General features: G+C 44.7%; 1 protein-coding gene across 3 annotated transcripts; it reads right to left on the bottom strand.

The window, feature by feature from the left end:
• Positions 1-78,481: 78,481 nt before the first annotated feature.
• Positions 78,482-206,281, bottom strand: TRIM8 (tripartite motif containing 8). Of its 3 annotated transcripts, none has more exons than XM_029610272.1 (7): positions 205,920-206,281; positions 203,925-205,307; positions 141,752-141,847; positions 114,471-114,704; positions 105,816-105,847; positions 98,946-99,061; positions 78,482-82,532 (listed from the first exon to the last, which is right to left on the bottom strand). In XM_029610272.1, the coding sequence occupies exons 2-7, from the start codon at positions 204,492-204,494 to the stop codon at positions 81,925-81,927; spliced, it is 1,656 nt and encodes a 551-aa protein (XP_029466132.1). In that variant the 5' UTR covers positions 204,495-205,307; positions 205,920-206,281; the 3' UTR covers positions 78,482-81,924. The 3 variants fall into 3 exon arrangements, with proteins under 3 accessions (XP_029466132.1, XP_029466131.1, XP_029466133.1); XM_029610271.1 differs by having other exon boundaries at positions 205,933-206,281; XM_029610273.1 differs by having other exon boundaries at positions 206,132-206,265.
• Between the last annotated feature and the right edge of the window lie 82,077 nt (positions 206,282-288,358).

Genomic DNA, 288,358 nt, shown 5'->3' with positions numbered 1-288,358 from the left:
AACGAAAAAGCTGTATAATGAAGGAATTAGCTATTCCCCTGCGATACTGTAACGGGCGCTGATACTATCTCCTCCGTAACCCGCTGTTCTGCCGCGGCCTTAACCTGCTAGTTTACCGCCTCCCCCTAGTAGGAGTTAGTGTAGTGCAGTGTAGTGTAAAAACATTGCTTACCCGCCCTGGTCCCGTCCGGTCCCCTCCTCCCGAAGCAAAAAAAAAACAAACGAAAAAGTAGCAAGGCTCGGGCCTGCTACGGTAAGTGTAAAAAGTGTAAAAAACAAAAAACCTGGGTGCGCTGGTACCTGTCATTTCAAATGACATTTGAAATGACAGGCACCAGGAAGTGTAAAAAAGTGTAAAAAACAAAAAACCTGTGTGTTATATAAAAAAATAAAAAAATGTTAAATACCTGTCGGAGGGCCTTGGGTCCAGGCGGCCGGTGGGCGGCGGGCAGCCATCAGCGGCATCCGGTAGTCCCTTCTCCAGATTTCGCACGGGCGGGTCGGCAGCGGGGGGGGGGGGGGGGGCAGCCATCAGCGGCATCCGGTAGTCCCTTCTCCCGATTTCGGACGGGCGGGTCGGCAGCGGGGGGGGGGGGGCGGGCAGCTATCAGCGGCATCCGGTAGTCCCTTCTCCCGATTTCGCACGGGCGGGTCGGCAGCGGGGGGGGGGGGGCGGCAGCAGGATCCGGGAGCGGCGAGTAGGCAGCAGCGGGGTCCGGGGGGCAGCGGCAGCAGGATCCAGCGTGTTTGATCGGGCAGGCAGGTAGGTGGCAAAATAAAGATGGCCGCCTGCACGGGAAAAGCGTGCAATTGGCCGCTGAAGACGTGACGTCACGACGTTTGGCGTCACGGGGTGTGACGTCACACCCCGTGACGTGTTGTGAGGATTGTCGCCACGCTGCAGTTAAACTAAATTCCGCTTCCCTTCCGCTTCCAATACCAGAGCCGCCATTCCTGCCCATGCAGGCATAACCTGAAATAACGTTTCCTTGAGCGCACGTTGCCAGTGAGTGACACAGATTAGGAAGGATTCTGTCTAAGGCTGGCCTCGCTGTGGATCCTGCAAACAGCCTCCTGCGTGTAGTGGCGGAAGTGGGTCAGTCCGAGATGCGACCAAATTAGTCATCGTACGGCCGATCCGGTGGCTCAGCGTGGAGAGGCCTAAGTTTGAACCCCAGGCAACAGTGGCACTCACTGCCTGGATTTAGGGGGGGCCATGATTGCAGGGTTCTAGAACTTGCTCTGCTGCTCCCGGACAAGGACCATTGCTGCGCCGACCGGATTAAAACATAAGAAACATGCGAAGTTGCCATACTGGGTCAGACCGAGGGTCCAGCAAGCCCAGCATCCTGTTTCCAGCGGTGGACAATCCAGGTCACAAGTTCCTGGCAGGATCCCAACCAGTAATATAGATCCCATGTTGCTATCACGCAGCGATAAGTGGTGGCTATTCCCTAAGAGGATAACTTTTAAACAGCCGCGCGGGCGCACATGTACATGCGTATGCCAGCTTGTGCCAAAGGAGTAGCCATTTTATAACATTTGCTCATATACGCGCGCAGGGTTTAAAATAGGCTGTATGCACGTACATGTGCGTACAATTATATATGGGCACGCACAAATGCCGCTTCTATCATGTAAGGATTTTAAGAGACATGCGCAGCGAAGCAATTTCCAGTTTCCCCAGTTTGTTCCCAGTTTGCCCAGGTAAAGGATAGAACTTTCTAATGCCCCTAGTTAAATAGTCTCCCTTTTACCCTGTTAGCCCTAACTCTTGAAACCCCGCTATCTAGCCTAGTTTTTTTTGTTTTATGACTTATATGCCATCCATAGCAGAAGTAAAGTTATATGGTAGGGGACCCAAGTGCACTGGTTTCATTCATAAATCCAGGAATTTCCATGCCCCGCCCAGATCATGCCATGCCCTGCCACTTTTTCATCAAAAACGTTTAGTGCGCATACAGGGATATGCGCGTATACGAGCGCTTTTTAAAATCCACACAGCGAGCACAGGCCCAACCTCTGTGCATATCTTCTGGCTTTGGCTCGCCTAGGGCTTTTAAAATTCACCTGTAAGTCTACTTGGTTAATAACAGTTTATGGACTTCTCCAGGATCTTGTCCAAACATTTTTTAAACCCAGCTATGCTAACTGCCTTAACCACATCCTCCAGCAATGAATTTTGAAGCTTAATTGTGTGTTAAGTAAAAAATAATTGTATCTGATTTGTTTTGAATGTGCTACTTACTAACTCCACTGGAACTCTCTACCATCAGATCTCAGGCTTGAACAATGCCCCCTTACTTTTAAAAAAAGACTTAAAACTTGGCTTTTCTCTCAAGCCTACGACTGAGTACTATTCACAAAGCCCCCCTCCAGGTCTATGCAATATAATACCTCTTAGCTCAACAACTAAAGAATTAATTTTCCAATCCCTCTTGTCTATTTTGCAGATACCTAATTCATAATTGACTCATTTTAATTCGCCTGTATATAACTTTTCTATTACTACTGTTGTTGTTTTAATGTTATTTGTTATTAGTATTTATTCAATTTTCTCCAAGTTCATTTTCCTGTTCCATGTAAGACACACTTGTTAAGTCACTCCAATGTTATATGTAAACCGAAGTGATTAGCAACATTGTTGCTAGAACTTCGGTATATAAAAAATGTTAAATAAATAAATAAATAAATAACTCCATGGAGTGTCCTCTTTTTGAAAGAGTAAGTAACCGATTTATATTTACCATCATCCTCATCATCATACTCATTCTATTCCACTCATGAATTTATAGACTTCTATTATATCTCCTCTCAACTGTCTCTTCTTCAAGCTGAACAGCTCTAACCTCTTCAGCCTTTCCTCATAGGAATGCCGTTCTATCCCCTTTTATCATTTTGGTCACCCTTCTCTGTACCTTTTACAATGAAACTATATCCTTTTTGAGATGTGGTCACCAAAAATGGACACAATACTCCAGGTGCGGCCTCACCATGGAGCAATACAAAGGCATGATGACGTTTTTTATTTTATTCTCCATTCCCTTCCTAATAATTCCTAACATTCTGTTTGCTTTTTTGACTGCTGCGGCACACTGAACCGATGATTTTAAAGTATTATCCACTATGACACCCAGATGCTTTTCCTGGGTAGTGTAACCCCAGGGTTAAAAATTAAAGAAGGGGAGATAAGTTTTTTTTAAATAATAAGACTGACCTGGGCTCTCATGAGCTGCTGGATTCTAGAGGGCTGCAGTGCCCTGGGAGCCTTTCACAGCCTTGGGGAAATTCAAGAAATAAAAAGCAACTAGTCTACTGCTGTAAAAGCAAGAAGGAAAAAGAGAGAGGCTGAAAACATATTTATCTGGCTAGAGTGAGAGTTATTATAGCCCTCATATGGGCCGATACAGTAAAGTGCGCTCCGGTGGAGTGCACTGTTAGTCCATGTTTGGCCACGTGTTTTCGACGTGCTATTTTTACCCCTTATACAGTAAGGGGTAATAGCGTGTCGAAAACGCGCGCCAACCCCCTCGAAACTAATAGCACCCGCAACATGCAAATGCATGTTGATGGGCCTATTAGTCATTCCCGCACGATACAGAAAGCAAAATGTGCAGCGAAGCCGCACATTTTACTTTCAGAAATTAACGCCTGCCTTTGGCAGGCGTTAATTTCGACCAGCACCAGGAAAGCGTACAGAAAAGCAGAAAAAACTGCTTTTCTGTACACCCTCCGACTGAATATCATAGCGATATTAAGTCGGAGGCCCCAAAATTTAAAAACAATAAAAATTTTAAAATAATTTTAAAATTAAAAATCTGCCCACGGCCCGCGGGTTGGAAGACGGACACTCAATTTTGCCGGCGTCCATTTTCCGAACCTCTGGCTGTCAGCGGGTTCGGGAACCGACGCCGGTAAAATTGAGCATCTGCTGTCAAACCCGCTGACAGACGCAGCTTCTGTCAAAAAGGAGGTGCTAGGGACGCGCTAGTGTCCCTAGAGCCTCCTTTTACCATGGGGCCCTCATTTGCATGTGGGCCGATACTGAATCGCGCGCCCAGGACACTGGCCTGTGCGTGCGTCGGGAGAGCGAGCGCTCGCCGGCTCTCCCGCGCTTCTTTCCCTATTGGCCCGTTAGCGAAGGGAGGTTCTGCTGAGCCATCCCAAGCTCATGAAAAAGAGCAGGAAGAAGAAAAAGACTGGGAAAGCAAGGAACCTCTGAGCTGAAAGGTACATAAACCTTAACAGGAGTATTATGGGGACCCTCGAAATATTTCATTTTTAAGAAAATTTGGGAGAAAAGGAATTGAAGTTTATTGAATGGGCATATTAATTATTGTACTTTATAATGAGAATGTATGGAAAAAAAATATAAACCATTTCAAAATCCTTTCCAAACTATTTGGAAGAGAAAAAAATTTGGATTCCCAAGCTAATTTTCTCAGAAAAAAAAATCAGACTCCATTTTGTGACTGGACTTCTGAGGAAAGTGTGTCTGTGTTTATGTACATGAGTTAGTAACACCATTTTGTGAGCTAATGCTGGAAGGAAATGTTGCGAATAGGCTGGCAGACTTATACATACACGTTTTTCACTTATAAAAGAATTTAGATTCCAGCTCAGCCTCAAACTATTTCCTAAAAAATTCCCAAATTTTCTTTTCTACAATTTCATACAAAAATGGGGGGGGGTGTCCATAGGTTAAAAGTATATTAAAACTGGTCCTAAAATGCCTCTAAGAACTATTTTTTTTGCTGAGGACAGTACAGGAGCACTGATCTTCCTGGGTGTGGCAGTTGAGTCTGGGTTTAACTAAGTGACAGGCCGATACAGTACAGTGCGCTCTGACGGAGCTCCGATGGAGCGCACTGTTAGCCGGCATTTGGATGCGCGTTTTGGACGTGCTAGCTTTACCCCTTATTCAGTAAGGGGTAATAGCGCGTCCCAAACACACGTCCAATCCCCCCGAACCTAATAGCGCCCGCAACATGAAAATGCATGTTGATGGCCCTATTAGGTATTCTCGCGCGATTCAGAAAGCAAAATGTGCAGCCAAACCGCACATTTGGCTTTCAGAAATTAGCGCCTACACAAAAGTAGGCGCTAATTTCTCTGGGCACCGGGAAACTGCTTTTCTGTGCCCCCTCCGACTTAATATCATGGCGATATTAAGTCGGAGGTCCCGAAAGTTTAAAAAAGTAAAAAATTAAAAAAAAAATTTTTCAATGGGCCCGCGGCTGGCGGGTCGAAAACCGGACGCTCAATTTTGCCGGCGTCCAGTTTCGGAACCCGTGGCTGTCAGCGGGCTCGAGAACTGATGCGGCAAAATTGAGTGTTGGCTGTCAAACCCGCTGACAGCCGCCGCTTCCATCAAAAAAGAGGCGCTAGGGACGCAGTAGCGTCCCTAGCGCCTCTTTTTACCGCCGGGCCTAATTTTAATAAATTAAAATACTGAATCACGCGCAGAGGAGATTGGCCTATGCGCGCGCCAGGAGAGCAGGCGCTCGCCCGCTCTCCCGCGTTTTTACTGTATCGGCCCGTGAGAGAGCAGAAGGCACCTGGCCAGTTCTCTTCAGAGACTGCTCTGAAATCCCAGAAATACACAGAAGTGGAGCACAGAGAGGAAGGCATACATCTCCAGTTTGGTTGTTTGAAGTATGCGTGACTGTGGTTAGTCTGATATTTGCTTTAAAAACAAGGTAAATTACAGGTAAGGTTCAGGGTAGGCAGTTTAACCAGTAATATTGAATTAACTTGGCTTATCGCGGTGAATTTTCATCAGCCATTTATAGCATTATTAGAGTTGACTGGAAATTTGGCAAAGGCAATGGGGATGGAGTGAGTGATTTCCGAATCACTATACATATGAATCCATATGACTGTATATGCCACTGTTATGGCTTGCTTTTAGGAAATCTATAATAATAAGTGATCTTGGCTTTTCCTAATACGAAGAGGGCTCTGTTGCGATTCCGGGCCGCCCCCGGAATCGTCACTCACCGGCTCGCGGGCTGGCACGGGCTCCGCGCTCCCCAGGGCTCCGGGGACACCAGAGACTGCAGGCCCGGCGTTTCTCCAGCTCGCCCGGGCCTGCAACTGCTTCTACTGCCGCTTCCCTGCCTCGTCGGTGCAGCCGGCGCCTCGCGGCGCTAAGCCCCGCCCCCTAGACGCGCGCGCGCGTCTTTCTCTGTTTTTTAAAGGGGCCAGCGCGGGAAAACCTTGGGGACGCCCCTGGATGACGTCAGACGCCCCCAGGGTATTTAGCCTTGCAGCCAGATCCCAAACGTCGCCTTGCAACGAGGTTCCCAGGGTTGTTCCTGTCTTCAGTTGCTGCGTTCTGCTTGGTGTTCTTCCTTGGCTCCTGACTCGGATCGGCTGACGTCTCTCCTTGGTTTCGGACCCCGGACTGGCATTGGTATCTTCTGGCTTCTGACCTCGGACCGGCTTACGTTGACCCTCTGGCTTCTGACCTTGGACCGGCTTACGTTGACCTTCTGGCTTCTGACCTCGGACCGGCTTACGTTGACCTTCTGGCTTCTGACCTCGGACCGGCTTACGTTGACCCTCTGGCTTCTGACCTCGGACTGGCTGACGGCGATCCATTGGTTCCTGACTCTGGTTCGGCGAGCAACGACCCTTCGGCTCTCGACCTTGGATTACAGCTGACCAGGCCCCTGCGGGCCCTCCTAAGTCCCCAGCGGCCGGGTTCCTACGGGCTCCTCCTGGGGGGACTCCGGCTTCCAGGGTGAATCTCCTAAGTCCCAGCGGCTGAACTCCTACGAGCTCCTCTCGGGGGAGGATCGGCTTCCAGGGCGAAGGTTTCCTCCTCACCGAGCCAGTGCCACCATCACCTCCATCCTCGCCGGAGCCCTTGGTCGCATAGGGCCTCCAGAGTCCCGTCTACGACCGGCCATCAGTCTGTCCCTGCCGCCTCCCGGTCTGGGTCGCTGCTTCTACCACCTACAGCAGCTCTTCCTAAGGCTCCGATCGGCCCAAGGGTCCACGAATCCAACAGATTGCAAGGCCATGGACCCGGCGGATCTTGCCGGTCTAAAGGCCATTCCCGGCATTGCCCAGAAGCTGCAGCAACAGCAGTCCTGCCTGGATACGCTGATGTCGGCCGTCCAACGCCTGGCGGATCGCGTAGATGGGGCCTCCGCAGCCCACTCCGCAGCATCCACATCTATGGTCAACCCGACTTCTTCTGTCCCGGTGCAGATGCCAGCGCCCCCGAGGTACTCGGGGAATCCGAAGACATGTCGAGGGTTCCTCAACCATTGTTACATCCGGTTCGACCTCCTGCCTGCGCAATTCACCTCAGACCGGGCAAAGACGACTTACATTATTTCGCTTCTGGACGGGAAACCGTTGACTTGGGCTTCCTCCCTGTGGGAGCGCCAAGATTCCCGCTTAAATAACTTAGTTCAATTTGTCCAAGCATTCCGGAGGATCTTTGACGAACCGTCCCGGGCCTCCACAGCTGCCTCAGAGCTCCTCCAGCTGAAGCAGGGTAACCGTCCCCTTGAGGAATTTGCGATGGAATTCCAGACCCTGGCTACAGAGCTGGCCTGGGGCGAGGACAGCTTGCATGGGATCTTTCTGGAGGGTTTGTCCTCTCGGCTCCAGGATGAGCTTGCGGCACGAGATCTCCCAGACGACTTGCAGGAACTCATCGAACTCGCTGGACGTGTGGACCGGCGTATCCAGCGCCGCTTCCGAGAGCGAAGGCCCACTCAGGGATCCTCCGTCCGGCGATCCACTCCGCCGCAAGCCCGGTCCTCTCCTCCTGCAGCCACAGCTCCAGCTACAGACGAACCCATGCAGTTGGGCCGTGGTCCCCTTTCCTCCGAGGAACGTCAACGCCGACATGCCCAGGGACTGTGTCTATACTGTGGGGGTCAGGGGCACTTTTTGGCCCGCTGTACCGAGCGTCCGGGAAACGCCCGAACCTAGAGCTCAGCGGGGAGCTGACTCTAGGCAACATTTCACCTAGCTCCCCATGTACCGTTCCGGTACGACTCTGCCTTCCGGAGGGAGGCTTTGATACCCTTGCCTTAATCGACTCTGGGTCCGGGGGGAACTTCGTCCTCTGGGAGCTAGTTGAACAGCTACAGCTCGAGGTCTGCTCGCAAGACCCGCCTGTGCGGGTTTCCTCCATTCAAGGGAGCCCACTTCCTGGTTTAATATCCACTCGCACCAGTTCTCTGAAGCTCCAGGTTGGAGCCCTCCACCAGGAGGAAATCTCATTTCTTATTTTAGAAAAATCCATCCACCCGGTCATCTTGGGTCTACCCTGGCTTCGGCAACACTCTCCGGTAATTGATTGGGGTACCCTCCAGATTACCTCCTGGAGTCCTGCGTGCCGTCGGCAGTGCCTTCCTGCACGTCCACTGCGACCTATCGCACTCTGCACAGCTCCGTTAATGGTACCTCCACAATACCATGCCTTTCAGGATGTCTTCTCGAAAGAAAAAGCAGAGCTTCTCCCGGAGCACCGACCCTTTGATTGCGCAATCAACTTGCTACCAGGAACCACTCCGCCCCGTGGGAGAGTCTACCCTCTGTCTCTGCCTGAGACCCAAGCTATGTCAGCCTATATTAAGGAAAACCTGGACCGGGGTTTCATCAGACCGTCCAAATCCCCGGCCGGGGCCGGGTTCTTCTTTGTAGGAAAGAAAGACGGGTCTCTCCGCCCCTGTATTGATTATCGGGGCTTGAATCAAATTACTCGCCGAGACCGTTACCCGTTGCCTCTGATTCCAGAGCTCCTGGATCGCCTCCAAGGGGCCCGTGTCTTCACCAAATTGGACCTCCGAGGTGCTTACAATCTCGTTCGTATACGCCCTGGGGATGAGTGGAAGACCGCTTTTAACACCAGAGACGGCCATTACGAGTACCTTGTTATGCCATTTGGGCTTTGTAACGCCCCAGCGGTGTTCCAAAACCTTATGAACGAGGTCCTCCGTGACTTCTTATACACTTCAGTGATCGTATATCTGGACGACGTATTAATATATTCCCAGGATCTCGAGACACATCAACAACACGTGCGGCAAGTCCTGCTGAAGCTAAGGGAGAACCACTTGTACGCTAAACTGGAGAAATGCCAGTTCGAACAGGAGTCCTTACCCTTCCTGGGATATATTGTCTCCTCGACGGGCTTCCGAATGGATCCGGACAAGGTGAGCGCCATCAAGGGGTGGCCACAACCATCAGGAATAAAAGCGCTTCAGCGGTTCTTAGGATTCGCCAATTTTTACCGCCACTTCATCCCGCATTACTCCAGCCTGGTAGCTCCCCTGACGGCCCTCACGCGGAAGGGTGCGGATGCACGAAACTGGTCCCCTGCTGCGACGCAGGCTTTCCAGGATCTCAAGGAGGCGTTTCTTCAAGACACTTGTCTTCGGCACCCTAACCCTCAACGCCAGTTTATAGTAGAGGTAGATGCTTCTGCTATCGCGGTAGGGGCAGTGCTACTCCAAACCTCTCCCACTGGCAAAACCTGGCCGTGCTCATACTTCTCCCGCAAGTTTTCACCGGCCGAAAGGAATTACGGGATTGGCGACAAGGAGCTGTTGGCCATAAAATTGGCGTTCGAGGAGTGGCGTCAGTGGTTGGAGGGAGCCCAACATCCGATCATAGTATATACCGACCACAAGAACCTGCAGTACTTGTCTCATGCTCAGAGGCTCAATCCCAGACAGGCCCGCTGGTCCCTCTTTTTAGTCGGTTCAACTTCTCGCTTCGCTACCGACCCGCAGCCAAGAATGTACGGGCAGATGCTCTATCCCGCACCACCGAGGTTGATGATACCACGGAGACCCCTCAGTATATTTTGGACCCAGCCAAAGTCCTACTGGCAGCCACAACTTTAGGGTCCGAAGGTAGGACGGTGGTCCCAGTCCGTTCGCGGAGGAAGGTTCTGGCATGGGCCCACGACTCCCTGACGGCAGGCCATCCTGGGATTTCTCGAACCCTTGAATTGCTCACTGAGTTTTACTGGTGGCCACGTGTGAGGGAGGATGTCCGGCACTATGTTAACTCCTGTCCCACATGCGCTCAGCAAAAACCCCCACCGGGACGTCCGTGGGGCCTACTCCACCCGCTCCCTATTCCCGCAGAACCATGGTCCCACCTCTCCACAGACTTTGTGGTGGACTTGCCTCGCTCTGAGGGGAAAACCGTAATTTGGGTCACTGTCGACCGCTTTTCTAAGATGGCACATTTCATCCCGCTGCCCAAGCTGCCCACGGCTCCTGAGCTGGCTGACCTATTCGTCCAGCATATTTTCCGGTTACATGGACTGCCCTCGCATATCGCGTCGGATCGCGGTCCTCAGTTTACGGCCAAGTACTGGCGGGCATTATGCAAGAAGTTTGGCATACAGTTGGATCTTACCACGGCTTTTCATCCCCAGGGCAACGGCCAAGTGGAGCGGACCAACCGGACACTGAAAACCTTCCTCCGAGCTTTTGTAGATGAGCTCCAAGACAACTGGGTCTCTCTCCTTCCCTGGGCGGAGTTTTCATACAACCGCCACAAGCACTCCGCTACAAGCCAGTCTCCCTTCCGGCTAGTTTATGGGAGGATCCCCAGACCTCCACTGCCGTTACCGGTACAGGTCTCTTCCCCCGCAGCACAACTAACAGCTAACCAGCTCCATCACCTTTGGATTGCCACGCAGGAGAAGCTTCGCAAAACAGCAGCCCGCTTCAAGGCGTATGCGGACCGGTCTCGGCGACCCGCCCCAGTATTCTTACCCGGGACGAGGGTATGGCTAAGCACGAAGCACATTCGATTGCGGACTCCCTCCATGAGGTTAGCACCCCGTTACATTGGACCTTTCCCGGTGGCAGAACGCGTAGGGGCGGTTTCTTACAGATTGCGGCTGCCCTCCTCGCTCAAAATCCATGATGTCTTCCACGTGTCCCTCCTCAAGCCGCTGGTGCTCTCTCATTTTCGGGCAGCTCCGCCTGTGCCCTCCAATGTTTCCTCGGATCCGGACGTCACCTACACGGTAAGGGAGGTCTTGGATGTCCGGTGCCGTCGCCACCGTTGGGAGTACCTACTGTCTTGGGAGGGTTATGGTCCTGAAGAGAACTCGTGGGAGCCCTCCGCCCACATACTCGACAAAGACCTCCTTCATCAGTTTCATTTGGCCCATCCGGATAAACCACGGCCCCCCGGGAGGGGGCGTAGGAGGGGGGGTACTGTTGCGATTCCGGGCCGCCCCCGGAATCGTCACTCACCGGCTCGCGGGCTGGCACGGGCTCCGCGCTCCCCAGGGCTCCGGGGACACCAGAGACTGCAGGCCCGGCGTTTCTCCAGCTCGCCCGGGCCTGCAACTGCTTCTACTGCCGCTTCCCTGCCTCGTCGGTGCAGCCGGCGCCTCGCGGCGCTAAGCCCCGCCCCCTAGACGCGCGCGCGCGTCTTTCTCTGTTTTTTAAAGGGGCCAGCGCGGGAAAACCTTGGGGACGCCCCTGGATGACGTCAGACGCCCCCAGGGTATTTAGCCTTGCAGCCAGATCCCAAACGTCGCCTTGCAACGAGGTTCCCAGGGTTGTTCCTGTCTTCAGTTGCTGCGTTCTGCTTGGTGTTCTTCCTTGGCTCCTGACTCGGATCGGCTGACGTCTCTCCTTGGTTTCGGACCCCGGACTGGCATTGGTATCTTCTGGCTTCTGACCTCGGACCGGCTTACGTTGACCCTCTGGCTTCTGACCTTGGACCGGCTTACGTTGACCTTCTGGCTTCTGACCTCGGACCGGCTTACGTTGACCTTCTGGCTTCTGACCTCGGACCGGCTTACGTTGACCCTCTGGCTTCTGACCTCGGACTGGCTGACGGTGATCCATTGGTTCCTGACTCTGGTTCGGCGAGCAACGACCCTTCGGCTCTCGACCTTGGATTACAGCTGACCAGGCCCCTGCGGGCCCTCCTAAGTCCCAGCGGCCGGGTTCCTACGGGCTCCTCCTGGGGGGACTCCGGCTTCCAGGGTGAATCTCCTAAGTCCCAGCGGCTGAACTCCTACGAGCTCCTCTCGGGGGAGGATCGGCTTCCAGGGCGAAGGTTTCCTCCTCACCGAGCCAGTGCCACCATCACCTCCATCCTCGCTGGAGCCCTTGGTCGCATAGGGCCTCCAGAGTCCCGTCTACGACCGGCCATCAGTCTGTCCCTGCCGCCTCCCGGTCGGGGTCGCTGCTTCTACCACCTACAGCAGCTCTTCCTAAGGCTCCGATCGGCCCAAGGGTCCACGAATCCAACAGGCTCTGTGGAATACAATGCCTCTTGAAATAAGATTACAGAGAAATTTCAAACTATTCAAAGTAAGTTTGAAGACCTGGCTTTTTAAACAGGCTTTTTATAAACAGAAAGAAGAAAGGAAGGAAGGAAAAGCTGGCATCAGCAAATTTGCACCCGGCACTTAGTTTCTATGTGCTTGACTCCTTTTCAATCTCTCTGATAACCTTAGTTAAAATGTAAAATTACAGGTGAGATTTACATGTAACTCAACCATGAAACATGTACCAGAAGGAAAAATATACGTAATTCATCAATCAATAATTATATTATAATTCTTTGTAACCGGATCATTTTTGGCACTTTTATAACTTTAACTATTTACCATTGTGATGGTAAATAACTTAACGACGGTATAGAAAAGATATAAATAAATAAGTAAATAAATAATATAGGAGAATACACATATCTTCTGAAGAGGTATGTTCTATCCAATTGAACTGATTTACGAGATCAGGAGAAGGTCTGGTTTACTGTAGCAGTGTGCTGTGCTGAGAGGCAAACTGGATATATGAAACTGTAAGCTTGCTTATAGCAAAGCTGATGATGGAACCCACTGAGAAAAGTGAAAGAGAAGAAAGGGGTTTCCAACAGCAGAGCTGCTACTAAAGTGACAGGAACCATTTTGTTATTTATCTAGGGTGGAAATAGTCTGACACCATGAGTCATCACTCTGCTCCGGGCTGAGAATTACAGGCAGAGAACACAGAAGTACACAGAACTGCTTTAGTACTTGTAACATCCTCAGTTAGAAAATACTTGGCGGCACCTTCTCAGATTACGTATGTAAATAAACAGCCACTGGCCTGGACTGCATATTTGATGAGCACCTTAACCTGTACACAGTCCACGTTAGTAATAGTGTGAGAGGAGAGTGAAAGAAAGCGTGAAAATAGTCCTCATCGTGCATGAGCGAGCATCTGAATTTAACTCCTCTGTGCCACCTAGAATAAGGATATTTCATTATCTGTTGTTTTTCACAATCAACTAGCTCGGTTCCTGTTAGTTTCCATGAATAAACACTGAGGGAGCACTCCTAGTACACTCCGGAAGATAAACGCGGTTGGTGTCTTGGAGGAACACGCTATTTTGTTATTTAAAGAGTATACATAGGTTTCTGACTGCTCCAGAGACTACCTACCCAATACAGCATGAGGATCACCGTTGGGGAAACGACATCCAGGTCCCTCTGGCACTCAAGCCACGCCCACGAGCAGCGTTGCAGCAAGCCACGCCCCCCTATCTGCGGCAGAGGGTACAAAGATTCAATCTAAAGAAAGTCAACTAAGTGTATACTTGCCACAAAGTCTAGCTAGACTGAAACCTATTTTTTTCACGCCACAAAGACAGAGAGTACAGCATCACTGCAGCAGCTGTCATAAGTAATTGTGCCAGAGACATAAGTGAAGAACACGCAGTGCAAAAGCCTCAAAATTCACAGCCACTGGAGAGTTCACTGGAAAGAGACGGAGAAAGAAAAAAAGGGTTAAATAGACTTACAGAGTCAAACAACATAGAAAAGAAACGACACAAAACACTTGTTAACTACTTACCTGCAATTAGAGTCTTGATTTTGTCCTGCTGCACCTGCAAGACAGAATTGGGACACAAAGGTTCACTTTCTTCATAGCAGCATTAATTACTAAATCTTTGATATAAAAAGTAGAGCAGTTAATACTCAGACCATACTTATCTGATTGTTTTATGGTAAAGTTAGGAGAATCAGTTCTCTTCTAAAGTAATTGTTAGCTGTAACAAAAGAAAAACAAATTGTGTTGTGAAAACTTCACAGTGCATTTATAAAGTTTTCCTTGCTTGCTTTTCACCAGTTAAACTTGTTCTAATAATTCTTGAGTCACAGCTCAGAATTTGTAAGAATTTCGTCTGCTTGCTTTTGAAGTTTTGTGTTTTTATTTGGGGTCTTGCCTTCCCTGGGAGACTTGCTGGGTGGGTTCTGGAACCTTATTCCTAATATTGGGAGACCCAGCAGGAAGGAGAATTCCTTTTTGATCCTTCCCCCTTTGGGTATTTACAACTTGTGACTCCTCTGATACCACCTGAAACCCCTTAGCCATTCAAAACTACCTCAACTACTGCAGCAGGGGGTCACTATGATTACACCCCAAAGGGACAGGGGCTTAGAAGCTGAAAGCCTTAACCTTTTTAGCCTTTCCTCATAGGAAAGCAGTTCTGTCCCCTTTATCATTTTGGTCGCCCTTCTCTGTACCTTTTACGGTGAAACTATATCTTTTTTTAGATTGGGTGAGCAGAAATGCACACAATACTCCAAGTGCGGCCTCACCAAGGAGCGATACAGAGGCATAATGACATTTGCCATTTTATTCTCCGTTCCTTTCCTAATAATTCCTAACATTCTGTTTGCTCTCCCGCGGACTTTACTGTATCGGCCTGTAACTAAGTTGAACTCATTCTAGACCAGCGCTTCTCAACCAGTGTGTCGCGTCTCCCGGTGTCCCGTTGCCCCGTTGTACTTTCCATCTCCCTTTTTCCAGGCCCCACGGGCCAATTGGAAGCCTCCTTTCTTCCTACCCTCACTGCCCAGTGGGAAGCCTCCTTCATTCTGCCTGTCCCCGCACAGGCCAATTGGAAGCCTCCTCCCTTCTACCTGCCAGTAGGAGTAGGAAGAAGTGAGGAAGCCTTTGATTGGCCAGTCAGGCAAGCATCGCATAGCCCAGGGGTGGGGTGGGAGGAATGGCAGTGTCGAAACCCGACGAAGCAAGGATGCCACGAGAGCCCATCCCCATGGCGGCGAAGAGGAAACCCGACCCTGACCAAGCAAGGCCCTACGGGAGCCCATCCCCGTGGCGGCAAAAAAAGAATGCCCGCCGGAGTAAAGCCGCGGCGGAACTGGAACCCATCCCTGCAGTGAAGGAAGAAGAAGTTTTTGGTGAAAGCTTGTGTGTCTGTGTGTGAATGGGTGCCTGGGTGGGAGCTTGTGTTTGTGGGTGTGAATGGATGCATGTGTGAGAGCTTGTGTCTGTGGGTGTGAATGGGTGCCAGGGTGAGAGCTGGTGTGAATGGATGCTTGGCTGAGAGCTTGTTTGTGTGGGTGTGAATGGAAGCCTGGGTGAGAGCTTGTGGGTGTGAATCGGTGCCTGGGTGAGAGCTGGTATGAATGGGTGTGAGAGCATTTGTGTGTGATTGAAAGCTTATATATAAGAGACCATGAGTGTGACTGAGAGAGAGACTGGTCAGGGAGGTGACGTGTTTCTGTGTGAGAGAGAAAGACTGGTCAGGAAGATGACTAGTGGGCATATGTGAGAGAGAGAGACTGGTCAGGAAGATGACTGGTATGAGAGAGACTGAGACTGGTCGTGGGGTCTAATTGGGGCTGTGTGTGTTGTGAGTGACTGGTTGTGGGTGCTAAGGAAGAGGACTGTGAGGACAGAACTTCAGCAGCCCTTGCTGCTTCTGGTGAGTGCTATTGGCCTGGAAGGGAAAGGAGTAGGAGAGTTGCTGGAGGGGGTAAGTAAAGGTGGCTTTTTAAATTTATTTTTCTTGATTGACTGCCATTTTAATTATTGGGTATTGTTCCATGTCTGCTGTTTTGAAATATGTTATTGATATTTGGACACGTTTTAATAATTTTTATGAGTTTTCAATTGTTGGATATTACTCTGTTCAGCAGCTGTTTTGTAACATTTGTAGTATAGCTTTACAAATATTTCTGTGTGGGATTCTATAGCAGCTTGGCTTATTCTGTTTTCCCAATAGGAAATGTCTTAGTGTTTAGGGCCTGGTTTAATAGTTGTATTTCTTAGATAGGGTTGTTACTGTTTGAGTGTGTCCCATAATACAGGTGTAACTTTGTGCAGGTTAGTTTGTGTGCATTATTGCAAATCCTGAGAGTCTGTTAGGTGCTATATTTCTCTTTCCATTTCTCCAGGTTTGCACTGCATGACGAGTGGCTTTTTTTGTTTTCCATTCCAGTTTCTGTCTCCATATTTATAATTTGTGGTCTTTCTGGTGAAAGTCGGCTTTGTGTGCGACCAAGGTGAGGTATTTTACTAGCATGTAGGCATTTGTATCAATCTTTTTTGTTGTGTTTTCTCAATAGGACATACATTAGTGGTAAATTACTGTCTTTTCATAAGGAAGGCTTTTGTGCCTGGTAGTAAGAGGAATTTGTTTTGCTTTTACTGAGATGTCATCAGAACCAGAATATCTTTTTTGTATGGCGAGTTGTACAGGGTAATGCCCTAGATCTGCTCTGTACTCATTGCTGGGGATTGAGGGGATTCCTGTGGATGCAGAGTGCATGTTTACATTTAGCCCTGTGATGGTCACATGTTCAATGTGTCATGCATGTGAGAATCATCTGTCAGGTGTGTCCCGGATAAAAAAAAGGTTGAGAACCACTGTTCTAGACCATGGGTGAGCAGAGTTGCAGCTCCTGTTCCATCCATGCAAATTGGTTGGGCCCCCTACATACCTGCTTATATCTCTTATAGAGATATATTCTGGAACCTGGTCTGGCTCTTGAACCAGTTTCAAGTAATGACATTGCCAGCTAGTGTCAGACACACAAGCTCAGTCTCAGACAGATATTTTTAGATTGCAGAAACGTTATTGGCATAGACACACTAATACCCACAAAGACACATACTCTTTCTCAGACAAAAAGACACCCCACACACTGAGAGTATGTGTGTGTGTGTGTGTGTGTGTGTCAGAGACAGACACCTACACCCATACTCTCTCACATACAAACGGGCCGATACAGTAAAGTGCGCTCCGGTGGAGCGCACTGTTAGCCCGCGTTTGGCCGTGTGTTTTCAACGCGCTATTTTTACCCCTTATACAGTAAGGGGTAATAGCGTGGCAAAAATGCACGGCCAACCCCTGCCCAAAACTAATAGCACCCACATCATGCAAATGCATGTTGATGGCCTATTAGTCATTCCCGCGCGATACAGAAAGCAAAATGTGCAGCGAAGCCCTCATTTGCATGCGGGCCGATACTGAATCGCGCGCCCAGGACACTGGCCTGTGTGTGCGTCGGGAGAGCGGGTGCTCGCCGGCTCTCCCGCGTTTCTTTCTGTAGCGGCCCCGAAGTGTGTATGGGTGTGTGCCTCTCTCTCTCTCTCTCTGACACAGACACACCATCACTCTCTCTGACTCTCTGACATGCTACTGTTGTGCTGCTGCTTATGTGCTCACCCAGTGAGCGCCCCCAGTCCAGCACTGCTGCATCATAGCGTAGAGTTCTTGCTTGCTGCCAGCCCTTCCCCATTCTGCAGCAGCTCCTCCCTTTCCCAATCTCATTCTCTAAGACAGCGATTCTCAACCAGTTTGTTGCAACACATCAGTGTGTTGCCAAGCACCGGCAGGTGTGTCACAGCTTCCTGGTGTCTCGCCACCCCAGTTGCACACGAGTCGCACAAATTCTCCCACTAACACCGCTGCCGTTCTGTCCAGGCAAGGACGGCAGCAGTGTTTAAAAAAAAAAAAAAAATAAAACCCCAAAACCTGCTCCATCTCTTCCTATTTCATTAAATATAAAGCCGCCCCCCCCAACCCCCCTCAAGACTCTCCCAAGGTCCCTGGTGGTCCAGCCGGAGGCCTGGGAGCGATCTCCCGCTCCCAGGCCGTCGGCTGCCAGTAATCAAAATGGCGCTGGCAGCACTTTGCCCTTACCATGTGACGGAGGGGGGTCCTCCGGTGTTAGAACCTTATACAACAATGTTGCGCTTATTTCATACCCTTAGATTTATCAAAAAGTGTTAAAAATGCATACGTTAAGAAAAAGGGGTGTGTTTATGGAAATTTTACAATTACTCCTTCACATTCGGGCCGATACAGTACAGTGCGCTCCGACGGAGTGCACTGTTAACCTGCCATTGGACGCGCATTTTCCCCTACCCCTTATTCAGTAAGGGGCGGAAAACGCGCGTCCAACCCACCGAACCTAATAGCGCCCTCAACATGCACATGCATGCAATGCATGCAAATGCATGTTAATGGCCCTATTAGGTATTCGCGCGCGATTCAGTTAGTAAAATGTGCAGCCAAGCCGCACATTTTACTTTCAGAAATTAGCGCCTACCCAAAGGTAGGCGCTAATTTCTTCGGTGCACAGAAAAGCAGTTTTTACTGGTTTTCTGTGCACCCTCCGAGTTAATATCATTGTGATATTAAGTCGGGCCGATACATTGCGATATTAAGTCGGGCCGATACAGTACAGTGCGCTCTGACGGAGTGCACTGTTAACCTGCCATTGGAAGCGCATTTTCCCCTTCCCCTTATTCAGTAAGGGGCGGAAAACGCGCGTCCAACCCACCGAACCTAATAGCGCCTTCAACATGCAAATGCATGCAATGCATGCAAATGCATGTTGATGGCCCTATTAGGTATTCGCGCGCGATTCAGTAAGTAAAATGTGCAGCCAAGCCGCACATTTTACTTTCAGAAATTAGCACCTACCCAAAGGTAGGCGCTAATTTCTTCGGTGCACAGAAAAGCAGTTTTTACTGGTTTTCTGTGCACCCTCCAAGTTAATATCATTGCGATATTAAGTCGGAGGTCCTGAAGGGTAAAAAAAGTAAAAAAAAAAAAATTTTGAAGTCGGCCGGTGGCTGTCGGGTCGAAAACCGGACGTTCAGTTTTGCTGGCGTCCGGTTTACAAGCCCGTGGCTGTCAGCGGGCTCGAGAACCGACGCCGGCAAAATTGAGCATCAGCTGTCAAACCTGCTGGCCGCTGCTCCTGGCCAAAAGGAGGCGCTAGGGACGTGCTAGTGTCCCTAGCGCCTCCTTTTGCCCGTTTCTACCGCTGGACCTAATTTAAATACTGAATCGCATGCACAGGCGAGTGGCCTGTGCACACGCCGGGAGAGCAGGCATTCGCCTGCTCTCCCGCGGACTTTACTGAATCGGCCTGATTGGTAGTAACACATGGTGCAGGAGAGAGTGAGCGAGAGAGAGAATTAACCTGCAAAAGAGAAAAAATAGTTTAAATCATCTTCCAATGTCTCATATCTATCCAGTGAGCAGCCTTCTACAAAAGAGTGGGAGAAAATTATTTTTCACTCAGCACATAGTTAAGCTCTGGGATTCATTGCCACAGGATGTGGTTAGAGAAGTTAGTGTAGCTGGGTTTAAAAAAGGTTTTGATAAGTTCCTAGAGGAAAAAAATCCATAAACTGCTATTAATTAATAAGCAGTAGTAGCTTGAGATGTATTTAATGTTTGGGTACTTGCCAGGTACTTGTGATTTGGATTGGCCACAGTTGGAAACAGGATACTGGGTTTGATGGACCCTTGGACGGAACCAGTATGGCAAATCTTATGTTCTTATGATCCTTTAATCCCAAACTGCCTCCAACATTCTTCCCCCACTCTGGTATATAACTGATCAGCTGAACCAGGGTAAGGTACCAGCGAAATAGTACTTTACAACTATTTTCAACAATAGAAGCAGAAATGGAACTTTTGTTGTTTGCTGAAAGCACATATCCCATACCTTCGCTCCTAAGGTGCCACCCAGATCTTGTTCCCATGCCTCTACATATGCTTGCCATTCAACAAACTATATATCTTAGAGACCCCCGCATGTTCAGCTGGCATGTTCACAATAGCCTTCAAACAGAGATTTCTCTTTTTCAGCGTTTCTAGCCTACCCCCTTTTCTCAAATAATGACAAACTTGAGCATAATAGAAGTAATCACCATTCAGGAGATCAAACGCCTGCTGCAATTCTACAAACTCATACAGCTGCTTTCATTCCAGCAGTTGCTCCAATCTGGAACAGCCCCTGGCCCTTCATCTTTTAGAGGAAGGATTAACAATCCCTGGTTGGAACTCCTTATTAAAGTGAAAGGATGTCCTAAAATAATAATCTCAACCCCCCCCCCCCTCCGTTATCTTATCTTCCCATTTGTCCCATATTGCTTACGTCAAATGTATAACAGGAGACGTAACAGAAGGCAAAATTCTCGCTTCCTTAGGTAACCATACCATAACTTCTGGCGGTATATTATTCAACATAAATCTCTCCATATGAACCCACCTTTTATTCCCGTCTCCCTTGTGCCAATCTAATAACACTGTTAATTGGGATGCTACATAGTACCACTGCAGGCATGGAACTCCCAATCCCCTCCTGTCCTTAGTCAAGTATAAAACTTGTTTTGCCATCCTTGGTGGTCTTCGATTCCATATAAATCTCATTGGTTTTCATTGCCATCCCTCCAAATACTTTTCTGGAATGGTTACAGGCAAGATCTGAAAGAAGTAGCACAGACGGGGTAAGATGGTGATTCTACCCAACCATGTAAGATCCCCCCCCACTCCAACTCTGCAAATCTGAATCTATTTTCCTCCATAATTCCTCAAAATTCATCCTAAACAGGAGAATTCTCACTCCCAAATATTTAACCCCTCTCTTAGTGATCTTAAAAGGAAAACGTATCTTTTACCCGCGTCATCTGAGCTTCTGATAATAAAACATTCATAAGCTCAGACTTTTCCACGTTCATGTTGTATCTCAAAATCTTTCCAAAGATCCCCAGTTCACCCAGCAAGGAAGGTAGAGACTGCTCCAGATACATGACAGTGAAAAGGACATCACCCGCAAACAGGGATAACTTATACTCTTGATTTCCCAACTGGATTCCCCTAACTGCTGACAGCTGCCTAATTCGCTCAGCCATGGGCTCTAAATATAAAGCAAATAGGAGGGGCCATGAAGGACATCCTTGTTTCTATCGGGAAGGATGATGTGTAGCCCCCATTAATTTTCAAACACACACTAGGTAAAGTATATCATTTCCTAATCCATGTAAGAAAATTGCCTCCCAACCCAACCTTATTGAAAACCGCAAAAAGGTATTCCCAATGCACCATATCAAATGCCTTTTCCGCATCAACAGTTAATAACACCAAAGGTATTTGATTGCAGTGCACCCACCAAACCGGATTAACTACCCTTCTCACGTTATCCGCAGATAGCCTCCTAGGAATAAATGCAGTCTGATCACGGTGAACTAACTTAAGTGCAATCTGACCCAGTCTAGCCGCTAAAATGTTTGCCAATATTTTTAAATCCATGTTGATGAGTGATATTTGAGACCCTGAAAGCAATCCCTTCCCCATATCACATCTCTCCCCAGAACGTACAAACAGAGGCTTCCTTGGGCCTGCACAGCTTCTTTCTCACAAACACATGCGCTCTTCATGCTATTTGCTCACATGCACGCCCCAGCTCCTACACATGTTCATCCACATGCTCTCTTGCATGCTATTTGCTCACACATATGCTCTCTCACACATACATACATGCTCTTTCTCACATATATGTGCTCTCACACGCACACTCAAACACTTGCTCTCTCTCTCTCTCTCTCCACAGAACATACCAATAACAGAAGCCTGCTCCTTGGGCCTGTGCAATGTCTCTCACACACACGTACATATGCTGTCTTACATTCTGTTTACTCAGACACATACTCACTCTTTCTCTCTCCAAGGAAAGTACAGGGTTCAGGTAGCATCAGCCTTCTTTCTTCAGCCGTGTAGCTCCATTGACACAACAGCCTCCTTGCCCCACATCTTGCAAGCACAAAAGCATCTTTCGGCCATGCAGCCCTATAGGTGCAAGAGTTTCTTAAGTGGCGCAGCTCCCAGCAACAGCCTCTTTTCCATGACATGGGCCAGCTGACAGGGCTTCTTCTCTTCAGCTATGCAGCCCTGCAGACACCAGCCTTCTATTTTCCGCCTCGTGGTCCAGCTGACAGGAGCCTCTTCGCTTCAGCCACACAGCCTGGCTGACAGCAGCCTCTTCTTTTCAGCCATGTGGCCCTGCTGATAGTGGCCTACTCTCTTCTGCTGCATGGCCTGGCTGACAGACGTTTTCTCTTTTTGGCCCTGGGATCAGGCAGACAGCAGCCTTCTCTTTTTGGCCGCACCGACCCAGACAATTCAGCTGCTACACGGGCCCAGCAGATGTAGCAGTCTTCTCTTCGATCCACAGGGAGGAGGGACCCAGTGGAGCAAAAGATTCCTTCAACACTTATGCGTTTTCCTATTTTCTCCAGATGGATCCTTTTTCCAATTTTTGAAAGAAGTTCTTTTGACTAAAATAGTCTCTGCTACCTCATCTCTTAACCAAGTCATAGTTGTGTGGCCTTCCTTCCACTTTTTTAAATATATGGAATACATCTGGTCTGGGCTTCCAAGATGGTATATTTAAACAATGATCACACCTAACACACCTAACGTAAACTCTTAACCTTTGTAGTTGCACCTTTCAGTTTTTTTCTTACTATTTTCCTCATTTTATCAAAGTCTCCCTTTTGAAAGTTTAATGTTAAGTAAGATAGGAGGGGAATATGAAATAGGGGTAAAATATCCTAGGGCAGTTGTGAATGAAGGCTCATGGCACCAGATCCCGGTCCCTGTTCTGCTTGAGCTGGAGACCCAAAGGAACAAGAGGAAATTGCCGGGTACAAAAAAAAAGGTTATAGTTATCAGATTACATAAAACAGAATTACTGGTCAGAAGAGACCAATGCAGGCCAATTCCTTGAAAGCATCAATTGAAAATCAGAAGGAAAGCCACCAGAGATGGAGGTACTCAGAAGGAAACTGCCCCACTCTACATTACATCTAAAAAGGGGGCAGCCTATAACTCAGGAAAAAGATAGGGAGATTGGGGGAGCATCTCTTCCTGGTATAATAGGAATGCAATAAATTTATTCTATTAATATGTGATGGGGTTTTCAAATCCTGACCTGGAGGGCCACAAATAGGTCTATATCAAATGTGTCATTTTTAAGGGAGGCAGAACAGTTCTGAGCAACGCAGTGCATCCTGGATGCAATTTCCCTCTCTTGTACTGGAAAATGACTTGCCTGGGTACTTGGATGGATATTCCTCAGAAGATTGAAATAAAAATACCATTTCCAGCGAGATTTGAGTCCTTTCCCCTGTCTCTGCTCCCCCAAACATGGCATCGCAGAAAGAAACTTTGCGGTCTAAATCTTGAAATCCAGCACCGAGTATCTGCAATATCAAAGCCGGCTGACACTGAAGTGTTTTTGATGTAAAAAAAAAAGACAGCATATCATATAGCCCATAAGACAAAGAGGGTCTATTCACACGCAAAATATCTCTAATTCTTAAGGTCCTATTCAGCAAAGATTTTTGCCCTAGGGGGAAGAGGAGGGAAAACTCTCACTGGACAGGGCCTTTAGTAATCACAATAATGAGAATGAGAACACAGAAAAAAAAGTAATGACAGTTAAATTTCCCTTAGGAATCATGTTCTAGAGGAAGGGAATGGGGCCAGGCAACGCTAAATCACAGAACACAGCAAGTGACAGCTGAAATCATTTCCCTCCTTTGCAGGTTTGGCAGTACACACACCTCTCAACGTGCCAACCCACTAATGAGTGAGATTTCTGTGACATGCAGTGGTTTTAATAATACTTTTGTAACCCCCCCTCTCTGGTGGAGGGTCCCTGATGCAGGAACTACAGCAGAGTCCCAGGGCTGTCTTTACTCGTCCAGACCACTGTCACTCTCAAATACCAAACTTCAGCCCTGGAGGCTGGGGATCTCCAGCGGGGAAGAGGCCTGAGCTTCCGGGGCCCTTAGGTGCTGTGGTGGGGTAACCAGGCTGCACAGTCACGCTCACTCTTTGCTCAATATTCACAGTGAAGTGGGGGGGGGGGGGGGTGTCTTCTGATCCAAAAGCTCGGAGTGCAAGGGTGGTGTTCAAATAATAAAAAGATTTACTGAAGTTTGAAAAATGATATCCAGGCAATCCGATTCCAAAAAATCAGAAACAAGATAAGAAAAGTTACAAATCAAAAAGAAGTATGTTTCTCTCTCCACGGTGCCTCTTTTGATAACCCTCGTTCTCTCAGCTGTGTCCTGCTCCAAACTGCCTTCCCCAATAAGGGCAGGTACATTCTCCTCCAAATACAACATATACCAGGGATGATGGAAACATTTTTCCCAGCTTCAAAAATAGATATAGTGTCCAAAGCACGTCTCAAAACTCCCAAAAACTCCAGTCTGTCTTCCATCTTGCTGATAACAAGGCACAAGAAGCAAAAACAGGGATTCAGCCCTTTATTCCAGGGAGTCCTCCCTCTGTCAGAAGCTGAACCAAAATGGCAAAAAAATCACTTCTCCAAAATCCTCAAAATTCTTCATCTCAAAAACTCCTCAAATTGACTAGGCCTGGAGGAACTACTCAAAAAATCTCCTCTTAAAATCCTCTGCCACCAATCCTTTAGGCTTAGTGGACCTCACCTTTCTTCTCAATGTCTCTTATCACTTCTCAATATCTCCTTTCCTCTGATTACTGCAAGTGCACAGTGGCAATTTATACCTTTGGGGCCAATGCAATACAGTGCGCTCAGCCGAGCCCACTGTATAACCCGCAGTCGGACACGGGTTAAATAGGTGCTAATCCACCTCCTAATGCAATAGGGGAATTAGCGTCCGACACGGAGTGAATGAGATAGCGCTCATCACATGCAAATGCATGTGAATGAGGCTATTACTCATTCACGCCGCATGAAATAAAATAAATGTGCAACTCAGATGCACATTTATCGTTCAGCTATTAACGCCTGCCTGGAGCATGTACTTCTTCAGTAAAAAAAACCTCGGCAGACCGCCGAGTTATGAAGACCGACACCAGTAAACTCGGCATCAGTTTTCATAACCGGCCATCTGCCAGGAATGAAAACGGATGCCTTTAGGTTATCAGAGAATAGAACCTGCACAAATATTTTTCCCAGTGGTCATCTTGGGATTTTGTAGATAGACTTTTGCATATCCTGTACTTCCCAAGCTTTAGGGCCAACCTCTTTTTGGGATGGCTCTTAAAGGGGCAGATGCAATAATTTTCACGGAAAGCGGGCACTGACTTTTCAGCGCCCGCTTTCTTAACGCACGCATGGTGCCCGCAAGGGGGCCGCCATGCAATATCCAAATTAGGGGGTCGTGCTAGGAAGAAGGCGCTAGGGTCACTTGTGCAACTTTAGCGCCTCCTTGCTAACATGAACACACGGCGGCTGCCGGTTATGAAGACCAAAGCCGGTAAACTTGGCATCGGTTTTCATAACTGGCCATCTGCCAGGAATGAAAACGGATGCCTTTAGGTTATCAGTGTCCATTTTCATTACTGGCATACAGCCGGTTATGAAAACCGATGCCAAGTTTACCGGCTTTGGTCTTCATAACCGGCAAAAACAGTTCGTTTTTTCAGCCGTCGCCGAGAACAGGGCTCGGTGGGCATAAATGCTCTCGTGTGTCCTTGGCCCACGGGGATTCTGTGGTATGCCTTCCTGCCCTGGCCCCTCATAGGTCGGCTTCTCCCTCACATAGAGTGTCACCCGGGAAGGGTGATTCTGGTGGCGCCGGAGTGGCCACGTTGTCCATGGTTCACGGATCAGTTATGCTTGGCTCTACAGGGTCCACTTCAGCTGGCTCATCTAACGCATCTGCTCCGTCAGGGGCCCATATTTTCAGATCGTGAGGATTGCTTCTCTCTCGCGGCTTGGTTTTTGAGAGGCGACATTTACGCTTAAGGGATTATTCAGAACAAGTCATTTCCACCCTCCTACAGGCGAGATGTCCAGCCACCTCTATGGCCTATGTGAGAGTTTGGAAGCTTTTTGAGACATGGTGTCCTCAGCGTCAAGCGGTGCATGTTCCTCGGGTGCTTGACTTTCTGCAACAGGGCCTCGCTAAGGGCTTGGCGTTCAATTCCCTTCGTTTACAAGTTGCAGGTCTAGGTGCCTTGCGGGGAAACTTTGATGGCTGTTCGCTGGCAGCGCATCCGGATATTGCTCGGTTTCTTAAGGGGGTCAAACATTTGCGCCCTCCCATCCGTTTGGTGTGTCCGGATTGGAGTTTGAATTTAGTCCTGCGAGTTCTATGTGGCGCTCCTTTCGAGCCTCTTTGTGGAGTTTCCCTGAAAGATCTGACTTTGAAAATGGTGTTTTTGGTGGCCATTTGCTCGGCCCGTCAGATCTCAGAGTTGCAGGCGCTGTCTTGTCGGGATCCTTTTCTTCGGATTTACGACGATCGGGTATCGTTACCTATGGTTCCATCCTTTGTCCCTAAGGTGGTTTCAGCCTTTCACGTTAATCAAACTGTGGAGCTTCTGAGGTTCCCTAACTGGTCCCGGGAGTCATCTCAGAACAGAGACCTTCATCTTTTGGATGTGCGGCGCACCTTATTGCGTTATCTGGAGGTTACCAGTGACTTCAGATGTTCTGATCATTTGTTTGTTCTCTTTGGTGGCCCAAAGAAGGGGGACAAAGCGTCAAAGGCGACTATATCTCAGTGGATTAAGGAAGCCATTTGCGTGGCATACATAGCCCGAGGGCATCAGGTGCCTTTGGGTCTCAGAGCTCATTCCACTAGGGCTCAGGCTACCTCCTGGGCAGCACTGCATACAGAGTCTGGTTTGTGGTTGCCAGTTCAGTTTTTGTCTGCACATTTATGCTTTTTATCATGTTCTCTTTATTCTGTATTTTGTGGGGGTTCTATCTGTGTTCTGCATATATAACCAAGGTGAGGTATTCTGCTAGTGTATAGTTTGAGTACTTCTGTTTTTCTAAGAGGAGATTTATTGGTATTTTAGGGCCTGGTATAATATTTGCAGCATTGCCTTTTCATAGATAGGATTATTACTGTTTGAGTTCTGGCAGATAGTACTGTTTTAATATGGGAGTTTATTATATTAGAACTGTAATTCAGTTTACTCATGGCTTAGTGCACACCCAACATGCATTACAAATAGACCTAATACCATATGAGTTCCACGTGATGTTTTTGCAGGGTTTTCTGGTTGATATCAAGCAGTGCATGTAAATATAATATACATGTTATTGTTAGTGATATTTCTATTTCAGAAGCCCATATTTGGAATGACCTTTTTCATGTTAAATCTCTCTTTCTGGATCAGGGAAGTGGGTAATAAATTTAAAAATAAATGCATACTTTTTAACTGTGTGTGGGGAGGGCTGAGGGCAGGGGAAAGTTGGCTCAAGACTGTAAGGTTCATTTAGGGCACCTTGCTATGGTCTGAAAGAATGCCCCATACACAGACCCCCCACCATTTACCCATCTCCCACATCCCCAGGGGGCAGATGCTGGGGAAGGGTAAGAGGCAGGTAGTAGGGTTCCTAGGAGTGTGACAGGATTACCAGCTTCCTAGGAATATTATCACTGGCACTCTATTTGCCAATTATCTGGGAATCTTGACCTCTACATTCCCCCAGACTCCAAGTGGGAACCCTCCATTTTGGCCTTCTCAGTGATTTGACCGGTGCCATGCCTCAGGAGAGGAAGAGTGGGCAGACACCCTCTCATCCCTTGCCTCAGACAGCAGATTGCTTTGAGCCGCCCCTGAAGAAGAATATGAAGCAGGGTAGGGATTTGCAATTTCTCATGAAAGACCTTCAATTATTTGACATTTTTATTTATTTTATTTATTTATTTAGAGTTTTTATATACCGGCAATCATGAAAACATATCTTGCTGGTTTACATCGAACAGGAGTGCAATTATATACAAAAAACTAGAACTGTGGTGACCGAAGGTACAGTTACATTTAACAAGGGTATTGTTTGAAGGGTATTGCACCCCGATAAATTAAATGTTTGCTTTCTATTCGAGCCCCCACTACGCTGATTCTCGCATTGACTATATCTTTGTATCTGCTTCCTTTTTTTCCAAGGATAAAGGCTGCTGAAATTGAGTCATGCCTATTTCTGATCATGTGTTACCAAATGGTGTTTAGATGTGAATCTCTTTGCAAGGAACAACATGAGCGTGAGTCCGTCTTGCCGTGGCGCAGTCTTGTGGGTAGGGGCCAGAGGCCCATGCCAATGGCGAGTGAGCGAGTCTTGGCACGGGCCAGACTGTGACTAAGTCCTAAAGTCTATACAAAGACAAGGCTGCAGCTGAAGTCCAGGCAAAGACAAGACTGATGGCTTGAGACAAGACTGATGGCTGAAGCGAAGCTGAAGATGGAGGCAAGCCAAAGACAGGAACCGGACTAATGCTGAAGATGGGAAACAGACTGAAGCTGAAGATAGGAACCGGACTAATGCTGAAGACGGGAACCAGACTGAAGCTGAAGATAGGAACCGGACTAATGCTGAAGACGGGAACCAGACTGAAGCTGAAGATAGGAACCGGACTAATGCTGAAGATGGGAACCGGACTGATGCTGAAGATAGGAACCGGACTGATGCTGAAGATAGGAACGGGACTAATGCTGAAGACGGGAACCAGACTGAAGCTGAAGATAGGAACCGGACTAATGCTGAAGACGGGAACCAGACTGAAGCTGAAGATAGGAACCGGACTAATGCTGAAGACGGGACCCAGACTGAAGCTGAAGATAGGAACCGGACTGATGCTGAAGATAGGAACCGGACTGATGCTGAAGACCAGAGCCAGGGAGAAGCTGAAGACGGGAGCAGATGAAGACAGGAACAAGCTGGAGACTGAAGACTTGAAACAAGGAGCAGAGCTGAAGACTGGAAAAGAGGAGCAAGGCTGAAAATCAAAGCAGGCTGAAGACAAGGATCCAGGCAAGATGAGGAACCAGGTAACTTTGCTGAGGCAAGACTAGAGAGTCTGAAGTGCCCTTTTATAGGGCAGCTAGCAAAGACATCATCTGAGGGTGCCATGGGCTTTTCCTGGCTCTTGGCCCTTTAAAGGCGGCAGTGACACTAGCTCACCTGCCTAGAGCAGAGGAGTGGCAGCAGCCATGGAGAAGCAGTGTTTTTCTGCCACGGTTTGTGATTCTGGGTAAATTTTGGCACCACTTTTGCAGATACGCCACCTGAAGAAGGTACCTTGTTGTTGAGTCCTCTACATTAAGAAATGTGTTTGTTTTTACAATGATTTGGACTAGCAAATACATGTTTTAATAATTACAATTTCTTGTAGATATTTAAGAATCTTAAGGCATTCAGCAATGAACTGGTGAGACCATGGATTATCAATAAGCAATGAAGATCAGAGAGTACACCCCCGATGCAGAATCTCAATTCGAAACATGGAACATGTTGGGGTTTCTGTTTATCATACCACTATTGCTACCTAACAGCTTCTTGAGATGACTCGACGAGCTGAGTACATTGTTTTATTTGCACAAAACAATATCCAAAAAAAAATTAGAATTAAGACTGTATAATTTCATGGTATGAACTAGACCTAAGATTAATGAAAAGGCAATGAAGGCTCTTGTCCTATAAGCCAGAAGTGCCTATTATTAAGGTCTTCCATGGGGCTCTTCTTCCTGCCTGCAAGAGATGGGAACCCTACAGGCATGTCATCTTCAGACGCCATCACTGTGCTGCGTTTCTTTTCATTTTACCTGCAGGGTGTGTTTTGAGGGCACATCGCCTTCAGGTACCGCTGCTGCACAGTGTTATGACCGCCAGTCGTGGCAAACCGCAACTGGGGCCGACCACTCACCAACGTGGCCCGCCCGGCAAATGCTGATTACTGTCATCAGCAATCCTTCCCCCGGATGCCCTTGCTGCCGTTGAACATGGCCGTGGTGTCATCTGGCTTCCTTCTTCGTGGCTGACTCCGCCCCCGCCGAGTCTTCCTAGAGCCGCGCGCGCGGCAGAAGCTATTCTCTTAAAGGGGCCACGACAGGATATTGGATGACACCATCCTGTGGGCTCCACCTTCTGTTTGACTATTTAAGGCAAGGTCTGACTCTCAGACCTTGCCTAGGCTTCTTGGCTCTTGTACGGTGTTCTGTTCCTGTGTTCCGTTCCTGCTCCGCTGTTTGGATTCCTGTACTTGACTCCTGGACTGGCTGCTGATTACCCTCTGGTTTTCATCCCTGGACTGGCTGCAGAGTATCCTTTGGTTTTGATCCCTGGACTGGCTGCAGAGTATCCTTTGGTTTTGACCTCTGGACTGGCTGCGGAGTATCCTTTAGTTTGATCCCTGGACTGGCTGCGGAGTATCCTTTGGTTTTGACCTCTGGACTGGCTACAGAGTATCCTTTGGGTTGGATCTGTGGACCGGCGATTGGCCCCGCTTTGGCTTTGACCCTTGGACTGGCTTCGACTACTCTCGAGTGTAACTTGGAGCTGCACACAACCTGCTGGAGGCGCCAGCCATCTGGATTACATGACCTGCAGGAGGTGCCTGCATCCAGATTCCCCTCTTTAACTTCAAGATCTTCTGAGTTCAGCCTTGCCTTCCGATGGTAGGAACTTGGGAGGGTTTTTACTCTCTTAAGTAGTGCCAACACTACCTCGGACCAAGGGTCTACCTTCCAGATCATAACAGTAAGCCAAGGCAAGGACCCGGCAGAGGCTTCCGCCCTGTGAGCCATTCCCGGCTTGGCCCAGAAGATAATGGAACAACAGAGTATGTTGGAATCCATGGCAGCTTCCATGGAGAGACTCAACGCCCAGCTGGACACAGTAGTAGCTACGCATACCAATCCTCCATCCGCAACTCCCCCACCCACACCAGTTCCGTCAGCAATACAGGGCTATCCTCGCCCAGTTATTCCATTGCCAGCTCCACCACGATATGCCGGGGACCCTCGTTTATGCTTGGGGTTCCTTGACCAGTGCAGCATGCATTTCCGTCTGCAAGCGCCTCTCTTTCCGGATGATATAACCAAGACTACCTACATCTTATCCTTATTGGAGGGCAAAGCCCTGACTTGGGCTTCTCCACTGTGGCAGCGTTTGGACCCGGTATTACAGGACTTTCCACGATTTCTAGAATTGTTTCGGACAGTTTTTGAGGAACCCGGGAAACAAGCAGCCACTAGCTCCAACCTCCTTCACTTCTGTCAAGGAGGACGTTCCCTCACGGATTACACTATTGAGTTCCGAACTTTAGCAAATGAGCTTCATTGGGAGGAACGTGTTCTTCAAACTATATACCTGGAAGGACTATCAGCCAGGATCAAAGTTGAACTGGCAGCTCGGGAACTTCCATCCTCCTTAAATTCCCTCATTGAACTAGCAACCAGAATTGATCGCCAGCCACAAGAAAGGACTCGTGAAGGCCTAGGATCAAGAAGACGCCCGGCCATCTCCTATTCTCCACATCCAACCTCCACGACCCCTCAAGAATCCTCCACCACCGAAGGGATTGCAGAAGAACCCATGCAGCTAGGCAGAGGTCCCCTATTGCCTGAAGAACGTCAAAGACGCCGTAAGGCAGGCCTTTGCCTATATTGTGGAGGGTCCGGTCATCGCATAGCAGTCTGTCCTATACGTCCGGGAAACTACAAAGCCTAGGATCCATGGGGGGAGTAACCCTAGGCCTCATATCACAGCTCCCCCACTCACGTTGCCGGTTACATTTACCATTGGAGGACATGAATTCACAACTCTGGCTTTGGTGGACTCCAGTGCCGGTGGAGACTTTATCCTACAAGAAGTAGTGGACCAACTTCATATTCCAACACGTCTCTGTCCAAAGCCATTGATCATTTCCTCTATCCACGGCGAACCTTTACCAGGAAGAATAACACACCACACGGAACCTCTGGACTGCCACATTGCACCCGACCACACGGAAGAAATCACCTTTTATGTTCTCCAGAACCACCCAGTGGTTCTCGGCATCCCCTGGTTGCAACGCCACTATCCACAATTTGATTGGACTTCTTTAAAACTTACTCACTGAGGGTCAGAGTGTCATGAAAGGTGTTTAAAAGGAACGACTCCCTCTCATAGTTTCATCGGTACCTCAGTCCTGGGGAATTTACCCTTTCAGTACAGACAATTTGCGGATGTATTCTCCAAAGAGGCCGTGGATACTTTGCCTCCGCTTCGAGATTTTGACTGTGTCATTAAGATAATTCTGGGATCCACGCCACCTCGGGGAAGAGTCTACCCCTTATCCGCCTCAGAGACTCGAGCGATGTCCCAACACATCCAGGACAATCTACAGAAGGGGTTTATCCAAAGATCCACCTCTCCCGCTGGGGCTGGATTTTTTTTTGTTGGGAAAAAAGATGGGACATTACGCCCTTGTATCGATTTTCAGGGACTCAATGCTATTACCATCAAGGACCGATACCCATTACCTCTTATTGTGGAATTATTTGATCATCTACAAGGAGCTCGAGTATTCTCCAAACTAGACTTGCGAGGAGCTTATAACCTAGTCAGGATTTGTGAGGGTGATGAGTGGAAGACGGCTTTTAACACCAGAGACGGCCATTATGAATACCTTGTTATGCCATTCAGTTTAACCAACGCTCCTGCCGTCTTCCAGCACTTTATTAATGAAATCTGTAGAGACCTGCTCTATATCTGTGTGGTGGTCTATCTAGACGATATTTTGATTTTCTCCAGGGATTTACAGACGCTTCGTCAACACATTACACAAGTATTGCAATGTTTGAGAGAACACCAATTATATGTCAAGCTAGAGAAATGCGTTTTTGAAACAGAATCATCACTTTTTTTAGGGTATATTATCTCTAAGCAAGGTTTCCAAATGGATCCTACCAAATTGAAATGCATACAAGAATGGCCCCAGCCCAATGGCCTACGTGCACTCCAATGATTTCTCGGATTCGCAAACTACTTTCTAGTTTTATCAAGAATTTCTCCAAGCTGGCTGCACCACTTACTGCACTTACACAAAAAGGAGCAAACATCAAGACCTGGTCATTAGAGGCTGAAGAAGCATTCTGAACTCTCAAAGATTCCTTTTTACAACAATCTTGCCTCCGCCATCCCGATCCTAGACGTCCATTTACAGTAGAGGTTGATGCTTCCACTGAAGGAGTTGGAGCGGTTCTGAGCCAAAATGATGTAGCAGAAACGTCTCATCCATGCTCCTATTTTTCTAGGAAATTCTCCCCTGCAGAACGCAATTATTCCATTGGTGACAAAGAACTGTTAGCCATTAAACTAGCATTCGAGGAATGGCGACAGTGGTGGGAGGGGGCCCAACACCATATCACCGTTTTCACAGACCATAAAAACCTGGTATACCTACAGCAAGCTCAACGCCTAAACCCATGTCAGGCCTTCTGGGCACTGTTCTTTACACGCTTCGATTTCAAACTAAGATATCGACCAGCAATCAAGAATATCAAGGCTGATGCATTGTCTCAATCTTTTGTCAGTGAAGACATTGAGGAGCCTATGCAGAACATTATCGATCCAGCCCACATCATCCTCTCGGCAACTTTCATGGTCCCATCCAGTAAGACGGTGGTTCCCGGGAGGCTTCGTAATAAGGTGTTGAAATGGGGACACGATTCCCAGTTGGCTGGATATCCGGGACGAAGACGGACACAAGCTCTTCTTCAACAACATTATTGGTGGCCTGGGATGCGCAAGGACATCTGCGCTTATGTAGACTCCTGTCCCGTTTGTGCTCAGCATAATAGTCCTATGGGAAAAACTTGGGGGCAATTACAACCACTTCCAGCGCCTACTAGACCATGGACTCACATCTCTACCGATTTCATTGTCGATCTTCCATCTTCGGAAGAACATACTGTAATATGGGTAGTAGTGGATTGATTTTCTAAGATGGCCCACTTTACACCACTACCCTCCCTCCCATCTGCTCCCCGTCTGGCTCAACTATTCATGTTACATGTTTTTCGTCTTCATGGGATACCCCAACACATCACCTTTGACCAAGGGTCGCAATTCACAGCCCAATACTGGTGGAACCTCTGCACCAAGTTTCACATTACGCTGGACTTTACCACCGCATTTCATCCTCAAGCCAACAGGCAGGCAGAACGGACTAACCGTGCCTTAAAGCAATTTTTACGTTCCTATGTTTTGCTCGACAGGATGATTGGGCGGCACTGCTGCCCAGGGCAGAGTTTTCCCATAATTTTCATGCATATACTTCGACCGGGGCTTCACCATTCCAAATTGTTTTCAGGCAACAACCTGCCCCACCGGTGCCACTACCTCTGCCTGTTTCCTCCCCGGCGGCCCAGCTTACAGTGATACAACTAAAATAACTTTGGAAGCATACCCAGCAGATGCTACAGAAAGCAGCAAGTACTGCAAAGAAATTTGCAGATAGGCACCGATGACCCGCACCACGATTTCGTCCAGGAGAAAAGGTGTGACTCAGCACTAGACATATCCGTTTAAGAGTTCCCTCGATGAGATTGGCACCTAGCTACATTGACACCTTTCCAGTGACAAGACAATTAGGTCCCGTGACCTATCAACTATGCCTGCCCGCCACACTACGAATCCACAATTCATTTCATGTGTCTCTATTGAAGCCCTTGCTCCTCACTTGGCCCTCTCGGAAGGTTCCTGTAACTCCACAACTGAGGGCTGAGGAAGACACTACTTATCAAGTTTGGGAGGTTCTCGATGTTTGGAGATGAGGTCGTAAATGGGAATACCTCCTCGCTTGGGAAGGATTTGGGCCAGAAGAGAATTCTTGGGAACCTGCTACAAATATCCTAGATAAAGATCTTCTCAAGAACTTCCACATCAGTCACCCAGGAAAACCCAAGCCTTCTAGGGGGAGGCCTAAGGGAGGGGGTACTGTTATGACCGCCGGTCGCAGCAAACCACGACCGGGACCGACCACTCACCAACGCGGCCCGCCCGGCAAACGCTGATTACCGTCATCAGCAATCCTTCCCACGGATGCCCTTGCTGCCGTCGAACATGGCCGCGGCGTCAGCTGGCTTCCTTCTTCGTGGCTGACTCCGCCCCCCGCCGAGCCTTCCTAGAGCCGCGCATGCGGCAGAAGCTATTCTTTTAAAGGGGCCACGACAGGATATTGGATGACACCTTCCTGTGGGCTCCACCTTCTGTTTGACTATTTAAGGCAAGGTCTGACTCTCAGACCTTGCCTTGGCTTCTTGGCTCTTGTACGGTGTTCTGTTCCTGTGTTCCGTTCCTGCTCCGCTGTTTGGATTCCTGTACTTGACTCCTGGACTGGCTGCTGATTACCCTCTGGTTTTCATCCCTGGACTGGCTGCGGAGTATCCTTTGGTTTTGACCTCTGGACTGGCTACGGAGTATCCTTTGGGTTGGATCCGTGGACCGGTGATTGGCCCCGCTTTGGCTTTGACCCTTGGACTGGCTTCGACTACTCTCGAGCGTAACTTGGAGCTGCACACGACCTGCTGGAAGCGCCAGCCATCTGGATTACACGACCTGCTGGAGGCGCCAGCCATCTGGATTACACGACCTGCAGGAGGCGCCTGCATCCAGATTCCCCTCTTTAACTTCAAGATCTTTTGAGTTCAGCCTTGCCTTCCAACGGTAGGGAGGGTTTTTACTCTCTTAAGTAGTGCCAACACTACCTCGGACCAAGGCTCCACCTTCCGGATCATAACACGCAGTTCTTTTCATCCTACCCACATATTGTGGAAACGCTGCGGCCATGTCATCTTTGGGTGTCACTGTAGCCATGGTTCTTTTCATCCTGTACACAGAGTGTGGAAACCCCACAGGCATGCCATCTTCTGGCACCATGGTTCTTTTCTTCTTACCGATATGGTGGGGGAACCCTGAGAGCATGTCATTAAACCTGAGTCACTAGCATCTTGGATGTGGATGCAAGGTAAGGTGGGCCCCCTGCAGGAGTGTTTTGAGGAGCACTTGTTGCCGCCCCTAATGATAGAACCACCCCTGCTGGTCCCATTTAGCCGTGTGCACAGTGCCAGACCTAACAAGCTCCCTCTTGCCCAGACTGATCTCCTGTGTGCAACACAGCAGAGAAAGTAATCGCTTATTGCTAATTCAAAAAAATGTGCCACATCTGCCCTTTGTCTATTGTTTGTAGCTCATATTCATATCTGTGCAGCACTTCAGACAAAATCCACTATATAAAACTACGTGGCAGATTATGTGCATTACTCCAGTCTGGGGGAGACGATAGTAATTCACGATTGCCTGGTTGTAGTGGGTGTGCATGGCGCCAGTCACACTGAAAAGGCACGTGTGCTGATGCCTTTAGGCCTGGGGAGAGCTGGTCATGCCTATTCAGCCAGAAACTACCAGATTTCCATTCTCTCCCTCCCCACGGCTCATCTTCTTCAAAGCATTTCAATGAGAACGGAGGGGGCTAAGGAGCATCCCCCGCCTTCTCTCACACAATCGCCCCCCTCAATACAGCTTCAGAGGTTGAATGGACTGTATATATCGGCGAGAATGGAGTCAGAGGAGTTCTTTATCCTATATATTAACTGTAATAAAAAAAAAAGCCAGGCTTACTGGAAAATGGTGAGGAGCAGCGCTGAAGATATAACCGAGATCCATATCTCAAGCAGCAGAGAGTAATGATGCTGCGGGGGCCAGTGCCCCATGACATGAATAAGGGGCGGGGAAGCAAACTTTAATACAAAGCCTACTTTTGTCAAGCAGAAAGACTCAGACACATGGAACGTCAAAGACTTCAAAAGAGGAATCGCATCTTGCTTATGTAGGAAGACAAGGAAATGCGAATCCTTGCCTAAGCCTAGAGGCATCGCGGAAGATGAGAAATCTGGCATACAGTGTGGGCAGGAGGATGAGATCATTAGGCCGATATCCGTGCTGTGATAAGAATGTACTAGGATTCTGAATTTTGTAACCCATTGTTGTTTGAAAGATAAAAATGCCTAATATAAAAAAAAAACAGACCCTTGAGCAAAGTGTTTTGGTTGCCATGCAAGCCCATTTGAATATGTAGAAATACAAGTCAACAAACGAGTTGTAGAGGAGACCGTTTTATTGTACCGGCTTAATCCATCAGTGACAAGTTTTCAAGAGCTAAGCTCGTTTCATTCAGGTCAGTGAGACACTGGGTTTAAATAGAGCAAAGCCATCTACACATGAGGCTGCCTGCATATGCCCGGAGGTTGCAGTTAGCAATACAATTACAGGTGAGTAAAGGGATAGGGTGCAGGGTGCAGCTTAGCAGAGCTGACAAAGGAATCCATTTACTAAGCTACAGTATTTTCATCTTCGTCTTGTGAATCTCACAATATTTTCCCTTGCAGTGACCAAGCAGCACTGTGCGATGGCGGCCTCACATCCCGGGCCACCTCACGTCCCGGGCCACCTCACGTCCCGGGCCACCTCACATCCCGGGCCACCTCACGTCCCGGGCCACCTCACATCCCGGGCCACCTCACGTCCCGGGCCACCATCTTTTAAGGGGGCCAAATGCACCCACGTCCTGCCTCCAGGTCCAAGTGTTAAAATCCGTGGGGGCAGGGTCTAATGAAACCCCCCCCCCCCCCGCCGCCACCCCCTGAAGCACAAAATATTCCAAATTTTTAAAAAAATGACGTCTTTTAGCCCTGCCACCGGAACCCTCAATCCCCTCTCTTGTTACTAAAATTAAAAAGAAAATTATGCCCCGGGGCCGGTGCCAGGTATCTTGATGCCCTGTGCGAACAATTACTGTGCTGCCAGCCCTCCACCCCCTATCCTGTTCATTCATTCGTTGTCCTGGGTCGACCCAAAAAAAAAGCCCAACTCCCTGCAGTAATACAAACATAAAAAATGGCACCTCCCCGACCCCCTGGGTCTTCACTCCCCACCCCCCCACCCCCAGAATCCGTGGCCAGTGCAAAGTGCCCTGGGCAAATCTTATTATAGCCTTGCACACCCTTCCTCTCCTGGCCCCCTCCACACACACACACACACACACACACACTTAAGAGTTATATATTTATAATAGATTTTACATGAAAAATATCAACATATAGTATTCTGAGGTAAAAATATTATTTATATTGTATTACAGTTACAAGCACTGCTGTGATGCCAACCAGAAATCCCTGCAAAAAGACGCTTGGAACCCATAAAGTATTAGGCCTATTGTAACATGTGGGCTTAATCCTCTGAAAGCCTAATACACTTCCTAATAGAAGAATGCCTCACCTCAGTCACACTTGCAGAACATAAACAAACCCTCACCAAATACAGAATAGAGCAATCATAAAGTAGAAATACAAAGGCGCAGACAAAAACTGGAAACCGCAAGAAGCCAGACTCTCTATGCTGTGCAACAATGAAAAAACAGAACCATCACCATTCATCAAACAATAAAATAAAGACATTTAATAAATGTATGATCATAACAGTAAAACATACTAATAATAATATTTCAAAAACAGCTGTTGAAATAGGCTCCCCTGCCTCCGGGAGGCAGGGGAGCCGATGTCCGTCTTCGGAGGAGGGCTGCAAAAAAGTAAGCCGTTGCTTTACACTGCCAGTCCTGTCTCCCCTCCTCCCGAAGCAAGGCTGCTTTTCGCGCCTTGCTCCGGGAGGAGGGGAGAGAGGACTGGCAATCTCAAGCGGCTGCGAAAAAAAAAAGTTAGTCGTTGCTTTACACATGGGACTGTGAGGAGGAAGGAGGCCTTAGCTGCTGGGGGGAGCAGGGAATTGAAGTGGTGAAAACGAGAGTCCCCCAAAAGAAAACAGGCAAAGTGCTGGAAGAAAGTGGAGGGAGGGGAAGAAAAAATACAGGAAAGCTTCAAAGCGTGTCAGGTCAATCCAGTAAAGTAAAGTAAAGCAGCCTTGCTTCGGGAGGAGAGGGGACTGGCAATCCCAACCGTCCACTTCGTTGCTACTTTTTTTTTTTTTTCGCTTTTCGCTTTTTAGATTTTTTTCCGCTTTCGTTGCTTCGGGAGGAGGGGGGAGAGGACTGGGGCTGCCCCGGAGACCAGCATCCATTGACGCGGCCAGGGCAGGTGAGCGGGGGCTGGGGGAAAGTTTGCCGTCTACCCTTACCCCTGCCTCCAACGCAGGGGTAAGGATAGGCGGTAAGTTAGCAGGTTAAACGCGCAGCAAAACGGCAGGGTAAAAAAGCGATAGTCGGGGCGTGCGTTACTGGATGGTAGGGAATAGCTAATTCGCTTGTTTACATGCAATATACATGCCGCGTGCGGAAGGGGTTGCCCGGGGATTTTAGGACGCGGTAAGGGTAGGTTAAAGGGGGTTGTGGATCGCAGGAAGGGCTAACGCGGCCGGAAAGTGAATAGAAAGCGGGTTAGGAGCGGGGTAAACGCGGCCGCACTTTACTGGATTGACCTGTAAGTAATATAAGTGAATTAAGTGATATAAGTGGTATAGCAAAGAACTAAGACACACTAAACAGACTCTGAGAAAATCCGAAAAGCAACAGAGGAAACACCAATCTATGGAATCCCTAGAAGAATACAAATCCCTATTAACAAAATACCATGAACAAATCAACAAAGCAAAAAAAAATAATACGCAAAACAGATTCATGGTGTAATATTTAATTCAAATAACTACGACTTTACAAAGAACTCATGCAATGAATATGCTAATTCATTGTTAAACAAAATCAATACACTTAAATCACAATTCTCCTACTGCTTACCAACAAAATAGCCTGAAGAAAAATTTGGTCAAGTAAAATGGAACTCATTCAACCCAGTATCTAAACTTGAAGTAAACCAAATCATCACTAAAATGAAGCCCACTACCCACCCACTAGACCCTATCCCTGCAAGTGCATTGAAAACTGTAAACAGCGTAATAACCCCGATTTTCACAACCATAATTAACCACTCACTAGCAGAAGGATTGGTCCCCAATAGAGCAAAACAACCTGTAATTAAATCAATCCTAAAAAATAAAACTGGCAGAATCAATGATTGGGACAATTATCAACCAATATTCAACCTGCCTTTCATTGCAAAAGTCCTAGAAAAATCAGTTCTATCACAATTAGAAAACCACCTAGAAGACAACAATATACTATATCCAAACCAATTCATATTCAGCAAAAATCGCTCAACAGAAACCCTACTCATTTCCTTAGCTGACCCTGTACTACAGGGCTTTGACAAGAATGAATCTTATATCCTGGTACTAATAGATTTAACAGCTGCATTCGACACATTTGACCATACCCTGATATGCCAACAGCTAAGAGAAATTGGAATAGATGGAAATGTTCTCCTCCTTCCTAAAAGATAGCACATTCCAAGTCAAACTGGGTAATCAAATCTCAGACACCTTCCCAATTGATACAGGCATCTTCCAAGTTTCAGCACTCTTAGGCCACTAAACATCTATCTGCTGCCTATTTGCACATTACTAGCAAATCTAGGAATCAACATCTTCCTATCAGGCCGATACAGTACAGTGCGCTGTATCAGTGGAGCGCACTGTTAGCCCAGGTTTGGACGTGTGTTTTCGACGTGCTAGCTTTACCCCATATACATTTGCATGTTGCGGGCGCTATTAATTTCGGGGGGGTTGGACGTGCGTTTTCGACACGCTAGCTTTACCCCTTATACAGTAAGGGGTAATAGCGTTTTTGATGCGATAGCTTTACCCCTTATACATTAAGGGGTAATAGCGCGTCAAAAACGCGCATCCAACCCCCCGAAACTAATAGCGCCCGCAACATGCAAATGCATGTTGATGGCCCTATTAATTATTCCTGTGCGATACAGAAAGTAAAATGTGCAGCCAAGCCACACATTTTACTTTCAGAAATTAACACCTGCCCAAAGGCTGGCGTTAATTTCTGCCAGCGCCGGAGAAGTGTACAGAAAAGCAGAAAAAACTGCTTTTCTGTACACCCTCCAACTTAATATCATAGCGATATTAAGCCGGAGGCCCCAAAAGTAAAAAAAAAGTAAAAATTTTTTTAAAAAATTTAAAATCGGCCAGCGGCCCGCAGGTCAGAAGACGGACGCTCAATCATGCCGACATCCATTTTCCGAACCTGTGGCTGTCAGTGGGTTTGAGAACCAACGCCGGCAAAATTGAGCGTCAGCTGTCAAACCCGCTGACAGCCGCCGCTCCTGTCAAAAAGGAGACGCTAGGGACGCGCTGGTGTCATTAGCGCCTCCTTTTACTGCGGGCTCTAATTTGCATAGGCCACCCTCCTGAATCGCGTGCCAGGAGAGTGGCCTGTGCGTGCACCGGGAGAGCAGGTGCTCGCCAGATCTCCCGCGCGTTTTTCTGTATCGGCCCGTATATGCAGACGACATACAATTCTATATCCCATTTGACAAAACATTTGAAAAAACTGCACCATCTCTGTGAACATACATGAACGCCAGACAACAAAAACTTTCTCAATTGAAATTAACTCTAAACCTCAAAAAACAGAAATTGTGTGGTTAAGGAGAGATAACTCAATAATCAAACTGCCAAACCTAGACTAATACTACTCCCTCAGATCAAGTACGAGACCTTGGAATTCAGATCAACAAGAACTTCACTATGAAAATGCATATAATCAAATTAATCAAAACAGGGTACTCCAAGGGTACTCCAAGAATATTACATTGACTGAAACCTTTGTTAACAATACAGGAATTCCATACTGTCTTACAAACACTTACATTTTCAAACTTAAGACTACTGCAATTCCTTTTTACTAGGACTACCCTCAAGTCTACTAAAACCACTACAGTTACTTCAAAATACCTCTGCAAGTCTCTTACTAGGGACAAGGAAATTTGAAACCCCCTTGCTGATTGCTCTATACTGGCTTCCTGTGTAATCCAGAATTCATTATAAAGTATTATCTCTAATTTTCAGTATCATCAACAATATTAACCCATGTTTATTAGGAGTGACAAGTCAACACTACACACCTCAGAAAGACCTATGATCACAAAACAAAGGACTTCTAATGGTACCTTCCCATCGGAACATACATCTAACGCAAATAAGAGACCGAATGTTTTCCATAGCAGGCCCAAAGTTGTGGAACTCACTTCCAGAGTCAATACATCAGATAGACAACAGAAAGAAAGAGTTTCAAGCGAGAACTGAAAACATGGCTCTTTAGAAATGCATGTGATTTATCGTAAAATACCAGTTTGCTGATAATTGCTATATCAGTACCAGAGATAATGTTAGTGGAGCGAGCAATAAGTAATGAATAAGGGATAGATTTTCAGACCGCGCGAATAGGCGTACTTTTGCTGGCGCATCAGGCGCAAGCAAAAGTACGCAGGATTTTAGTAGATACACGCGGAGCCGCGCATATCCGCTAAAATCCGGGATCGGCGCGCGCAAGGCTATGGATTCTGTATAGCCGGCGCGTGCTGAGCCGCGCAGCCTACCTCCGTTCCCTCCGAGGCCGCTCCGAAATCGGAGCGGCCTCGGAGGGAACTTTCTTTTGCCCTCCCCTCACCTTCCCCTCCCTTCCCTTACCTAACCCACCTGCCCGGCCCTGTCTAAACCCCATCCTTACCTTTGTCGGGGGATTTACGCCTCCCAGAGGGAGGCGTAAATCCCCGCACGCCAGCGGGCCGCTAGCACGCCGGGACACGACCTGGGGGCGGGTCCGGAGGGCGTGGCCACACCCCCAGACCGCCCCGGGCCGTAACCACGCCCCCGGACCCGCCCCCGAAACGTTCCCGACACGCCCCCAAAATGGTGCTGCGCTCGGTCCCGCCCCCGACACGCCCCCTCCGAAAACCCCGGGACTTACGCGAGTCCCGGGGCTCTGCGCGCGCCGGTAGGCCTATGTAAAATAGGCTCACCGGTGCGCAGAGCCCTGCTCGCCTAAATCCGCCCGGATTTGGGCGGATTTAGGCGAGCAGGGCTCTTAAAATCTGCCCCTAAGTGTATTGTTAGTAGAATTGGAACTTGTATTTACTATTAGGTTGACCAAGAAAATGTATGAATCTGAACTAGATTATATAGTAGCTAGTGTGATATCCTAGAATATTTATGATTATGAACTAGAATATGTATACACTATGGTGATGAACTAGAAGGTGAATGTTGACACACAGTATATGATCATTGACTATGAATATGAATGCGGATATTGTAAACCGTTGTGATCTTCTTTTGGAACGACAGTATATAAAACGCCTAAATAAATAAATAAAAGTGATGATAGTCCATCTTACATTACCTCCATGCTTAAAATACATCGACCATCTAGAGAGTTGTGTTTCTTCAGCCATGTTTATGAATACTTCCTATGTAATCCATCATTCTCTGCTGATTTATACCTATGAATGTCATTATTGTAAACCGTTGTGATCTTTACATGGTACGAAGGTATATAAAATGTCTAAATAAATAAATAAATAAATAAAATAGATAAATTGCTGGATGTCCTGTCTGTTAGAACGGTTAGGTTGATGGACAATTGGGAGAGAATTTTTTATGTCGCTGGTCCTACTTTATGGAACTTACTACCAGAATGGTTGAGAAAAAGAAGTAAATTTTAAATAATTCAAGAAAAGCCTAGAAACACATCTGTTCAGTGAGGCTTTTTTTTTTTTTCAAAATACTTTTTATTGCAAAAGAGGCATACAACATTCATAAATATCATATATAATACTGCAAAAAAGAGCCACTACAATTTTCATATTGTTAAACAAATACTGCAAATCCCTTACAACAAACCACCCACCTTGTAGACCACATTCATACCATACACTTCTACTACATTGCTCACAACCACTCACACACTTACACATTCTGTTCAATATCCCACTTCATTCCTTGTGGTGTAGGATCGACCAGAAGCCAGCAGGTATAAGGTTAAGCATACAAAATAATTGCACATTTATCATCCATCAACATTCAGGAAGTAGGCTTCGCTTTGTTTTTCAGAACTTGATTATCAGTCCAATTGGATTAGCCCAGAGTCAGAAGGTGGTTTTGCATCTCTGATTTCAGTTAATCATAGATGGGTTTCCAGATTTCCATGTAACAGGTAGTCACAGAGCACTTAGCAAACCTGATGTCCATCCACTCCACTTGCATAGCCAAAATCATTTTTTCCTGTCATTGTTTCCTGCCATTGTTCGTCACCCAGTATATCAGAATGCATTTACATGCTAGGGTCAATGCTAGGTATATGAATGTAGCAACATCTGTCTGGTATTTGAAAGATTGAGGCAATTTCCCAAGCAGAATCATTTTACCACTTCGAGGCAGTTTCTATCCAGTGCACATCTGAACCGCTTGCGATGTCTTATCCCAGAAGACATTCAACTTGGAGCAGCACACAAAACAATGTAGTAACGTGCCTGGTTCTCTTGCACATTTAGCACATAAAGGAGATGAGGTGAGCTTCATCTTAAATCGTTTTACTTAATCAGTGTATGCGTGGTGGATTAGTTTAAATTTCATTTCCTTTAAATTCGAGTCCTTACAGTATTGGTAGGTTTCTTTAAAACACAACTGAATGTCATCCTAGGAAATTGTTTTGCCTAGTAAAGAAAACCAACATGTACCAAGGGAATCCAATTGTTGTGCCTGAAAGCAGCATTTGCATAATTTATGCCAACCTGAAATCAAACTTCCCTTTGCCAGCGTGATCTGGACTTCCACCAGAAAAGACGATTTGTTCACGAGAAAACCTTCAGGCCAGTTCAACAAAGACACATAGTGCCTGACTTGCAGGAACGCAAAGAATTGGGAAGGAGGAATCCAATAAACTCTTTGCAAAGTTTCAAAAGTTACACATGCAGAACTGTTCTTCATATATGTCAGAAATCCATGAGATACCCTGCTCTTTCCATAGACGAAAAATAGGTCCATATTCTGCACCAGGTGTGAAATCTTTATTACCAAGAAGGACATATAGAAAGACAGGTGCACCGTTCATCCCTACACCTAGCTCAGGCATTTCCATGCAAGCGCAATAGGCTTCAGGAGGATGTTTACATTCAGTACATTTAATAATGGTTGTCCATAGTATGAAATAAATAGATAAGGCTCCAGGGACATAACATGCTATCGATTAACCCTCTCTCACAGTACACATATTTGCCTGAAATCCACTCGCCTAGAAAACTCAACTGATGTGTTACATTGTGGTATCATAGGTCTGGGAAATCAATTCCTCCAAGTTCATTTCCACCCATTAATTTGGAACAGCTAATGTGAGCACCCATCCCATGCCAAATAAATGAAAGAAATGATTACCTCAATCTTTTCAGATCTCGCACCAAGAACCAACAAGGAAGCATCTGCATTTTGTACAGAATTTTAGGGAGAATTACCATTTTCACCCAAAAAAAAGATAAAAGCAATGATCTCCAGGTTTGAAGCTATTTGTGAACATTTGAAAAACCCTCTGCAAAATTAGCTTCATAAAAGGAGGCTAGATTTCTTGGGACGCACACTCCTAGATATTTAATTTTTTGGTTAGCTCATGTGAAGGGAAAAGTGGAGGGATCTTCCCATAAGTTCTTAACATTAGAATTTAATGCAAGCGCCTCTGACTTACTAAAGTTTATTTTTAAACCTGCAATCTTTTGAAATTGAGAAAATATATCCACTATCACCGGTATACTAACCCTTGGCTGACTGACTAACAATAAAATGTCATCAGAAAATATAGCCAATTTCAGGTGATGTCCTCCCACTGACATCCCATGAAATCAAATCTCCCTCCTTAATCGTATAGCTAAAGGCTCAACCGCCAAAATGAATAACAGCGGGGAGAGAGGACATCCTTATCTGACCCTGTATTGTAACGAAAAAGAGGGGGACAATTCAAGAGAATCTGGGCACTAGCATTACTATACATTACCCCCAAAACCATATTGTGTCAATGTCCAGAACATAAACTTCCATGTGAGTGAATCAAATGCCTTTTCTGCGTTCAGATTCAGGACAAGGACCTCCATAGTTAGCAACCACAATGAGGTGATGCAGATTCTTAACACTATGGGAAAGCACCATACTGATTCTTCCAGCCAAGACAGCAGCGAAGAACTTCATATCTATGTTTATGAGGGATATGGGTCTGTAAGATCCAACTTCCAGAGGATCTTTTCCCTTCTTTAGCAACACAACTATTACCGATTGGTTCATGTCAGGAGGAAGAGACCTGAGAGCTAGGAGCAGCAAGGAGAAGGCAGTATAGGATAGCACAAGATTTTTTTTTAAAAACTCTGTTCCTAGCCCATCTATCCCTGCTTCTTTACTTAACTTTAGGCTTGGAATCACCCAGAAGATTTCCCCATCACTCACTGGTCTATTCAACTTTTCCACCTGTTCTGGCGATAATTGGTGCCATTTAAAATTTCTGAAGTTTTCATCTCTAGTATCCATGGCCATAGTTTTGTAGCCAGATAGTTCTTGATAGTACTCTAGAAATTTCTTAGTAGTATCTTCTAGAGCCTTCATGTATTGCCCCGTTTTGTCTTTTATACCTATAATATACGATTTGAGGCCTTTAATAGTATTAAATTGGCCAAAGGTTTGCTAGGCTTATTACCATATCGATATAGCTGGTACTGGAAAAAATGGAGCGATTTTGATGCTCTCTGAAACAAGTGGGCAAGTGCCTTACAAGCAATATCCACCACTTTCTTATTTTGTTCCGTGGTATTGGCAATATGCCTAGCTTGTGCCTCTTTCAATGCTTTTGTCATTTGCAGAATAGCAGCATTTTTCTATTTTATTACTTCTCGCAACATAGTGATGTGGCTGCATGTCACCGCCTTCCCAGCTTCCTAAAGAGTTAGCTCTGAAACCTCTGGACCTGAACTGGTAAACACATATTCACCCCATTTTTCTTTTAAACAGGACCGAACACTATCGTCACAATGTAAACCTGGGTTCATCCGCCAAGAAAATTCCAAATGCTTGCAGTCTCCCAGATCTAATCCCGGAGAAACTGGTGCGTGATCTGAAACAGAAATTGTGCCCATATTGGAGCCACTAACCCGGGGGAACAAATCCTCTGAGATCAAGAAATAATCCAGTCGCGAGAACATGTTGTGAGGGTTTGAAAAAAAAAAAAAAGTAAAATCAAGTTCCCTGGGATGGAGGACTCTCCAGATATTCTTTGCTTACCAAATTAATCCCTTGATCCTCAAACCCTAACTTGGGAGTCTTAGCAGGTGTACAGTCCCTCTTTACCATTTGCTGCTACATTAAAGTCTCCTCCCTCAATCAACCAACTAGGGGAGCCAGCAGATTTGCCCCAATAGCTTTGAAGGACGATTGAGGTGTTGTATTTGGGGGAGGCAAATAAATTACAAAGAGCCACTTTTTGATGATGCAATGTGCCAAGTATGATAATATAGCGTCTCTCACTCAGCATCTTGTATCTGGCACTCCACGTGGAACAGCAAGTATGGCCACTCCTCTCTGCCTACGAGAAAATGAGGAATACCAACACCACCCCACCCAATCTCTTTTTCAGCTTAGCGCGGTCACTGTCATTTAGGTGTGTCTCTTGGAGAAAGACAATCTGTGATTTCAAATGCTTAAAGACGCCCAAAAGCTTACTGCGCTTCACTGGTGAGTGAATTCCATCCACATTAAGAGTTAGAAAATTAACCTTCACCAGGTTTCCAACTTGATGACTTTTATTGATCGTTCATCACACATAACTTCTAGTCCAAGACACCTCCCAGCTGAGTCCCCCAGATATTCACCCCTTTTTTTTTTTTGCCTATCCCCCACAGTCCCATGGGGCAGCTTTACCGGGTTAATAATTGTTGTGCTTTATTGTCAAACTTTGATGCTGGTTGGATTGGTTTGGATGAGAAGGCTGCTCAGAGGTTAGAATATCTGATTTTATTATGCATGTTTTATTATCCAAAGCCGCTAAGGACTTTGCATTGGCAGCATAGAAATGTTTTTAAAATAAATAAAGTGGGTAAAGGGAGGGATTTGTGGGAGCATAGCATGGTTAATTCCAAGTCCAGCAGAACGCCAAGGCTTTTACCTTTGCTTTTAGCGGGAGATCATAGGACCTGAAAGGGATTTCAGATCAGGGACTTTCTTTACGGAGAGGGTGGTGGAGCCAAAAACAGCATCTGAATTCAAGAAAGCATGGGATAAATACAGGGGATCTCTAAGGGAATGATGGGACTTGTAAAGCTAAATTAATTGGGTGGATGAGCAAACTAGATGGACCCTACGGTCTTTTCCTGCCTTCATGATTCTTTGTTTCTATGCTTGCATCCAGAAAATCTCTGTTTTATTTCGATTTAGATGGTTTGTTGCTTTTAGTCCATTCTTAGATGGCTGTGAGACACATACTTTGATTTCTTTTTTTGTGGGTCTGGGTCCATTGGCAGCACAGTCTGTACATCATCTGCATAGATCTGTGCTTTTACATCAGCTGTGCTAATGGTTTTAGGTACATGTTGAAAAGGATTGGGGATAGTAAAAAGTCCTGGGGGATCTGTTGCAACTGTCCCTTTCCGACGGCTTCACTCCACCTACCTCTCTTTCGGGCTGATACAGTAAAGTCCGCGGGAGAGCGGGCGAACACCCGCTCTCCCGGCGCATGCACAGGCCACTCTCCTGTGCGCGCGATTCTCTATTCAAATGAGGCCCGGCGGTAAAAACAGGCAAAAGGAGGCGCTTTGGACCGGAGCGGCGGCTGTCAGCGGGTTTGACAGCCGACGCTCAATTTTGCTGGCGTCGGTTCTCAAACCCGCTGACAGCCACGGGTTCGGAAAACGGACGCCGGCAAAATTGAGCATCCAGTTTTCGACCTGACAGCCGCAGGCTGACTTCAAATTTTTTTTTTTTAACTTTTCGAAACTTTCGGGACCTCCGACTTGATATCGCCATGATATTAAGTCAGAGGGTGCACAGAAAAGCAGTTTTTACTGCTTTTCTGTGCACTTTCCCGGTGCCCGGAGAAATTAGCGCCTACATTTGGGTAGGCGCTAATTTCTAAAAGCAAAATGTGCGGCTTGGTGGCACATTTTGTTTTCTGAATCGTGCGGGAATACCTAATAGGGCCATCAACATGCATTTGCATGTTGCGGGCGCTATTACGTTCGGCGGGTTGGATGCGCATTTTCGGCCCCTTACTGAATAAGGGGTTATGCTAGCACGTCGAAAATGTACTGTGGACAAGCTGGTCACGACGTCCCAACATGCCCTATTCGTCCGGAAAATGGACGGGCCTAAGTCCTGCAGGAGGATTGTTCTTAGGCCTTACTACACCTTCTCCTCCACTCTCTCTACCAGTCTCCTTGACTTGCGGACCATCTACAATTCAAACTCTTGCCCTTGTGGATTCGGGGGCAAGAGGCAACTTTATACTTCGACGCTTAGTGGAACATTTGAGGATTCCCCTCGTTACTTTAGAAGCTCCACTTCTCTTGTCTTCCATCCATGGAGAACCTTTGCCCGGTGATGTGACTTGTCGTACTGAACCAGTGACTCTTTGCACCGGAGCCCTCCATACGGAGACAATCCCCTTCTTTGTGTTAGAGAAGGCCATGCACCCTATCGTTCTGGGGTTACCCTGGTTGCAGATGCATCAGCCTCAATTCGACTGGTCCTCCTTGGAACTCTCCCGCTGGGGCCCAGGTTGTCATGGCAGATGCCTCAAGGAAGTCTCTCCTGTTCCCTGCTTGCCTAAAATTCCAGTGATGGCAGGACTGCTGCCTCAGTACGCATCATTCAGTGATGTGTTTTCCAAAGAAGCTGCTGACATCCTCCCTCCACACAGATCTTATGACTGTGCCATTCGGCTGAAACCAAATACGGAACCTCCTAAAGGACCTGTCTATCCTCTCTCTGCAATAGAGAACAAGGCTATGTCTGAGTACATTGAGGAGAATTTACAGAAAGGTTTCATTAGACCTTCAAAGTCGCCAGCCGGCGCAGGATTCTTCTTTGTGGGAAAGAAGGACGGAACTTTACGCCCTTGTATCGATTATCGAGGTCTGAACGAGATTACGATTAAAGATCGATATCCCCTGCCACTAATCTCAGAGCTGTTTGACCGGCTTCAAGGGGCCAAGATATTTTCGAAATTTGACCTGAAGGGGGCCTACAGCTTAGTCCGGATTCGCAGTGGCGACGAGTGGAAAATGGCTTTCAACACTCGAGACGGTCATTTTGAGTACTTAGTAATGCCCTTCGACCTGTGCAATGCACCCGCTATGTTGATATTCTGCAGGATTTATTATACAAGAGTGTCATGGTGTACCCAGATGATATCCTGATATTTTCTCAGAATTTGTCTATGCATCTAGAAGACATCAAGCAAGTTCTACTAAGACTCCGAGAACACCGACTCTACACCAAACTATCCAAGTGCGAATTCCATAAAGACGCTGTGCTTTTTCTTGGCTACATTGTGTTTAAAGATGGCTTCCAGATGGATCACCAAAAATTAGAAAGTATCAAGAATTGGTCCCAACCTACCAGCCTGAAGGCCCTGAGACAATTTCTGGGGTTCACCAACTATTATAGAAGCTTCATAAAGAACTACTCTTCTTTAACCGTGCCCTTGACTGCCATGACCCGGAAAGGGGCCAGTGCTTCTAAATGGTCTGCGGAGGCCATTTCTGCGTTCGAAGATTTAAAAACTGCCTTTTCCACGGAACCATGCCTACATCATCTGGACCCCAACAAGCCATTCATCGTGGAGGTCGACACCTCTGATGTCGGTGTGGGGACTGTTCTAAGCCAGACTGGAGATTCCAAGTCCTTACGTCCCTGCTCTTTCTTCTCACGACGTTTCTCTCCGGCAGAGAAGAATTATGGGATCGGCGACAAAAAGCTCCTGGCTATTAAGTTGGCATTCGAGGAATGGCGGCCTTGGCTCAAAGGCGCTCAACATCAAATTACCGTGTTTATGGACCATAAGAATCTAGAGTATCTCCGCCATGCGCAACTTCTTAATCACAGACAAGCTAGATGGTCCTTATTTTTCAACCGCTTTGACTTCGTGCTCAAATATTGCCCCGGAGACAAGAACACCAGAGCTGATGCCCTTTCACACTCCTTTCTCTTGGAGGATATTCCAGAGGAGCCGCAGCACATAATCGACCCGAAGAAAGTCATCTTAGCGGCTACTCATTCTGTGCCCACTGGCAAAACTATCGTGCCAAAGCATCTCAGAAAGAAAGTGCTCCATTGGGCGCATGATTCCAAGCTGGCTGGCCATACTGGTCAACGCCGTACCCTGCTAAAGCTTCAGAAGTATTATTGGTGGCCAACTATCAAGGAAGACACTCTCTCCTATGGGGCATCATGTACCAACTGTGCCAAGCACAAACCTACTTCTGGCCAACCGTGGGGATTGCTGCAACCACTTCCAGCTCCAGAACAGCCCTGGACACATATCGCTACTGATTTTGTAGTTGATCTTCCCCTTTCTGGAGGTATGAATACCATCTGGGTCACAGTCAACCACTTCAGCAAGATGGCCCACTTCGTGGCACTACCTGGCTTGCCCTCAGCCTCAGAACTTGCGAAGCTCCTCATAATTCATATCTTTCGACTCCATGGCCTGCCGAAGCACATAGTCTCGGATCGAGGATCACAGTTCACGGCAAGATTCTGGAAGGCCCTGTGCAAACTCTTCGATATCTCTCTAGATTATACATCTGCCTATCATCCTCAATCTAATAACAGAATGGATGAATAGAACAGCCAAACAGAATGGATGAATAGGACCCTGAAACAGTTCATTCAGGCCTATGTGAGTTGTCATCAAAATAATTGGGCCGAACTGTTACCATGGGCTGAATTCGCCATTAACTCTCATCCAGCAACATCAACTGGATCAACACTATTTGAAATGGTATATGGACATTCTCCATCTCCGCCACTTCCTCTGAAGCTCTCAGTGATGTCCCCAGCAGCTCAATCCACTGCTGAAGAAATCCATCAATTATGGACTCAGACGAAAGCAATGCTACTTAAAGCGAGTGATTGAGCCAAAAGGTTTTATGACACTCATCATTCCAAAGGACCTGTCTTTCAACCTGGTGACAAAGTCTGGCTATCCACTAAGCACCTTGGACTGAAGTTACCCTTCTCTCGATTTGCTCCTCGCTATGTTGGACCATTCCCTATCCTCCGACATCTTGACAATGTTACCTACAGTCTGAAGTTACCACCTGGATTGAACATCCATAACGCTTTTCATGTTTCACTTCTGAAACCACTCATCATCAGTGAATTCTCTTCCAAAACTCAGGAACCATCTCCTATTAATGCAGAAGGTGACCTAGAATACAAGGTCGAAGCCAATCTTGATGTCCGCAAACGAGGCAAAACCTGGGAATACCTTCTCTCATGGGAAGGTTTCAGCCCCGAAGATAATTCTTGGGAGCCACTGGCTAATATTCTTGACAAAGAGATGCTCCATCAGTTTCATCTCTCGCATCCTTGGAAACCAAAACCTGGTACCCTCAGAGGAGACCACCCTTTGAAGGGGGGTACTGTTGCAACCGTCCCTTTCCGACGGCTTCACTCCGCCTACCTCTCTTTGTTTGCTCCTCCTCATGCTGCGGATGGATGCCTGGCTACCGTGGCGTCTGCCTGCGATCCTCTCCAGCGTCCCCGGACCGGCTTGGGCGCTGCCTCCCGCCATGCTCCATTTGTACCATAGGGCGCCCACGCCGCGCAGCCCTTCTTCTTATTTCCTACTTGGCGCGAACCTCCGGGGCGTCCCTCCGGGATGCCCGGATATTTAAAGCCTACAATGTTTGCTAGCCTTTGAGTTAGCAAGGGGGGTAATCCTAAGGGAATCCTACGGATGGGATTTGCTCTCCGTACCCAGCTACTCTGCCTCTCCAATCTCTATTGGACTCTCTAACGCTAACAGGGTACCCGCTCCTCGGGGGCCTCACTTGCTTTCCAGGTCGCTATCAGGAAACCGGTACTCGCTCCTTGAGGGCCCATGTTCCCTGACTCGCTGCCTACCTTCTCTTCTGCCTGGAAGGATTCACTAATCTTCAACATCAGTGAGTACTACCATCTTCACCTCAGAGCTGTTCCCTGGAACCAGGCACTCGCTCCTCGACGGCCTGCCTCCGTTCCAGCCCCAGTGCCATCTCCGTGGAACCGCTGCGTGAGTACATCATCTGCAAGCCTCCCAGCTCCCAGTGTTCAGATACTCGCTCCTCGAGGGTCTGCTCTCCCTACCCTGGGGATCTCCATACTGGGGTCTTGTATATTCTCCACTATACTCATTCTCTCAGTTGTTTCCACTACAGCACTGCTACCGGAGGAGTCGCTGTTCCAGTCCCTGAGGGATACCAGCCCTGCCAGGCTATTCCAGCTGCTCACTACTGCCACCTCTGGTGGCTTCCTTACACATTCTAATAAAAGATCAAACTCTGTGTTTGTGTGTCCTGAGCTAAGCCTGTCCTGTGGCCCCTCACAGGACTTCCCCCGTGGGCATGGTCAGCTGCCACAGTGTCCAAGGGTCCACCCAAACTTCACAGTTTACAACAGGATCTGCATTCCAGTGTCCAAGGTACTGATAGCTTGTTAGTGAAATGACTTTGCTAAGACCTTGCCACTTGTTCTGGTCTCAGCTAATCTTGATAGCATAATGTTATGATCCTCAATATCAAATGCTGCTGAGAAACATAACAGCACTAGAACTGCTGCTTGGCTTCTATTGTGGTGTCTGTCGAGATCATCTAACAAGGTGATGAGGATTATCTCTGTCTCCTTTCCTTTCCTGAAACCAGATTGGTAAGGGTCCAGCTAGTTTCTCTCTGTCAGCCAGTCATTTAGTTGAGTTTGTACTGTTTGCTGTACTACTTTTCCTAGAAATGGAATGTTAGATACAGGATGGTAGTTTTCTGGTTTGTCTGGATTCAGGCTGGCTTTTCTTTTTTTAGCAAGGGTCAAACCACTGCTCTTTTTAGATCTGTGAGAAGCAATCTCTCAAACAGTAAGTTTAAAATGTTTCATTCCCAGGTTTAGAGGCCCTCACTTTCTAACTTCACTAACTTGGATAGGCAGGTTGTTAGGCACAGAGAGGTTAGAGTTTTTTCAAGAAAATCTTTATTGATTGGGGTGAATGAGTCCCAGATGTCTAGTGCAGCGATTCTCAACAGAGTGTCACGACACTCCAGGGCCCATGTCACCAAGCACAGGCAGGTGTGTCACGGCTCCCGGTGTCCCACTGCCCCGCTTGTGCTTCCCTTCTCCCCAGGGGTGGGGCCAAAGAGCGGAGAAACCCTGTGCACCGCCAGAAGCCAGGCCGGTGGCGGCTGAAAAGACGTTGCGCACCGCTGGAGGTCAGGCCAGCGGCGGCTGATAAGCAGAGGCCAAGGCTTATTGGGCCAAACAATGAGAAGAGGCTCCATGTGAGCTTGTGTCTGTATGAGTGGCAGCTTTGTGTGTGTGTGTGGTAGAATGGATGCCTGGGTGCGTGAATGGCAACTTTGTGTGTGTGTGTGTATGTGTGTATGGTAGAATGGGTGCATGAGTGGCAGCTTTGTGTGTGTGTGTGGTAGAATGGATGCCTGGATGCATGAGTGGCAGCTTTGTGTGTGTGTGGTAGAATGGGTGCATGGGTGCGTGAGTGGCAGCTTTGTGTGTGTGTGTGTGGTAGAATGTGTGCCTGGGTGCATGAGTGGCAGCTTTGTGGGTTATGGTAGAATGGGAGCAAGAGCATTTGTGTGTGTTTGAGAGCTTGTACGTAAGTAACAGAGCTTATGTGTGATTGAAAGAGAGACTGGTCAGAGGTGATGTGTTTCTGTGAGAGTGAGACAGACTGTGTGTGTGTGTGTGTGTGTGTGTGAGAGAGAGAGAGAGAGAGACGGAGAGTGGTCAGGGAGGTGACTGGTGTGTGGGAGAGACAGAGACTAGTCAGTGAGGTGACTGGTGTGTGTGTGGGAGAGACAGACTGGTCAGGGAGGTGACTGGTGTATGTGTGAGGAAGAGATACTAGTTAGGGAGGTTACTGGTCTGTGTGAGTCAGAGACTGTGTGTGAGTGACTGGTTGTGGGCCCTAAGGAAGAGAACTGTGAGGACAGAGCTTCAGCAGCCCTTGCTGCTTCTGGTGAGTGCTATTGGCCTGCAAGGGATAGGAGTAGGAGAATTACTGGAAAGGGTAAATAAAGGTGGCTTTTTAAGTTTATTTTGCTTGATTGTAAATATACATTCTGCATCCTCAGGAACCCCCTCGACCCTCAACAATGAGTGCAGGGCAGAAGTAGGGCATTACCCATACATACATAAATGATGGGTAATGCCATCATTAAAATGGGTATTTTGTGATGTGTCTGCTGTTTTGAAATATTTTATTGATATTTGGACAATTTTTAATAATTTTTATGAGCTTTTAATTACTGGATGTTATTCTGTTGATCAGCTGTTTTGTAACATTTATTAGTATAGTTTTACAATTATTTCTGAGTGGGTATCTATCTATAGCAGCTTGGCTTGCTCTATTTTCCTAATAGGAGGTGTATTAGTGTTTAGGGCCTGGTTAAATATTTGTAGTGGTAAATTACTGTCTTTTCATAAGGAGGGGTATTGTGCCTGCCAGTAAAGAGAGTCTGTTTTGCTTTTACTGAGATGTCATCAGATCCAGAATATCTTTTTTTTGTATGGTGAGTTGTATGGGTAATGCCCTACTTCTGCCCTGCACCCATTGTTGAGGGTCGAGGGGGTTCCTGAGGATGCAGAATGTATATTTACATTTTGCCCCATGACGGTCACATGCTCATTGTGTCACGCATGTGAGAACCATCTGTCAGGTGTGTCCCGGCTGAGAAAAGGTTGAGAACCACTGGTCTAGTGTACTTGAGAGTTGGACAAACTCATCTTTCTCTCTGTGTGGAGGATGTCCTGGTAGTGTTGATGAAGTTCCTTGATTTTCTTTTCAAAGAACAATGCATAGTCATCTGCTATTTAAATCAGATTGCCAGGTATGAATGTGCTGAGGTTAGGGTTGTAGCAGGCCATTTGCTATTTCAAATAGTTTTTATGATTGTAACATTTACGTCCAGGAGATTCAGTTTCAACGCCCTGCCCTGCAGGGCCAGCGTGACACAGATATGTCACAGAGAAGAGGGGGTGGATATTTATTGTGGTGACCCCTGCTGATGGAAAGAGAACACTGAGGAGTTTATCTACCCAGAGTTCTTTCCCCTACAACCATCAGCCAATAAGGGAACCAGCAGTTGTGTGGGGATAGTGGTATAAACATGGGAGAAAAATGGGGAACCAAAAGAAAAAAAAAAGAAAGAAATTCAACTCCAGTTATAATCAAGGTAGGACACAGGAAGACATTCACAGTAATAAAATAAATCATCAAAGGTAACACTCAAATGAGATCATTATAGGCAAGCTGAAAAAAATGAGTCTTAAATGCCTTCTTAAACACTTTTGACTCCTTTATGGATTGTAGCTCAGCTGGCAAAAACGTTCCAAATGCTAGGACCAGCAGTTGAAGAAGTGCGTTCACGTGTCTCATCCAGATGGGCATATTTATGGGATGGGATGTCAAGGGGACCCTGGCTTTAGGTTCAAAGAGTCCATGCAGGTGTGCAAAAAAACTAGAGTGGCAGCGATCCAGGGAGAAGAACTATCGCTGAGTAGATTGTGTATAATGATTGCAAGCTTATATTGTATTCGGTGTGAAATAGGAAGCCAATGCAGGGAAAACAATACAGGGGTGATATGTTCATGAATCGGAGTATTAGTAAGAAGGCGAGCTGCGGAGTTTGAGGCATCCGTAATGGACGTGTGATGTAAGCAGGAAGTCCAATATAGAGAGAATTACAATAGTCCATAACTGAGAAAAGGAGTGATTGGAGAACTGTTCTGAGTGAACAGAACCCGAAGGAGAACAAGAATCTTTTCCATAGTAGCTCCATTATTATGGAATAGCCTTCCTGTGGATATCAGGTTGGAACAGAATTCTTTCTCCTGTAGGAGAAACAGCAGGTACTACTCTTAACAGAAGGCTTGGAGGTAACCTGCACAGAGCAGCAATTACTACCCTAAAATAAACTTGCTGGGCACACTAGATGGACCATTTTGGTCTTTATCTGCCATCATTTATGTATGTTTTAAATTGTAAACCACCCAGATCTATCATTAAGTGGATAGGCAGCATACCAAAAACTTTTAAATAAATAAATAAATGTTACTATGGGGGTCATTCATCAAATCACATTAGGGTGTTATTGCGGGCCCTAATGCCCGCGACAATGCCATAACGCATGCAATAAATAACGCATCGTGAGGAGTTTGGGCGGAGTTTATGAAAATGAGGGGGGCTTAATATTGTGTGCAATAGCGTAACGCATGCTATTTTGAGATTTAATGCTGGAAGTAACTACACCTTTTTTCCTGTCATTATGCTGGGTGTTATGCTTGAAAGGGGATTTGCGATAAATATTGCAAATTCTGTTTTGGGCAGAGAAAGGGGAGAGGGAGGTGGGGGGGGGGGGGGGAGAGAGAGAGAGAGAGCGCCTCTAAGGAGGCGTACATATTAGTCAACTTTTTATTCCACTGTAAGAGGGGCCATTCTGAATTCAGGGTGAGATTTTGGTGGTGGCCAAGGTTTTGGGGCAGTTTTACATGCACAGTCAGAGATATGAACTGTACAGTAGACATCGGTGAAGATTTTATGTGATTGGGAGTGAGGAAAGGTACAAAAAGATGAGATTTGTACAATGTACTCTCAACCTAGCTTGATGCACTCGCTACCTAGCTGCCTCATTCCATCCATCTTGCCTTTCTTTGCCTCATCAGTCCTCTTGCCTTTCTCCTGCCTTCTCCTCAGACTGATTTCTGGATTGACCCTTGCCTGGACTTTGACTACTCTTGCTTGCTGCCTGCCTCGACCCAGCCTTGGCCCCCAGACCTTCAGAGTCTCCTTAGCCTGTGGGACTATTGCCTAAGTCCTGCCATCCCCTGGAACCCAGGGGCTCAACCTGCAGGGAAAGAGGTTGATAAAGGTGAAGCTTCAGACCCAGTCTCATCCCGGGGTACGCTCACCAGCAGTCAGTGTGGGCCAAAGGGGGGGGGGGGGGTTCTCCCTCTAGGCGGCACCAACCACACCACCACTAAGGTTCCACCTCGCTTACATTTGGAGATATCCAACCCGCAACAAAAATAAAAAGATATTTTGAGGTCCATATTCAGCCACTGGCCAGCTAGCAATGTTTGCCAGATAAATTAATCTGGCTAGCTTTGCAGAGATATTCAGTGACATGGACACACTGCCAAATATACCTGGCTATCTTAAAGTTATCCAGATACGTTGATCCGGCTAACTTTAGGACAGCATTTTGTCTGTCCTAGTTATCTGACTATCGGGCCGATAGAGTACAATGCGCTCCAATGGAGCGCACTGTTAACCCGCCATTGGACGCGCGTTTTCCCTTACCCCTTTATTCAGTAAGGGGCGGAAAACGCGCGTCCAACCCGCTGAACCTAATAGCGCCCTCAACATGCAAATGCATGTTGATGGCCCTATTAGGTATTCCTGCGCGATTCAGTAAGTCAAATGTGCAGCCAAGCCGCACATTTTACTTTAAGAAATTAGCGCCTTCCCAAAGGTAGGCGCTAATTTCTGCCGGCACCGGGAAAGTGCACAGAAAAGCAGTAAAAACTGCTTTTCTGTGCACCCTCCGACTTAATATCATGGCGATATTAAGTCGGAGGTCCCAAAGGGTAAAAAAATTTTAAAAAGGGAAAAAAATTTTTTTAATGGGCTAGCGGCTGGCGGGTCAAAAACCGGACGCCGGCAAAATTGAGCGTCCGGTTTTCGAGCCCGTGGCTGTCAGCGGGCTCGAGAACCGACGCCAGCAAAATTGAGCGTCGGCTGTCAAACCCGCTAACAGCCGCCACTGCAGGCCAAAAGGAGGCGCTAGGGACGCGCTAGTGTTTATCTGGCTAACTTAGCTGGATAGCCGACTCTGCCTCGGAGCACTCCTGCTCCACCCCCAAGTTAACCAGATAACTTTTTAGTTAGATAAAAAGTTATCCGGCCAACTCAGAGCTGGTCAGCACAGCGGGATTTTCAAATCCTGCCATTTGTCCTGCTAATTCCAAACTTAGCTAGACAAATGGAAGTGAATTTTGGCTTCTTTGTATTTTGGCCAGCATGGGGGATATTCGGTGCTGTCCCTTGGAGATTTATTCCTGTACATAATTGTTTTGTACACCTCTGATTTTGGATAGTTAAAGGCTTGGAAATTTGGGTGGAAATAAAAGGTGATATTTGTGCTTCCCAACAGATTACACTAAATTAAATAAACTGTGAAGGGAGGGCTAAAACATTTATAAATGAAATAAGTAGGAGTACCCCATTTTAAGAAGAGCTGGAAGTTACTGCTTTGAAACCTAGTCACTTTTTCCACTCACTTCCTCATTAAAACCTGCAAAAAAGCAAGCTTTGTAAATGTGTTTTTAAGATTCCTTTCTCCTTCATGGTTGAAGCAGAATCAGACAGGGAAGTACTTTAAAAGATTGCAGTTAAATATATACAGAGCCAGCTGTGTGCCATGTGCTGGACATCAGCATTCTGCATATGCTAGATGTGCTCCTTGCTCCTAAATATTTGATATCACATTTAGTGCAGAACCGCCCTCAAAGGTCATTAGGTTCAGCTGACCAGCTTTTTCTAGAGGTTCCAGCCAGGATTAGGCTAATTAGCATGAGTCCACAAGCTGTCTCCTGCTGTGGACCCCTGCTTTTCTCTGGAGCTTAGGGCCATGGAAAATGGAGCACAGTTCAGGAAACTTTGCAAGGCCTGGCTGTTTAGCTTATCTCTTATTTAAGAAACTGGTGAAGTTATACCATTATGACATTATATACTAGGAATTTACAGAGTCAATATATATACAGCTTTGTGGTTGGAAGGGCAGAGAGCTGAGGGGGGGGGGGGGGGGGTTTATGTGTAAGCTTGAAATGCCATAATGACGTGGCATGGCAGCTTGTTTTCATGCCACACCTGTTAAGGAGGAGCCACCAAAGACAGGGGACTTATAGTCAGGTCCCTACATGGGAGTGAAATGTTTAAAAAGCATGTTTCCACGTCAGCTGAAAGCCATCATCATCATCCCCAGCCTGAACTGCTGCTTTCAATCACTTGGAAATGCTCCACTGCCAACCAACTGCAGCTTATTCTGCCATGCATAACAGAGGGAGAGGGACTGGGGTGTCCTGATGTAAAACCATGCACTGCTGGGCCAAGAAGAACTGTTTTTTTTTCTGTGCTTGGCTCATTCCCATCTGAAATTTCAGAAGCTACTTGTTTTCGATCAGGATCGAAATTCAAGTTGTAGCTGGATGATTCACCTAATTATTGGTTCCAGAATTCATATTCATTTTAGTTTGTTGGAAAGGCACAGAGATAGAATAGTGTTGCTTAATGCAAAATAGAGAGATTGAGTACTGGGATACTTTTTTAAGTATTAAAAGAAAGTAAAAATTATTTTTTTTTAAATAAGTAGAAAATCTATGTACTGTATTGTGCCTGCATTTGTCGTATCGTATGTAGACATTAATAATTGCTAATCTGATTCTTCCATTGTGGTTGTGGCAGTAGAACTGCTTATTCACGCACACCGTATAATTTTGTAGGCTAAAGGACTCCAGCCTCGTTTATTGATGTCCATATTTACTGTGCCAGCATAAAGAAGCAGCTGCCCCTTGATGCAGGCTCTGGCTGGGCTTGAAACAAGGTTCCTGTCAGGTGTTCCTTTTGTCTAGAAGATATGATTCACCAGTTTCATCTGTAAGATGGTTTGGTCTGCTGGAAGAATATATTTCCTTTTGTTGCTGGAAGCAGAGACTATGTTCTGTGATTGAGGCTTGCTCTTCATTTGAGGACAAGACAGATGCAAATCTCCAGGGAGTAAGTGGATTATTTTCCTGTTTTCACTTATTCTTTATTCTTCTTGCCTATGGTTGATGTAGCAGCAGAGCAGTGACTATAATTTTACACTGAGACGGTAAAGCCAGATGATTGCCCCAGGGACAGCTGAATGTATCTCTTTAATATCTTCTTCGTACTTATGAATCCAGCATTGGGTTATTAAATGTTTCATGGTTTGCCCTTAGTGGCTGCAGTCACACTCTGGTGAATGCTTTATTGAGCTGGTTGAATGGAGGTGATTTTTCCCCCAATGAGGTTATTCTCCCCACCTGAATACATATTTGTCTTGAGGGGTCTATGATTACTTTTTCATTGTTATATTGACATCTCATCAGTTGTAACAAACAAAAAAAAATGACCCTTTCTTTAACAAAAAGTCTCTAATAATATCTCACAAGGTGGATGCACGTCAACATTTTCAGACAAGTGTTCATTGGTGAATCTTTGTAAGTGCTATGTGCAAGAATTGAAAAGGAAAGTTAGCCTTTCTGTGGACAAAACTATGATCTGCAACAGAGTGGACACCACTGAAGGAGTAGACAGGATGAGAAGTGATCGAAGAAAGCTCGAGAAGTGGTCCGGTGCTGGGCAGTTAATGATTTAATGCAAAAAAAAAAAAAAATGGTTTCGTCATGATTTAGGATGCCGAAATTTAAGGGAGAAGTACACAATGGGGGGGGGGGGGGGGGCGTGAAAAGCTAAGATGCACTGACTAGGAGAGAGACCTTGGAGGGATAGTGTCTGATGATCTCAAAGTAGCAAAACAGTGTGATGAGGTGGTGGCCAGAGTCAGAAGGAAACTGTGGTGCCTAGGGAGAAGCAGAGTCAGCAGAAAAAAGGAGGTGATAATGCCTTCATATAGGTCATTGATGAAACCTCAACTAGAATATTGTCCCCAACTCTGGAGACCATTTCTCTGAAAGGCAGTGGCAAAGCCAGAACTGATTTTTTTGGGTGGGCACAAGGTTAACATAGGTGGGCTGTAGGCATGCAAGTCTGAGACCTTCTAGTTGTACTCTTATTGATAAATAATGCCATATAGCGCACCCTACAATGGCTTTCTAAGTACTTTGCAACAGTCATTATACATCATTCATGAAACTTTAAAATATTTTACCTCAATTATTTCAAGCACTTACCAGCATTAAAAAATCCTTATTAATCTGTATTCATTTATTTTATATTTATTGCAGTTTATAAATGCACAAGTATATAATATAAATAGCAAAATAAAAGCAAACAAACAGATCCAATCAATCATGTAATAAAACAAAAATCTATGTATTCTTTCATGAATCCTCTTTGCAGAAAGCCAGAAATCATCATAACCTCAATAAAAATGCATTAATCATCAGAACCGGTGCAGAACAGAGCTAGGACAATTCACATTACAATGAACATGAAAAAAAAATATATTCAAATTCTGGTGTCACCTCAGCAAAAAATATCCATTCACTGATAAACATTTTCTTTTTTTTGTAATGTAAAGTTTTTATTCAACAGTAAATTTTCAAAGGGCCAGGCGCATAAAAAAACAGGGTTACGCGCATGGCCGAGCCTCGCACACTCCTCGAGCATTTTAGAACAGGCCCGGCCATGCGCGTAACTCCCGTTATGTGAAGTGCCAGGCCCTGAAAAAGGGGTGGGCCATTAGCCGCTGTCTCAGGGAAGCACGTGCCGGGAGCCGGCCAGCACGTGGAAAATACTTCTGCTCCGGAGGAGCAGTAAGTAGTAAAATAAAAAAAATATGAGGCAGGGGTTAGAGGTCAGGGTGGAGAGGAGAAAGGGAAGGAAGGTTAGGCAGGGGGGTAGGGAACTGGAAAAAAGGCCGATTGCGTTGCTGCGCGTAATTTTAACATCTGCGCATGCATGTGCGCACAGACATCAGATTTTAAAACATGCGCACACATGTTATAAAATCGGCGTGTCTGTGTGCATGCACCGGGAACGAAGCGCGCATGGCCGCGCGCACGGGGTTTTGAAAATCGGCCCCTTTGTGAAGTAACACAAACTCCTGCAAAAAGAGAGACATCTAGAACCTTGCCATACCATAGTCACAGCACTGACTCTCAGGACTCAAATAATAGTAACCTTATGAAAAAGCAGAAATGGAAATAATACACCAGGCCCTAGAAAACATTAATACATCACCTACTAGAGTAACAGAACAAGCTGGACTATTACAGGGAAACTACACGCTAGCAGAAATACTGCACTTCAATCACACACAAGCAAAACAGAGTCTGACCCTTATCTAATATAGAAATAAGAGACTACAAATTAGAAACAAACATGCAAACAAGACCAAAATAGAAAGTCTGAGAAACTAGACTCTGAACAGTGGCATACTGAAGAAAGAGCAAAATACAAAAATATAAGAAATGCACTTTCCCAAAGATGGCATATTCCAATTGCTAAAGTCTCAAAATAATCTAGGGGAGGGGGGGGGGGTGTTCCTTTGTTATCTGTTTTTTGTATTTTTCTAATCAGTTGGTCCCAGTCTCTTTTTCTCACTTTTCCCTTGTTGGTCATTTCCTAATTCTTTTTTGCAGACGACACAAAATTATGCAAAGTCGTTAAATCTCAAGTGGATTGTAATGAATTCCAGGAGGACCTTGTGAGACTGGAAGATTGGGCTTCCAAATAGCAGATTAAGTTTAATGTGGACAAGTGCAAAGTGATGCATATAGAGAAAAATAACCCACTCTGTAGTTACACAATGTTAGGTTCTGTCTTAGGAGTTACCACCCAGGAAAGAGATCTAGGCATCATAGTGGATAATACATTGAAATTGTCAGCCCAGTGTGCTGTGGTGATCAAAAACCAAACAGAATGTTAGGAATTATTAGGAAGGGATTGGAAAATAAAACAGAGGATGTCATAATGCCTCTGTATCTCTCCATGGTGAAACCGCACCTTGAATACTGTGTGCAATTCTGGCCACCGAATCTCAAAAAGGATAGAGCTGTACTGGAGAAAGTGCAGAGAAGGGCGACCAAAATAAAGGGCATGGAACGGCTGCCCTATGAGGAAAGGCTAAGGAAGTTAAGGCTGTTCAGTTTGGAGAAGAGACGACTGAGGGGGGATATGATAGAAGTCTACAAAATCATGAAAGGACTTGAACAAGTTACTGTAAATTGGTTATTTTACTCTCTCGGAAAATAGAAGGACCAGGGGCACTCCATGAAGTTAGCAAGTAGCTCATTTAAAACAAATTGAAGAATATTATTTTTCACGCAGTGTATAGTTAAACTCTGAAATTCATTGCCAGGGGATATGGTTTCAGCAGTTAGTGATAGTGGATTTAAAAAAGATTTGGATATTTTCCTAGAGGTTGAATCCATAAACTGCTATGACGATAATTAATAAGCAATAGTAGCTTGTGATCTATCTAATGTTTGGGTACTTGCCAGTTACTTGTGACTTGGATTGGCCACTGTTGGAAATAGGATACTGGGCTTGATGGACCCTTGGTCTGACCCAGTATGGCATGTTCTTATACTCTTATGTTTAGAGTCTCATTTCTCATTCTGTTTCTTCTCCTACTGTCTTCTTTCCTTCCACCCCCCCCCCCCCCAAACAGGCTCATGCTTTCTCTCACAGACTCCCTCACACACACAACCTCTCACTTTCATATGCTCTCCCCCCCACGCAAGCTCTCACTCTCACATTCTCTACACACACACTCACAAGCTGTCACTCTAACATGCTCTACCATACACACACTCACAAGCCCTCATTCTAATATACTCCCCACACACACAAGCTCTCATTCTCACATGCACTACCATACACATACACACAAACTTTCACTCTCTCAAACCCCCCCCACCCCCCCGTTCCATTCTCGCACACAGAGATGTACACCCAGGTTCCCATTCTTATATATACACTGACACACACCCAGGCTCCCATTCTCACCCACAGACAGATGCGCACTCAGGCTCCCATTCTCACCCCTCCACACACACACCCCCAGGCTCCCATTCTAATCCACACACACATTCAAGCTCCCATTGTCACCGACACACACACGGAGCTTTTTCATTAGGCACAGTCAAACTGCTACTTATACTGCTGCGGGGATGAGATCCCTCAATGGCCTTCCTGCTCCGGCCCTCCTCTTTGCCATCATGGGGATGGTATCCCATGATGACACTGCAGCTCCGATCCTCCTCTTCATTGTTGCGGGGACGGGATCCCGTAATGGCATTGCAGCTCCAATCCTCTTCTTTGCTGTTGTGGGGATGGGATCCCGCAATGCCATTGCTGCTCTGGTCCTCTTCTGGGTCAAGCAACTCTGGTTGGGTGGGGCTGAGCCCAAAGTAGGTGGTCCATGGCCCACACAGGCCCACCTGTGGCTACGCCATTGCTGAAAGAATATATTAGGCAGGAGGTGCTTTAGAGAGAGGCTACCAAAATTTTGTAGGGTCTGCACATAAACCATACAAAACGGGAGTTAAGAACGTAAATGTGTATGCTCTATTGTTTATTTATTTATTTAAAAACTTTTCTATACCGTCGCTAAGTTATATACCATCTCAACGGTTTACAAGTAGGCACATAGACTAAGGTATGTAATGTAGGTCATCGTACATTCTAACAGGTGCCAATAAAGTTCGGTTACAGTTTCATCAATAAAATCAATATTTGAGCAAGGTTGGTCTAGTCCAGGTGTATTATTGAGTTACTATCTCTTTGAGATATTACTTCTTATATGTAGGATTGAATAAAATCATTCTCATCTGCGTTTCCGTGTACTTTCATTCTCTACCTTCCTGACTCTTTAGTGAAGGCTTTTTTTAAAGAGCCATGTTTTTAGAGAAAAGGAGACATGGGGCGGGGGGAGGCAGGATATGATGGAGATATTTAATGTCTCAAAAGAAAGAAAAGATCTAGAACCAGAAGTCACAGTCTGAGACTGCAGGGAGTGAGACTCAGTATCAACATTAAAAAATATTTCTTCATGGAAAGGGTTGTAGATGCATGAAAGGTATTTATTTAAAAGATTTTTATACTGTCAGTCATAGTTTCTTAGCAGTTCAATGGACTCCCAAAGAAGATGGTGGAGACAAAACCGGTAATGGAATTTTAAAAACACGTGGAATAAGCACAGAGAATCCTTTGTAGCCAAAGAGAATAGTAAAGATGCACTGGGGTAACCTGCAGAGAGTGCCGGTTAAAACCGAAAGCAGTAGTCTGCAGTGGGCTTCAAGCAGACATTGGGTTATACCATACAGAGCAGCAGTTACAACCCTAAACGGCAATGTTATGATTATATCGGGCTTCCAAGAAGGAATTAGGGGAACCTGCATGGAGGGGCAGTTACAACCCCTAAACAACAGTGGTATGAATGCATCTGATGTCTAAGAAGGCTGGAGTAACCTGCATAGAAGGACCAGGGTGAAAGCCCAAACTTCAATGAGAATGAGGAGGCTGGATTTTTTAATTTTTTTGCACAACAACCTCACTAATTTTGGAATAAGACCCAGAAGGGGGCTTGGGTGGTAGCTTACGTATTGGTCATATAAGATTCGAAAATTGATGATGACAAGGCCTGAAGCGGCCTACCAGTGGATGTGGTGGAGGCCGGCCCTTTTAACGTATGTTAACATCATTTCCTATTTTGATAACAAAACAAAATGAAAAATTAAATTAAATTTTGTTTGTTTCTCTTTTTATTTCATTTTGAAGCTGCTGCCGCTGCCATCAGGCCCGGCGCCACCAAGTGTGCAAACTGTGCAATTGGACATGGCGGCGCACCCAGTGGGGTGGCATCGGGAGCAGGGAGAGGCCCATGTTGCTGCCGGTGGACCCGATCCCACCGGTGGTAGAAGAAGTGGAGGCCAGTGGTGCCCCTAGTGGTATCGGGTCCAGCAGCAGCAGCAGAAAATGTAGGAGGCAGTTTCGTACTGAGGGGGGGGGGGGGGGGGGGCGGGTGCTGATGGCTGACAGGGAGGCCCATGCGGCCGCCTGTGGATCTCATCCCACCGGCAGCTGAACAGGGAAGCATGTAACTTTTATGCTGTGTGCCAGCCGCACACAGCAGGAGGATCGGTAGAGCTGTGGTGGAGCTCATCCCACCATTGCCCAGCAAAAAAGTCTCATCCAGGTTCTCCTCCTCCTTTCTGCTTGGTGGTCCCGGAAGAAAAATGTTTCTGGAGCCGCACAGGCAGGAAGGAGGAGGAGTATCGGCCCTGTGCAGAACAGGAGCAGTGTTTGTGGCAGGGCCGCCGCAGATCCCACCTCATGGCGGCCCAAGAAGAGAAGGCCCAGTAGCAGGGCTGCCGCGGATCCCACCTTGCAGCGGCCCGAGAAGAGGAGGTGAGAGAGAGGCTGAGGTCCTGTAGATTGTGTGTGTGAATGAGAGTGAGTTGAGAGATTGTGTGTGAGAGAGAGTGAGTTGAGAGACTGTGTGTGGGAGTGAGAGCCTGTATGATTGGAGCGACAACATGTGAGAGCGTGTTTGTGTGTGTGTGTGTTTGTGTGTGTGTGAGAAGAGAGCATGTGAGAACGAGAGCCTGTGTGTTTGTGTGAAACAGCATGTGACAGTGAGAGAGCCTGTGTGTGAGAGTGAGACAGCATGAAAGACACAGTGTGTATTTATGTATGAGCGAGAGCATTTGAGAGTGAGAGCTATATGTGTGAGACAGCATGTGAGTGTGAGAGTCTGTGCCTGTGTGTGTGTATATGAGAGAGAGAGAGCATGCGAGAATGAGAACCTGAGTGTTAGAGGGAAGAAAAGAAGAAGACAGGTGGATAGAGAAGAAACAAAAAAAAAGAGACCCCTGTAAAAGGAATTGGCAAAAGACCAAGAAAGGGAGGGGTGGTAAAAAAAAGGCCTGTGACCAACTGATTAGAAAACTAAGATCAGACAGCAAAGGTAAAAAAAAAAATCATTTTTGAATTTTTAGTGATTGGAAATGTGCAAGAGTAGCACTTTATGCCGATCTCGCAATGTACAAGATCAGCATGGAGGAACTGGAAGCCCCCACAAATTTTTAATACCATGGGGCCTGCACAGAGGAGGCAGCAGAATGGACTTCAGAGCCAATAGCAGCAATCAGCACCTCCCCAATAGCCATGCAGCAGCAGTGACAGCAGCAGCAGAGGAACGAGAGAGGCTCCGAGGTTGCTGGCAAAAGAAAGAGAGGGGGTCTGCTTTTAGTGTGTGCATATGTATGAATGGGAGTCTGCCTTGGGGGGGGGGGGAGTGTGAATGAATGGGTGCCTGCCTGGAGGTCTCTCTGGGTACGAGAATGAATAGGTGCCTTACTGGGGTATGTCTGAGAATAGGTGCCTACCTGAGCATGTGTGTGTGTGAGAGAGAGAAAATGAATTGGTGCCTGTCTGGAGGTCTGTGTATGTGTGAAAATTAATGGGTGGATGGGGGGGGTGGTATGAGAATGAATGGGTGCCTGCCTGAGGGGGTGTCTGTGTATGAGAATGAATGGGTGACTTCCTTGGGTATGTCTGTATGAGAATGGGTGCCTGCATGTGTGTGTGTGTGTGAATGAATGCCTTCCTGGGAGTCTCTGTGTGTGTGAAAATGAATGGGAGCCTGCCTGAGAGTCTGTGTTTATGTGTGTGAATGACTGGGAGTTTGTCTCTCCGTGTGTGTATGTGAGAGAGCCAGTGAGAATGAGAGCCTGAGTATGTGTGTGTATGAGAGAATCTGGGGGAGTAAGAGCTTGGGGGGGGGGGGAGAAAGAGGGTCTAAGAGCCTGAGAGTGTGTCAGTGTCTATGAGAGAGAGAGGTTGTGAGTGTGTATAAGAGCATGTATGTATATATGTGTATGTGACAGTGTATGTGTGAGAGAGAATGGACATGCAAATATGTGTGAGAGAGGATAAAGTTTGTGCACCCCCCTAACCTCCTAATCCTCAACAATTTCAGGGTGACTGGAAATAAAGAGTTCCCAGGTATGGACAGCATGGGCTTCTTTTGTTTTATTCTTATTAGTTTTAATTATTAGTTATTTGATATATGTGCTGTTTTGAAATATTTTATAGGTGCTTGGGAAATGTTTTAAAAATGTATATGATTTTAATTAATAGAAGTTATTCTATTTATCAGTAGTTTTAAAATATTCTTTTATTAGTATGGTTTTACCATTATATTTGATGCTTTGTGTTTCTTGATTTTTCTGTGTTTTATGAGGAATGATGGTTCTGTTTTTCCATTGTTAATACACAGAGTCTGGCTTCTTGGGGTTTCCATTTCAGTTTTTCTCTAATTTGTGATCCTTTATTCTGTATTTGGTGAGAGTCTGCCTCTGCTCTGTGCGTGTGACCCAAGGTGAGAGATTCTGCTAGCGTGTAGTGTCTGTGTAGGGATCTATAACAATCGTGCTTGTTTTGTTTCCCCAGTAGGTGGTGTATTGGTATTCTAGGACCCAGTGTAATATTTATAGTGCTGCTTTTTCACAGGTAGGGTTCTTGTTGTTTGAGTCCTAGGTGTAACTACTGTTACATTATGATAGGTTTGCAGTACAGATTTTGAGTGTCTTTTTTGCGAGGTTTTATTTTAGTTCACAATGTGTCTGGCAGTGGTAGGTGTTTGTGCTGCTGTTACTGTGAGGTGACACCAGAATTTGAAAATATCTTTTAGTATGATGAGTTGTAGGGGAATCGTTCAAGCTCTGTTGGGGGAATGTCTGTGGATGCACAGAGTTACAGAACTGGAGGTGCAGGATTTGTTTTGATACTTTCCCTTCCAGTATACATGCCAGCTTTCACTCTCACAGCCATATAGGATTAGTTGAATGAGGCTATCAAATAATTTTGTTAGTTTTACTAGAAGTGTGAAACTGGCCAGCTTTTTTAAAATTACGCTGGAGAGGCACACAAATGCATTGGTCCCTGGGCGCCAGAGACCCTGGGTACACCACTGGCAGGAGGCATGCGACGTACTTGGTGGATCCGATGCCACGGGTGGGAGATGCAGGAGGCCCGTGGGGCCACCGAAGGACCCGATCCCATCAGCAGCGGAAGAGGTGGAGGAAAGTGGTGCCGCCACTGGTGGGATCGGTTCCACCAGCGGCAGAAGAAGCAGGAGGCAACAGCAGAAGAGGAAGTCCATCCGGCAACTCCTCCTTATGGGCTGACCCCATGGTGTTCAACACTCGAGGGGCTAGCACTTCCTGTATTTTCATCTTGCAATGAAGGAAGTGCTAGAACCCTCAGTGTTGAATTATCTCTGGGCCAGCACTTGAAGAAGAGTTGCAGAACGGCCGCTCTGAACAAAGAAGGAAGAGGCTGGCAGCCTCGTGTAACTACAGCAAGAGTTATTTTTCCCTATATGCATCACTTTGTACTTGTCCACATTAAATTTCATCTACCATCTGAAGCCCAATCTTTTAGTCTCACAAGGTCCTCCTGCAATTCATCACAATCTGCTTGAGATTTAACTACTCTGCATAATTTTGTATCATCTGCAAATTTGATCACCTCACTTGTTGTACCCCTTTCTAGATCATTTATAAATATATTAAAAAGCACCGGTTCAAGTACAGATCCATGAGATCCCACTGATTACCTTTATCCACTGTGAAAACTGACCATTTAACCCTACTCTCTGTTTCCTTTTACCCAACTTGCAGTCCACAAAAGGACATCTCCTCCTATCCCATGACTTCTTAGAAGCTTCTCTTGCGGGACTTTGTCGAATGCCTTCTGGAAATCCAAATACACCACATCTACTAGTTCACCTTTGTTCACATGTTTATTCACCCCTTCAAAAAAATGTAGATTTAAGGGGCAGAACTTTCCTTGGGTAAATCCATGTTGTCTATCTAAATGTTTTGCGATTTTATTCTTTTTAACAATTTCCACGATTTTTCCCAGCACTGAAGTCAGGCTCACCAGTCTATAGTTTCCCGGATCACCCCTGGATCCCTCTTTAAATATAGAGGTTACATTGGCCATCTTCCAATCTTCAGGTACATCGGATAATTTTAATGATAGGTTACAAATTTTTACTAATAGTTCTGAAATTTCATTTTTAGTTCTTTCAGAACTCTGGGGTGTATACCATCCAGTCCAGGTGATTTGCTACTCTTAAGTTTATCAATCAGACCTACCATATCTTCCAGGTTCATTGTGATTTGGTTCAATTGATCAGAATCATCACCCATGAAAACCTTCTCTGGAACGGGTCTCTCTCCAACATCCTCTTCAGTAAACACTGAAGCAAAGAAATCGTTTAATCTTTCCATGTTGGCATTATCTTCTCTAAGTGCCCCTTTAACCCCTTGATCATCCAATGGTCCAACCGACTCCCTTGCAGGCTTTCTGCTTTGGATATATTTTTAAAAGTTTTTATTGTGAATTTTTGCCTCTATGGCCAAATTCTTTTCAAATTTTCTCTTAACCTATCTTATCATTGTCTTACATTTAACTGAAGTTGCCAATGCTTATACTTTATCCTATTTTCTTCTGAATGATCCTTCTTCCAATTTTTGAATGAAGATCTTTTGGCAAAAATAGCCTCTTTCACCTCCCCTTTTAACCATGCCGGTAATCGTTTTGCCTTCCTTCCGCCTTTCTTAATGCATGGAATACATCTGGTCTGTGCTTCTAGGATGGTATTTTTTAACAATGTCCATGCCTGTGGCACACTTTTTACCTTTGTAGCTGTACCTTTCTTTTTTTTTTCTATTTTTCTCATTTTATCAAAGTTTCCCTTTTGAAAATGTAACGCTAGAGCTGTGGGTTTACATATTGTCCCCCTTCCAGTCATTAATTCAAATTTGATCATATTATGATCACTATTGCCAAGCAGCTTCCACCACCGTTACCTCTCTCACCAAATCCTGTGCTCCACTTAGAATTAGATCTAAAATTGCTCGCTCGCTCTCTCTCTCGCAGGTTCCTGAACCAATTGCTCCATAAAACGGTCTTTTATTCCATCCAGGAGCTTTATCTTTCTAGCTTGCCCTGATGTTTCACTTACCCAGTCAATACTGGGGAAATTGACTGGGTGATATTTATATGCACTATTGTGGTGTCAACCAGAAACCCCTTCTAAAAAGCAAGACACTTGGAATCCACATGGGATTAGACTTACTGTAAAGTGTGTTAGGTGTGAGCTTAGCCCTCTGAAAGCCACGAGTAAACTGAATTACAAATTACAATATAGTAAACCTCTCATACCAAAATAGCACTAATTGCAAGCACTCAAACAGTAATAACCCTATCCATGGAAAGCAACATTGCAAATATTACCCCAGGCCCTGTAACACCAATATAGCTCCTATTAGGAAAACAGAACAAGCTAGGCTGCTATAGATCCCTGAAACTACACGGTAGCAAAATACCTTACCTCAGTTACACAAGCAGAACCAACTACAAAATTTAAAGACCATAAATTGCAAATAGAAATGTACAGTCAAAAAGTGAACTGGAAACTGCAACAAACCAAACTCTATATGTAGGACAAGAATGGAAAAACTGAAACATCCCAATTCCTCATAAATAAACAATACAATCAAGAAATAGAAAACATCAAGCATAATAAGACTAAGAAAATTAATATTTCAAAATAGCTGACAATTAGAGCATTCAATAATTAAACTTATATAAAATGTTTTAATAAGTTCCCAAAAATCAATAAAATATTTAAAAAGAGCAGTCAAATACACAATAATTAAAACTAATAACGATAAGAGAACTTCCCCACTCCCCATACCTGGGAACCTGATGTGGAAGAGAGCTGCACACAAACTTTGTCCTCTCTTTCATTAACACACGCGCTGGCTCGCTCTCTCACATGCAGATTCTTCTCCCCTTCTGGAATGCACGAGCTGCAGCAGCCTCCACCGTCAGCCCAGGCTGCCCATGGAATTACTCCTCTTTCCTCTTCAGACATGAGCAGACGCTGTTGCTGCTCCTTTTCTTCAGCCACATGGGCCAATGGTGCTCCTGCGCCTTCTGGCTGCAGTGATTGTGCCTCCTTATTCCCACCCATGCAGGCCCACTCGACACAACTTCCTATGCTGAACGCACATGGATGGGAAGAATATAGAGCCACAATTATTTTGCCCCAGCTGTGCTGCCTGCAAAACTGTGGGGCTCTAGGCAACTACCTATTTCTTCCACTGACCCTGCTCTCTCTTCCATTTAAACCCCTCCCAATACATTCTTGCTCCTTATCATGCTTCTTCCACCTCACTCATACTCCTTCCATTCCCCTTTCCCTCTCTCACTCATTCCTCCCTCTTCTTACCTCTTTCCCTCCCTCAACCCCTTCCCTCTTACTCAACCCTTGTTACTCTCTTCCCTCTCTCACTCCTTCCCTTCTCCTTCTCACACTTCATTCCCTTTTCCTAACACTCCCCGCACTCTCTCCTTCCTCCCCTTCCTTCTTCTCACCCCCTTCCCCTTACCCCATTGCTCTCACTCACCTCCTTCCTCCCCTTACCCCTTCTCTCTCCTCAGTCACTCCTCTTCCTTCCCTCACCCCTTCGTGCAATCTCTTTTCCCCTCATTCACACTTTGCCTCATTCGCAACTCTCTTCCTTCCCTCACTCACCCTCCATTCTATTACCGTCTTGCTCTTCCCCTTTCCCTCCCTTTTCACTAAGAAGGAAAGGGAGGTAAGGGAATGGAAAGGGAATAGGGAACTGAGCTGAATGAGAGGAAGGGGAAAAGGGAGAAGTTCTCTCTCCCCTTCACTTCATTGCCTCACCTCACCTCAGCTCTCAACTCCTCACCAACTTGGGAACTCCAAAAGCAGTCATCGTTAACATTGCTGTTCGTGCCTTCTGCCCGCGGGGGGTGGGAACCCCAAGGGCACGTAATCAAAATCATTCTGCCTCAGTTCCTTTCCTGCCCGTGAGGGGTGGGGACTCACAGGCGCATCATGAGATGTCCCCCTAATGGGCCTGAAGGTGGGGGTGAAGCACCATGGCAGAATTTTGAGGGGCACTTTCACCCTACCTCATGATACAACCACCCCTGCCACACCAGCACAGAGTAACCTGGAAATCAGTTAAGGGCTGACTTGAGCCTGTCCACATTTCCCCACAGTTGTATCAGAAAATTTTAAACCATTAAATAACTACATGATTAGGTTGTACTTAGAATAATATTTTACTTCCCTACTGTATCTACCAGATTGGCCTGTTAGCTTACACTCATATCATGCAGTTGGGAAATATGCATAAAATGGGTTAAATGACCATCAGTAAGTTTGAACTATTCAATGCATTCTGCAAAACCCCCAACTCAAAGGGGTATAAAGACAGAAATTGTATGACATTGGGGAAGCTTTAGGCTGTTGCATGTGAACTGGTCAACTGGAACACCTAAGCTTTCCTGAAGTTTGATAAATGTTTCTGTGATATATATAGGATACAAGCCATGGGGTTTCAGGCAGACCAAGATAAGATGGATGCATGCATTTTGTATCTGAAAGAGACAATTCCATAATTCCTGCATTTCTCCAAAACTCAGTTTAATCGATCGCTTTTCAGGTTTTCCAAAAAACCTCATAAAATGTACCACTTCACGGACGGTATCCGCACTATTAGAATGTTTTATTCTTATGAACAGTAAGGTTGTTTTAAAGAGCCTGACTTTTAGAAGTTTATTTGGATAAGACAACAGTAATGTAACTACATAGAAATAATTTTTATATCAGTAAGCCCAACTAACATGATTAATTTAACTGCTTGTCTCCTCACCTATCAGACCCACAATTGTTACATCTTCTGCTCATTTGTCCCCATGCTATTGTAAACTGTGATGCAAGTATAATGTAAATTCATTATTAAAATCTGACCATTATCCACCTTGAGACTAGCTTGTAAATGGATATCAAATAAATATAAGATTGCAGGAAGTGACATCACCACTCACATGGAAGCTGGAAAACGTGAATACTGAAAACAATACCAGTTAGGAATGTTGAGTGATTACTGTGTGCAGGGTCTTAGATCTTGGACTCCTGCACCCTTTTCTGAGGCCTTTATATTCTACTCACCTGTCTTTCGAAATTTAAAGTGAAACTTTTGCTATGCAACAATGATAAAAGTCGCTCTTTTGCATAGACTGAAATGTACTGGCACTGGGTTACAGGCCTTCATTATTCCCTGCAAATGACTTGAATTCCTGGGAGCAATATTGGTGACAAAGTACACAAGACTATGTTGGCATGTGACCTCTAACTGAATGCAGGTATATTTGAGATGCCAAGAACAATGACATCAGATGAGGAACGCTGTTTAATTTCACAGTAATAAAGATCCACCCAAAAATCTAATTAGTATTCAATTTTCCTGATCGTTGGAATGCAATCACAAAAAACCATGTCTGAATTCTAGGTTACCAGAGGCATATTACTCTGTCTATTATTGCTGACAGGCTTTTGTATCGTAACTTTATTACTGGAAAGGGCCTTTCTGGAACATTGGCCTTCCCCTCATGCTTGGATCCTAGGTTAATATCTGAATGATATTAACTGGTAACAGCAAACAAGACAATGAAGGCATAGATATTTGCAAGAAAACTTGTGGCAAAATTGTAATATTCGTTAACACAAATGTATCTTTTTAAATCACTCCATAAATTACATTGACAAAAAATGCCTCATTTAGTCAACCTACAACTGTATTTTGCTACAGTGTAACCCTAGTATTGACCCTATGAAAATTTCAGTGTAGTTTCTTCAAATCTGAGAAATGACTTAGCCATAGTTTAAGGTCCCTGTCTATCTCATGCACATTCATTGTGAATATCCTGAAACTCTGGCTTGTTTGTGGCTCTTTTTTCAGAATGTGGTCGACCTGTAGAGCAGAAGGCAACTCTGGACTTGTTACAGTCCAGGACTGGAGTTGCCTTCCCCAGATCTAGAGTTTAGGGATCACATTTTGACTAAGTAACTGCAAGGATTTGCTAATGTGGTTCTAAAATCCTCTCTCTCAAAGCAAACCCTAGCTAGGTATTTTTGGCTTGAATATATCAATAAATTAACCATTGACAAGAACACTATATAGGTTAACAAATAATTTTAGCGTTCATCAATAAGCTTATGTTTTAATTCCACCATGAAACTTTCATTGGGACACCAAGTAAAACAATTTCATTAAGCTACCTGGTGTGCCCGACAATGGTTACTTTATTTACTAGGAAAATTGGGACGAATGACGGCATTTTTGCTTTGCTCCAAATGAATCAAACAAAAAATGGCCTCTCACAAAAATACCCCCAAATTTTCAGGTATTTTCATTTTCATGAGGAGGGAAAAAGGCCTTCCAGAAGCCCTCAGATCCCCCTCCCACTCCAACAAAAACCTCAGGGTTGGTGCCCAGGCAGAGCCTCCCTGTGCCCCTCCAAAACTCCTCCCATTAGCCTAAATTCACACAGGACTCCCTTCCCACCCCCTTAAAAAATCAACAGGAATGGGGACCTTCCCGGCTCCCACTTACCCCTTCTGTGGAGGTCCAGCAATATTACAAAGGGCAGTTGACACCCACTCGCCCCTACCCTGTCTTCAGTATTTAGAAAGGGCTGTACAGCTAGGTTTGTTTGGCCGCACCTGAGACAGGCAGCAAAGTGACATCACTTTGGCACTGTCTTAGAATGGCTGGAGCCATTTTTAAATACCAGAGCGAGCAAGGGCAAGTGGCCAGTACTTCTGCCTTTTACAATGCTACTAAACCCCCCCACAAAAGAACTAAGTGGGAGCTGGGATGCCCCAGACCTGTTGATTGTGTAGGGGGTGGAAGGGGTTTTGAGGGGCTTGGGAAGGCTCAGCTAAGCCAAGATGGGTAGGCCTAGGCCCCAAGTATATTTAGGCTGATCTGAAGTCAAAGGTTCTGGCAAGGCCCTGGCTTGGCCCCAAGGCTCATGTTTTGTTTTGGTTTTTTTTCTGGGGGTTGGGGTTAGAGGGTTTCTGGGAGGCCCATTTTGATTTTTTTGTTTTGGGGTTTTTGGTTTTTTTTTGTTCAGCAAAGAAACTGAACCGAAAAAAAAAGTTTAAACAAACCAAACAAAAACCAAACCTCCCTGAAAGAAAAACCTGAAAAAAAAATATCTTGAGCCTGCACATCTGTTATTTTCCTCAGCCCTTTTTAGGTAGACAGAGCACCAGATAAAATGTTTTATGTTTGTATAGTTACCTAGCTTATTGTGAAATACGGCAGTAACCGCATCTTAAAGATCATGAGTGCATCCAAACAGACCACCTGAAAGAAAATCCTACAGAAATAGATCAAAAGTACCACAAATACCATTTGCACTAGAGAATTCAGAACAAAGCCTCCCTAGAACCAGACATCACCGAACAGAAGCCCTCAGAGACATAGGCAGGCAGCTCTGGGTCACAGACAGAAGTTTACTTTAATTCTAGGTTGATCGTGTATCTTATGCAAGCCAAAGCGATTTACAATAAAAGAATGAAACCAGGAGTTTTTCATCCCATTGCACTGTCTCCCCATTGCATTGTCCCATTGTCCCATTGCATGTCTCCCCATTGCATTGTCCCCCCAAGAAAAACCTCTGTGGTTTTTCTTGGGGGGACAGCAGGACTTGAGAATAAAAAGAAAACTACATAATGCAGTGGGGCAAGCCTTAAACTGGCCCTGCAAACCATGTGCTATTTGGGGATCTTAGTAGTAGTGTTTATGGGATTCCTGGTAATAGTCACTGCATTTCCATTTCACAGCGAACAGTGTCAGGCATTATATACTGTGATTCTGATTACAAGGTGCCTTGAACTGTGTGATGCCTCAAGATTCTACCATGACACCTGACCAGGGAGGCTGAGCAATGCAGAAAGGGTTAATCAACTGTGAAACATTACACATTTTTGTAGATTTGGTACAAAGTAACTTTGGCGAAACTACAATGCATCTCCCCCATAAAAAGAAACCTATGTCCATGTTGCAGCCTCTAGAATATACATGTTTTAAGAAGTAAGCCTGGTGGCTTAGGTTCTGCTGCAGCACAACCTTTGCAAAATGGATCAGCTCACCATGGCCAAACAGTATAGACACATTTGCTCAATTTTCCAAGTGCTGGAAAAAGTAGGTAGCAGTACACACCTCTCTCCCAAGAGCAAGAAACATCCCAGTAAACCTAAAGCGGTTATTTCTCTTTAAAAAGAAAGCTAAGTCTACTGCTCAATCATTTAGAAAATGGATCATCTTCCTGCGTAACAAAGCTCGGAAGATGTAAACCTTTTAATATGTTACTCATAAAAGCACGTGGTATTAGATTTCTACTGGTGAAAACAAAGGTCAGATCATCCCCCACCCAAAGGCTTGGGCTTGCTCTGTGAATGAATGGAAATACGAACCAGTGTCAATTTTTCTGGATTTACGTCATGGCGGAAAGGCAAGTGAAAAAGAAAAGATTCTTTCTATTTAAGATGGTTGCAGTGCAGAGGTCAAGTAGCTGGATTGGTCCTGCGGAAAACTGGAATTGCTCTCGCTTGTGAGGACACCTTTTATTGCACCAACAGTAAAGATGGGGGTAGTGCAGCGCTCTCAAGACCACAGCACTTCCTTCTAGTCTCAACAGCTTCCTTATGAGTCCAAGTGCCAGGAACAAAGCTTAAAAATGAACGAGATGCATACAGGCAGAGAAATACTATCAAGAACCTTTTCTTTTATGTAAAGAAGCAAAACCAGAAAATGCCATTGTTGTGTATACATGTTTATTTAAAGAATATTGATAAAGTGACATGAAATCCAGATTACGAAGATAAGTCCTGCATAACCTGCTAGTTTTAAATGTAAAGAAAGGAGAAGAAAAACTTAAACAAAACAAAAAAATCTGTCAGAGTTATTTAAACCTTTTTTCAATTTACAATTTAATTCCCTCAACATCTTCCCCTCCCTGCCCTCCCCCAGGTTTTCTTTTTGTACAAAAGTTTAGAAGACTTGAGGCTTGTGGGTACACATGACCCTTTGACAAAGTTTCACAATGAAGGGATGAGATTCTCCCCCATCCCCCTGCCCACACATTACACAGAGCTCCCTTCTCCACCCTGCCCAGGGCGGAGAGAGAGCAGCACAACTGTAGTAGACCCAACAAGTGGTGGCCATGGCAGCCTAGAATAGTTCAAATTGGATTAGCACTCATGCCGTGCCCAGGCTGGTGACGCTGGTTTTTTTATACCACAGAGACACGTAGAGGGAAGACTGCTCAGATACAGCCAGCTCCTCGCCCACCTGCAATAATCGACACTTTTCCTTCTTTATTAGGGATAAGTTGAGGAGGATTCTGCGGCCCACAGCTGCTCTGCTAGGTCAGATCCCACAGCTACCAGATGGCCTTCCATCCCCTGAACACTGTGTGGCTGGCCAATGTGTGAGGGCACCGATGGATACAGTGCACCATGAGCACCCCTGCACTAAACTCTCAATGATCCCATTTAAGCAGTCTTTGAGGTGTGGCCGCTGTCATCGCAGAAACATGAGAGAATACACACTAAAATTAATAGGCTTCTCACACAGGACTTATTATAAAGCTTGTGACCAAATTCTACTTTGGAAGGTACTTCCTGTCTACAACTGAAACAGTCTTTCCGCTGCATTGAGACATAATTTATTAAACATGAGCCATGTTGAAATTTTCCGCCAGTCAAGGCTTCTCTGACTGTGAGGGTATACCAAAGCACTTTGTAGATTCACTTGCAAACCTTCCGCCACCCCTCCTTTTCAATCTAAAGCTCAGGTCTTATTAACGTAAGCAATTTGATCCAGGTACACCCAAGTCTGGCAGCCTGAAGAATATGCTTGTAAAAAAACCCCCAATGTTTCATTAAAAAAAAACAAACCCAAAACAACCTACATCTGAAATCAAAGTTCCTGCCAAGTTGCCCATAGCAACACCACCATAAGGAGAAACTCTCCCAACAGATCACTCTTTCTAAACGAGTGGCTCAACTTTAAAACCGCTCCTCACTACATGAGCAATTAGAGATTTTGGTTTCTAGAGGGAAATGTAGGACAAATAATAATATCTTCCTTCAACGCCTTAAGCTCTCCTTCCCTCCCCAGTCTAGCACTCTATGCATAGTTTGCCAATTTGAAGTCAGAATGCGTTTCAGGAATTTATTTGAAGAAAGCCCACTTTGGGCAGGAAACAACTTGAGAAGGACCACATGTACCGGGCTGAGTCTGTCATATATCTACCTCTAGATATTGGGGTGCGTGGGGGGGAGAGAGAGACCCTTGTTGCTAAATCCAAGCTCTGACTCCCTAATCTATGAATAAAGAAGTGAACAATGTTGGGGGGGAGGGAGCCAACCAGGCAATTCTTTTCCCCTATGAGATACAAACAGCTGAGCAATTAGGAAAAAGCTACAGCTTCTCCTTTTCCTAAGACCAGTGTTGATCATTTTGTCATTTGGGGGAAGGTCAGCAACTCATCTTTACCCAATAAGAGTATGCAAGGAGGTGGGGGGAGGAAGATTTAAGCAAGTCATCCCTTCAGAGTCAACATAATTCTGAAGTATATTTCTCATAGGTGGGAGGGACATCTCCCACCGACTCTGCCTTTCCAAGCTCGGACCAAAGAACTATGGATCCCTTTCCCTTACCCCACTATAAAGCCCATCGCACTGCTACCCAGGCTTAGTCCATACAGCCTGGCGCATGCTGCTCTCTGTGTGACAGTTGTCCATGAAACACACACTTCCACGTCTTATTGCTGTCGTGTTACAATATGGCATTACAAGATTTATTAATTAATGCTTCGTCAGAAAAAGAAAAAAAAAAGTGCTTGGACTTTAGTTACACCATATATATATGTACATATACATACAGTTTTGTTTCTTTACCGCTATGGTTGTGGCACGCCAGATTAAAAATAAAAATCCAATAAAAAAAAAGGAGAAGAATAATTATAAGGTCAATCTGCAAATAAAAACACTAGTAGCAAAGGAAATTTTGAATTGCACTTTTTCTTACATGTATCAGATTTGGAATGTTCTAAAATATTTTAAAATTAAGTTTAAGAAATTACTCTAATTTTAAGCTAAAAGACCATTTACCATTGAAGAGGTTTTGTGTGTGTATAATATATTATACATACACACATGAATCATCTTACCATTTCTACACTTGGTCCATACATTATTTTAAAGGTGAAGAACTCATGTTTACCTCTTACGGATTTTAAAATGTTAACGATACAGAATTACAGTTATAAAACAAATACCCTGTATTTCTTCTTTATTTATTTACAAAGAGCACGTGTTTCTTTCAAACACTTCTTTTCCTGATCCCTGCATGTCAAGTCAGATAACTTCCAACACCTGAAAAATATAGAATAGTCTCTTTCTCCTATTCAAGTACATGGCTCCCCTCCCCCCAGCCTCCCCTCCCCCCCCACACAAGGACGGACGAGGAGGAGGAGAAGTCTTTGCCATTAAGTTACCACATTTATTTGAACACTTGTGTGTTCTAAAATTGCTTTCAGAATAAATACCTCCACACCTTCAAACAGGAAATCACATTTTCTACAAAGTGCCTGTTACCGGAAGTTGCATTATCAAAACCCAGGAAGGAACAAGCATGGCAGCACCCCTGCTAATAAATCTGCTGAAGTGTCTTTTCCCCTTCTTTTTTTTTTTTGGTGCATTGTTTCCTGCCATTATGTATTTACAGACTTCTAATAGCAAATAAAACATGATTTCAGTCTGAATGATAAGTGGCCTTTTAACTCAAAAACCCCGTTTCAAAAATAACGTATGGGATTTGCTTCTTACAAAATCAGAGATTGAAGAAAGGTGGCGGTGGGAACAAAAAGGAGTTGGCGAGGAGAGACCCACGTTAAAAAGGAGTAAGAATATGTTGTCCTTTTCCAAATGAACATAGTGGTTGCATGTAAATAAAAACTACATACAGTAGCTAGGGAGTAAAATATGCATTGGTTTTTCTCTGTTCCTGGAAGAGAGGCAAAGAAAAAAATAATCTAAACACAGAAGATACTCATTTTGACATCAAAAACCATAAATGAACTGAATTTCATTTTGTTCTGATTTGAGAAGTAAAAAAAGCCCAGAGGAGAGGAGGGAGAGTAGTTGGGTTGGTCTCTGAATGCATAATTAACGAGACTGCATTTTGTTTCACGGTTAACTGGTGACATAGTGTTTTGTGGAAGGCTGACCATAGACCCTATAAAAATCCTGGCGCCCATGCTGCTGGGAAGCGTCAATCCAATCTCTGACTGCGAGTCCTGGAAGTGACTGAGGTACGGAGGGAGCGGGAGGGAGTGGGTGCGAGTACTCTTGTGAGGACACTGTCCACGGAAAGTGGCTGGACCTGGGGTAGGGTTGGTGCCCACTGTGATTGGACACAGAGGAACAATAACAGTTGTCCACCGAGCAGACAAGAATTTTGCGCCCGCCATACTGGGAGAGCACAGACTGCTGAGATGATGTGGTATTAGGGTAGTGAGATGGGTTGAAGACAGAACTGGAGTGGACTGGTTGTGGGCCGCTGGGTAGTCCTACTACATGCTGTGTGGAGCTACAAGGCACCATGGGTTGTGCAGACTGACCCTCGCCAGCGGAAGCCCCCTGGCTTATGTACTGGCTACTGACAGTTCCAGGTGCTGGCTCCAGGAAGCTGCCTTCTGGGAAGGCAGTGGAGTGTTTGCGTTTCTCGGCTCCAGAATTGCTCACGCTGCAGGGGTACATGGGGATGCTCTGGAGGAATGGCACTGGAGTGCTGAACGGACCTGGAAAGGAAAAAAAGCATCAATATATGCATTAAAAAAAAAAATTGCCACCTTAACATTGAAGTCTGTTAGTAATTCTGTCCCACAAAGCTTATCTTCCCAAACTCTGACAATGTCATTCATGGCTAGCACCAGAATTTGGTAGATTTTTTTTTTTTTTTTGGACTGGCAGTTTTCTCCAACTTCTCTGGAGTTCTGGCTCAGTCAGAAATGGCCATCTCCATGAGTCTTCGCTTGCAACTATCTGGCATTATTCTCCATTTTCTATACTCCTTTCCCCTCACAAATCCAGTCAGCCCAGTCAATCCAGCAATGATCCTTGGTTGGGAGCCATAGGCTAGGGCTCTCTCCTGAATATTGTAATTATGCACCCTGGGTCTGGCCACTGGGTGTCACTGTTCCCCAAGCACTGAGACTGCCCCTGCCACCCCGCATGGCTGTGAACACTACCTTCACAGCATCCCCAGCCTTGGCTGCAAGGCCACCCTCGAAGGAGAGGAGTAGGGGTATGAACCAGAGCGATTACATTGGGCCCTGCGCATTCGAGGGCCCCACACAGTCATCCAGAAAGCCAGCAGAACAGAGCCAATGTGGCACAAGCTGTCTACAATACTTCTGGGTTCACTAGCTGCCTAATGCTGCTACCTCCCTCTCTAATCTCTCCCCACCTCCTTCTCCAGTGGGGCTGGTTGCCACAATGACTTGGTGGATGCTTCTAAGTTAGCGGTGTGCATCTGAGTGGGGAAGGGAGGAGAACAATGACATGCCTTTCCCGGGGTAGGGGGGGGGGGCAGATCAGGCTTATTTACCCTGGACTCTGCACCCTCACTAGGGTCAGCCCTGCCTGGTTGATCTGGGAAAAAACCTGGCCCAGGCATCGAACCCTTGTCCTCTGCATGGCAATGTGTAGTACTTGCCAGTGAGTCACCAGGCCGGTCCAAAACCTGGCATTTTGAAAGCAGCACATTGGTAAGAACAGTTAGTGGACATCATAAGGAAATTACTAAAAGTACTCCTAATCATCAGTCTTATAGTACTACAACAGCACTGTACAAATACATGTAGACAGTCCCTTCTTTAAAGAGCTTACAATCTAGTCAAGACAAACATACAGATCAAGAGAGACTTTAGGAATTTCATTTATAAAGAAAATGATTCAAATCAACAAGGCTTTGATCAGGAAAAACAGGGGGTTAAAATTTAAAAGCAGCCTCAAAAAGGTGGGTTTTTAGACTGGATTTGAATAAGACCAGTGAGGAAGCACAAAGCACCAACTCAGTGTAGACAGCCTAAAGGATTGTTCCATTTGTCACAGGGGGAACAAGAATATTATTATTATGGGTTGTAGCTCCCCCATGTGGGAGACTGGAATGCTGAGTCCCCAGAGTATATAAACCCATGCCACCATTTTAGTTATCACTTGTAGGGGCAGCATGGCACTATGCTGTCTCCTGTTTTGTTTAGTTTTCTCAAAAAAGGATGCTCGGGCCTCCAAGAAGGAGGCCGGGGTATGGAAAAGTAGAAAGGGTGCAGAAACTATCATAAGCAACAAAACTGTGGAATATATAAAAAGGCATAGTTTAATGGGACAAAGCCAACATGGATTTAGCCAAGAGAAGTCTTGCCTCACAAATTTGCTATTTTTTTGAGGGCATAAAGAAACATATGGCGACTCCAAGAACTCTGTCAGATTCCCAATATCTAGTCCTCACTTGAAATAATAGATAGATCGACATTGCTGGGTTTTTTTAATTATTGAGAGTGATGTAAGTCTGATGATGAGATACTACTTTCAACATTTAGGTGAAAATTTTCTGGGACAACCTGTCCAAATATTCCCGATATGGCCAAAATAACACAAGAGAGGAGGAAAGCCTTTCTGTCGATGAGACAGGAATGAAATACAATTGGAGCTAAGTTTCTTCTAAGGTATCCGTGCAAGTGCGTGGTCACATATAATAAAGATGTCTTTATTTTCTTTGCTCCAGAACAATTAAGAATGTTTCTAGATACTAGAAAAAGGGGCTTGTTAACATCCTCCCCTAAAGAGTACCCTTTGAATGTCTCAGATAATCGTAATGAAGGATAAATGTATTCATGCCTGCAAAAAAATTACTGATATTTGATCTATTATTATTTCTTTATTCTCTCCCTTAAAATCTTATCCACCCCCCCTCCAACACAAATTGTGGTTAAATTTTATTTATATTTTGAGATTTCCTCTGAAGTTAGATGTAATTATGGCAAGATTGCTGACTTTCTGTGCAAAGTGTGTGTTTGCTTTGTATTGTTAAAAAAAAATCAATAAAGAGAAAATAAAAAAAACCCAAAACACATATGGATAAATGTGAGCCAATTGATAATAGTGTATGTGGATTTTCCAGAAAGTATTTAAAAAGTCATGGGATGGGGGTAGTATCCTATTGCGGATTGCCAAGTGATTAAAAGATAGAAAACAGAGAGTAGGGCTAAATGGTAAATTTTCCCAAAAGAAAAAGGAGAATAGTGGAGTGCCACAGGGAGCTGTACTGGGGCTCCTACGTTTTAACATATTTATAAATCATCTGGAAATGGAAACAACAAGTGAGGTGATCAAATTTGCAGATAACACAAAATTATTCAGTTATTAAATCACAAGAGGACTGTGAGAAATTGCAAGAGGACATTGCAAAACTGGGAGACTGGGCATGCAAAATTCACTCATGATCATTTTGAAATAATGCTAGTCACCACCTCTAAACTAAAATTTTGTATTGTCTACTGTCCACCTGGATTTCTCAATCATGATTTATCACCATTTCTTGAAGTCATTACCACACTTCCTATTACCCTATCTCATACCATCACTGCTCGCAATTTTAATCTCCAATTCTAACTCTACTCCTCCTACAGTAACATTTCTATCAGAAGCACTTTTAGGCCTCAGTCTAACCCAACTAATTATTGAACCTACCCATAAAAAAAGGAAATACACTAGATCAGGCGTTTTATAACACCACTATCCTCAGCTTCACCTACACTATCTCCCCAATTCCATGGTCCGACCACCATTTATCCAGCTACAAGAACTATTAAAACCATCACATTCCACTTCCTGCTCTAGTGACACCATAAATACTGTACCTGTCCAAAAAAGGATAGATCCAGAGTGTTTTATAAATTTACTTCTTCCCCATCAGCAACAGACACTAATCAGTTAGTACAAACTTGGAATACTTCCATTGAAAATTGTTTAAATACCATAGCCCCTGTAACTACACGCATAAAGAAATCTACAAAACCAAAATCTGTCTGGTTTACCAAACCCTTATACTCCATGAAAAGAAATTTAAGACGCTTAGAACGACACTGGCGAAAAAACCCTACTCAAGAACGCAAAAATGCATACCATTCCTATTTACATAAATACAAAAAATAATTCAACCGAACACAAAAACACACAACTTTTTATGCCGTAAAGATTAACTCAGCAAATGATAATCCACGCACACTATTTAGTATTGTTAAAACATTAACTATTCCCCACTCTAATCAATCTGATCATATAACAAATGATTTCTGCAATAAATTAGCTCAACATTTTCAAAATAAACCTATTTCTGCCAAATCTGTCCATCTACCAATTCCACACTCCACACTTCCCTCTTAAATTTTTCTGAAATTAGTCATGAAACCGTATCTCGAATCATATCAAAGACAAAACCCTCTAGCAGCCCCTATAATCCATGTCACGGACACTTACTAAAACTCATAAACGAACACATCTCTCCGTATCTTGTTAAAATAATCAATTCATCGATAACAACTGGATGCTTTCCCCGACATTTTGAAACAGATTTCCATTCTCCCAGTTCCTAAAAAGAAAACCTCTGATCCATTTCATCTTTCGAACTACAATCCTATTGCCTTTCTCCCCTCTCTAGCAAAATTCATAGAATCGGTAGTCCTTCACCAACTCTCTGAATACCTCGACAAACATAACTTATTACACCCTAACCAACACGGATTCTGTAAAGGGCACAGTACAGAGATCTTTCTATTATCCTCATTTGACACAATCTTTCGCAGCTTTGACTCCAACACCAACTATATAGCAGTATTCTTAGACATCTCAGCAGCTTTCAACACCATAAACCATGACATTCTCTTTAACAATTTGCAGCATATTGGCAGCAGTAATCCCGCCTTACAATGGTTTAAATCCTACTTATCCAATCGTCCACAAAAATATCTATATCAGTAATTCTAGTTCGTCTTGGTATTTCACGGATACTGGCGTCCCTCAAGGCTCTTCTCTTTCGGCTACACTTTTTAATATATACCTCCTCTCTCTATGCCATCTTCTTGATGGATTAGGCATTAACTTTAAAATCTACGCTGATGATATCCAGTTTCTCATTCCCTATTCTGTCTCCTGGACCAATTCTCTCTCTTGGACCAATTCTCTCTCTGTCACACTTACACCTGGAAACTATTATTAGTGCTGTATACAAGAGACTTACACACTTAGGGCCGGATTTTCAAAATGTTACGAGCGCCGGGCCTATTTTCAAAAGGCCCTGTGACACGCGTAAAGTTCTGGGACGCGTGTAAGTCCCGGGACTTGCAAAAAAGGGGCGGGGCAGTCTGGTGGTCAGAGGCTCCCGGCACAGTAGCCATTTTCCGGCAGTTGGCCGGCACGCACAACTTACTTCAAGTTTTGAAATAAAAGAAAAAACAAGAAATGGGTAGGGGGGAAAGGGGTGGGGGAGGTAGGGGAATGAGGGAAGGCAGTGCAGCTTGGCGCGCGCAAGGTGCACAATTGTGCACACCCTTGCACGCGCCGACCCCCGATTTTATAACATGTGCATGCATGTTATAAAAGTGGGCATACATGTGTGCGCACTGCGTAGCGCGTGCACATGTACGCCCGCGCGCAGGTCTTAAAATCTACCCCTTAAGCCCTAACTGAGGTTTTGTGTGGACACTAATGGGATTACGACATCCGATGCAGTCAAGTCAAACCCGATCAGTAGCTGAATAATCTAGAATTTTCTTGCAAACGCGCGCACTTAATGGCACAAAGGACCATTGCGTGATCATCACTTCCCCCCTTCTTAGTATCTTTCTGTCCAGCACAAAAAAAAACTGTTGGGTCTGATCGTTCTCCCACTGTAGAACTCATAATTGAATGATTTGATCAAATTTCCCATCTTTAATTAGTAAAAGTTAAGCTGGAAATCATCAATGCTTCCAGAGTGATTTATTAGTACTGAATACAAGAGACTTGAATGTTGAATTCACTACCGGACAATGCTCAGGGCCTAAGATAATTCTCCCCCCACCCACCCACGACAGGAAATGTTGCACTTTAAGCCCTAATAGAGGTTGCAGTCTTTGGGGGTCTTGTGAAGGGAAGCTGGCTCAGGGGGTTACATCAGAAAGACTGTTCCAAGTAAAACAGCAAGGTGAAAAGGGCAGCATCAGGAACTGGTGAAGGCGTAGAAGGGAACCGCTAAGAGTGACTTGCCTGGTGAGCGAAGTTCACAAGGAGGGATGGAGAGAAAGCAGAGGTGGTGAGGAGCTGCTGAATAAATACACTGAGAGAAATCTGAACTGTATGTGTTAGCAGACAGGGAGACAAGCTAATGACTTGCAAAAAGAGAAGTTGCGCAGCTGAATTTTGAAGAGACATATTGGATAGAGATGACTCACTGGGAAACCCGTGAGGGCCAGGTTGCAGTATTCTAAGTGGGAGATGAAGAGAGAGGTAAGTTTGTTTTTTTTTAGTTGCATGTTCAAAGAAAGGGAGAGATTTTGATGATGTTATTGAGAAATAAACATGTTTTAGCAGTGTTTTGGATGTGTAGAGAAGAGGTGTCAAAGATGACCCCAAAGATTACTATCCTCTTTTATAAAATGAGCTCCCCTGCAGTACATAGTGAGCTTTGCAATTTATTCTCACAGTACAGTAATAATAAAAATATGGTAATCAATAACCTGTGCAGGTGTGACCTGCTCTTGGCTCATCATTAGTAGCTGTTAATACAGTTTTCTCTGCCAACGCCGCCTCCCAGTGAGCATAGTGAGAGCATGTCTACATTGCATGGCTTGACTTTTGTCACTTCCCCTTGCTTTGTGAGTCATCCCTCACTACCCCGGAGGGAAGTAAACAGGATAACCTGCTCCTAGAACCGGGCCTACAACTGACATTTCTACCTGATAAGCTAACACAGCTAGATGTAAGGGGACTTGACAGCCGAGTTATATTTTAGGCAACCTAATTCCCGTGAATTATGCATTAAGTGCATTGTTTACACTAGCAATACAATAGGAAAAAAAAACTACACTTCCTCCTTCATCACCAGCATTACAAAATGGGATTTAATTAGTTCCTGCTCAAAGCAGTTCTTAACATTTCTCATTCCCTAACTTAGTATTCTTCATTGTAAAGTCCAGGAGGCCGTTGGCAAGAGTCACCCATGAGTGGCTCCCTGACGCTCTTCCCAACTGCTCAAGCGCTTTGGTGTTGGTGCTGCCTCCAGAACGGCTATTCTGGGTTTTTTTCCTCCCACTGTGCATTTCGATGAGTTTGAGCCGTGCGGTGCCCAAACTCCTACATTGTCTCACAAGACCATGAGAACCCTGCCCGGTTCAAACTCACTGGACAGCTGTGCCCTGCCAGAAGAAAACAGAACTGTTCCAGAGGCAGCAAGCCTCTGGGGCAGATACAGGACGGGGGAGATGTGTGAGATCTGAGACTGGCTAGGATGGGGTTAGGACAACATGTATTTTGGGATAAGGAGCAGGGGGAGATAAGAGACAGAGCAATAGAGAGAGAGAACGTGAGTGTGGGGAGCAGACTTCGTTTTAGTTCTACAAGTTGCTCGCAGTGTGCCCACCCGTCCTGGTCAGTCGCCCAGGCACCAATTGGCTCTCACACTGAAGGTTTTTATTTTTGACAAACGGTGAACATCACTGCCTTAACATATTCCCAGTGATGCAACTTCAATCTCTGTGAAATGAAGAACTTGTGGCTTCTGTCTGGACTCTTGTCAAGCATTCCTTCCACCCCCATCATGGCACATCAAGGTTTGTAACTAACAGGTTTCATATCCTCACATCACCAGAAACAATGCAGAAGGGGAGTGGGGAGGTGACCTAGGACACAGGCATAAAACAGCCCTGGTGCGCATGCATGTTCCTAATTTTACAAGTGTGTGCATACAGCCGCGTAAACTCGGGTTTGAGCCGCGCAAGGGAGGGATTTTATGACAGGCGCACGCCCACACCATGACCAGTTTCATCAGTCCGTCCACCAGTTTGCCCAGTCTACATCTAGGTCCTCCAAACGCCCCTGGTGCTTTAGCCTGTACTCCCCCCAGTTAACCCAGGCCCCTCAAACAACTGAGATGCCTGGAAATATTTTTATTGAGACTTCCACCTCCCTCCATAGCAGAAGTAACTTTACATTCAAACATACCTGCGCATGCGTCCAGACGCGTAGGTACTTGCACACACAAATCTCTTGGCCTCGCCCTGAAACACCCCCTCCCCCCCCCAATGTGAGATATTCGTGCACCGGGACTTGTGTTTACACTAGCAAATGTGGGTGGCTTATAAAATCGGACGGACACGCATATGTGCTACTTGCACGCCAATCTCCACGGCTTTTAAAATTCACCTTATAATGTTCCCATTGTTTTGGCAAGTTTGAGAGATGACAATTTAAACGGTCAACTCTGCTGAGTGAATCTCTTATTACAAGTGCTCATCTCATCTCACCGTTTTAAGAGTGTACTCATGATAAATTATTTTGTAAATTGAGAGTTCCACTATTACTTACATATGAGATTGTATTCTGTCTGCATTTTAAATCAAGCAGACGTTTAAGACATTTTCAAGAATGTACACAAAGTCTATCTATTACAGGGTCTATGTTCCTGCCCTCCCTTAAAACTGGAAACTTCTCTAGTTAATTCATCTTCAATTCCAAGGCCTGTTCTGGCCTGGTTTTTTGGTGGTAACCAAAAAATGGGACCAGCTAGTTTCCAATGTATCGTCTAGAAAATAAACTAACTGTGTAAAGTAGCAAGTTATACAGACATTATCATTTAAAAGCCAATCTTTATTGTGCTATGGTCATAAATTTAGAAAACAAGTTTTTATATAGAGACAGAAACCTCAGAACTGGTAAACCTTGTTATTTTTACAATGGTTTTTTGGAACCAGTAAACTCAATCATAGGTTTCTCTTTGTCTCTCTTTTATATTTTTTCTTAAAAATTTTTTTTGATTAGCATTAATCTTAATGAACGTTGTTTTCTCAAAATTTAATGGAACTTGGCATATTGTATTTGAGATGAACTTCCCGTGCGATTTATACTGCGATTATTAACACAGCCAAGTTTACTCTTGCTTGTTGATTTCGAGAATGACCGGCTTGTGTGCCGCTGGTTGGCTTTAATATATAATTTTTTTAGCTAGAGTTTCTTCACCAGGAAAGTTCTTTGCTTACTCACATCAAATTCTTAAAAGCAATGTCCATATCAACTTAGATATATAGCCCGGATTGAAACAGGCAAAATGACTCTTGTAATTCTTTGCCTTGAACAGTATGACACTAAGTTTAAAGACTTGTTACTTTGTCTTAAACAATGTAGCACTAGATTTAAGACTTGTTGCAATCTTATGTGTTTTAAACAAGTCTGTGCTTCTAATCCCCGCCACAGTATTGCACTTATCTTTCAAACTTGTTGCGATTTCTTTAAACGCTTAAAACAAGTGTGTGCTTAGAATCGCTGCCAACGTCAACGTTTCGCATGTTGCTTCTTCAGGGCGGATTGAAACTGTCTGTGGCTTATGACACGCGGGCTTCTAACTCGGGATGGGAACATCGTGGCGATGATGCATTTGGATCCCAGGAAAGGCAGGCGATTCCAACATACAAATAGCTTAGGGGCCCTAGCGGGCCACATGTTGGCAAGCAGAGTTCCAAATGGTAGTTTACCACCACGAAGACCCTGGGACCTTGTTTCAGCTACTGGAAATTATAAAGAAAAAATGGGGCAGAGTGCAGATCAGAAAACAACAATGTGAAAGTTTTGGGCAGGCCCTATAGCTCACACCTCCCATCTGACAGGGCTGGCTAGCAGGCTGGACAGCCTAGTGTGCGCATCATAGAGGCGATAAGCATACGCCCAGGGAAAGAAGGTGGGTGATGCGGCTGCAGTAGTGGCTTTCACCAGTCAACCAGCAGTTCCCTGGGGCAAGAAAGTGTCACCTGCCCCATCAGGTAAGTCCTGTGAAGACAGAGTCACCTGAGCTGTCTATGGAAGGACAGGACAATAGAGATGGTAGAGAGTGTACAGGGACAAAAAAGGAGAAATTAGGACTTACCTGATCATTTCCTTTCCTTCTGCTCCACCAGTCCAGAACCTATGGCTTATGTCCATCATCCAGCAGTTGGAGGCAGAGTACTTTTTTTTTTAGGAACATCACACATGTATGTCTTGCATGGAACAGGCACAGCCAGTGTACTACTGTCAAAACTAATCATATAAACCTTACCAGCCATTAAAGAACAACTCAAAAAATTAAGAAGCAAAATACCTAATTTAAAACTTTAGAGGAATATAGGAAAAATGTTTCAAAAAAAATTTAAAAAAACACTCATACATCGAAAAATGCTTTCTCCAAAAAACAAGTGCCTTTTCTAACCACTTATGTGGCTGAAATAACCTGCATTCTACACCTCTTAACCTCTTTTTTTTTATTTATATATTTAGGGTGGACTTCTGGACTGCTGCAGCAGAACTAATGGAAAGGAAATTATCAGGTAAGACCTAATTTCTCCTTTTTCCTTCTGCTCCACAAGTCCAGAACCTATGGAAAGTACCAAAGCCCATTTATGAAGTGAGGGTGGAATATAATCCCACTTTTAAGACAGAGGTACCAAAAATGGCATCCTGTCTAGTGAGTACACCCAACCTGCAATGGAGGGCAAACGGACCTAAAGTTGTTCATGTTGCTGCTTTGCAAATATCAATAAGGCTTACATCTCCTATTTCGGCCCAAGAAGATGACTGAGCTCTCATCGAATGCGCCCTAATGAACTTAGGTGCTTGCCGTCCCTATAATAAGTAAGCTATGAGATCACCTCTTTTATCCATATAACAATAGTGGCCTTAGAAGCCATTTCTCCTTTATGGAGACCGCTGAAGAGAGCAAATAATCGCTCTGACCCTCGAAAATTCTTCGTTTACTCAAGACAGACTGAAAGACATCTCTTCATATCCAGGAATTGGAGAGACTCCATGCCATCTCTAAAATCTCTCTTCCTAAACAAAGGAAGCACAATCTTTTGATTTAAATGGAAAACCGATACTACTTTGGAATAAAAAAAAGCCAGTGGTCTTAGTATTATCAACTCTCTGGTGAACCTCAGAAAAGGTACTTGACATGACAAAGATTGCAACTCCGAAATGTGTCTGGCAGAGGTGATTGCAATGAGAAAAACGGACTTCAATGTCAAATCCTTTACCACTGTCTGATCTAAAGGCTCAAAGGGAACCCTAGTTAAAGCCTGTAAAACCAAATTTAAATTCCATTGTGAAACCATTGGTCTAATGGGCAGCCACAGACGTTTCACCCCACATAGAAAATGGGATACATATGGAAAGATATCAGCTCCCCATTTATCTTTCTTGTAAAACGTGGTACTATCAAGACCTGACTGTAAAAAGGAAAGGATATCTCCTATTTGTGCCCTCCAAGGAAACAAACTGCCCCATTTGAAAAAACTCTTGAAGACACACCAAACTCTTATAAGTTAAAGTAGTAGATCTTTTCTTCTAACTTAACATAATTCTGAATACTGATGGGGCATATCATTTTTTAAACTAACTTTGCTCTCTTAAGAGCCACACTTTTAAAAGGTCCCTGATGAAGCAGGCCTTTGAGTTGCAGAAGCAGTAAAGGCTGATCCAGAAGTCAATCTGGAGCCACCAGAACTACATATGCTCCTTCCTCCTCTATCTTCTTTATTACACGTCCTATCAGAGGCCATGGTGGGAACATGCATAACAGACTCTTTTCTGATCAACTTTGCATCAATGTATCAATAGCTTCGCCTCCTACCTCTCTGCACCAACTATAGAACCTTCTTACCTTTGAGTTCCTCTTAGTTGTCCTTAGATCTATCTGATGTGGCCCCATCATTGCACCATCTGCTGGTAGACCCATTGGCTTAACTCCCATTTGCCTGGGTCTATATAATTTCTGCTCAGAAAATCTGCTTCAACATTCTCCTGACCTGAAATATGAAGTGCTGATATCTGAAGCAGGTTTCTCTCGACTCAAGCAAATAGCAGATCCATTTCCTTGGAGATCTCCTGATTCCGAGTACCACCCTGCTTGTTTATATAAGCCACTGCTGCAGCTTTGTCGCTCAGAATCCTCACTGCCTCTGCTATTAGGTGACACTGGAAATGAAGTAGTGCCAGCCATAATGCCCTGGATTCTAGCTGATTTACAGGCTATAAACTTTCACTTTGCAACTAACAGCCTGAGCATAAAGGTTCAGGCAATGTGCACCCCATCCTGTCAGACTGGCATCTATAGTTAGAAGAATCCAATTTGGGATCTCCAGAGGCATACCCTTGTGAAGATTCAGCAAATGAGTCCACCACCTCAGGGAATCTTTTATTGAGTTGGTTAAAGGAAGGCAACACTAGTACCTCTGAGCTTGAGGGCTAATTGCAAAGGACTAATTTAGGCTCTTGCCCAAGAAACTAAGTCCAATGTTGAAGCCATGGAACCTAGAAACTGAAGAAAAGTCCGTGCCGTAGGAGCTTGTTCTCTTACAAAAAGCTCCACCTGAGAGTGAGTTTTTGAAATCCTCTCTGGTGTCAAGAAGACCATACCTTCTAAAGTATTGAAAATTGCTCCTAAATTCTTTGTACTGACTAAACACTGCATTTTCCAAAATTGATTACCAACCAAACAATAGAGCAATTAAACCCCCGAATTTGATGCAGCTATACCTTCTGCATGTGTCTTGCTTCTTATTAACCAATTGACTAAATAGTGATGCACCATAACCCCTTTCTTCTCAAACTGCAACTACTACCATGACCTTGGTAAATGTTCTGGGAGCTGTAGCTAACGCAAAAGGGCAAGCTCTTAATTGATAATGCTGGCTGATTATACAGAAACGGAGGTACCTCTGGAAACTTTCTCTCACAGAAATATGAAAATAAGCCTCCTTTAGATCGACCAAAGTTAAAAATTCTACCCTTCAAACCGAATATACCACAGAACGAAGAGTTTCCATATGGAATTGAGGGATATGAAAGACTCCTGTTTACCCACTTTAGATGGGATAACAAAATATACTGAATAAAAATCACTTTGCTGCTCTCTGATTGGTGCAGGGCAAATTGCTTGGAGCATTATCAATTTGCTTAATGGAGAGTGAAGTGCAACCACCTTGCCTGGGGAATGGGCACGTGAAACAACAAAGTGATTCCTCGCTGGTAGCCTCAACTCTGGGGTGTAACTGTATTATGTCTAAAACTCATTGGTCTGTTGTAATATGGATCCACTCTCTGAAAAAAGCCTGAATCCTACTTCCTATAGGCACTACCAGAAAGTGAATCCTCAGAGCCTCATTGTGAAGATTGAGAAGCATTAGAAAGCCTGCTTGTTTATGAACGTAGCCTTCTCGCCCTTCGAAAGGATGCATCTTTCCTTTCCCTCTTGTAGATTGTGAGGCAATTCGCTTTCCAGGACAATATTTCCTGGCTTCACTAAACTGAGTATCGCCTCTAAACACTTTGTAATTTAACCTCGACATATCCTCAGGAAGAAACAGAGGCCTAGACTCACCTAGATTCCCCATTAACCCATCTAGCTCATTGCCAAAAAGATATTTACCATGAAGGGTAGATGACAAAGACTGGATTTTGACCAAGTATCTGCTGCCCAGTGATGGATCCACAGCTGTCTTTGTGTACCTACTGACAGTGCTAAGGACCTGGAAGAAACTCTTATCAGATCATACAAAAATATCCATCAACTAGCCCCAATTGACCTTCATTTTCCCCTCCGATTACACACTTCAACAAGACCGACAAGAGATGCTTACAAAGGATCTCTTCAAGTACCCCCTGCCAAAACTACCAGACACATTACGCTAAGAAATCGGGCCTTCTCCACAGCCGGTCCTACCTTATGGAACTCCATCCCCCCAGATCTTAGAATGGAACCCATCCTCTCAACCTTCAAGAAAAGACTCAAGACCTGGCTGTTCATGCAGGCTTTTCCTAACTCCAATATTATTTAACTCCTAACAATCAACACACATCACCATCAATATCACTATTAGCTACCTCTTACAATGTAATTATATGTAATTAGCTGGTTTTCCTTTCCTTTTTCCTTCTCACTCCAAGTTCTATTTTTCCTTGTTACATGTAACTGCTTTTCCACACTATTGTTCAAGTTTAAGTTTATTTTGCACTCCTGTTTCATGTGAACCAGCATGATGGGACTATTGTCTTGAATGTTGGTATATAAAAAACTTAAATAAATTAAATAAATGAATGAGCAGTTTCAGGCTCAAGTCTTGCCGCTCCCACTTCTTCTGACAGCTGCTGAAACCAACGCAGCAAGGCCCTAGCAACATAGCTAGAACAAATGGTGGCTTAAAGGGAAAAAGAATTGGCAGAAAAAATATGCTTGAAGATCATCTCTAATTTCCTATCCTGAAGATCTCTCAAGGCAGTGCCACCTTCCACCGGTATTGTCGTCCTTCTTGCTACAGCAGCCACCATAACATCCACTCTGGGTTGGAGAAAAAGGCGCTCCTGCGCTTCCAATGGCAAAGGATATAACTCAACCTCCTATATCCTGCCTCTGGTGACTGCCATTCAGAGACCACCATCACTTCCCATTTCTGGGTATGAAGGGAAGGAAGAGTATGATCTGCGCATTTTTGTTTGTATTTTTATTCTGCTTTCTAATTGATAGGGATAAATTGGAATCTTTTAGCTCAGGTGAGTTTTTAAATTACAGGCACTTGGATTACTTTTCTTATCAATGGAACCTCACTGTCGGGATGCCCTAATTCTAATGCGTCATTAGTATCCTATGAAGATACCTCCCTCCGAACCATGCACTGCTGAGTGACTGTCTGCTTTCCCCTTTGTTTTAGTTTAAAAGCTGCTCTATCTCCTTTTTAAAGGTTAGCGCCAGCAGCTTGGTTCCACCCTGGTTACAGTGGAGCCCTTTCCTTTCGGAAAAGACTCTCCCTTCCCCAAAAGGTTCCCCAGTTCCTAACAAAACTGAATCCCTCTTCCTTGCACCATCGTCTCATCCACGCATTGAGACTCCGGAGCTCTGCCTGCTTCTGGGGACCTGTGCGTGGAACAGGGAGCATTTCAGAGAATGCTACCCTGGAGGTTCTGGATTTAATCTTTCTACCTAAGAGCCTAAATTTGGCTTCCAGAACCTCCCTCCCACATTTTCCTATGTTGTTGGTGCCCACATGTACCACGAAAGCCGGCTCCTCTCCAGCACTGTCTAAAATCCTATCTAGGTGACGTGTGAGGTCCGCCACCTTCGCACCAGGTAGGCAGGTTACCAGGCGATCCTCACTCCCACCAGCCACCCAGCTATCTACATTCCTAATAATCCAATCACCAACTATGACGGCTGACCTAACCCATCCCTCCTGGGCAGTAGCCCTGTAAGACACATCCTCGGAGGGATTTGATAAGACAGAATAGACTTGCCTCACTACAGGAGAAACCAGATCCGCAGGAGCTCGGCCCAAAGGTAAGAAGCTATCTTTTGGCCCACCAGCCCACAACAGTACAAAGGCTATATCCCTTAAACTGTTCCTTAGGACAGGCTGTCCTTTGTAATAGGATGTACCTAACACATGGACCTCCATCCAGCAGCTGGAGGCACAGAACACTGGCTATGCCTGTACCATGCATGATATACATGTGTGATGTCAAAAAACAAACAAAACAAAAACAAAAATCTCTGCCTCCAACTGTTGGATGAGGGACATAACCCATAAATTCTGGACTGGTGGAGCAGAAGGAAGAGAAATAGGCGATTCCCCATCAGAACAAACCTTGGTGATGAAGAAACATACTTTAAAAATATGCTCAAGAAGGATGAAGACCAACACCCTCCCATCTTTCTTTGAGCCCAAACATGATTACAGCAATGCTAGCTTGGCAAGTACCACAAATGGAAATTAAGATCTCTATTCTGCTCTGTGATTGGGATGCTGCTTCCCTTGTGTCTCTCTCAGCACAAGAATCTTGTACAAGACTAGCAATATATTTTAAATATTTTAGTTGGTGGTTAAAGTAAAGAAGAGACATAGCTGTCATTCTGATTTAGATTTCATATTAGGTAGCTATGCCCCACTATTAGGAGTAAGTAAACTGAGGCACTACTGTGCAGGATCCTTATCAGAACCCCACATTAATATATGTAAAGCATGAATACAACTGAAATGTGTGATCCTACTAAAGGGACACTTTCATGTCTCGCCAACTCCCCCAGCCCAACACAAATCAAGTGCTATTGCTGGCCAAGTGTTAGATGTGAAATCCTCAGAGAATGAACCATTCCAGGTCCCCCTAGAGCCAAACCCTGCAGTTGCATCCTGCATCCTCTCCCAGGTCATAAGCCAGACAAATTGGAACAAGGGTTTCCTCAATCCATGGGACCAGCCCGAGCAAACAATTTTTATTCAAATAAAGTATAAAAATAGAAGAAATAGGAAGAGGCCTGCAATTCAGGTCCAGAGTGGTGGGCTTATAGCACTGAGGATTGGGGTTTGGATCCACTTTTAAGACAGGGCCAACCAAATCTGGGCACACTGTGCAGGTGGGGTACTCAGCCCACGGAGGGAAGGTGGCTCCTACTGACCAACATGAAGAGCTGAGGGCTGCCTTGGAGGAGGCACCCAACCAGCTTTTGGGTCACCCAGGACATGCTGAAGGGGGGGGAGAGGGGTGTATGCTGTGGGCAGGGCATGCCACAGATCACAACCAAAAACAACCCAAGCAGAATAAATAAAAAATATTAGTTTAAAAATGCAAAAATACTAAGGAATAAGACCAAAGGAGGAAGCTGCAGAGTAAAGAAACAGGCATATTTTAACACAAAAGCCATATTCGGTCTACTAATTTCCATTAAATTCCCATATCAGTGTTTCCTCTATAAGGGAGTCAATAGAAGGGGCATTTGAAAGTTTTTGGTTTAATTTTGTTCAACAGGATAAAGTTGGTCTAGAACTTAAAGTCAGGCTCAACTCAACTCCTATGCTTCCTCCTTTCAAGAACTGAGAGGGGAAGCACTCTCTCATTCCTAAGTTTCAGCAGAATATTGCTCAGTGGCTGGCCTTTACCTTCCAGCATTTTTCTCAGCTGTTTCTCTTTCTTTGAAATCTCATTCAGGAAAAGTTTGGAGTTCAGGTGGCCAATCTTGGGAGGAGGCAGGCTCCCTCCTGTGCAATTCTGGGTCCTGTTAGCCAAGAGAAAGAAAGAAGAAAGTGATTTACACTAAAATCTCTCCTCATCTCTTCTTCTAAAGTGTCTTCCAGGGAGTGACAGATGTATACCATCTGTTTCAGACCTATCCGCAGGAGGCAATGTAGCTCTCTAGAGAACTCTGCTGTCCTGATACCAAAAGAAGACCTTGGAAGAAATATCACACTGAGATGGTCAGGACAAATACTCACTTCCTGGCATATCCCTCCCCCTCACAACATAGGGGAATCTGGCTTTGCAGTGATCTTAAGACTCAGACACTTGGCTACTGTGTTCTTGAAACACACTGCAGAGCTTGGACTCTCAATTAGGCATGGTTTGGGTTAATATAGTTCTTAAAACACTTTCTAAGTCTGGATATTGGCAAGAGAGATGAGGACCACCCAAGTGTATTAAAAACATCCAGTAGGTGCTAAGCTGTCAGTTTTATGGGCAGTGCAAAGACCGTTATTAAAGCAAAATTGCTTACCTTGTAATAGGTGTTATCCCAGGACAGCAGGATGTAGTCCTCACATATGGGTGACATCGGTAATGGAGCCCTATGTACGGAAAACTTCTGTAAAAGTTTCTATGAAACTTTTGACTGGCACCAGAGTGCCTACTGAGCATGCCCAGCATGTCATGATATTCCCTGCCACAGGGGTCTCCCTTTAGTCTTTGTTTGTAGCAAATAGCGTTAGCCAAAAATAAAAAAAATAAAACGTATCGGACCCAACTCCGCGGGGTGGCGGGTGGGTTTCGTGAGGACTACATCCTGCTGTCCTGGGATAACACCTATTACAAGGTAAGCAATTTTGCTTTATCCCAGGACAAGCAGGATGCTAGTCCTCACATATGGGTGATTAGCGAGCTAGAGGCTGATTCATTTGGTGCTGAAACGACCGTAAGGTATTGTTATTGGAATGAATCAGTCGAAATCACAGCAGGTTGGATGAAGAAGGAGTTGGGTTTAAACTGGAAACAAGTTCTTTAAGACAGATTGTCCATATGCTGAATCTTGTCTTCCCTCTTTGTCTAGACAGTAGTGAGCTGCAAAGGTGTGAAGAGAACTCCATGTTGCTGCTTTACAAATGTCCAGAATAGGTACAGAGCGAAGGTGTGCTACTGAGGTTGACATTGCTCTGACTGCATGTGCGTTTACTCGCCCTTGGAGAGTAAGGCCTGCTGTTTCATAACAAAATTGTATGCAATCTGCTAGCCAGGTTGACAGAGTATGCTTACCCACTGCTTTACCTGGTTTGTTTGGATCATAGGACACAAACAGCTGATTTGATTTTCTTTGGGCTGCAGTGCGGTTTAAATAGAAAGATAACGCACGCTTACAGTCCAAAGTGTGTAAGGCTCTCTCTCCCTGGTGAGAGTGAGGCCTAGGAAAAAATGTAGGTAAAACTATGGTTTGGTTTAAATGAAATTCCGTGACAACCTTAGGAAGGAATTTTGGATGTGTACGGAGGACTACTCTGTCATGAAGGAACTTCGTGAAGGGTTCGTAAGTTACTAGGGCCTGCAGTTCACTGACCCTTCTAGCTGATGTAATGGCTATAAGAAATACCGTTTTCCAAGTAAGGAATTTAAGGTCACAGGTATTTATGGGTTCAAATGGAGAACGCATAAGCTTGGTTAAAACTACGTTCAGGTCCCATTGAATGCTTGGGGAATGAATTGGAGGTTTAATGTGAGTTAGGCCTCTCATGAATTTACTGACGAGAGGCTGCGTGGAGATCGATGCATCTCCTAGCTTGTTATGATAAGCTGAGATTGCACTTAAGTGTACCCTTACCGATGACGTCTTAAGACCAGAGTCTGAGAGATGGTAAAGGTAATCTAGTAGCGAGGTAGTGGGGCAAGTGAAAGGATCTAAATCTTTCTGAGTGCACCATAAAGTAAACCTTTTCCATTTGTAGGAGTAATTCTTTCTAGTGGAGGGTTTACGTGCAGCTATTAGTACCTGAGATATACTAGTTGAAAGGTTGAATGGTTGTAAGATCAGGCTTTCAACATCCATGCTGTCAGGGACAGGGATTGAAGGTTGGGATGGCGCAACTGACCCTGTTCCTGAGTTATGAGATTGGGAGCTACTCCCAGGCGAATGGGATCCCTGACTGAGAGATCTAGCAGTGTGGGGAACCATACTTGTCGAGGCCAATATGGGGCTATGAGTATCATGGACCCCTTGTCCTGTTGTAGCTTTACTAATGTTTTGGTTATGAGCGGTATTGGTGGATACGCGTATAACAGGCCTGAGTTCCAATGGCGGGCAAACGCGTCCTTTGGTAAGCTGTTCTGCCGGAAGAGGAGAGAGCAGTAATTGTTCACCTTGTAGTTCAGATGTGACGCAAAGAGATCTATTGTTGGTTGACCCCAGCGTTGAAATATCTTGATTGCTAACGCTGGGTCGAGGGACCACTCGTGTGGTTGAAAGTGACGGCTGAGGCGATCCGCTACTGTGTTGTGGATGCCTGCTAGGTAGGTGGCCCGTAGTAGGATTGAGTGTGCTAGGGCCCAGTCCCATATTTGAGCCGCTTCCTGGCAAAGGAGGTACGAGCCCGTACCACCCTGTTTGTTGATGTACCACATGGCTACTGTATTGTCCGTTTGGATCAGAACAGTCTTGTGTGAAAGGCAGTCCTTGAATGCATATAGAGCATAGCGTATAGCTCGAAGCTCCAGGAAATTTATCTGAAAGGAGGCTTCTTGCTTTGTCCACTTGCCCTGTGTTTTCAGATGAGCAATGTGCGCTCCCCATCCCAAGGTGGATGCATCTGTAGTTAAAGTCACTTGTGAAACTGGTTGTTGGAAAGGTAGGCCTTTGAGCAAGTTGATTGGTGATGTCCACCAGAGAAGGGAATACTTCAGCTCTGGTGTTATCTGGATGTGAGTGGACAGTGGTTGAATGGCTTGAATCCATTGAGATTTGAGTGTCCATTGCATTAGTCGCATGGTCAGTCTGGCCATGGGAGTGACGTGAACTGTTGAGGCCATGTGTCCGAGTAGGATGAGGCACTGATGAGCTGTGACTGTATATTGATTGCGAATAGAATGTACTAGGAGAACGAGCGATTGAGCCCGGTCTTTCGGAAGAAAAGCCTTTGCTGTGATGGTGTTGAGATCTGCACCTATGAACTGCAACTGGTGAGATGGTGTGAGCTGGGATTTGTCGTAATTGATGAGAAATCCCAAGGAGTGAAGCAATCTTATTGTGAGATGGAGAGAAGTGACAGCTCCGCTCTGTGTATGACTCTTGATGAGCCAATCGTCCAAGTAGGGGAACACATGTACTTGTTGCTTGTGAAGATGTGCCACCGCTACTGCTAGACACTTTGTGAACACTCGAGGTGCTGAGGCAAGGCCGAAAGGTAGCACCCTGTATTGGAAGTGTTGACCTTGTACCAGAAATCGGAGGAACTGTCGATGAGGTGGAAATATGGGAATGTGAGCGTAAGCGTCTTGAAGATCCAGAGAGCAGAGCCAATCTCCTTTTTGAAGAAGAGGTAGCATGGTGCCTAAGGACACCATCCTGAATTTTTCCTTCCTTAAAAATTTGTTGAGATTTCTTAGGTCCAGGATAGGACGTAGACCCCCGGTTTTCTTTGGAATGAGGAAATATCGGGAGTAGAATCCTGTGCCCCACTGAGGCCTGGGAACTCTTTCGATGGCCCTGGCAGTCAGGAGGGTAGATAATTCTGCTTGCAGGATTGTGTAATGATGAGACACTGTCCAAGACGGCATAGGGGGATTGTCTTTTGGTACAGTGAGGAAGTCCAAGTGGTACCCCTGAGATATGATTGAGAGTACCCATTGGTCCGTAGTGATGGAGGTCCAAGTTTGAAGATGGTGAGCAACTCGGCCTCCAACCGGTACTTGTGGATAGGGATTTTGATAATGACTCATGCCCTCTGGTTGAACTTCAAAATCCGGAAGTGGACGCCGCAGGCGGAGGTTGTTGAGGCCTAGCAGGTCTTTGGCGAGGCTGAGACCGTTGAGCAGGTCTTTGTTGTCTGGGCCTGGCTACTGGTGGATAATACCGCCTAGGGCGGTAATATGGCTTTCTTTGTTCCCTTCTTGGAGGCCTCCTTGAAGGTTGATGTACCTCTTGTGGCAGCTGAGAAAGCTGTTTGAGGGTTTCTGTATGGTCCTTGATGGTGGCTACTGCCTCCTTGACCTTATCGCCAAAGAGGTTCTCCCCTAAGCAGGGCAGGTCCGCCAAGCGCTCCTGTACCTCTGGTCTCAGCTCTGAAGATTTAAGCCAGGCCCATCTTCTCGCTGTTATTCCAGCTGCAGATAATCTGGAGGTTGTCTCGAATGAATCATACGTGGCCCGAACCTCGTGTTTCCCTGCCTCTAGGCCCTTATGTACTAGGTTTTGAAAACCTTCCTGAAGATGGTCAGGTAACTGCTGAGACAGGGATTCCACTTGCTTCCATAGGTCACGCTGGTACTGGTTCATAAAAAGCTGGTATGAATTTATTCTAGCTACCAGCATCGCAGCTTGGAAGATTTTCCGACCAAGATTGTCCAAGAACCTATTATCCTTTCCAGGAGGTATGGAGGCGTGTTGCTTTAATCTTTTGGCCTTCTTTTGGGCCGACTCGACCACCACTGACTGGTGCGGTAGTTGAGTTTTTTGGAACCCCGGGATGGGTTGTACTAGGTAAGTGGCATCCGCCCGCTTATTAACAGCTGCCACCGACCCAGGGTGTTCCCATATCCTGTACATAAGTTCTTGTAAAACTTCATGAACAGGAATAGCAAGAATTTCCTTGGGAGGGTCCACGAATTGAAGCACCTCCAAGGTTTTTTGCCTGCTGTCCACTTCAGAGATGAGAGAAAAGGGAATTGTTTGAGACATCTCCTTAATAAAGTTGGAGAAAGAGAGATCCTCCGGTGGTGACTTTCTTCTATCTTCTGGGGGAGAAGGCTCAGAAAGGAGGTCTTCATCCGAGGAGAAATCTTCGTCACTATCATCCAGAGGGAGCTCCAACGGCCTAGTAGGCTTAGTTGGCATTTCAGAAAGTGGAGTCTGAGGTCTGAGGGGTGGTGGGACACCCGAAGGACCTGGTATTGGCTCTTGACTGTCATCTACATCTATAGGTTGTGGTGGAGATGAGAAGCAATGTATTAGTGAGTCCAGCTTGTCCATTAATGGTTGAAAAATGGACTCTTGAAAAGGCATCGAGGGTGCCATCGGGATCGATGGCCGTGGTGGAATCGATGGTACCCGGGGAATCGGCAATGCTGAATCCGGTGGCTGCGGCCTAGGTAGAACCGGTAATGGAATCGGCGCCATCGAGGAGAGCGGTGATTTCCTTGGCATCGGTAGTGAAGGAATCGGTGATGGAACCGGAGATCCTCCTATGACCGGTGTCGATGGCAGAACCGGAGTGGCAGGCCGTGGCATCGCCTCGATAAAGGCATCCTTAACCGCTTGACGTATGTAATTGTCAAGTTCCGCCCACATGGATGATGTGAACAGAGCACCCATGGGGGGAGGCGGTGGCGGCGACAGTAGTACAACCTCAGGGCCCTGAGGAGGTACGATTCCTTCCGCCGGAATCGGCGAGGGTTGGCCTGTCGGTGGCTCGGAAGCCTTACTTTGGAGCCGGGCTTTCTTACTCGGTGCCCCGTCCTCCGCCGATGGCTCGCCGGGTATCGGAGCGATGGTTGCTGGTTGCGGCCTGCGATGCCGATGGCGATGTTTATCTTTTTCGCGCCCTTTTTCGCTACTCGATGTGGACGCTCTGGACGATGGTGAGGGGGAGGAAAAAGGAGCGTCTCCCGAGTCACCGGAGTGACGTTTCTTCAAGACCACTTTCCTAATCGCCCCAGCCGGAGACGATTGTGTGGAAGTAGACGGAGCAGTAATCAGTTGAATTTTGAATAATTGCTCCATCTTGTCCATCCGTAAACGTCGACCTTTCGAGGTCATCGTAGCGCATAAGGGACAATTTTTTACATCATGACCTTCACCAAGGCAAAGTACACAGTCTTGGTGAGGGTCTGTAATAGACATATTTCTCGCGCATTTCGGACATTTTTTAAAACCTGTAGCCATTTTGTGGCCGGGCAGCCGTCGACGGCCTAAGGCTCAGGTAAATTTTGTTTTTAACGAAAAAACGGCACGGAACCGCGAGAACGGGAAAAACTCACCGCGATGATCAAACTAAGGGAGACCCTCTGCGGTTGAAGTTTTTTAAAGCTTTCCGTAAGGAAAATATGTGGAGAATCCCACAGGACTCCTGATAACCGCGAGGCTAATTGCTTCGCGGAAAAAAGAAGACTAAAGGGAGACCCCTGTGGCAGGGAATATCATGACATGCTGGGCATGCTCAGTAGGCACTCTGGTGCCAGTCAAAAGTTTCATAGAAACTTTTACAGAAGTTTTCCGTACATAGGGCTCCATTACCGATGTCACCCATATGTGAGGACTAGCATCCTGCTTGTCCTGGGATAATCATAATACCACAGTTTCCAGTACATGCCCCTCTTCCACTATGCAAGCATGTCTGGAAATAGACCCCAATGACATCATGCAATCAAGGGCCCTATGCACCAACTAGTTCAGTTTGGAAGAGGCTTCATTAGTTAAGCCCTTCCTTAGCCTTCCACATTATATCTTCCCCTTCCAATTTCTCTCACATTGACTTATCAGGATACCCCGATGGCATACATCTTCCCAACTACGTTGAGATATGCACAACCCCTCGTAGCTAAACTGCAAGAGATCTCACCTGTCCATTAGGATTTTCACCGACTTGGTATTCTACAAGGGAAAACAGAAAGTTAGTGGTGGCAGAGTGTCAGCAGCAATGAACAGTTTTTTTTTCATGGGACTCTGCCCTTATCCCTTCCACACCAGAAACAGGTTCTCTGGGGAAACAGCCTGAGTTATTGCAAGAAGGGCAAACATTTACAACAGATTTATTTGTCTGTACTCAGTTCTGTCATTCAAGTAGATTCTGCACCAAGGGAGCAGTAGAGGAAAGCTGGAAAGCAGTCAACATTATATGTGCAATTGCTGGGAGATTTAAGATCTAAACCCACACATATTCAGGCATGGGAGACTGAATTGGGTAGGTCTTTTTTTTTTTTTTCATTAAATTTTTATTAGGTTCACTAGTCAACATTACAATGAACACGGGTAATTCTTCTGAAGTGAGGGAATGGGACATTTGATACAGTTCACTGAAGAAAAAGCTTGGTTGAAAATAGCAATTGCTTTACCATTGTACCTGACTCCGATGAGGTTAAAAAAGATTTTCTCAAATATGTCGGGTAACTGTTGGAGGGAATGTGGACAGGAGGGCAGCATGTTACATGTTTGGTGGAGCTGTGTAAAAATCTCTCTTTTTGGGATACAGTTTGGCATTTATAGGAAAATTAGTTCTTATCTGTTAATTTTTGCTCCTGTAGTACTAAGGGATCAGTCCAGACAGCTGGGTTTAGACTCCCTTCCAGCAGATGGAGACAGAGAAAAACTTGTAAAGCACCCCCCTCTTAACCTGGTGTGCTGCCTGCATCTCCTCAGTATAATTACTATCAAAGCAGATAACAAGTAGTAAAGTAGCAAAAAAAAATTGCATCAAAAAATTGCAGATTAAGCAAAAAAAAAAAATACCCAAAGAACTGTCAAATTGAACAATAACCCTATAGCTTGCTTTTGGTTTCTTCAGCAAATACTTCAACATCAAAGCGGACTCTCTCACAAGGGAGGGCGTCTGGACTGATCCGTAGTACCCACAAAACAAGAAGGGAGGCGATCTATGAAAGCCGTAATGGTATCAACAAACAAGATAGATGCCAAATGTCTTTTGTGAACATTTATTGAAGTGGAGACGAAAAAATGCCCGACTCAGGCCGAGTTTCGCCACTACCCAAGTGGCTGCCTCAGGGGCTGACTTATTCAAGGATCTGAACCTACATGTATCGTTCAGTTTGTAGGTTTGAACGGCATCAATCAATTCCTATCCGTTCCACTGATCCGTAGTATTACAGGAACGAAACCTATCAGGTAAGAACTAATTTTCCTTTCTCTGGATCAGTCCAGATAGCTGGGATGTACTAAAGCTTCCCTATACTGGGTGGGACGTAAAGAGCCCCGCCTGAAGAACACCACTGCTGAAATTACCATCCCCTGGAGTCTGAACGTCCAAACGGTAGTGACGAGCAAAAGTATGCAATATTTCCCAGGTTGCCACCCTGCAAATCTCTTGTAGCGACACCAACTGACATTCAGCCCAAGAAGCGGCCTGAGAGCGTAGCGAATGAGCTTTCAATCCCTCAGGAATAGGCCGGCCTCAACACAAGAAAGCTGACGAGATAGCTTCTTTTAACCATCGGGCTATAGTCGTCTTGGACGCCTGTTGACCTTTCCGAGCTCCACTCCACAATACAAACAAATGATCCGACATCTGGAAAGAATTTGTGACCTTCAAATAGTGCAGGAGAGCCCTCCTGACATCCAAATGCTTCAATTCCTTAGCATCCGGTGCCTCCGAATCAATGTGAGAAAAGGCAGGAAGTTCCACAGACTGATTCAAATGGAACGACGAGACCACCTTCGGCAAGAAAGAGTGAACGGTTCTGAGAGAAACCCCCGAATCCGAAATACGTAAAAAGGGTTCCCTACAAGAAAGGGCTTGAAGTTCAGATACCCTGCAAGCTGAGCAAATGGACACCAAAAACACCATCTTAAGAGTGAGGTCTTTTAAGGTAGTCCGTTTAAGAGGCTCAAAAGGAGCGTCACACAAGGCCTTAAGCACCAAATTCAGGTTCCAAGACAGACAGACCGGACGGATCGGAAGATTCAAATGCTTCGCCCCACGCAAAAAATGGATGACATCCAAATGGGACGCAAGGGAAGTACCATCCAGCTTTCCCAAAAGACATCCCAAGGCTGCTACCTGAACCCTAAGGGAATTAAAGGACAAGCCTTTAGCCAAGCCTTTCTGCAAAAACACAAGAATCTGCGGCACTGAAAAGCGGTGAGGAAGGACTCCCTTGCTGCTCAAACACCTTCCACATTCGAACATACATCAAAGAGGTAGACGTTTTGTGCGCTTGTAGAAGGGTAGTAATAACATCCCCCTGATAACCCTTCTTTCTCAGTCACCTCCTTTCAAAAGCCAAGCTGCTAGACAAAAGCCTGATCGAAAAATATAGGGCCTTGACGAAGAAGATGAGGAAGATGACCCAATCTCAAGGGACCGTCCACTGCGAGATTGACTAGGTCCGCGAACCATGGGCGCCATGGCCATTCCAGAGCCACCAGGATTACTCTGCCTGGGGGAACCTCTATGCGACAGATAATTTTTCTGACGAGAGGCCACGGCGGAAACACAGAGGAGCACCGTGCCCGGCCACGGAAGAACCAAGGCATCTACCCCTTCCGCTCCGTGCTCCCTTCTACGACTGAAGAAGCGAGGTGCCTTGGCATTCCTTTGAGTTACCATCAAATCCAGATGAGGAACTCCCCACCTGCGAATGATGTAAGCCACTGTGGTTGCGTTGTCGGACAGTACCCGAACCACTCGACTGCGCACCATTGGGAGGAAGAGCTGCAGCACTAAACGAACTGCTTTTGTCTCTAGGGGATTGATGGACCATTGGCTTTCCTCCGGTGTCCAGAGACCTTGGACTGCCCGGGATTGGCAAGCAGCCCCCCAATCAGAGAGGCTGGCATCCGTGGTGACTACCACCCACTGGGGAACCTCGAGATCCACTCCACAATTCAGATGCTCTGGAATCAGCCACCAGCCAAGACTGGATCTCGTGGACTCTGTGAGCGGTAACTGGATTTGAAACTCCTCCGACTTCGGATCCCAATGAGAAAGCAACGCTCTCTGTAACGGTCTCATATGAGCAAACGCCCAAGGGACCAACTCCAGAGTCGAGGCCATGAAACCAAGGACCTGCAAGTAATCCCATACCCTGGGCTGAGGAAGAGCAACAGCCGGCGGATGTGCTGCATCAACTTGGAGATCCAATCCATTTGAAGGAATACCTTACCCACCCAGGTATTGAAGCGGGCTCCCAAGAAGTCCAGAACCTGGGACAGATGAAGATTGCTCTTTGCCTGATTGACCACCCATCCCAGAGACTCTAGGAGACCCACAACCCTGCTGATTGCTGCCTCGCAAAGTACCTTTGACTTTGCCTGGATGAGCTAGTCGTCCAGATACGGGTGGGCTAGCACTCCCTCTTTCCAAAGAGCTGCTGCGACTCCTACCATGACCTTGGTGAAAGTGTGAAGCGCCGTCGCCAAACCGAACGGCAGGGCACAAAACTGGAAATGGTTGCCAAGGATCTTGAATCGAAGGAACCTCTGATGATCCCTGCGAATGGCTATGTGCAGATTCGCCTCGGTCAAATCCAAGGAAGCCAGAAATTTGCCCCTGCAGACCGCCGCTATGACGGAGCGCAAGGTCTCCATCCAGAATCGTGGGATCTTGAGGGCTTTGTTCACATTCTTTAAGTCTAGGATCGGCCGAAAAGACCCCTATTACTTGGGGGACGATGAAATAAATGGAATAGCGTCCCTTTGCCCACTCCCCCGGAGGGACTGGTACTATGGCCCCCAGAGCCAACAGCCGGTCGAGAGTCTGTTGTACAGAGTGCCCCTTTATGTGGGATCCACAAGGGGAGACTAGAAAGAGGTCTCGGATGGGTCGAGCAAATTCCAACGCGTAGATGTGTCTTATCGCCTCTAGAGGTCGGATGTTATCTTGACCCATTCCTCGTAAAAGCTGGACAGCCGTCCTCCCACCAGGGGAGCCGCGGAATGGGCCGACCATATCTCGTTGCGTGGACTTGGATCCCTGCTGCGCGGACCCGACCCCCTCTCTGGTGGGACGGCAGCCGCAAAAGGAATGAGACCATGATTGAGCCCTGCCCTGGGGCTGACGCTGGGGCACCACCGGTGCCCTACTCTGACAGAACCTCCTTTGGCCCCGAAAAGCCGTAAACCCCCGAGAAGGTCTGGGCCTGTCCTCTGGGAGCCGGTGCATCTTGTTTTTGCCCAGTAACTTGATCAGCCAAATCCTCTCCAAATAGGAATTTCCCCTTGAAAGGCAAAGAGCTCAACTTGGCCTTAGAAGAAGCATCAGCAGTCTAATTGCATAACCAGAGGAGTCTCCTGGCCGAGACTGCGGAAGTCATCGTCCTAGAGGAAGACCATAGGAGGTCATATAAGGTGTCCACGCCATATGCCACCGCAGCCTCCAGATGCTCTGCCTGCACCGCCTCTTGAGATGGGAGCTCTTGAGAAGTTAACAACTGTTGGACCCAGCGTAAGCTCGCTTGGAGCATAAAGCTACTGCATACAGCCGCCCGAATTCCCAGGGCGGAAACCTAAAAAAAATCCTCTTCAGCAGCACTTCAAGCTTTCTATCCTGAAGGTCCTTCAGTGCCGCTGCTCCAGCCACTGGTATCGTAGTCCTTTTTGTGACCGCAGATACCGAAGCATCCACCTTGGGAAACTGCAGGAGTTCTAAGACCTCGTCAGGTAATGGATATAACTTCTCCATTGCTTGCCCCACTCTGACACCTGCCCTCATTGACGTCCCACTCCCGTGTCATTAACTGCTGGAGCATGAGGTGAAGAGGGAAAATCCTAGAAGGACCCCTCAGCCCCGCGAGGACCGGATCTACCAAACCCTGAGGCAGCACCTCCTGATGAAGGTCCACCCCGAGCTCCGCCAGGACCCACGGGATAAGAGGATCCAATTCCTCTTTGTGAAAAAGGTGAACCACTCTTGGATCATCACCCTCCAAGGGAGACGCCTTGTTGAAGTCGTCCTCCAGATTGCCTCCGGAGAGGGGTATAGGAGTCAGCAAGGCGTCGGCTGGACCAGCTCTCTCGGTGTCGGGGGTGCCTACCCCCGAAAGGGAAGAGTTGCGCAGCTTTTTAATGCGCAAAGAGCCCTGGGCCTCTTGACTCCTCGGGACCTTGCTCTGGGGTCCCTCAGGTCGCCCCTGCACCGAAGCCCCCGTTTGATGAGCCTGGGTGGACAGAAAAGCTTTGTGCATCAAAAGCACAAAATCCAGTGAAAAAGCTTCAGGACCCCCCCCCCCCCCCCCCCCCCCGATGGCAGGGGATCATCATCTCCATTCAAGCCCTCCCTGGGCTGCTCCTGCCGGTCCTCAGGGCTGCCGGGGATGGGAGAGAGATCGGGAGGGAGATCCCCTCCCCCCAAGGCTCTTGCCTGTGCCTTGGTGAAAGTATTCAAAATGGCCACCGTTTCTGTGCTCAGCGGGAATGGATCGGCCCGGCTGCTAGAAATAGCCTGTCTCTTCCGAGAGCGAGGTAGCAACTCCGAGGTGCCTTCCCCGCCGGGGAGGCACCGAATACACAGGCCCGAGCGGGAGAGCCGCGTGTCAGACTCCCTGCAAGCCGTACATCCAGACGGTCTTGGCATCAAAGGGCCGGGAAAGGGGGGGGGGGGGGAGGGAAGGAGCAGAAAATGGTGCCGGAGCCGCGGCAGCAGCCTATAGCAAAGTGCACCCTGCAACCCCCGTGCTCCTGCAGGAAAGCGCCTTGCCCTACGACCCCCAGAACGGACTCTGTCAGCAAAAAATGCGCAGCAGCCTGAAACCAAAAGAAAACCAGAAAGGTTACTCTTTTTTTTTTTTTTGCTTAGATCCGACCGGGACTGAGGAGGGGGGAGGGACCGGACTACCGGTTAATCCCCCCTCTGCCTTACCGTCAAAGGAGCCTCGCGGGATCACCAACCCCAGCTCCTAAACGCCTACAACCAGGGGGGATAGTCCCACTGAGACCTAGGAGGCTTCTCTGCTTGATCTGGTATTTCTTTTTTTTTTCCAACTTTCCTGGTATTTAGCCTAATAGCTGCGCTGCTAAACTTTGTCTTATTAAACTTTTTTTTTCTTTTCTTAAAGGAGAACTCTCTACACCCCCAAAAGTGCAGACCGCAGATTTTGCACCACCTCCATCTGCTGGAGCAAAGAAATACTGAGGAGATGCAGGCAGCACACCAGGTTAAGAGGGGGTGTTTTACAAGTTTTTCTCTGTCTCCATCTGCTTGAAGGGAGGCAAAACCCAGCTGTCTGGACTGATCCGGGTACGTACAGGGAATATATGTAATAATACAATGTCATGCGCCTAAAGATTTGCAATATTGTTTGTTGTCTTTTCCCTCTTCGGAACTGAATAAATATCAAACAAGTAATGTTTTTGCGAGTAATATTAGCTGCACGTTTGGTAATCACTGCTTCATGGAAGCAGGTGGATTGCCCATCTGTTTCCATGGTGGAGCGAAAGTTATTTTCAATATACTACCTTAGCAAACTGACAACAATTCGTATTGGTACTCGGGATACATTTTTAAAAATTTGGTATCCTTATGTTATATGGTTACAAACAGATGGTTTGGCACATAATTAATGTGATTGCTAGAGAAGAAACTAGTTTGGGGTTTTTTTTTTTTCCTTTGTACTACACAAAACCGTCGAGTCTAAGGGGTTGGGGGAATTTACGGGGAGGGAAAAAACTGTATTGCTTTCTTAACCACTGTATTGTCTTATGGATGCTGTATTGTTTCTAATGCTGTTGCTTTTGGAATCAATAAAATTTTCAATTAAATAAAAAAAAAAAAAAAGAAAGCAGTCAACATTGAAAAGCTCTTCCTCAAATTCTATAGGCTATGCAAGACTGAGTCATCTTACGTGTCAAGCCAAGTGCTCCCCTATGGCAGCCGCTGCAGTTCAAACTGGATTTATGGACAAGATGAGTCTAGCAGCAGAGAGTCCTTTTGTAAGTTTCCCCTTCTTCTAAATTGGGAACGTGCCACCCAGAGTTGTCGTGATCATTTAACAGAGCTGGAGGACATAATCCATTTTTTTTGTCTGCTATCACAGTATTGCACTCTCCTGTTTGGATCTGAGGAAGAGCTAGTCAAGAAATGTATTATGTTAGTCCGGAATAAAGATATCACCTTATTTTTGTTGGTTGACCTTGATTTCCATGTATTCATGTGGACTAACATGGCTACCCTCCTAACAACTAATCCAAACAGTTCTCAAGTAAACAACCTGAGTCTGGAGATGGTACATAGCTGGAGATTATGCAAGATGAAACTGATCCACTGCAAAAGAGATTGGATCAGGTCAAGTGCCAGCTTTTAAGCTCACAAGAGATTCTGAAAACATGGTTTCCAAGCTCTCATCTCTACCCAACAATACTGGCAATATTGTAATGCACGATATTTAAGAACATAAGATGTGTCATGCTGGGGTCAGCCAAGGTCCGTCGAGGCCAGCATCCTGGCTCCAACAGGGGCCAGTCCAGTTCACAAGTATCCAGCAGATCCCCAATAGTTGATCTCTTTCCTGTTGCTCACTCCCAGGGACAGCAATGGTTTTCCACAATGTTTTACATTCTATTCTTCCTGGAAATTGTCCATACCTCTTTTAAAACCTTCTTTGCTAGTTGCCATGGTCCCATTCTCTGCAAAAAGATTCCAGTTTGATAGTGCGTTGAGTAAAAACGTACTTTCTGTGATTTGTTTTAAATCTGCTGGTTATTAGTTTATGGAGTGCCCCCTGGATTTAGTATTATATGAAAGGGTAAATAAATCTCCCTTATTTACCCATTCCAACCCACTCAAGATTTTAGAAACTTATAACATCTCCTCTCTCAGCTGCCTCTTTTCCTGGCTGAGGAGCCCTAACCCCCTTCATCCTTTCTTCATAAGGAAGCTGCCATTCCATCCCCTCTATAATTTTTGTCACCCTCCTCTGCAACTTTTCTAGTTCTGCCTTGTCTTTTATGAGATGGGGCAACCAGAACTGAACACAATACTCAATTTTTATGCATAACCAAATTACTATTTCCATGGCTTTATGATTTGGACTAGTTGAATTATATTCCTGTGCGGGGTCCCTGCTTTTACAATAATTGGTAAAACAAATGGCCTGCTGCCGTCTTCCTTTCTGTACTAATAGTTCTTGTAATGTACCCGAAATGTATGATCCTCCCATTGGATTAAGAGGAGCAGAGTAAGCCTTTGCTACAACCCTGAAACAGAAGTAAAAGCTAGCATTATGAACCATCAGTCTGCCTCAATGTCAACTGCAATACAAAATGCAAATGGAAATTTAGAAGGGACTAGTTGGCTCCAGTGAAAAACGCTCTCACTCTCCTTTAAGGGATTCAGGTTCAAATTCTGCTGGAAGACATAAAGAACTGAGTGGGCATCTCCAAAACTACAACATAAGAGTTTATTCAGGAGAAGCCAAGATCTGCCCTTGTCTAGACAGTGAACTACTTCTCACTACAAGAAGATCTCTGAATAAAACAAAGTCACAGGGAAGGGGTAGGCCCCTATGGCTTAGGTCACCTGCCCACCCAGACATGCCTATCAGCATACCTTCATGAAGTTGATGTCCTCTGTCTTTTCGAACATGACCTGTACAGAGCTGAGCAGCTTCTTGGCCTCCTGCATGCGCTCATTGAGGTGCAGCACCTGGGCAGCATTCTCATTGCAGAATTTTGCCTGGGCCTTGTCTAATATGTCCATGGTCTTCCTCAGATCCTCTTCAAGAATTTGGTGCATCTTCTCATACTGCAAGCGCACCTCGTCCTTCAGCTGGCTCACCTTCTCCTGGAGAAGCAGAACAGAACATATCGTTTTGCACTTTCAAACACTTCTTGATTATGCTGGAAACAGCCAGCAAACTGTCATGTTACCCTATCTCCACCATCTCTCACCAGTAATGCCACTCTTATTCCTGTAATGTCCCCTAGCTCTTATATACTTAACTCAATCCAAGAAACAGCACTCTCCCGCCAATTATGGAGAATATTTTATTCCTCCTAAGGGCTCACAATATGTTATTATGAATAGCATTATTCTACCAGTCTGCAGTGCACTATCCTCCTGCTCATTTAGGCTTCCAGCTTAATCAAAGCTGGGATTCAGTGCCATGAGTCTTCATTTGCAACTATATGGGGATTGTTCCTCTATTTTATATTCCCTCCTAATTCACTTAAGCTGAATCGTCTCAGCAAGGGTCCTTGGCCAGGCACCAGAGATCCTTCTGGAACCCTACGTCCCATCAGCAGGTGATGCTGCTGTGACTCCCTCCTCCCATGGGCTATGAATGCTGCATTCCTAACTGACCTAGACAGCAAAAGACCTGAGCTGGCAGTCAAGTCCAGGGTCCTCTCCCCACCACCTGGTATCAATGAGCTGGCAACAAAACCCATGTCTGAGTTTGCCCTGCTGAAGTGCTATTTTTTTTTTTTACTAGCCCAATGACTTGCAGCTAATATAGAAACTATAACAGAAGACAGAGAAAAATAAAAAGATAACAACTGTAAGTTAAACCAAGCCATCTTGCACACATTCCCCTTTTTACTGCTGTGAACAAAAATTAAAGTGCTATAGAAAATCTAATTATGAAAAAGAAAATATTGTAATACAAGAAATTCAAGTAGGCTACTTGTAAGTACCACCGAGCAATCTCAGGGAGCAAAAACTGCTTGGCTCTGTAGCCTTCACTCCCTGAGACACTTCACAGACTAATCCCCAGGGAGGGCCTGAAGAATCCTGAAGAGGGGCCCACAGACCGCCCAATCAGGAAACCCCCCCAAAAATGGCTATACTGTTGAGTCTCGATGTCGTGGAGGCACTGCAGGCACAGGAGGGAGGGAGCTGAGGCAAGCCAGAGAAGTGTTCCCCAACCCTGGAAGAGCTACCAGGGAGAGAGATCACTGCTGTTGCCTGCTGGAGGAAGAGAGGTTGGGGAGGGGGAATGGGCAAAGAGTCCAGAGAGAATGAGGAAGTGGAGGGAAGAGATAGAGAAGGTGGAGAAGAAAGAATAAAAGTAAAACGTGTACCAAAAGTTAAATAAGTAAATAAAAAAAAAGCTGAACAAAGAAAAATACAAAAAAACAGAGGGAAAAAATTAATGAGAAAAAAAAGCACAAAAAGGTGGGCAGGGCGGGATGGAGCTTTTCCCTGTTCCCAAGACATTTTGGCTGGCATCTAAATTAATTTTTAAAATGTTCCAGCCCTTACCGGTGTGGTGTGGTTTATCTGCTGGTGTCTCTCTCTGCGTCTGGGTGTGATGTGTCTATGCTTCTCTCTGGGGGGGGGGGGGGGGGGGGGTATCTGTTTGTCTGTCTAGGTGTGGTATATGTCTGTGGCTCTCTACCTGTCTGGATGTTTAGTTTGTCTCTCTCTGTGGGGTGCCTGCGTCTCTCTGGGTATGGAATAACTGTCTAACTGTGCGAGGGGGTCTCTGTGTCTAGCCGTTTCACTCTTCTGGTCTGGGGGAGGGGTATGTGTGTGTGTGTGTCTGTCTGGGTATGAGTTATCTGTTTCTCTGTGTCTGTCTGGGGACAGGGTCTCTGCCTCTCAACAACTCTTTTCAACAACTTGAAGAGAAATAAAAAGGGGGATTTGAGCCACTGACTGGCAGTGTGGCTGCCTAGCGAATGCACTTCACATATGTATATGTAATGATTATAAATATATATATATATACACACAGACACACACACACACATATATATATATATATATATATATATATATATATATGTATATAAACCAACTGCATGAATGGAAAGGGGGCCATGGCTCAAAGAGTTTGCTCATCCCTGTATTAATCATGTCTACAAACTAGATTTATTTTTCTCCATGATTTGGGGGTTGGCCTGTCTTGGCCAGAACCTCACTGAGCCTATCAGAAATCTGCTTGTTCTTGCTGCAGCTCTCCGACAGGCTGAGCAGGAGGGGAGACGGAAGAAAGGATGGGTCAAAGCCTCGATCTGGAAAAATGGAAACATGTGCCCCGCTTGTGGGCATAAAACCCTAATATTGTAGAAGGAACGGGCAAGTGCACACACAAAAAAATATTTCAGAAAGGGATGCATAAATATAATAATCTCCCAGCTGCAGGGTGACATCTTGTTGATACATACACAGTCTGGGTGTATATTTAGCAAACACAATACTGCTCAGACATCATCATCATACCTCCTACATGTGCTGGATATTGCAAGCAATAATATTTTGTGCTTTCAATGTACAAAGCACTGTTTTTCCACAATTTGAGATTTGAATTCTGCAGGATTTTGTATTCTACCATCTTCCTGGTAGTGGAGGAAACTTTGTCTTGCTGTTACTGAGGTGACAACAGAATTTGGATTTTTTTTTTTTAAATGGCGAGTGGTGGAAATGTCCTTGATCTGCTCTGTGCCCTTTTTTGGGGGAGTAAGAACGCAGGGTACTGGAGAACATGAAGTGCAGAGTTTATTTTGGGATGTCTCCCTCCTATAGAGAATTTCTGATTGTTGCTTTTGAATAATTTTAGAAGTAGTTTTACTACCGGTCGGGAGTGTCTTTGTTACTTACAAGGTTCTGTCTAGAGATACCACTGACATGCAGGCCTGACACCGTGCAAAATGTGCACAATGTTTGTAGTAGTGCCTCTTGCTTTATGAGCGGAGATGTCCTTTCTCTGCATGTATGGAATCTGGTAACAGGCAGGTGTAGCGAGAGCAACTGGATCCCCGCCAAGATCAAACTAACAGCGTGGTTTCCCTGTCACAGGCGATTTTCTTAAAAAAATAAAATAAATAATAATAATACAATGGGGAGCAGAGGGAAATGTGTGCACCAAACCTCCCTTTCAGTGATGTGGGCCTGTCTCAAATATCCCTCCTTCCCCACCTCTCTCTCACTGTCTCTGTGCCACAGTCCCTCTCTCTCTCCCTCCCCCAGCCCCTCCAGATCCAGCTGTGGGGCTGCCTGTCCTTACACTGTGTAACATTACTGAATACGAGTACATTCTTGCACATTTACTGCTGAGCTTTGCAAGTGTAGGTATCATCTAATAAGTTTCATATGTTATGAATGAGTCTGTGTTGCATATAATTGTTTTTTTTTGTTATTACATTAATAACTTTTCTATATACAGCACAAAAATGCAAGTAAAAATGAAAGAAGCATGTGAGGATTCTCAAAAAATGTGGAGGCTGAAAAGGGGTCCATGTGCCCGCAAAGGATGGGAATCCCTGACGCTAGTGAAATATTCTTCTTTACCATATTTCATATGGTGTTTAAAATGCTTTACAAGTAACTTCAATATCTAATTTTACTTAGTACTTGACATCATGTGGTTATAGCTAACAAATATTGCTCTACATCTTTATCGGGTGAAGTGTGTTGGTTTCCCACTGGATTTCTAAGATAAAAAGTTTGAAAACCAATGGTCTAGATGTGTTAACACTAAATTACTGCATAACTGTTTTAAAATCATGCTAGCAGCAAAAAAAGGGACACAACTTCTCACCAGACAAAGTCATCAAAAGGCCTTCTTTATTATAGTTGCTATTTGACTCTCCATCGTCAAGAATGAGTCAAGAATCACAACCCAGGACAAAATACGTCATCCCCCAAGGGTGTGGCGGGGAGTTTTCTGGCTATGGGGACTTCTCCACCCACAGTACTTCTGTTTTGTCCACGTTTAACTTTAACCTATTATCAATCATTCATTTCGTTACAGCTGACACACGCTGACTAAAAAGCAGTCGGTCAGTTTCTTCCCATACATCTGCTAAGAGGGAAACGGCAGAAGGCTGTGCGGGCAATTAACTACTTTTCTGCCCAAAGCTCCTTATAATGGCCCTCAAGGGTGTCCCACCAAAAAGGTCAAGGCTCTGAGAATGCAGCATCCACAATGAGTGGATACAGCAGCAAACTGAGAACCGGGAAAGCCAGGGTTCAAATCCTCTTCCCCCTCTGTTGCTCCTTGTCACCTTGAGCAAATCCCTTCACCTTGGGGAGCCATTTACTAAAGCTTTTCTCCCATTCTGGGTCTATGGGGAAAATGCTTAGTAAATGAGGCCCTTAGATTGTAAGACCCTGGCGCAGGGCAACAACTACTGTACGGCAAACAACTAAATTTGCACTATCCAATACCTAACTTTGAAATTAAAGTCAGCATAATTTGATGGTCTACTATATCAAATGTGGCTGAGGAGTCCAGGAGGATCAAAAATCCCAATCCTCATTGATCCATGAACAGTCGTTGAGCTACCATGAGTGCAATAAGTACTGGTTCCATACTGAATCCAGTATAGAAAACAGACTGAGCAGGTTTTATTATGATGCATGCATATCTGATCCCCATCAAGGATCCTGATCCCCATCAAGGTCACTCGCGAAAACACTGTCTCATTGGGAAACATGCCTCCAAAATATCAAACAGCTTCTCACAAGCCTCAACCTGGTACTAAATTCATCCAAAACGGAACTACTACTCATCACACCAGAGAACAGTTCCTGCACCCCCACTCATCCAGCCATACCAAAAACTACACAAGTGAGAGACCTAGGAGTTCTAATTGACAATCACCTGAACCTGAAAGCTACCATCAACAAAACCACCAAAGACTGCTTTTATAAACTCCAAGTACTGAAAAGAATAAGACCTCTGTTCCACACTCATGACTTTAGAACGATCCTACAATCAATTATCTTCGCAAAGCTGGACTATTGTAACACCATCTTGCTTGGTCTCCCCTCACTACACACCAAACCACTGCAAATGGTTCAAAATGCCTCCGCCCGTATACTCACTAACACCAGGAGAAGAGACCATATAACCCCTATCCTAATGGGCCTCCACTGGCTACCCATCCACTTCAGAATAATCTACAAGGCCATTCTCACCATATACAAAAACATCCATCAACTAGCCCCAATTGACCTTCATTTCCCCCTCCGATTACACACTTCAACAAGACCGACAAGAGATGCTTACAAAGGATCACTTCAAGTACCCCCAGCCAAAACTACCAGACACATTACGCTTAGAAATCGGGCCTTCTCCACAGCCGGTCCTACCTTATGGAACTCCATCCCCCCAGATCTTAGAATGGAACCCAGCCTCTCAACCTTCAAGAAAAGACTCAAGACCTGGCTGTTCATGCAGGCTTTTCCTAACTCCAATATTATTTAACTCCTAACAATCAACACACATCACCATCAATATCACTATTAGCTACCTCTTACAATGTAATTATATGTAATTAGCTGGTTTTCCTTTTCCTTCTCACTCCAAGTTCTATTTTTCCTTGTTACATGTAACTGCTTTTCCGCACTATTGTTCAAGTTTATTTTGCACTCCTGTTTCATGTGAACCAGTATGATGGGACTATTGTCTTGAATGTTGGTATATAAAAAAACTTAAATAAATAAATAAATATCTTAAAACCACTGTACAATATTTCACAAAGTAGCAAAAATGCCTGCATCTTAATCCGCTGGGGCTCTGCACCCCCAGGCTCTCAGATCCAGGAAGTATTTGGATGGGCACTATACAGTATTCTAAGTGAGTCTCACCCACAACCAGTACAGAGGCATTTTTCCTTTTAATTTCTTCTGGCTATACCTCTACCTATGCACCTTACCATCCTCGCTGCCATTTTATCATATTTTTTCATTATCATGAGGTCAACAGACAAAATCACCCCAATGGCTCTTTCCTGGTCTGTGCACATCAGCATTTCACTTCCCACCACATGTACTGCTCCCTCAAATTTCTGCAATCCAAATGCATTAAACTGCATGGCTGAATTGAAACTTAAAATGCCAGGTACTCAACGACTCCTGGCACTCTCTTACATCACTTTGCATTCTGTCTGCACTGCTGCAATTCTTAATGTCATCTGCAAAAAGGCAAACTTTTCCTCTAACCCCTCTGTAATACTGCTTACAAAGATATTGAACAGAACTGACCCCAGGACCAATCCCTGAAGCACGCCATTAATCACCCTTCTTTTCTGTCTGCAGTCTGTCACTCAACCAGTTAGTAATCGAATCCACCATCTTGGGGCCTATCCCCAGGCTACTCAGTTTTTTTTAGAAGCCTATATGAGACAGCATCAAAAGCTTTGCTGAAATCCAAATACATCACATCTAGCACATGCCCCTGATCTAATTCTCACCCATTCAAAGAAATTGATTAGATTTGTCTGTCTTTGGTAAAACTATCCTGTCTTGGGTTCTGCATCCCACTAGATTCAAGATACTTTCCTTTAGCAGTTCCATTACATTTACTCTCCACTGGGCTAAGGCTAACTGACCTGTAATTTCATACTTCCTTATCACCAGTCTTATAAAGGGGCACAACATCTGCCCTTCCCCAATACCATTCCTGTCACTAAAGATCGACTGAAGAGTTCCATCAGAACTGCACCAAAAGATATATGAGACTAGATCTGAGGACCTAAATACATATGCACTAGAGGAGAGAATAGATGGGGAGATATGATAGACATTTAAAGGTATTAAAAATGCTCAAAAGGCAAACACTGCGTAGAACTAGGGGGTCATGATATGAAGCTTTAAGGGAGGGGTAGATTCAGGAGCAATGTATGTCAGGAAATATTTGGAATGCCCTCCCAAAGACAAAGATGGTGACTGAATTCAAAAGACCACAGGGTAAGCAGAGAGAGAGAGAGGATTCTTAGTGGCAAGAGGCTGGAAACGAAGCATGGAGCAGCCAGGACCAGAGTAAGGGTATTAGATGCCCTAGAGGAAACTTAAGCCTTGCGCCCCCCTCCCAGCTCTGGGAGCATTCCTTTTCTTCCTCTCCCACAGCCCCACGAGCACTCCTGTTCCTCTATCCCCTAGCCCCGGAACCCAAGGTATGCTGAGTAAGCAGTAGGGAGTGTTTTTGAGGATCTGAAAATGCAGCCAGTGTTCTCAGCACTTCTGCAAGCCTGGAAATGAAGCCAGGTCATGGTGCTGCTGAAAGCTGCTAGTGCGGGAGAGAGCCAGCAGCGTGAGGGAGGTAGAGAAAGTGGCAGGGAGCACTACTACAGAAAGGTTGGGGCCACAATTGAAGCTGGCCTGGTCCAGTTCTTCTTCTGCCTCCCTCCAAAACTTTGGCACTCTAGGTGGCCACCTAGTGCTTCCAGTTACAACCCTAAACACCTTGCTGGGCAGACTAGCAAGGTCTTTATGTGCTGTCATTTACTCTTTTCTCTAAGTTTCCTTAATATCTGAGAACGTATACCATCTGGCTTCATAGCTATGTCCACTTTCAGTTTTTCTAGTTCCATGTAAAAAACACTGCTCTGTAAGTAAACCTTTCCAACCCTCTGGTCCTTCTCCAACCCCTTCTGTTTACCATTTGTTTTTTCACTGGTCGCCCTCCAAATATTCCTCCTTTCCCCCCTCTGCACTTCCTGCCCTCACTGACAAAGCTGATAAAGCCTGGGCCCTTTGCTTTACTGCTGTTGCTAGCTTTCTTCTGCTCATACCTTTGCCCTTTACCTCTTACATTCATCTAAGAGCAGGGATGTTAATCCTGGGGTGCTTAGTAATTTCAATTATTTCAGTTTATATGCAATGTATTTAGTTGTGTCTTCTGTTGTCTAGATACATTTTAGGATTTTATTGTAAGCTGCTTTGATGACATTGTATCAAAGGGCGATTAATCAAACTGAATAAAGAATAATTCAGCTCCCGATTTATAGTTTATATATTTGCTCTTGTTTTCAGCCTTCTCTGTCATTGGTAGAGTTTATTGTTTATTTTACTTTATTTTTCATAACACTGTATAGTGCCTTGGGTTTAATTAGATTAAGTGGATTATAAATCTAAATAAACTAAACCAGAACTCTACAGGACAGAGCATTGGAAAAGGTCTCCTCACCCTTGGTCTGACCCAGCATGGCAACTTCTTATGTTCTTGGGTTACTTTCTCACCTCTGATACCGGGCTTTGTGGCCATTCACTCCAAGTGCATCCAGAACCAAGTGCTGCCTTTAGGACTCATTTCCTATTCACGACAGGATTAAACCATAAAGCGAGGACAACCACAAGCGTTAATATGTCATAGGGGAACTGGCTGCCACCTTGCTTGCTTTTCATTATATTGTAACTATCATTTTATTATGATGTTCTTACGCCACTGTCATTGTATGTATTTTGATTTTACTGTATTTTATTTTATTGTAATTTTACTGTTGTAAACAGTTATGATGGCTCACCGAATGACGATATCTAAAATCAGTAAGTAAATAAATAAATAAAATGAAGGAAGAGGAAGAAGAACACAAGGACCTCTCCCTATTGATCTTTTCTTCAGTCCTCCCTTAATTATACTTAAAAGTATAAGAGGTCACGTGATATCGTGAGAGTGTGCAGACGCATTTGTGCTGCTCCTGGGCCCCACTCCCTATATCTGGCCACATTGACCTCCTTGAGCCTGTGAATGCTGTTTAAGCCTTTTTACTGTTCGCCTGCTCGTGGTGGACTTGGGGATGTTTTTTCCAGGACTCCAGTGGGGACGGTTGGTGGCGAAAGCTATCCGCAAGGACAAACAAAAACCTGGCGCTGCTAGCAAAATGGCAGATCTTTCAAGTGCCCCCCCCCCCCCCGCCCCGCAGAACACAGAGGGCAAATCAGATAATTTGGCAACGGTTATCTTAGCAGCTATGGACAATAAATTAGGTAAGCTGCACTCCCGTTTCAATGACATACAATCTTTGCTTACCGATAATAGCCGCAGACTCACTGGGGTTGAGTCGCGCATTGAAGAGATGGAGACCCGAGTACAGGCCCTTGAGCCGGATTTAACTGCAGCCCGGGCAATGGCGGCCAAGCATGAGTCCAAACTGAAGGACTTAGAAAATCGTTCCCATCAGAGTAACCTCCGTTTCATTGGGTTCCCTGAAGCACTCCTGGAGTGGGATTTGTGGGGTTTCCTGGAGCAGTGGCTGCCGCGGGCGTTGAATTCTTCTGACACCTTGGCGGCATCCAGATTGAGCGGGCACACCACACGAGGGCTCAGCCTAGTGAACAAGGAAGGACTAGGCCTATATTGGCTAAGGTATTAAATTTCTGCCATAAGGAGGAAGTTTTGAGGCTGTTTCGACATCATACCCTTGAGTAAAAGGGGCAAAAGATTTTGCTGTTTCCGTATTATACTCCGGCAGTCTCGGCCTTTGCATTGCTCTACTCCCAGCTCGTGCATCATTAGATCAAGTTTGTGCTCCAATACCTGGCACAGCTCAAAGTGTCTTTCAACAACACGACCCTCTTTTATGATTCCGCTACAGAGGCGCAAGCTTTCTTTCATGCCAAGCTGAAAGAAACAGAAGGGCACACATCGGGCGCTACCTGATTTGGATGCGGCTAGAATTCATCATAATATGCCGTCTGCGGGGCAGCGATTTGCAGCTGATATTGTCTAGTTTGTGACTAAAACATTGCCTGGACAGATGTACCCTTTTGCTATGGGTTCTTACTGAAACACGCTGCCCGGCAATGATGAAGGGGGAGACAATGGGGGCTTATTCTGCTTGGTTTTTTTCCTTCTTCTGGCTGGGGAGTGGGGCCGGTGACCCATATTGCTTATGGTTGAGCTTTGGTTGTTGAAGGGATTTAGGTCCTTTGGGGGCTGGTGGGAGGGGAGGTTCTGAGTTTGTTCTGCTGGTTGTCCCATTGCTACCATGGGTCTTTTTGTACTTGGCTGTTCTTTTGGTGGGGAAGGTAACCTGGTTGGGGCCTGGGCTGAAGGGCCCTAACCAGGGTGATGGTTTGCTGGGTAAAATCTTTTTGAGCAGCGGAGAGTGAGTGGTTACCGTAATATGATGCGACACGTGGAATGTGTGTGGCTTAGGATCTATAGTTAAACGTTTTAAAATACTGCAAGCTTTACAGAGATGGGGGTTCACATAGCGATGTTGCAGGAAACACGGCTTGACGTCACTGAGAACAGTAAATTGTGCAGGCAATGGGTGGGCAAGGTGTACTCTGCTCAATTGGGCACTAAAAAAGCAGGGGTGGCAATTTTGCTTGGTAAAACCCTTCTTTTTCCAGAGACCAGAATTATTACAAACGATGCAGGCCGTTATGTAATTGTAGACGGTGTTTTATATGGGAAGCCGATAGTGCTTTGCAGTATATATGCCTCAAATAACTATGACCATGCGTTCTTCCTGCATCTGGTAAAACTCCTGGCACCACTTGCACATCTCCCAATTGTGGTTGGTAGGGATTTCAATTGTGTAGTGGATAGTGGTTTAGTAAAGTCTCATTTTGTGGCGGCAGCATCCCTGGGTTCCAACAAAGAGGTCTCATATCTTTGTAATACACTGGACCTGGCAGATGCCTGGTGGGTGCTACACCCCTTAGACAAAGAATTTACACGTCTCTAGAGCTCATGGCACCCAATCCAGAACAGATTTACTATTGGAGTTTTATGTTTAAAGCCTTGGAAGCTTTTGAGATTTCAGGATATTTTCTTCAGGTAATACGCACTCTTTATCATGATCCGCGAGAACCTATGTGTCCATAAATGGTTGCTCATCGGGGGACTTCTCTTTGGGTAGAGGGACCAGGCAAGGGTGTCCCTTGTCTCCCCTGCTATTCACTATACCTTTTTTTTTTTTTATGTAGGCTTCATGATCATGGAGAGATTGTGGGGATTCCCATAGTAGACTGCCCCAGAGCCCACTTTAAGATGTCTGTTTTTGCGGACGATATTCTCCTACACCTGTCAGCCTTTCTAAAAGAAGTGGAAATTTATGAGAAGCTTCAGGTATTAAACTGAATTTGGACAAATGTGAGGTTCTCCCGACTGACAAGGGTTTGAGCCGTAATTGGGTTGGGAACTTCCCAATGCGGTGGGTCACTGTCTCCTTCACATATTTGGGTATTATTCTGACTACTAATCTAGCTGATCTTTACAAGGTTAATTTTAAGAAACTGCTTCAGGCTACCCAGATGACTTTGTGGGCTTGGCATGATTTCCCTCTCTCTTTATCGGGTAGAATAAATTTATTTCAAATGATTCTTCTGCCAAAATGGTTGTACCTACTTCAGACTATTCCTTGTTATCTCTCGCACCGTGAGGTTTCTCAGTTGGAACTATTGGTACGGCATTAAGTCTGGAAGAATAAGACACCCTTTATCCTTTGGGTTAAATTACGATGAAAGAAGGACAGAGGACGGTTAGGTTTAGTGGATTTGAAATTGTACAATGTGGCGGATTGGTTGCTGGGAACCAGTTTTTATACCCCCACTGAGCTTAAGTGAGAACTTTTCCTTTCATGTAACAGTTTGGGGTATCTCTTACACTCATCTTTGACGGACATCCCAAATTATTTGAGAGATGAGCTCCTGGCTACTCCCTTGATTTTATCATGGCACTATTTCCGTCTCCCAGTTTTTACCTTTGGTGGGCAATGCGAAATTTTTGCCAGGGGGTTCCCATACTGTTTTTCAGATTTGGGCGACTAAGGGACTTTACCTGATTGTCCAGTTCTTGGATGAACAAGGCGGTTTTAAACCATTCCCGTCTTTAGTGGAGGAATTTGAATTAAATACCAAACACTACTTTGCCCATTTACAAGTTAAGAGTTATATCAAGTCTCTCCGGGTGCAGGACTGGGGGGTGGGGGAAACAAACGGGCAGCCCTATCAGATATCTCTGATGTTGAAGATCCCTCTAGATACTCTATTTCTTATTTTTACAAGAATCTCTCGGATTTACAGCCACCCATTGTTCTAATATTGCTTCTTTTTGGAGATCAGTAATTCAATGTATATGCTGGGTCGCAGGGATACTGTTGCCCCTTCATATCAGTGTACTGCTTTTTGATAACTTGCGAGGAATAGCTTTGGGGCAGAGGGTTTAAAAGACTTTGGATACGGAAGGTACTACTGCTTGCTAAAAAGTTCATTTTGTGTTATTGGGTCAGCAAAGATCCCCCCAAATCTCACCCATTGGAGAAATCAAATACATCTCATGTGTATCAATGAGGAACTATGTTGAAAAAATTGTTTTGACTAAAACACAAAACTTTCTTTATAATCGTTGCCGTTGTCTTCAATGATGGTTAAGTTTGTTATTCAGTTTATTTCTAATTGTTGACTGGGGCATGCTGGATGGTTGGTGGGGTAGAATGTCAGGGTGCATATACCCACCTGGGGACACTGGGAAGTGTCAACCAGTGCTTCCCCGTTTTGTTTCTGTTCCTCTTTGAATATGTTTGTGTACTATGTACCTGATTTTGTTGAAAATAAACAAACACATTTAAACATAAAAATATAATCTTCTGGAAGATTGCTTTAAGCAAAAATAGTTGCAGTGGTCTCTCCTAATCCAGCATACTGACACTTGTCCTGACTTATGGGCACAGTTAAGTAGGATGCAGGGCTACTTCAAGTGTTGCAATCCTGAGCTTGTTTCTCAAATTGATGCAAACATATGCATATGCCCGTCTCCTGACGCGATACCTCAGTCTGCACTAGTGCTGCTGTGCTGTTCACAGGACAAGACAGGACCCTGGGTTTCAGATACTGAAACTAATGAGGCACAGGTGGAGATGGCTTCTTTTGTGCTGTTCACATGGAAACGCTTGGCAAGAAGGAACTGGTAGCCAGAGACTATAAAAAGACAAAAGAAGAGAAAGGGCAAGAAACGGTAAAAACTTGCTTCAAAGAACCTTTTATGGTTCAATAGCTTCAGAAGCCACTAAAAACACTTGCTGCTTCCGTTGGCAAGTTGGTATCAAGAGACATGTGGTTTGTTAATTTAGCTCCATTCAGTGACTACGTAAGATTTCCGGCAAATCTGTTCAAAAGAAAAATGTTGAGGTCAAGTTATTTTTGATATTCCTTAAGTTGCTGGTTTAAGATTTCACGGACCTCCAGAGAACAGACATTTACAAAACAGCGTCACACGTTGCCATACGTACTGGACCCAACTCAAATCTTTTGTCAGAATACGAGCGCACAGGCAGAAAACGACAGCAGTCCAAAAATACTGCGAGAAAGACCCACAGTAATATAAAACAAAGATATCAATATATCAATTACGTGAGGGGGTTCACATAAGCACTGGCATCCGAGGAAAGAGAAAACACAACATCTACTCCCACCTAAGCAAAACACATGGGATACCTTATATCCAGGGTTTAGTTACCACTTGCATTTAAAACATATTCTTTATGTGGTACTTTTTTTGTACTGGTTGGCATTCCTTGCAACACCTCCTGCCAAACATTCAGTGTTAATGTGGGCCAGTGCTGGCTGGGTACATCAATATGGATACGTTTGCATTGGCACACACTTTCCATAGCCACCAACCCTAATGAGAGTCTAGGTATGGAATCGAAACACTGGTAATGTAAATATGCTTTAAATAAATGTTCTATTTTTTGATACTAAGGCGTGCCTACCTTTTGCATTAGTTTACTATTTTGGATGGATTTTTTGTTAACCATCACTAATTCTAGTAGCATGCTGAGTATGATATTGCTGTGTGCCTGGATATCCTGTTGAGAGATAGTTTTTGACTATTTTATTGTGCCTTCCTCAAGGGCTCCTTTGACAGTTCCTTGAGGCAGGGTTTTTGATTCCAGTATTATTAACTACCCAGATCCAAATGTCTGTTATTAAATAAAATAAGAGGAAGTTTTAGTTGCTTAAGTGTTTTTTCAATTCTTATTATTTAATGCTTCTTTAATATCTTTTCCCCTTATAGTCTGCACAGAGCTTAATTGGGTTGATGTTTGTATCTTGGTGGGAGTTGGGTTTTTGACATGGATTTAGATAGCAACCAACGAGGGCCCCGAACAGAAGACATGGATTACTAGCCTTAACCAATAAGCCTTGATGCTTCTGATGCAACTGCAATATCGCTCTCTGCCTCGAAGGACATGGGTGTGAGGGATGTTCAGTGTGCTGCAGCAGTCAAAAAAAAGCAAACAATGTTGGGAATTATTAGAAAGGGAATGGTGAATAAAACGGGAAATGTCAATGCCTCAGTATCGCTCCATGGTGAGACCGCACCTTAAATACTGTGTACAATTCTGGTCGCCGAATCTCAAAAAAGATATAATTGCGATGGAGAAGGTACAGAGAAGAGCTACCAAAATGATAAGGGGAATGGAGCAGCTCCCCTATGAGGAAAGACTAAAGAGGTTAGGACTTTTCACTTTTCAGCTTGGAGAAGAGACGGCTGAGGGGGGATATGATAGAGGTGTTTAAAATCATGAGAGGTCTAGAACGGGAAGATGTGAATCAGTTATTTACTCTTTCAGATAATAGACTAGGGGCACTCCATGAAGTTAGCGTGTGGCACATTTAAAACTAATCGGAGAAAGTTCTTTTTCACTCAACACACAATTAAACTCTGGAATTTGTTGCCAGAGGATGTGGTTAGTGCAGTTAGTGTAGCTGTGTTTAAAAAAGGATTGGATAAGTTCTTGGAGGAGAAGTCCATTACCTGCTATTAACTGAGTTGACTTAGAAAATAGCCACTGCTATTACAAGCAATGGTAACATGGAATAGACTTAGTTTTTGGGTACTTGCCAGGTTCTTATGGCCTGGATTGGCCACTGTTGGAAACAGGATGCTGGGCTTGATGGACCCTTGGTCTGACCCAGTATGGCATGTTCTTATGTTCTTAAAGGAAAGAGAAATTTGGATTCAAGGTCAACCAACACGAGCCATGACATTTTTTACAGTCTGGGGTACTGATGCTCAGATATTAAGAAAAAAAACACAAGAATGTTTCTACGGCCAAGTCCATAAGCAAAGCACGTCAAGCAAAACTGATACATGGGGTAACCTGCAGAGCGGCGGATACTACCATGGGAAGCTTGCTGGGTAGGCTGGATGGACCATTGGTCTTTTTCTGCCATCATTTCTATGTTTAATACAATACATGACCTATCCACCTTCATTCCTCCCTCCACGCCCCCCCTCATACCATCCCTCTCCCCAAGTATAGTATATTCTGAAGTCTATATTCAGCTGCTGGTCGGCTGGCAAAGTTAGCCAGATAAACTTATCTGGCTAACTTTGCAGGGATATTTGTGGCGTGGGTGTGCTGCTGAATATACCAGGCTATGTTAAAGTTAGACAGATATGTTTATCCAGCTAACTCTAGAGCTGCTCTTTAGCAGTCCTTTGTAAGCTGGATAATGCTGAAAATCGGTATTCATCCAGCTAACTTAGCTGGATAGCCAACTCTGCCCCATAACAACTCCACCCCACCACCAAGTTAGCCAGATAACACTGTAGCTGGATGAAAAGTTAACCAGCTAACTTGGGGCCAGTCAGCATGGCATGATTTTCAAATCTTGCTATGTCATCAGCTAAGCTGGCAAATAGTGCTGAATATGGACCTCAAGGGTATCTTAGTTGCTGATTTAATCACAAATGAAACGCATAACCATGGCGAAGGATCATTAGTGCACAGGCACCACCAGCTTAAAAATAATGTATGCCCTGCACCACCAATCAAAGAGGCTGGAGTCCAGGGAAGGAGAAAATGAAACTGAACTACAACTGAGCAGAGACAGAGGGGTGGAGTTTGTGAGCTCTCAGCTTCTGCTTTTGCTTTGTTCCTTAGCCACTGCAGCAAAAGCTGAGTGTTACAAATTCCCCTGATCCTCCTGATTTGTGACCATGGTCCCTGGCATGGGAGAGTTGGGGGAGGAGGGGAGACGGTGATGTTAGAGGCAAGTGGGAAATCTCTGGGTGCAGGCTTCTCCTCTCTTGTTTTGTTTTTTTTTCAGGTTGCCTTGGAGAGAAAATACAGAGGAGGCATGGGACTGTATTAGGGAGCACAGGTGACTGTCCTGGGGAAAAAAAAGAACAAAGCTAAAGCAGCAAAAAAAGCCAGAAACCTGAGCTGACCAGGGGAAATATGGACCAATGCCAGAACCTGGGAATGGTTCTTGTCCTCCATATAATTTTATGTTACTGCAATTATAACAATTCTGTAAATTTTTCCCCATTTCCTTTAATCATTTTATGTAGCATTTTATGTAAAAGCTGTCATACCAATAAAGTTATCTGAATCTCTCTCTCCAGCCTCACTCTCACCCTCTTCTCTTTAGTTCCCTGCATGCTGCCTAGAAGGATAGGGGCTGGAGCAGGAATTATTCTGCTAAGTAGATGCCTAGCAAGGGGGGAGAAGGCTAGGGCTAGGATCAGGCTTGGGGACTGGGGGAGAGCGGTGAGATCATCCTTGGCAAGAAAGAGAGATTTAGAATATGTGTGAGTGTGCTCCCTTCCACAACGAATCCCAAGATCACCACAACTAAAAAGTTCCCAGGGGCCTGGCACACGGACACAGGTATGTGAGGGGAAAGGGGGGCTACTGTCACGTATAGGAGCTGGGATCTAAGGACCTGTTTGCTAATACTGCTGACAGAGAAGCCTTTACTCATCTGTGCTGAGATACAGCCATTGAAGTAGGGACTGAGGCAGCAATCTGCTGCAATAGGAACCACTGCTGGTAGGAAGATTTAGGACTAGGGAGTATTAAAGATCAGCCAATTTGGTGGGGGGAAGGAGAGAGAAGGATACTGAGAAGCAGTAGACAGAGATGCTGGGCAATGTGGGAAGAGCATGGGCAGGTGGGTAGAGACAGAAAGAGGGAGAGATGCTGGGAAGTTGGTAAGAAGAGAGTGTCTCTGTCTCAAAGATCTTACAATGCAAGAAGCAGAGTGTTATTTTGATAGTGCTACTGGATATACATAATGCTTTACAACAGTGATTCAGAAACAATGAGTCTCTGTCCGAAAGAGCTTACAATTTAAAAAGCTGAGCACAGGATACTGGGAGGGAGGGAGGGAGACAGATAACCACAAACTAGGGCAGGGGGGGGAATATGTGAATGACAGCTAACACAGTAACACAGTAAATGATGGCAGAAAAAATGACCATGTAACTCATCTAGTCTGTCCAAAAACTATTTAAGGTAATAACTGCCATTCCATGCCTTCTGTTAAGGGTAGTAACTTCTGCACCATGCAGATTACCTCTTATCTTAACTTCCATCTGTAGCCACTAATGATTCTCTGTGTTTGTCCCATGCTCTTAAATTCCATAACTCTTCTCATCTTCATGACCTCTTCCAGGAGGGTATTCTATGCATCCACCATCCCTCCTCTGAAGAAATATTTCCTGATATTGTTGCTAAGTCTACTCTCTTGGAGTTTCATATCATGACCCCTACTTCTACAGCTTGAACTGGCAAACTGGGAGGTAACGAGAGACAGGCAGATGACAGATAGGATTATCACCTGCCCCAGGTCAAACAGACTGATCCAGCTGGTTTTGCACCTCCCTCTCACGGCTTGCAGTTCAATTTTTCCATTGATTTCCTAACTAAATCAGAACTACAGCTCTATGCATGCAATAAAGTGGGGAGGGGACAAAACCAACTTGATTGCATTGGCCTGGGGTGAGGGAGCAACCCTAAAACATTAATTGTGATTATATGACTGGGGAATTTTAGGTTATTTTATTTTTATTTTTTTTTAATTAATTTGTAATGTTCCAGGCATCATTAAAAGGAATAAGCAATATGAGTGACAGCACGGGGCACCACTTAGCCCAGCAAAACCCTGATTCTAAGTGAAATAAGTGACATCAGATGGGTGGTATTGCTTTCTTTATGTTAACTATATGTCCTGCAGTATTTAGCAATTATATTTTGTAAAGTCTGTTGCCATTTTTTGACCTGGAGGGGGGGTGTTGTGAGCACACACTGTAACTTTTGCTTCTCTTCCCAACTCTGCCCTGCCCAACCCCCTGAAATTCACAATCCAAAATTGGGCTGTCTGTAACAAGACCGCCCACCCCTCAAATCTCTCCAAGGCTCATGTCTCCCTGAACAGCTCCTGTTTAGGCATGTGCTGTTTGAAATTAAACAGGAAATATCAATGTTTTCTTTTCAAAATGAAAGAAAAAAAACAAAATGTTGTTACTTTTTCTTCATTTCATTTTAAAGATGCGGCCAACGACAGCATTTAAAAAAGAAAAGAAAAAAGCCACATAAAGGAAGGCCCTTCAGACCCCCGGGACCCCTCTCTGACTTACACCCCCCCCCCAATCCCAGTTTTTACCCCATTGGTGGGTTGGCAGATCTTTCTGGGACAGGGTGATCCCCAGTCACTCCTACCCTACAGCTCTGGATTTTCAAAATGCCACAGTGGACCCAAGGCTGATGCAGTTCTCTTATGCGCATTGAGTGGCGGCCATTTTGAAAATCCAGAGCTGCAGGGCAGGAGTGTCTGGGGATCACTCCTGCCCCTGGAAGATCCGACGACACACCGCTGGGGTTAGAACAGGGATGCAGAGAGGTCAGAAAGAGGAGGCTTTTCTTTAAGTGGGTTTGGTGATGGGGAGGAGAGCAGTTTCCTTTCCTTTTTGTTTCATTTTGGATAAAAGCAAGTTTTCTTACCGTAAACGGTGTTTCCGTAAATAGCAGGATGAATTAGCCATGCTGTCATGGAAACTGTCCTTCAGGGCCCAGGAGGCGGAGCTTCAGAAGTGGAATACAGAGCTTTGCTCTGTGTGGCTGCGCCTGCTTTCCCACGCAGCAGAAGAGATTCTCCTCAGTCTGTGATTAAGTAGGATTCGTTGACTGACTATCCAGGGAGGTGGGTGGGTCAGCATGGCTAATTCATCCTGCTATCTACGGAAACACTGTTTACGGTAAGCAAACTTGCTTTTTCCCGTCGATAGCAAGGCTGAATTAGCCATGCTGTCATGGGAGTCCCAAGCTCCCTATCACGCTAAGTAGCACAGCACACATCATCATCTTCACCAGTCCAAGTGATATTGATTGAGTCCTAGTATGCCAGATAACTTTTTTTTTTTTTTTTAGTGTGATCTTGTTGGTGGATAGTGCAGACTAGGATTAATGAATGACAGAGTGTAGTACGGCCTTGCCTACAGCCACATTCGCTGCCGTTTGTTGATCTAGACAATAATGAGACGTGAAAGTCTGTAAAGATGACCATGTTGCTGCTTTACAAATGTCAATAGGCTGGACGCATCGGAGGTGCACCACCGAGGCTGCCATCGCTCGTACTTGATGTGCGTTTGGGGTAGAGGTTAGGACTACCTTTCGCTTTTGGTAACAGAACTGGATACATTGAGCAATCCAACTGGAAATAGTTCGTTTTGCTACTGGAAGTGCTGGAGCATTTGGATTAAATGAGACGAACAATTGTGATGATCTGGATGTACAGTGTGTTCTAGATTTGTAATAAGCCAGTGCTCTCTTACAGTCGGAGTTTCTCCCTATCATTATGATGCGGTTTAGGAAAAAGATAACCATAACTCTATGGTTTGATTTAAATGGAATTGAGAAACCACTTTTGGCAAAAAGGAGGGATGAGTTCACAGGATCACCTTGTTATGGTGAAATTGCAAGTAGGGGCTGTAATGCACCAGTGCACTGACTCTGCGCGCTGACGTTACCACGACCAGGAAAACCACTTTCCACGTGAGATACTTTATGTGCGCGGATTCAATTGGTTCAAATGGAGGTAGCATTTGTTCCAGGACAATATTGAGATCCCAGGATATCGGTGGTTTGGTGATTGGAGGTCGCAACCGTATAAGACCTGAAAAATTTTGACACCATTGGATGTACCGAAATGGGTTGACCTCTGTGTGGTCTATAGTATGCTGCTATAGCACTGAGATGCACTCGAACTGAAGAGGTGGCTAGACCTGCTGTGTATAGGGTGTGGAGATAGTCTAATAGTGTCTCCGGCGAACAATCTATAGGTTGGAACCCATGAGTTAGACACCAGTTGGCATAGCATTTCCACTTGAAACTATAGTTACGTGTTGCGGTTGGTTTTCTGGAGTGTAAAAGTATGTCCTGAGCCGCCATGGATATACCCTGCTCAGTCAAAAGGAGCCGTTCAACCACCACGCCGTCAAGTGGAGGGATGCTTGCATTGGATGCAAGAGTGTCCCTTCTTCTTGCGTTAGAAGGTCTACTTGAGGTGGTAGTGTGAATGGTTCGTCTATGGACAGATCGAGAAGGTAAGTGTACCACGGTTGTCTGGGCCAAGCTGGTGCCACTAAAATCATCTGTGCCGCGTCTCGTATGCACTTTTGTATAGTTTTCGTGATGAGTGGGATTGGGGGAAAAGCATACACGAGAGGTTCCGTCCATGGAATCAGGAACGTGTCTTGCGCTACTCTGTGATTGCTGCTCCAGACAGAAGCGAAGAACTTTTGCGTTGTGTTCCCCATTTCCGGAAGATGGTTAATGCCACCAGGTGATTCAATTCCCATTCATGAGGGTAGAAAATCCGACTGAGCTTGTCCGCTCGAGTGTTCACCAGACCTGGTAGATATGTGGCCTGTACCTGTATACAGTGCTGATGTGCATGGTCCAGAATCTGAATCGTCTCCTTGCACAGTATCCAGGAACCGGACCATCCTTGTTTGTTTATATAAAACATGGCTACTTGACTTTCGGTATAAACCATGATCCATCAACCCTGGAGATGGGGAAGGAACGTGCCAATTGCATTCTTGATCACTCGGAGGTCCAACAAGTTGATTTGTAGGAGCTGTTCTTGTGGGGACCATAACCCTTGAGTCTGCAATTGATCCAAATGCACTCCCCATCCCCTTCGGGAGGCATCGGTGGTCAAGACTGCGTTGTGTGGAGGTGGGGTAAACAATGCTCCTTTCGTTAGTGTTCGGGTTTTTAACCACCAGTCCAAATCTTTTATCATTTCTGCAGTGAGGGATATTTGCGTTGCGAGAGGTTGCGAATGTTGCCTCCACTGCCTCTTTAGTCCCCATTACAAGCGGTGCATGTGTAATCTTGTGTTGGGAACTGTATAGATGGCTGCTGCCATGTGTCCCAGGACTGTGAGAACTTGACGCGCTGTCGGACGTGGTGTTAGGCGGAGAGATCGTAATAGACAATGCATCTCTACTGTCCTGTCTTGAGGTAGAAACGCTTGTGTCCTGATGGTATCCAAGCGCGCTCCAATGAATTGAAGAATCTGCGTTGGCTCGAGAATGGATTTCTGGAAATTGACCAGTATTCCCAGACGATCCAAGCACTGGAGCATCTGGTGTAGATGGCGTCGGAGCGTTTCGGGATGCGATGCCACTAACAGCCAATCGTCCAGATATGGAAAGATGCGGATGTCTAATTTCCGTAGATGCGCCACCACTACTGCCATGCATTTTGTGAAATCTCTGGGGGCCGCCGAGAGACCAAATGGAAGGACTCTGTATTGATAATGTTGGTTCTGAAATTGGAAGGAGAGGTATCGCCTCGAAGAGGGGTTGATTGATATGTGCATGTATGCATCCTTCAGATTGATGGAACACATCCAGTCTTTGGGTTGCAGAAGTGGTAGAATATTCTTTAAGGATACCATCTTGAATTTTTCCTTGGTTAAGTGTTTGTTGAGCTCCCGGAGATCTAAAATTGGTTGGTGACCTCCTGTCATTTTCGGAATGAGGAAGTATGGAGAATAAAAACCCTTGTGTCGAGCATACGGTGGAATCAATTGGATTGCTCGTTGTTTCTGAAGGGATAGTATTTCCTCCCGTAGTAGTGATTGGTGTGGATGTTGTATTTTGCAGACAGGATGCGGGAGTTGAGGTTTTGTCACAAACTGTAGCTAGTATCCCTTTTCCACTACTTCCAGAACCCACTGGTCTGATGTTATATTCTTCCATTCGAATAAGCGAGTCGCAATTCTGCCCGGCGGATATAGACGGGGTATTGGTGGCGGTATCTCTAAAAAGAGATCTGTGTCTTGGCAGAAGATGTAGTCTGTTGACTCTGTGGGCGTTGTCCTCATGGTCGGCCCCTTTGCTGCTGTGCTTGATTTTGTGGTTGTTGTTGAGCACACTGCGGTTGAAGATAAGGTTGAGGTCGATATAAAGGGTACTGTCGCATCGGCCTAGTCGGATAGGACTGTTTGCGCCCTGGTTTATAGTATTTTCTCTGTGATGAGAATCTGGATGGCTGAGTCAGGGACTAGACCGCTACTGCTTGTTCTTTTAAGTTAGCTACTGTCTCTTGGAATTTATCCCCAAAGAGATTATCCCCTTTGCAAGGTAGATTGGCAAGTTTTGAATGTAGGTCCTCACGGATGGCGCTACAGCGAAGCCATGCGAGCCTTCTCGCCGTTATTGCCAAGGCGGATATGCGAGAGGAAGTTTCAAAAGATTCATAAATTGTCCTTAATAGGTGTCGGATACCTTCTTCCTTATCATTTAGTTGATGACTAGACTCGGTGTCTAGTCCTGGCTTGCACTCCGTGTGCTTCTGTCGACGCCGAGTGCGTCGCTGTCGACGCCATGTGCGTCGTTCTTGACGCCTTATGCGCCGATCCCGACGCTTCTCTGTGGGAGTGCTTCGATCCCGATGCTCCCTGCGATTCCTTTGATGAATGGTGCATCGCTCCCGACGCATGCGTCGATGTCGACACTAGCGGAGTTGATTTTGGCGCAATTTAAGTCGATCGTGGCGTCGAGAGCATCTTCTTCGATGCTGCAGATGTCGGCGTTGACGCTGGCACGACAGTACCAAGCTTCGAGGCATTTTAGTAGCGTCATATCGTTCATGCGACTCAGCATCCCCTGTCTTCGACCGTTTCTCTGCCATGAGGAGCCCCCTCAGACGCCGGCGATCGAGGCGGGGACGGTTCCCTGCACTTTTTTTAAGTCCTTGTGGTGCCGTTTGTCCTCCGACTTGCGGCCTTCCGAACCCCCAGGCCTGGAGGTGCAGGGATCGACGGACGCCAACCGTCTTACCTTTGGGCCGGATTCCTTCATTGGCCCCGGAGAGGAATGTGCCTCCGAAGGTGGGCCATGTGATTCAGCTGGTGCTCTTTTAAGCTGCTGAATCTTCTGAGCTCGCTGCCGCTGAGCTCGCGGCGACATCCGGCCACACTAAGGGCATGAGGCCTGCATATGGTTAGGGCCCAGGCACAGATAGAGATCATGTCCGTCGGTGATGGACATGATCTTTCCGCAGGTACATTTTTTGAACCCGGAGGGTCTTCGAGTCGTCATTCTCTCTGTGGCTGAGGAGAATCACGAAGCCCCGCGTGCGATCCCACACGCGGAAAGAAGAGACTGAGGAGAATCTCTTCTGCTGCGCCGGAAAGCAGGCACAGCCGCACAGAGCAAAGCTCTGTATTCTACTTCTGAAGCTCCGCCTCCTGGGCCCTGAAGGACCGTTCCCATGACAGCATGGCTAATTCAGCCCTGCTATCGACGGGAAAATGCAACAAAACAAGACAGACAAGAAATGAAATGAAAAAAAAAAAAAAAAGAAAAATGAAATGAATAAACATTTTTCAAATGCACATCCCTTTACCCTCTCCTACTTGGCAGAAGGAGGGGTGCTTACCTCCTGTTGTCTTGCCCATCACTGTCAAAACAGTGCCAGCTTATCCCACTTCACAATTTGACCTGTATGTGGACCTAGCATGCAGAAGCAAGGAACTTGCATGATTCTGACAGTACTGGGCAAGACAGCAAGAGGTAAACCCCTCTTCAATTCATGGGGGATTAGGGAGATCCTGAGGAATTGGTTAGGCTTCCAGTAGCTCTGGGCAGCCTTGCAGTTGTGTTGGGGAGTCTGTGCAGGCTTGAGTCATGAAGAAAGGGGAGCAATCGGCATCTGTGTTGGAGAGATTGCTAAAAGAAATTTAATACTGTGACCCTATAATGCAGGACTGGAATGCTAGCCTTTACCCCAGCCCGGCGTCAATTTTCTCACAACTCTATGGGGCGGATTTTCAGAGCCCTGCGCGCCGGTGAGCCTATTTTACATAGGCCTACCGGTGCGCGCAGAGCCCCGGGACTCGCGTAAGTCCCGGGGTTCTCCGAGGGGGGCGTGTCGGGGCGGGCCAGGTCGTCGCAGCGTTTAGGGGGCGTGTCGGCAGCATTTTGGGGGCGGGTACGGGGGCATGGCTACGGCCCGGGGCGTGGCCACGCCCTCCGTACCCGCCCCCAGGTCGCGTCCTGGCGCGCAACAGGCCCGCTGGCGCGCGGGGATTTACTTCTCCCTCCGGGAGGCATAAATCCCCGGAGAAAGGTAAGGGGGGGGTGTAGACAGGGCTGGGCGGGTGGGTTAGGTAGAGGAAGGGAGGGGAAGGTGAGGGGAGGGCGTTAGAGGATTCCCTCCAAGGCCGCTCCGATTTCGGAGCGGCCTTGGAGGGAACGGGGGTAGGCTGCGCGGCTCGGCGCGCGCCGGCTATACAGAATTCATAGCCTTGCGCGCGCCGATCCAGGATTTTAGTGGATACGCGCGGCTCCGCGCGTATCTACTAAAATCCAGCGTACTTTTGCTGGCGCCTGATGCGCCAGCAAATGTACGCCTATTCGCGTTTTTTTAAAATCTACCCCTATGTCTGAATAGTGCATAGGGATATAAGCTTAGAAACTTATTATCCTTCTTATTTAAATAATATGCATGTACTTAATTTGTTCGTGCCTCACATGGCAGCAGTAAATTTTCTAGTGCACCACCAGCTTAAGCCCCTGCATGCATCATCAACAAAGCTGATCTCATTCCACCCTCATTTTCTGACACTTCCAAACATCGCTCAAGTTTGAACTGAGACCGCAAGCCATTTTAACGTCTGAAAAGGTTACCCAGGGCACAGTAGGTACAATTATATTAATCCAAGGTGGGCGCCGTATATACATTGACTGCTTTTAAATCAGCTATAGAACCAAGCGTTCTAAATGTTATATAGGCATTGGCTTCTTTACGTCTTCTATTCTGAGGTATGAAAAGAAAGAACTTTCTTCTAAGCAGGCTAAAATGATGCTCAGTATTGGCAATTTAACTTGCAGTCAAATTATAATTATTCTTCATTTTCAAAAGAATGCACAGGATCTTATCAGCCAACCCACCTGATGTGTACGCAGCTATTTTGTTGACCAGTCATCTCCCTGACATTTCACATCAGTGTAAGCCAACAGAAATGGCAGCATTTTGTGTTTTATTCTTACTTGCACTACTCGCTTTCAACTGTAAATATCCAGATGTGTATATTACTAAAATGAACACTGAATGCTATTTTACTAGAGAGCGTAGCAATGTAAAGAAAATGGTTCTTGCCTATGTTTGAAGATTGTTCATTGTATATATAAGTTTGCTGGTGTACAGATGCACTACTTGGGATTATACTATTTTCTTTTGGACTCAATAAAAATTGTTACAAAATGAAAAAAAAAAGGTTCTTACCAGGTCAACCGGCTAGCAATGCGAACTCTTGAAAAATGGAAAATATTTAGGGATCCGAGTACTAAATCGCGTTAAAATCAGCTAGGTTAACAAGTCAATTTTAACACAGATATTAGCAAATTTTACTGCCCATTATACTAAAGGATATAAAGTCTTTGTTACAATGGGCACTAAAGGCATATTTTACCCCCAGATTCCAAAATCCAGGGGCCTTCTGTGCCTCCTGCTCCACCTACCCCTTTCAACATCTTCAATCCAAAAATCAGGTAAGAGGGAGCTTTACATCCTCCTCTGTTGGCACCTTATTCAAAAGGGCACTGGCTAATTTCACAAGGTACTTTGGCCTGCAGATTGCTACAATAAGCTGACACTAAAAAAAAAATAATAATAATAAAAAACCACTTTCCTGTAACTCCCCGAGATGTACCTAAATTTTAGCATAACCAGTGTGTTAATGCAAACTGTTGCACTTCACATGAATTGAATAGCCCATTTCTTTTTGTCCCAGTAACTCTTCCTTTCTCCTTTTTTCCCCCATGAGCCTTCATTCACAAGTGCTTGGTGATTTTCTCGCTACTTTGATAGATCCTCCCTCCCACTGTTCTAGACTGATCACTGCAGTAACAGTCCTGTGGCTGGAAACCATGCACCAGACCTTCTGCCTGAACTCTCTACATCTGATCATCAGGTGTTACCGTTTACTGATGACCATGATGCTTTGCTCCCCACAAAATCTAGGAAAGCTGCCCTGCAACATCCTCAACGGTGGCCAACCCAGCATGCAGACAACATGATTTGGAAATGGAACAGAGGACCTTCTGCATGGGAGCGAACAGCACTGCCACCCAGTCAATGGGCCAGCCCTATTAACTTGTTTGAATTATTCACAAGCCAGTTGGGTATAAATCTGCATGCTAACCAGCTCATACACATCTATGTTAAGGCCTAATGCAGCTTTGGACATTGACCCCCTTAGTTTGACTGCATGGTTATGTTGTTTTCTCCTTCTGCAGCTCTCATCAATACTGCCTTTGCACATATAGGCTCTCCCATAACCTCATTTGCCTACACATATCAAACCAAGGGGCTGGTGACAGGTAAAATTAATTGCCTTTCCCTTCTCACGCACATTCAATTTACCTATCAAATCCAGAAAAGTTCTACTGCTGGGTTCTGAAGATAAGTCTTTCACTAACCTCAGTGACAGATGTGACGAGGGTGAACCACTGCACATTTTAAAGCAGCATAATTCACAAAATGGTGAGGACTATGACTTTCTTTTGGTTTTCAGCGTGGGAGGACTTAAAAGTACTGTGCTAATTCAGGCACCTATGTAGCATTTAGAACAGATCCACTAAGCCACTGTGCAAGGTTATATTTAAAAAAAAAAAAAAAAAGGCATTCCTACCCCACTCATTGCATTTTAAGGTCACTGCCCTCAGTGATAAGTTTAAAGAGGAACACTGCATGTAGGAAACTTTGCCTTCTATGTGCATTACTAAGAGATAAACCCTAACTGTACAGGGTTGCAAGAGTCCCATTCCCCATACAACTGGGGAATTTTACAAGCATCCACTAAGAAACAATAGAGTTGGATAGGCAGGCGCCCACCTCAACCAGCCGCTTGTCCGATTCCAGTTTGTACAGCTGATCTTCAATGTCTTGTTCCCGCTCCTCCAACCGATCCTGCTGCTTCATTAACATCTTCTGCAAGAAAGAAAGAACAGACGAGTTAGCGCTGATAGAGAAGGGTGTGTGACTTCAATCATCGCAATTGCTGGAAAGAGTCAAAGCGCTGTATAACGTTTTGTGACTAGGTCATAGAGCCGCAAGTTATTCATAGGACTTCTGCTTTTAGGTTTCAACTGGTAAACACTGAAAAAACATCCATGATATATTAAAAAAAGAAAAGAAAGGTGTTTATCAGATGAAAACCCTGAAAAAGACATGTCTGCTCTCAATCCACCCTACCCTTGCCTGCCTTGGACCCCCCCCCCACCCACTTTGTGTCTTTTCTGTACAAAGTCCTCCACTCTCCTCTGCCTCCACTGCACAGATGGCATGGGAGGGGGAGGAAAGAGGCCAGAATCAGCAAAAAGAAGGGGGAAGGGCCATGCAGAAAAGACTTGAGGGGGGGCTTGGGAGGGACCCCCAAATAACATGGATTTTATATGTATCTACAGAAAAAAATAAAACTCTGAAATGTAGATATTCAAAATAGCTAAAAACAGAAGCTCTAGCTGGTCTGGACTGTTCCCTCCCATAAAAATCATCATCTAGTCTAAAGGTCACCCAAGTCGTGGCGGATAGGAATGTTCTCTGGAAATGAACGTGATCTGTTCCTTGGTGTCCTACCAGTAGCCCACACGGACTGCACATGGTTAACGGGTGTGGTTCATGCAGGGCATGTACAGACTTCTGCACAGAAGTGTGCAAGCTGAAAATCCGGCTTCCAGGCATCAAGAGCTAGCTAAATATACTGATGAGTCACCTGCCACCTTACATCTTACTAAAAGTTTGTTTCACTCACCTGCTGACCTTTTCAAAATCAGGGTTTGTCTGGTCATGACCAGAATGATTCAATATTTAAAAAAAGGGGGGACTGCTATGGAAATTAAGAACTATAACACCTCCAGGGTGAAGAGAATACAGTTTATAAAGAAATAAGGACAAAATGAAACCAGGAAATGTATCAAATGGTGGGTTTTTTTCATAAATAATCTAGTTTTGGCCACAGAAAGGTACTTTCCAGTAAGTGATGATGGAAAATACATAAACGTTTAAACACACAATCTCAAGACAGGGTGGCTCAGGGTTATTTCCATACCTGTACAGTCCAAACGTTTAGCAGGTCAATTGTACAACACCTATAACCTTATGCATCCCTTGATCCATTGCTACTGTTCGTCATGAATGACTGTCATGTGCTACACACTGGAAAGGGAGAGCACATCATGAGCACCCCACACTCTGGTAGAACCTCAGCCTGGTCTCGGCTCTTTTTGACTCTGTGGTAATGAACAGGATTTTTGTTTACGTGGCCGCTGCTACAAAGCTTTTCAACGCAGGAACAATACAGCCACACTAGACCCCACAAAAGACAGAGCTTAGTTCCACTGTATCTCACTGTGTGCTTCCATTAAAATAGTGCCTGCTTATAATGTTGGCTGTGGGAACATGCCATGAATCTCTTCAAAAAACACTGCACTCCAGGGCTTCCCAGAAGAAAAAAAAAGCTTTAGGTAGAAAGCACAGGAAGAGAGAACTCTGTTCCTCCTCCTCCAGCACTGCTGGTCCTCTAGGACAGCCTGTCCTCTGAGCTGCTCTCTTGATGCACTATAGCATGGGGTAAGAAAAGGTCAGCAGTCCATGGTACCCACAGGTATCCTTCAAACGACAAAGTGGAGGCAGATATTACAGCGATATGGTTAACTAAGTCTCATGAATGAGATGCCGCCATACTGAGGAAGGATAGAGATGATAGAAAAGGGGGAGGAGTAACTATGTCAAAACTAATATCCAAGCAATTGAAATACAGAGTATATAAATAAGGGGAAAGGAAGAAGTGCTCTGAACTGTCATAAAAAGAGAAGCTGGCACATCCATCTATACTGATGTGCAGGGCCGCCATCAGGGCAGTATTCTTGGGCCTGCAGTATGGGGCCCCAGGATCTACTGCCACATATGGGGGCCCGCAGCCGCCAGGCGGCAGGTGCGCTTGGGGGATGTATTAGTTCATAGCAAAGAGGCCCACTGAGGCTCTCTCCGACAGTCTGTCGCCCAGGGGCCTACTGAAACCTGGAGCCGGCCCTGGGTGCGGGCCCCAGAGAAGGGAGAGAATCAATGCTATGCGTGTCTTTTAGACACACATAGCATTGATTTACAGAGCACCGCAGACAGAGACTCGTCCGCGCGCTCTGTCCTGCCAGCGTTCACTGTCTGACGCGGCTGTGACGTCACCGCCGCGTCAGACAGTATGCGCCGGCAAAGCGCGCGGGCCGTCGCTGTCTGCTTGCTAGCTGGAGGCCGAGGAGCCGCGGAGTCCCCGGAGCGCAAAGGGTAAGTAACAAGTTTGTTTTGCCGGTGCATTATCTATTTATTACTGGGGGGACGTCTGGTGCATTATCTATTTATTACTGGGGGGAGCTGGTGCATTATCTATTTATTACTGGGGGGACGTCTGGTGTATTATCTATTTATTACTGGGGGGCTGGTGCATTATCTATTTATTAGTGTGAACTAGGCCTAACAAGTCAACCGCTGAATGAATGGCCACATGAGGGAGGGTTTACATTGAATTTTCGGCTTCCGTAATCAAGCACATAATGTGTATGATCGGGAAGGCCCAAAGCATAGTAAGACAGTTTTTTATGTGCGAGAAGCACTTTTTTTTCTCTTTTCTTGATTAAATGCATTTTTTTATTATAAGCAGCAGCTACTAAAATGATTTTGCAACAGACTTTCTTTGTTATATAGAACACAGTTGGAACACGGCCTTATACATAGTAAGCAGTTTATCATAGACCTTGATTACTAGCAAATGTTCATTATTTGTCTCTAGTAAATTCTGATAACCCCAAAGAATGTACCATCACAAATCTGGCTCTCAAAAATGGAAGCAGAAAAGAGAGCGTAAAGAAGAGGAGGAAAAGTTGAAGAAAAAAAAACTCATACAACAGTACTTTCAAAAGCCACAAAGTGACAGGGGAGATGAAGTTCAGGAAATGCAAACAGAAGCTTCTCATGAAACAGTTGAGCCGACTACTTCATCCTGTCAGGTAGCTGCACCTGTGAGCATTTCTTCAGTGATAGAAGAAGAGGCTGAAACATTGTGTAGTATGCCACCATGTGCAGTATCAGAAGACGATGCAGACACACGGTCCTGCACCTCGTCACCGAAAAGACCTGTCATTATAGATGAAGATTCGTCTTCAGACCAAATTGTGACATCCCGTGTTTGTACAGAGGTGGAAGAAGAAACACCTTCCTGCACAAATGCAAGTTCCTACCCTGAGAATGACGATGTTGCCCTAAACACAACTTCAATAGAACAGTCACACGAGGAAGAAATTGACTGGAAAGACCCAGCACTATGGCCAGATGTCCTCAAAGACAAAGAAAGAGAGAAGATTGTCCTTTCTGGACTTTTCAATGTCGAGCAATTAAAGAATATGGCACAATCACTACCTAAAGATGCTGACACTCGTTCTTTCAGTGATTTTCTTCTATATGCCAAGTCATCAAATGGACGTGAGAAGATTTTAAGAGATTGGCTGAGATGGAGTCCAAGCAATAAAGTACTGTATTGTGTAACTTGCATGGCATTTACTAATGACTCTATATGTAAAACAGGAAGCATGCTTAGTAGGAAGGATGGTTTTGATCCATCGAAGCACAAGTGGCATCGGTTGTACATAAAGTTGCCAGAGCATGAACACTCTTCACAGCACAGAAGGAACTACTGGAGGTGGAGAACACTTCAAAATTCTATAGGTGGTCATGGTGTTGACTATGAGATTCAAAGAAATTTGTCGAAGGAAGCCGATAAGTTTATAGCTCTTTTAGAAAGACTTCTGGATGTCACATTGCATCTGGCTTCAAGAAACATGGCGTTCAGAGGAAGTTCTCAAAGAATTGGAGAAATCCATAATGGCAATTTTTTGGGAACTTTGGAAATCTTGGCAAGATATGATAATTTACTGAGAGAGCATTTGGAAAAAGTAAAAGCTAGTCAGGAAAAGGGAAAGAAACTTTCAGCTCATTATCTGTCTTGGGCCACACAAAACGAATTCATTAATATTTGTGGAAAACATGTCCTGAATTCTATATTGTCAGAAAGGAAAGAAGCAATATACTTTTCAATAATATGTGATTCTACACCTGATTCTTCACATACGGAACAGAATGCAATCGTTTTACGATACGTTTACAGAAAGCCCCAAGACGGAAAATGGAACATTCGGGAAAGATTCATTGAATTTTTTGATTTTTTTCAGAAGACTGGAAAAGAAATTGCAGACATGATCATGTTTAGGTTGAATGAACATGCCATTGACCTTAAAGACTGCAGAGGACAGGGATATGACAATGGTGCCAACATGTCTGGCAGAATTAAAGGTGTAAGAGCCAAAATCCAGGAGACATACCCAACAGCTATTTTTTGTCCCTGTGCTGCACATTCTTTAAACCTTGTGGGAGTGCATGCAGCCGCAAGCTGCCCTGAAATGAAGACCTTTTTTGGAAGTGTTAACAGGTTATATGTTCTGTTCAGTAGCAGCCCTGCAAGATGGAACACATTGATTGAAGAAGTTGGAAGGTCCCTGCATGGTTTAAGTGACACTCGGTGGAGTTCAAGAATAGAGGCTGTACGTCCAATTGCGCAGAATCTGCCAAGCATTTTAAAGGCTCTAGAAAAAGTTCTTGCATCCAGAAAACTCACAAATGATGCGCATTCAGATGCCCAAGGTCTATATGACTATTTTTTATCCTTTCGGGCAGTGGTTTTAGCAACATTCTGGGTAAAAGTGCTTACCAGCTTCGAGGAGAGAAACAAAATACTTCAATCAAGGTCTATTTCTATGGAAATTGGTGTCGCTAACATTAAAGCTCTCTCTGAAGAGATGAAACTGCTTCGAGAAAAGTGGCCTGTTTTACTTTCTGAAGCTAAAGCTGTGGCAGATTGCATGGAGATTCCCAAGGAACTACTGAACCCTCAACAATTGCGGCAAATAAAGTCAAGGCATCATGATGCAATAGATCCTGAAGATCATTTTAAAGCTAATGTCTTCCTTGTGGCAATGGACACAATAATTTTTGACCTTCATCAACGCTTCCAGTCTATGGAGGAAGTCTGCAAGCTATTTTCTCCAATCTTAAAAGTGAGAACAATGAGTGAAGAAGATCTGATGGCATCGACTGAGGAATTGATCTCAGCATACCCTGAAGATTTTACATCATCTTTACTCAGTGAGCTGCAACATCTTCGGAAAGTGTACGAAGCTACATTTCCAGAAGACATGGGTCCCTTAGATTTGCTTAACTCAATCTACAAACTAGAGCTTCAAGGAATATTCGGAGAGGTGTGTATTGCTCTTCGGATTTTCACCACCCTCCCACTTTCAGTGGCGGAAGGAGAGAGGGCATTTAGCAAACTTTCATCAATCAAGAACTATCTGCGTTCTACAATGAGTGAACAACGTCTAAACGGCCTGGCAATTCTCTCTATTGAGCATGAGCTTGCCAGACAACTCAGTTACAAAGACTTAATTAAAGATTTTGCAAATCAGAAAGTAAGAAGACTGATTGCTTCATAAACCTGAATTTGCTGTTATTTCCACTATGAGTCGAGATGGACACAATTCAGTACTCACACTGAACTGCTTTATTGGATAGAACCCACTGGATTTCTCAGATACTGTGCATTTATCTAAGTGATTTGAGTTTGTTGACTTGTTTTTATTTTTTTACACCTATGGTGTAGTTTACACATAGGTATAAACATTGTTGCATATACTTTATCCACTGAATGCTTGTGGCCCAGACATTTTGGCTGTATGGGGCCTCAAAATTCCTGATGGCGGCCCTGCTGATGTGGTCTACAGGCCTATGACTTTGACAGAGGAACTGGACAGAGATCTAGCCAAAAACATCTGAAAGGTGAGATATTGCTGTTAATCCACCAGATGTGACTTGGAGTATTCCTTCTGCAGAATCTGCAAGAAATTGAGAGATTGTAGATACTTTTCAAGGGGGCTCTGCTCAGACAAATGGTGATGGAACCCATGAGGGGAGGAGTGATACTGGACCTGGTACTCACAAATGGAGACAGTATTTCTACTGTCCAGGTAGGTGCCCACCTGGGCATCAGCGATCATTAGACAATGTGGTTTGATATAATAGTCAAGATGGAGAGAAGGTACACAACAATCAAAGTCCTGGATTTTAAAAATATGGACTTTGGTAAAATGGAAATGTACCTTGAAAAGGAGCTAGAAGGCTGGCAGAAGATGGGTGAAGTAAAACCACAATGGAACCAAACTGAAATAACAGCAGCAAATCTTTATCTAAGGAAAGTAAATAAAAAGAGGAAAATTAAACTGAGATCGTTCTCCAAAGACAAAGCTGAAAGAATAAAGGCAAAAAGATCAGCATCCAAAAAGTACAAAGGAATTAAAAAAGAGGAACACAGGGAAGAATGACCGGTGAAACTGAAAGAGACAAGGAAAGAAACTGAAAGAAATCTGAAAGAAACTGAAAGAAATCAGGATAGCAAAAGCTCAAGTAGAAGAAAGAAATCGCCAATGAGGTAAAACAAGGTGACAAAACATTTTTCAGATATCAGAGATAGGAGGAAGGCCAGAGATAGAACTATAAGAATGAAAAGGAGACAAAGAACAATGGGGGAGAACGAAACAAAGAACAAAGATTTCAGTTTGGTGTTCACTAAAGATCCCCTAAGAGAAAGTATGTGGCTGGTTGGCATGAATATAGATGGGGGTAGGGTAGACAATACTCCATTTACAGAAGGGTGTTTGGGTGGAACTAGCAAACCTGAAAGTGGACAAAGTCATGGGGCCAGATGACATACATCCCAGGACAGTAAAGGAGCTCAGAGATGTGCTAGTGATTCCACTGAAGGACATGTTCAATAGATGCTTTGAGATGGTAGTAGTGCCACAAGAATGGAAAAGGGTAGTTGTGGTCCCACTTCACAAAAATAGTAGCAGGCAGGAGGTTGGAAACTGCAGACTGGTCAGTCTTATGTCTTGTAAGACTTGTGTTCTTATTCTGAAAAAAAAGAATAAGAACATAAGATTTGCCAAACTGGGTCAGACCACAGGTCCATCAAGCACAGTATCCTGTTTCCAACAGTGGCCAATCCAGGTCACAAGTACCTAGCAGGATCCGAGAAGGTCAATACATTTCATGCTGCGTATCCCAGAGATAAGCAGTGAATTTCCACAAGTCCACCTTAATAGTTTATGGACTTTTCTTCCAGGAACTTGTCAAAACCTTTTTTCAATCAAACTACACTAAAAGCTTTTATCACATTCTCCGGCAATGAATTCCAGAGTTTAATTATACAGTAAGTAAAAAAAAAAAAAAAAACTTTCTCCTATTTGTCTTAGCAACATCATTGAATACCCCTTAGTCTTTGTACTTTTTGAAAGAGTAAACAAATGATTCGCATATACCTGTTTTACTCTATTCATTATTTTATAGACTTCTATCATATCTCCCCTCAGCTGTCTCTTGTCCAAGTTGAAGAGCCCTAACCTCCTTAGCCTTTTCTCAAAGGGGAATTGTTCTATCCCCTTTATCACTTTGGTCACTCTTCTCTGTATCTTTTCTAATTCTGCTCTATCTTTTTTGAGATGCGGTGACCTTAACTGCACTTAATATTCAAGGGGCGGTCACATTATGGAGCGATACAAAGGCATGATGATATTCTCTGTTTTATTCTCCATTCCATTCCTAATAATTCCTAACATTTTATTTATTATTTATTTTATTTCTTGATTTTTCTAAACCAATGTTGGTATAAACCTTCACATCGGTGTACAATGTTTCTTTATAATAAAATCAACATAAAATACAATAGTGCACAACGACAAGGAAAACAATCATAACAATCTAAGACTAACTTAAAATTAAATATACAAAGGAATTTAATTAAAACTAAACTTCAAGTATACCTAATAAAATAACATTAAAATTAAAAATAAAAATGTTAAATATAATTAGTAAAATAACAAGGAAAATTTTTAACTGGCTTCTACTTGAAATGCTTCTGCATATAGCCAGGTTTTTAAGGCTTTCTTGAACTCTTTCATATCACTCTGGAGTCTTAATTCGGTAGGTAAGGCATTCCAAAGGCCTGGACCTGCCAATGAGAGAGCCCTATCCCTGACAGAAGTAAGTCTGGTCGTAGTGACATTCTATGTGCTTTCTTAGCCTCTGCCATACACTGAGCAGAGGATTTCAACATATCATCCACGATGATGCCTAGTGCCTCTTCCTGGATGGTGACTTCCAATGTGAAACATTGCATTGCATGGCTATAATTTGGGTTGCTCTTCCCTACATGCAGCACTTGTCCACGCTAAATGTCATCTGCCAACTGGATGCTCAACTCCCAGTCTTGTAAGGTCCTCTTGCAATTTTTCACAGTCCTCTTGTGATTTAACAACTTTGAATAATTTTGTATCCTCAGTAAATCTGATCAACTCATTTACTGTTCCAATCTCTCGGCCATTTATAAATAAGTTAAAAAGCAGCGGTCCTAGTATAGATCCCTGGGACATGCCACTATTCACCTTTCTCCATTGAGAAAATTGACCATTTAGCCCTAACTCCTTGTTTTCTATTTTTTTTAACCAGTTCTCAATCCACAATAGAACATTGCCTTCTATCCCATGACTTTTTAATTTCCTCAATATTCTCTCATGAGGTACTTTGGCAAAAGCTTTCTAAAAATCCAGGTACACTATGTAAACTGGCTCACCTTTATCCACATTTATTCATGCCTTCACCAATTTGCTACATTTTTTTTGAGGTAAGACTTCCCTTGGCTAAATCCAAGTTGACTTTGTCCCATTAAATAAGTGTGTGTGTATATGTTCAGTAATGTTGCTCTTTAGAATAGTTTTAACCATTTTTCCTGGCACTAATAACATGCTCACCGGTCTGTAGTTTCCCACATGACCCCTGGAACCCTTTTTGAAAACCGGTGTTACATTGGCCATCCTCCAATCTTTAGGTACAGGAGCTGATTTTAATGATAGTTTACAAATTGCTAACAGTAGGTTCACAATTTCATTTTTAAGTTCTTTCAGTGCACAGGGATGTATACCATCAGGTTCAAGATCCCTTGTGGCTCGAGGATGGAAATGAAAAAAACCTGGTAACCTATGATAACTTTTGGTATAATATATTTCTGCATGGGGTAGCCTGCACGGAGGCTGGGCAGACTGGATAGATCAAGTTGGTCTTTATCAGCCATCATTTACTATGTTATTATGCAAGTAGCTCATTTTGTTTAAAAGTTATTTTCTCCTATTCATGCTCTGCACACAGTCCACAATGACATTACAAAGCAAATCATAAGATTTTTTTCATTTGTTACGACATACTCTTAGCACACACCTCTTCGTTGTCTGCACTCATTTACAAAAAGCTATTCTCCTCAGGAAAAAAGGCACATCTTTTTGGAATGGACATGCTCTCGCTCTTTTCCTTCCTCCAAATAAATACCTTAATAAGGATATCGGTTTTTGTTCTTTGCTTGCTCATTTGGCTCAAAGACCATGGTTAATACTAGAATGAAATGTAGGTTTCATAATACAGGATCAACTTTAGCAGCTGCCCAATTCTGTTGTGGCACTGTGCCCACAGCAAAGTCACAGAGTATCATCTCCTAATGCTCTAGCTTTAATTCTGTAGAAAAATGGTCCTTCCCCTTTGAAGTTACCAGCCTGGAGGTGAGTCCCAATGCTAGTAAGGTTTCAACAAAAAGAGGCTGACGAAAATGTACTAAAGACCCATTTAGAAGGGATTAACAACGATGGTAATTAATTCCTGCTCCAGGAAAGGCCATATTGATGACAATAGCAGCTGAATTATTGGCACTGGAGGAAAAGCTGTCATCAAAACTTAATTCAGAAGTGACAGATCAAGCAAGAATTAGGATCTTCCTTATTTTACTGAAGGGCTTGTAAATCTAATGCCTCATTAACCTCTGAGCAAGTCAAAATAGCGAGATAGTGAATAGGCCCAAATCACTTGGCAGGGAAAGAGATTTTAATAACACTTTATACTTGGTTGAATTATACTAGCTTCTTCTGTAGCCTCAACACCTGGCCTCTTACAGCCAAAAGGCTCTACCTCCTCTGCCCTCTATTGAAAGAAGAGTGGTGAGAAAAAGCAAACTGTAGCACCATGTAGGACTTCTCACAAAATGCACACTCACATTAAACAAGATGGAGAATCAAAATTATGGATGGCATTATCTAAGACATCTCCTTGTTGAGGTTGGGGCGGCAAAGGTGCTTGCTCTTCACCCAAAGCTGAGTGGGATGAGGCAGTGATGTTTTTAAATACAAGTCTGACTTCTAGCATGGCCACTGATGAAGTAGCAATGTGACAAAGACCTGGGTGGAAGGCCAATGCTGTCAGCTCAGGCACTGATGGAACACCTCAGCACTTCTGTCTGCTTTTAATAAAGCATGAAAGGCCAGATTTAAAGGTTCAGGCACAGGAAGTTCAAAACAGCTGCAAGTTCGTTTGCTCTTAGAAATTCCAAAAGAATGCATCTTTTGTTCAATGCTTACAATTTTTGAAACTTCTAGAAGGTAAAAATAAAAAATAAATTTAAAATAAACTTTGACCAGAAGACTGTACAACCAAATAACTTGCATAAAAAAGCACTGTAAAACTGTTCAATCCCTGAACTCAGCCCTTAAGGGAAAAGATCCTTTATAAAACTTTATGATGAATTTTTACTTGCCTAACAATTTGTGGTCAAGTATACCAGCTCACAGTTTTTGTATTATTTTTTTTATTCTGTTATTCCTGATCCTTAATTCTGGCCTGTTATGCACATTTCACTTTTAATCTACTGCTTTAAAGAGCATCACTTGATTTGTTTGTCCATTGCGATGACTGCATCTCATTTGTCAATATGTAGCTTTCCACTGAATATTTATGGTTGACTTTTCTTGGCCTCGATCTAAATGACACCAGGCATATTCCCAATCTCAGCCTTGTCTCTCTTGTAAGCTACAGCCAATTTTTTCTTGCTGATCTCTTAATAACTCCCTAATGGTCCTTGGACCAATACTTGCTGTTTACTCCTGCTGCTAATCCTTCACCTTTAGCCACATAATGCTCCTTGTCTCCACCAAGGTCCCTTTCTCCATATTCCCTGCTATGCCTCCAGATAGGCCTCATGCTTCCTTCCCCACTACTCCTCTTATCTTGATCAGACTACATAGCATCTAAGAAATCACCCTGCCTCCTTGAGTCACAAATCCAAAAACATCATCAAAACATAGCATCTGATGACATATAGGGACAGTAAGAATCATCTAGTTTGCTTCCTTCTGCAATGCGGTAAACCCTAGCAAATCTTGTGCTTTGCAGCTAAGGATCCTCTGTGCCCATCAGTTACTGTTTTTATCTCTATCACCTCCTTGCAAAGGTGCTCACCTTTCACTGCCCTTTCAGTGAAGAAATAATATTCTAATGCTCAGGGCCAGTTTTAGAGGGGATGGAGGCAAGCAGAGCAATTGCCCAGAGTGCCAGCATCACAAGGGTTGCCCTTGGCAAAGCTGTGTGACGTTATTGAAGCAGAGCTTCAGGGTGCCCGGCATCGGCAGGGGCCCACTCCGTTTCTTCCCTGGGCCCCAGAATGCTTAACACCAGCCCTGCTAATATTATTCCTGAGTCTACCCAGTTTGAGCCTCATATCAATACCTCGTGTTCTAGAATTTGCTTTAGAATGAAAAAGGTTTGCTCTGAGGCCTCTGGATGCCATCCTATACTCTTCTTCTTTCTTCTCCCTTGTAAGGTATACATAGGTCTTAATTCTCATTTTACATGGCCTTTTGGTGTAGATTCTGTACCATTTTAGTGGCCCTTCTCTATCCCACTTCTATTTGATCATTTTTCAAAACTATGGCCTGCAGGATTGGACATAATACTCTAGGATATGGTCTCAATGATGGCTGGTACAAAAGCATGATCACTTTTTTTTCCCCCCACTGGTTATGCTTCATGCTATGCACCTCTGACCACTATCATTGTCCCTATTCATTGCCTTGGGGTCATCAGCTTTGATTATCCCCTAGTCTCTCTCCTGCTCGGTGTTCAACAGTATCTCACCAACCCTCAAGAGTTCTGCAAAAAAAAAAGCCTGCTAGTTCTGGCCCAGGCTTCACTAGCATGAGGTGCCAATGCTAAGATGCGCCCCGTTTGCTCTGTGTTCCTCCCCCTCTTCCCTCTTTTCCCATTCCCCTTCTGTTCTTTTCGCTCCACCGTGGTACTTTCCTCCTGCCAGCACAGGGGTGGCTCCCTCTTTTGCAGCACAGTGGCAGGGGAATTCAGGCTCCTCAGTTGCCTAGCAACAAAGGACTGCCACGGGCTGCTGTGGTGACAGCTCTTCCCTCTTCAGCAGCCCAGCAGCATCCGCTCACAAAGCCATTAAGGATACTTACATTTAGAGAGCTAACAAGAGGGATTCTCAAGGGCCACCTCACCCCCCGTCACATGCTACCTCTCTGAATTTCTGCACCTTAACTGCATGACTGTGGGGTTTTGGGTTGGTTTTTTTTTTGGCACAGAGACTAAACTGTGGATCCCTAAAGGCCTGAGGATAATGAAGAAAAGGGTGCATGGGGGTAACCTGCATGGAGCGGCAGTTAGTGCCCTCAATCAGAAGGCAAGGGTGGGATTACTATCCTTAACCATTCAGCCTTGATGATTTCGACACAATTGCAACATCACTCTCCGCTTTGACGGCAGGGCGGGGGGGGGGGGGGGGGGGGAGAGTATTGGATTCCGCAGACAGTCAACACTGGGCCCCAACTTTTACAATCTGGGGTACAGATACGCTGATGTTGGGGATAAAGCTTCTACGGCCAAGTCCAAAAGCAAAGATCGTTCAAGCAGTATTGTCTGATTTATCAGGTAGGCTGCTCACCACGTAAAAATGTTGCAGCGATTTTGTTATGGGTTTACCAGTTGCTTGGTTTTTGCTTGTAAGTATTACTGTCCTTAACATAAGGTATGGGGGCAACCTGCACGGAGCGGCAGTTACTGCCCTTGGCAGACACGTGGGGGTAACCTACACGGAGCAGCAGTTGCTGCCATGGGAAGCTTGCTGGGCAGACTGGATGGACCATTTGGTCTTTTCCCGTTACTATATTAAGTACATGCTCACTCCATGTGCTTTCTTACATTTCTCCTCTGGCTCTGTCAGGGGTGTTTACTCTGCTAGGGATCTTATGGGTCTCTTTACTAACTCGTGTTAGAACTGGCAGTCACCCAGATGACCGGTCAGTTCTAGCTTACGTGCTGCATTGCATTTTAATGTTGACTTTACTAAATTAATGAACGGCAGAATGCTTGTGTTCCCATGGCTACGTTAAAGGGGCCACTTTCATCAGCTTGGGTTTCCCTGCACTAACCAGTCCAAGGGGAAACACCCACCTCCCCCCAACCTAGTAGAGAAGTAACTTAACCTAACTGCCCCCCCCCCCCAGGGCAGCTGAAGATACCCCAGACAACCCTGACCCCCCTCCCCCCTGAGGCCTCCACGAACATGAAGCCATCACAAGCACCATTTTGAATTTGGCACCCGGACTAACAGGAAGGAAACGGATTACATTCTACCTCAATTTCCACTGCCCTCTCCAATTTATTTAGATTTAATTTTTGCCTTTTCAGTGGGTTTGAACTTGATTTATATTCCGCCTTTCAGGCACTTCAAAGTGAATTCCATTCAGGTACTTCCTTGGCCCCAGAGGGCTCACAAGTTAAATTTGTACCCAAGGCAGTGGACATGACTTGCCCAAGGTCACAAGGAGCAGCAGTGAAATTTGAACTCTGCAGTCCCTGGTTCACAGCCCGCTGCCTAGGTCACACCACTGTGGAAGGGAAGTCATGGATCCCAGGGGTCTACTGAAGGCCTCTGGTGGTGCTGAGGAGTTGGAGCAGGGGTGGAAGCAGGTGCCTATTTAATTTTCCAGCTTTGTGTGGCCCATGTTAGATATTAGCACTGGATAATGAATCCAGGATTAATAACTTGTAAGCCTATTTGGGGTCATTTCCATGTGCATTAGGTTAACTTCACAATAATGCTAGCAAGCATTCAAACGTTGAACATTAACCCATTTAATAAATTAAACAGTGCAGTGTAGTTAATGTATAAGTTACCTAACACCAATAAACAGTGTTATTTGCAAAAAAAAAAAAAAAAAGCCTATCCCCTCTGCAATATCACTGACAAAAATACTAAACAGAACTAATCCAGATCAATCCCTGTGGCACTCTAATCGTCCTCAGGGTGCCAGTTACTACTGCATTCTCTTGTCTAATCAGTCAACCAGTTTTCAAACTGGTCCACCACCTTGAGCTCCACTCATAGGAAGCTCAGCTTTATTTATGAGCCTCCTATGCAGGACAATGTGAAAAGCTTTGCTGAAATTCAAGTACTTCAGCCTGGTCTAACTCTTTGGTCATCCACGATTTCATGTTGGTAAAACTATGCTGCCTTGGATTCAGCAAGCCACTGGATTCAAGATACTTCCTTTTGTAACGATTTCATTAAAATGTATCCTCACCTGATTCAGACTCATTGGCCTGTAATTTCCAACTTCCTTCCTTTTACTACGTTTATGACGATGGACATTATCCACCTTCCTCCAGTACTTTGGAACCACTCTTGCCTCCAAAGACATATTTTAACACTTTCATGAGGGGAGTCGCCCAAACCTATATTTACAGAGCCTGCCTAGCCACACACATGGATATTAAATGCCATACAGCACATACCTATGATTCAAAATTATGAAATGGAATCACAAATCAAAAAAATAATGTTACATAATTTCTCTCCAAGATGGGTTTCCTCCGTAGAGAGTACCATTGAAAATGCCAATCTATACCTTGTATAGATTACCCCTACCTTACATCTATTCATGTCAATTCTGCTATATAAAACTGCAAAGATGGGCTCAACAGAATCATAATTTGTGTTGGATAGTAGTGGGTCAAAATAAAAGGCAAAGTTATCAACAGTCACCAGCAGACTGAATTAAATGCCAACTGCCCTGCTTGTCATATCCTAGTTCAGCATAAGAGGTGGAAAGGGATAAGGAGGAAACTGTTCAGTTTCCAATTACTCCTACACTACCCAAATGAAACTCATTCAAAAATAAACGTGTGTTCTTAAGTGCGTCTGCGGATATATAAATATATGGCACGCTCACTGCAAAGATCTTACAGTCAGTGCCAATACCTTATTTCTCACTCATATCACACACTCTGTACGAAACCATCTTGGGCTCATTCTAATAAGGGGAGCATTAAAACTGTGTGCTGAACAGCGGCAGTTTCACGATGTGTACAAAAAAAAAATAATAATGTTAACTCCCATTTCAATAAAGCTACTGGTATACAGTACATCAGTTTTAAAAAAAGTGCACCAACTTAAGCATTTGTGCAAAAATGTGAATTCATCCTTTTGCACAGGGTGAGCGCACATATTCATTTGGAAAGTTATTTATGCACAGAAAGTTTTCGTGCACGAGTAATCTCTTCTGCGCATAAATAGTGTTCTATACACAGAAAACAGGATTTGTACACAGAAATCATGCCTTGTGCATAAATTGGGGTTTCTGTGCATAATATCCAATCTTTATAGTATAGACAAGATCTTTTGTACTACAGATCTTGTTTATATTATGCAATAAAGATGATTTCTGCATATAAATTACAATTTATGTGTGTACAAAGCAGAATTTCTGCACACAAATCTTGTGTTCTGCATATAAAACATGATTTATGTGCAAAAAACATGACTTGTGCACAAATAATTTCTGTGCTTAAATCTCTCCCAAGTTATAATGCATGCTCAGCCTTAGACTTGGAAAACTAACTTCAAGAGGAGGCAGGTGGATTTTGTGAGGACTGGCATTCTGCTGGCCTTAGAGAACACCTGTTACAGGCAAGCAACTCTGCTTTCTCCAAGGTCAAGCAGGACGGCAGTCCTCGCACAAGGAGAATCCTTAACTACAGACTGCCCCAAACAAAAAAGGGGAAAACAAATGCCATACAGAGTCAACGGGCAGAACTTTTCTTGATGGCAACAAACTATCTTAGTGTTTTCTGGGATTGTTTTGTTGGGTTTTTTTTTAAAGGAGCAGCCTAGAATAAAAAATAATGGACCCTGGGGAGCGGAGGATGAAGTTGGGTTCTGCACCTCAAAGAGATTCCATAGGACAGATTGACCATACCTACTTGTCGTGTTGGGAGTCTGTGTCCACACAAAAGACAACGCCACACCACAGCCTTGCAGATCTTCATGGAGGCTGATCTTAGGTGGACTATCAATGCTAGGAGCCTCGACTTTGCCCTTTACACCAGAAGTGCTGGCTCCCTCTTTTGCAGCCCAATGGCAGGGGAATTTATTTTTCTCAGTTCCTAGCAGTTGCCACCAGGCTGCACAAGAGGGAACCACCACTGCTGCTGTAAAGAGGGAAATCAAGGCTCATAGCATCGATAGTCCACCTAAAATCAGCTTCCCTGGAGATCTGCAAGGATGTAAAATAGATTCAAGCTTTCCCGAGCATAACAAAAGAAAATTAAATCTGCTAGCCCAGCATTTCCCAAATGGCGTGCCGTAGCTGTATCTGTGGTGTGCTGCGGCAATTTTCGGTTTCTCTTTCCCCTACAACAGTTGGCCTGCAGGATATCCTCCCGCCAGCGGGGGAAGTCAGAGAGCAGCGCTTATGTGTTGCTGCTTCTGCTTTTACCTCTGCTGACTCTCCTCTCCTCCATAATTGAAACTGCACTGGGCCTGTAGGCTCACAAGTCCTGCTGGCCCCATGCAGTTCCCATTTCAGAGGGAAACAGACAAAGGAGAAAGAAGCGGCACCAGATATGTGCTGCTGAAAGGGTCAGTCAAATTTGCTAGGAAGTTGGGGGAAAGGGCAAGGAAGGTAATGGGGTAGGGGGCAGAAGGAGGCAAGGAAAGATAAAGTGTAGATGCCAAGGAAGGGAGAGGATAGGAAATGGAAGATAATAGAAGGGGATGGTGGAATGAGAGGGCAGGAGAGAAGATAAGAAATTGCCATACTGGGTCAGACGAAGGGTCCTTCAAGCCCAGCATCCTGTTTCCAACAGTGGCCAATCCAGGCTACAAGTACCCAAAACCTAAGTCTATCCCATGCTACTGATGCCAGTAATTGCAGTGGCTATTTTCTAAGTCAACTTCTCCTCCAAGAACTTATCCAAAAGTGTCAGAGGTGGAGGTAGAGAATAGGAAGATGATGATGCCAGGAGGGTGGAGGGGGGTAGTAGGGAGAGAGAAGGAAGGGGAAGGTGATGATGAAAGTGGGGGAAGTGATAATACCAGGGGGTGAGGGGAGAGAAAAAGACATGGTGATGATACAGAGGGTAGAAGAGAGAGAAAAGGGAAGAGAAGGTGATGATGCAGGGGTGGTTGAAATAGAGGGAACAGAAAGTAATGATGCCAAGGGTAGTGGAGAGAAGATGGGGACTGCATTGGAGTTAAGGGAGATGGAAGAGAGGGGGAAAAGATGGTGATGATATGAGGGGTGGGAGATGAGGGGAAAGAAAAGGTGATGATGGGGGGGGGGGGAAGAGTGAAGGGAAGGTGATGATGTCAGGGGCTGGGGGAGAAGAAAAAAAAAGAGAACAATGATGTCAGGGAAATGGGATAGAGAAGGTGATTGTGTGCCATGATGAAGTGAGCCCAATGCCTCAACACAAAAAAGGTTGGGAAACATTGTGTTACCCAATTATAGAGGGTGCACTTGACACCAAGTAATGGGTTCTAGACCTCTTGGACTTCTTGATAGTGGATTTGACCATCAATTGGTAAGGCTGCTGTTGCTTTTCAAATCCAGGAGCTTTCTGGACACTATTTCAGCAAGCTTTTGACTAATGCTATTTTAATTTAATTTTTTTAATTTTTGTGTTCATGTTTTTTACTTTTTTTTTTTTTTTAACTTATATTTGTGTATTATGTTCCTCGCTTAGAATGACTATTGTTGCGAGTGGTTTATAAGCAATTTTAAATAAAAATAAAGGAAGATATATTGCATCTGCCTTCTAACTGACTGGAGCACAGAGGGAACTCTCCCATATTCTCATCTGCACCTCCTGAAGGATCACATGAATGGGCACTGCCACAATATCCTTTGGGGTTCCACAAACTGGAGGACATCAAGTGCAAATGAAATAGCATTGACCATTCACTCAACAAAGTCTGTGAAGGAGAGGTCCTTGAGAGGAGATCTTCTCTTTTCCTGTGGAAGAGTGTGATCTGAGTGGAGCTCTGTTAACCTCCCCTGATAGAAGTCCTCAAATCTTTAGCAGTATCCCCAGGAGTATTCCAAGCCCAATAGATACATCAGGAACATAGACCTAGACTCAAGTGTCTAGCAGACAAGATCTAAACCTTGATGAACTCCTATGCCTGTTAAGCTTCCTCCTTGATTGGCTGGAAATTAACATTGGTGAGGCATATTAGTTGTTGATTCCACTCCAGAAACCAGTATTGGGGCCCTTCCAGTGGGTGCCAACAAGGATTCAAGCATGCGCAGAGACACCAATGCGCAGAAAATCCAGGGCCTCCTGGATTTTCCTATCCAGCTCCTTCTCAAAAATTGCTGATGCCAAGATGACCTGGGAGGCAGCAGGACAGGCCATGTCTTCCTGAGACACTAGAGATGTATAAATGGCTGACACCTGGACTCCTGAAAACTATTGTGATTCCCAGGAATGTATGGAGGTTGAGCTCTCCTTCCCATGAGAACATTCCTGGAGATTCGGGCTGCCACCAGAATGTCCCCGCTCCCAGCATTGTGCATCGATGGAGACTGATGCTTCTTGGCCTTCATCTGCTGCACATCTTTAAAGCTCCTCAATGCTGGTACCAAAGAGGCAGGGGAGATTAGAACTAGGGAGAAGGCAGACAACAGCCTGTCTCTCCAGTCCTGTCTGATGCTCATTGTCAAGGGGGGTCGATACCTTTCCATTGTCAATGCACCACCAGCGGTCAGTGTAGCTCCTGGGTCCCTCGATGCTGATGGGCCAGACTTACAGCATCCAAAATACTTTTCCATGAGATCAAACTGGAGATGACACACTCTACAGGTCAGTGTCACACAAAGGGACATCCCCAGATGTCATGGTCAGTCCCCAGACAAAGGACACATCTTATCATGTGGATCCATGAGAAACATGAGCCTTTCACACAGGGGGAATTTTTCAGGCGCTGGCTTTCTTCTCCTTCAGGGGCATCGGATGAAAAATTAACACAGTGAAATGAAAAACATTTCAATGTTGGGAAGAACCATTATCAATGCTACATCAATGCACTGATAGCTGCACCATGCAGCCATCAAAAATAAGAACTTAATGGCAAACCAAAAACCTACTTAAAAGTGATTAAAGGGAGTCAGAACAACTGAAAATGAATCCTGTGCTCCTGGAAAGCAAAAAATCCCCAGCAAGCAAGAGAGAAAGCCCACAACTGATGGTCTCCATGGAAAAGATGAGACTGCAGGGACCCCCATGTGGTGCACATACCCAGTGAGTATGTTCAAGCTTCTAGAAACTTTGATGTCAAAGTTCCATGCCAGGTTTCATCTGATGATTTCACCCACATGAGGACTATCATTCTGCTTTTCGTCAGAGAACATGCCAATAAATGCTTTTGTTTCCATCACATTTTAATGGAAAGCAGCGTCTGTGCCTGCAGAATTACAAAACTCTTCTTTAAAGCACAGAAGAACTAGAGAGTCATGCAACTTCACAGCAGTTACCTTCAGGATCTTTGAACAAAGAATCAACCAGACCAGGTGCTGAGAAAGATGGCGCAGTAAGTAGCATTGCTCACTCCACACAGATGATCATATTTAAGAGATGAGCAGGTTGAGGACATAGAAACATAGCAAACACAAAAGAGAAACGCGTAAGAGAGACTCTTCCTTGCTTCCCCTTCTAGCTGTGAAACCAGGCTCATCATATTATGTAAAGTAGGAAGAAAAGGCTCTCTGGTGTCTCTTCACTCTGTCTCACAAATTCAGCTGCAAATTTAAATCCACGCCATAGAATAAAACACAAAATCAAAAGTTACTGTAAAATAAAAACTGCACTATCAGGAAACACATTTAGAAGCATTCTTTATTCTTCTGAGACCAAGCTTCCACTTAACCTGCATTTGACCTGGTTGCAAAGCTAAACGAGCGTATGAAATCCTTGTTTTGCAATTTCATTCCTGCAATAATGTCTATCATATTTCATCACTTGTCCTTAAAGCAGGACAATTAGCTCCATATTTCTAAATATCTAGGGGACAATTTCCAAACTGTCCACATTACTGCAAAGTCTGTGGCTACTTTTCGCTCATGGTCTTTGCATTTCATAGGGGAAGCATGCAAGGACTCTCTTTAAAATGGTCATGGGTTCTAACTACCCAGGGGCATTTGTAGCTGCTTTTTCTGTGGGTACTTTTTTACAGAAAATGCAATCTACTTTCCTCGCTTGTCCTAAATGCACTCCCGCCCCCCCAGCAGGCCTCCTTATAATGCAGCTAAAAGTACACGTTATGGAACCTTGGACATACTTTTAGCAAGGTTCTGGGTGGGCAAAAGCCACTAACCTCTCTCAACCTGAGCTTTCAAAACCATCCAGTCTGATTTTCAGGGTATCCGCATTCAATATGCAGAAGGCATTTGCATGTAGTGTCTCCATTATGAGCCAATGTATGTTATGCATATTTGTAAGCAATGTAAGGGTGTTCTATAACCTGTTACAATGCACCTCCTTCTCCCGGCCCCACATGTGTCAGGACAGGTGAGGCTACAGATAATTACCTCTATCACCTCCTATATCTATATAATCTGAACAGCTCAGAAGAGACCATGGGATTTTCCACAGAATCAGACTTCTATTTGTCTGACTTTTCAGGTTTAGCAGTTTCTTGGCCCCAGTAGCTTGCTTGGCTAAGGCTGGTCTGAGCCCTGGAGAAGAAAAAGGTTTGAGACGAACAGCCAAGAAACAGAAGGGCTTCTTACATGCGGGGGGGGGGTTGCTGGCTCAGCCATCTTCAGGTGTAAAAGGTTCTTCTTTCACTGGCTCCCTGAGCCCTTTCCCCAACTGCTTTTAACACGCAAAACATGAATATGAAAGAAGCTCATGCACAGTCAAGCAGCGGGATGGAGAGGGTCGTTTCCCATTTCAGACTGCTGGCCCCCCCGTTACTATCGTGGGGGTGGTAATCACTCCTGCTATGTGTCGACTCCGGACCTGGATATGATCTCGGTCCTGCAACCTCGACCTGCGAGCTGTCTTGTGGTGTCAGCAATTTTCTGTGAGCTGACCCGTCTGATAAACTGCCCTTTGGATAGGCTGTTTTTGCTTCTGTGACCAGTCCCTGTCCTGGGCAGTCTTGGCTCATGTTTGTGGAAAGAAGCTATAGCCCTTAGTTAAACAGGAGGGTCAGATAACCTGGGCATGTACTGTCACTCTGGTCAAAAGTTCCTCATCTTGTTTTTCTGTTGAACCATAAATGTCAGCATCCATCTTATGAAGTTGGCATCCCTCCTGTGGGGTCAGTATTCATATTTGGTTGCATACAGTGCTAAAACTTCTGATATCTCCTACATATTCATGGAGGATATCCTGAAAACCATTTTGGCCAAGCAGTCCTTGAGGACTGGAGATGAGGAACATGCTACAGATGAAGCAAATCCTCTACTGTGAAGAAAACTCTTTCCTAATTTTGCAAATTCAAAAGGCCCCTGGCTATGGGTTTCACTGTGATGTGGCTGCTCAGTGTTGTGACATTTATGAAGATTTCTGTCCACAACCCAATGACTTATAAATATACAATAAACCTTCAGTAGTTGCTAAGGTATAACCTGGCTATTAAAGAACATGGAGGCTTATCAACATTGTCAAAGGCTACTTAGCAAACAATCTCACTCCCCAACGGGATTGCTTTTCCCCACTGCATGTTTTACAGCAGAATGTCACAGGACTAGATTATCAGATCTAAACATGGCTATTGCCTGTCTTGAATCCTAGAACTTTAGAGAGGCTGATATATTAGGTTCCTAAGCTAGGTGCTTGTTTCAGCCAAACCTAGGACCCTAAATTTTCAGCTGAAAAGTCATAACTTTAGAACCCTAAAAGTTATACTCTAAATTTAGGATTGCTATTTTTTTGCCTAGATTTAGACATCAAAATTAGGAGCCTACGGGAAACAAGATGGCCGCGCTCTAGGGCGAAAGCAGAAACGCTATCCCCGATACTTATCAGAATTCAACTTTCTTCATATTGAAGATGCCGCATACTAAGCGAAAAGTGAAATTGAGGGAAGTTTTGGCTTCCTCTGCGTTACCTTCCTTTGAATCTTCTCAGCTGCAGATAGAGACTTTTTTTGCGTCTCCTCTTCAAGCACCGGAGGGAAGGGCTGCTGCCGGGGAGCAAATACCAGCCCTCATGGCCAAAGAAACATCGTTAAGCCCTTGTACCCCAACGATCCCCCCTCTACCTGCTGCCGCTTTTGGTGACATCTCAGAGGAATTGTCACCTTCATCGATGAAAACAGAGTTCGATAAAGAGATATTTCCTGCCCCGAGAAGTGACGCCATTTTGGCAGAGACTTCAGAGAATCTCCATTTGGGAGATTCCAAGGGCATTTTGGAAAAGTTACAATCTACAAGTGAAGAGATGGTTGTGGGGAACCCTTCAGAAGGAGGAGAAGGTGAACCAAAGGTACGCTTGATTATTCAGCCTATACTGGTCACCTTAAGAAATTGGAAAATTTAGAAAATACATTAAGAAGTTTAAATTTAAGGATCTTGAATTTTCCTTATTTGTTTTAGGAATTTTCCTTATATGTTTTAGGAGCTGACAATGTATTAGAATCTACGATGTTGTTGTAAACCGTTATGATGGAACCTACCGAATGACTGTATATAAAAACTTGTAAATAAATAAATAGATATCACCTCGAGAAATTTTCAGTAATTACCTCAAAGATCCTTAAACTACCCAAAGAAGCAATCCCAGCAATTACAAAAATGTATTATTTGCCATCATCCTTGAAAGAAGTACCGGTTGATCAGGTACAAGATAATACTTTAAATATCTCGGATATTCTCGAACTTTCTTGTGAAATGGATATTCAGACCAGAGGGACTTTGCTTGTAACTTTTGCATTTCCAACAGAAAGAAATTCGATATTAAGTGTTTTCCATCTGTTTCATGGTCAGAAGATCTGGATGTACCCAGATATAAGAAAAAAATACAGGAGACACACATAAGACATTTTTGGCAATGAGAGCTGAAGTGTTAGTACTTGGAGCTAGATTTATTTTGAAGTATCCATTTAAATGCTTAATTAACTATCAAAATTCAAATTATCTGGTTTTTGAACCATGTCAATTACGTGCATTTTTGGATTCATACTCCTAAAATCCTTTTGAGGGTCATATGGGAAAAAGTTATTGTAGGGGAACCTAGAAACAAGATACCTTAGTAGAGATTGTCTTTGTTAATTTTTACTAGTTTCTTGAATTCTCAAAATTGATGTAAAGGTATCTCCTATTCTGTTTATGCTTGTATGTAATTTGAAATGCAAATAAAAAAAATTAGGAGCCTAGTTCTGATAATCAATGTACAGCTCCTAACTTTGTTTCCTTGCCTTAACTTTCCCCCATAGCCACCCACTTTTTAGGATACTAAATTTAGGAGCATAATGAAACCAGAATCCTAAATTTAGGCATTTGGCCTAGTACATTTTCAAAAAGTCCAATTTAGGAGCCTAACTGCAAGGTTAGGAGCCTAAACTCTTTGAAAATTGGCCCCATAATGTTTATAAAATACACTAATCTCATTTACAAACTCTATAATTTAAAAAGAATGTCAGAATTAAAATTAAGCTCATGTTAGGAGTTGAATCTATCACAAGGGCAAGACAAACGTAATAAATCCTCTGAACAGCCTCCTGTTCCACTGCACACTAAAAAGGTAAAAAGCACTTATTTAGGAAACTTAGATCTTGCTGCAAATCAAAAAAACCCGCACACAAGGGATAGTGAGTAAATCTCTCCCCATCCTCAATGCCAAACATACTGAGGCCGAAATTCATTTCTATTAATACGTGGCAGAGTAAATGGCTTGCTAGGTACACACGACAGATGCCAAAAAAGCCATCCAAGTGTCTAACCAGCCGTATGATTGTCTCTGACACCTCAGTAGGCCTTTCGGCTGCTGGCTTCCTCGCATTCTTTCCACGTAATAAAATTCCACAGCAAGGCAAAGGCAAGCTGGGCCACGAAAACATCACTTCTCCAAATTCTCTGCAGCCTTCCCTTGAATACAATTCATGAAGGACTAAAGAAATTCACCATTCTGGGGCCAATAATCAAACACTATGTGCATAAACCTGTATTTATCCACATAAAAATATGTTTTGATTCTTGCCTTTCTTCTCCTTCGTGCACGTAAGATTATGCACAGTGTTCACAGTGCAGTTACAATTAAAAGCATGGTGATGAGTCGGGGAGGCAAAGCATGCCCAGAGATTGCATAAAATCTCCATTCGCACTTTGCACCTGTTTCAATGCAGGCACAATTTTATTTCTATTATTGTAATCTGCACTGAACAATCCCACTGTAAATAGGGCAAGGATATGAAAGGAGAAATTAGAGGACTGGTAGCATCTGAAATCCACAGCCTGAAAACGACAAGACATTTTACTCAACTACAACATTCTATCAAACCCCATTACCATTGGTAACTAACAAATGGGCATGTTTATGGTGCTGGTTAAAAATGGAGGAAGGCTCAATTAGTCAGCAGTAACAGTTTTGAAATAAATGTGAAAACCCAACGCTATATATACTCTCTTAGTACCTGTTAATAAAATGCACTGATAGTCTAGGTTCTGGACCTAATATTGATCATAAGTTCAAAGGAAGTTAGGGTAAAAGGAAGCCAGGGTTCAAATCCCATTGACACTCCTTTGGCAAGTCACAACAAATTGCCTCAGGTACTAACAGACCTTAAGCCCTTTGGGGACAGGGAAAATACTTAAGGTACCTAAATGTAATCCACTTTAAAGCGTCTGACTAGTCACAAAAGCAGAATATAAAAACAAATGCAATAAGGCACTGGCCAGAGCAAGAGAGATGCTAGAGTGCATAAGGAGAAATATATCTATTAGAAAAGAGGAAGTGATTATGCTGTTGTACAGGTTGAAATTGAGTAGCATGTCCAATTCTGGAAGTCTTACTTACAGAAAGGAGATGGACAGAATTAAAGGCAATTCAGAGAAGGAATACCAAAATGGTGAAGGGCCTGCATTAAAAGCCCTATGAAAGTGAGATGTGGAAATCCAAACCTATATACACTAGAGAAGAGCAAACACAGGGAAGATATGATAGAGATATTCAAATATCTGAATTATATTAAAAATGCACAAAAAGCAAACCTGTTTCAAGAGGAAAAAAGTTCTAGAACAAGGGGTCATGAGGCAGCTCCAAGGGGGTAGACCAAGGGAAAAAAATCAAGAAATATTTTTGCAAGTATGGTGGTAGTGTGGAATGTCCTCATGGGGTGGAGTTTAAGAGGGTATGGGATAAGCACAGAGGACCCTTGCTAATTGTCAATGAAACAACAGGTTTTTGCTTTCTATAAGCTCAAGTTGGTTCGACCTTTAAAAACTTTGCTACCCATAACATGTTTTCGTATGATTGTTCAGACTTTAGTCCTCAGTCATCTGGACTATTGCGCTTCATTATATACTGGGCTTCCAGATAGGCTGATGCACATAATGCAACTGGTACAGAATACGGCTGCTCCAGTTATTACTGGGACCCCAAGGAGAGAACATATAACTCCTGTGTTGAAACATATAGAAACATAGAAATGACGGCAGAAGAAGACCAAACGGCCCATCCAGTCTGCCCAGCAGCTCCCAGTTAAATGGAGGGGTAGATTTAGGTTGATTACTATTGTCTTCGAGCTTTTGAGGTCAGTGTCTCCATGTGTATTGAGAAACAACCTTGAGTTATACACTCAGGGCAGTGCTTTGAGGTCACAGGATGCTCAATTACTAGTTATTCCTCCGGCTAAAAAGTTTAGGTGGGTTCAGACTAGAGCAAGGGTTTTCTCTTCAGTGGCAGCATGAGTGGAACAAATTGCCTGCTGTACTTAAACAGCAGGATTTTAAAATGTTTAGAATAAAGCTTTAAAGACAGCTTTTTTTCAGGAGGCATTTGAAGTAGTTCATTTTCAGAATTTTAAACGTTTTAGGTGTACCTATATGTATGTAATACTTTAAATGTCAATTTTTGTATGTTGTAATTTTGTTTCAATATTTTATGATTGTTTTCCTCTAATCCACACCAAACAGTTGTCTGGAGGTTAAGGAATACAAGTTATTTTAAATAAAATAAAATAATTAGTTACTAAAGGTGGAGAAAATAGGACGTATGACCTAGAAGTGTGTTTTAGGGAGCATAGCAGCATACTCACCTGATTCAACAAGGAGAGTTGGGGCTGCCAGAATGTATGGCAAAGTGTTTAATATGAAACGACAGAAGCCCTGGCTGGGTTTGTCTGACAGGCTGCAATGGTAGAATCAGCTAGCAGCTGAGTCTGTATGGCAGGCTGCAAGTTCTGTAATAACTGGAAAACAAGGCACTCGCGTAGCTGGGTTGATCGGACAGACCTCATGTCAGATCAACCGGATGTTTGGCCAACAGTCATGCTAGCATTACTGGTTATTTATGTTATTGCAGAGCTCTGTGGTTAGTTTTGAGAAAGATTGGTGCTGGAGAGAATTAAGTGGGTATTTTGTCTGGTGAAATACAAAGAAGAAAGACAAGAGCCTGTCCTGGATAAGAAGAAATCTTGCAAGTGCTCTAATATTATGGCTGGCTGCTAGGATGCAACTTCAGGGTGCAGTAGATTGTTTTTGGTCAAAATATTAACAGAAAACAAATCATATGAAGCTGAGAAGGACTTTAGACCTGACTCCTGTATTTAGAACCAAGCTGTAATCCCCTAAACTATGATCATTGGAAACTGGGAGAATATGACAATGATGGACAACTACATTTGCCCTCTTTTGTAGACTTTGCTCTAAGCACCTACTGCTTGTCACTGTTGAAGATAGGATCTGGGCTAAATGGATTTTTGGTCTGACCCAGCTCAGAAATTTTGTGTTTTGGGGGGGGGGGGCGGCATTATTTTTTTTTAGGAGGGGGGGATATCAAACACTGGAGAGTATGATCAACAGAACAGCAAAACAGGGATGGAATCTGATAGCCCAAAGTCACCACTTTTGATTTGGGTTGCCTCTGCTTGGCTTTCGCAATAATACAGGATTACTCTGAATTATTGTTTATTGTAAACAGAGGTGATGTTTTCAACGTGCCGCGGTATATAAAATTTTTTTATAAATAAATAAATAAATAAAATAAATACACTGCCTATAACTATAGCAACCCAAATCAAGTTAACAAACCTCTTACAGAAACAGCAACATCAACTCGCATATGAGAAGGTGAGAAGGGACAAGACATGCTCTAAAGAGCAACTTGGAGGAGGCTGTCAGAGGGAAAGAACAGGAAAAATGGGAAGGAAAAAACAGAATCAAATGGAGAAAAAGAGAGGAGACAATTTTAGTTGGTTTCGATTGCAATTTAAAAGGGACAGGTATCTTTTCTTTGCAAACAGCACTCATGCCAGAAGCAGTGTTGAGAATGAAAAATACCTCCTCTCCCAACTTTGTCCAGCTGTATATGAAATTTTCAGTGGGTTTTTGCAAAGTAAACAGGAAACGCTCTACCAGCTGCACCCCTGGCTTACACTTCCATAACAATCCCACATCACTCTGCAAAGAACCCACACAATCCTTTGAGATGCCAGCTGCCCCCTGCCTCGCAGTGCACAATACCCCTCTGGGGAGAAGGAGGGAGAAGCACCATCATGAACGATGTTCAAAAGGGATGTACAAGGAGTTCTTTGCTTCCATTTGTTTTTTCAGATCATTTTTTTAATTTGGTTTTTCTGTTTCATGGGGTTTTTTTCCTTTGTGTTTTTTTTTTGTTCATTTCATAAAAGAGCATGTGCTTCTCTGAAACAAATGAACCTGAAAATTTTTGGGGAGGATTGTGCATGCATTTCAGGATAAAACACAAACTGAAAATGCTTGATTTGATTCACATTACCATTAGTTTTAATTTAAATCACTTATTAGGAGCAATGATGTATGTACATCAATATCTATAGTACGTCATTTTCTCTTTCACATACTGCACTACAGAAACATCTACATTTAAAGGCCAGATTTTAAAAGGCCCGTGCACATAAAAAACAGTGGTTTCATGTGTGGCTGGGCCCTGTGCGAGCTGCACGCATTTTACAACATGCCCAGCCATGCGTGTAACCTCCGTTATGCGCAGAAGTGCCAGGCCAACAAAAAGGGGCAGGGAGGGGGCAGGGCCAGCCGGAACAGCGACCCTCTCCCAGAGAAGCGCATGCCAACAGCCAGCCAGCACGCAGAAGTAATTCTGCTCGGGAAGAGCAGCAAGTATTACAATTTTAAAAATGGGGAAAGCTGGGGTAGGTTTAGGGGTCGGGGAAGAGAGAGGAAGGATAGGGTTAGGAAACTTCCAATTAAGGAGCGGACTAGGAGAGAACTGGGCAAAGGCCTGATCGCATCGCCGTGTGTACTTTTGAAATTTCTCCCCCTGCGCGCGCGAGTCGCGGGCCGCTTGCACATGCACGCGCAAATGTTAAAATCCAGCACGCACGTGCATGCGGATATTGCATTTTATAGCATGTACAGGCCAATGCGCTCATGTTATAAAATGATCACGTCCATGGGCACGCACCGGGAACCCCACGTGCGCTGTGTTTTAAAATCTATCTTATAGAGTACAGATATCATATCCAAAATCCCACTGCCTTTCATCTAACCCTTCCCAGCCAATCAAAATTACCATTTGTTTTAAAAAGAATGCACTTCCCTAATGCCTAATTATTTCTATCTTGGTTGCAGCTACAGCAAATAGAGCACAGGCTCACTCTCTGCTACATGCAATCTGTGCACACACCGCCCGGCTTAGGTGAAACACAGACACCAAAGCCAGCATCCTAAATGCCTTACATACATACATATACACACACACACACATATATATATATATATACACACATATACATATACATACACATATATACATACACATATATATATACATACATATACATATACAGAGAGAGAGAGAGATGGAGAATATTAACAAGTAAACCAGGAAAGGAGGTATCCTTTATATTAGAAGGAAAAGAATCATGACCAGCAAGTTCAAGCAGTCAAGATCCATTCTAAAAGGCAGCCTTAAATATGCTAGACTAATTCTATGCTTTCAGACTGTGCTTTCATCTTTAGGTCTGTTTTCAATTGGGAAGTGTAAGGAAAAGATGCTGCCCTACCCTATATAAGCATATACTCCCAAGCCATGACTACTTCCTAGGGCCAAATCGAGATAAGGTCTAAAGCGAAATCCAAAACAGTTTTACAAAAGGACACGAGGTTGTTTTTTGTTTTGTTTTTTTCAAAAAGTGCTATAGTGTAAACTTTCTTTGTACAAAATAGATGTGCAGAACCCTAGAAAATGTGGACAGACTTTTCAAATGGTAAAGCAAAACCCAATACCTTTTTCATTTTTAATGAACGTGTAGCAATTAGAAAGGCTTCCCATCAACAAATCTGTGTCATTCGCAAAGTTTAAGTTTTGCTCTGAAGAAAAATTTTAATGAAATTTCATATGGCACAAACCCCGTGCCCCCCCCAAAATCAGTAAACGCTTTCTGCTAAGGAATTCTACCCAGCTTGTTTACCCAGAATGCACTTTTCCTGTAGCGGTTTCTAAAGGGAACATTTTATTCTCTTTAAGCTGACAAAAATTCTGAAAGCTCAGCCACTTTGCCTCATTTACACAAGGCACTGCACTTCTCTTTCCCTGCAATATCTTGTTGGGTTGTACATTAATAAAGGAACAAAGCCATACTCCACGTTAGGCATTATCATTTACATAATAATATGCATGTCATGCAAATTATTTCTAGACATTTCCAAACATGAAAAGGCTGGACAGAAAAAGCCCTCTTGCTACAGAAAACGTTATACTGGTCAGCTGTAGTAAGCATAGCAATCAGCAGCATGCAAATTTAACATCAGGACATGCTAGAGAGAAAGTGCCTGGATGGAAAAAATGACAGCTTTGGCGAACAAATGGTTCAGGAACAGGTGAGAGAGGGAACTATTTAAGATCTAATTCTTAGTGGCGTGCAAGACTTGGTGAGGGAGGTAACAGTGGTGGGGCCACTTAGCAACAGCGATCATAACATGATCAAATTTGAATTAATGACTGCAAGGGGACAATAAGTAAATCCACGGTTCTAGCACTAATCTCTCAAAAAGGAAACTCTGATAAAATGAGAAGAAGCAAGTTTGCTTACCTTAAACGGTGTTTTCTGTAGATAGCAGGATAAATTAGCCATGCTATTTGGGTGACATCACTGAGGGCACTCTCACGGACATTCGCTTCTCTAAGTTAAAGTTTTGAACTACTGTGCCTACGCGGTATTTCCCACACAAAGCGCGATATCCCTCTCTTCAGTTAGTGAGAAAGCTAGAAGACAGCAGTATGATAGAAAAAAAACTGAGACTGAGACAAGAGACATGTCCAGGGAGGAGGGAGGGTACACACGGCTAATTCATCTTGCTACCTACGGAAAACACCGTTTACAGTGAGCAAACTTGCTTCTTTTCTGTCGATAAACAGGCTGAATTAGCCATGCCATTTGGGAGTCCCAAGCCCAAAGGAAAACGTTTTTGTAGTATGAGGCAGACTGACCAACCCCTGAGATCTTTATATACTAGCAGAACCAATTCTTTTTTTTTTTTTTTTTTTACTTCCCCGTAGACATGTCTTTTTGGCTAAGCACACTTGATAACACTGCTTTTCCCAGACCGCTGTCTGAAGTTGCAACTGGTCAAGACAGTAATGAGCAGTAAAGGTGTGAATTGAAGACCAAGTAGCCACTTTGCAGATGTCCTCTACGGGAACATTTTGTAGGTGCACCACAGAGTATGATGTGGCTCGCACCTGATGAGCAGTGACTGAACTGGACAAGGGTACATGTGCTGAAGAGTAACAGAACTGAATACAGTTTGATAGCCATTTGGATATTCTCCTTTTGGAGACTGCTACATCCAACGAGTTAGAGTTGAAAGAGATGAATAGTTGTGAGGCCTGTCTATGAGGCTGAATTCTTTGTTTATAGTAAGCTAAAGCTCTTTTACAGTCCAAGGTATGGAGCAGAGATTGTCCTCTGTTCCTGTGTGGTTTGGGAAAGAAGATGGGTAGTGAAATGTCCTGATGTGAAAAGCTGAAACCACGTCAGGTAGCAATTTAGGGTGAGTTCTAAGAACAACTTTGTTGTGATAAATTTGCAAGTAGGAAGAGACGTGAACTAATGCCTGTAGCTCACTCACTCTTCGAGCCGAGGTGACTGCTATGAGAAAAACCACCTTCCAAATGAGATATTTCAAATGTACAGAATGTAGTGGTTCGAAGGGAGGCTTCATTAGAGCTGATAAGCCCACATTTACATCCCAGGCAACTGGAAGTTTGCAGATTGGAGGATGAAGTTAAAGAGACCTCTCATGAAATGTGAAACCAAAGGGTGAGTCTGTAACCCTCTTGTGATAAACAGCAATAGCACTTAGGTTAACTCTAATTGACAATGTCGCTAACCCCAAGTTGGAAAGTTGTAGTAAGTGAGGATGTTGCTGGGTGCAGAAGAGAAAGGGCTAATGTCTTGACTCTGATACCACTCAGAATACCTTTTCCATTTGAAGGAACAGTTACATCTGGTTGATGGTTTTCTCTCAGCTATTATAACTCTTTGAATATCTGCTGAGAGTTAAGCCTTACAAAATCTTCCGTTCAACATCCAGGCCGTCAGGTGGAGGGAGGAATGTAGAGGATGAAGAAGGGAGCCCCCTTCCTGAGTGAAGAGATCTGGGTCTTGACCGAGATCTAACGGATCGCTCTCGGAGTAATGTACCAGATAAGCAAAGCAGGGTTGTCTCGGCCAAGTGGGTGCTATGAGTATCATGCGAGCCTTGTCCGATATCATTTTCTGAACTGTTCTTGTGATGAGAGGAATCTGAGGAAACCATAAAGGAGACCTCTTGACCATGACATTAGACAGGCATCTTGTGTCCTTCTGAGACGGCTTGAGTGTACAGAGCAAAACTGAGAAACTTTCCGGTTTTGTTCTGTAGCGAAAAGATCTATCCAAGGTCAATTCCACTGTAGAAAGATTTGGTTTGCTACTGATGGGTTAAGTGACCATTCATAGGGATGAAACAGTCTGCTGAGATGGTCTGCTAATGTATTCACTATCCCTGGTAAGCATGTGGCCCTCAAGGTTATTGAGGGCCCAATCCCAGATCCATACTGCTTCTCTGCAGTGAATCCAGGATCCTGAACCGCCCTGCTTGTTTACGTAAAACATGGCAACCTGATTGTTTGTATGAATCATGAGTGTATGATCTCTTAGTAGATGTGTAAAGGTCATTAAAGAGTATCTAATGGTCTGAGTTCCAGAACATTTATTTGGTAAGCTAGTTTGTTTTTTGACCACTAACCCTGAGTCTTGTAATGGAGTAGATGTGTTCCCCAACCTTGAGTGGAAGCATCTGTGGTGAGTACTAGGGTATGGGCCAGATCTCAAAGAGGTGATGCAATGGTTAGGATTTCCGGATTTAACCACCAACAAATGTCCTTCTTCATGGAGTCTGATATGGTTATCTTGGTGGACACTGGTTGGAAATATTGGGTCCGTTGTGATTTCAATCCCTATGGGAGATGGCACATTTGCAAGTGAGTGTGAGATACTACATGGATGGCTTCTGCCATGTGACTCAATAATACCAGGACTTGGTGGGCCATGATGCTTAAGCTGAGGAGCAATTCTGTGCAGAAATGATGAAGTCAATAGATTCTCTCTTAGGGAAGGAAGGCCCAAGATTGGGCAGACTTTGTTCTGCCCCTATAAATTGTTAAATCTGAGTTGGTTTGAGTATCAGCTTCTTATAGTTGATTAGGAATCCCAGAGACTCCAGGCAGGAGACTGTAGATTCCAGGTGTTGATGAGGAGACATTTGGTCAGGGAAAACTATCAACCAATCGTCCAGATAGGGAAAGAGGCGAATCCTTTGACACCTGAGGTGAGCCACAGCCAGATTCTTGGCAAAAACTCTGGGAGCAGAGGCTAGACCAAAAGGTAGAACTTTGTACTGGTAGTGTTGGAATTCACTTGGAAGCACAGGAACCACCAGCAGGAGGTGTGTACTGGAATGTGGGTGTAGGCATCTTTGAGGTCCAACGAACACATCCAATTGTTCTTCTGAATGAATGGGAGTATCAGTTTGAGGGAAATCATCTTGAAAATCTCCTTCTGAAGATATTTGTTTAGGGAGCGTAAATCCAGAATTGGATGGAGACTCCCTGAGCATTTGGGGATGAGTAGGGACGGCCCTACTCCTGTGTTGGGAGTAGTATCCTGTGTTGATCTGATGTTTGGGCACCAAATGAATGGCCCTTTGCTGAAGTAGGGCTTGGATCTTTTATTCCAGAAAAGGTGACTGAGAAGAATCCCTCAAATGGGTTGAGTGGCGTGGAAGAGGAGGTTGGGAGAAGAAATTAAGATGATAACCCTCGTGGACAATTCGAAGAACCCATTGATCTGACGTGATGTGGTTCCACTGCGAGGTAAAAAGTTATTCTGCCCTCTACTGGAAGGTGAGGCTGTGGCTCAGTTTTCTTCAAAAAGATAGTGGAGATTTTTGAAGAGACGACTGGGAGGGCTTTTGTTGTTTCCTGTCTCTTGGCCATCCTCCAGCTGGAGTTGACTGAGTTTGAGAACGTGGCTGCTGGAATGATTGAAACTGTTGTGGCCCATAGGGCGGAAAATATTTGTGTGGTTTCTACTGGTTATAGTATGGCTTCCTATACTGTTAACAGAAGCATCTTGATGTCAACTAAGTGTCTGATACTGCCAATAGAGACTGAACTGCCACGTTCTGCTCTTTTAATTGGGCCACCATCTCCTTACAATTTTCACCGAATAGATTATTTCCCAAGCAGGGAAGATTGGCCAGTTTGTCATGCATATCTTCTCTGATTGAACTAGAGTGGAGCCAGGCTGTCCAACGAGCAGTTATAGCAGTTGCCAAAGTTCTAGAAGATGTCTCAAAGGGTTCATATACCTCCCTGAGTAGGTGGCGTAGACTTCATGCATGTCATAGAACGGCTGAGGTGTAATCGGATGGCCTGATTCAGAGTGTAGAAAAGGTTTCAGTAAGTGTAAGGTTTCATACAGATACTGCACCATATAGAATTGGTGTTGCTATATTTTTTTATAATCAACATGGCACTCTGGAAAGTTTTCTTGGCATAGTCATCTAGGATTTTATGCTCTTTCATAGGAAGACTAGAAGCATGTAGTCTAGACTTCTTTGCACGTTTCATTGCCGACTCAATGACGATTGGTGAGGAAGCTGAACAACGCCATATGTGGCCGATTTTTGTAGTCTGAACTTTAAATCTAACTTCCTGGAAAATGGAAGAATGGAGTGAAGGCACTCTCACATCTTGGACAAAACTGAATCCAGTAGCTTATGTGATGGTAGAGCCATTGGTTCAGCCGGTACATCCAGAATTTTTAATATTCCAAATACTTCCTCTTGAGGGTCAGTAATTTTATGGACCTCCACTCTAGAATGTTGTCCAATTTGTCCACAAATTTTGAATATGTGAGATCCTCCGGAGGAGAGAAATAGACTGGAGGCTCTTCCAGTGGGTCAGAGGGGATTCCTAATGAATTGTCTGGGGAATGATCCAGTGGAGAGCCTTGGACGCTGACCAGGGGAGACTGTTCAACTATATCAGGTTGTTCCTCTGGAGCCAACACTACAGGGAGGCACCAAGAGGGACAGACTGAAGAAAGGATCGCAAAGAAACAAAGTTTTCCAGAAGGCAAAAACCAAGTTTTTAGAGCTCAATCAGACTGTGAGGCTCACAGCTCCTCGGAAAAAAAAAATAAGAGGCTGAAGAGGGAACCTGCATGGACGCATGGTATAGGGCATGCTGGGCATACCCAGAGTGCCTATCAAAATTTCTAGAAACTTTGACATAAGTTTTCTGCATCAGGCTCCATCTGATGATGTTACCCATGTGTGAGGACTACCATCCTGCTTGTCCTCGGAGAATTTATGTTCTTATATGTTCCTGTTTCCCATGTTTAATGTCCCAACAGTATCTATGCACCTGATATCGTGCACAGACTTTGGTCAGCCTGGACTGCCTACAATCAGAGAGTACTTTAGCAGCTGGTCCAGTATTGTGGGATGCAACACTGCAGTGGCAGATTCAGGTTTTGTAGCAAGTTATTCTCCCCTTAGCTCTAGGCTGGTAAAGACAAACAAAAGAAAGCTTGGAAGAAGATTGAATAACTTCTACCTAGATGCTCTCTCTCCCCCCTAAATATTGTACCCCATCAGTATATGTCACCAAGGCCAACTACAAGTCATATTTACAAATTTCAGAAATAAATATTAAAGTATAATGGAATATTAATATACAATCATTCTACTGAATGATATGCACTGGAAAGAGACTATATTGAAACTCATCTCTTTATTATCTGACATATCTGATTAGGAACACTAGAGAGCAATCTCCCATACACCCACCAAAAAACATAAAAGACATCCTTCGACATAGCATAGAGGGTAAATCATTTGGATGCTTGCGGTTCAGGACAGGATTCAAACATCTTCAGCTCACACATCTCATAGTGGCAGCATGGGAAGACAACACTTACTTACTATTAAACTGGAGCAATGTGAAGTGTGTCATCAGTCTGAATAAATGGGATCTCCCTAATGTAAAAAGGAGCTATCCCTGCTCCCCAAGTGATAAAGCTGAAACAAAGCAGATGATTAACAGTATGTCTCCCCTGGGCTCTGGCTTCTTCTGTTTCTCTGCCTGTCTGAATAATGCAGAAGCAAATCCGGCCAGCGTTCTTCTGGTGGATGTTGCACAAAATTCCTTCCTACTCTAACAAAAAACTCTGAATGGGAAGTTTATTTTCAGTAAAGGGAAAAAAAGATAATGCTGCAGTCCTTTTACCAAAAGTGGGTGGATAGTCAGTGAGACCAAGGATGCAAACTTCAACTTTCTTGTGCTGTGAGATTTTTGTTTGTGCATCATATACAATAATGCATGCTATTGTACATGATATTGGTGAAATCAAGTGAACATTTATGCATGAGTCAAGCACTTCCAAACACAATGGCAGTACAGTGTGGTCTCAATGTTAACGCACACATGACATGCAACATTGCTTCTATGCCATAAGAAATAATTCAATACTAAAGAATATACAAAACCTAAACATGCAGTAAAAGTATCCAATTAATAGGAGCTATACTTTTTTTTAATTAAAAAAAAATGTTTTGTGAAAATGCAAGTGTCAGTACCATCAAAGCACTTCAAACACTGCCCGAAGGCTACTATTGTGCTTAGTTGTAATCATATACCCAACATGTAGCTGAGGAACTGGTGTGCAAAATAAAATATTAAAAAATATCTCTTCTTTATGCATGCTTCCTTATAAATCCTAATCAACAAACAAATGGACTTATCTGTATGTATCCCTATGTAGCTTCATGCACCAGAAGCCCAATACTTTTCAAGAGGAAACAAAAACCTTTCAAAAAGATATAGCTTGGTCTCCTGACCATCTACAACATAAAAGAAGTAAAGTCAATCTATTACTGGCATTTTACATCTGACAGTCAGGAGAAATGCACAGAAAGGAGTGCAGAGTTCATATATGTCTGTTTGCTTTAGCATCTGTGCGTAGATGATTATTATGCATGCTGTCCATTGATTAGTAATGTATATTGTATTTTTAATGTGCTATGGTTTAGTTTGTCATGTCTCATGGATTACATATCCCACTTTGGTTAGACTGAGTAATACAGAAAAGCAATTTATAAGGGAATAGCTAAACTATTAAAATAGCTGTAAAATATTAATTTTCAAATATTAAGCAGAAAAAAAGATTTTGAAGTATTATGTTTCTATCAGCTGCCTTCAATCCTCCCTCCTGTGCTGCCAGCAAGTTAAAAAGGAAGTTGTTTTCTAGTCTGAACCCTTCAGTGCCACTCTATGCCAAAAGGATTCAACCCTGCAACTCTCTGTCCTCCCCCCCCCCCTCTCCATGGTATGCCCAAACTCCACCAGCCTTGACAGAATTCTAGTGATAACTTTATATGAAAAAAAAAAACTAGACAAAAGAAACATCTATTCCCATTTTTTCAAAGTCAGCTCTTCTTTGGAGAGTGGTTGTTATGTGTATACAATTTCAATAGTCTGCTGGTGGTTAAGAAGAACATACTAAAGATAATTTGCTGTAAAGTTACTGTGTTTAGTTTTGTAAATGACAAAACTATTCCTTCAAAGCTTGATTCCATCCAAACCTCTCAGCAATTAAGGCTTCTTGTGGGAGCCTTCAGAATCTGCTGTGTATGGAGATGTGAACAGCTTCAGATGAACAAATGAAAATGGACAGAAAAGGATCCGACGTCATTATGTATTCTGCATTAATGTATCCCTTACCCCAGATGCAAACCCAGGTGGAACAGCTCCTCCAAGATGGTATCACAGTGTCATTCTACACATGGCAGGGGCCACTTCTCTCCTTCACAAGGCTCAAATACATTACCTTCTGCAACCTAACCCAAGTATGCTATGCCACAACCCTACATAATGAATCACAGGGCCAGCTCAAACTGAGTTTTATTCTAACAAGCCCCCTCATAATATGGCTGCCAATATCTAATTTCCCATTTTAAATGTTCGAAGATAACTGCCATAATTGGGAAAATCTTGCATAAAGCAGTTTGGTAGCTCTTCCTTTTTGATTTGACTTCTTTAGCAATTATTCCCCATCTTTTCAAAGGGTCTTTCTTATTCTACCCATTTGCTGTCTCAATGATCATTACAATACAGCCACAGCAATTCATATGGGATGAATGCTCTTTGTGAACAAAGATTGGGAGACAAGATAAACAACAGATACCAATAAAGCATGGTTGGAACTTAATCTCCCTAACAGTTTAACCAAACTGCAGAAACAGCAAGCATGCCAGGTTAACGGCAACTATGTCAAATGATATTGTCATCAACATCATTTTGTGCTACTGAAATGAGAAACATTAATCAGATCTGTATTCCTTTGCATGAATCTGTACCGAGCAACCATATCATGAAAACCAAAAATTAAGATTTTTGTCAACAGTTATTTGGTACAGAAGCAGCATAATGCAGGCTGGGCCCACATCCCAGACCCAGTAGTGAATGGGAAACCCCCACAAATCTTCATCCAAAAGATGAAAGCATGATGGACCTCTTGACCACATGTGAGATTCCAGATCATTTGAACCACTAATGGGCTCAGTTCCAGCGCCTATGCTCCTTACAAACTCTCAGCTGATTTCAGCAGCACAGGAGAAACACAACACTTTTCAATGGGATCTCTGTTTCTCTTCCTTCTGTTCTCTCCGCCCCCACTCTTTTTTTTTTTTCCTATTGGTGCCTGAAGGCACATACTAGTTGGAGACGCCTTACTGTTGAAGCAGGCTTCCCTACCACAGAGGCCTGCCAAGTCTGCTATTAATCTCGCTGCATCTGTTGGCTCAACGGTCCAGTTTCCAGTTTGCTTTCAGTCTCTCCTTATCCAGATGAAGCCATGTTCCCACCAGTGTCAAGCTCAGTTTGAACTGCTCTACTTTTCAACGTCGTGAACGCAAAAGCAGAGAGGACCAGGAAGGCCGGTTTAAACCGGGAAAATCTGTCTCCTCCTTCCACCAAATAAACAGCTCTCCGCTCTTTCCGTAACAGAATACCCTGTGAATTATTACTCATAACATTCCCTGGGAGAGAGGGGGGGAGAACGACACGCCAGCAAAGGGTGGACAAGCTGTTTTCTGATCTCAGGAAGCAACGTCACCCAAATAAAATCCAGCCAGGAAACAGGGGAAAGGCTGCACTGCAGCGTGGTTTGTGGGAAATGGATGGAGCGGAGCCGAACTTTGGTTAGGCAGCAGAGCTGCATTGCCGCTAAGCCTTCCAAGGTAATTACATGACAACTGGAACCAATTCTGTGCACAAGCTCTTTCTGGCCCATTCTCAGGACACAGCTGACGCACCCAGCCATGCACGCAGCTGAAAAGCACATCCGTCCATATGCCAGTGCAATGCCGCCTTCAATTCATTCAGGAGGGAAGAAGCCTTCCACAGGAAGGTACCAGTTTTGTTGTTGCAACAATGGCAGTATCTTAAAGGAAACAACTGTTTAAGTACCTTTACAAAAGTTTATTTCCCCCCCCTGTTTTGTTTTTTTTTTATAAAGATGTGAGCCTAGGACAGGCAGAGTGGATGGGGAGGAAGCAGGATGTATTCACTTTGCTATTAAATGCTATTCAGATTCTGGACCAGCCTCTACGGGATAACTTCTAGCTCCTTCGTGGTATCCAGTCCAAATCCCCTCCCCTTCTACGCAGTTTTAGGATCTTTCCAAAGCCTCTTGCTACTTCAAAACACCCAACCCTTGCCCTGGGAACAGAAAATGGGAGTTTGAAACAGAAGCCTGGCCAGAGCTCCCTCCCCACCCGCGGCAGGGCTATTACCGATTGGTCCTTTTCACAGACATGTGACAGTGAAGGGACCAATGGGCAGTAAGTGAAGCAGAGAATAAATTAATATTAAGCGCCCTGTGTGTGCAGGTTACCTAAAGGGATGCTCAATTTAGCAGCACAATATACACAGCCCTGAGCGTGTATATTGTGTGCCCCAATTTTTTATTTTTTTTTTTACATCAAGCCTTTTTGTTTGCATGGTGCTGCTTTCTGTGCTTCTTCCTACTTAGTATCGCAATGCGATGATAGTTAAGTAGGAGGACCCACAGAAAAGAAGGTGTTTTTTGTTTTTAAGTTGAGCCCATGACGCAGGGGAAGACTTTATACCTGCAGGAAGGGCGTAAAATTCGAAGGGTTAAAAAGTGCCCCTCGAGCACACTGGGGCACTACATGGAATTTACATGGGGTGAGCGCTATCAGCCACGCACGAGTTTGGATGCGCATTTTGGACACGCTGATCCCCTTACTGCATTGGGGGTTATAGGCGCACGTCCAAGCGCTCGGTAACCTGGGCCCTCGTCTCAGCGCACGATATTGCATCGGCCCCAGTCTCTGACTAATCAGTACAGTGCTGTGTTGTCCTTATTCCTTTTGTTTTAATGTGTGCTATGGGGATTCATGCCTTCTACTACAGCTTTCTGGTTCTTGCTTATCCAAGGGGGTCACCATGTGCCACTGAACCGTGAAAGCAGGTGTCACAGTGTAAACTTTGCAATATAATCCCTCTAACACACCTAGACTTTCGAAGCATGAGAGATCAATAACTAGTGTCAATGGATGTGGGAATAACTCCGACATTGACAAATTTTCTCTGGACCGAGGAACCCGTGGCGGAGGCTTCTCACCTCCCCCCCACCAATGTTGAAGAGCAGGAGGAGGAAAAAAATCTCCTCTGAGGTCTGCTACAGCTCTTTCAGGGCTTGACTTACTAAGACTGTTTGCCCATTCTATGTCTATGGGGGGGAAAAAAAAAGTGTAGTAGATCAGTCTCACTCACAGGCAGCAGTCCCTAGCACTACCCGCCCTCAAGCATGCTGGCAGTAGTATTTCACCACCCCCTAATAGCTGCACATCAAATACTCCTGGGGGAATTCTGCGCACAAAAACGTAAAATTCTGCAAACTTTATATTGGTCAAAGTAACACAATTTACATGACAGTCTTTAAGTAATTACATTTTAAATTATTACTTAGAGATGCAGAATTTTAAATATTTTGAGCAGAATTTCCCTAGAAACTCACTGTAAGAGTGTCCCTTTCCCTCTCTCTACTCCCCTGGCCACTTTGCCTTCTCAGGCCCCCCAACTCCTCCACCTGCCAGGATCTCTCCCCTCCACCGCTAGGCCCAACCCCTTCCACTCTATTGCCAGGCCCAGACTTTGACCCTGTTCTCAGTACTGCCCCTCACACAGGCTCCCTCTCTCTAGTACACATCCCCTCATACAGGGCCCTTTCTCTTGCATACACACCCACACAAGCTCCCTTCTCTCTCTCTCACACAGGCTACTTATGTCTCTCTCTCACGCACTCCTTCACAAAGGCTCTCACACACATACACAATCCCTTCACAAGGCTAGCACCCTCACATACACACGATCCCTTTTACATACACACATGCTCCCAATCTCACACACATATACACTCCTTCACAATCTCCTCATGTAGGCTCCCTCTCTTTGGCACCCACACTCAAGCCCCCCCCCCCTCCTGCTCTCTCACACCCTCCTGCTCACCCCCTCTCACCCCTCCCCTCTCTCTCTCACACACACACACACACACACACACACACACACACTCTCTCTCTCTCTCTCACCAGGGCCTTCATCTTCACCGTGAGCAGCATGCTGGGGCCTTCATCTTTGCCATGAGCAAAGCACATCCTGCAGCCCATGGTGGCCTTCATCTTTGTGCGCTCCATTCGCAGCGAGCTGGGGTCTCCACTGCCATTTTCTGCATGGGGAGGGGGGAGATTCTGCACAATTTCTGCGCTCTGCAGTAGCACAGAATTCCCCCGGGACTAATCAGACCACTGCCTCTTTACTTAACCATGGCTCAGGTCCCTCCCCTAATCTCCCTCTCACAACCCCCATCCTTCATTCCCACTAGTCTCAACCTCACACCCCTAGCTTCCCTTCCTCCCCCAAGCCCTCCCTCATCTTGATGTCTGTTGCAGCCTTTAGCCACCAACTTCGGATCCTTTTAGTAAGCACTGTGCAACTCTCAGTAACTCCCACCCTGATCTTGCCAGGCTCAGTTCTTACAAAACTTGAAGACAAGAGTGGAGGAGATTTTGCACCATACGGCTCAAGCTCGCCAAGAACCACACAGTGCCTACCAGGGGAGAAGCCTCAGCCACTCTTTTTTTGTACTGGTTATTCTCTCTCGCTGCAGCCCAGCATTCTTCTAGCTTTAGCAATTGCCTTGTCACATTGTTTCACTGCCTTTAGATCGCCAGACATTATCACCCTTAGGTCCTTCTCCCAGTCCATGCACCTAGGGGTGATAGCATCTGGTGATCTGAAGGCGGCAATGTGGCAAGGCAATTGCTAAAACCAGAAGAATGCCGAGCTGCATAGAGATGATTAACCACTAAGAAAAAGGAGACGATAATGCCCTTGTACAAGTCATTTGTGAGGCTTCACCTCGAGTACTGTGTTCAGTTCTGGAGGCCATAAGACAGGACAGAGGTGGTCCAGAGAAGGGCGACCAAAATGATGTGGGGTCTGTATCGGAAGACTTAGGAGGAGAGAGTGAAGGATCTGAATATGTATTCCCTGGAAGAGAGAAGGAAAGCAGACAATACAACTAGGGGTCACAAAATGAAACTCCGGAGGGGGTGGGGAGGGGGGCAGAATGAATCAGAGCAAACATCTGGAAATATTTCTTCACAGAAAGGGTGGTAAATGCCTGGAATTCCCTTCCAGAAGAGGTGGTGAGGATGAAAACAGTAAACTAATTCAAAAAGGCATGGGATAAACACTGTGGCTCTCTAAAGGCTAAAGCATGGAAATGAAGAAAACCGTGCATGAGGGTAACCAGCATGGAGTGGCAGTTACTACCCTTAACCAATTGGCTTTCATGGTTTTAACACAATTGCTCTCTGCTTCAACGGCTGGGGTAAAAGAGGAGCTGGATTCAGACAACAACCAACGTTGGGTTCTGAGTTTTACGGTCCAGGATACTGACATGCAGACATTAAGGAAAATAAATACAGGACTGCTTCTACGACCAAGTCCAAAAGCAATGTACATTCAAGCAGCATTTTTTTTTAATTATAAAGGCTGCTCATCCTGAAAAATGATGCTAGCAGTAGTTTTATGGGTTTGACAGTTTGGTTTTGACTGTAAATATTACTACCCTTAACATAAGGCTGCATGAACGGCAGTTACTACCATAAGAAATTTGCTGGGTACACTGGATGGCCTATTTGATTACTATCAGGCCAATACAGTACAGATGTTAACCTGCATTTGGATGCACGTTTGACATGCTAGCTTTACCCCTTATTCAGTAAAGGGTAATAGCGCGTCGAAAACGCGCGTCCAACCCCCCCGAAACTAATAGCGCCCGCAACATGCAAATGCATGTTGATGGCCCTATTAGGTATTCCCGCTCGATACAGAAAGTAAAATGTGCAGCCAAGCCGCACATTTTACTTTCAGAAATTAACGCCTGCCCAAAGGCTGGGTTAATTTCTGCCGGCGCCAGGGAGGTCAGAGGCCCCGAGTGTTTAAAAAAAAAAAAAAAAAAAAAAATTTAAAAAAAAATTAAAAAACGGCCCGCGGGTCGGAAGATGGACGCTCAATTATGCCGGCATCCGTTTTCCGAACCCGTGGCTGTCAGCGGGTTTGAGAACCGATGCCGGCAAAATTGAGCGTCGGCTGTCAAACCACGGGCTCTAATTTGCATAGGCCACCCTCCTGAATCACGAGCTCAGGAGAGTGGCATGTGCGCTCGCCGGCTCGCCCGCGCATTTTTCTGAATCGGCCTGTATGTTATTATATAAAAGACAATCCTGATTCAGCAGTGGCTTCTGCAAGAAAACCACTGGAGGGCATGAAAATTCCATGCATCATGGGAAACAAGAAGTTTCCAAGGCAACCTGCCTCCTACGATTTGGGGACCCTGAATGACTGAACAGGCATCCCTACTAAATTTAACAGCCTACCCCACCTTACAATACAGACCTTAGCAGTCATGTAATATGTGACTTAGAACATACACATGATAGAAAGGAACATAAGGCACACTAGAGACAATCAAGGCCTGTTTTAACTAATTACAAAGTTACAGAAGTCCTAACACTTTATTTAAATGATCTTCAGCTGGCTCCTAAAAGTGCTAGGATAGAAATTTTGTTGTGTGCTTATATTTTTGATTGGCTGTTCAGAATTCCAAAGGAATAGATTATAATCTTTATGAATCCCATAGTTAGAGAACATACTGAAGAGTGCCTTCAAAGCACCAGCTGTTCAAATACCAATGCCAACTGCATCTGTCTACTTGCAAAATGTAAAACACTCCCTAAAAAAGAGACACAAAAACCCCTGCCACACTATGGATCAGCTATATAATCCTGCCTCTTTCAATCAATGGGTTTGTTAAAAGAAAGAAGGTGGGGGGTATAAGGTTAAATAAGCCACGACTGGCCAGTGCTGTGCTACAGTCATGCTGAGGACCTAGGGCAGGCCTTCCCCTCCCTGGGCTGGCCAAGAATGCTGCAAAGGCAGCACTCACAGCTCCTGGGATGAGGGAGTCTCAACCATGGCATCACCAAGTGGTCAGACTTAAGTCCATGTTAGCCGGGTTCCAGGGAGACCTGTGGTTTGTGGCTCTGATGGCTGGCTTGAGTTGACCAGGTTGGGGGCTAGTAAAAAAAAAATTGGGGGGGGGAAACCACAGCTGGTTGAGACAAAGACACACGATTCCATAGTGCAATAGAGGCTAGTTCAGGGCTTCCTGAAACCAGCCCGGGGATACCACAGCCAGTCGGGTTTTCAGGACAGTCACAACGAATATCAAGAGGTAACTTTGCATATTTTGGAAACCCAGCATATGCTAATTAGGCACATGCGTATTCAGTGTGGCGATCCTGAAACCTTGGCTAGCTGAGAGGTCATCAAGTCAGGTGTGAGAAGCTGTGGGCTAGTTCCAATTCAGCTGGAAGCCCAAAAGAGCAGGAGAAAACTGCTTATAGAGGGGAGGGAAAACAACACTGCTACTTTATCAACTCTGAAATTATATTCAGTAAGGGGCCCCCATTTCTGGCAGCCTGTCCCAGCAGGTTAGAAAGAAAGGTAGCATAAACTCTACAATGGAGCCAGCAAAGCTTTAGCTTTCTAGTCAATGATCTAGAGCGGGGTTCTCAACCCAGTCCTTGGGGGCACACCTAGCCAGTCAGGCTTTCAGGATATTCACAATGAATATGCATAAAATAGATTTACATACAATGGAGGCAATACACGTCAATCTCTCTCATGGAAAGAAATCAGTAGAACTAGGGGTCACGTAACTAAACTCAGGGAGGATAACTCAACCAACATCAAGAAGTATTTCTTCATGGAGAGAGTGCTGGATGCCTGGAATGCCCTTTCAGAGGAGGTGGCGAAGGCAAAAATGGTGAGAGATTTCAAAGGGGCATGGGATAAACACTGTGGATCCCTAAAGGCTAGAGGATGGGAATGAAGAAAAGATGCATGGGGGGGGTAACTTGCTGGTGTGGCGGTTACTACCCTTAACCAATAAGCCTGATACTTTGGATGCAACTCCAACATTGCTCTCTGCTTCAACAAGGGGTATCAGAGAATTGGACTGAGACATCAACCAACAAGGGCCCTGACTTTGACAGTTTGGGAAACTAAGTAAGGAGGTGACCTATCTGGCGCAGCAGATGCTACCATAAGCTTGCTGGGCAGACTGGATGGCCTGTTTGGTCCTTTTCTGCCATTTTCTATGCATATTCATTGTGGATATCCTGAAAACCTGAGTGGCCAGGTGTGTCCAGAGGACAGGATTGAGAACCCCTGACCTAGAACACTAGTCAACTGTCTTGACCCACCGAGATTGAATATCCCAAGATAAGTAATCTCAGCAGGATGGGAGAAGAAAGGGGTGTAGATAAGACTTTAGCAGGTGAATATTTAGACCACTGTGTTGAAAAACTACAATACAAAAAAGTAGGGATAAAAATCACAGATACTGTGATCCCACGCCCCATCCCAAAACAACCTGCTATTGCTCTCTTGGATTTAACAGTAATCCAATTCAAAAATTAGAAAAGCATTTCCAGTAGTAAACAGTCACTGATTTTGGAGAGAGAGAGAGGGGTGGTAACATTTTGGGGAAAACCCTTCTAGGTTTTTTTTGTTTTTTTCTGTAGTATTTTTTTTTTTCTTTTGCTCGCCCCCACTTCTTCCTGCAGTCCCACCACCGCTCCTAATCCAACCCTCTCTTTCCAGCCTAGGGTCATTGTTATTCTTTCTTGGCCTAAGGCTGCTCTTCTCCTCCCTGCTTGCCGTTTTCTAGCCCTTCCTTCCGACCCGGGGCCACTGCTGCTCCTCCCATCCCCATCCACCGCATCCATGGCAGATGTCTGGGCTTTCACCTGCTCTGTAGGCACAGTAAATCACATCCTCAGATTAAAGAAACATGCACAGCCCCTACATCTCACAAAAAAGCAAATAAACCCACTTTCTGCAGGTTTTCACACCCACCTTCGCTCGGAATCCTGTAACATATTACCAGCTTCATGACTACATACATACAAGCCCTGCTTATTTTTTTGGATTTGCAGATGTGCTGTCTTGACATCATCAACATTGGAATCAAAGAAATAGACTGAATATGCTCCCGCTGTGAGTCCACTTAAATTAAAAAGCTAAAATCATTTGCTCCCATTTCGGTCACGACACTGCCTCTTAAACATGCTCAAAACCACTTGTGGCTCAACTCCATAGGAAGCCATCAGGAAAAAGGATAAAGCAATGAGAACTACAAGTCCATCACTCACTGCAAATGTGAGTGTATGAGGTATCAAAGTTGTGAATAAAAAGAAAGACAGATCATATGAATGAGAGTAGATAATTAGGGCACGAGAGCAGGTCAAAGCGATTTCTAAATGGCAAGCACTGCCATCTGCAGCAGGAGGAAGGCATAAGGCAGGCATGAAGGGTAGACTGCAAAATGGGCAACAAGCTTGGGTTTGTATCTCACCCCTCATCTAAAAGTGTATGCCAATGCATTTTACTGTTTAGACTTTACTCACTACCCTTCATATGGGTCAATAATCAAAATATGGTACTGCAAGCCTGGCCACTAAGTCTGAATCCTTCATCTTGACAATATCCCTTTAACTTCTTTCACCTTAGTCAACGTCAACATATTAACAAACACTAGCAGCTATGGTTCTGCTATACTTTAATCAGCACACAATCACATTTTTGAAAAAGGAAAAAAAAACTAAGAGAACCCACAAGTCTACGCCCCATTTCCACATTTTTAGAATTTTTAATTACTATATTTTTCAAAGCTTGATGCAACAAAAATAAATTAAATCAAACTGCAGTAGTCACATTCAGTCAGCAGTATCGAGGCAATAATCAAACTGCTCGCATTGATGCAAACTTCACAGGCAGTTTCTACCAGCAGCAATTGCACAGATAATTAAAGCAGATGTACATGAGTAGTTTTGTTTTGATTCTTGCTGCAAGAAAAAAGTACCAGTAGAGAGTTGCACCTGCTGTTTCTGTGGGCACTTTTTCCAGCCAACAATGCACAAAGTAGTTTTGAAAATTCAAAGGGCGTGTATTGTTTCTTCCTCCACTATTATCCTGCCCTCAGAAATGCTTCTAAACGTGCATAAAATTATGCACTGTTCAAGGACGCATTGTCATTTTACCTGCATGGAGGGCAGGAGTTATTCAAAGAGCCCATTTCCATGGTGTGATGAAACAGGGGTTTTACACTGGCAGAAGCAGCCTCACAAGACAGGAGAGTTAAGTGTCCAGAAGCCAGAGGGCGCTCTAAAGGGAGGCCCAGGGGAAATGCTACCTTAAGGCTGAAAGAAAATGTGAACAAGAGTTGGATATGGGGCTGTAAAGCCAAAAGGAACAGAAAGCACAGGACTGCTGGGAAATGTAGTTTGGAGATCTTTAGCAGAGAACCAATTAGGATGAAGGTAGCAGCCAACAAAAGGTGTGGTAATAATCAGGAGACACAGCTGAGGCTTATTACAGAAAGCTACTGCAAAGAATCAGCATGTCTCTTAAGGGAGAGAGGGGAAGAGTGAGCGCTCACATCCTTTGGTTATGGATTTTGAATCTGTAAAGTTGGAAAGTAGGTTTTATATGATTCTGGGGAACTGGGCTGACATACTAGTGGCTACTGAAGTAACTTACTTGGGCAGTCCTGGTATTTCAGGACAGAAACTGAAAGCTATAAGTGTGAAGTGAACATTGAAGTTTTGGGGGGGGGGGGTTTTGTTTTTTTTTTTAACTGCAAATGGCTGACTGAGCTGTTCCAAAGAATTGGGAGAAGGTTAATCAGGGCTCAGGCAGTGACCTGCAACAGTAGGAAAAGCATTTTTACCTGCATTAAGTATATTTGAAAATATATAATATATATATATATGTAAAATAAAACAGATGGCCCAGTCTGCCCAATTGAGATTCATCTGCTTTGGGTAGATGTACATACAAATTTCCATACACACCTACTCCCCACCCATCTTTTACCCAACCCCACAACCCTTTTCCTACCTTCCTTATCTGTCCCAACTATGCCCAAAATCTTGAAACAGTGATGGCCTCCATTACCTTAATTTTTACATTCAGAGGCGTTACGTTGCTCAGGAAAAGCAGAGAGCCACCCCCACTTGGAATTCTGCACAACTCTCAGACCCCTTCTATGTCTTACTACCAAGGGTAATAATAATCCCCTTACCCACTATGATAATATATAAAGGCAGGGTGCTGGTGGTTGCTGCCCACCTGCTTTGTATATTTCAGAGCCCCCTATGCCTATGTGCTCCAGGCACAAGAGCACACACTCACTACAGAGAACATGCATTACGGATCTGGCATGCACACAGGCAGCAGCGGGGGGAGACACATCAAGGGGTTGAAATAGGGGTAGAAGGGGAAAGGACAGGAAGGGATACCCAAAGATAGGAGTGGCATAAGAAGGTAATGCAGCATGGACAGTGCCGTTGGGTATCATTGAGTTCTGAACTGCCACACTAACTCTTCGGTTTTGACAGACCTTTTAAACTAGTAAATAAAAACAGAATTCCAGCATCCCGCACCTGCTCATTGTAGTTTGAATTTTACACTTAGGTCCTCCATGTAAGTCACCCCCAATCTTCTTGGAAGTCCCATGCTGCTTTATACTGCTGCTCTAGGCAGGTTATCCCATTGCCCTCTTGGCTGGACACTGCAGTCATAACTCCATTTCAGGATCTGTGACAAAGAACTCTGGCCCATAAAGCAGCAAGCTTGTCAGGACTCTCCCTCTCTTCCACAAGATGCAGATTGTTCTTTACACGCTGCATGCCTTCTCCTATTAGCAGATTACAAACGGGGGAAATAGTTGCCCAGTACAACATTTATAACCATACCTTCCTCCTCCAGAACAAGAGCCACAGCACCGAGGCGAATCTGAAGTTTCTCAGTTTATAAAAACAACCACAATCTGCAGTAAATTATCAGGGAGAGACACAGTCGGTGACTGTCAGTTCTCTTACCCTGCAGCCACGAGGTCACCTTTCTTTCACTGCCCATTGGTAACGACAAGCACTCACCCCCACGCCACAGCATGCAGGAACCAGCTCTGCTGTGATGGCACAAGGAGTCACTTCCTGAGGGCTGCTGCTCACAGCGCAGCCATGGCAACCAAACTGCAAGGTCAAGGGTCAGCACACCCTCACGCTGACCTTTTCAGTTTTACTGGGTGGGCAGTATTTGGAGGTGCAGCAAATGGTTGAATCACATCCTTTCATTTATTAAAATTTTATATTCCACACATTTCTGTGCTAGGCCATGATGGAGTACTATATTATACAAAATTAAAAATGAGAGCTCCCAGCTTAAGCACACATTTTTATTTTATATAAGTTTTAAATACCAGCTGTTCAAAACATATCTAGTAACATATCATATACAAACAATACAGTACAATGTCCAAATATTTCTTTGTAGAACATATAACACCCCACTAAAAATCCTCTATCCATCCCCAGATGTACACCTAACAATACCACATACTCACATCACTCATGCTAGACACATTCAAACTAAAATCACTATAATCCATCACCATATCCTCAACACAAATTGGCTATCCTACTCCAAATCAATAATGGAGATCTCTATTCCCATCAAACAATCCCATGAGATTTCTTCAATGCACTTTAACTTCTATATTCTACACTTCAATTCAATATCCCATCGCTCTCATAAAAGGATGCTTTTTTTTTTTTCATTTCACTTTTTAATTCCCTGTTCCATCACTCTTCAAAGAAGTACTGCACCAAGGCTCCCTAGCTTCACCCAACTCTGGGCTTCAAGAGGGATGACTGCTATACATGAATTGAACACCATCAACACCTACCCATGCCTTAAAACCTACCGTCTCGGGTTGAATCCAAATCTCACCCTACCTAGCTTAACTTATCTCACCATTAATTAAGGAATCAACACAACCCAGCTCCTCACGATGATAAGTCTTCAAAAGATTCCTAAGATGATCATCACAGCATCACACTGAATCTGTTCCAAGCATCATTGCACCACTTTAACATACCATTTCTAATATAATGTGCCTACAGTGATGTGCTACTAGATGTGTTTTGAACAGTTTGTATTAAAACTATTTTAAAAAAATGTTTCATCTATAAACATGTGATTATCTTGTGAGATAGCTTTTGTATATTTTTTGCAATATATATATTGAGGGAATTGATTTGTACCTTGTGTGTATACCATTAAGGAGTACATTGTAGTTCCATAATCAAGAACATATTTTAAAAATTACAATGCAAGATAGTCAGTTTTACATATTAAATCCCCAAAGTGTAGGGCCACTCTACACTTTGGGGATTTGAGCATTTCATGCTTTTGGAGCGGAGGGGGTTTATAGCTGGCAAGCTATCCCAGTTTTTAAGGGCCTAACAAAAATCACCATCACTGCTGCATAATTTCTAAAATGCAGGAGAGGGGCCCATCCAGTGGCAGGTGTCAAGCACGGCCATGAGGAAGACCTGGGCTCCGTGGGAGCTGGAGGTGCAGCGTCTCACTCATTGTGCAAGGCGACGTCTACCGGTCCGATTTAAGATCCACAATTCTACGTGGCCCGACAGGCATGGTGGCAGTGGGAGAGGATATGAAACAGGGGAAAAGCCTTCGGCTATTTGTGAATGAAGGCTCTTGGCAGTAGATTCCAGCACCGGTTCCCACCAAACCGGCAGAGAAAACTGCTGGGTCCAGAAAACAAGAAAAAACCACAGCAGTTACAAAATAAAAATGTTTATGTTACTTTAACCAAAAAGTAATTTTCCTTTCAGTTTTAGCACCAAAAAGCAATAAAATCTGCAATTATTGAAAAATGCACCAAAAAGGAACTTCCCCTCCTTTTTCATTTAAAGGTACCCTGCTGAAAACTTTTTATTGGCCATCACTGCTGGAAGTCTACCTTCTTTAGGCTTTTGAGCAGTGAAAAAAATCCCCCCATCGTCCATTATCCATGCATAACCCATTCCTGCTGTGTGCTGCCATGGCCAGCTTTTGGGAAATCCAACCTGTGCAGTTGCAGAGGGCATGCCTTGCCAGTACCCTCTCTCCAACATCCTTCCACATCACATGGACAGGGAAACTGTGAGAAAAATGGGGGATGCTGTGCCAGAGACACTAACTACAAAAGGGAGCACTGTGCCAGATTTGCCATGGCTTGAGAAGACACCAGTTTCAATTTCTGCCCAAGGCACCACTGAGACTCCAAAGCCAGCCCTGGCTGCTGATCCAACCTCACATGAGCAAAGCAGCCAAGAATGGGCTGAGTAGGCACAGAGAGAAAGAATAGGCCAAAGCTTTCACAGCATCTTTCATGTCCTCCAACCACTTGGGTAAACTCTTCCGTGGCCGAGTAACGAACTGAGTGCCACGCTTAAAAGCTTTAATCAATCTCTCCTGCAGTACAGAAGAGAAACAGACGAGTCAGAGGTATAGCAGCCAGCTGACAGGTATTTCTTCAGCTTCTAGCAGAGATCTTCCCTCACCCCATCCTTTGACTCTCTAATTTAACTTGGAGGTTAGGTGGAGCAGGTTCGGGTTACAATGAAGTGTTTTTGCTCTAGTAGACAGCTGCTGGCTGTTATATGCTTTTATTATATTTGTCCAGCTGCTGGTAGAGGGGTGATTTGTGACTGGACCCTGTCTCGCAGTCTGGCTAGAAAGGTAATTTATAAAATGTACACACTTAAATTACAGCCTTTGTTCCACACACGAGGTGGCTGCACCAGTCTCTAAACAAATTTCAAAACACCTCCGTAGAGAGAAAGTGGACTGTTCCTGCACTGCATTTTCTCTCTCCTCGATTAGCTTGTTAACGTAATGGTAATTGGGTCAAGAGACATTTGGGTACCCCAAAAAAAAAAAAGTCTCTCTCCCCCAGGTGAAATGAAGTCATCTGTTATTCAACAAGCCACAGCTTGCAGTGCTCTGTACTATCTGGCTCTCACTGTAATACAAATGCAGATACTAACCCGATTCTTACAAAAGGTTCCAATCACCAAAATACCAGAGTAAACCTTTACTGTTCTGAATATGCACGCCATGCTTATCATGCCTGGCTGATCATCTTTATCAGCAGTAGCACCGTTTGCACCACTTTCTGGATGAGAGTGGTTTCATGAATTACAGAGGTAACTAAAATTGCACATCACAGTCAGCCAACCCCTTTGGAAACCTTAAGACCACTGAGGAGAGCACCAGTCCTATCTGCCTCAAATTAAAATAAAAATCAGGAAGCCAAGGGGGGGGGGAAAGGCTGGAAGAAGCAAAAGCTTTAGAGAAAAAAAAATCCATAGGGAGACCAACGAGCATAAGAAAAGATACAAATACAGAGGTGAGAGGCTGGAGACCACACCAGAGATGGGGTCAAGCAGAAGGAAAAAATTAAAAAGCAGATTTACAGACTATTTTCTTTTTGAAAGGCAAGTATTTAGACAGTAACCTACTCGCACAGAAAAAGGTCATATCTGATCTTGCAACGTGGCATCTCTGTTACCTCACTAATTTCTAAGAAATGGTCACAAATGCTTTGGATCCAAGGAATTCAGGCTTCTGCACAATAAACTCTGCCTGAGCAGACGAATATTCGGAAGGAGACCGGAATTCGGGTCTCGTTAAAGAAGAAAGGGTGAAGAGTCAAATTTAAAAAAAAAAAAAAAAAAAAAGTTAGCCAACAAATCTTGGGAGCAGTATGAAAGAGTAAGAGGAAAAAAAGAAAGCAAATCAACCCTGAAGGCCAGCACTCTTACGGAGCTCTATTTGCCACCACCCATCTGCACAGCAAAAGATTAAAACCCACTTCTGCTATTCAAACTAGCATTGACCAATTAAAGAGGTCAGAAGGGGCGCCAATGACAACCACCACAGCTGTGCCCTTGCTCCACCCCCCTGAAAACAGGACCAGAGATTACTAGTTTACCATGGGCAAACTGATCCACTGGGGTATAAGATTAGAAGAGTGGAGAAAAAACAGGATAAAAAAAAAAAAAACCAACAGCAGGAAAAGATAGCAGGCATCTAGACCCAAAGAAAATGCTCCAAGCGGGGAAAAAAACACACAGTGTGCAGCTTCAAATCTATTGAATCCACAAGGCCCTCTGACAATGCTACTTCTAAGCGGCGAGGAGTTTATTGCGACTGGCCAAACGGAAACCATGTCGCAGACAACACCTTGCCCCTCGGCAGTCAAGCTTAACTATTCCAGCAAGTTTTACAGAGAAACTGGAGAACACTCATTTCTCTGTCTTATGTGGGATAGGCATGGACAAAAGCCAGAGCAACTGGCAGAGAGGCAGTAACCCTGATTATATGCTAAAGCAGGAAAAGGGAGTATTCTGGTGCATAACCCAGGGACAATGGGGTGCTGTAACAGACACAGAAGTCAGGCTTTTTTGGGTAAATGTAAACCAACAAATTGCTAATCTAATCCCCACGGCAGCATGGAGGGATGTGAACTCTGCCCAGGCCGGATAGGTGCCTCTTCCTAGCCTTCCCCACCCCATTTGTTCAGACATACAGCTCAAAAAAACAGAAGAAAGTAAAGAGACCATGGGCAAAGAATTTCAAGGGGGAACAAGGCACCATTTCAGCCTCTTTGCCAAGACCAATAACTTCGAGCAGACAGTCAGACATCGCCATCACCTTTCAGAGCAGAAGTGCCAGTGAAGCAAGGTCCGTGGTACAGTCATTTGTAACGGAGCGTGCTGGGACAGGCAGTTCCACTCCCCTCGATGTTGCAAGAACTGTTCAGGTCTCCTCAGCATCGACACTGAACATGTACAAGAAATGTCCATATACATCACCTAAACAGCATTCATTTGCATTGGCTATGGCTGACCCCAGCTTATCTGCTGCTATTAAATGTATAGAAAATTCACTATACTACATATACAATAAAGGGAAAAAAAACACTATCTTCATTGAGCTGGGTTGTCCATATGTAAATTTTCTGAAAGAACTTTGAAGGATAGATAGACTGGAGGAGGATGGGGAGACAGCTGCTGGGCGACTGCTTTCTTTATGAATAATGACCCCGATGAAATGTTAAGAGAGAACATTAAAACCACTTCTATGCTGCCTTTCAGAGAAGCAAAATAAAGAACATATCCTTAGATGCCTAAAAGGATATTTACAAAGAAAGCATCTACTTCCCTCCCCCCCCCCCACAAAAAAAAAACCAGTCTAAATTCACAAGAACAATATAAAATTTCAAGCAAAGGATGTTCCTTTCATAGACCTGTGCTAACCACCTGCCTCCAACTATTGCATTTGACTTTACAGTGAGTTACAGAAAAATCCGGGCTGATAACAGTTAAAAAAAAAAAAACCTTAAAATATTGATGTAAGCACCCTTATAATACTCCAGCTCCTGCACCACATTGCTGTCAGAAGGCCTGGTAAAAGCCGAGCTAAATTAGCTTTCCGCGTCTGAGTGCTGTGGAGGCACCGGAGAACAAAGGGAACCACAGAGAGAAAGAATCCTTTTGTCTGGGAGCAGAACAGCAAGCTCTCACTGATGCTCTGGTGCAATGGCCTGCATTTCAAGTGTCTCACCTTTTTTTTTCCTTTCCTACCAGAAGGACAACATTTTTTTAAATAGGTTTTTTTTTTTTGGAGCAGAAAATGCATACTGGACCATTGCACGCAATATTTCTACAAGCAAATGGTTAGCACCAATCTCCTTCCACCTTCCTCCCCTCCCCCCAAGGGCAGCTGATAGGATTCTAAAGCAGATATGACCCACCAGACAGACATCTTAAATGGAGGTGTGTGTGTGTGCAGCTTATAGCAGAAGCAGAAGTAAAAGGACTGAATGAGATGCTATACTTAAAATCAGAATCAAAACGCCAGGAGCAAACATTCTGCAGGGCTGAGAAATCATCCGAGGGCAATCGTCGGCATGTTACTAGACCCCCCCTGACGGATAACTCTCGGGGCTCCTGTCTGCCAACAATCTCTCCTGAAACCCCCAGGAGTTATGTACACACTTGAGAAGGCATGGCTTTGGGAATTCACCTGCAGTTCTTCCCCGTTCTACCAGCAATTTCAAAGGGGAGAGGAAAAAAAATACAAAAATAAAAAAGCAGGCAGGATATTATCCTCTACCAATGGATGCACTCTGCTAGGAACTGTTGTCGAAATGACCTTGTGTGGAAATCAGCATTCTCCTCCCTTGTTAGAATTAAATCTAGGGTGCAAGGTATATATTACCTTTACTAGAGGTAAGCCCTGCTGTCATTCACTGCTGATCACACAGGCTGCTCCTGGCCAGGGAAGAGATGCATATGCTAGAAGCTGTACTCTTAACTGAAACGGTATGCTAATTATGGCTCTCTTTTGCTGAGCAACCTAAGAATGCTGGCTTCCTGGGTCCTCTCTGGAGTTCTCAACCACTGATCCAATCAGCATTATTTTGGCTATCACATCAAGAGAGGCATTTCAGTAATGACAATGTGCAGCAGTCCAACCCATGCCTGAACTGCCCAAAAAGACCACACCGACTCCCAGCTTAATGTTACTCGATACCATCAGGTTGCCCCTACGCCACCTTCAAAAGACTTTGTCGTAGCCAAGTACACTATCCGCAGCACTTCCAGGGAGCAATGGAGGCAGCTGGCCACTCTCTCCCTCCCTCCCCCCCACCTGGCTACCCTTAAGAGTTTGGTTGCACAAACGGAAGTTCTGCAAAAAGATTAAACAAAATCCAGTCTAGACAATGGGAAGCAGATCTGCCCATCATATAGACATTCACTAATCCCCGAGTAGCCTTCCCATAAAACAGCAGAGAAAAAGGCTCACTTCTGTTCCAGTTTTTAGCATTGTACTGTGCAACTTCAGGCAGCTCCACCGACGTGTGCTGTGAAGTTGGCCCACCATAAGAACTTACCGATACTTAAGCAGGAAGACTTCCTCCAGTCCCGAGCACTCTACGTTACACACGCGACATGCGCCTTCTGCCAGAAATGTTACCAAGTCATTGTTATGACATTCTAGAAACATCTCTCCCCCATCCAATCTAGCGAAACTGCCACTGGCAGCCATGTCTGAACAAGCTTAACCAAATCCAGTGAGCAGGGAGGGAAATAGCAAGAGAGAGACAGGGCTACACACATTCACTGCATTTCATTGGTCCACACTGTATGCTTAATAAATTACATCATCACACGCTGCATGAACCAATCAATCAGATCTGATCCAATGCAAACACAGGAGACACTGTTCCAAATATGGCTGCTCCCAAGGGTTTAGCGGAAGTGCAGGGAAAATGGTGAAAATAATTTTTAAAACATGACAAGAGTAATGTATTTAATAATGCAGGAGAATCAATTGGCTTGTGAATTTCTAAACTACTATCCCCTAAGTACAGCATTCTTTTAAAGCACATGATAAACCCTGGTAGAGAACATAGTGCTTTAACTAGTAAAATATACAACCTTTTTCCTACATGGAATTAGTCATGCCCCCCACCCCCTTACTCTTGGAAAACCTTCATGGTGTCTCCTCTTGCTGAGATCTGATAGCACCAGGAAACAGATTTATAACCAGCAACACCCTTAAAGCAATCAGCCTTTCCATTCTAAAAGTTATAACATCCTACGTATACATCCATGCCAACAAACAAAACCCAAGCAACACTAGCTCAGACCTGTCTGAAGAACGAAACCTGGAAAGGGAAAAAATGGATTCTGGCAGCTCTGTAAAGGAAGGCTCATTTGGAGAAAAAGGTGCTTGCAGATTTCAGATTAGTCTCCTGTGCGCACACAGCTGGTTGGACCACCCAATACAGCACCATCAGCATCCTCTGTCAAAGCATCGCATAGGGTACATACCAAGCTGCAGAACAAAAATGAAGGTACGATGGCCAAGCTGTGTGGGGAAGGCTCAATAGGGTCTCTTTTCTACCTGGCTCTAGTCATATCTGAAATATGTTTTACAAACCAACCAGGACTATCTATCATAAATGGTCTCATGACCAACACTGTGCAGTCTCTGTGAAATCACATAGGAAACTAGCAGTTGTTTCTTGGCGCACACAGAGGTCCATAGAGTTACAGCTCTTCAGGCACCACCAAAGTCATTATTAATCTACTTCCTGACAGGATTCTTATTTTGCATTTGATGCAAAGTCATCTGACAGTTGCAACAAGACTCACCACCATAGAAAGCATGTCCACAAAGCCCCTAACAGCATTCACAGCACCGATTCCATGGCTGTGGAGATCCCAGTTTGGAAGTTCGCACCCATCAGGGCAGGTCAGGCTTTGGTGTACCATAGAGGTGGTGTCACTCAGACAAGGGAGGGAGGAAGGATGACTGGCTCCGAGAAGGCGCCCCACCAGTCCTCCCACAAGGCTCCGAGAGCTGGCTGGGCAAGCTATCTGGGGGGGAGTGGAAAAGACTGCCTAAGACAACGTTACTAGTTATTTAACCAACTGACTTGTATAAGTAGAACAGAATTCCCTACAACCTATTCCAGTAACAACTGCTCCTGCCCAGTGCTGTCCTATACAAAGTGGTACTGTTGACTTGAGTAGGGGGGCTTCCACCTAAGTAACAAACTGATTTGTAAAATGTCAGCAGTGAAGCCAACTACAGCTCTTGATCTGAAACCCAGGCTGGCAGGATACATGGGAAGTCCCTGGAAACATTCCCTCAACAGGAAGAGCACCTCCTCTGGACACTAGGAACTAGAACAGTCAAGAGTAAGTAAATCTACAGTTAAGCACTAAATTGTGCTCACATCCAGAGTGTACTTTATTTCTTTCTTACATCCACACTAGCAAGAAAATATTTAGAAGGAGCAATACAACACTCTCACTTCAAGTTAAGAAGTCACAATGTAGCAGCCAAATGAACAATTTTTTTTTTGTTTGATATGAAGCTGAAAGATTGACTTAAAAAAAAAATATATATATATATATATAGATATATATATATAGATAGATAGATATAACCAAGCACATACCAGGAGGAAATTTTTAAAAACTGTGTACAAGAAAGGGATTGTATTTTTCTACATATATATTTTTTTTTCTTGGTTCCTTTTAAAGGAGTCCAGACACAAAGTAGCTCAACTGGTCAAAATCTTTTAAAAACCAAGATCAAAGGGAGGTTTGGATTTACAAAACAAAGTTCATCTCTGCTTAATAGTAGAGCACTTTTTATTCTTGTACATTTCAGCTGGCAGATAAAATTGTTAAGCACTCCCATCTGTCCTGATTTTATATTTCATTCTTAAAGAGATATTCCTGCTGCAAGTTCCTGAATGCTCTCCTTACAGAGTCACTCCCACTATGAGGAATTTAAGTAAATGGGAGTACTGCTGATGATCCTATCTGATTCCTCTGCAAGCGTCACCCTGACACATTTAAGGCTTGAATACAGCATAACCAGCTGGCAAGCTCATCGGGAAGAATTTGAACAACAGGATGTGATCCTGCCTTTTACTCCAAAAGCACAATTTCAGGGTGAAAAATAATTAAAGGAGACCTATGAATAACACCTTTAGAGGCAGGAAAAAAAGGAGAAAAAAATAGACAAGCTGACACTGAGCATTCTGACCAGCACTGCTGCTTTAAGGAAGTGACCTAAGCGTTAGATTTACTGGAATTTTTTTTTTTAAACAGTAATGTCTAATCTGAGACTCTCCAGCTGCCTTTGCTGTTTCTATTGACACTGTCAACAGCTCAAGACCAAACCTGAGAAAACAGACACCAGGAAGGTTAAGGCAAAACTGGGAATTTTTAATCTCTAGTGCAATAAGTCTTCACAATGAAAAATAGAGTTTTCCTGATACAGACAAATAATAAATGTTAAGCCAGTAAGCTTTTTTGTGGGGGAGGTGAAGGTCACTAGGTAAACATCAGGTTTTGAACATTTTACCCACGGTCAAATACATTTTTAAATACACACTCCAAAGACATCTTTAGGATGGATAACAGTTCACCATCTCGCTCCTCTAAAGTTACCACTGTGCCTTTCATACGGACCCATTCTGACCCTTCTTGCCCCCACTCCAAGTAAAAAGAAGGAAGATCTCAAGCAAAGGCATTACAGGATCATTTCTCCCTTTTAACTCTGCAACTCTAATGCTTCAATTGTTTCTGACCACAAACCAACCATCTTTGCGGAGTCAGCAACCCCAGAATAGAATAGCAGCCCTAGAGAGCAGCAAACATGACAACCAAACTATGCAAATTAGTAGTGTTCTTAGGCCAAATGTGAGTAAATATATCTGCTAAATGTACCTTATGGAAACACTGAAAACCAGCCCTGGCGAGCAGGATTTCCAAATAGGCTGGGGTAACCGGCACAGACCGGTGATGGTTACAACCTTAATATCAACATCCAACTGCTTCGGCCAACAGCTTCACTATTTCTGGTAGCTGTTTGGATTACCAAAATACTCTGTGGTCAGACGAGAGGGGGCTTGGGTGTTGGATTACGTATAGGTCTTCCAGGAACCAAAGATGAAGATAAGGCCTGATATAGCCTGCCAGGTAGATGGTGGTGGCCGCTGCCGCCACCAGCACTATAGAGTGGCAGGGACAGGGTTGACAGATGACACGGGGGAGAAGCCGGTGCCGGTTTACAGAACCAGAGGAAGACAAGAGGACAGATTGAACGGGCCAATTGAATAGTGTTGCTATGCATTTTCCTAGCCCTAGCTTAGAACAGTGATGTTCACTAGGTGAAAGAGCTCAAAGTACTACTTAAAAAAAAAGGTGGGAGGGTGCAACCAAAAACCATTCCAGAAAGTCAGAAGATGTTCTGCAGGGCTTTGGGATCAGGCTGCACAATGGCAACCAGTAGGTGTCCCTAGAACGCACCAACACTCCCTCAGTCCAACTATATGTAGCATCGACAGCCTGAACCCAAATTTCCCGCACTGTCACTTCCAATCATCAAGCCAACAGGATGTAACTTGGAACCCCTCCACCCCCCCAAAAATAGAGCATTTGAGACATTTATTGGTCATCTGGTTAAGTGCTTTTAACTCAAGTGACGCAGTAACAGAGGGCTGCCAGCTGCTCTATAATCCAATGTAGAGCCTGGATTAAAAGCTCGCAGCTTTGTGAAACTGGTTTATGCATTTTCAAAGAAATCCAAACAGCCTCCTCTTCCAGGAAGTCTGGCTAGCAGGGTACGCAGGACCTCTACGGATATACCCAAGTGCATGCTACACTGGGTCTCATCCACCAACACAAAAGCCCAAGCTAGGTTAATCTATTCTTTAACCAAATAGTCACTCTGTCCCTATTAAAGGTACCTGAATCCATCTCAGTTTAAAAACACTGAAAGCTTGTCAGATGAGGAGGAGATTTTAGTTATAATTTCTTGGGTGAACTTTGACCTTCCAAGCTAATGACACCAAGTAGAAATAAGAGGCAGGCAGTGACAGGGTACATATGCCAAAGCTGCTAACACTCCACAGTATCTACTCTAGTACCACTTATGAGACTCCAGTGGCTGCCACCAGTGCTAAAATGGCAGCGGTACTTTGAGATAGGAAAAGCACTTCTCCCCTCTATAAAGAGTCAGTGCAATGAGGACCCATGGATAATTTAAACCACACTCCTTCAGAAGCAATCAGCTACCATTTAACTTTGTATACCACCTATCTTTGGGGTCTCCTACTAACTAGGAGACCCCAAAACCAGTGATCAATGACATAACCCTCTCCATGCAAAAGCTGTGAAGTTATTACAGAGCAAAGACTGGCATATAGCCTTTTAACAGGCAGCAGAGGAGGGGTGCCTGACCTTAGTGCTACTGGAAAACTGAACACAGCTGATGCTGCAAAACTAGTTAAATTCACTGTAAAAACAAAAAGGCCCATTTTATCTTAAGAGCACACATTTGTTACTTGTAAAAATTATAAATTTACAAAGCACACTGCCATTGGGAGCTTTGCACTGCTGCAACCAAAAACAGACATACAAGGTCTCAAAATACTTAAATCTACAGTTTTAGCCCTCCTTCCCCTCTGGCGGTGAGAGGTGGTTCCAGTCGGACACACCTTGCTTGCATTGCAATACTCAAAATTCTTTCCAGCAAGTCTCAAAGCAGCTCACTGTCTACTCATTCCTGGGGGTGGTGATGGATGACTGTGTGACAGACTACAGAGTTTGCAAATGATTAAGCTTCCAAGCAATCTGGGATGAGTGATCTGAGTTTCTCCAACTCCAAGCTATCCTACCTTTTGCCTCTCTTTCACTATTAAAATTTTGCCAAGTACAATGGTGCCCAAGTGTCCATCCAGTTAGGAAGGGTAATGGGCATCAGGTATTCCATGTACTATCATAGAGCAAGGCAGCAGTAAAGGAAATTTACCAGTTTAAAAAAATTTAGTACACAGAGAGGAAGGAAAAAACCCAATACTTACTCTTATTTCATTTCTTCGAATCTCTACATCGCAGACTGAATGTCCCTGATGGGCCCCGCTATAGTAGCAACAGAACTGGCACACTGCCACCTGCTCTGCTTCACAGTGGTACAGTCTGTAGGCGTTGTGCTGTGGGCAGCTCCATGCCCTCACGTCCTCAGCCTCTACCAGGAGATGTCCACGGGCTGTAGAAGGCTGCTGCAGGTGAGTTTGCACATGGGATTGACAGCAGGGGGCTTCACAGCGGAGGCAGATCTTCTGGGCTGGCAGAGGCGGGCCCCTGCGACAGAATACACAGTGCAAGACAGAGGGAGCCTTCTCCACGTTCAGCGAATTGAACTTTTCTACAATGTTTGTGAGCTTTAAGTTCTTCTCTAGGTTAGGTTTCTGATTATAGGCCTGATTGCATTCGGGACAACGAACCAGGCCAGTCTCTTTAGCCCAGGCTTCCCCAATGCAGCCCCTGCAGAAATTGTGCTTACAAGGGAGTTGAACAGGTTCCACGAAGACATGCAGGCAGATGGGGCAAATGAGCTCTTCCTCAAAACAGTTTTTCCAATTCTCAGCCATTTTTCTCAGGCTTTCAAAATTTCTGTAGATCGGAGATATGCAGATATTTAAGATGGCTCCCAACAAACTAGGAGTTAAATATGTAATCCTAAATGTGAATATAAAATAACCGAGCTACTTAACGCTTTCAAAAATTATCAAAGGGTTCGGTAAAGAGCTCTATGCAAAAGCTATGAAAAAAAAAAAAAAGAAAAACAAAACCAAGAAGCTTTCTGGCTCAAAACCGCAATTTTAAACACGGTTTCCTTCGAGTCCAGATAAAGAAATCAAAACCTACCCGAGGCCGGTAGCGAAAACGCAAACAAAAGCAGTCCAGGCTCCATAGAAGCCTTCGCGATCTGGGATCTCAGCGCAGACTGACATTCAGTAAGTTTTTACTATTTAGTAACACGGCTTCTTCCCCCTTTTTATTCCAATTCCCAGCAAGAGCTGACGTCCTCCGAGCTCCTTCTCCGAGGGAGGAGAATCAGTCGCTTTGGAAAATAATCAAAGACCTCAGATCCAGCGGGCATGCAGAAAGGATTTCTTTATGAGACCTTGAAAATGTGCTTACAGATTTCATTCAAAGGGAAGTAAAGGGAGAAAAAAAAAGTTCTCTTTTACGTTGCTTCACAATGTGCTCTGGACACAGTTCTGTAAAACAGGTCAGTCACTCAGATCAAATTCCAGCCCTGAGCAAGAAAAAAAAAAGTCCTCCCACTCCTTCCTTGTTTCGCAAATGGGAGAAAAAAAAATTACCTTCCAAACGCTGCTGGTCCTAAAAACCTCGTTACTGTTATCAGTTCAGCTCCTGCTTTCGTTGAAAAGTAGTTTCTAAAAAAACCAACATTTAAAAGATAATAAATAAAAACGAAAAAGAGGTTACAAGCAAATAAACCAAACCTAAACCCCCCCAATACCCCTGTCCTTTGCTGATAGGAAAAGCAGCATTGCTTGATCAAACTGAAAAGGAATTTCTCAACTGCTAATCACAGCCCTTCCCCCTCGCTTTTTCTTCTCTCCCCTCCTGACATGAAAGCTGTTTTCTGCTTTTCGAGCCAATCTACAAAGTGGCGAGAGGCTATGAGGGAAAGGGAGGTGGAAGATAAAAAAAAAAGAAAAAGAAAACCACCACCGAAATGTATAATTCCAGCAAATCTAGTCCGTCTCAGCCATTTTGAGTCTCTTCTCGGTTGAATCTAAAACAAAAGTGTGCGTGTGTATTTATATATAGTTTGTGCGTGTGCATATATATTAATATAGATTTAATTTATATTTAAAAAAAATGTAAAACGCCAACACCCCCACAAGTATGTGCCTCTCCTCTTTTTGAGTCTCCGTTTCGGCTCAATGAAGGGAAACTTCAAACTGAGCCCACAGCTGCTGTGCCTTTTTTTTTTTTTTTTTGTGGCCTTTTATCGTCAGATCAAAAAAAATGCAACACACTCATCATAGCCACCTTCAGCCATCTTGGTTTTTGTTTTTTTTAAAATCCATTTCATAAAAAATAGAAAGTGTATTCTTGTCCCCCTGCCCCATAAAAATACATTTGACAGATCGCGATTTGTGCTCCCGGTCCGCTGTAATTTTCTGCCTCTTTCTCCAGCGACTAAAACAGGATCTCTTCCCTCCGTTTAAGCACCGCACTGGAGACTCACATGATCAGCCCCCCTGCGAAAAAAATCATCAAAATAAAAGCAAAGGAGTAATCCGCCAGTTGGTCATAAATAATTATTCCGAATATGTAATTTTTTTTTATTATTGAACGTGCAAGTTGGTGGGGGGGGGGGGAGAAGAGGAAAAAAAAAATCTCCCACCGCTCCTTGATTTATTTTCCACCCCCCGAGATGACCATGAAGGGGCCTCCCGCAGCCTCCTTGGGAGTTCGGCTGTTTATTGAATGATGATGAAGGGGGGGGGGGGGAGCGTCCGGCGGAGTCCTGCGCCCTCCGCTGGGAGGGGCTGGGGGGAGGGGGTGTCAGCTGCCCATCGGCCGGGGAGCGCCTGCGGCCGGCCGGCGCCGCTTCCTCTCCCTGGCTGCGAGTCCGGCCGAAGTCGACGGTTAACTGCCGCCGCCGCCTAGCTCGCAGGCTCTTAAAGGGGAAGGATGCCGGCAACCCTTCTCCTCATCTCTTGCTATCAGCCATCTTGCTTCTGCTTTAACTCCTGCGGGAAGGGCGGGCACGCGCGCGCGGTTGGAGCTCGTTGGCAGGGGCGCGATCCTTCAGCCCCCCCTCCCCCACCGTTTCTTCTCACAAGGGCGGGGGTTATCGGGTAGCAGGACGGAGCCTCGGACGGGAAAAGAGGAAGACCGCAGAGCTCCCGCGCCCCTGTTGGCAACAGAGAGAGAAAGAACCAGCGGCGGCGGCGCTTCCAACTGGGCTGAGCAGGCGAGCGCTAACCGAATCGGACTCCGAGCACGGCTCCTCCCTCCCTGCCAACGTCACGTGACCCTCCGCGGCCCCGCCTCCCTTCTGGACGCTCTCGCCCGGTCTACTCTTAAAGGGGCGATGACAGAGAAGGGGGGGTCCTCACCGGCTTTTCAGGGGGAGGGCTGAGAAGAAGCAAAAGGTTTTCTTTTTTGTTATTTTTTTGTAATTCCTTCAAAATTCAGTGCCAGTTCGATTTTAAAATGAAAAGTGTATGAACGATGCTTGAATGTAGCGTCAGGGAGTACAGTTTAGGCTGCAGTTTATGGCTGCGGCACATCTGACAGTAGCAGAAATACACGGCCTGCTGAATACAGATTAAATTCGTTCCTTAACAGTTTATAATCAATACAGATTCCTCAGGCTGCCTCATCAAATTAGGCTTTGCAGTTTGGTTTCATGATCTGTTCTTTCATCCACACTGTATTCCTACAGCTGTTTTCACTTACCAGTTATTTGTCTAAATATGCTTTATTAAAACTTTTGACATGGGAGACAAGCATTTGCAACGCAAACGGCATGGAAATGCATCCACTGTAAATTCATGCAGTTCAAATAAACAAAGGAAAACAACCTTTGTCTTCTGGTTGATTTAATAGGTTTGTAATTTATATATCCACAATACATGCACAGCTAAATAGAATATAAAAGAAAAGTAGTGCTACATTATATGACTGGAATAATTTAATGACAGGAATCATATGAGCCATGTCCCATCGTATTTCTATTAAAAATAAACAAAAACATTTACATGTCACACAGTCTTCTCAGTCCTTGGAATTTCGACAGAAGATGGACCAGGATACAATCCTGGCACCATGCCAAGGATGGCAATTTAAGAGTCAGTTGAGGCCTCAGTCATATGTCAACATTTGAAACCTTACAAGGGACAGATTTGTTGATAGAAAAAGCAAGATCTTTTAATCTTTTATTAAAGTGCGTTATGACTATAGATATGTTTTGGAAGGAGAATGTGGCTATAAGTATAGCTATTTCTCCAAGATATAGCCAAGAGGGAGAGCTGGCAACTCTGGTCACTTGGCTTTGAAAACCTTTGTCCTGGCTATGGCTACCAACAGGGCTGGTTTTGTGGAGGAGGGAAGCAGGGAAATTACTCAGGTCCTACTTTTGGCAAAGCTGAATGATGTCACTGAGGCAGAGCTCCAGGGTGCCTGGCACTAGTTGCACCTACTCCTTAGAAACACTGGAGCCTAGGGCACAAACTAATGTAATAATCCACTGGGGTTCATTACCAGTAGGGCCCTTAGTTTAACTCCTTTGGCTAAGGATAGAGAGGTGGGGATAGTAGGAAGGCACCATTCAGTACAGGCTCTCCTTTTGAGGGAGCTGGGATAGCCACCCTCCTGGCGAGGAAATAAATGCAGCTTGCCACAGTGCAAGGAGAAGCAGTGCAGTTTGCTTTTTGAAGTTAGAGGAGATGCAGGAGATTCTGCCTGATTTGAATTTTTTGAGCCTTGCTGGTGTCCTTAGGCAAGGTCAGGAAGCTGCCCTTTCAGTCCACTCACCTGCTAGCTGGGTTTGCTTCCTGGGTTGTTTTGGGGTTTTTGCTGAATTTTTCTTTGTAAGAATCTGTGAGGCCCCTGGGAGAGAGGTCACGAGGAAACCTTTCCCTGGGGGGCCCAGGATAAGGAAAACCTGCCGCTCTGCAATCTTCGCGAGGACAGGTGGTGATCTACTGCAGAGAACTTCTGGTGTTTTGGAATCATTTTTTTGGGAAAGGATTTTTGGTTAGAAGAACTAGGAGTAAGAGTTTTGCTGCCCCCCTTCCTACTCTGCCCGAAGGAACATTGAGAGCCATGTGCTCCACATGGATCCCCTTCCATCTTGGGAGTTGGAGAGAGGTAGAGTGAGACATTGGAGAACTGTGACTAAGACCAAATTGAGATCTAGTGAGGACCGCCAGTTGGAATTTTCACCCCTGGTGAGAGAGGAAATTAGGACTCTGTGCCTAGACTATTTTACCATTTTCACTAGCTTTGAAGGGAATTTTTCTGCCCACACAAGGTCACCCTGTCCACTTGGGAACCTCATTTGTCCATGCCCTAGAGGGTGAGTGTTTCCCTTGCCCTGGTAGTAAGAGACCCTTGCACAGATAGAGGAAGGATTGTAAACTAAAATGACCAGCTGTGGGGCTAAGGACTGTTTTTGAATTATGCCATTTACTTATCTGATTCACCTTCAGTAAAGTTTGCTTTTTGGGATACTCCAGTCTGAGTCTCCTGCGTGTTGTTGGAACTGAAAGCACTTGCAGTGGACAGAGGAATTGTACTTCTCCCAGGGAAAAGAGATACAGCATCACCCCCATCACTATGGGCCCTGAGGGAGGAAATCTTCCCCACCAGCAAAGTCCTCAGGCACTGGGGAAAGAGACTTGTGAAAGAACTACAAATTACTTTTATGGCCCCGTGGGTAGTGGTGAGCTACCCCAAGACAGGGTCACACTAACACCGGCCCTGATTACCAAATCTCATTCTATATTCATGGGATCCTACTGCCAATGCCAAAATTCCAGCGTCTTCCAGATTTAGGCATTGTCAATGTAGGCAGCTTCGCCAAATTTTCATAGGCGCCAAAGTACAGCTCCTGCTGTCATGCCTTCATCTGGGAAGGAAAGTATGCTGTTTCGTCGTTGGACTCATTTAAATGCGCTGAAAGATTCATTTACATCAATGAAAAGTTTCACTCTCTTCTAACTGACTTGTGCTTTTAATTCACTTTGATTATAAAGAATGTTTCAGAGCACTGCAGAAAAAGAAAAAAAATAATATAAACACAAAAAATTCATGTGGACGGGTGGCGGTAGTTAATGATTACATATACAGCAGATACATTGCCTTGGTGCAATGCACTAGTATGAAACTATCCGCCTCCTTCCTTAAGTATTTATAACTTGTGGAAATGTTTTCATAAGTTTATGATTTTAAGTGGGTGAAATATACATGGCAGCGACGGTGTGCGAACAGAGTAAGTTTGTTTAAACGTTTGGAGTTGTGGTGGGTGATTTTCTTTGCAGATTTGATACCTTCATCTGGGCCTGCTGAGGCACCATTGCGACAGGAAACTTCCATGTGGGGCCTGCGAGCCCTTGTGAGAGGAGGGAATAGAGCATCACAAGCCTTGTCATTGCCCGAGGGCTCGCAGGCCACGCACTGAAGTTTCCTGCTGGAGTGGGTCCAGGCAGGGCTTTAATGTATTGACAAAAAAAGGAAATGGAATGTGGATCAGGAAGTTTAGTAGGGTGGGGAGAAGAGGCAGGGTCAGGGGGGAGCGGGACCAGGACTGGGTGCGACCTGTGTGAGGGGGGAAGAGCCAGGGTGAGGTTTGACCTGTATGAGGGGAACCAGGACCTGATTGTGAACTCTCTCTCTCTCCTAAACACACATATATGCTGACACACAGCAGGAGCAGTGGGGGCTGACAGGCGTTCACCTCCTGTCTCTCTTGACATGGACCGTTCTAACTCATGGCCACCTCAGTCGTGCCAGCACGTGACACAATAGCCAAGGGTAAGTAGCTCCAACACACCCATGATCCGTGGAAGTGATTGACCAGTTCTGCTCCTGTTCTGTAGGGGAGCCAGAACTGATCCCCACTGCTGGCTCTACTCTGCATCCTTGGGCCCTGGAAAAATAAAAAAAAAAAAGGGTGGGGAAAGGCTATTCTGGCTCGTTCTGGGTAATAGACACAAAAAAGAGAATGAGTTAGCACAAGTTTGAAACTTGGGAGCTGTAGTGCTAATCACCACGGCCAGGGCACTCTAATGGCAATTCAAACGCTTTTGTACTTGTTCTTTTGCTCTTCCAGTCCTGTTCCCTATAGAAAAGGAGGAAAGGGGGCTGGTTTAGGGAGCTGTTCTCTGCTCTTTTTGCCCCAGGCTCAGCCCGTCCTCTCCTCTTCCCTGCAGGCTGCCTGGAGGGGAAGGGCTGGAGCAGAACTCCCCCTGCTGCTCTGCCTCTCAAGCCTGAAAAGAAGTGGCAGAATTGCGTTCCAGGCCCTGGGGCCAGGAAAGGGGGGGGGGGGTCACTCTACAGGACCGACAGCAGAGGGGGGGGGGAGGATCTGGAAGGTTTGATCTCACACCTCTGATCACATCGAAGGGACCTGGAAGATGCCCCCCTCCTCCAAATTGTCTGTGGGTGTCCCCATTTTAAATCCAGCCCGGAGTGGAATATCTGAGTCTGCTTCTCTTCACTTCTGTTGATAGAAGCATTTACTTCCTTGCAATCGGTAAGACTTATACAGTTAACACTTTACGTGCCGATTCATGCATGAAACTTTCTTTTTCCCCATCTCAAACACTGCCCACAGTTGTGCGTAACCATCCCGCTTTGATCTTTATCTGTGTTGCCAGACTATCTGAATATGCTCAAACCCACTGTCAGGAAGGCAGAGGAACCAAAGGATCCCTTATTTCTTTTCCACACCTTGCCTTTTCTGTTTTACAGGGCCATTTTTCAAATTGTGTTACAGCATTATTTTTCGCATTGTGAGATGTGTATGCAAATTTTGTCAAAGGGGAGGAGTTTGAGCAGGGTTTATGAAAATGGGGGGTGAAAGAAAGAAATATGGGTGGCACCCATATTAGTCATCTATTTATACCACAGTAGGAGGGTCAGATAGTAACTCGATGTGAGGTTTTGGTGGTGGTCCAGGGTTTGGGGGCCAGTTTTGACGGTTACAGTTTTACATGCACAGCCTCCTCTTCCCTCCCTGCCCTGGCAGTAAATAGCAGCGCAGCCCTGAGAACCTCAAAAACAATCTCCTCCTCCCACCAGGCCAATGAAGAACAGCGTGGCCCACGCTCCTGACCCCTCTCTGCCCCGGCAATGAAGAGTAGTGCTGCCCATAGGGCAGCAAAAAACAGCAGCCTTCTTCTACCCCCATCTCCCTGTCCTGGGTAGTGCAGAGCAGCACAGCTCCAGAGCCACAAAAAGTAGCACAGCTGGCAGGGCCTCAAGGGCAGCAATGAGCAGCAGTAGTGTGGCCCGCACGATGCCAAAAAGCACTGGCCTCTGTATGAATATGATCAGTGCAACAGACGTCAGAGCTGGGAAAACGAAACTTAAAACAGATTGATTTCCTGGACACCAGCTGCAGTGCAAAGGGCGGATCAAGGGATCCTAGTAATAGAGCACGTATATATGCACAAATTTATTAATTGGACAAGGGATAAGGGGCGGGTACATGTAGACACCTGTTGATTGGCTGAAGGTAACTCCTTATAAAGCTGTGCACTAGCAGTGTAGCTCTGAGTAGGTTTTGGGCTTGCATCCTTTAATGCCTGCTGCTCCTGAAGAAACCACGCCTTTCTTCATAATAATAAACTTCTCGCTGTTTAGACTTTTAAGGCTGGTCTTTATTGGTCTCTCTAGTCAGGGGCTTATATTCACCTCCCTCCCCCTACTTCAGCATAACTGGAGGCTAGATGAGAGAGAGAGAGTCTTTGTGTGTGTGTGTGATTGAGCTTGTGAGAGAGAGGTATGAGTATGTGTGTGACTGAGCATGTGAGAGAGGTATGAGCATATATGATTTAGCATGTGAGAGAGGTATGAGATTGTGAGAGAGAGCCTATGAGTGTGTATATGTGTATGACTGAGCATGTGAGAGAGAGGTATGAGCATGTGTGTGTTTGAGCATGTGAGAGAGGTATGAGCATATATGATTTAGCATGTGAGAGAGGTATGAGATTGTGAGAGAGAGCCTATGAGTGTGTATATGTGTATGACTGAGCATGTGAGAGAGAGGTATGAGCATGTGTGTGTTTGACTGAGCATGTGAGAGAGGTATGAGCATATATGATTTAGCATGTGAGAGAGGTATGAGATTGTGAGAGAGAGCCTATGAGTGTGTATATGTGTATGACTAAGCATGTGAGAGAGAGGTATGAGTATGTGTGTGTTTGACTGAGCATGTAAGAGAGCTATGAGCATATATGATTTAGCATGTGAGAGAGGTATGAGATTGTGAGAGAGAGCCTATGAGTGTGTATATGTGTATGACTGAGCATGTGAGAGAGGTATGAAGATATGTGTGGTAACTGAGCATATGAAAGGGAATGAATGAGCATATATATATATTTGTATATAGTTGAGAATGAGAGTATTTTATTTTAAATCTTTTCTATACCGTCATTTGGTCAAGCACCATCACAACGGTTTACACAGAGGCACATATATTTAATGTTCAGCTTGGGAAATGCTATCTTACAAAGTGCCAATATAGTTTCGGTTACATGTTTCAATAATACAAATCTATATGAAAGGTGACATTGAACTTTTCCATATGTATGATTAATATGGTAACTACATAATTATAGTACTTTATACTGTCTCTATGTGTTTTGGTATGGGAGGTTTAGTATATTGTAAATGTAAGTCCATTTACTCATGGCTTTCTGAGGGACAAGCCTACACTTAACTTGTGTTACCATAGGCCTAATACCATATTGGTTCCAAGTGCCTTTATTCTTTTACTTGTTTTGCAGAGTTTTCTAGTTAGCGCCACAGCAATGCATGTATATATAATATAGATGTTGTTGTAAGTGATATTTTTAGTTCAGAATGTCCTTTTTCATGTAAAATCTGAATAATCTTTAATTGTGTGTGGGGAGGGCGTGACTGGGAGAGGAGTGAGACCTAGTGGTTGGATTGGGGGCCCATGACTGCAGGGTTCATGAAGACGGCCCTGGCGCATGGCCCTCAGCCCAGGACTGACACGGCAGTAACTGGATTAAAGAAAGTTGAGGGGGGAAAAAAAAAGAGCCCCAGCCGTTGTGAATGAAGGCTCCTGGTGCCAGAAAGTCTCTACTGGTTCTGACTGAGTTGGAAGCCCAAAGGAGCCGGAAGAAAATGCTGGGTGAAAATAAAACTGAAAGCCCCTGTTATGGTTAAGCGATGTTTGGGTGGATTCTTGGGTACTTTGGCAGATGACCACGCCCACGGGGAGGAGCCCCGTGAGACGCCACAGTACTGGGCTAAACGCAGACGCACAAACACAGAGTTTAGTTCTTTTATTAAACAGCTTGTAGTGTACCACCAGAGGTGGCAGTAGTGAGATAGTCTGGAAGTAGCAGTCTCAGGACCCTTGGCAGAGGGACCCTTCTCACCCCGTTGGTATAGGGGAATTCCGGTGCAGGTTTCCCAGCAAGGTAGCACTGTGGATGAGATAGACTGAGAGTTAGATTACTCACTAGATGGTTGCTGTTGGTATGCGATTCCACCAGGTTGAAGAAGATTTATTTATTTATTTATTTATTACTTTTATATACCAACATTCCTGTATAAAATACAAATCACACTGGTTTACAATAAAACATAACTTCGCCTGTGAGCGTTACATAGAACAATCAACAAATTATACTAAAAAGCATACATTACCTTTGTCAGAAATGTAAAACAATTATAAAGAAGAAATTGTTAACAAGGGATAAAAGATAACAAGGGGAATATTTAAAACTAGGGGGTGGACAAAGGGGAAGATGGTAGAAGATGGTACAGGCACCGAGGCAGGGAGAGCAGGCCCTCGAGGAGCGAGTACCTGATCCCTGTAAGGCACCTGAAATAAAGCAGAGGGCCCCCGAGGAGCGGGTACCCAGGTTAGCAATACCCCGAAGGGCAGAGAGAGAGCTTCCAGCGGCAGCACGGAAGCGACAGAGTAGCTTAGAAACAGCCGAAACCAATCCTTTGCTAACTCAATGAGCTGGCAACAAAGTATAGGCTATATACCCACAACGCCCCCGAGGTTCGTGCCAATGCTGGAATAAAGACGTGGGTGGCATGTGCGCGTGCACCCTAGTAGGCCCTGGGGAGGAGCATGGCGGGAGGCAGCACCATAGCCGTTCCGGATACGCCAGAGAGGTCAGCTTGTAGACGCGGCGGCAGCCATTTTCCCTAGGGATGCGGGAGGAGCCGTTAACAAGGTGAGGCAAACGGGACGAAGCCGTCTAGCACCGATGGACGCAACAGTACCCCCCTTCAAAGGGCGTCCTCCAGGCTTCCTACCTGGTCTGGGTTTCTGAGGATGCATCTTATGGAATTCTTGTAGCATCTCTTTATCCAGTATATTAGCCAAAGGTGTCCATGAGTCATCTTCAGGTCCATAACCCTCCCATGACAGGAGGTATTCCCATACTCTGCCTCTTTTTCTTACGTCAAGGACAGCATCTACCTTGTACTCGATGTCTTCTTCTGCATATATTGGTGTAGATTCAGATGTCTTGTTGGAGAACTCACTAAGGATCAATGGCTTCAATAGTGAGTCGTGGAACGCATTGTGAATCTTCAATGTAGGTGGTAGCTTCAGACTATAGGTGAGATTGCCTAGTCGTCAGAGAATAAGAAATGGTCCAACGAAGCGTGGAGCGAAGCAAGCTGAAGTTAATTTAAGTCTTAAGTGCTTAGTAGATAGCCAGACTTTGTCACCAGGCTGGAAATCTGGAGCCTTGCAATGGGGAGCATCAAATTGTTTCTTAGCTCGAAGTCCTGCTTTGAGAAACATCTCTTTGGTATGAGTCCAGAGTTGTTGAATTTCTTTGGCAGTAGATTGAGCTGCCGGGACAACACCGACAGTGGAAGTGGCAGTGGTGGCAATGGTAGTCATCTGTAAACCACTTCGAATGGTGTTGATCCAGTGGATTTTGCTGGATGAGAGTTGATGGCGAATTCAGCCTAGGGCAACAGTTCTGCCCAATCATTCTGGCGAGTGTTCACGTAGGCACGAATGAACTGCTTGAGTGTCCTGTTCATCCTCTCTGTTTGACCGTTGGATTAAGGATGATATGCTGAGGTGAAGTTGAGACAAATGTCAAACTTCTTGCACAATGCCTTCCAGAATTTAGCTGTGAATTGGACTCCGCGATCGGAGACTATGTGCTTAGGCATGCCGTGTAGGTGGAAGATATGCATGATGAAGTGCTGGGCTAGCTCCAGAGCTGTGGGTAAACCAGGGAGAGTCAGGAAGTGAGCCATCTTTGAGAACAGGTCTACAATTACCCAAATCATGTTGTTTCCTTCTGAGAGTGGTAAGTCCACCACAAAGTCTGTAGCTATGTGTGTCCATTGCTCGTCTGGTACTGGTAAGGGTTGGAGTAGACCCCAAGGATGACCGGGTGGCATCTTCTGTCTGGCACAATTTGCACAGGAAGCATCGTAGGAGAATGTGTCTTCCTTCATGGTGGGCCACCAGTAAAACCTTTGCAGTTTAGACAGAGTTCTGCATTGACCAGGGTGTCCAACCAGTTTGGAGTCGTGAGCCCATGCTAACAGCATTTTTCTGAGGTTCTTGGGTACGATGGTTTTAGCTGCAGGTACTGAGTGAGTAGCTGCCAGAATGATCTTTTCGGGTCAATGATGTGTTGTAGTTCTTCTGGAATATCCTCAGAGAGGAATGAGCGAGATAAGGCATCAGCTCTAATGTTTTTATCTCCAGGGCAGTATTTCAGCACAAAGTCAAATCTGGTACATGTGGGCACCAACAACATAGGAAAATGTGGGAGGGAGGTTCTGGAAGCCAAATTTAGGCTCTTAGGTAGAAAGCTTAAATCCAGAACCTCCAGGGTAGCATTCTCTGAAATGCTCCCTGTTCCACGTGCAGGTCACCAGAGGCAGGCAGAGCTCCGGAGTCTCAATGCGTGGATGAGACGATGGTGCAAGGAAGAGGGATTCAGTTTTGTTAGGAACTGGGGAACCTTTTGGGGAAGGGGGAGTCTCTTCCAAAGGGATGGGCTCCACCTTAACCAGGGTGGAACCAGACTGCTGGCGCTAACCTTTAAAAAGGAGACAGAGCAGCTTTTAAACTAGAACAAAGGGGAAAGCCGACAGTCGCTCAGCAGCGCATGGTTCGGAGAGAGGTATCTTCAAAGGATACTAATGATGCATTTGAATTAGGACATCCCGACAGTGTGGTTCCAATAATTAGAAAAATAGTCCAAGTGCCTGTAACTAAAAACTCACTTGAGCTAAAAAATTCTAACTTATCCCTATCAATTAAAAAGCAGAATGAAAATACAAACAAAAAACAAACTTTGAAATGTCTGTATGCTAATGCCAGAAGTCTAAGAAGTAAGATGGCAGAATTAGAATGTATAGCAGAAAGCCTGTGAGGGAGTCAGTTGGACCGTTAGATGATCGAGGGGTTAAAGGGGCACTTAGAGAAGATAAGGCCATCGTGGAAAGATTAAATGATTTCTTTGCTTCGGTGTTTACTGAAGAGGATGTTGGGGAAGTACCCGTAATGGAGAAGGTTTTCATGGGTAATGATACAGATGGACTGAATCAAATCACGGTGAACCTAGAACATGTGGTAGGCCTGATTGACAAACTGAAGAGTAGTAAATCACCTGGACCGGATGGTATACACCCCAGAGTTCTGAAGGAACTACAAAATATTAAATTTCAGACCTATTAATAAAAATTTGTAGCCTATCATTAAAATCATCCATTGTACCTGAAGACTGGAGGATAGCAAATGTAACCCCAATATTTAAAAAGGGCTCCAGGGGTGATCCGGGAAACTTCAGACCGGTTAGCCTGACTTCAGTGCCAGGAAAAATAGTGGAAAGTGTTCTAAACATCAAAATCACAGAACATATAGAAAGACATGGTTTAATGGAACAAAGTCAGCATGGCTTTACCCAAGGCAAGTCTTGCCTCACAAATCTGCTTCACTTTTTTGAAGGAGTTAATAAACATGTGGATAAAGGTGAACCGGTAGATGTAGTATACTTGGATTTTCAGAAGGCGTTTGACAAAGTTCCTCATGAGAAGCTTCTAGGAAAAGTAAAAAGTCCTTTCATGGATTGCAAACTGGCTAAAAGATAGGAAACAGAGAGTAGGATTAAATGGACAATTTTCTCAGTGGAAGGGAGTGGACAGTAGAGTGCCTCAGGGATCTGTACTGGGACCCTTACTTTTCAATATATTTATAAATGATCTGGAAAGAAATACGACGAGTGAAGTAATCAAATTTGCAGATGATACAAAATTGTTCAGAGTAGTTAAATCACAAGTAGATTGTGATAAATTGCAGGAAGACCTTGTGAGGCTGGAAAATTGGGCATCTAAATGGCAGATGAAATTTAATGTAGACAAGTGCAAGGTGATGCATATAGGGAAAAATAACCCATGCTATAATTACACAATGTTGGGTTTCATATTAGGTGCTACAACCCAAGAAAGAGATCTAGGCGTCATAGTGGATAACACATTGAAATCGTCGGTTCAGTGGGTTGCGGCAGTCAAAAAAGCAAACAGAATGTTAGGAATTATTAGGAAGGGAATGGTTAATAAAACGGAAAATGTCATAATGCCTCTATATCGCTCCATGGTGAGACCGCACCTTGAATACTATGTACAATTCTGGTCACCGCATCTCAAAAAAGATATAGTTGCGATGGAAAAGGTACAGAGAAGGGCAACCAAAATGATAAAGGGGATGGAACAGCTCCCCTATGAGGAAAGGCTGAAGAGGTTAGGGCTGTTCAGCTTGGAGAAGAGACGGCTGAGGGGGGATATGATAGAGGTCTTTAAGATTATGAGAGGTCTTGAACGAATAGTTGTGACTCGGTTATTTACACTTTTGAATAATAGAAGGACTAGGGGGCATTCCATGAAGTTAGCAAGTAGCACATTTAAGACTAATCGGAGAAAATTCTTTTTCACTCAACGCACAATAAAGCTCTGGAATTTGTTGCCAGAGGATGTGGTTAGTGCAGTTAGTGTAACACGGTTCAAAAAAGGTTTGGATAAGTACTTGGAGGAGAAGTTCATTACCTGCTATTAATCAAGTTTACTTAGGGGCGGATTTTAAGAGCCCTGCTCGCCTAAATCCGCCCAAATCCGGGCGGATTTAGGCGAGCAGGGCCCTGCGCGCCGGTAAGCCTATTTTACATAAGCCTACCGGCGCGCGCAGAGCCCCGGGACTCGCGTAAGTCCCGGGGTTTTCGGAGGGGGCGTGTCGGGGGGTGGGCCCGAACTGCGCGGCGTTTTCGGGGCGTGTCGGGAGCGGGCCCGGGGGCGTGGCCGCGCCCTCCGGACCCGCCCCCAGATCGCGTCCCGGCGCGCTAGCGGCCCGCTGGCGCGCGGGGATTTACTTCTCCCTCCAGGAGGCGTAAATCCCCCAACAAAGGTAAGGGGGGGGTTTAGACAGGGCCGGGCAGGTGGGTTAGGTAGGGGAAGGTGAGGGGAGGGCAAAAGAAAGTTCCCTCCGAGGCCGCTCCGATTTCGGAGCGGCCTCGGAGGGAATGGGGTTAGGCTGCGCGGCTCGGCGCGCGCCGGCTATACGAAATCGATAGCCTTGCGCGCGCCGATCCCGGATTTCAGCGTATCTACTGAAATCCAGCGTACTTTTGTTTGCGCCTGGAGCGCCAACAAAAGTACGCCTATTCGCGGTTTTTGAAAATCTACCCCTTAGGGAATAGCCACTGCTAATAATTGCATCAGTAGTATGGGATCTTCTTAGTGTTTGGGTAATTGCCAGGTTCTTGTGGCCTGGTTTGGCCTCTGTTGAAAACAGGATGCTGGCCTTGATGGACCCTTGGTCTGACCCAGCATGGCAATTTCTTATGTTCTTATAGAGGTACAATAGTCTTGACTGTCACTTCTGGTGGAGTAGCTTCTTTACCTGAGGTGGTGGGTAAATTCATCTGTGTGTGTGCAGCAAGTTGAACTCTCCAGCGCACTCTGTTGTTCGGAGATTCGCTGGGCCGGGCCTGGAATGGCCTGCAATGCGGTGAGCTGAGCCGAATCCATGGAGTTAGCAATCTGTTATGGTTAAGCAATGTTTGGGTGGTTTCTTGGGTACTGTGGCAGATGACTACTCCCACGGGGAGGAGCCCCATGAGGCGCCACAGTACTGGGCTAAACGTAGACGCTCAAACACAGTTTAGTTCTTTTATTAAAGAGCTTGTAGTGTACCACCAGAGGTGGCAGTAGTGAGGTAGTCTGGAAGTAGCAGTCTCGGGACCCTCGGCAGAGGGGACCCTTCTCACCCCGTTGGTATAGGGGAATTCCGGTGCAGGTTTCCCAGCAAGGTAGTACTGTGGATGAGATAGACTGAGAGTTAGATTACTCACTAGATGGTTGCTGTTGGTATGCGATTCCACCAGGTTGAAGAAGTTAGGTAGTGGCACCGAGACAGGGAGAGCAGGCCCTCGAGGGGCGAGTACCTGATCCCTGTAAGGCACCTGAAATAAAGCAGAGGGCCCCCGAGGAGCGGGTACCCAGATTAGCAATACCCTGTAGGGCAGAGAGAGAGCTTCCAGCGGCAACACGGAAGCGGTAGAGTAGCTTAGAACCGTCCGAAACCAATCCTTTGCTAACTCAATGAACTGGCAACATAGTACAGGCTATATACCCGGATGGCGTGACGTCAGTAGAGGGGAACGCTCCCGAGGTTCGCGCCAATGCTGGATTAAAGACGTGGGTGGCGTGCGCACGCGTACCCTAGTAGGCCTTGGAAGGAGCATGGCGGGAGGCAGCACCATAGCTGCTCCACGGACGCCGGAGAGTTCGGCTTGTAGACGCGGCGGCAGCCATTTTCCCTAGGGATGCGGGAGGAGCCGTGAACTAGGTGAGGCAAACGGGGCGAAGCCGTCTAGCGCCGACAGACGCAACAGACCCCTCCCTGGGGCAGGTCTATAATGAGGCAGGGTGAGGCGGCCGCTTCAGGCAGCAAAATTTGGAAGTGGCCGCCTCACCCTGCCACCAAAACAACAAAGGATCTGTGGGCTGCCGGGGGAACCCAATCTGCCAGGCAGTGAAGAAAGCAAGAGGCTCAGCGGCAGAGCCGTAGCTAGCGTATGGCTGATATGGTCTCGGCCGTAGGCGCCATCTACCAAGGGGCAGCATCTCTCCCACAATTTAACTGATAAGCTGCCTCCCCTCCATCGGGTACACAACTTTTCGGCAAGGACTGTTATGCCTGTTTCAGAGCCCCTCCCGCAGTCAGAAGCAGAGCACCGTCGGTCCGTCGGAAAGAAGAAACATTAGCCTCCCCCGCCTCAGCAGTCAGAAGGGGTTGCACCCTAGCAGTAAGAAGCAGCGCAGCCGTGCAGCCACACTGGCAGCACCAAACTCCCACCCCAGCAGTCAAGAGGGTTGTGGCTCGCGAGGCTGAAAGAAACCGAATCAGCCTTCCACTCCCCTCCCCGGAGTCAGAAGCAGCACAGCTGTGGCGTCAAAAGCAGAAGCAGCGCTGGCCTGAGGCCTCCCAACCCCCTCTCCCACCTCAGCAGTCGGAAGGAGCGAGGGCCTGCAAGAAGCATCGGCCACCCCACCCCCTCCCGGCAGCTGCGAGCGTGGCTTAGGGGACGGAAAGAAGCAGCATCGCCTCCCCTCCCTCCCTCCCCCACAATCATAAGCAGGAGCAGCAGGGCCCGGAGTCTAGAAGCCAAAAAACAAAGAGTCTACCTGTCCGGGCTGCAGAAGGAGGCTGCTGCTGCCCCTTGTTCTTCCAGAGAGGGAACAAGTGAAAGAGCATGAGAGAGAGAGAGCACGAGGGGGGAGGGGGGGTATATGTATGTCTGAGGATGAAGCAGCATGTGTGTGTGTATATATATATAACTGAGCATAAGAGACAGCGTGTGTATGTATGTGTGTGTGTATATATATATATAACTGAGCATAAGAGACAGCGTGTGTATGTATGTGTGTGTGTATATATATATATATAACTGAGCATAAGAGACAGCGTGTGTATGTATGTGTGTGTGTGTATATATATATAACTGAGCATAAGAGACAGCGTGTGAATGTATGTGTGTGTGTGTGTATATATATATAACTGAGCATAAGAGACAGCGTGTGTATGTATGTGTGTGTGTATATATATATATAACTGAGCATAAGAGACAGCGTGTGTATGTATGTGTGTGTGTGTATATATATATATAACTGAGCATAAGAGACAGCGTGTGAATGTATGTGTGTGTGTGTGTATATATATATAACTGAGCATAAGAGACAGCGTGTGAATGTATGTGTGTGTGTGTATATATATATAACTGAGCATAAGAGACAGCGTGTGAATGTATGTGTGTGTGTGTGTATATATATATAACTGAGCATAAGAGACAGCGTGTGTATGTATGTGTGTGTGTGTGTATATATATAACTGAGCATAAGAGACAGCGTGTGTATGTATGTGCGTGTGTATATATGATTGAGCATTTGAGATAGAGAAGAAAGTTTGCATGCAACAACCCCTGCCCCCTTATAAATCCGCAACAATCTCAGGGCCTCTGGAAATCAAAACTTCCAGGTTGGGGGGGGGGGTGTTTGGGTTTGTTTTTTTTTAAATATCCTCATTAGTTTTAATTTATTGGGTGTTATTTGATGTATCTAATGATTTGGAATATTTTATTTCCATTTGTTCACCTAGAACACCTGATACCCCTGCACTAATTTGCCACACTCAGGAAACCCCCCCCCCCCCCTATCATTCACCCTTCCCCCACTTCTCCGGGGGGCAAATGCTGGGGAAACATGGGAGACAGGTGGCAGGGTTCCTGGAACTGTGGCAGGGTTGCCAGCTTCCTAGAAATACTGAATCATCACAGACACTCTGCTACTCCTCTGGGAACTCTGGCCCCTGCTTTCCTATTTCTGCAGCATTTCAAATCCTGGAAAGGACCAGACTATAAACAGACCCTGCCCCCCCCTTGCTCCTTTTGATGATTTGACTTGTACCGTGCTTTTGGGGGTGGGGCACCATCTCGTCGCTCACCTCAGGCAGCAGATTCCCTTGAGTCGCCCCTGTCCCCTCCATTTAACAGTCTCTCAGCTCCTGGTGTCCTGTGCTGTGCTCAGGATGAGGGCACCTTTTTTTCACATGGCCTGGCTTACGGCTCTGCACTGCTGACTCATGTGCCTTCAAGGCAGGCCTGCGCCAGCTCAGACTGAGGGCCCCTGCAGGCAGGAGGGTGCAACAGCAGCCAGGATCCATACATTTCTCATCTGCAAAATAAAGCGGATTAGTATAATCTGAAAATTTATAACTAGGCCGAGACCAAACTGAAGCTGTAAGCATTGAAGATCTTTATTTATGTACTATTTGACTTGATTTCTTGCCCAAATCTCACAGCTCGGAGTGACTTACATGATTTCAAGTGGGTGCAGGCAACAAACAGTAGCTTTAACTAGTTACTTTGCCTTTTTCACTAATAAACTGTAACCAGGTGCTTTCTCAACCCTGACTACAGTAATTGGCCCTAATCAATGATGCAACACATTACCATATTCATTAATCCTTTGAGGCTCATTAAAGTAACCAATTTTCTCTTAAAATTAACTATTAATGCTACATACCCTGCCTTGTTACATAAAATATTTCACAGTCTGATCATGCCAACAGTAAAAGAGTTTTTTTTCTTAAATCCAAATACTTTTTCCCCTAATCTGAAGGTACTTTGTACCTTCAGATTAGGTCCTTTTTTTTCCTTTACATATTACCAAAATGCAAATTATATAAGGCCAAGAGCTGGATTTGTCTGCAGAGGGTTATGAATGAATAAGATCAATTCAGTCTTATTTATTTATTTATTTATTTATTTAACATTTTTATATACCGACCTTCATGAAAGAGAATTCATATCAGATCGGTTTACAGATAACATGAGGGGAATAACATATGTGGTATGTAACAACCTAGCTGACAGCAGAAAAGAAACTTCACACCCGTGCCCGTCCCCCCCCCCGCGGGATCCTTTGCATTATATGTCGCAGAGCTGGAGATCTTATAAGCAGTGGTATGGTGGAAGCTATGTGTAATGCGTGAATGGGTATGCACGGGAGTGCGAGGGGGGGAGGTAAACAGGTGCAACATTACCATTATTTTACAATGGCTTAAAGCAATGCAGGCGAGGTTAGGGAATTAAGTTTATTAATAAATACAATCTTGCTTGTGGTTTCTATACTTATGCTATTCCGTTATATGTTCATTTTTCAGTAAACTTTAAAAGGGCTATGCGTGCGCCCATATCTTGCCGCGTGTCGAGATACGTGCTATTTTATAAAGTAAACACCTAGGTTATAAAATACTCTTCACGGGTGGAGGGAGGGAGAGAGAGAGAGAGAGACTATAAGGCTCAGTTTGACACTCAATATATGGATCATTGTAAGGGGGCACCTTGATTCGGGGTCAGTTTTCGGGAAGTGGCTGGGGTTAGGGGGGGTGTTGTTACAGACACATTCAGAGGTAAAAGCTGACATCATTAAAGAATTTTACACCTTATAAGCGATGAAAATTCTAACAAGAGGAGTTGATTTGTACACTGCAGTCTAAATCAACTCCTTTTCATCACTTATAAGGTCTAAAATTCTTTAATGATGTCAGTTTTACAATGAATATCTCTGAATGTGACTGTAACAACACTTTCCCTAACTCCAACCCACCTCCCGATAACTTACCCTGAATTAAAGTGCCCCCCTTACAATGGTTTATATATTGAGTGTCAAGCTGAGCCTTATAAAGAGTCTTAGTCTCTCTCTCTCTCTCTGTCCTGACTCTTACACCTGCTGAGGAGCATGTGTACATGTGCTGAGGAAAATTAGGGGGTTACATGCATCAGTTTTAGAACACCCCTGCCCTTTTTTCTGGGCGCTCGTGCGCCGTTCCTGCCTATTTAAAATTCACGTAGCGCCCGTATGGCCCACACTCTCACATATGGGACCGTTTTTGCACACGCGAGGCTTTTTAAATCTACTTCTAAGTTGTAATGTTTTCCTCTGATGTCATAATAGACAGTCATAAAAACAAAAAAAAAAAAAAAGGAAAATTAGCCAGGTGCACAAATCTAGCCATCCAGAAAAGGGAGAGGTGCTAGACTGAGTTTTCCACTTTGCCTGTCAGTGCAGATTTTAAGTGCTAACTGGATACATTTAGCTGGACAGCTCCAGTCGCATAAATAATTGAGCTAAATCTAGCCAGATAAAGTTGGGCCAGCTACATTCAGGTGAATTTTTAGCCACAAACCTAGCCAGTCAGATTCAGCTGAAAATTTCCTACAGATGACCAGATAAAGTTACTTGATTACCTTTGCTGCTCAGCAACTTATTGGGAATTGACTCTACAATGTGAAAATTTCGACATGAGAATTACTATTGAAAAAATGGAAGTCGTACTAATGGAAAGACAAAAAGGAGGGCTGCATGTAATGATAAATAGCACACACCTTCGATGCCAAATGAATGTAAGAATCTGGGATTGACCATAACAGAAGATGGTAGGTTGGATAATAAAATCGGTATAAAATGTGTAGAAGCAAATCGAGTATTAAGACAACTGGAGGGCTGGCCCGGTGGCTCAGGTGGCAAGCGCCGCGCCGTTGTTATATGACTTCATCCAAATGGTTGATCCATACGGAACTGCATGGAATTACTGTGACAGAATATGTTAAACAGCAAAGGATTCCACAAGGTCTCGGGGTGCTGAAGGAGCTGAAAATGTATATTGAAGATAAGGATTTTATGTGCAAAGGGGTAGCCATTTTTAAATAAATGTGCCTTTGATCTGATGTTACTTATTATAAACACTTCTAGTCACAAGGCCACAGACACACCATAATCTGCAATAATTAATCTGCAGGTAAGCGGTTGACGGAGGCTAAAGAGTCATTAGTTTCCAAAGGGCTATCATTTGTTCCGACAATTAAGCATAATCCTTTTCAATGCCGCACTGAACTACACCGGTTTTTTTTTAAGGAATTGCAGATCAAATTATTTTTTGTGATTGAGGTGCCCGAGGGAGGGGGATTGTGTGTTAGTTAAGGATAGTTATCGGTGTGTTCCCTCCCCTGGTCCGAGTGATCTGCATATAAAGACTTTTAAACAAAACTGGAGATTCTAGACAGAACATGTCAGAAATGATTTTAATTTGCTAATGACAGAAAAATAACATTACAGGAATTAGCTTTGGATCCCTTGAATGTAATTAAGCTATCAATAAGAGAGGGGGAATCGTGGTATTTTTGCAGCAACAATATGGACAGGAAAAGCTGCAGCATGATCCCATGACTTGGATTCAGGAACGAGTTAGAAGTTTGGTAATGGAAGCATTTGAGAGTGGATATTTAATATCCAGAGGGAAATCATTTCTATTGGTTGAATATCCACATGGTCCAATTATGTACATGAGCCCAATGATCCATAAGTTGCTGAGATCGCTGCCAGGGCATCCAATACTTTCAGTCATTGAGTCAATTTTGTATCCCTTATTATATAGTTTGTGGATTGATTTTTTTTATGTTTCAAAGTAACTATTAACAAGATCATTTAGTAAGGACATCTCCACTATGCTATGAGTATTGGAAGAAGTGGCTGCAATGTTTGAGGATAAGTGGCTGGTAACTATGGATGTAGAGTCCTTTTATACTAATATTCTGCAGGAAATGGCATTGAAAGTAGTAGAGACAGTGTTAGGACAATGTCACACAACAGATACCTTCCCATTTTGTGTTAGCTATGGCACAATTGGAATTATATTTCCTTTGAAGGGGAATACTTGCTATTGATCAAGGAACTGCCATGAGGGCCACCATGGCACCTGATCCGGCCAACTTATATGTATCTAATCTTGAGAAGGAGTACTATTTATATGATTTCTGTTGGCTCCTGTATGAAACGTGTTGGAGACATTTACATAGATGATATGTTGTTTATGTGGAGAGGGCTCATTAGAATTTCAAGAATTTCAGGACTCAAACCTAAAATTTACTATGCAGTAACACTGGACAGAGATCGTTTTCTTAGATGTCATGATTAAGAAGTCATCCTTAAGATTAGCGATGACATTGTATCATAAACTGCCAGAATGTAACAATTTATTGCAGCTTGGAGGAGGACATCCTAAGAAATTAAAAGTGGGTCACTCAATGAGTCAGTTTCTGCGGATTTGACACATTTGTTCTGATGTACAGGAATATAAATTTCAGGCCAGGACATTGGCAACTAGATTCCTGAATAGAAGTTATCCTAAGTCAGCTGTGAAGAGAGCATATGACAAGGGACTGTAAGCAAACTGAGACCTCATCCTTCAATCAGTGGTATAGGAAGCCAATGATTTTCCTGTTTGTGTCTTGAAATATACTACTCAAGCTGCTCAAATAGTGGCATCCATCTACAGAAACGGAATATTTTAAAATTGCATTGGGTTTCAGGATCCACCCCAGACTGCATATACCAGTGTTACACATGCCGGCTGCAGCAGAAGCGCAGCTCGGCCCCTCACCTCTCTCAAGTGAATCCAGTGCCTGGTCCCTCGTCTCTGGTAGGCCGCCAACTCCGTCCTTGGCCACCCCTGGTGCATCCGGTTCAGCTACAGCTCCTGGTGCTGCGTGTCGGGCATCTCCGTGTGGCCCGCGGAGAGTCGCTGCTATTCGGCGCTGCGCCCCTCCCTAGGTGCGCACTCATCACTGCGACTTAAGAAGGGCCCGAGGCGGGAACCGAGCCGCGGCCCCGGATGATGACATCAGCGGAGTTCCAGTATATAAGCCTGGGCTTCACTTCCTAGCTTTGCCTTTGCAACAGGTCTCCTCGCTGGTCGAGTACTCTTGCCTCCTGTGGGATTCTCCTCGTTCCTGTGTTCCTGATCCTCGCTGACTCCTGTTCCTGGTTTCCTCGTTCCTGTGTTTCTGCTCTCCAACCTACCCTCGGATTGCCTTCTTGGATTTCGACTTCTGCTTTGCCTGACCATGTCGTTGACTCTCTCCAAGCCCGGACCTCTGCTTTGCCTGACCACGTCGTTGCCTCTCTCCAGACCCAGACCTCTGCATTGCCTGACTACGTTTGACTATCTCCTCGCTCAGACCTCAGCCTTGCTTGCCACTGCTTCCAGATTTCCACCAGCCCTGACTCAAGCTTGCTTTACGATGCCTCTTCAGTCTGCATCCTGGATTTGGCCTATTTAGGCTTCGGCCTGCTCTTGCTCGGGCGCCCTCTGTCTGACTTTGTTCCTTTGGCGCCTGTGCCTCCGGGACTCTACCTCATCCAGTACAGACGGTACCATTCCTCTGTTGCTGTCTCTAGGTTGACCTCGATCCTCTCATCGACGGTGACATAAGGCGGCCCACTTAAGTCCAGCCGGCCCCGGTACCCAAAGGCTGAACCTGCGGGGAACGAGGGCTGGTATTGGTGAAGCGCTCACTGGCCTCTGTCCATCAGCCCACTTCGTCTGCCGACGGTGGGGACCCATAGGACCCTTCCTACGGGTTGCACCAACCCCACCTCGGCCCAAGGGTCCACCTCCGGCGCAACAACCAGGGGTCATAATAGTGGAGATTATGTGGCGAAATCAACTCTCCTCTCTGTAAAGGATAAGGAGTGTATGATTACCAATGAGAATGGGCCTGTGGTATGTGTACAGTCTATCAAATTACAATAGCTGGGTCTACATGTCAGGACCCAGTATTTGATCGTGTGATTAAACTGTGGTCAATCTACCTGCTTGTCTAAGTATGTGGCCTATGCAATAAAGTGCCCATATTCTAAAGTGTATGTTGGATGGACAACAAGGCATATAAAGACACATTTAGTGGAACATTGGAGTTGCAAAAATACTTTGAAATCTGAGTCATTTATGGTACATCACTCCTTGACAAAGCATCATACATTTGCAAATCTACATTGGGTGATGTTAGAATACATCAGAGTGGATTGGCAGGGAAGTAATCTTCAGGCTAAACCATTGAGAATAATTTTGAAATATACATTCAGTATGGTTAAGCCAGTGGACATGAATAATGAACTTGAATGGCACAGTCTCACATGAACTCTTTAAATGTGGATTCCCTTATGTAGGGAAACAGGCAAGAAACACCAAGAGCAGTTGAAAAGTTTGAAGGAAGAGCTTTGTGAAAAATTGGAGAGTATGTAGATTAAATGACGGCAGATTTCAGTGATATTTGTGTACTATACAAGGTAGCTTATTGATGTGTCTCTATTTTAAGATTAATCCAGAAGGTGAATTAAATATCAAAATTAATCCAGGAGGTTAATGAAACATCAAAGTTCAGTGCCCCTTTTGCAGAAAGACTTTTTGAAACTGCAGGCCTGTGGTAAGCAGTCTTCTACAAACAAGCATCAACAAGAGTCAGTAGAACTATTTTCGAGATAACTAAGATATAGATAGACAACAAAGATAAATAACATCATCAGCTTTTATTACTGATACTCAATTTAATGAAGTAATTGTGAAGACAAATTGCACCAGTTGTTATATCTTTTTTTTTATTGTGCCCCCTTGATTAAGTTAAAGCACAATTGCAAGAACATTTTAATGAAGTTTATTGTAGTGCAATTTGAAGAAAAAAGGACAAAAATATTTCTATGGACTGATTTAAAGACCTATGATTATACTAATAAGGCAATTGATTTTTGTTGAATATAAGCCAAAGTGCCTAAGGCTATGATGGTCCTTTATTTTTGGGTGCAAGATTTTTGGAAGATCATTTCATTGATAAGTGTTGTGTGCTGTCATGCAGGAGATCCCCAGCTTGATACCTGGGTTGGGTCTTCTCCCCAGGTCGGCCAGGATTGGGGATGCTGCAGATGCAACGTTCAGAGTCCCGGAGAAGGGGAGGGAATCACGGTCATTGTTTAAGGATGACATCTGATGGCTGGATTCAGGGCCCATGACTGCAGGGTACCAGAAGGAACCCTGGTGCATGGTCTCTGGCCCAGAACTGTTACTGACAAACTAGGTATCTCAGGGACAGGGGAGGGGGAGGGAGATATAAAATAGGGGGAAAATAATGAGTATTTGTGAATGAAAAACCCCCTTGGCACCAAATCTTAGCCCTGGTTCCGACTGAGCTGGAAGTACAAAAAGCAGAAGGAAGCTGCCTAGTCAAAACAAAAAGACTGTTGGCACCCTTGCTCTAAAACAGTGTTTCCCAATTCTCTCCTGAAGGTCCAATGTATGCAAATCTATGTCATGCATATTCATTGTGGCAATCCTGAAAACCTGACTGGGTAGGTGTGACTCCAGTAGAGGACTAGAAAACACTGCTCTAACATAAAGATATATAGCAACCCAAGATTTAGGCAATATATAGTTTCTCTATGTGCCTAATTAACATGAACCAAAAAAACAATCCCTATAGAGTGGAGTAAAAGCACAGACTATCAATTAGAAATCACTTTTACATTTTTTATTAATACAAAATTGTATCAAAAATCTAATATTCCCAATGCGTTATCCATTCAAAATGTTGTTTATTCACAACTTTAAAAAAAAAAAACATATCCACTCATTCTCATACATACCCAATCACACAGATTACATTCATAACTCACTTCCAAAATTGTGCAATTCCTAGCAATGTTTATACCACAACAGTTCTCCTTTACAGGGAGCAATAAATACTCGATCTTATTTTACAGGGTATTTTCCAACAATTTTTTAAACACAATCTCCTTGATGTTTACATTCAGAGCAAAAATCGCACACAACGAACATCAATAGTTCTTATCAATACTTCAATTTTTTTAAACCTTAAACATATGGTCATACTGTTGATTACTCGGTCTTATTTATCCCAACCGGGCACATGTTTCACATTGCAGCTTCATCAGGGGAATTTATAACCAATGAATTACTAATGTTCCTGTAGAAACACTATGTGTGCGGTATTCTACCGCTATTGAAATGCTGTTGATACGAAATTTTCCCTGCTTATAGATACACCACTGGTTTACCTTGCTCCAAAAGATGTTGATTGATGCTCAATTTACTCATCTGCATTCGTACTTGCAACTCGCTGTCTTGAATCTTTACATTAAATGTCACCAAACGTATCCCATCTCTGCTCAATGCTACTGCATGTTGCAATGCTGCCTCTTATGCGATGACTATAAAACTGCAAAATTTCCTTGACCGCTGACAACTTCCTTTATGGACTTAGGTATTGCATACTTCCATTACATCTGAACCTCAGAAGTTGAATCTTAAACAACCATTCCTTGATACCTCCTTCCACTTTCTTTACAGCCTTGCAAACGCTATATATATCAAGGCTATTTTTATACCTACAAATGTGTTTCGAACCTGAACTTTAAATTTAAACCTTAAGAACATAAGAAATTGCCATACTGGATCAGACTAAGGGTCCATCAAGCCAAGCATCCTGTTTCCAATAGTGGCCAATCCAGGCTACAAGTACCTGGCAAGCACCCAAACACTAAGTAGATCCCATGCTACCACTACTAGCAATAGCAGTGGCTATTCCCCTAGTCAACCTAATCAATAGCAGTCAATGGACCTCTCCTCCAAGAACCTATCCAAACCTTTTTTAAACCCAGCTACACTAACTACACTAACCACAACCTCTGGCAACAAATTCCAGAACTTAATTGTGCGTTGAGTGAAAAACAATTGTCTCTGATTAGTTTAGTCCTTCTATTATCCGAAAGAGAAATTAACCGATTCACATCTACCTGTTCTAGACCTCTCATGATTTTAAAGACCTCTATCATATTCCCCCTCAGCCATCTCTTCTACAAGCTGAACAGCCCTAACTTCTTTAGCCTTTCCTCACAGGGGAGCTGTTCCACCCCTTTATCATTTTGGTTGCCCTTCTCTGTTCCTTCTCCAGCGCAACTATATCTTTTTTTGAGATGCGGCGACCAGAATTGTTCACAGTATTCAAAGTGTGGTCTCACCATGGAGCGATACAGAGGCATTATGACATTTTCCGTTTTATTTACCATTCCCTTCCTAATAATTCCTAACATTTTGTTTGTTTTTTTGACTGCTGCAGCACATTGAGCCAACAATTTCAAAGTATTATCCACTATGATGCCTAGATCTCTTTCCTGGGCGATAGCTCCTAATATGGAACCTAACATCGTGTAACTACTACAGCAAGGGTTATTTTTCCCTATATGCAAAACCTTGCACTTGTCCACATTAAATTTCATCTGCCATTTGGATGCCCAATCTTCCCATCTCACAAGGTTCTGCTATTTATCATAATCCGCTTGTGATTTAACTACTCTGAATAATTTTGTATTATCTGCAAATTTGATTACCTCACTCATCGTATTCCTTTCCAGATCATTTATAAATATATTGAAAAGCACCGGTCCAAGTACAGATCTCTGAGGCACTCCACTGTTTACTTTTCCACTGAGAAAATTGACCATTTAATCCTGCTCTCTCTTTCCTGTCTTTTAAACAGTTTGTAATCCACAAAAGGACATTGCCTCCTATCCCATGACTTTTTAGTTTTCTTAGAAGCCTCTCATGAGGGACTTTGTCAAATGCCTTCTGAAAATCTAAATACACTATTATTTACCGATTCACCTTTATCTACATATTTATTAACCTCTTCAAATAAATGAAGATTTGTAAGGCAAGTCTTCCCTTAGGTAAATCCACGCTGACTGTGTTCCGTTAAACCATGTCTTTCTATATGCTCCGTGATTTTGATCTTTAGAATAGTTACCACTATTTTTCCTGGCACTGAAGTCAAGCTCATTGGTCTATAGTTTGCCGGATCACCCCTGGAGCCCTTTTGACATATTGGGGTTACATTGGCCACCCTCCAGTCTTCAGGTACAACGGATGATTTTAATGATAGGTTACAAATTTTGACTAATAGAGCTGAGATTTAGTTTTTTAGTTCCTTCGGAACCCTGGGATGCATACCATCTGGTCCAAGTGATTTGCTACTCTTTAGTTTGTTAATCTGGCCTACTACATCTTCCAGGTTTACAGTGATTTAATTCAGTTCATCTTACTCATCACCCTTGAAAACCATCTCTGCAACCAGTATCTCTCCAACATCCTCATTAGTAAACACAGAAGGAAGGAATTCATTTAGTCTTTCTGCAATGGCCTTCTCTGCCCTAAGAGCCCTTTTAACCCCTCGGTCATCTAAGGGTCCAACTAACTGCCTTCCCAGGTTTCTTGCTTCAGATATATTTTAAAAAGTTTTTATTATGAGTTTTTGCCTCTACAGCCAACTTCATTTCAAATTCTCTCTTAGCCTGCCTTATCAATGTTTTATACTTAACTTGATAATGCTTATATTTTTTCCTATTTTCTTCAGATGGATCCTTCTTCAAATTTTTAAAAGATTTTTTTGGCTAAAATAGCCTCTTTCATCTCACCTTTTAACCATGCTGGTAATCATTTTGCCTTCCTTCCACCTTTCTTAATGCTTGGAATACATCTGGACCGTACTTCTAAGATTGTATTTTTAAACAATGTCCAAGCCTGTTGTACACTTTTAACCTTTGCAGCTGAACCTTTCAGTTTTTTCTAACTATTTTCCTCATTTTATTAAAATTTCCCTTTTGAAAATTTAGTGTTAGAGCTCTAGATTTACATATTGTCCCCCTTCTAGTCATTAGTTCAAATTTGATCATGTTATGTTCACTTTTGCCAAGTGGCCCCACCACCGTTACCTCTCTCAACAAATACTGCGTTCCACTAAGAATTAAATCTAAAATAGCTCCCTCTTTCATTGGTTTCTGAACCAATTTCTCCATAAAGCTACGGCTACGGCGCTGAAGCGGAGGCAATTTCGAGTGGAGAGACCTCTCTTCGAGAGAGGTATTGGCCGGGACTGAGAGCGAGGTTTTTCAGCCCTTCCGGGCTGAAAACGGAGGAAAAACAGCTGAGTGAACTTTCTTGTTGCTCCGCCCCCCCTCTGATGTCACCGTAGGGGGACGGAACTAAGCTCCTATAAGAAGCAAGAGGACACGGCGCCCAAGCCGCGCGCCAAAGGGGCGCGCCCCTCTGGCAAATTTTTTTTTCCTTGATATACAACCTTTTTTTTTTTTTTTTTTTTATGGGAAGAAAGAGGAAAGTGAAGGTTTGGACCTCATCTCCGGGACTGCCTGTGAGGGGCCCTATGGACTCCCACATTGCAAGAGGGGTGAGTCAATCTAATATACGAACAATTCCAGAAATTTCCTTTTCATCTGGATCACCTGAAGTTTCTGAGGCTCCAGGGCCATTGCAGACTTCTCAAACGGGTATGGCTGCATCCACACATCAAGAATTGTTTGGACTGAGTGAGTTGGCAATAAATAAGGATGTGACATTTTCTTCTAATTTAATGAATGTTGGGCAACAGTTGGAATCGAGAGCGCAAGAGACGGTCATCGTTCCAACTGTTCCCCAGAATATCACTTTATCTGATGTGTGGGTAGCGGTAGATAATCTTCAGAAAATGATGTCAAATGCTTTAGAACAGAATAGAATAACCATTTCTGAGATTAAAAATGTACTGGAAGGACATAATAATCGTTTAGTTAATGTGGAGGAACAAGCAAAAGGTATGTCTTCTCAGATAGAAATAATTAAAGAAATAAATAACTCCTCAATAAAAGATAGTATAGTTATTCATAGACGGATAGAAATCTTGGAAAATCAAAATCGGAATAGAAACTTAAGGTTTCTAAATTTTCCAGAAACCAGATTAATATCTGCCACTGAATTACTTAAGAAATACTTTTCTGAAGTTTTATCTATCACAACAATAGATGAGACTAGTATATCTAAAATATACTATCTCCCTAAAACGAGGTTAAAGACACAAGAGGGTCAGGAGGATATGGATCTTGTCCAAAACTCTCCAAATCTGACTTCATTTCTGGAAGCCTCTCAAGATGATATCGCATTAAGATCTACTTTATTAGTGACTTTTTGTAGAGAGAGAGACAAAAACTTGGTTTTGCAAAAGTATTTTGAAAAAAAAGACTTTAGTTTTTGTGGACAACGTATCCAGATTTTTCCTGATGTTGCAAGAGCAACTCAAATAAGGCGTAAGCAATTTCTGACACTCAAGCCTAGAGTATTGGCTCTAGGGGCATCATTTTATTTAAAATTTCCGTGTAAGTGCTCAGTGACGTATCAAAGAAACAAATTTATTTTTTCAGGATCCTCCCCACTTGGAGTCTTTTTTGTTAGATAAAGAACACCTGTTGAGAAGTGAGTCTGCAACAAATTAAAATACTCTTCCATTTTGTAAGAATGATTACAGATTTCTAAGTGAAAACTATTTTTGTGTTAGACCTCCCATGATGTGGACTATATATTTCTGTATGAATAGTTTAAAGATGGACAATAATGGCTGTAATAATTTCTTGTTAATACAGATGTATTTTCCTTTTTTTTTACAATGTAATAATTGTTTAAAAAATTTAATAAAGTATAAATAAAAAAAAAAATAAATAAAAAATAAATAAATAAATAAAAAAAATAAATAAAATAAAATAGCTCCCTCTTTCATTGGTTTCTGAACCAATTTCTCCATAAAGCAGTCATTTATTACATCCAGGAACTTTATGTCTCTAGCAAGTCCTGATGTTATGTTTACCCAGTCAATATTGGGGTAATTGAAATTTCCCATTATTACTGCACTGCCAAATTGATTAGCTTCCCTGATTTCTCTTAGCATTTCTGTTACGTGTGCCAACTGCAGAGACCCGAGGCATGGCCCCCTCACCTCTCTCCAGTGACTCCAGTGCCTGGTCCCTCATCTCTGGCGGTGGTGGGCTACCAGCTTTGTCCTTGGGCCACCCCTGGTGCCTTCAGCTCAGCTACAGACCCTGATGTCTCCAGTCCAGCTACCGCTTCTGCTGCTCCACGTCGGGCCTCTCTGTGTGGCCCGCAGAGAGATGCTGCTACTCGGACCACTACCGCATCATCCCCAGTAGGAGCCACTTCGGTATACCCTGCACTGCAGGTCAGTACTGCACCATCGCTATAGGATCTTCTTCAGGGTTCCTGCACCTCAGACTACAATCTCTTTACCACTACTGAGACACTTCTTCGTCATACCCCGCTCTGCGGGCCACTACCGGATCTACAGGTATGAGCTATAGCTTCACTACTGAGAACTACCTGGTATACCCTGCTCCGTGGGCCACTACCGGATCTTCACATTGGAGATATCATCTGTGGGGTATTCCCCTCTGCTCTGAACTGTATTTACTACACCTCCCCCTCCGCGGGCTGTGCCTTTCTTCTTTCTTAATAAAGACTCTATTCCACAGCTGTGTCTAACGCCGCTGAGACCACGCCTACCGATGGTGAGGCTCACAGGGCTCCTCCCTGTGGGCGGAGACACCTCTCACCTCGGCCCAGGGTTCACACTATTACAAGTTATAACAAAGTCTAATGCTTGCCCATTGTCTAATAGTGCTTCTCTATTCTAATCCTAAAGAACCCCCACAACAGGTCTGGTCGTTCAAATATGCAAATGTTACTGGTACTTAGATCAAATATATGCAAATAAATCTCATGAGTATTCTTTGGGGGTTATATAGAAAATCTAGACCAATCAGGGTTATTGAGAACCAGATCTGGAAATCAGTTCTCTGCCTGATTCACAGATTGCCCTTTCAAACATTTGTAAATAAAGAAGCTCTTATTTATTCTTCCTCAAAGAAAATATTCCTAAATACCTACGTCTTATCTCATTTCCCTTGTTATTTTATTGAAGATTGTTATTGCTGTGTTTTTTAGGGATGTTCAGCATCAAAATTTTTGGTTCAGTTCATTTATTTGTTTTTTTGGTGGGGGGGAGGTGTTGTGTTCGGTGTTTTCGTGTGCCCATGGGCCTTAGCCCGACCCCGACCTTCAGGACCGAGCCAAGGGTTGATGGTGGCCCCGCATGGCTGATGGTCTACCCTCCGCCAGGCCGGCAAGCTCCCATGGCTAAACATCCGAAGATGTTGGAAGGTGAATGGTCCTCCGACCATTCCGGGCCCTTTCGGACCTGCTGCGAGCAGCATGGAGCAGCAGGCCTGGCCTGAGGTTGAGGGCAGACGGGCCTTGACATGAAGACATGACTGTGGATTGATGCAACGGCATCCAGACGAAGACACATGACTGATGCAACGGCATCCAGCGACGAAGACACATGACTGATGCGACGGCATCATGAGGCACGAAGACTTGGGGTTGATGCAATGGCATCCATGGCAAGGACACAATGCTGATGCAACGGCATCCGTGATGTAGACATTTGGGATCGATGCGGACGGCATCCAGACGAGACTCTTGACATCCACAAAGGCAACACGAGGCATGGACATTGGCACTGTCTCTCAGGGTGCCCTACTCAGGCCACCCGCGGGACTGAGTCGCGGACCACCCTGTCCGTTACGCGCCCTACACAGCCCTTGCAGACTGGTCACGGACCACGACGGGAGCGGGACAGCACAGGAACACACATCAGGACTTGAAGGCTCAGGAGCACAGGACAACCATCCACCGGCAGGCTAGTCCACCCAGGAGTACTGCATCTGAGGGACCCCCGGCCTACCGGTACCAGAAGGCTCGAGAGCGAAGCCGAGGCATGGCGAAGGAAGGAACATCATGGAAGGCAGGAACACCAGGACGTAGGAGAACGAAGACACCTGGACGAGGACCTCAGGCACGAAGACTTGAACATGGAACAACAAGAAGACATCATGATGAGGAGCTCCACGAGAAGAAGACCTTACAACCGGCTCTGGCAGGCAGGAGCCTCCAGAGCGAAGACTCACAACGACGATGCAAGGCCCTGGAGAACTGATGGAGCAGCCCTTTATAGGGCTGGTACAGGAAACAGTCATCAAGGTGGGGCACAGACACTTCCTGTGTCTGGCCCTTTAAATCTTACAAGAAGATGCGGCCACGCGCCTAGGGAGAGAGTGCAGAGGCTGTGCAGGACCATGGCCAGCGGCCTGCACAGTGTCTGTGCGTCAGACGCCAGAAGAGGCAGGGCTGAGCCTGGGAGCAGGCTCCAATGTGAGCGGCGGCTCAAGCCGCTGCCGGAGGCCCCAGGGGCGGCTCCTGCTGCTACTCCAGCCCGGGGCTTTTGCGGCCTCCAGCCGCGAAGATGGAATCGGTGTCGGGGGCGGTCCCAGCCCCGAAGACAGCCGCAGCACCGACCGCGGAGCGGAGGAAGAAGCAGGGCAGCCTCCTGGCCGCGAGGGCAGGCCGACAGCGGCGTCCTGCCGCTGTCGGCGAAGAAGGCTGCGAGGGTAAGTGGCCTGCTCGCGGGGGGACCCGCAGGCAGCGCTATTCATAACAGGAGGTTTGTTTTTATTTGGCTTATTTAAAGATTTTTTTAGTTTGGTTTATTTGCCAAACCAAAGAAAACATTAAACAAGAAAAAACAACCATAATCAAAATAAAACAAACAAACCAATTTAAAAAAAAATGGGCTCTGGCTGAGCTTTCCTGGACTAAAATCCTGTTCGGGTCTGGTGTTGAGGCCTACAACCAGGCCTAGGCCCAAGCCAGGCCTGGGAATGGGGCCCTTATCCTCTGTAAAACTTCTAAGGCTTGGAAGCTCCCACTTAACCCTTCCCAAATCCTATTTGTAAAAGGGATGGAATGAGGCCCAGTCACTCTTGCCTGGACCCAGTGCTTTAAAAATGACGCATCTACCTGGAGTGCAGTGCCAAAGTGACATCTCTTCAGCACCTTCTTTCAGTGCAGCCAGCACCATTTTGATGTATGGCTGTAGAAAGGAATGTACATCATGTAGGCAGCCAGCATCATTTTTAAAGCACCAGCGCCCCGGCAGGAGTGACTGGACCTTATTCCTGCCCTTTTATATGCAGAATTCAGAAAAGTGTAAGTGGGGGCTGGAGTGGGAGCTTCCTGGCCCTGGCAGTTTTACAGAGAAGGAGAGGTCCTGGCCTTGGCACTGGCCTCAGCACCAGGCCTAGGTCTTGATACTGGCCCGACCTGAACAGCTTTTTGGCTAAGAAGGCTTAGGGCCTCTGGAGGCTTTTTTTTAATGCCACGAATACAAAAACACCTGACATTTCTGGGGAATTTTCGTAGGAGGCTAATTTTTGTTCGTTCCGTTTGGAACAAACCAAAAATGGCCTCATTTGTTTTGCATTTTTGGCATTCATTAGAAACAAATGCAAACCTGTAGTATTTTCTAAGGCTGATATTCCGCTTAAGGAAGCCAAAGCTGTACATTCCTGGCTGCCCTTGCTTTTTCCTCATATAATAACTATCTCATTTTCATTAACAGTTATTTTAGCCAGTGAATGTTTCTCCCTTCCTGGAGGTAAAAATATAAAAGGTGTGATAAATCTGACCAAGTATTCTTGGTCCCTCAAGCCCCGCAATCTGTAACACAATCCAGTACAACCTTCTTAGAGTAAATTTATATTTTTTTTTCATGGTGAGGGAAGTCACAGGAACAGGATCCTTATTCCAGAGGCCCAGCATGGAACCACTGAGGCTGTAACACCTACTGTCACTACCACTGGAGGTTTTCCATCATTAACGTACTGCAAAATGTGTTATTTCTGAAGAGGGCTCTCACTTTGGTTGCATAACCCGCCATCCGCCTTCATTTTCTCTGATCTGAATAAATGTGGGGGTGTAGAGAGGCAAATGACTAAATGAGTACTTTTTCCTGCAGGCAGACCACTGAAATCTGAGTCAAAACCCTAGATCAACTGTTTCCAGCCTTTGCATTAAAACCCAAAAGTGGGTCTCTTGCAGGTGAGTCACAAGATGACAGAGCAGCACCGTGAAACACTCCAGACTGAAATACAGAGGCAGCCAGACTCACTGAACTTAGAGCAAGTTTTCATTTCTGTTCATGTTAGCTTCAGAAAATCAGAGGAACTGGTATTTATTTATTTATTTATTTTTTATATTCTCAGTAAACAAACCTTGGGATAATTATTTGATGATATAGTTGCTAGGATTTTGCCTGCTATGCAGCCTTATCCTACCTTCATGACACCTCCCCACCAGCAGAGGCCCTCAGTGTGCCTCATCACTAGTCTATGTGACCTGACACTTGTTCTTGCCTTGCCTTGTGGCCCCCTGGGCTTTTTTGCCTTGCCGCCTTTGGGCCTTCTTGCCTTATTCTTGCCTTATGGTCCTCGGACCTATCCTGCCTTGCTTCCTGTCTTGAGGCCTCTGGCCTACTCTTTCTTGATTCCTGCCTTGTGGCCTTCAGGCCTTTTTCTTCTGTTCCAAGTCTTGTTGCTTTTGGGTTTCTGTGTTCTTTGTTTGGTGTTTCACTTGTGTGGCCTTGTCTAAGTCCTGCCCTAATCTGCCTTATTGGTCTTGCCCTGTCCCAGTCTCCAGTCTTGCCTGTAGCAGAGTCCTGTTCTTGCCTTGTCTCACCCTTGTTTAGTCTAGTTCCAGGTCCTGCTTAGTATCCATCCCTGCCAAGCCTACCCAGCCTTGCCTGCCTTGTCCAAGCCTTGTCTGTGTGGACTCACCACTATGATGTACTGCCGCCGGAGAGACCTATTGGCTCCCAGGACCCAAGGACTCAACCTGCAGGAGGAGGGGGCTGGCTAGGTGGAAGACCAGCCCTTGTCTTGTCCTGAGTCCTGCCCAGGTGGGTTTCGCAGACTCCGAGACCTGTAACATTGGTTTTGCCAGAGAGGACCTCTAGAGTGGGTTTCAAGAACAAAGATAGTTGGCCATGAATATGAGTGGCTAAAAACATTTCTTTTCACTTTGGGGTCCACAACTAGATTGATTTAACTTTGACTCTGATGCTTTTCAGAACTCCATCATCATAACTAAAACTGATATTTTTAATTGGTAGATAGAACAAGAAATATAATATTGATACTAGTATACTCAAACAAAAAAAAGGCTACTTTGGGGCTGACTCAGTAACTCAGTGCTGTGCACTACCATGTGGAAGGTCACCAATTCAGTCCTCATTGGGTCTTCCACCTCTGGGGGCTGGGGATGCAGCAGAGGCAGCACTCACAGGAAAGGAGTCATGGTCATTGCTCGAGGGTGACACCTAGTGGCTAGATTCAGGGCCCCAGGCCCAGGACCATCACTGCATAGGCTATACTAGGTACACTGGGGTGGTTGATACAAAATAGAGGGATAAAACTCTGGGTAGTTGTGAATGAAGACTCATGGCACCAGTATCCTAACTCTGCTTCTGAATGAGCTGGAAGCCAAAGGAGCAGGAGGAAACTACTGGTAAGGGAAAAAAAAAAAGCCCTGCTTTCACCCTGAAGACACTTCTCCTTTATGCAGGACAATAATGCTTTCTGTTTGCCTACAGGTCAGGCTGTGGCACAGGCAGTGATCTTGGAAACTCCTCCCATCCTTGGTCCTGTAAGAAAAGAGCGCTGATTCATTCTTTGAACAGACTAATTCAGGACTGAGGTGAATTGCGGGGCAAGTGGCCTCACTGCTCATGTTTGCGTCCGTCCGGCATTGTCCCCAGTGGCATCCAAAGCTGCAGCTTCTGAAAAAGAGCAAGAGAGCGGGGGCAGTCCCGCCCAGCCCTGAACTAAATATAGATTTAATCCGGGGGGGGGGGGCCCTTGCCCAGGTTTCTCTCACTTTACCCTTCCTCCAGCAAAGGAGCACTTCAGGAAAAGGGATCTAAGGAGGAGCAACTTGATGGATTTTTACAAGTGTTCTGGAAAATGTTTGCTTATTATTTCCCAAGAAGGCTCAAACAATGTAGAAAGTTCAGGATAAACAGAGTCCCTTCTTCCTTCGGACTCCTTTTGCTAAGGACTAACATCTTCAGCAGAACTAAACCTCTTCAGCAGAATGTCTTATTAACAACCGGTATGTCCCAGTACCTGTCTTTTCTGTCACCACCTGGGCAGCAGCAGCAGTCGGGTTTGGGGGGAGCTGCTGCTGTTTACAGAAGTCAGACCAGAATGGCCTCAGTGCGCCGCCGGCTCCCGTCTGACATGATGCCACATGCATATAGATCTTCTGCATGAATCCATACGCCACTGTTTACAGAGGCGCACACCTTGAGTACACACTGAGGGCATAGCATCCAGAGAGGCCCTCTCGGCGACCTCGGTGCCGCGCTGAAGTCAGGAAGAGTCAAGTCAGACATTCGCAGGCAGAAGTAAGGGCTGCAAGTTTACCCGTCCGGCTTAACTGTCGTAGCCGCTCATGTTTCTGTCACGGGCATAAGAGCAGCAGCAGCTCTCCCTTTACTCAAAACCGGAAAAAAAAAAAAGAAGGCATTGATATAGCCATTATTGCACTAACACATGGACTTTGAAGGTGGTTCAGCAAACAGCTGTCAGCCATGGCGACTGTGGGGCACATCCTGCCCCTATGCCGAGTGAAAGCCCTCCCACAAACACTTCCAATCCCCCTCTGCCCCAGCTCCCAAAGTAAAAAATATGGGAGCAGTTTTAGAAGCCTGAGTACTGCGGACACTCGCCAAAAACAAGGCAGCTTATTGAAAAAAGAGCAATAAAGTCGTCGGATAGGTATTTTATGTATTTAAAATTCTTATATTCTGCTTACCCCAAAGCAGATTTCATAAGATATAAATAATAAATCAAACGTGTATCAAAACAATAATGCTTCATAAAGCCGACATTAGGGCACGGCGAGCATACATTAAACAAACAATAATGTTGCAAACTGCATATTAAATCACTTTACCTAAACTAAAAGATAGTTTGAGTTTTTACTGAGAAAATGCCTCTTGAAAAAGCCAGGCCTTCAGATGTTTTCTAAAAAGCGGATAGTCCGAAATAGTTTGTATCTCCCATGGTAACTCATTCCAGAGCTCTGGACCAACCACAGAAAAGGCCTGAACACGGGCCTCTTTGAGGCCTGCCTGCTTAACCAAGGACGCATTCAACAATAACCTCTCGGCTGGATGCACCTGGCGCCCGGGATGGCAAACAGATAACAAATCAGACATATGAGATGGTGCCTTTTCCCTAAGAGCCTTATGTACCAAAGCAAATTTCACTCTCTATTGTATAGGCAGCCAATGACGCTGAGCAAGCATGGGGGTTACATGATCCCTCGGTTTCCCCATCAACAATAAAGCAAGCTGCCAAATTTTGTAAAACCTGCAAAGCCCGATTCTGGTATTTTGGCAGACCAACAGAAAGTGCATTGTTTTAGGCTAATACATAATTTAAGATTCTGACCTCTGGGGCTGGATGCCTTAGGTATTCAGAATCTTGCTAAGCAGGTAAGTTATCTGGATAACATATCTGAATATTCAGCAGAAACTTACCTGAATAAATATGTTCGCCTGCCCCCACCATGCCTCCAGTCCGATTCCACCCCCTCACCCCCCCACCTGCAACACTCACGCCCTGCCGTTTTTTTGTCAGGGTAACTAACTATACGCAGATAAAGTTACCTGAATAAAGGAGGGGAGGGGTATATTTACAGGGCAGGTTTATGGGGATACAAGCTCAAATGTTATCTGCATAAATTTGTTTTCATATGCCCAAAGCAATAGACTTACACTGTGTGCCACAAAGTCTTCCTGACATCAGGAAACCGCCAACGTTAAATTAGAGCAGCTCATCAGTCTTAGGGAGAGCCCAGAGATGTCCGGACCTGTCCCAACTAACTCAGTCTGCATCGTTTTTCATGGAACAGTGAGCACCTATAAACTGCTGTGGAAGAAACAACGAGGTCCATATTCAGAAGCAATTAGCCGGAGAACCCAGCAGTTATCCGGCTAAATTAATATTTGGGCAGTTAGCTGGCTAGATTCTAGCCGTGTTAGAGGCGTTCTGGGAATGTAACTGGGAGGAACTGACAGTCCGATGGAGTGCACTGTTATCCGGCATTTGGACGCACGTTTTCGACGTGCTAGCTTTATCCCTTATTCAGTAAGGGGTCATAGCGCGTCCAAAACGCGCGTCCAACCCCCCCGAACCTAATAGTGCCCGCAACATGCAAATGCATGTTGATGGCCCTATTAGGTATTCCCGCGCAATTCAGTAAGTAAAATGTGCAGCAAAGCCGCACATTTTAGTTTCAGAAATTAGCGCCTACCCAAAGGTAGGCGCTAATTTCTCTGAGCACCAGGAAAGTGCACAGAAAAGCAGTAAGAACTTAATATCATGGCGATATTAAGTCGGAGGTCCCGAAAGTTTAAAAAAGTAAAAAAAAAAAATTGAAATAGGCCCGCGGCTTGAGAACCGGACGCTCAATTTTGCCAGTGTCTGGTTTCCGAACCCGTGGCTGTCAGCGGGCTCGAGAACTGACACCGGCAAAATTGAGTGTCGGCTGTCAAACCTGCTGACAGCCGCCGCTCCTGTCCGAAAAGAGGCGCTAGGGACGCGCTAGTGTCCCTAGCGCCTCTTTTTACCACCGGGCCTAATTTAAATAAATTATGTTACTGAATCGCGCGCACAGGAGAGTGGCCTGTGCGCACGCTGGAAGAGCGGGCGCTCACCCGCTCTCTCGCGATTTTTACTATATCGGCCCGTGAGTTAGCCAGATAACTTATCAGACAAAATCTGATCGTCCCATAAGCCTGTCCTAAAATTAGCTGGATAGAATTATCTTTAGGATAGCTGGGTATATTCAGCAGCGCTCCTGCCAGTGAATATACGGGTAACTGCTGGCTAACTAGCCAAGCTGCACAGCAGCTGACTATGATCCCCAGAGAAATTAAAAGAATATGTTTGTATGCAAATAATTAGGTCCCTTCTGGCTGTCATTCGTTTCTTCAGTATTGCTAAAACTTTTACAGCTAGATTTATAGGCTAAAATCCTTGACAGCTGGATAGAGAAGCTGCTGTCAGTCCTACGTCAGAGGCTTGGCATAATGTACAGTAACTCTCCCCACACACAAACCACAGCTCTAAACTCTTCCAAGCTTGCTTTGAGAAAAAAAAAAAAAGAAATCACTAGAAGGCAGCACCATGTCAGCTCATTGGCATGATTAGTAGTTATCGCCTCCACCCCAGAAATCGCGTTAAATGTTATTCTCGGCACAGTGCCCCGTTGTGAGTCTGGCATCAGGTATCGGTGACTTTTATAAGATGAGGGAGCTTTCATATTTTCGTTTTCCTTCCAGCTGGGGGAGGTCACCGTTAGAAAGAAGAACGTTCACATTGAGCAGTGCAGACACGGCTAAGAATATGCCGAACGCATGACTAACAAAACGGGACAGAATGAGCCAGTGGGTCTACGGCAAAAAAGTTCCACCTTCCAGTGCAGCTGGTCTGGCATCTCCAAGGGTTCCCCCTAGCTTGCCCTGGCTCAGCTGACTACTCCCTGGTGTACCTGCAACTCAGTGGGCCCACGGCCATCCTGCCTCCGCCTCTAGAGCGGCTCCACACGTTGCTGATCTAAGTGGCACCTCTCTCGGCTGCCTGCTTCCTCTTTGCTGCTGACACCAGCCTACTCCCTGGGGACCCTCCCTGCTCAACCTTTAAAAGGTAGCAACAGGTAAAATGTAAGAAAAGATTATATTAAAATAAAATATACTGAATCAGGCCAAGGAAGAAAAAGGGGAGACACTGACTAGGGGAAGGAGGAAGGAGAGGGGATAGATACTGGGGGGGGGGGGGCATGGAGAAGGAAAGGAAAGAAGAGACATGCTGAGGGGTGAGAGGAAAAGATAAGAGAGGAGATGAGAGAGGGAGAAAGAAGAAGGGAGATGCTGGAAAGAGAGATGAGAAGGACAAGGAAAGGGAGAGGTGCAGAGAAAGTGATAAGTGGGAAAATAAAAGATGAGAGATGCTGGAAGAGGGGGAAGGATTGAGAGGTGACGAGAGAGTGGAAGAGAGAGGGGGAAAAGGAAGTAGAGATCATTCAAATGTTCATCCAGTCCGAATCCCATCTCTGTATGGAAATTCTTCAATGCATAGGCCAAGGCAGCCCTGATCTGAGTCACGAAGCAGAGCTACAAGAGACTGCATGGCTATGCACTGAGGGCAAACTGGAGATATTTATCAGTGTAAGGAAGCCTTCGGCTCTCTCGTTTCCCATCATTTGATTCTCTAGGACTCTGTTTAAATAGAGACTAGCCAAATCAGAGGATAAAAAACAGACCATTATACTAAGAAACCACTGTAGAAAAACCCAACAGGTAAAACAGTGTATCGGCACATGAAAAATCAAACTTAGTTAAACGTTAAAGTAAGGCTGTTCCATACTCTACACATTAACCTTCCATGCAGACTATTGGAACTTGCTTCTCACGGGTCTGGCCCAAAATGAGCTCTGCCCACAGCAGCACGACTTGTCTCCCTTGCAACCCCTCTTCTTGAATTGTTTGTACTCGCCTACAGATGCATTCACTCTGCAGAACCTCACTGCCTCATATACCCCCTTTCCTGAAACTTCACTCAGCAGACAAGCTGTTCTTATCTTTGCCCTTTTCCTCCTTCGCTAACTCTCCATGCCTTCCGCTTTCCTGCAACAATTATCTGGAACAGCCTTCCAAAACATTTGTGCTATGCTCCCACTCTTGTCAGATTATTGGAAGCCACTTTTAAAATATAAACATAATGAGGTCCATATTCAGACACTGTCTGGCTAGCAAAGTTAGCCGGATAAACTTATCGGCTAACTTTGGAGGTATATTCAACAGTGAAACTGCACTATTGTATATGGCTGGCTATCTTAAAGTTAGCTGGTTAACTATAGCCACCTAAATTTAGGGTAGCTATTTAGCTCGACCAGACTCTGAATATTGGAGTTAGCCGGTTAACATAGCCAGCTAACTCAACTCCTCCCAGTTATGCCCTTGGGATGCCCCTAACTTAGCCTCCTAAATTGTAGCCTCCTAACTTATTAGGAGCTTAGAATTCAGCCAGATAGGTGCCCAAATATTAATTTAGCTGGCTAACTTCTGAATTAGCAGGCTAAATGCTTTTGAATATGGACCTCAATTATTCATACAGATGGCCTTCTTAACTTGCCCATGGGCTACTTCCTCATATAGGCTCTCAGGAGGCCTTGCTATTGGCCCTGTTGTTTTTAATGCAATGGATCCCCCATATTTATTATTTATTTGAGAACATAAGAAATTGCTATATTGGGGTCAGGCCAAGGGTCCAAAAAGCCCAGCATCCTGTTTCCAACAGTGGCCATTCCAGGTTACAATCACCTGGCAAGTACCCAAACACTAAGTAGATCCCATGCTACTGATGCCAGTAATAGCAATGACTATTCCTTAAGTCAACTTGATTGATAGCAGTTAATGGACTTCTCCAAGAACTTATCCAAACCTTTTTTAAATCCAACTATACTAACTGCACTAACCATATCCTCTGGCAACAAATTCCAGAGCTTAATTGTGATTAGTCTTAAATGTGCTACATGCTAACTTCATGGAGTGCTCCCTAGTCCTTCTATTATCCAAAAGAGTAAATAACCAATTCACATTTACCCATTCTAGACCTCTCATGATTTTAAAGATTTCTATCATATTCCTCAGCCGTCTGTTCTCCAATTGAATCTATACTATGTAAATATGTATTTAAGTTTAACATAGAAGCAACCGCTCCGGCCGATTGACTCTTCTTTATGTTTAGAATAGTAATTATCTATCCTTTCCTTCCAACTACCATGTTCGATTTCCCTGTTTTAATGTAACTTTTTTTCACTTCCTATGTTAACTGGTTTCCCCTTGTTTATTGTAAACCGGTACGATAAGACCGTGTCTTGAGCATCGGTATATTAAAAGAACTTAAATAAATAAATAAAAAGTGGATAACACATTGAAATCATCTGTTCAGTGTGCTGCGGCAGTCAAAAAAGCAAACAGAATGTTGGGAAGTATTAGAAAGGGAATGGTGAATAAAACGGAAAATGTCATAATGCCTCTGTATCTCTCCATGGTGAGACCGCACCTTGAATACTGTGTACAATTCTGGTCGCCGCATCTCAAAAAAGATATAGTTGCAATGGAGAAGGTACAGAGAAGGGCGACCAAAATGATAAAGGGGATAGAACAATTTCCCCTATGAGGAAAGACTAAAGAGGTTAGGACTTTTTTTTCAGTTTGGAGAAGAGATGGCTGAGGGGGAAATGATAGAGGTCTTTAAAATCATGAGAGGTGAAGAGGTCACGTGATGCAATGTAAAGGAAGGACATGATTTCCCTTCGCAGCGCTGACCCTCTCTAATCCAGCCCCATCCACAGCTCAAATTGCGGTGATTTTGCTTGGAAATCCCTAAGGACACTAATCTTGTACTATTATACCTTACGGTAAGCCCAATGACTTCCAGATTAACAAAGAAAGAGAAAGAACGGCCAAAAGCTGCAGAAGCAGGGTGTTGTGACAGTTGCTGCTCGACGCCCTCACTCCGCTCTCTTTACCTCTGTGGCGAATCCCTCCGGGTCTGATGGACAGCTGGTTGCCGCGGCGTCTCCATGCCGTCTCCCTCCGGCATCCCCGGACCGGCTCGACGTTGCAGATCCGCCATGTTCCTGATGACGTAGGGCGCACACGCACGTGCTCTGATTGAAGTACCAGCAAGGGCGCGAACCTCAGGGGCGTCCTCCTGAGATGATGTCATCCGCTTCCAATATTTAAAGGTCTCTGTTATCGCTAACTAACTGAGCAAGGATTCGCTAAGGACTCGCTTTGGCTATCCAAGCTACTCTGCCTCCTCGGACTTACCAGAGGTACCCACTCCTCGGGGGCCTCGCTCTTTTCTTTACTTTCAGATTCAGATAGGAACCGGTACTCGCTCCTCGAGGGCCCATGTTCCTGGACACTTTGAAGATTCTCTACTGCCTGGAAGCTAGCGCTGCTACAAACAATTGTGAGTTACCATCGCTCTATCAGAGCTTTCCCTGGAACCAGGTACTCACTCCTCAAGGGCCTAAACCTTTCCAGCTCCTGAGCTTCCTTGAGACCTTACATGAGTTTTGTCATCTAGTTCTGTTCATGAACTCTGTCTACTCTGCCTACTCACTTTCTACAGCTTCTCAACAGCTCGGTCATCCTGGATCGCTGTTCCAGTATCTGAGGAACAATAGCCCTGCCGGGCATATCAGCTCACTACTGCCAAAATCCTGTTTAATAAAAGAACTAATGTGTGTCTGTCTCCATACTCAAGCCTAGCCGGTGGTCCCTCTCCGGATATCCTCCCAGGGGCGTGGTCATCTGCCACTGGCCCAGGGATCCACCCACTACTATATCAGAATTACAGATTGCTACTCTGAGCTCTACACAGAGCTTTCCTAACGAGATTGCTAACTCCTCACTCTTCAGGAGCCCACAGTCTAACTAACATCAGATTCCTAAAAGATTGCTACTCCTATCTGATTGCTCCGCCCATCAGGCATCAGATCTACAACAGATTGCTAACTCCAGCAACTGGTAGCTTCAGCTCCATAGCACAGGGCCCAATATGGCGCTGGATTCTCCAGCGCAACGGAGTATGACGGCGATAGCAGAAATTAAAGCAGAGATTTCCGAATTGCTGGGACCTGAATTAAAAGCAATCTCAGTGAAACTAACTGAACTAAACGAGGCAGTTGCCGGCTTCGAGACCGGTTTCTCGGAGATTGAACGGCATGTGTCCGATTTACAAAATGGCTGCCAGGTCTCTCAAACTGACATCCTGGAACTCAAAGCTGCACTCGAGAAGCACTTGGAGGACCTTGAAAACCGCTCCAGGAGGTCCAGTCTCCGGTTTTTAGGGCTCCCGGAGTCATTGGTTGAACGCGATCTGCCACCATTTTTAGAGGGGTGGCTGCAGAAGGAACTCAATATTTCGTGCACGCACAGCCTTCTCCGCATTGAGAGAGCACAGCGACTGGGCCCAAAGCACGACTCAGACCCTCGACCCGGAGTAGTCATTGCAAAAATGTTTAATTTTGCCCACAAAAGTGAAATCCTGCATGCCACCTGAGCAGGGGCACCCTTGCAATATGAAAACAGAAACATTTTCATTTTTCAGGACTTTTCAGTGAATTTGGCGGCTAAACGACGCCTTATGGCTCCACTCTGCACAAAATTAATTGAATCAGGATTTTGTGCCACTATAGTTTACCCTGTGCGGATCCGGGTTGCCACCACAGATGGGATTCGATGGTTCACGGAGACGGAAGCGCTGAAGGCTTTTATGCAAACATTGATATCCCTGGCATCGAGGAGCCCACCGGCGGTGAGCACTGCCCTTACCTAATGGAACCAACGGGTCAGATTCTTGCCTGCAGCCTACCTTCATGCTGCCGGGATGGAAGGCCAGCAATTTGGTTTTACAATACACTTAAGCGCTCTTATGAATGGATGTTTCAATTTTGGAAGTGCTGAGAACCAAACCGAAGCAGACACGTTATAGCCCGCAGCCGGTAACTGAGTCCCCGTGAGCTTAGTATGTTAAGGCTTGCTACGGGGCTGAGAGCTGCTGTAGACAATTTCAGAGTTCCCTCAGTTTGCCTTTGTTATGCTGCCACTTGCTGCATCTTTGTTTAATTATGGATGATACTTGTTGTGGATGGGGTTGGAAGGGAAAGGGGAGGGAGGGGGTGGGCGCCTGTATGCATGGTGGTGACACTCTTGGGTTGAATGTGAGAGAGAGGAGAGATAGAATGGGGAATTGGAGGGGGGGGTGGGGGAAGAAGGGGGGGGGAAGGGAAGTGGGATGGTGGCTTTTTTTTTTTATCATGCTTGGATTATAGTCCATAATAAGTGGTCAGTCGGTGTCACTACATATGTCACAATTCTCCATGGGAGCCTCAGCTGGGAAGGCCCCCCCATGTTAATGATCTGACTTTTCTGGGAATATTCGATTCTGGTCAAGTATATGGCTGCTAGTATTGGTACTAGAGTCCTATCCTGGAACGTACGCGGAATCAATTCCTCTATTAAGAGATCTAAAATCCTCAATCAGTTAAAAAAAAAGCTAGTTGATATTGCTCTCTTGTAAGAAACCCATCTGACGGACGTAGAATATATGAAGCTTTGAAAGGGCTGGGTAGGAGATGTCTACTTTGCCTCAGGTTCGACTAAATCAGCCAGGGTGGTGATATTATTTAATAAACAATTACCATTTCAGGTTTTAAAAGAGATAAAAGATCCCCATGGATGATATATCCTCTTAGTCACTCAGATATACAATCGTCAAATGGTATTTTGTAATGTGTATGCCCCTAACAATTATACCCCCACTTTCTTTTGTAACCTTCAGTGTCTGCTACTTCCATATCTTGATGATTTAATAATTTTGGGGGGCGATTTCAATGCTATTACCCAAAATTGGATAAATCTAATGTCACTACTAGGGACAATGGGGTGAGTAAGGGGTTACAACAGCTAGAGAAGACTTTACATTTAGTGGATCATGGAGAGTGCTTCACTCTACTGAGCAGGAGTTCACACACCTATCCCGTGCACATGATACATGGTCCCGGCTAAACTATTTATTTCTCAGTGCACATCAGTTTTCACAACTTGGAGATGCTTGCATAGGGGAGATACTGTTATCGGATCACGCACCCATATGGATTGATGTGCGGCTTTCTCCCAGTACAGTCCCTGCTCATATCTGGAGATACCCGTACTATTTAGCAGATGACCCTCAATTCCAAACGTATTTACGCTCCAAGTGGAAGGACTAGGCTAGTCTAAACGGGGACCATGAGACTGACCCAATCCTTTTTTGGTACACAGCGAAGGTGGTGCTACGAGGGGATATTATTTCCTATGTGGCACACCGATGCAAAACCATAGATAAGCGGCTTCTTGCCTTAAGCAGTCAATTGAAATCTGCAAGGGACCGTTTGACCCGCACAAGTCATCCTGCAGATAGAGATAGTTATAGGACTTTACAAGGAGCCATTAATTCCCTACTTCATGAAAGGGCTAAAAAGAGCCTTCTATATTACCAGTTTCGCCTTTATCAATATGGTAATAAAGCTGGGAAGCTAATGAATAACTTACTTAAAACAACACGTCGCTCCCGCCATATTGCGGCCATTAGGACACCTGAGGGACGTGTAGTCACGGTCACTAAAGAGATTCTCTCACAGTTTCGCCAGTTTTTCTCTACACTTTATACATCCGAGGGCTGGGATTCAGAGGCTTGTGAAAGGTTCTGTACTAAACTTTCTCTGCCTAGTCTTACCATGGCACAGAAGACCTGGCTCAATAGGCCACTGGGAGCTGAGGAGGTGCAATCTGCTATCCAACGGGCAAATAAATTTAAAATCCCGGGCCCTGATGGATGTACTGCAGAGTTCTATAAATGCTTACATGACTTGGTAGGACCGGTGCTGGCCTGGACCTTTACAGACTTAATTGCTACAGGTGAATATCCCACGCGTTAATATGGCTTATGTAACCCTTATTGCCAAACCCGGTAAGGATGCCTCTTCCTTGGCCTCCTATAAACCGATTTCTCTTCTCAACGCTGATCAAAAGCTTCTGGCAAAAATTCTGGCAGATCGCCTGGCGGAGGTAATTCCGTCCTTGATAGGCCAAAATCAAGTAGGTAGCGGTACACACTTGTAAATATTCGGAAACTTTTGGCAGCCCAGGAAATAAGCCAACAAATGAATTGCCCACATCTTTTGATCAGCTTTGATGCAGAGAAGGCGTTTGATAGGGTGGAATGGCGATACCTATTCTATATGTTAAAAATGCTAGGAATTGAAGGTATGTTCTATGATGCAATCCAACTTTTGTATAGCAATCCTATTGCCGTAATTACAGCTAATAGATCGCAATCTGAGGTATTTTCAATTTCCCGAGCTACCCGGCAAGGGTATCCATTATCACCATTATTGTTTCTCCTACAGCTAGAACCCTTCCTTTTGTCTATTTTACACACCCCTGCAGTGAGAGGTATTAGGTTACACTCGGAGGTGTTTAAATACACAGCATTTGCCGATGATATTATGGTATTTTTGACGAACCCGCACCGCTCGCTTACAGCCCTCTTGATGTTACTCAGGGAGTTTGGACAGTTTGCAGGACTCCGACTTAATTTGGCCAAATCCAAAGCCCTAGCCTTTCCGGACACTCTTAAAGAACGCTGGCCTGGAATTTTCCCCTTGCAGTGGGCTGAAAGATCCTTTCGATATCTAGTGGATAATACTTTAAAATCATTGGCTCAGTATGCTGCAGCAGTCAAAAAAGCAAACAGAATGTTAGGAATTATTAGGAAGGGAATGGTTAATAAAATGGAAAATGTCATAATGCCTCTATATAGCTCCATGGTGAGATCACACCTGGAATACTGTGTACAATTCTGGTCGCCGCATCTCAAAAAAGATATAGTTGTGATGGAGAAGGTACAGAGAAGGGCAACCAAAATGATAAAGGGGATGGAACAGCTCCCCTATGACGAAAGGCTGAAGAGGTTAGGGTTGTTCAGCTTGGAGAAGAGATGGCTGAGGGGGGATATGATAGAGGTCTTTAAGATCATGAGAGGTCTTGAAAGAGTAGATGTGAATCGGTTAGTTATACTTTCGAACAATAGAAGGACTAGGGGGCATTCCATGAAGTTAGCAAGTAGCACATTTAAGACTAATCGGAGAAAATTCTTTTTCACTCAATGCACAATAAAGTTCTGGAATTTGTTGCCAGAGGATGTGGTTAGTGCAGTTAGTGTAGCTGGGTTCAAAAAAAGTTTGGATAAGTTCTTGGAGGAGAAGTCCATTAACGGCTATTAATCAAATTTACTTAGGGAATAGCCACGGCTATTAATTGTATCAGTAGCATGGTATCTACTTAGTGTTTGGGTAATTGCTAGGTTCTTTTGGCCTGGTTTGGCCTCTGTTGGAAACAGGATGCTGGGCTTGATGGACCCTTGGTCTGACCCAGCATGGCAATTTCTTATGTTCTTATGTTCTTAGGGGTTATTATCTCTAACTCACCCACTCAATTATATGCATTAAATGTGGCCCCCCCTACTTCAGCGCTCCATAGAGATGCTACGTACTTGGAGAAAATTGCCTCTCTCACTGGGTGGCAGGGTTAACTTATATAAGATGCTGTTACTGCCTAAATGGCTTTACTTACTACAACACCTACCACTTTGGCTCTGTCGTACTGACTTGCAAAAACTGGACAAGGAATTGCGTTGTTTCCTCTGGAACGCTGGTAAACCTAGAATCTCTCTGGCAGGACTTCGGAAGCGGTGGGGAGAGGGAGGCTTGGGTGTCCTCGATTTAAGACTATATAATTTGGCTGAACAGGCCATAGTGGCTCCCCTAGCATTAACATATGTTATGCAGGTTCAATCCACCGCTCTCCCATCTTTTCTTATTCATTCTCCCTCAATACGTCCCTTACGCCAGGCTTGGTGGGCTGTGACCAAATTATTGCAAATACCTCAATTGTGTGCCTACTTGTTGCCCATTCAGGGGAATGGAGATTTTAGTCCTGGCTCCCATACGGCCGGGTTTCGCCAGTGGAGGACCACTGGCATTAAGCACCTAGGCCACTTGCTAGATAGTGAGGGGCAACTACTGCCTTGGTTAGAATTGAAGACCTTATACCGCTTGGGGTCTGGGCAAGTGTTTTGTTACCTGCAAATTTAACACTATATCCAATCCCTGCCTGTGGACTCCAGGTCTTCATGGGTTTTTCTCTCTTTGGACAAGCTATTTTTGTTCGATAAACCACAATCTCCTACTTTGTCCCAGTATTATAAACAACTCAAAGGCCTAGTTAGACAGGAGCCATATGCTGTATTGGTTGATCGATGGAATGGAGATGGGGTGTTTGTACTTACTGTACCTGTTATTCATGCATGTTTTAGGCGGGTGTCCCAACTTACAGTAAACATGTATTAGCGTGAAATGCAATTCAAAATTTTGAGACAGGTCTATGCCTTCTCGAACCCCATCTAACACGCCTCACCAGCAAACACTTGACACAGTAGCTGTATATATTATACACTGTACATATTGTATATTTGTATATAATTAACCTCTTCTTTCTCTCTTTAATTCCTTCACCCCAGTTCAACAGCCCTTGTTAATTGTAACTGCATCTCTTCAGCACGTTTATTTATGTTCGTTGTTGTATTCATCGCACCCCTGTTTTTATGTAAACCGACATGATGTGAATTTTTTCATGAATGCCGGTATAAAAAAACCTTAAATAAATAAATAAATAAATGTGTCTGTCCAGATTGCATACCGTGCCGGCCTCTCCGAGTCAGCCCTCTATGGTAAATGTCACAGGGTGATAGGTACCATGTCTCACTCCTTTTGGGCATGCCCTCCCATTCGAAAGTTTTGGGGTCACATCGCCAATTATCTTATGACGCTGCTGCAGATTTCTCTCCCCATAACTCCCTTGATTTTTCTCTTTGGCTCCTGTCCCCGTATTCCGGTGAGAAGGGGCGCCCGGTTGTTTATATTGAAAGCCTGCTTAGTTGGAAAGAAAGTGATTTTGCTACATTGGCGGACCGTTGACAGTCCTTCTTTTTGGACCTGGCGCAACCATCTTCATCACATGATGCGTATGGATGATCTGTGTTCTCGAGCGACCCCCTCCCCCCCAGCTACGCAGGAAATTTCTGGAGATTTGGGATCCATACCTGCAGGCCTTACCGCATCATTCACGAAGCTTGATACTTAATGACTGAGTAGTGATCCGCTGACCTGCTTAGCTTTTAACACCAGGGTACTACTCGATTTGACTGTACGGCATGGACTAGACGTCATAGGTGGGAGGGAGAGGGGGCTGGGAGGGTGTTATTGAGAGGATTATAATGGCTTGCTTACTTGTGGTCTTGTCTGGAGGGGGTTAAGAGTTCCATCTCCCCCAGACCGTTATCAATGGATGTATTATTATGCCATAAAACTTAATAAAAACCGTTTAACAATAAAATCCTGAGAGGTCTAGAACGGGTAGATGTGAATTGGTTATTTAGTCTTTCAGATAATAGAAAGACTAGGGGGCACTCCATGAAGTTAGCATGTGGCACATTTAAAACTAATTGGAGAAAGTTATTTTTCACTCAATGCACAATTGGACTCTGGAATTTATTGCCAGAGGATGTGGTTAGTGCAGTTAGTGTAGCTGTGTTTAAAAAAGCATTGGATAAGTTCTTGGAGGAGAAATCCATTAACTGCTATTAACCAAGTTGACTTAGGGAATGGCCTCTGCTATTACTGGCTTCAGTAGTATGGGATCTTCTTGGTGTTTGGGTACTTGCCAGGTTCTTATGGCCTGGATTGGTCACTGTTGGAAATAGGATGCTGGGCTTGATGGACCCTTGGTCTGACCCAGTACAGCATGTTCTTATGTAACCTTTTCGTGTCCCCACCTCATTCGCCCTGGTACTCTTCCTAGCACCAGAGGACCTGAAGGCTCACTTGCATACTTTTCCCAGTAAAGAACTCCTGAAGACACTGCAAGCTGTCTGGACTTCAGTTGCTAAAGCCCCACATTGTTTCCAGCCGCAAAAAACTGGAAGGCTTATTTGCCTGCTTTTCACAGCAGCCCCAACAGTGGACTCCAGAAGACAGTGTAAGCCATCTAGATTTCAGCTTTCTTGGCCCATACATTCTTTCTAGCACTGGAAGACCTGAAGGCTTATTTGCATGCTTTTGCTAGCAGTCAGGGAAAGATTTTGTCATCCAAAGGTACTTACGGTGCTTTTAATCCCCTGCTTCCAGTAAGGTCTGTTACTGATTCAGCAGAATTGGAAAGCAGTAAATCTTAGCCAGCCTGCTACCCTTAAATGTTTGCTGCCCTAGGCACGCATACAATGGGTGACTATTAACAAATCCAGGGCTGCCAGCAGTTCCAGCAAAGGACACCATGAGCCAACTAGGTTTGAGATTTTTACAGCCCCCCCACACTCTTTCCAGCAGTAGAGGACCAGTAGGTTCATCTGCATATTTCTCCCAGCAACACCAGTAGAGGTCTTTAGAGGACACCATGAGCAATCAAGACTTCACCCCCCCCCCCCCCCCCCATAGCCCAGCTTCCAGCAGTAGAGGATCAGAAGCCGTACCAAAACACCACTTCCTATACATTTACAACAACAGCTTTATTTATTTGATCCAATAACAGGAAATTAGTTCAAAACAAGGGTCAGTAAGGCATGTAAGCAGGTAGTTATAAGTAGATTAATTATAATTTCTGAAGGATCATTGACAGACAAATATAAAATAAACCAACAGATTAAAAGTACTTTAGGTTAGTTTGAACATCCCTATGCTCTTAGAAATTTTAAATTGCTAACAATTAAGATGCAGATAGTGGACCAGCAGTGAGAGGGGAGCTATCCAGTCTTTTGCACTGAGAACCACAAGTCATCTACCAGTTGGTGAGAGGTTGTATGTGTGCTCTGAGTACAGGGAGCACATAGCCCTCAGAGAACAAATCCGATATCTAGAGTGGCTGGGGCTCAGACTGGTGGGGTGGCAGTCCGTCCTGTGGCTGGGGGAGGGTCTTGGCCTGGGGGGGGGGGGGAGGGCGGGGGTTGGCTCTGCTGGGGCTGGGAGTGCAGGGCTGCTAGGGGGTTAGGACAGAGTAAGCTGGGGCTGCAGGGGGAGGAGGCAGGCTGTGCTGCAGCAGGGGCTGGAAGGGGTAGCCTGGGAATGAGGCTAAGGGGAAGAGCAAGGCTGTGCTGCTCCTGGAGCTGCAGGGAGTGGGGTTAGTCTGAGATTGGGCTGGCAAGGCTGTACCGAGGCTCAGAGCGGGAAGGTAGGCTGTGCTGGGGCGGGAGGGGGAGGGCAATTCATAGAGGCTTCCAGGGGATTTTTAAGGGTGTCAGCTAGTGATATTTATTTATTTATATCCATTTATAAAACCACCATGCCAGCTAGGGCTCCGGGCACAAACATAACATACAACATAAATACAATCCAAAAACATTTAAAACAGACATAAACAAAGAATCCCAGGGAAAACTCTCTTGCTCGGCCGACCGGCCTGAGTTCAGAACAGGCCGGAAATTTCAGCAGCGCCCCATGAGCTGAATGGAGAGCCCGGGATGGAACATACCAGTCAATCTTAATTAACAGTGTGGACAAACTCCTCTAAGGGAATGGAATAAAATCGTAACATTATCATTCCTGGGAGTTTGTCCATACTATCTTGTTCACTCTTAGGTCCTCCATTCGGCTCACAGTGCACTGCTGAAGTTTCCGGCTCATTCTGAACTCAGGCCGGTCGGTTCCAGGAAGAGGGCTTTTTCCTGGATGGGGCCAACATTATAGAACGCTTGCCTGAACAATTCAGATTAGAGCTGAATTATTTTGGATTTCACTGTAAGCTGAAGGCCTGTTTTTTTAAAGGCTGCATTTGGTTAGTTAGGCTGCCTGGTTCCTCAGTAATGATGACATTAACATTTTTATTGGGGAGGAGGGTTTGCCTGAGTTGCTTGGTGCAGTTTGATTATTTAAATTATTTATATTGTTTATATTTTCCATTTTGTGTTGTGTTTATGTAATTGTAAATTTTCTTTAAGTTGTTGTATGTTATGCATTCACCACTTTGAATATTTGGATGAGTGGTATATAAAATTAAATTGAAATTACTGTCTTACAGTACAATAATATTTTGAAATTTTCTAAATCTCTATTTAGTGATTATAACAGCACTGGTTCATTGAGCTATGCAACACAACATTTGTTTAGGTGCATATATTTCTATTTTCTAAGTACCGTATCTGTACAAATAATTAATATCTAAACTATGCATGGATGCTCACACACTTATCCCTGATCTTTATAGCTGTAGTGCAGAATGGTAGAATGAATTCTTAAAAACAAAATCACTGGCCATATAGATAGCCTTAGTGTAAAAGAGTGTATACTAAGACCCCCTTAAAAAAACTAGGACCAGACTTTTAGCCTGGTCCACCTTAAGGGCATTTCCCTGAGCAGGGGGTCACGAAAGCAGGCCCACTAGAATTTTAAATCATGCATGCATTTACACGTGTATGATTTAAAATTCACCTACTGGGTGTACGTGTGCTCCTAATTTTAAGCAATTATTCGAGCAAATGTAATTCGTGTATCTTCCTTAGGACTTTGTAGGCTTTAACGCTCGCGGGTAAGTGGATTTCGAAACATGCTCGCGTGAAGGACATTCACAGTTTTACCCATTAGTCCACCTGTTTGCCCAGTCTGTCTCAAGGTCATCCAGACCCCTCTGCTATTTCAGCCTGCTCTCCCCCCCTCAATTAACCCAGACCCCCTCACCCAGTCAGTTTAGGCCTAAACAGAGAATTATGAAGACTTACACTTCATCAGGAGCAGAAGTAAACGTATGAGGCTAACAGCCTGCTGCGCGCCGCGGCCACCGGTTTTAAAATATGGATTTATGTGCATAATTATTGACCCCAGTCCCAGAATGCCTACACCCCACGTCAACTCCGCTCCCTTTTTTTAGAGCATGCGCATTTACACACGTGTAATTTGCGGCTTTTAAAATACACTTTGCTCATGCGCAGCCCAGATACCTGCGTATGTGGGCGTTTTAGCACAAGCAACGCTTTTAAAATTCACCCCATAGAGTATTTGAATTTTCAGAGCAACTCCTCAGGAAATTAAAAAGTCATAGGATAGGAGGCCATGTTCTACCGTGGAGTAACTGGTTTTAAAAGACAGTAAACAGCAGTTAGGACTAAATGGTCAGTTTTCCAAATAGAGAAAAGTCACTAATGGAGTAGCACAAGCATTGATACTGGAATCTGTGCTGTTTAACATATCCTTAAATGATCTGGAAAAGGGAGCAGCAAGTGAAGTGCTTAAATCTGCAGATGATACGAAATTATTAAAAGTTGCTAAAACAGCAGCAGAGTGCGAGGAGCTGCAGAAGGACCTCGAGAGACTTTTACACTATGTCTATCTATATGGCCAGTGATTTTTTTTTTAAGAATACGTTCTACCATTCTGCACTACAGCTGTAAAGATCAGGGAGAAGTGTGTGAGCATCCATACATAGTTTAGGTGCTTCCACCCAAGATAGAGATCTAGGCGTCATAGTGGATAACACATTGATTTGTCGGCTCAGTGTGCTGCGGCAGTCAAAAAAGCAAACAGAATGTTGGGAATTATTAGAAAGGGAATGGTGAATAAAACGGAAAATGTCATAATGTCTCTGTATCGCTCCATGGTGAGACCTCACCTTGAATACAGTGTATAATTCTGGTTGCCACATCTAAAAAAAGATATAATTGCAATGGAGAAGGTACAGAGAAGGGCGGCCAAAATGGTAAGGGGAATGGAACAGCTCCCCTATGAGGAAAGGCCAAAGAGGTTAGGACTTTTCAACTTGGAGAAGAGACGACTGAGGGGGGATATGATAGAGGTGTTTAAAATCATGAGAGGTCTAGAACGGGTAGATGTGAATCGGTTATTTACTCTTTCGGATAGTAGAAAGACTAGGGGGCACTCCATGAAGTTAGCATGGGGCACATTTAAAACTAATCGGAGAAAGTTCTTTTTTACTCAACGCACAATTAAACTCTGGAATTTGTTGCCAGAGAATGTGGTTCGTGCAGTTAGTATAGCTGTGTTTAAAAAAGGATTGGATAAGTTCTTGGAGGAGAAGTCCATTACCTGCTATTAAGTTCACTTAGAGAATAGCCACTGCCATTAGCAATGGTTACATGGAATAGACTTAGTTTTTGGGTACTTGCCAGGTTCTTATGGCCTGGATTGGCCACTGTTGGAAACAGGATGCTGGGCTTGATGGACCCTTGGTCTGACCCAGTATGGCATGTTCTTATGGACATCTGAAAGGCAGATGAAATTTATCGTGGAAAAGTGCAAAGTGATGCACATAGGGAAAAATAATCCCAACTGCAGGTATACGACCCAGGGAAAGGACCTCTGAGTCGTCGTGGACAATACATTGAAATCCTTAACTCACTGTGATAGGAATGATCTGAAAAGGAATGGGGAATAAAACGGGAGATATCATATTGCCTCTGTATCAATCCATAATGCGACCGCGGCTTCAGCGGTGTGGGGTAGATTTTTAAAGAAGCGCCCGCGGAGTACATTTGTGCGCGTTACCCGGCGCGTACAAATGTACATCCGATTTTATAACATGCGCTGCTGCGCGCATGTTATAAAATCCGGGATCGGCGCACGCAAGGGGGTGCACACTTGTGCACCTTGCGTGCGCCGAGCCCTAGGGGAGCCCCGATGGCTTTCCCCGTTCCCTCCGGGGCCGCTCCGAAATCGGAGCGGCCTCGGAGGGAACTTTCCTTCCGCTCCCCCCCCCCCCCCACACCTTCCCCTCCCTTCCCCTATCTAACCCACCCCCTAGCCCTATCTAAATCCCCCCCTACCTAAGTTGCCTCTGGCTGGCGTAACTTGCGCACGCCGGCCGGCTGCCGGCGCGCCATCCCCCGGCATGGCCTCTGTGCCGGAGGCCTCGGTCCTGCCCCCGGACCGCCCCTTTTTCAAAGCCCCGGGACAAACGCATGTCCCGGGGCTTGCTCGGCGCGCGCGCAGGAGGGTTTTTTAAAGAGTTACGCGCGTTACCCTTTGAAAATCTACCCCTGTATGCGGCTCTGGTCGCCCCGTGTCAAAATGGACATAGAAAAATTAGAAAAGGGAGAGAAAAGAAGATAACAAGAATGAAATGGCTCTCCTATGATGAGAGGCTATGCAGATGAGGGCTCTTCAGTTTGGAAAAGATTTAGCAGAGAGGGAACGTGATAGAAGTTTGCAAAATCACGAGTGAGGTGGAAAAGATAAATAAAGGATGGTTATTTACCCTTTCAAATAATGCTCCTCCTTGAAACCAACAAACAGCAGTTTTAAAACAAATAGTAAAAAGCACTTTTTCACTCAGTGCACAATCAAGCTGTTGAATCTGTTGCCAGAGGACGTGGTCAAGGGGAACCGCAAGGCAGTGTTTAAAAGAGGCTTGGACAAGTTCCTGGATGAAAAATCCATAAAACATTATTAGCCATTTAGAGCAAAGAGTGTCATTGCTGTCCCTGGGAGTGAGTTACAGGAAATAGATCTACCTTATGGGATCAGCTGGGTACTTCCTAGCCATCCAGAGTAGCCAAAGACAGTCAAAGACGCTGGGCTCAGTGAACCTTGGACTGACCCAGCATGGCATTTCTTATGTCTTTGGAGAATTAATTTAAGTCTCAAGAGGCAGAATATAATTCAAAAATTAAATTTAAATTAAATTCAGATTTGTATGGTATTAATGTATTTTTAGCATTTTCAGGTTATGTCTGAATATTAGATCCATACATTTATCATCAAATGCAGAGGCCAATTGGAAAAATTAAACATAAGATGGGAGGACAACAGTCAAGCCACCATGCTTCAAGTTACTGTTGAATGAATGCCTCCTGTAGCATCAGGAAACCCGCTTCAAGGTACGTTTACTCATCTGGGTGCGGCAGGTTCTGTAACTACTGAATCAGTCCATAGAGAAAAGGACTGGAAATGGGAGCCCACGTGACGGTGATGTAGGATTTAGAGGAACGGTTTCTGACCTCTGATGCACTGTGGTGCAAACTCCTCATAAATCCTGCAGAGTATTAAGTGAGCTGCACCATAAATAGCTGCTGTGTCAATAGGAAGCTACCGTGAGCAGAATTATGACCTGCAGCAGCAGGAAATTAGCAGTATCTAATGCAGGGGTGCCAAACTGTAATCCTCAAGGGCCAACAACTGATCTGGTTTTCTGGATATCCCTCGTGAATATATGCATTATGGGGCGGATTTTAAAAGGCGCGCGAATAGCCTACTTTTGTTTGCGCTCCAGGCGCAAACAAAAGTACGCTGGATTTTAGTAGATACGCGCGGAGCCGCGCGTATCTGCTAAAATCCTGGATCGGCGCGCGCAAGGCTATGGATTTTGTATAGCCGGCGCGCGCCGAGCCGCGCAGCCTACCCCCATTCCCTCCAAGGCCGCTCCGAAATCGGAGCGGCCTCGGAGGGAACTTTCCTTTGCCCTTCCCTCACCTTCCCCTCCCTTCCCCTACCTAACCCACCCGCCCGGCCCTTTCTAACCCCCCCCTTACCTTTGTCGGGGGATTTACGCCTCCCGGAGGGAGGCGTAAATCCCTGCGCGCCAGCGGGCCTCCTGCGCGCCGGGCCGCAACCTGGGGCGGGTACGGCCACGCCCCCGTACCCGCCCGTACACGCCCCCGTACCCGCCCCCAAAACGCTGCCGACACTCCCCCGAAACGCCGCGACGACCGGGCCCGCCCCCCGACACGCCCCCGACACGCCCCCCCTCGGAGAACCCGGGGACTTACGCGAGTCCCTGGGCTCTGCGTGCGCCGGGAGGCCTATGTAAAATAGGCTTCCTGGCGCGCAGGGCCCTGCTCGCGTAAATCCGCCCGGTTTTGGGCGGATTTACACGAGCAGGGCTCTGAAAATCCGCCCCTATGTATGTAAATATGGAATTAGGGTGCGCATGGCTGGAAATGTCCCTCCAACATTGGTCAAGGAGAATGAATATGATGGCAATATATTCTTATACAAGACTTTAAGATTCAGCTATCCTCACCTAAAAAAAAAAGATCTACACATAGGGGCGGATTTTCAGAGCCCTGCTCACGTAAATCCGCCCAAAACCGGGCGGATTTACGCGAGCAGGGCCCTGCGCGCCGGTAAGCCTATTTTACATAGGCCTACCGGCGCGCGCAGAGCCCCGGGACTCGCGTAAATCCCGGGGTTTTCGGAGGGGGCATGTCGGGGGGGCGTGTCGGGGGCGGGCCCGAACCGCGCGGCGTTTTCGGGGCGTGTCGGGAGCGTTCCGGGGGCGGGCCCGGGGGCGTGGCCGCGCCCTCCGGACCCGCCCCCAGGTCGCGTCCCGGCGCGCAGGAGGCCCGCTGACACGCGGGGATTTACGCCTCCCTCTGGGAGGCGTAAATCCCCCAACAAAGGTAAGGGGGGGGTTTAGACAGGGCCGGGCGGGTGGGTTAGGTAGGGGAAGGGAGGGGAAGGTGAGGGGAGGGCAAAGGAAAGTTCCCTCCGAGGCCGCTCCGATTTCGGAGCGGCCTTGGAGGGAACGAGGGTAGGCTGCGCGGCTCGGTGCACGCCGGCTATACAAAATCCATAGCCTTGCGCGCGCCGATCCAGGTTTTTAGCAGATACGTGCGGCTCCGCGCGTATCTACTAAAATCCAGCGTACTTTTGTTTGCGCCTGGAGCGCAAACAAAAGTAGGCTATTCGCGCTCCTTTTAAAATCCGCCCCATAGGGTTCCTAGCCTTGCCCTATAACCCCGTCTTTCTGCTGTGAGATTAAATTACACAGCAAGTGATTTCCCTGAAAGCAAAGTAGAAAGGCTGCAGTAAAAAAAAAAAATGGCAACTAGGTCCAGGTAAGTTGAATCTATGTTATTAATGAAGTAAATATACAATTGCTTATGGCTTGTAGAACTAATTTGCTTGGAACTAAATTTCAATGGGGAAGGACATAAGTACTCCACAGATAAAAGAGACCTATGGACTTTGCACCTGCATTTTCTGTGGGTGGATTTTTCCTGTGTGTTCTTTTCGAAAATTCAGTCTAAGCTTATTGATTTCTAATCCTTCCACTAAAGACACCCTCAGGAATACTGTCCCTCAATCTATATAGAAATGCACATGCTGTGGAAGCCCTCATATAATTTTAGCTGGATTTATGAAGGGCAATTTTGAGTGAGGCCAGTTTATCCAGGTATGTGGCTTTGAAAACTGTCCAACCTATGACAAGGGAAAAAAAATCATTAACTACATTTAATGAAAATATTTTTATTTTAGCAAGAACACTTCTCATGTTCAAGCTACAAGGTATCATAGATTATAACTGAACAACATTTACATTCCTCATTATATTAACATTAAAAATATTCATTAAATAAAATGATCATTTCTTTTCTCTTACTCTTACAGATACTTCCACATATCAAGTGAAAAAAGCAGGTGAATAGATATTTTTTTAACTTACAACCCTGAGATCTATGAGTAAGCTGGTGAGCAGAATGTTATTCAAGACAGACCCATCTAGCTTGCCATGACATCATCACAGCCCCAGGGGTAGTCATCTAGTAGTGACCTTACTGGATCCAGAAGCCAATTGATGAGCTATAGCTGCCAAAATGAAGGAGATGCTCCAGCTTGGCATGATTGAGGAGTCCAGTATTGACTTGTCCTTGCCCATTGTGTACATCCTCAAGCGAGATGGAAGCCTTCGCCTCTGTATCAATTTCTGAAGGTCAACAAAGTTTCAAAGATGGCGACCTATCCGATGCCACAAGTGGATGAACTCATTGAAAGGCTGGGTACCACCCAGTTGAAATCCATGCTGGACCTAACAAAGAGGTACTGACAGATGCCCCTCATTCCTGCAGCAAACGAGAAACATCTTTTTCTTCCCCCCTGGTGGGAAGTTTAAATTCACCATCCTGCTCTTTGGACTTCATGGAGCTCTCGCTATAATCCAGCGATTGGTCCATCACCTCTGGCACTCCTACAGTGGCATACTTTGATGATATTGTGATCTGTAGTGGAGACTGAAGGACCCTTCTAGGGCAACTACAGTCAATTTTTACAAGCTTAAGGAAAGCTGGGTTATTTATTGCATTTATTGATCAAAATATTTATAGTCCGCTTATAGTGAAGTTTATGGTTGACAGTCAACCATAAACTTCTTGACTGGAATCAAGAGGTACAGTTCTTGGGGAATTCCCTGTGAAAGGAATGGATCCACCCACAGACACAGAAAATAGAAGCCATTATGTGGATATCTGCTACCTGGACAAAGAAACAAATGAAAGCCATTTTAGCCTTGTTGGCTATCACAAATGGTTCATTCCAAACTTTGCAGAAAGGGCAGAGCCCCTGACTCACCTGCTGCTAAAGAAGACATTGGAGAAGATTAACTGGTATTTGGCTGGAATTGAACCCATTTTAATGGGCCTCGACTTTAGCAGTCCTTTTATTGTCCAGATGGATGCCTCGGAGGTGAACTTATGAACAGTCTTGACACAAGAACAGGAGGGCCAGGAGAATCTGGTTGCATTCAGAAGTTGCTCCCTAGAGGAAACTTTGCTTGGTGATTAAGAAGGCATTGGCCGTCAAGTAGGCCTTGAAGGCATTCCACTGCTATCTGCTGGGGCACAAGTCCAGCCTGGTGATTGACTCCCAGCCTCTGGTCTGGATTTCCAGGAGCAATGAGACAAACACCTGGGTAATGTAGTGGTTGCTTGCCCTCCAATTCTCCACCTAACAAGTACAACATAGAGTGGGAAGGGAAAATCTAAATGCCAATTTTCTCTTTGGGGAATGGTCCCTGAAAAGGTTGAACTGAGGAAGAAGGTATGTGAAGGTATGCATAGGTCAGATCACCAAAACACCTTAAAGGATTGGGTCCAGCTATCCAACTTGATCCACCTTAAGGGATACCCATGACGGAAACCCAGGTCAGAGGGCAGTTCCTGGGGAGGGAAATTAAAGCCCAGGCCCAGGAAGGAGTAAGGGGGATCTGAATAGGAAGTGGAAGCTCCAGCACCTACGCTAAGACCCTGTATGTTTAAGTACAACTGATTTTGTGTGGAGAAGCCACTGAAGTAAACTGGCTCTATATATTCTGTTTTGCAATATAAAAAGGTGGCCTTTTGTTGGAAGCCAGAATCCAAGCTGTTTCCTGCCCTCCAGAGCCTTCTGGCTGCTGAAAGACCAAGGTCATATACCACACTGACACACACCCCTTCAGATGTTTCCACCATTCTTATCTAGTGCTGCAGTATGTGAGCCTGACACAGTGGAAGCAGACCTGAATTTAGGAAAAGGCAATGCCTTTGGTGCCGAATTCTGAAGGTGCCATGCTGCCATCCGGGCCTGGCGTCAACTGTGATGTTCAGGAAACTCATGTGGAAAAGAGGGACAGAACTTGTGATGCATGCCAGCTTTTTTTTAGCTCTGCTTCTGCTGGCCGAGATGAAGAGGAAGGACCAGGGTAAATTCATGGGGAGTGGCGGGAATAATCCAGGCAGGGGTACCTGCCCCCACAGCTCTGCAATCTCTTGGGTATCCTCCTCCTCCATGCCTATGGGCACTAATGTTTTAAAGCCAGCCCTGAGTGGAAGCAGAGCAGGCAAGGCAGGTCTTTGGGTAGGGCGAGCTGGACACTTTTACCTGGGGTGCTGGAAGACAGAGGGGTGCCTTGGTTGCCGCTGGCATCACCCGTTGGGCTGGTCAGCCAGTGGGACGAGCAGCAGGAGTGCTGGCTGGAGATAGACCTAGTGTAGGAGAGGCAAGTTATGCAAAAGCTAACTAAAGAGAGTTTGCCTGCTTAAAAGCACAGAGTTCCTGGGTTGGCAGCACTTAAATCACTGCCAGCCTACGTGTTCCGCACCTTTAAGATATAAATAATACATTTTTTGTTTATATTCTGCCTTTCATAATACATCAAAGTGGATTACATTTAGGTATTGTGCTATCCTCAGACAGCTTATAATCTAAATTTGTACTTGAGGAAATGGAGGGTGAAGTGACTTTCCCCAGGATACAAGGAGTGCCAGAAGGATTTGAACCCTGGTTCACAGCTTTATTGCTGTAACCAATAGGCTACTCCTCTGCTCTGGCACTGGAGAGAGCACATCTTGTACCGTGGCCTCTCCTCTTTATCTGAGGCTGAACGATTTGCTGATGAGCTGTTGGACCCGGGCAGGTGCAGAAGAAAGAGGAAGGAGCAGCCATGTTAGAAGCAATAGCCAGGGCATGAAAGCAGCTGGTGTCTTCCAAATTATTGCATGGAAATAAAGATTAACAAAAAAAAAAACAAACAAAACCCAAACAGTATGAAATCGGTATTCAAAGGTGTTTATCCAGATAACATTAGAGTTATCTGTATAAATGCCTACTTTTGAAGATCAGAGGCGCTTATCCAGCTAAAATTTGGACAGATAAGCAATTATCTGGCTAAGACGCAGATGGCTAATTTAGGGGCATTATAGAGGCGTTCTAGGGAGGAGCACAGATAACCGAATAATTTATTCAACTAACTCCAATATTTAGAGTTAGCCAAATTAGCTCCCAAAAGCAGGTCAAGAAGTGTATTACCTTTCTCCAATAAAAATATATCACCTTATCTAGAGAGAAGTCAGTTTTCGAGAAAGCCCCTAATGCTAACTTATTCAGCTGAAGTTAGCCGGATAAATTAGCCTGCATGTTCAGCGGGATAGACGCAACCAGCGCTGCCATCAGAGCAACATGGGATGCGCCGGGCACCAGATGCTAGATCCCGATTTAAAGGTCAGGGATGGAGAGGCAGGGGGTTGATGCAGGGAATGGACCGGGGGGGGGGGGGATTATTAGGCGTAGAGGCCTCGCAACGTCTTTTGCTTTGCTGGCGGGGGCTCGGGATTTTTGTGGTGAGGTGGGAATTGTTGTATCACGCCAGAAGGCCCTCGTGTGACTTTTTTTTTTTTTTTCATCAACAGCTTAACCGGCAATATTCTTTGCATATTGAGTTATCCAGGAACACATTCCTGATCCATATCATTGTTGTTTATGAGCTTTTGTATCTCTCCTTCCTTATATTGTTAGTGTTAGAGGTGTGCTGCTTATATTTTAGTTATACAATATTGTCTTTTTAGAGACAGAACTGGCCATTTACCATAAACCACCTATGCATTTTCACTGAACTTCACAGAAAGCTGTAACTATGACAGAATTGCAAACATTTAAATAATGCGCTTGACCAATGGCTTTGCAGTTTGAGAAACCAGACTTCTCCTTGGCCCTTTCTTAATATTCTGCTCTTCTGTTATTGATTGCTGGTCAAGGAATTTAATGTGGGCCTCAGCTGCTACAAGATCCTCAAGGAAAACAAATAAGAGATTTTAAGGAAAACAATGACGACAAAATGCAGGTGTGTTGCGGGGATTAAAAAATTTGAAAATTTAAAAATAAGGAGTGTAAATATGTTTATTAAAGGAGAGTAAATACACAAGCTCAGATTATTGACAGAGCTGTTTCCTAAACCTATTTAGCGATGTACTGCTTGGGTGCTCCAAGTTAAAAGTTCACTGTGATTAGTTCAACTTGGTCAATTTGTACAAAACAAAACTGTTCCTAGTTACATCCATGTCAAGACGGGTGAATTCCCTTAAACGTCTCTTCTCTCATTCTCTGTGTAAGTGTCCCTCAGCACTGGATCGTGAGAGCTTCTTATCCTCCAGATTTTGGAAAAATAAGTGTCCCAGGTGGATGGGGGTATTCTATATGTAGTGGGCTCCCTTCTCAAACAGTACCCGAGATCCAGGTGATCCAGATGATCTTCAGATCTATTAAAAATAAGTCTTTGTCCTGTGTCCTGGGGTGAAGACTCCAGTTGCGGGGGAGGGGGTCCTCCAGATTTCACATAACTTCTTACTCTTCATCTCCTCTCCAAAATGTATAATGGGATCTCTCTGGACGAGAGGTCCTGTGGCCAGGATAAGTCAGATTTTGTTTCCCTGGCCACTGGGAAGGTAGGGTGACAGCAAAACGTCATCCCAGCTCAAAAAAGGACACAAAACCTTCTCAAAAGAACTCTAGCACGCAAACTCTCTCTGGTAGCGAGTCACCGCTGTCCCTCCATGGGTTGTGAATCAGGCACAGCAGGTCTTCTCTATCCCTGTCCTCCCAAGGTAGGGCCCTTTTCCTCCTCAAGCCAGGACCAGGAATTCACCAAAGAAAAAAAAAAAAACAACTTCAAAAATGACTTCACAAAGGGGCAGATTTTAAAAGCCCTGCGTGCGTAAATCCAGCTGGATTTATGTGCACAGGGGGTTACACGCGCCAAGCCTATTTTGTATAGGCCTGGCGATGCGCACAAGCCCCAGTACGCGCGTATATCCCGGGGCTTTGAAAAAGGGGCGGGAAGGGAACGGGGGCGGGGCATCTGTCCGGGGGCGGGACCAAGGCCTCCGGCACAGTGCCTGCCAGGGGATCGCGTGCCGGCAGCTAGCTGGCGTGCGCAAGTTACAGAATAAAGGTAGGGGAGGGATTTAGGTAGGGCTGGGGAGCAGGATTTCGGAGCGGCCTCGGAGGGAACGGGGAAAGCCAACAGGGCTCCCCTAGAGCTCGGCGTGCGCAAGGTGCACAAGTGTGCACCCCCTTGCGTGCGCCGACCTCGGATTTTATAACATGCACGATGCTGCACGCGCATGTTATAAAATTGGGTGTAGATTTGTGCGCGCAACCCGGCGCGCACAAATCTGCGCCCGCGCGTAGATATTAAAATCCGGCCCAAAGTAATTAACTTTCTCCAAACTCTGAGGTAAAACGTTTTCAGGCATGGGGTGCACTGGAGTCAGGTAAAAGCTGGAGACAGAAAAAGAAACAACTCCTTCCCCTTTCAAATGCTAAACCAAAAATGCCACACTATTCCCTATACTTACCACCCCCCGTCCCCTACCATCCCAGCAAGCTTCAGAGGAGGTGCTCTCAAGAATGGAATGCCCGTCTCCTAACCTCCTAACCCAGGGCTTAGGCTAGGGCCACCTACTGGAGACATGGAAGGCCTCTACATCCGTAAAGGCTTTACTGACCACGCACAGGCACGCTGCCTCGTAAGCCCATCAGTCTCTGCCAGAGTTTAAGCTTTGGCGAGGCAACTGAATCTCCAAGGAGGTGGGCAAGTATTAAGTATTGCTAATTCATCCTGCTGTCTACGGAGAACTCTGCCGACAAGCAGGCATGAATTAGCCAATACACGTGGGGAATTCCAAGCAGGGGGCTGAACAGTGGAGGCACTTACTTAAAAACATCCCGGCTCTACCAGGAGGAGAGGGGACTACTGGGTGAGCAGGCTGCGCAGAACTGTTTGGCCAAAGTTACTGTGTCCTCGCGGTACTTGCTGTCCAAAGTGCAGTCGGACGTGAATATATGCACTGAGGTGGCCCTGAGGTGAGCCACGGAAGTGGTGAGGGCTCTCACTCGATCAGCCTTGACAGAGTCTGTAATCTGCAACCCAGTTAGCACATAACAGTGCATGATACGTTCGGCTAACCAACTGGACTGAATTTGTTTTCCAACTGCTTTTCCCAGTCTGTTTGAATCAAAGGACATGAACAGTTGTGTGTCCCTGAGTTGTAGAGTTTGGCACTCCTGGAGCTGAGAGTGGAGGTGAATTATCTTTCCTTTACGAAGAAAGTGAAAATGTGGCCCTTCCCATCTTGATGGGGGTTCTGGCTTACAGTTACTTTTATGACAGGACAGCCCATGGTAGGTAGGAAGATGTTTTATTTTTTGTTGAATATTATAGGATGAGTGTTTTCTTTTATGTTTAATTTTAATTTGTATTTTTATGTATTTTTTATTGTTTTGTATGTATTGGATATTATTGTTGTGCAATATTCTGGCCAGATCTGATATCTGTTGAGTGGTATAAAAGAATCAATCAATAAATAAATAAATAACTAAAGAGTTGAGAAGCTTGACAGTGAGGTTGAGTCTTCTTTAGGTAACACACCATGGCTCTCTTACAATCCAAGGAGTGAAGAGCCCATTCTCCTTTTTGCATATGAGATCGTGGTCTTTGAAGAATATAGGAAACATAATAGCTTTATTAATATGGAAGGCAGGCACCAATTTCAAAAGGAACTTGGGATGTGGGTCAGTAGAACCACCCTATTGTGTAAACATTACACATACTGTATATGTTAAATATAAAACCAGAGGCTGTAGTTCACTTACTCTTTGTGCTAATGTGACAGTCATGAGAAACAACGCTTTCCAGGTGAGAAATCATGGAGATAATATTCAGTCACTGGCCAGTTTGCAAAGTCAGCCAGATAACTTTATCCAGCTAAATTTAGGACTACCCTACAGCACAACCAGAATTAGAGAAATTATCTAGCTAAGTCTGAATATCAGAGTTGGCCAGATAACTTATCAGGCTAAATTATCTCTTTCCCAGAATGTCCTGGAACAACCCACCCTATGTTATTTGGCTAAACTAAGCCGAATAATGAATTATCCAGCTAATCTTTATCCGGATAAGTTGCTGAAATATTAAAAAATGGGCATTTAGCCGGATAGCTCACATGCTTTCCAAATAAATGCCGCTAAATATGGACAACTTCAAATCCACCAACTTAAGAAGTTTGAAAGGTTTCTTGAGTTAAACTAGGACAACACCGAGGACCCAAGATACCAAAGGTTTACTGACCAAAAATATAGGATGCCACAGTCCTTTCATGACTTAAAGCAAAGGATGGAGAGAAATCAGAACTCCTTCTACCTGTTGGTGATAGCCATAATGGCACTGAGATGAACTTTGACTGAAGAGATGCTGCTATTGGAAATTTGTAACCTATCAATAACATCTGGAGGGTTGCCAATGTAACATCAATTTTTAAAAAGGGATCAAGGTGTGATCCAAGAAATTACAGACCAGGGAGTCTGATGTCTGTGCCAGACAAAATGGTAGAAACTATCATAAAAAAACAAATTGATGATCATGTAGGTAAGCATTTTTTTAATGGAACAAAGCCAATATGGATTTAGCTAAGAGAAGTTTTGCCTCACAAATGTGTTACCTTTTTTTGAGGGTGTAAATAAACATGTGGATAAAGGTGAGCCAGTATATATATAGGGGCAGATTTTAAAAGCCCTACGCGCAGGGGGGTTACGCTCACCGAGCCTATTTTGCATAGGCCCGGCGACGCACACAAGCCCCGGGACACGCGTATGTTCCGGGGCTTGTGCGGGAAGGGGGCGTGGGTGTGAGTGGGGCACTGGTCCGGGGGCGGGACCGAGGCCTCCGGCACAGCGGCCGTGCCGGGGGATTGCGCGCCTGCAGCCGGCAGATGTATGCAAGTTACGCCTGCCAGAGGCAGGCGTAAATAACAAAATAAAGGTGGGGGGGATATAGGTAGGGCTGGGGGGTGGGTTAGATAGGGGAAGGTGGGGGGAGCGGAAGGAAAGTTCCTTCTGAGGCCGCGCTGATTTCGAAGCAGCCTCGGAGGGAACGGGGAAAGCCATCAAGGCTCCCCTAGGGCTCAGCGCGCAAGGTGCACAAGTGTGCACCCCCTTGCGCGCGCCAACCCTGGATTTTATAACATGCGCGCGGCTGCGTGCGCATGTTATAAAATTGGGCAAAGATTTGTGCACGCCAGGTTGCGCACACAAATCTACGCCCACGCGTACCTCTTAAAATCCGGCCCATAGTGTAATCTGGATTTCCAGAAAGCATTTGACAAAGTCCCTCATGAGAGACTTCTTAGGAAATTAAAAGTCAAGGGATAGGTGGCAGTGTCTTTTTGTGGATTGCCAGCTGGTTAAAAGATATAAAACAGAGAGTAGGATTAAATAGTAAATTTTCCCATTGGAAAAAGGTGAATAGTGGAGTACCCCCGGGATCTGTTCTAGGACAAATGCTTTTTAATATATTTATAAATGACCTGGAAATGGGAACAATAAGTGTTGTGATCAAATTTGCCGATGACAAAATTATTCAAAGTTGTCAAATCATAAGAGGATTTTGAGAAATTGCAAGAGGACATTGCAAAACTGGGAGACTGGGTATGCAAATGGAAAATGAAATTTAATGTAGACAAGTGCAAAGTGATGCACTTAGGGAAGAGAAAACTAAATTATAGCTACAAAATGCAAGATTCCACATTAGGAGTCACCGCTAAGGATAAGGATCTAGGTATCATCATTGAAAATACATTGAAATCTTCTGCTCGGTTTGCAGCATCAGCCAAGAAAGCAAACCAGAGAATATCATAATGCCTCATAATGATGTTACCTCATCTTGAGTATTGTGTTCAATTCTGGTCACCACATCTCAAGAAAGATATAGCAGAATTACAAAAGCTACAGAGAAGGGCAACCAAGATGATAAAGGGGATGGAACAATTCCCCTATGAAGAACGACTAAAGAGGTTAGGACTCTTCAGCTTGGAGAAGAGATGAATGAGGGGAGATATGATAGAGGTCTAAAAAAATAAGTGGGTTGGAACGAGTAAATATTAATCAGTTGTTAACTCTTTCATAAAGTACAAAGACAGGGAAACAGAATGAAGTTACTGGGTATTACATTTAAAACTAATAAGAAAAAATATTTTTTTTTTATTCAATGCATAATTAAGCTCTGGAATTCATTGCCAGAGGATATGGTGAAAGCTATTAGTATAGCTGCATTTTAAAAAGATTTGGACAAGTTCCTGGAGGAAAAGGCCATTAACAATTATAAAGGTAGAGTTGCAGAAATCCACTGCTTATTTCTGGGATAAGCAGCTTGGAATCTATCTACCCCTTGGGATCCTACCGGGTACTTGTGACCTGAATAGGCCAATGTTGGAAACAGGATACTGGACTTGAAGGGCCCTTGGTCTGACCAAATATGCCTGTTCCCCTTGGTGTCTGCCCTGGGGAATCTCTGTTCATCCAGTCATTGATCTGGCTCCTGCCCAAGTCATCCCAGTGACTCTGGTTCTTCCCCAAGTCATTCCAGTGACTCCTCTCCCTAGCTCCCCATTTATCATCAGGCCTGCATCACCATCTTCCGGCTCCGGTTAAATGCCTGGACTCTACCATGACCCTGGGGTCTAACTTCTCCAGGTGTGCTGCCTCCTTGTCGGGGAGAAGTCTGATAGGTATGCATAGAGTAGATTAACATCGCATCTTAGCAGAAAAGCATCATAACATAGATGTTCAGATGCATAGAGCAGAACTTCGATCTTCCTGTTGACTTCTGAGGTTGATCATCAGTTTTCCCCAGTGACTGAACAAGTTGTCTGCTACTTTTTGGTTCAAGGACTACTCTGCTGAAGCAGCCTGCCCATATTCTGGATTCTCAGAAGGTAGGTTGCCTGGAGATGGGCATTGTGATGTCCTGCCCACTTCCAGATTTGGAGGGTCTCCTGGCAAAAGGTGTCAGAGCCTGTACCTTGCCGTTTAGGTAGAATATGGCCTCTTGATTGTCTGTCTAGATTAAAATTCTCTTTCCCATGAGGAGGTGAGAGAAAGCCCTCAGTACATAGTGAATGGCTTGCAGCTCCATGTGCTTGACTTACAGATAACTCTCTACTGGGGATCTCAATCCTTGGGTTCATATTCCATTGTGTGTCCCCCACCTCTTGGTGGTTATAGAAATTTGGTGGGATAATGGTTGATAGAGCTGATCCCACTGGAGTTGGAGATCCCACTGAAGGTCCCTTATGTGCAGATAAGTTAAGGGCATCACATGTATCACAGCTGCCATATGGCCAAGAAGGACCATGACTAATTTTACGGATACTTGGTCCTGCTGAAGTAAGGCCTTACTAAGCCCACCAACATCATGACCCTTTCAACAGGAAGAAATGCCTTTTCCTAAAGTGAATCTATCCACACTCCTATGAATTTAATTCTTTGAGCCAGAAAAAGGTTTGACGTGGCAAAGTTGACCAGGAAGCTTAGGGACTGGAGAATCTGATTGACTTGGAGGGATTCCAGAACTTCTGATGGAAAAGGATCTGTTATCAACCAATCGTCCAAGTAGAGGAATACGCAGACTTTCTGCTCATAAAACTGTGCCGCCATTACTGTGAAGCATTTTGTGAACATTCTCAAGGCCACTGAGAGGCCAAAGGAGTGCAACTTGTATTGGCATCTTTCACCATGAACCTGAGGAATTTCTTATGGGTGGGATGAATACAAGTGTGTGAATAAGCATTTTTCAGACCCAGAGAACATATCCAATCCCTTGGTTGAATGAAAGGAAGGTTTATCTGGAGGGAGTTCTTCTTGAACCACTTCCAAACCAGCAATTTGTTCAGTTTTAGCAAGTCTTAGGGATTAGGAAATACCAAGAATAGGATTTCTCACCACAATCCTGGGAAGGGACATATTGAACTGCCCTCTGCTGGAGAAGAACTCCACCTCCAGCTGCAGTAGAGCTGATTGAGAAGGTTCGGAGTTGAAGACTGAAATCCATTGGGTTGGAAGAATGCGAGAAAAGTGTAAATGGTAGCCATACTCCACAATTCTCAGAACCCACTGGTCCTTGGTGACCTGGAGCCATTCCCAAAAGGACTGAACCCTTCCTCCACCAGAGGAGTTGGTAAGATGGATCTCAGGATTGTCAAAAACTGGCGCCTAGTTTAGGCTGTGTCTGCTGCTGATCTTTAGGCTGCTGCCTATCCCTATGCCAACCTTGAGTGAGCAGCTACTACGGCTGCTGAAGAATAGGAAGCGCTGAAAAGAGTAGATGGTACATCTTTGGAAAAATAGGCATTTGAAAGACAAATACTGGTATCCTATAGGAGCCGGTTGATCCCCTGCTGTAGCTGATAATGATTGTAATGTTAATTGGTGCCCCTTAATCAGAGTCTCTTGAGCTTTGTTGCCAGCAGGTTGTCCCCTGTACAGGGCACATCAGCAAGACAATCATGCACATCCTTTTGGAAGCCAGTTGTCTGCACCAAGTGAGTCCCTAAAGAAATGTCCTGGCTACAATATTGAAAGATTTGTATATGGAATGGATAAGATGCTTCTCACATTCCTCCATGTCTTCTGCTGCTTAGCAGAATTCCTCCTGCTCATGGTCGGATGATTCTATCAAAGTTTCTTAACTTCTGGACACATTTGTGCAAATACTGAGCTATAATCTGGACACTTGGCATGAAACTCTGGAAGACTTTCTTTACAAATACATCCAATGCCTTCGGGTCCTTCCCTGGGGCATGTTGGTGTGATCATGAGTGTGCTTAGCATACTCAAAACTCATTTCTACCACCACAGATTGGTGCACAAGTATACCACCCCAAAATTGGGACAGCCTATATTCTATATTTCAAGTCCAGTTTCTGGGCTACTGGAAGGCATGATGTGGGCATCTGCCTCATCCTTATCTGCAGATCCAGGAGAGAGTTTTGAACTGGGATTACCACAGAATATGCCTGGGGTTGAAGGAACTGAAGGAGCCTGAAGATGTCTGTTCTCAGGGGGTTTTTTCCTAGTGCCGATAGACAGAGTCTTTGCCAGATTATCTGAGAACCTGAAATAGTAGAGATTTTCTAGAGGGGAGGTATGCTACAGAAAGTCTGAATCAGGATCATATGGAATCCTTGTGAGTCCTCCTTGTCCCCCATCAATGAGGGAGTCTAAGCCATGAGCCCAATGATGGTGAAGGCAAATGAAATGGAGACCTCCAACAGTCTGGATGAGAAACATCCAAGAGAAACTCAGAATGGACACAATCTCCTTCTTCATCCTCCAATTTGTGAAGGGACTCCTCTAGAAGAAGAGAATCCACCATGTCATGGTACGGGCTTACCCCCATGCTGGAAGCTCTTGCAGTGAAGTATGCACCAGTGTAAGACTTGGAATAACCCCACTATGTGGGACAATGTCCTCTGTCTTGGACAAGAGAAGCTCTAATTTCCATCTTTGGTCTTCAGGGTTTAAGGAGGCAGAGAAATTATTCACTAGCTCTATAACTGGTCTCCCACTGGCTGAGACATCCTCTCTGCCAGAGTTGGAAGAGAGAAATCAGCTTATCCTTGCTCAGAGCCACCAGCAAAACTTAAGAGAAAACCGGTGCCATGGCAGTATCCCCTGCCACAGAGGCAACAGCTCCAAGATGCTCTACACCACTTGAATTGACAACTCCTGATTGGCACCCCACTCCACCCCAAGATGCCTGCTTTTCAACGAAGAACTGAAGGTTCAGTAATTATACTCCTGCCATCTTTTCATTTTAAGCATCTTTTCATTAGGCTCACACTCCCTGTTCAAAAAACATTATTATCCTAAGTTCAATCATGAGCTGTTCTGCTATAGTTATGGCTACCATGTATCAGTGTGATTGCTGCACGGGGCTCTCCCTGACCTTGTGGCCAGATAAGTTGAATTTTATTTTGTTAGTCATAATATAGATTGCTTTCTTCCTGACATTTATTCTTCTGCATTATCTGTGTTTTGCATGGTTTGAAATCTCTATATTTTTCCAAGCTATATAAAAAATTTAGAATCCCTGCTAGTCTGTATTTAAGTAACTGTCAATTTAAAAAAAAGTTAGGGGCTGATATCCTCTGGCTCTGGTGACTCACGGTGTATTGTATGAGGTCATCAAGAACTCCTTTAGTTAGAATTAAAATAAAGTGCACAGAGACACACACATCTCCCTGACCTTGTGGCCAGAAAAACTGAATTTTATTTTGAGTTAGCCAGAATATTGATTGCTTTCTTGATGACATTTATTCTTCTCCGTTATCTGTGTTTTACATGGTTTGAAATCTCTCTTATTTTTTTCAAGCTATAGAGAAATTTTACAGTCACTGCTAGTCTGTATTTAAGTAACTGTTTGTTAAATTTAAAAAAGCTGTTATCTCCAAGTGTTGTTTGTTCCCTACTACTCTGCTTCTTCTTAGTTATTCCAAGGACATAGGTTAAGTGAATAAGACTTAAGTACCAATCTAACAACTTGTAAATTAGTCACTATTAGCAGAATTTATTTTATTCAGTGTAACAATTGTGGTGCTTATGTCCCAAGTCCTGCCCTTTAGAGACTTAAGGGTTGTCCAATTTGCTTTCAGCTGTCTGCAATGAAAAAGCATCTGACTCATCTGAAAGTGGAATTGCTCAGATTTCAAAAAACCTCCCCTTTCTAGCAGCATCCAGAATATCTCCCCCAACTCCCACAGAGGATTCAGAAATCCAAGAATAATTGGTTTGCAGTGGGCTGTGATAGAACAAGACACGTACATATATGATATCCAATTTCCCCAACTATGCAGCATCCTGAATATCTACCTCCACTCCCATAGAGAAGTCAGATACCCAGGATTCATAAATCCAGCCACTTTCCCTACCGTTACTTTTACATAATACCTTTTCTGCATTGGATGACAAAGAATCTCCAGCAATAGAAAATGAAGAGATATCTGAAAGGAGTGCAGTCAACCAATGTACCTAGAAATCATTAAACATAATTAAAAATCATAAAAGGAAGCTTCTTCTGAGGGGAGACTTGGTCATTAGAGGAACCAATTTGAGAAATCATTTTGATGGGGGATGCAACAGTTAAATGCCTTCCAGGAACCTCAGCTATATAAATACCAACCAGATACTCAATGCATTTACAGAAGAAAATAGAGACTCCGATATCGATTTTATCATCATTATGGGGATCAATGATCTTGCTAGAAATGGTATTCTTGCAGTACAGAAAGATTTCCAAAATCTAGGGTAGAAGATTAGACACATGTCAAAGACCATTGCCTTTTTGGAAGTATTGCTTGTTCATGGAAATGGGAAGAAAAAGCTCTGCCATATAGAAAACTTCAATTTCTGAATCGAAACATGGTGCAAAGAAAGTGATTTTGGATATACTGGAGATTAGGGTCGTGTATGGAGCAGTAAAAGGTTATAAAGTAAGGCAGTCTACATTTATCCTTGACAGGAAAGAGGATGCTAATCAAGAAAATCAAAGCATTCATTATCAGGCATTTAAACTAGAGGGTGGGGGTGGCAGGCAGTGGCCAATTAAATTTCCATGTCACTCCCAAGCAACACATAAATTTGGAGAATAAAACAAAATAAATCAGCTCAAAAAAGCAGAAAAGGTGACTGAGAAGTACATCAAACCAAGGGAGAAACGTTTGAAAGCCATGAACACCAATGCTCATCGTCTGGGCAATAAACTCCCAGAGCTGCAAACCTTAATGGAGACAGTAGACTTAGATATAGTTGCTGTTACAGAGACTTGGTTCACTGAGTCTCATGAATGGGATGTGGCCATCCTGTGCTATAACTTGTTAAGGAAGGACAGAGAGACAGAAAAGGGGAAGGAGCAGCTCTTTATGTCAAAAACAATATCCAAGCAGCTAAAGTGCAAGGGATGTGGGGTAGGAAAGAAGCATGCTGGTGGGTCCTCTGAAAGACCTGTTCAATAGATCCCTGGAATCAGGCTGTTGTAAAAAAAAGAAGATGGTGCTTTCATTTACATTGGTGTGTTCTACAGGATTCTGACACAAATAGAAGAACTGGACAGAGATCTGATTGAAGACATCCAAAAAGTGGGAAAGAAGGGAGACTTGTTAGTCAATGGAGATTTTAATCTGCCAGATGTGGACTGGAATATCCCCTCTGCAGAATTTACAAGAAGTAGAGAGATAGTGGATGCCCTTCAGGGGGCTCTGATCAAACAAATGGTAATGGAACCCATGAGGCCATATGACCTACTGCTCACAAATGGGGAAAATGTCTCTAATGTCTGGATAGGTGCCCACCTGAGCACCAGTGATCATCAGACGGGATGGTTTGATATTGCAAATAAGATATAGAGAAGTCACATGAAGACCAGAGTTTTGAATTTCAAAAATACAGAATTTGTCAAAATGAGGATGTTCCTGGAGGAAGAACTAGAAGACTGGGAGATAATGGGTGAGGTGGAACAACAGTGGGACAAATTAAAAGGAGTTATTAAAAAGGCAACAAATGTATATGTTACAAAAGTAAACAAAAGTCAGATGAAAAAGAAACAGATCTGGTTCTCAAAGGAGGTGGCTGAAAAACTAAAGGCAAAAAGAACAGCATCCAAAAAGTATAAAGGATCCCAAAAAGAGGAACACAGTGAAGAATACCTGGTGAAACTGAGGGAGACGAAGAAAGAAATCAGGAAAGGAAAAGGTCAAGCGGAAGAAAGGATTACCTAACATGTAAAGAGAGGTGACAAAACATTTTTCAGATACATAAGAGAAAGAAGGGAGGCTTGAAGTGGTATAGTGAAATTGAAAGGTGTCAAGAAGCAACATGTAGAGAGAGAGATGAAGAAATGGCAGAAATATTTACTAAAGTGTTCACTAAAGAAGACCCTGGAGTAGGACCGTTGTTGGTTGACAAGACTGTAGATGCAAGCAGGGTAGATACAACTCCATTTACAGAAGAGAGTATATGGGAAGATCTAGGGAAAGTGAAAGTGGACAAGGCCATGGGGATGGATGAGGTATATCCCAGGATACTAAGGGATCTCAGAGATGTGCTGGTGGGTCCGCTGAAAGACCTGTTCAATAGATCCCTGGAATCAGGAGTGGTGCTGCTGCGTGATTAGAGAAGAGCAGTAGTGAACCCACTTCACATGAGTGGTAGCAGAGAGGAGGCTGGAAACTAGAGCCGGTTAGCTTCACCTCGGTAGGGGGAAAATTAATGGAGACTTTGCTGAAGGATAGAATAGTGAACTATCTACAATATGGTGGGTTGTTGGACCCAAGGCAACATGAATTCAGCATGGAAAGGTCTTGTCAGACAAATCTGATTGATATTTTTGATTGGGTTACAGAATTGGATCAAGGAAGAGTGCTTGATGTGATTTACTTGGATTTCAGCAAAGCTTTTGATAAAATCCGGCATAGGAGGCTTGTGAATAAAATGTGAAGCTTGGGAATCGGCACCAAAGTGGTGGAGTGGATTAAAAACTGGTTGAATGACAGGAGACAGCAAGTAATGGTAAATGGAACCTACTCTAAAGAGAGAATATTATTAAGTGGAGTGCCACAGGGATCGGTTTTGAGACTGGTTTTGTTCAATATCTTTGTGAGTGACATTGCAAAAGAGATAGAAGGTAAAGTTTGTCTAAGATCTGCAACAGAGTGGACATGCCTGAAGAAGAAGAGAAAATTAAAAATGACTTAAGAAAGCTTGAAGAGTAGTCAAAGACTTGGCAGCTGGGATTCAATACCAAGAAGTACAGAGTCATGCATCTGAGGTGCAGTAATCCAAAAGAGCTGTATGTGATGGGTGGTGAAAGACTAATGTGCACGAACTGCGAGAGGGCCCTAGGGGTGATAGTGTCGGTGCTCTGAAGGTGGCAAAGCAATGTGACAAGGCGATAGCTAAAGCCAGAAGAATGCTGGGCTGCATAGAGAGAGGACATACTAGTAAGAAAAAGGAGATGATATTACCTTTGTACATGACCTTGGTGAGGCCTTGCCTGGAGTACTATATTCATATCTGGAGACCATATCTCAGAAAGGAAAGAGACAGGGCAGAGACAGTCCAGAGAAGGGTGACCAAAATGTTGTGGGGGTCTGTATCTGAAGACTTATGAGGAGAGAATGAAGAATCTGAATATGTATTCCCTGGAAGAGAAGAGGTGCAGGGGAGATATTATAGATACCTGAAAGTTTTAATGATTCACAACTTCTAGCCTTTTCTGTTGGAAAGAAGACATTAGAATTAGGAATCATAAAATGAAACTCCAGGGAGGGACGACTCAGAACCAACATCAGGAAATATTCCTTCACGGAGAGAGTGATGGATGCCTGGAATGCCCTTCCAGTAGAGGTGGTGAGGATGAAAACCGTGAACAAATTCAAAAAGTCATGGGATAAACACTGTGGCTCTCTAAAGCATGGAAATGAAGAAAAGGGTACATGAGGGTAACTTACATGGAGCAGCAGCTACTACCCTTAACTAATTAGCTTTCAGGATTTTGACGCAATTGCATCATTGCTCTTTGCTTCAATGGCAGGGATAAAAGAAAAAAAAAAAAGAAAAATGATTCAGATGACAACCAGTGCTGGGCCCTGACTTTTACAGTCTGGGGTACTGATGCACAGACATTAGGGAAAAAGTGCAGGACTGCTTATACAACCAAATCCAAAAGCAAAGCATATTCAAGAAGCATTTTCTGAATTATTAAGGCGGCTCACCCTGTAAAAATGTTGCTAGCAGTAATTTTGTTATGGGTTTGGCAGTTGCTTGGGGGCAACCTGCATGGAGCGGCAGTTACTATACTTAATAGAAACATGGGGGGTAACCTGAAAGAGTGGCATTTACTACCATAAGAAACTTGCTGAGCAGACTTGATGGACTATTTGGTCTTTTTCTGCTGTCATTACTATGTTACTATGATGAAGATCCTCTCTTCAGTGGTGGTCTGTGCTGTATTCCTGCTTCCCATGCCTGGCCTTTCCAGAAGCCAACGAGTGAGGGTAGTGGTTGAACTGATTTTGGTAGGTGGTGGGAGGTGGTTAATTTGAAGCTATCTGATAATTCTGAACGGGCGTGACAGAAGGAAGACAATGGATTTGCAATGCTCCCCCCCCCCCTCCACGACAAATACAATTACAGGAAGTGGGTATAGAAATTAACAAAATTAATCAGTTTAATAGTCTACACCTAAGCAAAAGGACAAAAAAGAAAGTCAAGAAAAGCAGCAAGTCAAGAAAGAATAGCTAGAAAGCTATGAACACAAATGCTCATAGAATGGTTAATAACATTCCAGATCTGCAGGCCCTAATGGTGGAGGCAGACTTTGATATTGTTGCTATTAAAGAGACATGGTTCAGATTGTCTCATAATTGGGATACAACCATACTGGGCTATAACTTATTGAGGAAGGACAGATATGACAGAAAAGGGAGCAGTTGAGCTCCCTATATCAATATCCAGTCATTTGAAATCAGGGTATCTGGGGAAAGGAGGAAGCTCTGTGGGCTGTGTTAAAAAGGGATGATAGCACATCTATCTACACTGGTATGGTCTACAGGCATCCAAATCAAACAGACGTACTGGACAGACATCTGGCCGAAGACATCCAGAAGGTGGGAAGGAAACGAGAGATGTTGCTTGGTGATTTTAATCTGCTGGATGCGGTTTGGAGAATCCCTTCTGCAGAATCTGCAGGAAGTAGAGAAATTGTGGATGCCTTTCAAGGGGTTCTGCGAAAGCAAGTAGATATGGAACCCACAAGGGGAGAAGGGATACTGAATCTTATACTCAGAAATAGAGACACTAATGTCTGGATAGGTTCCTACCTGAGTACCAGCTATCATCAGCTGGTATGGTTTGATATAATGATCGAGATGGAGAGAAATCACATAAAGATCAAAGTCTTAGATTTAAAAAAAATATGAACTTTATTGAAATGGAAATGTACCTTGAAAAGGAACCAGAAGGCTCAGAGAAGATGGGTGAAGTAGGACAACAGTGAACTAAAGTGAAAGGAGCTTTAATAACTGCAACAAATATTTATGTAAAAAATTTCAATAAAAGTAAAAGGAATAGGAAACCAATATGGTTCTCCAAGGAGGTGGCTGAAGAAAATAAATAAAGGCTAAAAGATCAGCATCAAAATATACAAAGAAATTAAAAAAGAGGAACACAGGGAAGAATATCTGGTGAAACTGAAAGAGACAAGGAAAGAAATCAGGATAGCAAAATCTCATCTGGAAGAGAGGGGATTGCCAATGAGGTAAAGCGATGTGACAAAAATGTTTTCAGATATATCAGAGAAAGAAGAAAGGCCAGAGGTGGTATTGTAAAATTGAAAGGAGATAAGGAGCAATAGGTGTAGAAAGATGAAGAAATAGAAAAAATATTAAACAAATATTTCAGCTCCATGTTCACTAAAGAAGACCCTGGAGAAAGACCATTGCTAGTTGGCAAGAGTAACGATGGGGGTGGGGTAGATACCACCTAATTTACAGAGGAGAGTGTTTGGGTGGTACTAGAAAAAATGAAAAAGGGACAAGGCCATGGGGACAGATGACATACATCCCAGGATACTAAGGGAGTTCAGAGATGTCCTGGTGGGTCTACTGAAGAACCAGATCCTTGGAAATAGAAGTAGTGCTACAAGATTGGATGGTGATTGTCTTCCAGCTTCACAAAAGTAGTAGCAGGGAGGAAGATGGAAACTATAGACTGGTTAGCCTTCCATCAATAGTGGGAAATAAATAGAGACTCTGCTGAAGGAAAGGATAGTCAAGTATCTGGTGGATTGCTGGATCCAAGGCAAAATGGTTTTACCAAAGGAAGGTCCCATCAAACAAATCCAATTGATTTTTTTTGATTAGGTGACTAGAGAATTAGATTATGGACGAGCACTTGACGTGATTTTCCTGGATTTCAGCAAAGTTTCTGACATGGTCGCACACAGGAGGCTTGTGAACAAAATGAAAAGCCTGGGAATTGGTGTCAAGGTGGTGGAATGGATTACAAATTTGTTGACAAGACAGAGAACAGCGAGTGGTGATAAATGGAACCCACTCTGAGAAGCGAAGAATCAAGTGGAGAACCCCAAGGATCGGTTCTGGGACCGATTCTGTTCAGTATTTTTGTGAACAATATTGCAGAAGAGTTAGGAGGAAAAGTTTGTTTTTTTTACAGATGACACTAAGATCTGCAACAGAGTAGACACACACATGCAGGAGTAGAGAGTATGAAAAGCAATCTAAGAAAACTCAAGGAGTAGTCAAAGTTTGGTTAATGGGATTCAATGCCATGAAATGCAGACCAATACATCTGGGGTGCAGAAATTCAAGGAACTATATGTAATGGTTGATGAAAGATTGATATGCAAGGACAAAGAAAGAAACTTCAGGATGAGAGTGTCTGGAGATCTGAAGGCATAGAGAGAGGCATAATCTGCAGGAAAAGGGAAATGACAAAGCCCTTGATCGGGTCTTTGGTGAGGCCTCTACTGGAGTACTGTGTTCAGTTATGGAGACAGTATCTCAAAAGGGACAGAGACAGGATAGTATAGTATAGTAAATTTCCTAGGTTATGTGTTATGTAATAATGGAAAAATATGCTTTACTCTATGTGATGATTGAGTTAAATATTGTTTTATGACCCATCTAATGATATGCATGTATTGCTATCTAAGATTGTTTGAAAATGCATAAATAAAAAAAAAAAGAAAGCTGTAGAACTAGGAGATATAATATGAAGCTCCAAGGGGGTACACTCAGGATCGACAACAGGAAATATTTCTTCACAGAAAGGGAGTTGGATGCATGGAATGCCCTCCCAGAAGAGGTAGTGAAGACAAGAACACAGAGGATCCCTTAAAAGATGGAAATGAAGAAAAGGGGTAACCCATGTAAGCTAGGGTATTTATTTATTTATTTATTTATTTATTTAAGGTTTTTATATACCGGCAATCATGAGCACATATCTTGCTGGTTTACATGAAACGGGAGTGCATTAAATACATCAACTAGAACTGTGGTGATTGAAGGAGCAGTTACAAATAACAAGGGTAGCAGAACTTGGATAAGAAGGAAGAGATAGGAAAGAATAAACGGTTGAACGGTATACAAATAAATTAAATGCTATGTAAAAATGGCATGATTAATGGCTGAATATTTGAAGTCCTTGGTTTGTATCTATGACGTGATATTAGATTGTGTCTGGGAAAGCTTGCTTGAATAACCAAGTCTTAAGTCCTTTCCTGAAAGTTAAGAGGCAAGGTTCCAAACATAGAAACATAGAAATGATGGCAGAAAAGGACTAAATGGTTAGTGCAGTTAGTATAGCTGTGTTTAAAAAAGGATTGGATAAGTTCTTGGAGGAGAAGTCCATTACCTGCTATTAAGTTCACTTAGAGAATAGCCACTGCCATTAGCAATGGTTACATGGAATAGACTTAGTTTTTGGGTAATTGCCAGGTTCTTATGGCCTGGATTGGCCACTGTTGGAAACAGGATGCTGGGCTTCATGGACCCTTGGTCTGACCCAGTATGGCATGTTCTTATGTTCTTATCCAGTTTGCCCAGCAAGCTTATGGTAGTATCTGCCGTGCCATTCAGGTTACCCCCATGCTTATCAGTTTTCTCAAACCATAAAAGTCAGGGCCCTCGTTGATTACTATCTGAATCAAATTCCCTTTTACCACTTGTTGTTGAAGCAGAGAAAGAAATGTTGAAATTGCATCAAAAGTATCAGGCTTATTGGGTAAGAGTAGTAATCACTGTACCAGCAAGTTATCCCCCATGCTTATTTGTTTCCTCAGATCGTAAAATTCAGGGCCCTCGTTGGTTGCTGTCTAAATCCCATTCACCTTTTCCCCTGCCATTGAAGCAGAGAGCAATGATGGCGTTGCATTAACAGTATGTAGGCTTATTGGTTAAGGGTGGTAACTGCTGCACCAACAAGTTGCTGCGCCAGAGGTGGACCCTTGGGCCAAGGTGGGGTTGACGCAACCCGTAGGTAGGGACCTACTGTTCCCCACCGTCGACAGGCAGAGAGGGCTGATGAACAGAGGCCAGCTGGAGCTTCAGCAATACCAGCCCTCATTCCTCGCAGGTTGAGCCTTTGGGTGCCGGGCCCGGCTGGACTTAGGTGGGCCTCTGTATGTAGTCAATGAGGAGATCAAGTTCAGCGCAGAGACAGCAGGAGAGAGATGTACAGTCTTACACTGGACAAGATAGTGTCCTGGAGACTCAAACGCCTAAGGAACGAAGGCAGACAGAGGGCGCCCAAGGAAGAGCAGGCTGAAACCTGAATTGACCAAGTCCAGGAAGTAAGCAGAACAGGCATCAAGGAACAGGCTTGAATCAGGGCTGGCGGCAATCTGGAAGCAGTGGCAAGCAAGGCTGAGGTCTGATCACGGAGATAGTCTAGAGGCATAGTCAGGCAATGCAGAGGTCTGGGTCTGGAGAGAGAAAACAACGTAGTCAGGCAATAGAGAGGTCTGGGGCTGGAGAGAGGCAACGACGTAGACAGGCAATGCAGAGGTCTGGGTCTGGAGAGAGAAAATGACGTAGTCAGGCAATACAGAGGTCTGGGACTGGAGAGAGGCAACGACGTAGTCAGGCAATCAGAGGTCTGGGTCTGGAGAGAGGCAACAATGTAGTCAGGCAATGCAGAGGTCTGAGTCTGGAGAGAGGCAACAGCGTAGTCAGGTGAAGCAGAGGTCCAGGCTTGGAGAGAGTCAATGGCGTGGTCAAGCGAAGCAGAGGTCCGGGCTTGGAGAGGGTCAAAGGCATGGTCAGACGAAGCAGAGGCCCGGGACTTGGTGAATAGCAGATAAACAAATGCAAGCTGGATCTATGATATGACTGGGTTGTTCCAGAGTATCTTCGGGCTCGAAAGAGCATGATAGGGCATCTGCCCGGAGGTTTTTCTCAGCTGGATGGTAACGAAGCTCAAAAATGAACCTGGAGAAGAATAATGCCCATCGGGCCTGACGGGCGTTGAGATGTTGGGCGTGGCTCAAATGTTCCAGGTTCTTGTGGTCAGTGAACACGATGAACTTGTGTTGAGTGCCCTCTAACCACGGGCACCACTCTTCAAGGGCTAGTTTGATGGCAAGTAACTTGCGATCTCCGATACTATAATTTTGTTCCGCAGACGAGAACCTGCAAGAGTAAATCGAACATGAAACTGTGGATCCAGAAGCAGGCATACACTTCTGGGGTCTGGGTGATGGAGACAAGACCCCGCCTGGAAAGCTTCCATGAGGCAGTGGAAGGCTGTGATGGCTTCCGGTGTCCAATTTTGAGTGTCTTGGCCCTTGCGAGTCAATGCAGTCAGAGGGGCAACCAAGGTTGAACAGTGTGGGATAAAATGGCGATAATAATAGTTTGAGAATCCTAAGAACTGCTGGAGAGCTTTAAGGCCCACGGGTTGCGGCCAGTCTCAGATTCCTTTTAATTTAGCAGGATCCATAGAGAATCCTCATTGGGAGAAAATATACCAGAGGAAAGGCAGACTGGATTTCTCGAATAAACACTTATACAAGTTTGCAAATAAGTGATTCTCACGAAGGCACTGGAGGACAGTGTGAACATCAGTGTGGTGTATGGCCAGATCTTTAGAAAAGACAAGGATGTCGTCCAAGTACGCCACAACCTTGGTATACAGTAAATCTCATTCATCATTCATTGGAAAACTGCAAGCGCGTTACAGAGGCCGAAGGGCATCACCAGGTATTCGTAATGCCCATCTCTGATGTTAAACTCAGTCTTCCAAATGTCGTCGGGGTGAATTCGTACCAAGTTATACACCCCGCGTAGGTCCAGCTTGGTAAATATCAAAGCTCCATGCAGGTGATCGAATAGTTCCGAGATCAGCGGCAGAGGGTACTTGTCCTTACGGGTAATAGAATTCAGGCCATGG

Source organism: Rhinatrema bivittatum, chromosome 7, assembly GCF_901001135.1.
Source record: "Rhinatrema bivittatum chromosome 7, aRhiBiv1.1, whole genome shotgun sequence".
Lineage (NCBI taxonomy): Eukaryota > Metazoa > Chordata > Amphibia > Gymnophiona > Rhinatrematidae > Rhinatrema > Rhinatrema bivittatum.
The sequence above is the reverse complement of the archived record's forward strand: the minus strand, read 5'-3'. Positions and strand labels throughout refer to the sequence as shown.

Bases quoted from the DNA above. Each gene is read 5' to 3' on its own strand.
- TRIM8 (XM_029610272.1), bottom strand. From the start codon at position 204,494: ATGGCTGAGAATTGGAAAAACTGTTTTGAGGAAGAGCTCATTTGCCCC. The intron at 105,848-114,470 runs GTATGCTGATAG...TTTCCCTTGTAG, and splicing joins AGGACATCAACTTCATGAAG to AATACCAAGTCGGTGAAAAT. The intron at 99,062-105,815 runs GTGAGATCTCTT...CTTGGCTAACAG, and splicing joins GTGAAAATCCTAATGGACAG to GACCCAGAATTGCACAGGAG.